Source organism: Aotus nancymaae, unplaced genomic scaffold, assembly GCF_030222135.1.
Source record: "Aotus nancymaae isolate 86718 unplaced genomic scaffold, 86718_ANA_hifiasm-v0.15.2.pri h1tg000014l, whole genome shotgun sequence".
Taxonomy (NCBI): domain Eukaryota; kingdom Metazoa; phylum Chordata; class Mammalia; order Primates; family Aotidae; genus Aotus; species Aotus nancymaae.
Genome location: NW_026988425.1, coordinates 83,548,657 through 83,837,014, shown reverse-complemented (window position 1 = coordinate 83,837,014; position 288,358 = coordinate 83,548,657). Strand labels below are relative to the sequence as shown.

At 36.9% G+C, this 288,358-nt stretch overlaps 1 protein-coding gene, 1 long non-coding RNA gene, 1 other non-coding gene and 2 pseudogenes across 4 annotated transcripts; 2 read left to right on the top strand and 3 right to left on the bottom strand.

Annotated features, from left to right (window-relative positions):
- Positions 1-158,469: 158,469 nt before the first annotated feature.
- On the bottom strand, positions 158,470-258,312 carry LOC135274882 (uncharacterized). The gene is made up of 6 exons (XR_010342611.1): positions 258,232-258,312; positions 257,766-258,111; positions 215,844-215,950; positions 211,071-211,188; positions 161,983-162,032; positions 158,470-161,514 (listed from the first exon to the last, which is right to left on the bottom strand). It is a non-coding gene; the product is annotated as an uncharacterized LOC135274882 (long non-coding RNA).
- On the bottom strand, positions 160,782-160,971 carry LOC135275076 (U2 spliceosomal RNA). Its single transcript, XR_010342788.1, has one exon. It is a non-coding gene; the product is annotated as a U2 spliceosomal RNA (small nuclear RNA).
- Positions 222,058-222,603, top strand: LOC105734695 (enolase-phosphatase E1-like; annotated as a pseudogene).
- Positions 255,398-270,186, top strand: ARRDC3 (arrestin domain containing 3). 2 transcript variants are annotated; one of them, XM_012477611.3, is made up of 8 exons: positions 255,400-255,908; positions 259,822-259,903; positions 261,788-261,935; positions 262,931-263,033; positions 263,362-263,618; positions 264,433-264,595; positions 264,871-265,025; positions 267,456-270,186. In XM_012477611.3, exons 1-8 carry the CDS (start codon positions 255,629-255,631, stop codon positions 267,510-267,512), a joined length of 1,245 nt encoding a protein of 414 aa, XP_012333034.1. In that variant the 5' UTR covers positions 255,400-255,628; the 3' UTR covers positions 267,513-270,186. The 2 variants fall into 2 exon arrangements, with proteins under 2 accessions (XP_021521064.1, XP_012333034.1); XM_021665389.2 differs by lacking the exon at positions 261,788-261,935 and having other exon boundaries at positions 255,398-255,908.
- A 15,122-nt stretch (positions 270,187-285,308) lies between these two features.
- Positions 285,309-285,767, bottom strand: LOC105734642 (small ribosomal subunit protein uS13-like; annotated as a pseudogene).
- Positions 285,768-288,358: the final 2,591 nt, after the last annotated feature.

Here is a 288,358-nt window from a genome sequence, read left to right as displayed (position 1 = left end):
ATGATGGGAGAGTGTCTTAACCTGTTTTATGCTGCATAACAGAATACCACAGAATGGGTAATTTGTAATGAAGAGAAATGTGTTGGCTCAGTTTCAGAGGCTGGGAAGTCTAAGGTCAAGGTGCCAACAGGTTTGGTGTCTGATGATGCCATTCTCTTCTTCCAAGACAGAATGAATCCTCTGGAGGGGAGCAAGGTTGGATCCTCACATGGCAGAGGGTGAAAGGGACAAACTGGAGAGCCCACTCCCTAACGTTCTTTTTATAATGGCATGAGGGCTTTGCCCTCAGGACCTAAGCATCTTCCACTGGGCCCCATCTACCAATACTGTCACAATGGCAACTAAATTTCAGCATGCATTTTGGATGGGGACAAACATTCAAACCATAGCAGGGAGTAACATCGGAAGAAAAACAGTCTTTTGTTGATTTTGTTCACTGATACAATCCTAGGCCTAGAACATAAGACTTCTCAAAAACTACTTGCTTGGTATTTCAATTGAAACACTTTTCAACTGAAAAGAGAGAATTTATTTGATTTACAGACCATTAGGGAGGTTGACAAAATCAGTGATGGCATAATTCTTTAGACAAGATCCAATTTTTATTCTTTTGAGATAAGCAATGAGATAGGAACTTAGGAACTCAGAGGTAACAAAGTAGTCAACAGATTCTTCACTATCGTTATATATTCTCCTTCTAGGAAAGAATGTTTTGATCTCTTCTATAGTTTCCATTAAGACAAAAATGGCTGGTGACTGTGATATCTAAGAGGCAAAATGAAAGATCATGTCCTTCTTTCTTCTTTAGTGGTGATACTAAAAAACAAGCTGGTGCAATATTGGGAATAATAATCTGCAGGACCGTATAAACACTTCACATCCTATGTATTGCGGTATATTTGAAATGTTCTTCTGAGAAAGGTTCACACAGTCCTAAGCATAATTTAGTTCAGCAAAATGGACATGATTCACGTTGTTAATCCCAATTTTTGGCTCACAAGGACAAAAAAATTACTAATTATATTGTGAGTATATAACATATGCAAAAATTATAGGCGAATTAAGACTACAAAAGAGAACTTGTTTTACCAGTAAACTGTATTACTATTCGTTATCATTATTAGTTGTATGATTGCTAAATAAATCACACATACACACAGACAAGGAAGTGTTCTATTTTATCTTTTAATACTACCAAATTTGAAGGACTCTATTAAAATAATTGATTTTGAAGAGTGTATTTCTTAACACACTGATGTTCAATAGAAGTTTACTCCTTTTCTCCCTTTTATTCAGCCCATTCTCCAACTACATTAAACTTGTGTCTTGTCTATATACACTTTGCTTACATAAATGGCTATGCCTACCATGCCCTTTCCTCTGTTCCAGCATGCCCAAATCCTACCTACTCTTCAAGAATGAATTCAAATGACACCTTTTCCATAGTTGCTAGTTTCTACATCTTTGGGGATTTACCCTATCTCCAGTGTTATGGTCTAAGATTGATGACAAACATATATCTTATTTTTTTAATGACTCTCCTCTCCCTAAGATCTAATTCAGTGCCCTACAACCAAGCATGAAAATGCTTAGTGAACAAATAAATATTATCTGAACATAACATTGCCATCAAGCAAAATGAGAGAGAAGCTAATTAATAGTCACAAGTCCAGCAGTTCCCATAGAGTAGCAACAGACTCAAGCCCTGTCTTCCTGCATCCTAGGACCTTTGAATCCACATTATGTTAATCCCATTTATGAAGGGAAAATGAGATTTGCCATTTTTAATTTGAAATATATATCCAGTACTTAAAGCAGACAAATGGGTCAGGTCTACACTATAAATTAAAGTGGAAAATTATTCCAACTGTCTATGTATCAAGCAACAAAAGAGGTATTTTTACCTTGAATAATCCTGCAATTATCTTATTAATTATCCATATTCTTTTGCACTCTCTATAACAAAAAACAAATCCAAAACAATAAATTCTATATCTAAGATTATCTTTAATAACATGCATTAAATATGCTTCTGTTTTAAAAAAATAACTATGATAATCCATTTGCTGAATATACTGAATCTAAAGAGGTAGAGTCACTTGTTCACTGGAAACATTTAAAAAAGTAAAGAGAAATATTCAAAATGGATTACAAAAAAGCCAGTGTCAGACATGTAACTTGTTAATGCTTATTTTCTGTCATGTTCATATTATGTTTCTGAACATAAGATGGCCTTGGCTCCGTTAAGAGCACAGTTGTTAGACTGGAAAAATGTCTCTGCAGCCTTGAAAGTTCACTGAGTCTCCTTCGGTAAAGAAATAGAATTTCTTTATTAAAAACAAATAATATTTTATTGTGGTTTATTAAATCATTTTTATTAGAAATAGAAATCTACAATAGCAAGAGTATCTTAGCCAGTTTGGACTGCTATAACAAAATACCATAGGCTGGATGGCTTAAACAACAGAAATTTATTTTCTCATAGTTCTGTAGGTTAGAAGTTCATAGTCAGAGTGCCAGCATGGTGGGGTTCTGGTGAGGTATCTCTTCCTAGCTTATAGATGGCAACCATCTTGCTCAGTGCTCACATCCTCATCTTTGTTCACATCTGAAGAAAGAGATGTCTCTTCTGGTAAGAATACTAATTCCATCATGAGGGCCCTACACTCATGACCTCATCCAAACCTAATTACCTCCCAAAGGGCTCATCTCCCAATACCATCACATAGGGATTAAGGTTCAACCTATAAACTTTGAGGGAACACAAGTCAATCCATAGCAAAAGGTGTATAATTATTGCATAATTGATTTAGAATTTAACCAGTGACTGAAACCTGATTAGAAATTAAGACATGGGGATTTAAAAAGAAATGCAGAAGCTATTCTGTAGAATATTTCCTTTTCTTAGTTCTTTCATTTACTTCTGCTTCTCTCTGAACACTAACATGAAAAAAGTCATCAAGAAAAATAAGGAGAAGAATTATAAACATTGAAACTATGGAGTAAAAAAGTTACAAGGATGGATCTAGATTCTTAGATTCAAACAAATCTGCAAGAGTTTTTAACTCTTCAAGGGTATGCTAGTAAATACTTAACAACTGGATCTTTTTTTTTAAATCCTGATTTGTAGTATTGCTAACTTCCCTAGATAAATATTCTCTCCATGGCCAATTACTAGCTACCAATGTCATGTCACTGAATGCAAAGTTAGGAAAAGATGCACACAATTGACTTCCACAATTCAGTGAGACTTGGCTTCACCATATCACTGAGCAAAGAGACTTAAAATTTTCAAGTCCAGTACAATGTATAATGGCATCTATTAGTATAAATACTGAATTTAAAAATTTTTCAAGCACTGCAAATGAAGACAGTTTTATTAAGACAGTATTTTTTCCTGCTGTATAAATATCAATAATCATATTTCTTTTAATCTTGTCTCAAATGTTATATCCTTTATTGGTTGGTCCTTCATAGAAATGATTCATTGCATAGTAATAAAGTCCATTACTGAAAAATTATAACTAGATAGTTATTGTGATGAGATCACTTGTATATTTCAGTCCTAGACAAGTAAATTTATAGCTATAAAGGATGGTGGAGACCACCCTTACTCAAACTTTGTTCAAATATGTAGGAGCTTAAAAATATGAAAACAGACCTTTTGCAAGTTAAAATAATGTCAGAATATACCAGGGCATCCATTAATGCAGTCTTGGGCTTAACAAAACTAAATTTAGTTAATCTATATTAGAGTGATCTGCACTACAGTGTATCTTTGTAATTCATCACATTGAATGTACCTGAAAGTAGTTACAAGAGCATGTATAATATCTAAATATAATAACTCCCTTTTAAAAAGTAATAATGTAAAACCTATCTGAATAAGCCCTACATCAACAAATACAATAAACTCCTACAAATACAGTAAACTCCTGGAATATTTGTAAAGAATTAAACTTTACTCAACATCTTTTCTCTTCTTTTTTATTAACAAAACCTGCATATGTTGGTCAACTTGGTTGCCACTCCCAACAAATTATGACGTTCCTCATACACCTTGACTATTATCTCTACATTTCTCAGCAACAGGGCAAAATAAACTCATATCTTGCTCAAATCTGTTTAAGCTAATTTCGTCTGGTATCTGTTGCATGCAGCCAAAATTAATCTGTAATTGATATACATACACCTTGATGCCTAGAAGTGTTATGCTGCAAGTAAAAAAATCTAAAACGTTGAAATAAAATGTAGATACAAGGACTCAGATATGGCACATGATCCTTGATGTACGGTAGCAAAAAACCTTTTGTCAAGCTACCAGCTCCTGTACCTTAAAATCAGTCTATATATGAACCAATTATGCAGAGAAAGGAAATGGTGGAGAAATTTTAGAATGTTAACACATGCAAGCATATTCTTGCAGTTTTTCACAAAGTCCTGTAAGAGAGAAGTGAAGGAGCTAATCAGTCTGCAAGTAGAGATGTTAAGATATACCATTTTCCTGAGAAAACTGCTATCTTAGTCTAGTCAGGCTGCTATCACAAAAGACCATAAGCTGAGTAGCTTTTATTAAAACAGAAAATTATTTTTCACAATTCTGGAGGCTGGGAATCCCAAGATCAGAGCATCAGTAGACTTGGTGTCTGGTGATGGCCTGTTTCCTGTTTTATAGATGGCTCCTTCTCACATGTGAAAGGGTGAGTGGCCTTTCCTGGCCTCCTTTATAAAGACGCCAATGCCATTCATGAGGGCTCTACCTATACAACTTAATCACCTTCCAAAAGCCCCACCTCCTAATATCATCCCTTTAGGGATTAGAATGTCAACATATAAATTTGACGGGGATACAAACATTCAGACCATAGCAAACGCCCTCCTAGAAAATCTAAATGGACTGAAGTTTTTCTTACTTTGGAGATGTACAAGATCACAAAAGAAGTTGTTTCCATATTCCAAATAGAATGATTTTAAAATATCAGGCTTAGACTTCTAGTCAGTGATTTCTTAGACCTATCAGAGAACAGTTACAGGAAAAACTGCCACTCCAAAATCTAGAGAGACAAGAGATTCCAGAAGTTAAACAAGATCTGGAGCAGAAGTCACTGGAGTATAAACTGGTAGGAACAGTTAAATGGCAATTTAGAAGTACTGAGAAATTTTGAGTCTAAATTAACATGCAAGACAGGAAAACTCTCAGAGTTTCCTGGGTTTTCATTCCAGGAATCTCACTGGATTCTCATGGTAAAAATTTAAAACAAAATTCACATGGCTCTGGCAGGAGGAAGGAATGAGTAATTATTCTGAAATATAGACAAGGCATTCTGCATTACCAATACCTACTTTCCCAGGGAAAAGATTACCTGAGCCTTATCACAGCTGAAAGGAAGGACATTTCTCTCATTCCAGCCCTGCTAGCCTTCCTATTTTACCTAAGAGGATAGTAGAAAGCTATGCCTCATGATTAAATAAATAAATAAAAACCCTTAGCAAACTAGGAACAGAGTGAGACTTTCCCATCTTGATAAAAAACCTCTGGAAAAGCCTGTAGCTAATATCATACTTAATGGTGTAAAACTAGATGCTTTCCCACTAAGGTCAGAAACAAAGTAAAAATAGGTCACCATCCCTATTCAATATCATCTCAAAGTCCTAGCTAATGTAATAAGACAAGAAAAGGATATAAAAGATATACAGATTGAGAAGGAAGAAATAAACCTGTCTTTGTTCACAGATGAAATGATTTGCTATGTAGAAAATTCCAAAAAAATCAACAGAAAGACTCTTGGAACTAATAAGTGATTATAGTAAGACTGCATGATACAAGTTAAGCACACAAATGTCAAAAGCTTTATTTTATATCAGTAATAAACAACTGGAATAGAAAATATAAAACACAAAACCATTACATTTGCACTAAAAATAGAGAAATATTTAGGTATAAATCTAACAAAATATGCACAATAAGTATATGAGGAAAACTATAAAACACTGATGAAATAAAGAAGATCTAAATAAATGGGTAGTCCACATTCATGGATAGGAAGACTTCATATTCTTAAGATATCAATTTTTATTTTTTTCCAAATTTTATTTTAGGTTCAGGAGGTATATATGTATATTTGTTACATGAGTAACATTGCATGTTATGGAGGTTTGATGTACAGATTATTTCATCAGTCAGATACTAAGCATAGTATCCAATAGGTAGTTTTTTTATTTTCTCCCTCCTCCCATCCTTCACCCTCAAGTAGTATCTGGTGTCTGTTGTTTCCTTGTGTTCATGTGTACTTGAAGTTTAGCTCACATTCATAAGTGAAAACATGCAGTATTTGGTTTTCTGTTCATTAACTTGCTAGGATAATTCAGCCCTATCCATGTTGCTGCAAAGGACATAATCTCATTCTTTTTTATAGCTGCATAGTATTTCATGGTGTATATGTACTACATTTTCTTTATCCAGTCCACCACTAATAGGCATATAGGTTGATTCCATGTCTTTGATCCTGTAAATAGTGCTGCAGTGAACATACATGTGCATGTGCCTTTGTGGTAGAATAACTTATATTCCTTTGGGTATATACCCAGGAATGGTAGTTCTGTTTTAGGTCCTTTGAGAAATCTCTTAACTGCTTTCCATAGTCACTGAACTAATTTACGTTCCCACCACTAGCATATAAGTATTCCCTTTTCTCTGCAACTTTGCCAGCATCTATTAATTTTTGACTTTTTAATAATAGCCAAGATATCAATTTTTTACAAGTTGATATATAGGCTCAATAATTCAAATCAAAATCCAAGCATGTTATTTTATGAATATTGACAAACTGATTCTAAAGTTTATATGTAAAGGCAATAGACCTAAATTAGTAAACGTAATACTAAAGAAGAACAAAGATAAAGGACTCACACACCTTATTTCAAGACTTACTAAAGCCACAATAATTAGGATACAGTGGCATGACTGAAAAAATAGACACAAAGATTAAGAGAACAGAATAGAGTCCAGAAATAGATAAACACAAGTGTAGTCAACTGATATTTCACAAAGAAGCAGAGATAATTCTATGGAGAAAGGATAGTCTTTTCAACAAATGTTGCTTAAAAAAAAATAGATGTACATATGCTAAAATAAATAAATAATCCTAGACACAAATCTTATACCTAACACAAAAATAAATTTTAGAAAAGATTCACACAGATAAATTTTAAATGAAAATTATAAACTTCCAGAAGATAACATAGGAGACGATCTATGTGATCATGGGTTTGGTAGTGAGTTTTTAAGATATGACACCAAAAACACAATTTATAAAAGAAAATTTGATAAATTTAGCTTTCTTAAAATTAAATATTTGTGCTTTGAAAAAAGATACTGTTAAGAAAGTGAAAAGACAAGCAACAAACTAGGAGAGAATATTTTTGAAACATATCTGATAAAGGACATGTGTTCAAAATACAAAATAATATCTTAAAAAGCAAAAATGAAACACCCCTACTTAAAAATAGGGAAAAGATCTGAACAGACACACATCTCACCATAGAAGATAAACAGATAATAAACTCCTCAGCATAATTTGCCATCAGAAAATTACAAATTAATATAATGAGATACCACTACACAGGTTTAGGATGCCTAAAATCCAAAAATCTGACAATATCAGTGGCTGATGAGGAGCAGCAAGACCTCTCATTCATTGCTGGTAAAATGCATAATAGTAAACCCACTTTGGAAAGCAGTTTGACAATTTCTTACAAAGTTAAAAGGAGTCTTACCATACAATCTAGAAATCTAAATATTTACCCAAATAATTTGAAAATTTATGTTCACAAAAACCAGCACACAAATATATATAGCAACTCTATTCATAACTGCCAAAAACTGGAAGCAACTAAGACGTCCTTCAGCAGCCAAAAGGATAAACAGTGGTACATAAATAAATAGAATATTAATCAGTAAAAAATGAGCTTTTCAAATGTTTAGCTTTTATTTTAAGCTCAAGGGTACATGTGTAGGATGTGCAGGTTTGTTACACTGGTAAACATGTTTAATGGGGGTTGGTTACACAGATTATTTTATCACCCAGGTATTAAGCCTAGTAACTATTAGCTATATTTCCTGATTTTCTCCTTCTCCTGGCCTCTGCCCTCTCATAGGCTCCAGTGTGTGTTATTCCCCTCTATGTGTCCATGTGTTCTCATCATTTAGCTCCCACTTACAAATGAAAACAAGCAGTATTTGGTTTTCTTTTCCTGCATTAGTTTGTTAAGGACAATGGCCTCCAGCTCCATCCACATCCCTGCCAAGCGTCTAATCTCATCCTTTTTTTGTGGCTGCATAGTATTTTGTTGGTGTATATTTACCACATTTTCTTTATCCAGTTTGTCATTGATGATGGGCAACAAATGTTTTTAAGTCACTGAAAGATATAGGTGAATCTAAAACACATATTACTAGTGAAAGAAGCAAGTCTTAAAAAAAATTCTGATATTAATTACATGGCATTCAGAAATAGCAAGACTATAAAGACAGTAAAAAGATCAGTGATTTCCAAAGGTTTGAGGAGAAGGGGGTTAAGAGGTGAAGCAGAGGAGATATTTTAGTAAAATTATTCTGTATGTCATTATAGGGGTGGATACATGACACTGTCCACTTGTAAAAACCATAAAATGTACAACACAAACCTAACGTATGGAGTTTTGAACCCTAACATATGAGTTTTTAAAAATGTTAAGAATTCAGGGGACTCCAGAATGGAATGCAGAACGTACAAAATAATCTAACTGTACTACAAATTTATGAAACTACCTCACTGAAGAATTTGGGGGAAAGGATCTTGATCTAAGTGACTTTGGAAATGAGTAGCATCTATAAGACTAAAGATAAACAGAAATAATACATAAACAATGCACTATCGTTTGTAAGGTTTTTCTTAAGGAGATACATGTTTATAATTCAGATATCCCAATACATGTATATTGGAAATGAAAAATTAAGTAAATGTACAGCAGATGAGGGGATCTAGGCTTCTCATTGTAATAGTGGGAGGTTACAGATAAGACAAGGCTATGACTCAGGTTGTAATGGACTAAAATTACAGACAGCAGTATGAACTTATATTTAAATACAGATACAGAGGGTTACATATAGAAATGTTCATAGATAGTGTATATATGATTAGTATACACACATGTGTTTCCTTGCTTTATCAAAAAAGAGGATCTGGAAGCAAGAACAGATCAGTAGCAATGAGCATACCTAGTGCCAAGGTCTTAGTTTCTAGTATAATTTTCCACTAAAAAGAACCAGGGCTCCTCGGAAACATAGCTATTTCCACAACTAGGCAAGAAATAGATGAGTATGGAGCATCTTGTAGTGCCAGAAAGTAAAAAAGCGTTCAAAAAGAAAATCACACGATAATGCAGGTATCTCAAAGGTACACAGGAGTCAACTGAAAGAGCTTCCAATGCCAAAGCTGGAGCAATTCAAGTGCCGTAATAAAGTAGTATTGGATTATAACAAAAAATATAAAATAAATATACTGATATAAATAAATGATTAAATGAATAAAAGAGATTAGACAAATCTCTCATGCAGAATAATTCCAAATAATTAATGTAGGTACTTTACTCTTATAAGGGTGAAGCGTAACTCCCTACTCCTTAAATGTGAACTGTGCATAATAATTTTTTTCCAAAGAATGCAGTTAAAAAAAAGACAGAACAGTGAGTGTAGGGTAGAGTAACTTTACAGTGGAGAAATCAGACAAACACCACCTCAGCCAGGTGACTAAGGTGAACTTCAACAGTGATAACTCATATTAATATTGTTAAAAGATAAATGTAGGCACATTAAAATGTTAATGAGTTTATTTGAACATTCAGCAATTTACAAATCAGGCAGCACCAGAATATAGGCAGTTCTGCACTCCACTTGGAGGAGAGAAGAGCACGAGAGAGAAAAATTTTACAAGGTATAATCAAGACAAAGAAATGTGATTGGTTAAAGTGGGATGTCCCTACTTAGAAGACAGCTGGTAGTTTCCGATTGGTAAAATTTAAGTTTGGTTTTACTGTTTACATTGGGCTTACAAGGTGGTGGAGCTGTATCAGCCTAATGACCTCCCAATTAAAACTTGTTTACCAATAGTATATACTCCTGATGTGATGTGATGTAATGAAAGTGGGACTTTACCTTTGTGATCTGCCTCCCAAAAACGCATAACATCAGCTTAATTATGAGAAAAACATCAGAATTCTCAGGTGAGGGACATACTACAAAATACCTGACCAGTATTCCTCAAAACCCTTATGGTCATCAAAAGCCAGGAAAGTCTAAGAGAGTGTCACAGCAATAAGGAGCCCAAGAAGACATGATGACTAAATATATTGTGACACCTTGAATTACAGCTGAAACAGAAAGAGAAATTCTGAATAAAATATAGACTTTAGTTAATAATACCATAAAGATATTGATTCATTAACTTTAACAAATGTACCATGCTAATGTAAGAATTTAATAATAGAGAGAACTGGGCACGTGATATATGGGTATTCTGTGCCATCTTCACAATTTTTCTGCAAATATAAAACTATTATAAAATTTAAAAATTGTTATTTAAAAAAAGGCAGGCCTAGCAGTAAAACTATGCCCTAAGTATTGTCAAATACATTCTTTTAAAAGTGCTCTGTTGAACAATGGGAGTAAGCTCAGCTCAGCAAAGATTATGTGAGGGTCTTGCCACAACATCCTACTGTCCCAATTGGTTTCAAGGTTGTGGCTCCTAAATAGAGGGAGAAAAGAAGGTCAGAGCATAGAAGCCAACTCCAGAGAGTTGAAATTATCTGAGCAAGATCTTTAGCTTTGTTTCCTAACAGGTAGAAACACACTGATTTCTTATTAAAGTTTGTAGGTAACTGAACTACTAAACAAGTTGGCAAAGAACTTCCTGTAACTGTGCACTCTGTAAAGGAATCCACAGGCCTCCAGATCTGCACCAGTAGGAAGTAGGATAAAAGACGCACAACCACCCAGGGGACACACTCTCCAAAACTCAGATGTGGCCATCATAAGCATCAAGCTCCTCACACAAAGCAGGACCTGCTAGAACAAGAGGCCTTCCTGTTCTTTTCCAACCACTTTTTAAGGAATGTGTTTGACTTGACAATGCATAGGGCATAGTTTTATCTACTGCTAAGCCTGGGCTTTTTTTAAAAAAAAAAAACAATTTTTAAATTTTATAATAATTTTATCTTGACAATCTCTTTTATATATATTTACCATTTTAATTTTTGTTATGAACCAATGACTGCTGAGTGTTTTCCCTGTCTCCTTTTCAAATGGGACTTTTTTTTTTTTTTTGAGACGGAGTCTTGCTCTGTCACCAGGCTGGAGTGCAGTGGTGCAATCTTGGCTCACTGTAACCTCCGCCTCCTGGGTTCAAGTGATTCTTCTGCCTCAGCCTCCCGAGTAGCTGGGACCACAGGCGCGTGCCACCATGCCCGGCTAATTTTTTTGTATTTTTAGTAAAGACAGGGTTTCACCGTGTTGACCAGGATGGTCTTGATCTCTTGACCTCGTGATCTGCCCGCCTCGGCCTCTTTATGAACTGACTTAAGCCAATGTGGTCATTCACAATTATTAGATTCTTTTTGTTAAGTTTCTTTAGCCTCCATTGGATATAGATACATAAGAACTAAATGTTCATCTTCCGCAATTGTGCAAGACTGAGATTAAATTTTACCAAACATGTATTTAAGTATGTACATTTTTTACAACCTCTTCTGTAAAGGCAATGAAGTTTTTGTTCTCATTCCTTTTAGGTGTTCTGGACAAACCATGCATGAAAGGATCAATGGAAATAAATGAATAAATATTCTAGCAGCAGGATTCAGGTATACTGCTAGTTGGATTAAGTCAATGAGCTCCACCATGTATGTCTATACATAGAACTATACAGAATCCAGGGTTTATAATGTCATTCTGAAGAGAAGTGGAAACAAATTGAAAGGAATACACTACTGAGGCCGCTAGATTCTTAGACCCTGTTCATGCAAGGCCAGAGGTGAATGTATAACATTTCTAGAGAGTGCACTATCTTAAACATCACTTATTTCACGAATGAATAATCATTTCTAAAGTCAATTATCTTAATTAATACATCCTTTGTTGGTGGCGAGATAAAGATAATTGAAGGGCTTATCATAGCTGCAGGAGTGGGAGTGAGTTCTAGCAGATACAATACCAAATAGAGTGCTTCAAATGTTAATTACCATAAAATATACATTAAAATTGACATACACATATATAGCACCATGATTTAAATAAAGTATTTTCAATCAAATTGTATATCTGATTTTTCTTTACCACTGTGTATTGGGCATGGACATGTAGGGAACACATCAGTTTTGATTTTAGGTAGCTCAGTCATGGGAAGAAAACATTGAAGAAACGTATTAATCACCTAAAAATCCTAGGCTTAAAATTGGATGTGATAAGAGGAAATTTAGGGACAGTATTCTTTGGAGAAAAGAGGAGTTCTCTAGTCTCCCAGAGTTATTCATTTCTTTAATAGGAGAATAAAACTATAGTTAGGGATTCTGTCTTATATCCCAATATTCTGCAGCTAATAAGTGGAATACTACTTTTAGCCAACGATATTACTTTTCTTAAATGACTTGAGCAGTTACTTCAAAAGTCTTCTGGCATCAGTAAAAGAATAATAGAGCCTAAAGAACAACACACACAGACAGTCTGGTTAAAAATAATTATTAAAATTGGGCTAACAGACATTTTTAACACTAATGTCAATATAATAGCTACATAATGCCAAATACATGACAAACTGCATATATTAACTAACAAAGGATATTTTATATGTAATTAGAAAAAAAGTCTGCGATTTGCTACCTTACTTCATCTGGGTCTCTACTCAAAAGACATCACCTCACTAGACCTTCCTTGGCCACCTTATCTAAAATGTACCACCTCCAATATTCTCTCTGCCCCTTTTCTACCTTATTATTTTCTTAGCACTCATTCTATGTATTATACCTTATTTTTTACTTATAAATCTTGTTTATTGTCATATAACTTCCTTGAGAGCAGGACTTTTTGTCTATTTGGTTCACTGTTATACTCACAGGGCTGTATCAGTGTCTGACATAGTAGTAGCTATTTAGATATTGAATGAATTACTCTTTATTAAAATTTAACAATGTTTTTCTCTTGTGGGTGAAATGATAGAACATCATTGTGATGCTATTTTAGTATAATAAATAGAAAAAAATACAAGAATATTTTCAAATTAGAAAAGTCAATATCTTAAAATTTTGCCTAATGGACAACTGGTGATAGACAAGAAGATAAACAAGGTCTGGGGAAAGTATGTTCAGGTATAAAAGTAATGGTATTACTAATGGTAGATCTGTTATTTTTCCCATTTTTCTCTTAAAACAGATATCATTACTCAAACCCAATTAGCTCAATGGTATACCTTTTATACTAAGAATTGATTTTTTAGATTTAAAAGAAAATCAAAATAAATTTTAATATATATTAGCTTTATACAATAATTTTTCTTCAATTACATAGGAGTACATTATTAAAAAGGTGATAATTATTCATTTAGCTACTCTCTGTAATAAGATACAGACTCAAAGTTGAGAATGCTACAGAAAGGACACTTAATAAAATAAGAAAAGAAGATGAAATAGTTTGTATTCCCACCCAAATCTCGTCTCAAACTGTTGTTCCCATAATCCCCATATGTTGTGGGAGGGACCCATTGGGAGGTAACTGAATCATGGGGGGAGTTTCCCCCATGCTATTTTTGTGATAGTAAGTTCTCACAAGATCTGATGGTTTTATAAGGGGCTTCCCCCTTCACTTGGCTCTCATTCTTCTCCTTCCTGCCACCATGTGAAGAAGGACATGTTTGCTTCCCCTTTTGCCATGATTGTAAGTTTCCTGAGGCCTCCTTAGTGCTATGGAACTGTGAGTCAATTCAACCTCTTTTCTTTATAAATTATCCAGTCTCAGGTTTGTCCTTATAGCAGCATGAGAACAGACTAATACAGATGATAAACTACAGATTGACCAAAGGCCTAAGTAAACAACGTGTTCCAACTCGAGAAATGAAAAAACATTTCTTCTGTTTCCCACTAATACTCTTATTACTATATACGGAATAAGAAAATGTCAATATAAACATAAACATAGACTCTTACGAAACAAACATTTACCTTGATCATAAAATGTGAGAGGGAGGCAATGTAATGTAACTAAGAGTGGAATTACTTTGGAATTATAATGTGAGTTTGTCACTCATTAGCTTTGTGATCTTGGGAATGTTACTTTACATCTTTGAACTAGTTTCAGTTTACTCCTCTGCAAATGGAGTGAAGAGTCTGGATATCATTATTTGGCTCTCCAGCTAATTGTAAGGACTACTGATGTAATGTCTAACAAGCGCTGGGCATGGTGTCTATATACATTATTTCATTAACAAACTGTAGCTCTATTTCATCAACCTGCATCTAAACCACAAATCCTCATACCAGTGCATATCCTTTGTTGTACTAAAGGCATAGGTTAATGAGAAAGTGCTAGAATTCTAGTCAAAAGAGTTTCATATTGGTAAATTTCATTATGTGAATGAGATATTTTATGAAAACTTTATTCAACATATCTATAATAAATCAGGAATGTTCCATTAATAGCAAGTGGCTTATCCCCAAGGGAAGAAATAAGTTTATTTTAAAGATAAGAAAATAAAAATAAAAATAATTTAGAGTGCAACAAATTATAGATTGAACAGAAAACAGAAAATAAAATGTGAATATCTGTAAAACACGTAGGGACCCTTAAAATGAGCCAAAACACAAATACTAGGATTGAGTATTAGTATATGTTCATTTCCTTGGAGGTAGACCTATATAGACCTATCCTCGTAAAAGTTATCTGACCCTTTATATGCAACCTATTTTTTTATTCTTTTTGAAAGGTATCTGATGTGTCTGATATCATAATTTCCTATGGGAAGATTTAATACTTGATATGGTTTGAATTTGTGTCCTCACTCTCATCTTATTAATATCTCATCAATATTAAAGGGAGGGCCTGTGGGAGGTGATTGGATCATGGAGGCAAACTTTCCCCTTGCTGTTCTCATGAAAGGGAGTGAGTTCTTATGAAATCTGGTGCATTAACAGTGTGTGGCACTTTCCTTCTTGCTCTCTTCCTCCTGCTCCGGCCGTATATGTGTTTGCTTCCCCTTCCATTATGATTGAAAGTTTCCTGAGGCCTCCCCATCCATGGAGCCAATTAAATCTTTTTTCCTTATAAATCACCCAGTTTCAAATATTTCTTTATAGCAGTGCTGGAATAGACTAATACAATCCCCAACTAAATAATCCATTTTTGTAGGTAGAATCCAAGGGGGCAATTATAACAACATTTTGGTCATGAAGACTGAACTCATTAAAGGGACACTTTTGTTTTATGTTGTTTTGTTTGTTCTGTTTTTAATGCTTTAACATACAGAGCTCTGTCTACACTACCCTGCAACTATTAAATCTTTATAACAGAGATACTTCTGCTTTTAAAAAAATTCAGTTTACCTACACAGCAAAATTGACTGATATCTACTTTTCTCTTGTTCCAAGTTCTTCATATTCTTTCTTGCAGATAGAAAGTGTTCCTTGTGCCAGTTACCACTTGCAAAAAGAAAACGGATTCTTAGATCAAAAGCTATTGATCACAATTCCAAAGTCAATGTCACCAAAATCCCCTGCACCAAAGAACACTGGCTAATTTGCAAGCAAGCAAACCGGACTCCAAGGCCAAGCTATGATCATCAAAAATTGTGTTTAGCATCAACAATAATTCACAAAAGATTTCTTAGTACTGATGATCAATCAGCTCATTTTGGGCAAACATTGTTAATGCCTTAAGGAACACAACTTGACTGATAATTGTAGTTTATGATAATAAATTCCATTATAGCCAAGTACATTTTTAACTTGTGGAGGTTTTTTGTTAGTACTAAGCTATTATTCCTTTAGCAAGTGTCTTTAAAAAAGGGATTTTACTATGGCTGAGACTTAAGGCTCAAGGACTCTATAAAAGTAGCTAAGAATCATGAGAGGTATTTTACAAAGGAAAGAAAGTCTCAATCCTACCTCTGCACATTTAAAACAGGGCTAAAGTTCAGGGCTCCCTTTTCCCAATTTGACTGAAGTTTCAGTACCCCTTCAAAGATGCTGAGAGGTATATACAAGGTATATATTTCTGAGAGTGGGATTTAAAGTCATGTCAGACTTATTCCTCTTTCCTTTCAACTTTTCTGCTCTCACTGAGTCACAGCCTAGTGGAAGACACAGAAAGCAGTTATAATAAAGTGCTTCATGAGCTAAGATCTGGACTATATATCTGGTATAGGGTTTCCTTCAGTGGATAAATCCCAAAGGAGACAAGAATGCCATTTGAGGGTGAGGTTAAAATTTTCTTTCAATATATGGGCTTTCCAAACACATCTCAAAGGCTATCTCTCACACAAAAGCCCAAGACTTTTTTTCTACCTAAATTTCCTTACAGCATGTTGATAAGTATCAGATATTTCTTTACATTGAATATATTGTGGTAATTTCTTTGCCAGGAACCACTTCATTTCCCTTTTCTCTTATGCTCATAACAATAATATATCCCAGAAATGGCTCCTAGAATAGATATCATAAATTAGGAAGGATATTACCTCACATTAATTCTAAATAGATAATGTTATTGCCCAATTTAATAAAATTTGGTAACTTGATTTGATAATCATGACCATTCTAAAAATCATAAAAGGAATCTTTTTACCAAACCAGAAAGTAAGTGAAATCAAATGACATTAAATATGGTAGCTTGAACAGTGGGGGGGGGGTCTCAGTTCTTTGGTATAATCAATCACCAGGTTCTTTTTCCAGGGAAGACTTTAAGCTGATGTGTTCTCAAAGCTCTTTATTTCACTCATATGTCAATCCTTGCGTTATGAAATAAAACTTGTTTCCTTAACTACAGCCACAGTTGATTGTTGCATAATAGACTAATCTGCTGCTAAAAAATTCCTTTAGGCTAATGTATTAGAGCCACTGTTTTGATTTCTGCATGATCTCTAACCTATTTATTGAACTCACCTGGGATAATGGCAAAGTGATTCCTCTGCCTTTATTTACATGAAACAAGATCATTTTTTATAACCAACCAGGCAGTATTTCTTTATATAACAATCTTTATAAACAAGGTTGAATACAAGAAAAGAAGGATCTAGAGAAAAATGGGAATCAAGATTTTTAAAATATTTATTTAACCACTCTATTTTATTACTAATTTTAGAATTAGAGTAACATGTGAAAGGAAATTATTATTGTCAATATTAATTCTTAACCAGAGCTACAGATTAAAGCTGCCATTACATGTGTGTGTGTTTTTTTTCAAATAAAAGAAGTGCAATGTGAAAAATGAAAAGCATTTCACGGTGTTGCTGGACAGATAGATGTGCTAATAATTTGGGTCAGCACACATGCCCTCATTCAGCATCTCTGGGTGCACTGTGACGTTTATGAACGCTGTTTTGAAAGGGGTAAGAGGTCTGCCCTTACACACACAAAAGTACAGTACTAAGAAACTAGATGATAATTACCCATATCCATTACCATTCCTTGTAAAAGAATAAGCTACTAGTTGTAGATAAATTACCTACATGCATAGAATGTACAAGGAGAAATGAGTGAGGACCATAAATATTACTAAGTATTTACACTACCTTAGTGTCATAAAATTATAGACCTGTATAATAAAAGCTTAGCATCTGAAATCAGAGCCGCCCACATAAAAGACACCTAACATGGTTTTTATTTTTATGCGTTTGTATAACTTGTTACTGCATATTGTGTATGAAGCTTAACTTCATATATACCAGCTCAACAGAATCTAAGTAATTTGAGAGCAGGATGAGATGCAAAGTAGGAGCTGGTAATACTCTATATTATATCTCATTCCCATGCCTTGCTAGTATTCCTGCCGGTTTTTCTGACCAATTTTTAATGTCCTTATGACCCCTTGTTTCCTATACTTTTTCTTTACCTATCCTAGATCTATATCTCAAGCACAAAGTGACATGTTTGTTTTCTAAAAAACAAAAATATTTAAGAGGATTTCAATAAATACGTGTGTAGCATAATTGAAAAATTGCATCAATAAATTAAAAAGTAACTATGAAATTCTTGTATTTTAAAAAGAATAAATTTGGAAAAAATAAAAGAGAAAAGTCATTTTCAAACTGTTGAGATGTTCCAAAAAGATTTTCTAAAGGTCAACATTGCCAACTCAGTGCATGCTGTCGTTATTTTCTTTTATCTTGCTCTGTGGTAGTTGAGGGTACATATTTTTCTTTCCTTCTTTTAAAGACATTTAAAAAGCAGTGTTCCAGTTTCACAGCCAGCATCTTCACACCATTCAAAAGACATACAGTCAATCACAACCCCAAACAGGAAGGAGAGGGTTAGTTTTCACTTAAGTAAAGTTTAGTGAAAAGCCAACAGATCAGTGTGATTATGGCTAGATCAATGATGCATAGTTCTGAAAGGTTTTACACAAGCAGCAGTCTTAGGATGTAGCTCTAAGGAGCAGGTAGGTCAGGAAAAACATAAACGCAATGCCCCGAGTATGTACCTCCCATTGGGTCCATAAAGAATCTGACCAGATTGTCTAAAGGGAAGCCATTCTTGCCACAGGGGCAGAGTTGAAGTGTTTCCATTTCCACTGACTGCATTTCAGCCTTGAGTATGTCAGCCAAGGTTTTCTGCTGGTCAAAGTCACAAAAAGTCTGGTCGATATCTTTTATGAGGAAAGACAAATGTAAAAAGATAAACTCTACTATGTCAGATAAACTATATAGGTTTTTACTAGATCCCAAGCAAAGATTGAACAATGTGTAGTCAATTTCAAAGTCTTCAGCTAATTCAAGGAAACAAAAGTCTCTGCCCAAAACGGTTCCTACCAGGCTGGAGCCTGTTATGTTCAGGCTACGGAAACCTTGAAAGCTGTCCTTTTTAGATGTAAACTGTTTAAAAAGAGGTTTCTGGTGACTTGTCAGATAAATGGGAACCATGTTAAAGCATTGCTCAGAAAAGTTCAATTTTAAATAATCTACTTAGGGCAGAATATTTGTGGAGCTTTTCCAATTGACTCTCCAAAAACCCACCACTTTTTGGAAAGGGAGCATTGTTTTTAATATAGCAACAATACCAGTTTAATGAGTAAACTGTACTGGATCTTTCCTGTAATCAGTAGAAAAATTCACTGTTCTTTTTACCTTGGTATGTTCTAAATTATCTCTGGATGGGGATATTTAATCTAGCAGAAATTTGAATGAGTATCTACTTACTTTGTTTGAACATTTAAAAAATCACCAACTCCCCACCCATGTTAGCAATAAACAACTATTTTTGCATAGTTGTTTTGAACTTCTTATTTGGTCTTTTCCTTAAAAATCTATAGAACTGAGCCAAGTGATTTTTTCCTCCTTTTCTTTCTTTTCCTCTTCTTCTTCCTCTCTTCCCCTTCCTTCTTTCAATTCTGAATTTGGAGTTGCAATATTTCTGTTTTTAATAAATTATAATTATTTATAATTTCATTATATTTTGATCACCAACCTCATTTTGAAATAATTTCCATTTGGAAGCTACATAAAGACATAAAAAAAGATTATAAAAGGGTCAGCAGTACATGCTGCATGAATTCAAATCACAGCTATATCACTAACTTACTATGTGACCTTGACACAGTCACTTCTCTACCCAGTTTGATTGCATCTAAAATATCATGAAAGTAACATGTTTGCTAGTATGAACTGCAGAATAAGTAATAGTACATTTGTTTGGTACAAAAAGAAACAAATCTCATTAAATTTTTTTTAGTTAAATGTAACCTTAGGCTATCAGTATTTGTAAGTTGATTACCTTTCTTTTATTTGGCATGCACAAAACAAGTTGGTACGGTATTACGTGAGTTAAATAAATTTTAAATTGGTACTCCCAAGTGCCAAAGTAAACTTCAAGGTTCTTGTGCATATATAGCATCCATATGCTCAAGCTATCAGTAAATAAAAATGACTTCTGTTCTTGTACATATATAGCATGGCCATGCTCAAGATAATAGTAAAACAAAAATGACTTCTATACAGGTGTCCTTAGTAATAAAGAAAAAGAAATATGTGATACAAAACCAAAGTTGTCTTTTACAAGAATGTTTTTCATATTTTTCCAAGCTTCAGCAGCTTTTATAGAAAGATTTCAGGGGCTACACACCCTGTAGAATGCATCAAAAGGATTGACCATTAAGTTTAACAGCATGATTCATTTTATCAACTTCCCTCAGCCTTCTAATATTCCTTTTCAAAAACTGTGCAAATTGTGTGAGACTGCGTGGATGTTACTGTATTAAATTACACCATTATATCCTTAGAGGGAAGATTTTCTGTTATTCAAGTAAGGAATCATCATTGCTCAACCATGATAAATTCACAACTAGCTGATCTAGAATTCTTAGATTAACCACAAGCCAGTTAAAACCTTTAGCAATGAAAATAATTACGAAGAATTTTACTGAGGCAATATCCTGGTCCCAAAATAATATGAAATTTTGGAGAGGAATAGAAAGATCTTGTAGCTATTTATATGGTTTCTTGCAATAAAATAATTGCAGTTATATAAAGTTAAACACACAGAAGCCATTGAAATTTAAAATAAAAATTATTTTCTAATTTGTGGCTAAGATTTTAGAATTTAGCTCTTGTTCCATGGATTGAATTAATTTAAGTTATCCTTCTGGATAAAGTAGCTCTATAAATAAGCTGTCAAACTATTGTCAATAGTTTAGACAGATGCAATGGATCAGAAGATAATCAGCTTAAAACTTCTTGTAAAATATTTCATTTTTTATTATTGTCTCTATGCTCATATATACTGCTACCCTTTCTTCCAAAGCTTCTCCCTTTTTCAAAATTGAGAAATTTATTTAGTTGTAATGTTTTTCTTTCCCAAGTAACACAAATCCTAAGATTGTCCTTTACTATGATTTCTTACAATAATGTCGAGTAAAAATTCAACATCAGCAAAAAGAGGATTAAATCAAAGAATTTTAGAAAAATCAGATATTCTACTACTGCAGACAAATCAATTTCCAAAATAATGATTCATAAACAAGAGATAAAAAAACAAACTGCTTCTTCCAACAGATATTGAAGTCAGGAAACAATTCATGCTTAGAACTGAAATATTAGTCACAACACTGTGACCTCTCACCTTAAGTGATAAAATATATAGGTCAGAATTGACAATACATACTCGTGGCTGATCATGGGTGCTAGTTATTGATCAAAGGAGAAAAAATAAGTACTTTCTAGGAAAAACATTGCTCTGAATTACAAACATCCATTCTCTTGAGACTCAGCAACTCTCTGGGTTTCTCCCTGTGGAACTAGAAGCAAGAAGTGAGTTCAGCCAGTATTTAATATCAAGTGAATGTGGTGTTTAATCAATAGTCTTCTGCTTTGTTCCTCAATGTGGAAAGCAGTGTCTATTCATTCAGCAAAGGTTAATGCCAAGGGTCAAGTGATTTCACACTCTCAGTAGGATCCACAACATTTCAGTAGTTCAGATGCCTTAGACAATGATGACTCAGTTGGACTGATTTATTGCCACTCTAAGGCCCTGCTTAATACTAAAGTGCTCTCTTATGATAATACCTCAGAAAATAGCACTGATAAAAGAGGAGGCAATAATTACCTACATTTTGAGGTAATGTCTTCATTTCTAACATCCTATAACGATGTAAGGTCCATTTAAAACGATCTGCTTCTTGTATTAGCAAGCCATTTAAACAAGATCTTATCAGCATCTCCTCCTTTATGAAATACACTATGGAAGAAATTTAGTAGCCCTATAAAACAGATGTAAATTATAATATATGATTTAACATATATTTTAGATAATACTTTTTAAATATGTCCTTATTGCAATATTTTAAATATCAGACAAGTAAAAGAAAATAATATTTGCAGATGGGAGGGGAAATATGACTATCATCATCTCTACAAGGAAGACACAGTTTACATTTTGATTTCTGTCTTTTTGACCAATTCTAGTACAAGAGAGTCAGGCTGAGAAGACATGCCTATATATTATTTTTAAATGTGGTTCACTTAAAGCAGCATTAGTTGAGGTCATGGTTTTAAACCAGAACATATTTGACTTTGTCAGGGGTCCAATCTTTAACATGTTCGCATCCATGATTATTATTCAGCAATGTCTCATTCCAGATGTGTTTTATATAATGAAAGAAGTTCAAATGTCACCAGGAAAACAGTGTGAGAAGAATTAATTGGAAAGCTTATCATAGGAAAGTCATTTAGAATCCAGCTTTCACTAATGTATCTGTGGATGATGAATATACCAATCAATTAGTAAAATAAAATAAATTCTGTAAATTTATCTAAAGACATCCTATCATTACAACTAGAAGGATATTTAAAACAGTTTATTACATTCCATTCTAGATGATTAATATGTAAAACACTGTAATATAAATTTTCTGCCTTTCACTCCCTTTTTTCACAGTAGGTACAGTATTCAGAGATCTTAATTCAAACTATTTAAAACTGACTAGAATTTTTACTTCAAACTATTTTAAACAAAATATTTTAAACAATTATTTTAAAGTATATGTAAAATATTATAGATCAGTTAAGAAGAAACTTTATAAAACTCAAAAAACTTAATTTTAATTTTCAATGATAAGAGTTTGCCTTAATAAATAGAATGGGTAAAAATCAGTAATTTTGATGTGAACATGAATTTCATTGCTCAATGATCACCTATATGATGTCCGAAGACCTAAATTTACCTTTTAACTATTCTTATCTTCAAAAGATAATGACTTTTCTGCAATTCTTTTCCAATGAGAATGATTTTATAGGCTACATACTTATTGACCTATAATTTAAAAGAAGGAAAGATAATAACAAAGCTTTTGAAAAAAAGAACAACAAACCAAATACATTGGCTTATTCTTAACAAATGGTATCCATAACCTAACTAAAGACAAAATTCTATGAGTTGAGAAGACTGAAAGTTTCAAGAATCTTCTGAAAGTATTTTTCACAATAACTTGCTCATATGCTGTCTTTCAGTCTATAGATATTTACCGGGAAGTGCAGTTTAATTAATTCAGATGTGGATAAAACAAGTAGCCTAAAATGAAAGTATGTGCATGTCTAATTCTGCACTTCAAAAACTATTAAATAAATTACAACTAATGTGATCATTTTGAATAACCAAAATAATTTTTGCATACTTTGAGTTTTGCAACTGTGTTTAACACACATATAATGGCCAGAACAAATGTGTAACATTGTTATTTTGTCTATAAGGCATAAAATATAGGAAATATTCCAATTTCACTATGACTGAGAAATAATATTTTTGAGTTTATTTCTTACTTCAGCGGTAATTATTTCTGCAAATCCTGCCAAGTATAAAAGGACAATGTATGTGGTCATTTTTTCTACTCTTCTCCTATGTGTTCATATATACAAAAATAAAAAGAAGATATATATAAATTTCTGTTAATGTAGCTGTTATCGTAGAAATTTAAACACTATTCAGAACTTTAAAAAAATTAATGTCTTCTTTTAGCCTTGCATGCTCATCAGCTGTAATTCAAAATCTTTTAATGCTGATTTCAGTGCCTTTTATGGAAATTATCTTGAGTACTGTACTTCTTTCAATAGAAATATCATGTAGGTCAGGACGGCAAGCTTAATGGACTGATTTTTTTGATAACTGTTGTGGAACATGTCTTAACTCCCTTCAATGTATCTATTTCATAATATCTAAATAGAAAAAAAGGGAAAAGAACAATCTTTTGCTTCAATTTTTTTGTGAAACATTTATTCAAGGACCCAAACTATCAGTGTAATTATGTTACCAGATATTCTGATGTAATGAATTTTCTGTGACAAGGATCACTAAATAGTCACAAGATGATAACAAAGTTTAAGACTTTTTATTCAATACAAAGACAACACATGTTCATTTAAAAATTTTTTTAAAAGTCAGATAAGCAAAAAAGAAAAGTAAAAGACCTCTCATCTTACTATTTATCCATGTATCCAGTCTTTTATATATGTGTGTAGTCAGACATACATATACATACTACATGTATGTGTATGTAGATATATACTCGTATCTAATGTATTCACAATGAGGTCAGAGTGGTACATATTACTTTATAATGTAGTTTTAACCTAACAATATGCTAGGGATATCTTTGCATATCCTTATATATTACTCTGTATTACACTAATGATTATATAAAATTTTATTTTATTTATCCATTAAGGTAATTTAGCCATTTTTCCTCCTAAGCTTTAGAACAATTTTTTCTTCATTACTTTTATAAATTAGCCTTTGGTAAACATATTTCAACAAAATTTATTTAGAAAATATATCCTAGAGAAAAAACAAACAGGCTCAAATAATACAAAAAGTCTTAAGATTGGATAGGGTAGAAAAACTCTAAAACATAGAAATTTCTTTGTTAACTTCATGAAGTAAGTAAAGAAAGAGTAGAAATATTTTTTGATTATTTTAACCACATAATTCCCCAAATACTGTAGTACACTTAATAAATAGACTTTATATTTTCTTCTTCTTTTTTAGTAGTCAATAACTAATATATTCTCACCCATTTTTCTGTTCAAAAAGTTATTTTTAATGGGCAATACTGATACAAACTTCCTCAATAACATAACAGAAATTTATTAGAGTTTCATCAGCATTTAGGGGTTAAATGTGGTATAACAATATATACTATTCTAGAATGTTCTAAACTCTTAATTTTATAGCCATTTATAAGGTACAGTTTAACTCTATTACTGATATAATGCATTATTTAGTTGTACAATATAGAGTAATAAAATAAATAAGTTCCAAAACACAAATCTTATTTAGATATACTGAAAGTCAGCTTGAATGGAGAATTAGACAAAAAATTCATTATTTTCAACCAACATAAACCAAATCCCAATTAAGCATGTTGTTTTTTGTATACAACCTTTCCAAAGGGTTGTGTAGTATGTAATTAAAGAAAGAATTTAAGTATTTATATATATCGTTTCCTTACTTATCAACATCCCTTAATTCCAAATTTATTTTAAATATTTTATTTATTTTATTTTGTCTGATTAAACTTGTCCTTTATTCCAAAGACATTTATTTAAAAATATAAGAAGTCAAATATTTTCACATTGACCTACCAATAGTTGGTGAATATTTATTATTCATCATCTACATTCTTACAGATAAGTTAGTTTAAGAATAATTATATTGAAGTGATATTTAAAACTCAGAGCAAAAATCATAGTTTTGTTTCATAGTCCTCTATTCATGAAAATTTTAATGTAGAATTGTTGTTAATATCAATATAGTATGTCAAAGAATTTAAAAGTTAAATTTGACAGAATTCACTGTGAAATAAATCTTATTCATATCCCAACATAATGTTGGTTCATGAATTTTATTTGCCTTGTTTTAAATCAATAATTATCCAAGTTATCTAGAAATATCTTAAAAGACTACTAAATTAACCTAATGAAAAGAAAAATAAGATTTATTATGTTTATCTGTAACCTGGTATTACAGATTAGATATTCCATTTACACAGTTGAGTAAATCACAATGTCTTGAGGGTTTAGGAAGAAGACTAGGATTTCTTTAAAAAAATAATTCCTACTTTTATTTTCAATTCAGGGGGTACATGTGCAGCTTTGTTACATGGGTCAAATTAATGCAGGAACAGAAAACCAAAAACTGTATGTTCTCACATACAAGTAAGAGTTAAACATTGGGTACACATAGGTAAAGATGGCATAGGCTTTTACAGGTAGGATTTTTTGGTTTGTTAAAAATAAAATATTGTCATAGCATAGTTTGTCAGGGGCTCTCAGGCCTTTATCCCATATGCTATGTTTCTTATATATAATCTAAAAATCATAACACAGTGGAATATTCCACCAAAATTTTTTTAATGCAGCTAAAATGTGTTTACATAGACATTTTAAATGATCTTCTTTATCTTAGCTAACTTTACAGGTATTTCATTCAAAGTAAAATGTACATCTTTTTGATGACTATATATTTGTGTGGAAAGAAAACCCAAGACACTAGAGTAAAAAAATACTAAAATCAAGCAGAAAACTTGGAGGATATATAGACAACAGAAAATATATGTTTAAAAGATTTTCTGCTTCACCTAAATTTTGGAAATGTGAAAAATGATTTCTATAATGCAATATAACTATAAAATTTTCAGGAAAAAGATTCATAAGAAAGATGCAAAGACCTATTTGAAGAGCACTATTTTAGTGTATATTATATATTTATGTATTTATTTGTTATTAATTGACAAGTAGTAATTTTATATATTTATGGGCTATAAGTTTTAATACATGCAGACATGTGAAATAATTAAATCATGCTAATTAATACATCTATCACCTCACCTACACATTAGGTTTTTTTGGTTAAAAACATTTAAAATGTATTCTTTTAACCATTTTGAAATATGCAATACAGTATTATCAAATATGGTCACCATTGTGATCACTACAACTTAGTTTTCCTAACTAAAACCTTGTACTCTTGACCAACATCTCCCATTTCCCCACTGAAAACATATAATTTATAATGATTGCATAAATTAGGATAAGCAAGTGTGATGGTTAATATTGAGTGTCAACTTGACTGAAGGATGCAAAGTATTATTCCTGGGTGTGTCTGTGAGGATGTTGCCAAGGAGATTAACATTTGAGTCAGTGGACTGAGAGAGACAGACTCACCCTCAGTCTGGGTAGGTACCATCTAATCAGCTGCCAGTGCAGCTAGAATAAAGCAGGCAGGAGAAGACGGAAGAGCACATTTGCTGAGTCTCCCAACCTTTATCTTTCTCCCATGCTGGATGCATCCTTGGACTCCAGGTTCTTCAGCTTTTGGACTCTTGGACTTATACCAGTGATTTGCCAGGGGCTCTCAGGCTTTCAGCCACAGACTGAAGGCTGCACTGTTGGCTTCCCTACTTTTGAGGTATTGGAACTCACCACCAGCTTCCTTGCTCCTCAGCTTGCAGGAGGCCTCTTGTGGGACTTCATCTTGTGTTCGTGTGAGTCAATACTCCTTACTAAACTTCCCTTTATATATACATCTATCCCAAAAGTTTCAGCCCTCTAGAGAACCCCAACTAATAAAGCAAGATTATATGTGGGTATATAGAAATAAACAATACCCACATATTAGTTGCTTAATATAACAAAAGTTTATTTCTAGCTCACACTACCTGGTCAACAGTAGATAAGAATTCCTATCATTGTAGAGACTCAAGAAACAGCCTGATGAAAATTATCTGAACACAGGTTTCCAGGATCAGCATGTCAGAGAGAATCACACCCTTCTTTTTACAACTCCTTTGCCAAAGCTGTACTCTACATGCCTAATTTTAAGGGCACATAAAATAACTGGAAATATTGAGTGACTTGCACTAATTTTATCACAAAAAATAAACAAGCTTAATAGATGACAAAAAAATGCATTTTATTAGATAAATAATGCCAATAAAAGGCAATGCATAACAAAAATAGGAGAATCATAAAAATCTCTCAATATATTTGTATTATTGAGAGATTGGCATATAATAGGCCCTTCTTAAATGTTGAAAAATTGATGAATGTGAAAGAATGAGTTTGTTAGTGAGTAAATAATTACAAATTTTTCTCACTGAGAAAAAGACAAAGACATCATGAAAGTAATTCTATCATTGTATGAAAAACTGGCAGGGCAGGAAACTTAATGGAAGATACAACGTTATGTATTTACTCACACAATAAATTACATGTTGGCATTATATGGAGTAAGCATGGGAGAACAAAAGTACTTGCCTAACTCTCTGTCCTTTTAAGATTATTGTGCATTCAATTAAACAAGTTTTCCCTTAGTGTCACCTAAGTGTGTTATACCATTCTTTATTCTGCAGGGAATATTTTTTAAGCATAATGCTATATTTAGACATGGCCAGCACTAAGGATCTTTCAGTCAGGATAGTAGAAAAGCTTGAAAACATCTGATTATAATATGAAGTAGAATGAAATAAGTGCAATTACACAGATTGAATTGTCCCCAAAACAAACATTTTTTGTCACAGGCATTCTATTTCAGAAATTGTTCACAATAAAAGATTTCAAGTTGTATCAGTCAAAATGAACTGCTGTAACAAAACACCTTAAACTAGATTTTTTATAAATCATGAGAAATTTGTTGCTTATAATTCTGGAGGCTAGGAAGTCCAAGATCAAGATGCCAGGAGTTTCATTAAGGAATAAAGGCTTATTCTCTACTTCAAAGATGACACATCCTTACTGTGTTCTTATGTGGCAGAAAGGGGTAAAAGTAGCTTCCTTCAACCTCTTTTCAAAGTGCCCAAAGCTCATACCTCTTAATATTATCATACTAAGGTTCCAACATGCAACTTTGGAGAGAACACCAACATTCAGACCATAGCACATATTTTAGTGAAAACACTGCAGGCCAGGTGTGGTGGCTCATTTCTGTAATCCTAGTAATTTGACCAAGGTGGGATGATTGCTTGAGTCCAGGAGTTCAAGGCCAGCCTGGGCAACATAGGGAGACCCTGTCTCTACAGAAAGTTTAAAAATTAGCCAGACAAGATAGCGCACTCTGATCCTGTAATCATGCCACTGCACTCCAATCTAGGCAAGAGTGAGATCCTGTCTCAAAAGAAAAGAAAATATTGCAGCTGTAATTTTTTTTGATTATGGAAGAAAAAGTAATCCCAAGTGGTATCCTTTAACAAAAATACAGCCTTACGATTCCCTATGTAAACCCGAAGAAAATTTTCATTGTTTATAAGAAAAAAATCAGAGATGTTGACATAGCTTTATGATTATGTTTGTTGGTCCTTCTAACAGCCTTCAGGTACATTTATGTGTGTGTGTGTGTGTGTGTGTGTGTGTGTGTACACGTAATTAACTCTTGGACATATGACAATGAGACAATTTCACTAATTTAAATGTGACTGACACAGGCAAATACAGTAATTTCTCCATGTGGCAAATGGACCTTATCAGTTGTTCAAACAGTTATCCTATTCTGAAGCAATTTCACATTCAGGGTTCCAGTTTTCCTATCTGCATTAACTAAAAAAGAAAATGCATTTAATGTTCTCATTTGTGCATGTAAACAGTAATGAGACTTATTCTAAAGAACACATGTGTTAATCACCTCATAACTATAACAACCACTTCACAAAACAGTGTGAATCATCCTTAAGCATTTTAAGAAAAAAACATTAGGGTAAGGGCTGCTCCCAACATCTAGCTCTTTGAATGTTTCTTACACTGCTGTAGGACTATGTGCCCTTCCAAATATCCTGGCAGGGCAGCTGAAATCTCATTCTGTATATTTCATAAGCCTCCTTCCAACCCTAACATTCCATGGTACTATGCCATATACTGCAAAGATAAAGCTATTCTCTGCCTTAGGCAATTGCAAGCAAGGAATATATAAAAAAGAAAGAATGCTGAAAATACTATACAATATTTAATATTAGGAGAAGGAGACTAGCTGAACTTTGAGATACATATATGAAGACTTATTTCTGAGGCCATGCTAAAAATTATCAGCCTAAATCCATATACAGGTTTGAACCAGGTTCAAAATTCAGTAATGAAGCTCTTATTGATTCTGTGAAACATGACCTAAAATCTCAGCAAACACTGAACAAACTATGAGGAGCTCTTAAACTCTGAACGTATGTACCTAGACATCTCAATTTAACAACCAGACATACATTAAACAGCATTAATAGCCAGGCACTTAATGGATCAATTCCCACTGTTTGTGTAATGTGGAAATAAAAAAGGCTTATTAAATGACAAGCTTTCCCTGGTTTGTGCTAATTAATTATACACTGCATCTGACTGCTAATTTAGTGGGCAAATGCAGCCCCGAACCATGGTTTCAGCTTGAACTTTGCCTCACCATCACCCAGTTCAGCACAGAGTGCCGCTGCAGCCCGCCTCTGAACGACACCAGTATTAAATTAGAGCACAAGGCCATCAATTTAATAAGTGCTGTAGCAGGTAATTTGAATAAGGACATATTAGTATTCTACCAGTGCACAACTAAAAGCAGCTGACCTTTCAGACCAAAGAAGATCCTTGAACACATCCAGCTGAATCTGAGAACGCAGTAATAATCTGACAGCGTTAAGAGTGCCAAGAGAGACGTTTACGATCCTGGAGCCATTACTATACATCAGGCTCTCTATAGTATTATACGAACAGTTTATATACCTCTGCCTCTCATTTCGCTCTTGCTCCTTGCCATGAAAGAAAATAGGAATAAAGCTTTTTGAAAATTATGTTTTCAATGACAGGTTTTGAAACTTTTTTTGTTACTCTGATTTATGGTACAAAGAACACAAAACTAATCAATGCACATGTAAATTAGATGTTAAAATCCACATAAGAATCACCAACTTCCTAAAATGATAAGGCAAATTTAACGTTAAAAAAAATCTTGCATGTATCAGAGCAAAACTCCTGTGAAATGATTAAGAAACAGCACATTATTGTGGATAAGAGCTTGGATGGAGGACTGAGAACAAAACTGGGTTTGAATTCAGGCTCTACCATGTGCTTGCTGTGGAATCTGCAGGAACCAAATTCACTAAGTTCAGGTCAACAGATGTTTATCAGTTCTATCATGTACAGTGTGGTAAGCCCTAAAGTGATAAAGATGAAAAACATTTGATCACCGTTTTCAAGGTGATCAAAATCTTGCAATGGTGACAGAAACACACACTATTAATCACAATACAGAATGAAAAGTGCTTTCAAGCACAGAGAATAGTGATCAATTCTGCCTGGTGATTTCCAGGAAAGGTTCTCAGACATGGCAATTGCTGTACTGGGTGTTGTGAACAGTTCACCAGCAGAGAAGATGGAATGCTATCTGATTAGAAGCATTAATCAAATGGAAAACCTATTGTATGGAAAGAGGAAGATATACTGGGTAAGTTAATAAATACATCAGATGTATTTCATTTAAGGGTCTGCAAAGTTATAATCACGTAATTCTGCATACTTGAAAATGTTTTCTATTTTCATAAAAGTAGAATTTATTTGTGGATATAAGAACAAGATGTCTTGATCAGTAAAATTAGGACCCTAAACTAGGAGAAAAGTCTAGAGTGTTTGTTTTCCCAGTCTTAGAAGAATGAGGTGGGCTAAAAGTCCACCTCGGTTTTACTAAATGGAAGGACATGTGCAACTAAGTCTGGACTGTGCAATCACCATGCTTGCACACCCTCCAGGCTCTCTCTTGAACTCACTTATGTTTCTAATTTGTAAATTTTGACACATTACTTACAATTACTTATAAAATATTTGCTCCACATTCCATGGCCAGCACTGATATTTACACAGTATGCACTGGTGCTGCCTTACTGGTCATTTACATCTACAACCTTTCCAATTAGTTGTTGCTCATGCCTTGCAGGTTATTGAATATTTTAAGTATCTCCTACACTAGCCATAATCCCAACAGGAAACAGAGGACATACTCAGATGAAGGAGTTGGGGAGAGGAATAATTTAGAAATAGGAGTAAAACTATTTAGAAAGAGTAGGTAGGAGTAAAAGAAAGAGGCAAGGTATAGTGTAGTGCTTGGGGCCAGTAACTGTGTGTCTGCAACCACCCTTCAGACTGAAGAGGCAAAAAGAGAAGCCATAGGAGACGGACAGAGGCAATGCTTTGGCAACCTGCCAGGACAAAACCTTGTGAATAAATACTCTGATCTCATTGTATTGTTACCTGTTGATCCTTTGCCTGTATCCTTCATTGGCCATGCCCAATGAGAAGCTAAAGAAGAGGAACCCACTGATGCAGAACTAGAGGTGATTTGTGCCTACACTGCACAGACCATGGAGACAAAAAATGGAGAGTAGCTCTGAAAGGACAGAGGAAAAATACCGAGCACATTACTTCTGCTTATACTGACTGAGTTATGCCAGCCTGTTGCACTTCACAATGGTGAACTTCTTCCCAAGTCCAAATCAGTTCCTTAGGTGTCTAGGGTCCCATACAGTTAATGTTCTAGAAATTCCATTTCTAATCTGTCTTCTCCTGGAAAGAGCCCATTGTCAACAGCTTTCTGAAAATCTGAGGTGCCTATTAAAACACACTATCCCTCTAGGCTACTCTCTGTAAATAACAGGTAAAACAAAAAGTGTGGTTTTTTTTTAATCAATATCTGTTGATAAATTTATCTGTGCTCTTTTCAGTTAACTTTTGAAAATTGCCTTCTTTGTGATGCAAAATTAAACCAAAAGAAATATCAGTAATCAGAGTCTTTTTCAAGCCTACAAAATCCTATGGCAGATTTCTACTGCAACCAATAAAAGTAAAAGGAGTAGCAATGAAAGTTTGGACTAGGGAAGTAGACTGGGGAGATGATTTGGAGAAAATAACATATTTACCAGATAGGATACCATGACAGATGAATTTAGAAGATGTGATAGGGTGATGAATAACTGGTTTGAGTGACTGACTTGCTGCATGAAAACTCACTTAACCAAATCAAGATTAAGGGGAGATATGTAGCCTTCATACATTTTATGAGCCTTTCAGGAGAAATTCTGGCTCTTACTAAGCTTATTCTTTTACTTATTCAGGAAAAAAGAAATCAGAAAACAATTAAGTTTTCAGTGATTTTTTTTTAGTAGTATATTTTAGCAGAATTGTAAGAGCTAAGCAAATGATATTTGGGTATCTCTCAAGGAAAGTGCATCTTTTGAGTGATGTAAGAACAAAAGACTTCATGATATTTTCCATATGAGGTATCAGAGTACAAACATAAGGAATCTTAACTGCTATTATCATCCTTAGTTATAAGTTACAAGGTGAGGAAGAAAAGAAAACTCAACTGAGTATTAATTTTCAATAAGATCCACAGAAATTAAGGACAAAACAAAAACATTTTTGAAGTAGCAGAGATAACAAATATATTCCATTTTATACTTATTTATTTTTAAGCCTATCTTGTAACACTTAATATATCATCAAGGTACTTAATTATAGGCAGTAGAAAGCAACTGGCTACTTAGAGCAGAGTATAAAATTATTGAAATGATATCAGAGTATGGGACTGTATTAGTCCATTTTCACACTGCTATAAAAAAACAGCCCAAAACTGGGTAATTTATAAAGGAAAGAGGTTTACTTGACTCACAGTTCAGCATGGCTGGGGTGGCCTCAGGAAACTTACAATCATGGCAGAAGGTGAAGGGGAGGAAAGACACCATCTTCACAAGGCAGCAGGGAGGCGAATGAATGCAGGAGGAACTACCAAATGCTTATAAAATCATCAGATCTCGTGAGAACTCACTATCACAAGAATGGCATGGAGTAAACCTGCCCTATGATTCAATTACCTCCACCTGGTCTCTCCCTTGACACGTGGGGATAATTCAAGATGATAGTTTGGGTGAGGACACAGTCAAACCATATCAAGGGTATAGAATAGAGAGACCTGCAAGAGCCTCCAGATTGTAACAACAGCAACCACTCCTGAAGGAACAGGGACAGGTGAGTCAGAGTGTTGCAGCTTGTTATGAGAAGCAGCCCCCGGGGCAGAAGGCACCAGAATCATTCCATCATTCCTGCTCTTCCTTGTTCTCCTTGCCAGCATTGGTCTCTGTTAGCAGAGATCTCCAACACCGGCTAGAAAAAACAAAAAGTAGAGACTTGAAAGAAAATGCCATTTATATCCTAACAACAAAAAACAAGTGAGATTACCTACAAGATCATAGATCTTCAATGGCCATAAGTGTGCTGGAGATGAAAAGAAGCCAAATGAGTTACAGTCTAGAAAGCAATGACTCTTTAGTGGCTTGCGTCTTTGGTGGAGAAGTGGGAATAGGAGAAAGTCATTTTAGACATAGGTAAGAAGAAAGTAGCTAAAATTTTAACTAAGTTTTAAACAATCTGGGGATGGAATGAGACTTTAGAATCCCCAGCAGGACTTAACAAAAGGTGAGTCTGCACATCTGTTACCTCTTCCACAGGCCTTTGTCAAGTGTTTGGTAGGAATATGAAGGAAGAGCAGAAGAGGTGAGAGAGACCCACCTCATTCTGAAGCACAGGTGTGCTGGGCCTGTGGCAGGTTGAGGGCAGGGCAGGGAAAAGAACTAGTGAAATGCTCTAAGCCCTCTGGGCCCTACATTCATTAAGATTGGAATTGAAGCAGAGATATTATAGATAGTAGTGACAGTAAAAGGATAATAATGAGATATCATGAACAATTCTATGCAAATAAATGTGATAACTTACATAAAATGAATAAATTCTTTGAAAGAAAACTTACATAACATGACACAAGAAATAGAAAATCTGAATAGCATTATATCTATTTTAAAAAATTAATTCATCATTCAAAAGTGTTCTGTAAGACTTCCATTTCAGAGCATTGCAGAATAACAAGGATTATTCCCCATGCCATCCCCAAAAGAGTAGGTGGAATAATTCTCACAGATTCCACAAAGCTGTGAATTGTTCATGTTCCAACCAGTCAAAGTGGAAAGACTTCATAAACCATGGTGCATTGAGTAGATGCTCAGAATCCTCCTAAAAATAGAAATAAATCAGCCCTAGACTGAAAGGTACTCTGGATCCTCACTAAATATACATAAAAGAAAGCCTCAAAAAAATTAAACTGATCCCAAAAAACATGACTGCTTTCCAGAAATTTAAAAAAAAAAAACTATTTAAAGGAATGTAACAAAATTCCACACCCTACAACATAAAATTCACATCTGACATTCAGTCAAAAATTATCAGTTACAAAGAAATGGAAAATATAACCCAGAACCAGGAGAAACAGATCAGTTGAAACAGATTACAAAATGCCAGAGATAATAGAATTGGCAAACAAAGACCTTAAAGTAGCTATTGTAAATACCCTAAACCTGTTACAAAGTGTAGAGAAAAACCTGAGCATGATGAGGGGGAACACAAAACATACTATCCAAAAACAAAACAAAACTAACAAAAAACAAATGGAACTCCTAGAGATTAAAGCGACAATGTCTGAAATTTTAAAAACATATACAAGTTGGGGTTAATAACAGATTATACACTTCAGAATTTAAAAAAATTAGTGAACTTGAAAACATAGCAGTGGAAACTATCACATATATAGCACACTATAAAAGCAAACGAAATAAGGCCTAAGAAGGGCTTGATACTTCTATATTTGCATCCTTGTGGATGAACTGCAACCTAATTTAATAGTAGACAAGATTTAAAACCTAACTTAGGAGTATGCACCCTATAATAACAGCTGAGTCTTGGCCAATTTCAGCAGCCCTGCTTCGACCAGCATTACACTGCTGAATGTTTGAACTATGTTCCAATGAGGCAAAGGCCAAGCTGTAACCAATCCAGTTGTTTCTGTACCTCACTTCCAATTTCTGTAGGTCATTTCCCTTTTTTTTTTTTTTTTTTTTTGTCTATAAATCTTCTTCCACCACGTGGCTGCATGGGAGTCTCTCTGAATCTGCTGTGATTCTGCGGGCTACCTGATTTGTGAATCATTCATTGGTTAATTAAACTCCTTTAAATTTAATTCAGCTGGGGTTTTTCTTTTAACTGATGGTGTCAGAAGTGGGACCTGAATTAGAGCTTCTAATGACCCACAGGAGCACTGAGTGAACAACTGAGGCACCTGCAGGAACCACTTGTGTCCTTTGATCTCTCAGAGTAACTGAGGATTGTGGATAAGTTCTCTCTCAGATTTCAGAGCTCCACAGATTTGTGTTGTGAGCTCTCTGGTTTTCTTTGAGCAAATTTCTGATCCAAACTGGGTTTGAAAGTCATGACAGAACCTGGACTGGATCCAGAATCAGATCTGATCTGGTACTTAACTGGCTTGGATCCAGTTAGAAGCCTCTTAGATCTGATTGGGTCAGAAAAAAACTGTTAGTAAATGGTAATATTGCAGGGGTTGTAAAATTTGGCTTTTAAAAATTCACAGGGATTTTTTGTGTTCTGCCCCTATGTTTCATTTTTCTTGCATGCTTAAGTAAGAAAAATCATTGGCTAAGTTCAAAGGAACCTGAGAGCAAAGCCAATATTTTAGGTAAAAATGGGATCCTTAATTTCTGGAAAACTGAGTTCCTTTGGCTTTGCATTAGGCCTGGGAAGTAGCAAAGTCTTACAGAAATAGCGAAATCTTACTAAAGATAACTTATAGTGGAACATTCTGAATGAACAATGCACTGAAGTCCATTTAGACTCATCTAGAGATGCTTATTAATATGCAGAAACTTCTAAAAAGATTTCAATATTTTTACTTAAAGACTTTATGAAAGGCAAATAAAAACCTTAAGTAACTAATTTATTAAAAAATTAAATATTCTAACCTTTTAGCTTAGTTACTATCCCAATCAAAGGAAATAGACTGCAGCACCAATTGGCTGAATTTGGTTAAGTAATGGGATACATTTTACCTGAGTAAAGGATAGGAATGAGTTAGAGGCCCTTTCCTCAGTAAAGTCCCTTTTGGATAGAAATGAATTAAAGATGACAGGGCCCAACCGGGGGCAAGTTTAAGCTTGCCAGTTTGATATTGGCTGCTAAGCAGAGTGGCTAACGTCTATGTTTTGTCACACACATTTTGCTCTGGCCAGAATGGAAAATGTTAATGTAGTTACCACATTCAAACCCTTGTTTAGCATCTTGTAAAACAAGAGAATTTTGCCTGTGGTTCCATGATTTTCCTTAGTAATGTGGCTTGGCCCCTGGAGCTATGGTATGGTGAGCAGGGTCACTAGGGCAGCTCAGAGAAAGGAAACCCAGAAACCTGACATGCCAGCAAAAGGGTAAGAATTTCTTACCAGATTTCTGGCCTCTGTCTCTCTGTACAAACCAGTTGAATGAATGGTAAAAATTCTGTTTATCTCCTCTGTAAAGTTTTAACTAATAGGAAAAAGGATTTGTGAGACTAGTCTTAAGCTATAGTGACTCTGATGGGCTTTGTGTTCTTGTTTTGTCATAAAGAGGAGTACCTTAAGAAATAATGCAGTCCTAGGACCCCTCTAAACTCACTGTTCAAGATGGCCCAGCACACTGGTCAGTAATTAACTTTGCTGCAGGTCTCCAAAACAATAGCAACAACAAAAACTACATTAAGTTTCCCTCTCATCTTGTTTCATGTCCTTGGGAGCTTGACCTTGTAACTATGTGGCAATACTTTCTCTTGGTCTCTATCATCACAATGGCAGCCCTGGTTCAGGGTTAAATTCCTGGCTTAGGGAATGAGTCCTTCCTGGTTTGACATCTGTGTGAGCTTTACTATTTGTTGATTCTCTTCCCCTCCATGAACCATCTCACATTTTCCTTTCTCTGAGCACAGAAACATTAGCTGTTTGGCCTGGCTTAAGTCAGGTGATAAAAGATATAAAAGAACTTTTTTTTTCTTTAAATAGTGCTATGGTTAAAAATCAGCTTAATTAAAAGTGGGTGTTCAAGTTCTAAAAGACTGGGACTCCTTGGGAAGAAAGCGAGGTGTCACAAACCTTCTTTTAGGATATTCATGAAAGGATGGAAGGGACCCTGAAAAGCACTCTTGAATACAGATTTCTAATAACTTTAAAATCATATTATGGGAAAGAATTCCACATGAATTCCCCAACTCCCCAAAAATTAGACTGGATGAGAATTCCTAAAACTTTAATGAAAAGACTACTGGTTAATAAAACTCCTAACCCAAGCAGAACAAAAATTAATTGAATACCAAGGAAATACTTTGCCAGATTTTTATGCTAAATCAGCCAATACTGAAATTGTTTAGATATACAATTTGAATGAACTCTATGGTCTATATCAAATTACCTATGATAACCCATCAGTTATCAGTGCTATGCACCTAATTGGAGAAACAACTGGCATTTAAGAGGATATAAGTCTAATGTTAATTAAGCATGGACTCATGAAGAACCAGACAGCCACCTGTCCTTCCTAAGTCTTTAAAGCTTTTGTTATTGAAAGTTCTACATTCCATGACTCATCATGGAAAAGATAAAATGATCCAAATTAAATATATTGGTGTGGTGACTTATATATTGCTAAAATAGTTTATAACCAATATTTGGTTTGTCAAATCCATATCCCTGGGAAGACAATCAAAGCTTCAGCTACATTTGGCTACCTGGTTGGCCATTTAAACTTTTATAAAGGGATATAATACAATTTTCATTTTCAATGCTTGTTATCTGGTTGTATAAAAGCTCTCCCATGCAAGAGGGCTGATGTTATAACAGTAGATTATTATGCCACAGTATATTTTTACCAAGTAAAGAAAGCTTTTTACAATTCATGGAGGACAATCAACCCCTTCATAATCTAGAACGTGAAGATTGGATCTTCTGAGAACATCAGAGAAAAACTGCCCTTGCCATTCACACTGCAACAAAACTTTGGAAACTTGAACTTTGGATTCATTATCTCACAACTGAAAAGGGTCCCTCCACGCTCTTGGAACTGTACATCCATTGAAACCCTTAAGGTAAAGTTAACCAGGAAAGCTTCTCCCCAGAAGAAGATGGCATCCTTGATATGAACAGCTTCTCCCAAGATCAAGGACCAAGACTTCTCTACTATCATGAGACTTTTATCTTTGAATATTTTTCCTTATTTATGCCTCTCTGAAAAATAGAATATTTATGCCTCTATGAAAAATGAAAATGTTGTGTGCACTTATGGGATATGTTTTATTTGTGAAGGATTTTGCAGCAAGCCTTATACATGGATAACCTTACACCTTGAAAAAATGAAGATAAACTAGATAAAAATGAAGGCCCAATGTAAGGGAGAAACTGCATATATTGCCTCATAATCAGTCAGAAGCAGAACATTGGTTCACTCCTTTAAACCCACATCATGGGTTAAAGAGAACATTGCCAGGAGGCCTTCATTCTGCTAGAAGGGCATCATTTGTTAGGTCCTTTTTCTATGGTTTGACGTAAAAGAGGAAATAATTATAAATGTATCCTTCAGGAAAAGCTCTATAGCAGATTCTACGCTAAAGACTATAGTTACACAATATACATTAAATTCCTTTGTAAAAGTTATGCTAAATAGTAGAATTGCCTAAACAGAGAATCATCGGTGCAGCTGCTGGCACTTGTGGCCTAGGGAGAAATACATCAAATAAAGATTATAGAGATTTAGTTATAGGGATTTAATGAAAAGACTGCTTAGTTAAGTGAATAGACCTTTTATCTAGCTCATTCTTTAATCTATTTAATTTTAGGTGGTTTCATTCATGGGGACCCTGGGTAAGGAACATACTCCAAACTCTTGGTATTATCCTCCAAATAGTCATAATAGTAGTCTCCCTTGTGTGCTGTACTCTCTCAAAAGTTTTTTTTTTTTTTTTTTTTTTTTTTTTTTTTTTTTGAGACGGAGTTTCGCTCTTGATACCCAGGCTGGAGCGCAATGGCGCGATCTCGGCTCACCGCAATCTCCGCCTCCTGGGTTCAGGCAATTCTCCTGCCTCAGCCTCCTGAGTAGCTGGGATTACAGGCACGCGCCACCGTGCCCAGCTAATTTTTTGTATTAGTAGAGACGGGGTTTCACCATGTTGACCAGGATGGTCTCGATCTCTTGACCTCGTGATCCACCCGCCTCGGCCTCCCAAAGTGCTGGGATTACAGGCTTGAGCCACCGCGCCCGGCCCTCAAAAGTTTTAAGAGGTTGCATGTGGTCATCTCTAGAATGTCAAATGGTCTCTCTTCAATGGAGTGACAAAAGCTGAAAAACACGCGACAATGAGGACACCATAACCTATGAATGACGTTCTGAGACTGGAAACCTAAAATGATGGTAACTGAGATTGGCACTAAGGCCCCAAGTTTTGGTCACACTCTCACCTAAGTGAGAACCTGACCAAAAGGGGGAATTTTTTAAAAACAGAATTAGTGGGATGCTATTGTTTTGGACTGAGCTCACTCATTAGGTGCCAACAGACCAAACCAAACAAAAATGAAGTCATTCATGCTAAATGTGACATAATCAAACCAAGACTTTAAGGAAACACATAGGTCCTAGAACAGACCAGGATTTGTTTTTCTCCTGTAAACAGGACTTTCCAGCACAAGGAACCCTCTACTCAGTGCTTGTTCCTATCTTTGCAAAACTCACTGTTCTACTGTTTCCCAGTGGGTTTCAAAACCAAATAAGTACATTTATGATGGTGATAGTGACATCAATGACTAAAGTTTTGGTCAATCTCTCAAAATTGAAAAAATGACCAAAAGCAAATTATATACGGCCTGAGAAGGACTTCATACTTCTATATTTGAGTCCTTGTGGACAAACTGCAACTTAATTTAATAGGTAGAAAAAACTGAAAACCTAACTTAGAAGTATGTCCTTGTAACAATAGCTGAGTCCTGGCCAATCCCAGCAGCTGCACTTCAACTACTCATAGACTGCCAAGTGTTTAAACTGTGTTCAAATAAGGTAAACACTGAGCTGTAACCAATCCAGTTATTTCTGTACCGAACTTCTGATTTCTGTAAATCATTCTCCTTTCTTGTCTGTAAATATTCTTCCACCACATGGCTGGGCTGGAGTTTCTCTGAATCTGCTGACTCTGGGGACTGCCCAATTCATGAATTGTTCATTGCTCAAACTCCTTTAAATGTAATTCAGTTGAAGTTTTTATTTTAACAAGACAAAGGAAAAAGAGCAAAGAAATAAACAAAGATCAGTAACTTATGCAACAATATCAAATGGCCAGATATATTTGTAATTGAAGTCTCACAAAGAAAAGGGAGAAAAGAGAAAAATATATTTAAAGAAACAATAACTACACCTTTTCCAAATTTAAGGAAAATTATTAGATAACAGGTCCAAGAACATCAATCAACCCTTAAATAATAAACATAAAGAAATATATAACTAGGCAAGTCATAATTAAACTGGTAAAAACCACTGATAAAGAGATGATCTTAAAAGCACCCAGAAGGGGGAAATATCATGTGCAGAGCAACAAAAATAATCAAGATACACTTCTCAATATTAACTATTCAAGCCATAAGAAAATAATGTAAGAGGCTGGGTGTGGTGGCTCATACCTGCAATTCCAGTGCTTTGGAAAGCCGAGGTTCGAGGATCACTGGAAGCCAGGAATTCAAGAATGACCTGGGCAACATAGAGAGACCCAATCTCTATAAAAAACAAACAAACAAAAAATAGCTGGGTGTGGTAGTGTGCACCTGCAGTCCTAGTTACTCTGGAGGCTGAGGTGGGAGGATTACTTGAGAACAGGAGTTCAAGATTGCAGTGAGCTATGATCACACTATTCCACTCCAGCCTGAATGACATGGTGAGACCCTGCTTATTATTATTATCTAGATTATTATTATTATCTAAAAATAATAATAATAAAATAAAAATTTTAAAAAGAAAAGATACTGAAAGAAAACTGTTAAACTAGAATTCTATACATAACACTGCTTTCAAAAATGGAGGTAAAATAAAGTTTTTTTTAACCAACAAAAGTTAAAACAATTCATTGCCATTAGACGTGCTCTACAAGAAGTCTTAAAGGAAGTTCTTCAGACACAAGAAAAATGACAAGATGAAAATTTTGAAACACTAAAAATGAAGAGCATTATAATGGTAAAAATATGGGCAAATATAAAAGCTATTTTTCTTGTTTATTTAATCTTGTTTATGTCTTGTGTTTAAAAAGTAATTTATTCCTTATAGAAGAAAAGAATAACAACACATGGTAAGGTTTGTAAATTATGTTAAAATAAAATATATGACCAAGATTACACAAAGAATAGAAGAAATGAAAGCATACATCTATAAAGTTCTTATACTATATATGAAAAGGCATAATATTGTTTGAAAATATACTGTCATACATCAAATATTTATATTATAAACTGTAGAGAAGCCATTAAAATAAAGCAAAACAGAGGTGAATAGCTTATACTTTAATACTAGATAAAAAAATAACAAATAATCCAAAAGAAATTAGAAAACAATGGAATAAAGAAAAAATAAATAATAAACAAATGGTCTTTAGATCCTTCACAAAAAATAACTCAAAATGGATCATAAACTTAAATATGAATCATAAAACTACTGGGGGACAAGTGAAAATCAAGATGACCTTGGCTTTAGTGATAATTTTTTAGATACAACACTGAAGACATGATTTATGAAAGGAATAATAAGCTAGAATTCATTAAAAGTAAAAACTTCTGCTCTTCAAAAGACACTATCAAGAGAATGAGTTGACAATCCACAGACCAGGAGAAAATATTTTTAAAAGACATTTGTGACAAGCACTTTATGCAAAATATTCAAAGAACTCTTAAAATGAAACAATAAGAAAATTAGTAACCTGGCCAGGCACAGTGGCTCACGCTTGTAACCTCAGCACTTTGGGAAGCCAAGGCAGTCAGCTCATCTAATAAAGTCAGGAGTTCGAGACCAGCCTGGCCAACATGTTGAAACCCTGTCTCTACTACAAATACAAAAATTAGCAGGGCATGGGGCTGCACACCTGTAGTCCCACCTACTTGGGAGGCTGAGGCAGGAAAATCTCTTGAACCCACGAGGCAGACGTTGCAATGAACCAAGGCCACGTCCCTGCACTCCAGCCTGGAAACAAAAAAAACACAAAGAGAATTAGTGACCTGACTAAAAAATGGACAAAAGACCTGAACAGAAGACACCTCACCAAAGAAGATATACAGATGACCAACATACACATAAAAAGATATGTCTTATCATATGTTATCAGAGAAATTTAAGTTATAAGAATAATAACCAGGTGCAATGCCTCGCTCCTGTAATCCCAGCACTTTGGGAGGTTGAGGTTGGAAGATCTCTTAAGCTCAGGAGTTCAAGACCATTCTAGGCAACATAGCAAAACTCTGTCTCTACAAAAAAATTAGCTGGGCACAGTGGCATGTGTTTATAGTCCTAGCTACTCAGGAGGCTGAGGTGGGAGGATTATCTGAGCTTGGGGATGTTGAGGCTGCAGTGAGCTATGATCACACCACTGCATTCCAGCCTGGGCTACAGAATGAGACCCTATCTCAAAAAGAAAAAAAAAAGGACATGAGGTGTGGAAACTAAATGCATATAGAACTAATAATACAGCTTCAAAATATATGAAGCAAAAATTTATAGAATTGAAAAGAGAAATAGAAAACTCTCAGTTATAGTTGGAAATTTCAACACTCCTCTCTCAGTAATCAATAAAGCAAATAGACAGAACAATCAAAAAGGATATAGCCTACTTGACCTAATTTACACTTACTCAAACATTCTACCTCAAGCAGAAGAAAACATTATTTCCTAGTGCACATGTAGCCCCCAACAAGATTGACTACATTTCTGGCTGTAGAACAATTCTCAGACATTTAAAAAGATTGAACCATACAAAGTATGTATGTTCTCTGAGTGTGTATGTTGAATGATAAACACCCAAAGATGCCCATGCTCTAATCCCTGGAGCCTGTGACTGCATTATGTTACATGAGAAACAGGAATTGACGTGGCAGAAAAAATAAAGGTTCCTAATCATTTTACCTTAAAATACAGAGATCATCCTGGATTTTCTGGGTTGACCCAATGTAATCCACAAAGTCCTTACAAGTGGAAGGACTTAAAAGGTCTCTAGGGACCAAGGGTAGGTAGTTACAAGGTATATAAAATAGTCAAAAAATGATCAAATTAAAAACATAAGATGTGTGCAATTTAATGTATATAACATATATCTCAGTTTTAGATACTCACAGAACATTTGCAAGGGCTAAACTCTACAATTAAAATAAATGTTCACCACTGCTACTTTCACTGATCACAAGATGTCACAGTTAAGCCATACAGCTATCAGTGGGCTGTGGATGCTGCCACTGGAACCACCATGTAACCTTTATCTATAAACTATATACGATAACACAGAAGTAATCGTCATCTCATGAGTGGCTTCTACAAGGTCCATCCTTCCTCCTTTCACCAGATTTTTGCTAAGGACCCTGGTGAGGAAATTTGATCAGTAGCACCTAGGTCATGGGTCTGTAGAAGGGATGCTCAGGATGTGAATATCTGACATTTTCAAGAAGCAAGCTCTACTTCTTACCAGGCATTTTTCATACGTAAGTCAGTTTCAGATACTGAGAGATCAAGAAGTCTAACAAATATCCCCATACTTACTTGTAACTTTGTCATAGTGAAAACACCGACCACTTAAAATTTTAAATTGAATTTCAAAATAAGAACTTTTTTAGAAACACAATGGTACATGCAAACACTGTTACTGAGAATTTTTGTAACAGACTTGCCCATTACCCTGCCTCCTGCCTATAGGGCACTTTGAGCTATTCAGGAGCTGAGGATATGGTTAAACTATTTTTTATTTACTTTAATTTTACCCCACTCAAATCTACATCAGGCTACCAAACCCTCAGTTCAGAGGTAGCAAATTCCTCAGTCTGTCTTATTTTTCATCCTCAATGTTTACAGATTTTGTCTTGTTACTAGCTTCTTGAATATACTGTCCTGCCCAGTCTCTTTAACCAATCCTCACCTGAGTTGGTTTAAAATTTTACCATGCCCTCTCCCTGGTGCACAGCAGTGGATCATGCTCTCTACTAGGGACTGTTTTGACCTCACATCCCTTATCCAATAGCTGGGCTAAAGTCTTTAAAGGAAACTAAGGACACTCTACCTTGTACATGATTCTGGTAACTCTATCCCTTTTATATCCCTTTTATATTTCTAGGCTAACTTTTCTAGGAACTGGAGTTTTGTTTTGAATTTGGTACTATCTGCAAAAACTCTTCTGCTTTTGACTACAACCATGAAACACCCATAGCTGCCAACACTATCTTAAAGACACCATGTAGCTTTTTGTAAAGGCAGCTGGGCCTTTCAAATATGAAGCCACTTCCACTTTTTGGTTCCTTTTATGCCACTTCTACTAAGGAAGCTTTAGTCCAACCCAGTTAGGTTCATAATTATGATGATTATCTGAACTAATCCTGCAATGGCTAACTTTTTATTCTTTGATCATGTTATGGTTCAAATGTGCCTCCCAAAAAGCATGTGTTCGAAACTTAATCCCCAAGGTACAGGTGTTAGAAGGTGGTACATAATGTGAGATGTTTAGGTAATGAAGGCTCCAATCTCATGAAGGGAATAATGTTGATTATAGAAGGGCTCGAGGCTCTGAGTTCAACCTCTTGTTCACTCTTGTTCTCTCTTGCCCTTCCACCTTCTGCCACAGGATGATGCAGCAAGAAGGGTCTTGCCAGATGGGAACTTGCTGACCTTGGATTTCCCAGGCTCCAGAACTGTAAGAAATAAATCTTTAATAAATTACCCAGTCTCTGGTATTCCTTATAGAAGCACAAGGTGGAATAAGATAGACCTCCTAATGATTTTCATTGTTTCATCACAGCAATGACTTTCTGACAGTGTTGTACTGGGACCACATCCCCCAAAGGATGTTTGAAAATGTGTGGAGGTATTTGTTAATAACACATTGATGAAAGGTGTTACTATCACTTAGAGAGCAGAACCAGAGATCCTAACAGTCCTGTAGTGCTCAACAAAGCGTTAAACATAAAGAATTGTCCTACCAAAGATGCCAAGAATCACAATTTTTAATCAGAAAAATCCAAGTCAAGTCTAGCTTCCATCAGATTGACTCAGGAAGGACGCTAAATCTCTCTCTGAGTCTTAGCTGTTTTTTTAAAACTCTGCTTAAGAATAAAATAATAGTAATTTTTCTCAGATTTTGGAGGGAAAATTGAACAATTATATGTGCACTGCTTAGCAAAATGTCCACAATATAGTAAACAGAAAGCATTGGTACATTAATTGTAATACTAGGAATATCAGTAGAAGAAAGAGTATTAAGTTCAAAGAGTAGAGTATCAAAAGAATGCATCTAAAATTCATTTTGGAAAGACAGAGGGATTCTGGATGACAAGCATAATATGCATGCTATTCCCATTTGAGAAAAATACAATGTAGAGTTTTTCTTAATCCAGAGTAAACAATAATACCTGAATATTTTCCTTTAGGCTTCAAAAAATATTCGTTTTTATATTACTTGTTGTATTTATAAAAGAGGGTTGCTTTTGTCTTTCACAAAACATCCAAAATTCATTAGAGCATCTCTGGAAAAAAAAAAAAAAAAAGCTGTAGCTTCTATTGTACTCACCACCTTGTCTATCCAGATTAAGAAAGCAATCAAAATGGTTCAATATTAGATGAACATCAAATCACTGTCATATGTACATAGAGAGCTAAGAAAATGCTATACATACTGTTTTTTTTAAGTTGACACTGAATAAGGAATAGCAATAATGAGAGAGGCTGTGCATGCGGAAAATAGGAAATCTCTATTGTTTCCTGTCAATCTCTCTGTGAACCTAAAACTGTTCTAAATAATACAATATTTTTAAATAAATCTGTTATGGAAAAAAAATAAAGCTCAATAAAGTTGCTATGTTTAGAAATTGAATGAATGCTCCCCTGATGGCACGGGAAAGAACTGGAAAAACAAGTGTCTTTTACAAATATAGACACCAACCTAATGGAGCATGCTGTTTCATGTTGTCTGTTCTTAAAAGAAAGAAGCATGTTACTTGATCTTTCTGTAAAACTTGCATACACTCTATTAAAAAAAAACTTGAACCGGGCATGACTTACTCATTATGAATGGCACACTGAGCCTGATTTAGAGTAATAAGCATACCGTCATTGGCATAACTCATCACCAGAAATACATAAAATTTACTTTCCTGCAATTATTAAAATATATTCTCTAATTTCCAAGCAAACATGGTTTCAAGCATCAAGAATCTTCCCAAATTTCACCATCAAATATTTCATAATTAAAATATTAAATACATTTACTAAAAGAGGTCAAGTAATACTATAATCCATTCTAATTTTTTTTTTTTTTTTTTGAGACAGAGTCTCTCTTTATTACCCAGGCTAGAGTGCAGTGGCATGGCCTCAGTTCACTGCAACCTCTACCTCCTGGGTTCATGCAATTCTCCTGCCTCAGCCTCCCCAGTAGCTTGGATTACAGGCATGTACCACCTCACCCAGCTAATTTTTATATTTTTAGTAGAGATGGGGTTTCACCATGTTGACCAGACTGATCTCGAATTCTTGACCTCAAGTGATCCTCCCACCTCAGCCTCCCAAAGTGCTAGGATTACAGGCATGAGCCACCTGACCCAACCCATTCTAATCTTTTAAAATTTTATTTATTTATTTTATTTTATTTTAGATAGGATCTCGCTCTGTTGCCCAGGCTGGAGTTCAGTGGCACCATCTCTGCTCACTGCAACCTCTGCCTCCCAGGCTCAAGCCATTCTCCTGCCTCAGAGTCCCAAGTAGCTGGGACTACAGGCACCCACTCCCATGTCTGCATGAACTCCTGGGCTCAAGCAATCAGATGCCTTGTCCTCCCAAAACACTGAGATTATAGGCATGAGACACTTGCACCCAGCCCCCTTTCTTTTTTTAGAAGACAGTGTGAAACAGGTTCACCAGTATCAGTCCCAGGGGAGAACTCTGCACACCTTGCCAATACCATGCACTAATATCAGTCCAATTGCTTGAGACTGGTGAGATAGAACTCACACAATGAATTAAGCAAAACAACTTTATTACTCACAGGTAGGCAGCAAGGGACAATAAAAGCCTAAGATTCATGGCAAGCTAGTCCCTTAAGGCTCAGGAAAGCTGTCCAGGACTGATGGAGTCTCATCAGCACATGCCACATGTCACACTACAGCTGAAGTGCCTCCTAAAGGCACCTCGTTCTGGATTTTATACTGGGGATCAACTTAACACACTGAGCAAAGTGTTGCAGGACATTCTATTCTAGGAAGGACAAGAACAGAGCCCTACCTGTTCTGGCCAGTTCCTCTTTATCTCCAGCGTCTTGTCCTACAGGCATATAATTTCAGAAAGTACCACTATTAACATAAGCACCCAGGTTAAAATGTATTACTGCATAATGCTGTACTTGTCAATTCTAAACAGATACAGAGGCAGCAGGGACAGAGGGCACAGTATAAGGTAAAAAATATATATGTATCAAACTTAAACATGTAAAATATCAATCTGCATTTATAGAATAAAAATAGATTAATATTTTTCATGTCAAACATGATGTCTACTTAAAATGAAATAAACTTAGCATCCAGAATATTTAAACATTATTATGATATGAAACACATTTAAATTATCTGGGTTTTTTTCCTATTTTCAGTACAATTTTCATTATAAAAAAACAAGGTTTTCATGATACACATTGATATTCATAAATCAGCAATTTTTTAGGATCGTCTCTCTTTACTATGTACTTCCCCGCCGAGACAAATCTTTCAGCGCCATTGGCTTGTTCTTAATAAGTTTGTAAAATAATGTTAATATACAAAATAAGTTGATTTTTCATTATATAGTATAAAACTACATATACAAAATATGCACCACTTTGTATATTTTTACCACACGCTTTATAGAAACATGCAGCTTTGAAATTTCTTTTACCAGAATTTAATTCCCTTTTAGATATTCTTATTCTGGCAATTTGACACTAATCCTGGACCTCAGAAAGTACAACACAGGCCTGACAAGATTTAATGTGATCTAAAGGAATCAAAGCTAAGTATGTCCCAAACTCCAAAAACCAGTAGTAAAAATAGAAAGGTAATAATATATCCTGAACTAGAATTGTAAGATATCTGATGGACCCCATGGAAAAACACAAGCAATAGAATTTTTTCCTACAGAACGTCTGAAGAGCAGGCTCAAAAAAAAATTTTTTTTTTGTTTCTTCTCTACTTTTTATATTCAATCCATTAAATTAAATTACTATTTCTTAATAATTATTATATATTGCTCTGCACACATTGCTCTGGTTGCCACAGACATTTCAACAAAAAAACTGATTATAACAACATATACAACAATATGAAAAAAAACTGATGCTCAGAAATTATGCCAATCTAGTAGATACACCTGAGAAATGAGCACACTGAATTACTACAAAATGAACCACACTGCTTTGCATTTATTTTAGCACTGCTAAAAGATATATAGACTAATGTGAAAAATTATTGCTAGTTTCAAGATTATCTTTGTTATGTGTATGAAAATATAACAACGCATTATAGTCTAATTTAACACATAGAATTTGGAAGGAAAGAGGAAAAAAATCAAAGGGCAAGGAAGGAAAGGGGAGAAAAGAAGGCAAAGAAGAGAAGAAAGCTGGAAGAAACAGCATTCTGCAGACATACATTCTTAGAGGATAAGAATCCTATAATTGAGAGATACTATTGTCCATATTTTATATGTAAGAAAACTAGTTAGGACATATTATCTTTCCCCAAATAAACTGGCATTTAAATCTAGGTTTTTGCTGATTTCAAAGTCCATGCTCTTTTCTCATCCCCTGGATACCTCCTCCAACCATCTACTTTTTGACCTAGGAATAATGTCAATGCATGCTGAAAACCAAGGCCTATCCAGTGGGGAAGGTTGAGCTCCTTCTGATAAATTCTGCATTAGGCAGTCAGTTGACTATTGGATGAGTGTCTAACCATTCCACAAAGATTTTTTTCTTCTCTGACCACAGCAAGTGACAGAGAGATTTCTCACCTTGTAGTTAGTATCCATTAGCAAGCAACACTCTGGAGGTCTAGTCCTCAAAAAACCACAATGCAACAAATGTGTTGAAGATAATGCACAGCCAAGCTTAGAATGTTTCACCTCCTGCCATTTTCTCCCTCTAGGTTTGTCACTCATTGTTATCTATTATTTATATTGCATCATAAAGTGTAACTTTATTGATGAGGTAAAGCCTGTGCCAGAAAGGTCACAGACTTAGTTCACTTCCTGTGCCTTCAGCAATTCTTCTTCATTAGCTTTTTAAAAAATTAATCAGTAAGTTTTTTGAGTGCCTAATTCAGGGAAAAACCCATCAACTTTTAAAGAAATTGTCGAACCATTTATATATATATATACATATATATATATATATATACACACACATATATATACATATATATATATACACACACACATATATATATATATATATATATATATATATATAAGAAATACATCAACCACCTAATTAATATTTGGCTAGAGTAATCAACTTTAACTTCTAAAGAACTTTGTCCATTTTAGAGGTAGTCTCCACATTGAAAGATGAGCCAGAGTGTCACCAAGTCATCACAGACCTCAGTAGCAGAAGCAAAAGTCAATTATCTGTTTAACATCTTGAGTTAAGTTCAGGTGAAACAACACACATTACTACTAAATAATACCATTCCCTAATCCTAATATTGAGACCATAACTCGGGGTGGAACTGTCTCTCTAGAAGGCATCCTAAAATGTAGAGGGAATGTGCTATACATAACTAGTTACCGTGGCATCAGTGAGGGGTGGGAGTGAAGAACAATGAAAATTATTTGGCAATGTGCAGGACAGTCCTTTACAAGGAAGAATTGCCCACCGAATGTCAATAGCACCCAGTGAAAAATACCACATTGGCCCATTTAAATAAAAAATAGAACATCATTAGCCCAATCTACATTATAGTTGGCTTTCATGATGCTATAAAATAAATTTAAATGGAGGATGTGCATTTCAGGATGGCATACTTGCCACTCTATTTTCTTCTGTATTTTTTAAAATATATTTTATTGCTCTTTAGGTTCTGGGGTACATGTGCAGAATATGCAGGATTGTTGCATAGGTACATATACGGCAATGTGGTTTGCTGCCTCCATCCCCATCACCTATATCTGGCATTTCTCCCCATGTTATCCCTCCCCAACCTGCCAACCACCCGCTGTCCCTCCCCTAGTCCCCGCAACAGATCCAGGTGTGTGATGCTCTCCTCCCTGTGTCCACATGTTCTCATTGTTCAACACCTGCCTATGAGTGAGAATATGCACTGTTTGATTTTCTGTTCTTGTATCAGTTTGCTGAGAATGATGGTTTCCAGGTTCATCCATGTCCTTGCAAAGGACACGAACTCATCGTTTTTTATGGCCGCATAGAATTCCATGGTGTATATGTGACAAATTTTCCCTGTTCAGTCTATCAGCGATGGGCATTTGGGTTGGTTCCAGGTCTTCGCTATTGTAAACAGTGCCACAATGAACATTCGTGTGCATGTGTATTTATAATAGAATGATTTATAATCCTTTGGAAATATACCCAGTAATGGGATTGCTGGGTCAAATGGAATTTCTATTTCTAGGTCCTTGAGGAATTGCCACACTGTCTTCCACAATGGCTGAACTAATTTACACTCCTACCAACAGTGTAAAAGTGTTCCTATTTCTCCACATCCTCTCCAGCATCTGTTGTCTCCTGATTTTTTAATGATCACCATTCTAACTGGCATAAGAAGGTATCTCAATGTGGTTTTGATTTGCGTTTTTCTAATGACAAGTGATGATGAGCATTTTTTCATATGTTTGTTGGCCTCATATATGTCTCCTTTTGAAAAGTGTCTGTTCATGTCCTTTGCCCAGTTTTGAATGGGTTTGCTTTTTTCTTGTAAATCTGTTTTAGTTATTTCTAGAGTCTGGATATTAGCCCTTTGTCAGATGGGTAAATTACAAAAACTTTTCCCATTCAGTTGGTTGCCAGTTCACTCTAATTATTATTTCTTCTGCTATGCAGAAGCTGTGGAGTTTAATTAGATCCCATTTGTCTATTTTGGCTTTTGTTGCCAATGCTTTTGTTGGTTTAGTCATAAAGTCCTTGCCTAGGTTTTCTTCTAGGGTTTTTATGGTGTTAGGTCTTATGTTTAAATCTTTAATCCATCTGGAGTTAATTTTAGTGTAAGGTGTCAGGAAGGGGTCCAGTTTCTGCTTTATGCACATGGCTAGTCAGTTTTTCCAACACCATGTATTAAACAGGGAATCCTTTCCCCATTGTTTGTTTTTGTCTGGTTTGTCAAAGATCAGATGCTTGCAGATGTGTGGCATTGCCTGTGAGGCTTCTGTTCTGTTCCATTGGTCTATATCTCTGTTTTTGGTACCAGTAGAATGCTGTTTTGATTACTGTAGCCTTGTAGTATAGTTTGAAGTCTGGTAGCGTGATACTTCCAACTTTGTTCTTTTTGCTTAGAATTGACTTGGCTATGTGGGCTCTATTTTGGTTCCATATGAAGTTTAAGGTGGTTTTTTCCAGTTCTGTGAAGAGGGTCATAGGTAGCTTGATGGGCATAGCATTGTAACTTTAAATTACTTTGGGCAGTATGGCCATTTTCACAATACTGATTCTTCCTAACCATGAGCATGGAATGTTTTTCCATCTGTTTGTGTCCTCTCTTATTTCCTTGAGCAGTGCTTTGTAGTTCTGTTTGAAGAGGTCCTTTACATCCTTTGTTAGTTGTATTCCTAGGTCTTTTATTCTGTTTGTAGCAATTGTGAATGACAGTTCATTCTTGATTTGGCTCTCTTTAAGTCTGTTATTGGTGTATAGCAATGCTTGTGATTTCTGCACATTGATTTTGTATCCTGAAACTTTGCTGAAGTTGCTTATCAGTTTCAGGAGATTTTGGGCTGAGACAATGGGGTCTTCTAAATACAAAATCATGTTGTCTGCAAATACAGACAAATTGACTTCCTCCTTTTCTAATTGAATACCCTTTATTTATTTTTCTTGCCTGATTGCTCTGTCTAGAACTTCCAATACTATATTGAATAGGAGTGGTGAGAGAGGGCATCCTTGTCTGGTGCCACATTTCAAAGGAAATGCTTCCAAATTTTGCCCATTCAGTATGATATTGGCTGTGGGTTTGTCATAAATAGCTTTTATTATTTTGAGACATAATCCATAGATACCTACTTTATTGAGAATTTTTAGCACAAAGTGCTGTTGAATTTTGTCAAAGGCCTTCTCTGCATCTATTGAGATAATCATGTGGTTTTTGTTTGTGGTTCTGTTTATGTGGTAAATTACATTTATAGACATGCATATGTTGAACCATCCTTGCAACCCCAGGATGAAGCCCACTTGACCATGATGGATAAGATTTTGATGTGCTGTTGCAATCAGTTTGCCAGTATTTTATTGAAGATTTTTGCATCTATGTTCATCATGGATATTGGCCTGAAGTTTTCTTTTCTTGTTGAGTCTCTGCCGGATTTTGGTATCAGGATGATGTTGGTCTCATAAAATAATTTGCGAAGGATTCTCTCTTTTTGGATTGTTTGGAATAGTTTCAGAGGAGTGGTACCAGCTCCTCTTTGTATATCTGGTAGAATTCGGCTGTGAACCCACCTGGACCCGGGCTTTTTTTGGATGGTAGGCTATTAATTGCTGCCTCAACTTCAGCCCTTGTTTTTGGTTTATTCAGGGTTTCAAAGTATTCCTTGTTTAGACTTGGGAGGGTGCAAATGTCCAAGAATTTATCCATTTCTTCTGGGTTTACTGGTTTATGTGCATAGAGTTGTTTGTAGTACTCTCTGATGGTAGTTCGTATCTCTGTGGAATCGGTGGTGATATCCCCTTTATCGTTTTTTTTTTTTTTCTTTTTTTTTTTTTTTTTTTTTGCATCTATTTGATTCTTCTCTCTTTTCTTTTTTATTAATCTGGCTAGTGGTCTATTTTGTTGATCTTTTCAAAAAACCAGCTCCTGGATTTATTAATTTTTTGAAGGGTTTTTTGTGTCTCTATCTCCTTCAGTTCTTCTCTGATCTTAGTTATTTCTTGTCTTCTGCTAGCTCTTGAGTTTTTTTTTTTTTGATCTTGCTTCTGTAGCTCTTTCAATTTTGATGATAAGGTGTAGATTTTAGATCTTTCCTTGCTTCTCATGTGGGCATCTATTGCTATAAATTTTCCTCTAGATACTGCTTTAAATGTGTCCCGGAGTCCGGTATATTGTGTCTTGATTCTTGTTGGTTTTGAAGAACATCTTTATTTCTGCCTTCATTTCATTGTTTATCCAGTCAACATTCAAGAGCCAGTTGTTCAGTTACCATGAAGTTGTGTGGTTCTGATTTAGTGTCTTAATCCTGAGTTCTAATTTGATTGCACTGTGGTCTGGGAGATTGTTTGTTATTATTTCCATTCTTTTGCATTTGCTGAGGAGTGATTTACTTCCAATTATGTGGTCAACTTAAGAGTGGGTGTGATGTGGTGCTGAGAAGATCATATATTCTGTAGATTTGGGGTGCAGAGTTCTATAAATGTCTATTAGGTTTGCTTGGTCCAGATCTGAGTTCAAGTCCTGGATATCCTTGTTAATTTTCCATCTCGTTGATCTGTCTAATATTGACAGTGGACTGTTAAAGTCTCCCACTATTATTGTGTGGGAGTCTAAGTCTCTTTGTAGGTCATTAAGAACTTGCTTTATGTATCTGGGTGCTCCTGTATTGGGTGCATATATATTTAGGATCATTAGATCTTCTTGTTGCATTGATCCTTTTACTATTATGTAATGCACTTCTTTGTCTCCTTTGATCTCTGTTGGTTTAAAGGCTATTTTATCAGAGACTAGGATTGCAGCACCTGCTTTTTTTCTCTCTCTCTCTCCATTTGCTTGGTAAATCTTCCTCCATCCCTTTATTTTGAGACTGTGTATCCTTGTATGTGAGATGGGTTTCCTGGATACAGCACATCAATAGGTTTTGACTTTTTATCCAATTTGCCAGTCTGTGTCTTTTGAATGGGGCATTTAGCCCATTTACATTTAAGGTTAATATTGTTATGTGTGAATTTGATCCTGCCATTTTGATGCTAGCTGGTTGTTTTGCACATTAGTCAATGCAGTTTCTTCATTGTATCGATGCTCTTTACCATTTGGTACATATTTGGAGTGGCTGGTATTAGTTGTTCCTTTCTATGTTTAGTGCTTCCTTCGGGAGCTATATCTTATAAGGCAGGCCTGGTGGTGATGAAATCTCTGAGCAATTGCTTGTTCATAACGGATTTTCTTTCTCCTTCACTTATGAAGCTTAGTTTGGCTGGATATGAAATTCTAGGTTGAAATTTCTTTTCTTTAAGGATGTTGAATATTGGCCCCCACTCTCTTCTGGCTCGTAGAGTTTCTGCCAAGGGATCCGCTGTGAGTCTGATGGGCTTCCCTTTGTGGGTAACCCAACCTTTCTCTCTGGCTACCCTTAGCATTTTTCCCTTGATTTCAAACCTGGTGAATTTGAGGATTATGTGCCTTGGGGTTGCTCTTCTTGAGGAATATCTTTGTGGTATCCTGTGTATTTCCTAGACTTGAATATTGGCCTGACTTGCTAGGTTGGGGAAGTTTTCCTGGATAATATCCTGATGAGTGTTTTCCAGCTTGGATTCATTCTCTCCATCACATTCAGGTACACCTATCAAACGTAGATTAGGTCTTTTCACATAATCCAATATTTCTTGGAGGCTTTGTTCATTCTTTTTACTCTTTTTTCTCTAATCTTGCCTTCTCATTTTATTTCATTGAGTTGATCTTCAGTCTCTGATATACTTCATTTTGCTTGGTCAATTAGGCTACTGAAACTTGTGTATGCTTCTTGAAGTTCCCATGTTGTGTTTTTCAGCTCAATCAATTCATTTATATTCTTCTATAAGCTGTTTATTCTGGTTAACCTTTTGTCAAATCTTTTTTCAAGTTCCTTAGTTTCTTTGCATTGGGTTAGGACATGATCTTTTAGCTCAGAGAAGTTTGTTATTACCCACCTTCTGAAGCCTGTTTATGTCAATTCATCAGACTCATTCTCCATCCAGCCTTGTTCCCTTGCTGGTGAGGAGTTGTGATCCCTTGGAGGAGGAGTGGCATTCTGGTTTTGGGTGTTTTCATCCTTTTTTGCACTGGTTTCTTCCCATCTTTGTGGATTTATCTACCTGTAGTCTTTGTAATTGGCGACTTTCGGATGGGGTCTCTGAGTGGACTGCCTTTTTGTTGATGATGAAGTTATTTCTTTCTGTTTTTTAGTGTTCCTTCTAACAATCAGGCCCCTCTGCTGTAGGGCTGATGGAGGTCCACTCCAGACCCTGCTTGCCTAGGGATCACCTGTAGTGGCTGCAGAACAGTAAGGGTTGCAGCTAGTTTCTTCTTCTGTTATCTTTGTCCCAGAAGGATACCCGCCAGGTGTCAGCCTGAGCTCTCCTTTATAAGGTGGCTCTTTGGATATATAGGAGTCAGGGAGCTGCTTGAGGAGACAGTCCATCCCTTATAGGAGCTCGAGTGCTGAGCTCTGAGCTCCATTGTTCTGTTCAGAGCTACTGGGCAGGTACATTTAAGTCTGCTACAGTGGAACTCATAAACACCTTTTTTTCCCAGTGCTTTGTTCTGGGAAGGTGGGGCTTTATTAATAAGTTCCTGACATGCTGCTGCCTTTTTTCAGAGATGCCCTGCCCAGCAAGGAGGCATTGCTGAGCTGCCATGGTCTCTGCCCAGCTGCTCTGTGGTTCCCAGAAGCTGAACTTCCTTGTGGTTTTCTTTGTAGAAGTATAGTTAGAACTGCCTTGGTAATGGTGGTCTGCCTCAGTAATGGCAGGTTGTCTCTGTAATGGCAGACTGCCTTGGTAATGGCGGTTTGCCCTGGTAATGGCAGACTGCCTTGGTAATGGCAAACTGCCTCAGTAATGGTGGACTGCCTCATTAGTGGGGACTGCCTTGGTAATGGTGGATGCCCTTCCCCCCACAGAGCTATACCATCCCATGTCCCACTGTACTTGCTGTGAAACTATCAATCTAGAGCATTTCATATTGCTGTTCTTTGTGGGGGTGGGACCCACTGAGCCAGATCACCTGGCTCCCTGTTTCAGCCCCCTTTCTTTCAGTTGAATGGGCAACTCTGTCTCCCAGGTGTTCCAGGTACCAGTTGAAACAGCGCCCAGATTTGTGTGAGTTTTTGTGTGGAGACCCACTGCGCCAGCTTAAATAGCCATGCTAGAGACTCATGGTGCTTTTCCACCCAGGAATCTCCTGGTCTGTAGACCATAAAAATTCATTTGGAAATGTGGTGATCACTCACTGTCTCATTCTCGCTGGGAACTGCACTCCAGAGCTGTTCCTATTTGGCCGTCTTGGATTGTCCTCACCACTCTATTTTCTTAAACCTATCTTTGTGGCTCAATTAAGTTACTTGTCAGTCCCCAAAGGTATTTAAAGTTGGCAACCCCTAAATCTTGATTATTATACCAATAGGTAAATGGATAACTCCACCCAGATTGGGCAAATGATATATTCTTTAAAACTCTCTTAATTCTGTACATATATATCAATTGTAGGTCCTGAAATCTTGAGCAGTTCATTTTTCCAAGTTAGAACTCTGGAAGAAGAACATAAAGTGAACAAAATTATTGAATTATATGCATATTTAAGAAAGTTTTAAAAATTAAGTTTTTCCAAAGTCTCCAAAAAGGCTTCTACAACTATTCTATAGCCCCTGAAAGATCCCTTATAAAGAGAGCTAAAATGTATTAATTTTCTTCTTTGTCATGTCAGATTTAATATCTACAAATAAAAAAGTATTTAGTTGTTATGTGAACTTCAAATATGAGAATTGTTTTGTTAGTGTCATGTTTTATTGCAAGTTCTCAATTATGTGCTGCAATTTATTGACCTGGATTATAAAATAATTTCTCAAATCTGTGATAATTGCTAAATTCTTTGGTTTCAACTCTTTTTGAATTTTAAATTTCAATCATAACACAGGTTCATCGAGACAAATGAAATGATAAAATACAAACATGTTTAAAGACAAAGCTAAACAATACCCTTTTCCTGTGACCTTTCCTTGCAATGGTAATCTCTGACTTTTAACAGAATTCAGATCCACTCTGCTCATTTTTTAACTTAGAAAGGCATTAAACACTATATACTATTTGGTGTCTGGATGATAATAAGATATATCCAAATTGCCAGTAAATTAATTTTTAATACATACTAAAGTTGTCCTGTGACACCTGCATCATAATTATCTGGGAATGTTTCACTTTTAAAAAGGTAGGGACTCAGGTCCCAGCCTAGACCTAGAGAATCTAAAACCCTGAAAGAAGAAAGGAGATTAAGCCCAAATCTCTACCTTGTATAAGCTCCCCTACTAACAATTTTGCCTACCAAAGTTTTAGATTCTACACTAAAAACTTAATGCTACTATTCGCTTTCTTAATTCTATGATAATTTTTACCAAAGACTTTTTTTAGAGATGCTGTGCTTTTTATGGCATCATATCAATTATAGAGATACTTCAGACCCAAAACTGATAAGTTGTGTTTTTTAATAGTTTTAATAACCTGTAAAATCCATTAACAACTTTTTTCCAAATTCAGTATCTTAGCACATGCTTAAGAGAATCTCTTAAGCATTCTCTCTTAAGAGAATCATTCTGTAGTCTTAAAAATTATAATATCATAAAAAATTAGATTTAGTCATTCCACAACACATATATACTTCAAAACTTCATGTATATGATAAATACCATCAATTTTATGTATCAATTTAAAAATCTTACAGGTTTTTTTCTTAGTAAAATTAGGATGAAAAAACAGTAGAGAAATATGCAATGAACCTAACAGTGATGAAACTTATTTGGGGCTCATTGCTATAGGATATATTGTCTTTCTCCTAAAAAAAAGAGTGGCAAGAGAAATTGTATTTCAAATATCCCTTGATAATTCAAAAGATGTAAGAACTTACTGAAATGTCATTTGCTTGTGGCTAATTTTAGAAGTGTTAAATCACAATTAGATTTAACACATATAATCAGGCTGAAGGAGTCTCTAGTAGCCTCCAGTAAAGACTCTCTCGCAGCAAGATCTTGTACAAATATCTCTCTGATGACACCATTGTCATATTAAGTATGAGTGAATTTCAGAAGCCCATTGATGCTTCTTCAAATAAACTAGTACTTGCTGAATGGTATGAGCTTTTCAAAGATGTCCTTAATCTGTTTCTTTTTCAAGACATGTCAATATGTTTCTGAGGAAGACTCTTCAATATGACCAAATCTATATATGATTCTTTTTATTCCTAGATAACTATTTACTTATTTGTCTATTTATCAATTTTACTTTTGTTTCAATAGCTTTAGAGCTACAAATGACTTTTGGTTGCACAGATTACTTGTATAGCAGTGAAGTATGAGCTTTTAGTATACCTATCACCCATCACCACCTAAATAGTGTACCTTGTACCCAATAGCTAATTTTTCATCCTGCATCTGCTTCCCTCTCTCTCTCCCTGTCTGAGTTTTCAATGTCCATTACACTGTATTTCCCTGTGTCCCCACAGCTTAGCTCCAACTTATAAGTGAGAACAACAGTATGTGGATTTTTGTTCCTAAGTTGTTTCACTTCAGATAATGGCCTCCAGTTCTATTCCAGTTGCTGTGAAAGACATTTATGACTGAGTAGTATTTCATAGGATTTATATACCACATTTTATTTATTCCCTCATCAATTGATGGGAACTTAGGTGGATTCTATATATTTGCAATTATGAATTGTGCTGTGATAAACATATGAGTGCAGGTATATTTTTGATATAATTACTTCTTTTTCTTTGGGTAAATACCCAGTAGTATGATTGCTAGAAGGCCTCAAAAGCAATTGCAACAAAAACAAAAATAAATGAGACTTAATTAAACTGAAAAAAGCCTCTGTACAACAAAAGAAATAATCAACAGAATACATAGACAACCTATAGAATGGGAGAAAATATTCACAAACTCTATATATAATAAAGGACTAATATTCAGTCTAAAAGGAATTCAAACAAATCAGCAAAAAAAACCATGAATAACCCCATTAAAAAGTGGACAAATGACATGAAGAGTTATTTTTCAACATCACCAATCATCAGGAAAATGAATATTAAAGTAACAATGAGATACCACCTTACCTCAGTGAAATGGCCATTTTTTTAACTTTTATTTTAACTTTAGAGGTACATGTGCAGATTTTTTATATAGGTGAACTTGTGTCTGAGGGTTGTGCAAATTATCTCATCACCCAGGTATTAAACCTAGTACCCATTAGACATTTTTTATGATCCTCTCTCTTCTCTCAACCTCTACCATATGATAGGCCCCAGTGTGTGTTATTCTGCTCTGTCTGTCCATGTGTTCTCATCATTTAACTCCTACTTGTAAGTGAAAATATGCAGTATTTGGTTTTCTGTTTCTGTGTTAGTTTGCTAAGGATAATGGCCTCCAGATCCATCCAAGTTCCTGCAAAGAACATGATCTCACTCTTTTTTATGTCTACATAGTATTCCATAGTGTATTGTATCACATTTTCTTTATTCAGTTTATCACTGATGGGCATTTAGGTCAATTCCACATTTTTGCTATTGTGAATAGTGCTGAAACAACATACATGTGCAAGTGTCTTCATAACAGGATTTATATTCCTTGAGGGATATGCCCAGTAAGAGATTGCTGGGTGGCCAAATGGTACTTCTTTTAGGTCTCTGAGGAATTGCCACACTGTCTTCCATAACGGTTGAACTAATTTACACTCCCACCAACAGTGGATAAGCATTCCTTTCTCTCTGCAACTTCACCAGCATCTATTATTTTTTGATCTTTTAATAATAGACATTCTGATTGGCCATAGATAGTATCTCATTGTTGCTTTTATTTGCATTTTTCTAATGATCAGTGAAACTAAGCTTTTTTAAAAATGCTGGTTTAGGTCAGTCACGGTGGCTCACACCTGTAATCCCAGCACTTTGGGAGGCCGAGGCGACCAGATCACAAGGTCAGAAGTTCAAGACCAGAACCAACATGGTGAAACCCCATCTCTACTAAAAAATACAAAAATTAGCTGTTCATGGTGGCTCATGCCTGTTATCCCAGCTGCTTGGGAGGCTGAAGTAGGAGAATTGCTTGAACTGGGACACGGGAAGCGGAGGCTGCAGAGAGCTGAATTCACACCACTGCACTCCAGCCTGGGCTACAGAGCAAGACTCCATCTCAAAAAAAAAAAAAAAAAAAGATTATTTGGCTGCATGTATGTCTTCTTTGGAAAAGTGTTCATATCCTTTGCCCATTTTTAATGGAGACGGAAAAACAGCCATTATTAAAATGTCAAAAAACAATAGATGGCACAGATGTGGTGAAAAGGAAACACTCACATACTATTGGTGGAAATGTAAATTAGTACAACCTCTATAGAAAACAGTATGATTTTTTAAGATTATAAATGTCAGTGCTAGTATTAGCAAAATGGATCCTAGTTTATACTCTAAGGGCAATGATTCTTTTTTTTTTTTTTTTTTGGAGATGGAGTCTCATGTTGTCATCCAGGCTAGAGTGCAGTGGCATGATTTCAGCTCACTGCAACCTCCACCTCCCAGGTTCAAGTGATTCTCCTGCCTCAGTCTCCTGAGTACCTGGAATTACAGGCATGTGCCACCACACCCAGCTAATTTTTGTATTTTTGGTAGAGACAGGGTTTCACCATGTTGGCCAGGCTGGTCTCAAACTCCTGGCCTCAAGTGATCTGCCAGCCTCAACCTCCTAAAGTGTTGGGATTACAGCCATGAGCAACCATGCCCAGTCAGGCCAATGATTCTTGATTGGATGAGTTCATGAGTTTTACTTTTAAATACTGAAATGGGGTTGCTAAAGTTCAAAGAAATTTAAAAAATATTTTAGAGATGCCAGATTATTCAGACAGTAAATTCTTTTTTTTTTTTTTTGCACAGGAAGCCACTTAAAATAGCTTAAGATAATAAGCTTTAAAAAAAGAGAAAGAAAAAAAAGATAATAAGCTTAAGTAAGCAAATACAGTGCTTACATTTGTGAATCTCAAAAAAATATTGTGCAGTCTTAGCATCACTGGGCAGAAACAATTTTCAAGGGATTCCCTAACTCATTTCCTTGCTTTCATGTAGCAGGATGATTTTCCTAGTTTTCAAGGTCTTCAGAAAGAAAAAAACCCACATAATAATTTTTAAAGAGATTTCTTTTCCTCTAATCTTTATTTCTAAAGACATACCATTCATGAACCTGGGAGGCAGAGGTATCAGTGAGCTGAGATCATGCCACTGCACTCCAGTCTAGGCTATATCCAGTCTAGGCTATAGAGCAAGACTCTCTTTTAAAAAAAATAATTTTTCTCAAAATAAAGACATATCATTTATTACTCCATTTTTAAGCTTTAAATTCTATAACTTTGAGTGACTGTTATATAGACAAAATTCTTCTCTCCCATCATGTCTTCATCTTAGACCACAGAGAAGATAATGGCATTCTCTTGGAGGAGGAAGCTTCTCTCCAGCCCTTGCTCTAGTTATCAATGGAAAAGTAACTATGAGGGCTAGACTCCCTGTGAGGCACGTCCCACAAATTGGGGTTGAGGTTACTTTGTCTCAAAAGCAGGGTAACAAGTCCCATCATTTTCTCCTTGTTTTACTTAGCAATTTTACTCAGTCTTCATGACAAGCAGGACACAAAGGAAATGCCTCTTCAGGATCAGACAATTCTTTGTCCCTGTTCTTGCAGTGTCTTTATCTGTGACTAAAAGGATAAGACACTTTAATCTTTTGCAGAAGGGCTCATTATCTTCAAGAGGGGGGAAGCCTTAAAAATGTAGACCTCAAGTCTTAGTCTTCTTAATTATAAATATGGAGATAACAATCCCTCACGTGATCAACTGTAGAAAATAAATGAAACAATATAAAGTGTGGCACAAACAATAAAGCACTATACTAATGCTTGTTCCTTAGGAATAATTTCTATCATCTATAAAATAAAGGAGTTAGACTAAATTATCTTTAAGAAGACATTACTTTCTAACATTATCTCTAGTCCAGACCTATCTATTGACTCCCAGGCCCTTAATCCAACTGCCTAATTACAGTTTTACCTAATTAACACACATTAAGTAACTATATAAATAAACAAGCCACTTGGCTACTTCGCAGGTCCAGTTCAACATGTCCAAAAATAAACTCACATCTTTCTTCCTGTTTTTCAGTCAGTGTTCCCTACCTTCGTAAAATGTCATTTCATCTACCCGAAGAGCCAAGCCAGAAACCAGAAAATTATTCTTGACTCTCTCACACTCAAATCAATTAATCACAAATTGCTGTTAATTCTTCCTCCTAAACATTCTTTCAAATTGGTCCTCAGGTCTTCACATACACAGCCATCACCCTAGTTCAAGTCACCATTGTGTCTCACCCGGACTATTGCCATCACTTCTGAAAGAGACTCCACAGCTCATTATTTCCCCCTCTCTCTAAACTTCACCTCAGAGACAGAGTGAGGTGAAGTTTAGAATACAAATCTGACCATGCCGTTCATTTTCTTAAAACACACACAGTATCCTGTTGTTGTTAAGATAAAAATTCAAGTCCTTAACATACCTAAAAAAGCCCCAGCCCGATCCAATACCTATTTCTTTCGGCAGCCTCTCCTTATACCTTGCCAATGCATGATTTCCATTCTCCAATCATTCTGCCTTTCTAATCCTTTGAGAGTCCTATGTCCATCTCCCTTACTTATGTGCCTTGATACCTCATACTTGTTCTTTAGTTCTTCACTTCAGTGTTACTCTCTCATAGGAGACTTCCCTAATTGCCTCTCAGTACATTTTCAAGTGAAATTTCTTATTACATGTTCACTAACTATGATGTAGTTTAATGATAATCTCACTTATTAATAATAATTAACATTAATATATTATTATGAAGTTTAATGATAAACTCAGACTTTGTAGAGAGAAAATATGTTGACCTCAAAATAGCTGTATCTCAGCCATCCTGTGCTTGTCTGACACACTGATTGATAGACAGAAAGAATTAAAGGATGGAGGGGACGATGGAGGGATAGAGGAAGGGAAATCTCATACGCCACATTGAATATAAATTAAACATATATAATCCAAACATAGTACCATCATGTTTCTCATGGTGTTTGCATTTTTTTTTAGAAATAAGTGTATACAATACAGATAAAGATCTATGACTTCTGTTTCTAGCAAATTTTAAAGTTCTCTTACATGTAAAGTCAAGAATTTCCTGATTTTTATTGTTGCCTACTAATAATAGATCTTTACTAACAATAATTGTGTCAGTAAAATAAAGCCCTTCAAGAATAAATTTTAAAGCCATGATGATATTTTTAAGGCCATGTACATTTTTGATGGATTAGGAGTAGCATACTAAAAATTAAGAAGGTCTTGTTAAGAAATTGTTTGTATTAGTTAGGGTAATACCAGCTGCAGTAACAAACCCAAAAATATACAATGCTTCAAACACAATAGAAGTTTATTTCTTGTTTGTCTAAAGTCCAACTTTTCTTCTAAGCACGAAAGGACCCTCATCTAAGTAGCAATTCAGGGAGCAGGGGTCTTTTTTTTCTGTGATTCCATATTTCCAACATGTGCCTTCCAAGGCCACTGGGCCCAGCTGTGCCAAGTTGGCAGAAGAAGAAAAAGGCTTAAAGGTTGCCTCAGAATTCTATAAGCCAAATGTACATATGGAAACTGTTACTTCTGCTCACATTGCAATGGATAGATCTCCAGTATATGGCTGCAACTGAGTGCAGGGGAGACTGAGAAGTACAGGTTAACTTTATAATTAAGAAGAGGAATTATAATTTGGTGAACAGCTAGCCAGTCTCCCACACCACTACTTCTCCAGTAAGATTTCTCATTGGTTGACTCTCAATACACTCACCTCAACTTATTTTTCCTCAAAGTTTATTCTTAAAAGTTGACAGTTCTGACCAATAGCAGAATATTTAAAGTATAATAACATAATTATTATGTACAGCATACAATTTCAACATTATAATACTTGTATAATAATTTTCTCTTGAATAATAATTTCATGCAAATGAACTCAGATCCTTCCCATTGTTAACTTTCTACTTATAATTCTCCCTTTCTAAAAAATAGGAAAAGGAAATAATCTTCATAGGTATATTTATAAAGAAGTATAAAAACAAAGTTAGTAAGAGAATGACTTTAGCTTAGAAACTATTCATTTTATAACAATTGTATAAAGAAACTTGAACGACACAACTTAATTTATGCACATGCTAAATATGAATACTAAAATTAGCATTTAGTGAATGTCAGCTACACTTATCTGTGTAGTAATATTCATTTGCATGAATTGAGAATTCTCCATTATTGATACAAGAAAAAAGTGAAACGAAAAAAGGAAGCGAGAGAGACTAATAAGTCTGTCAGAGTAACTATAATGGAGGAAACATAGATATTCAAGAAAGGCTTGATGTATCCATCTCACTCTTAAGCCAAACCTGATTGCACCATAACATTGAAACTTGCTTCAAGGAAACTGCCAAACAAATGTTTTTGACACTTGGCCTACCCAAATTCCAAAAACCTTTTAAGAACCTGAAGTATCTGGTGGCACTCTGGAATGTGATGTCTTATGACAGTACATGAAAGCAATAATGAAATGTCTGCCTGTCTAAAACTTAGGTCATGATTTGAAAAACAATTAAAATATTAAATATTTAAATCAATTCAAAGCTTTAAATCTACACAGTCATACACGCAGGGTAGAAGGGTTTATCCAAGTGCAACAGCGAATCAAGGTAACATCTGTGATACGACTGCAAAGTTTAGATACATTAAAACACCAATTAAGAGAGACATAAAATGACAACGGAGTCAACTTTGAACATAAACAATTACTCAGTAGCTACGAAAGACTGAGAAAACAGACTGCTTATAGATGGTCAAATGTGGAGCACAGATTAACACCAGAGTTTGGTGTTTGAGCAAGTACAACATGGAGAGAAGGTGTCCTGAATCATTGAGTTATGCATTCTGTTCTCTTGTTTACCACTCAATTACTTGTGATAATTCTATCCCCATCAAATTGTCTTCTGATTATAATTCAGTTTTCCATGTAGCTCTGCCTAAAATGAGATGTGTTAGTCATGCTAACATGAATAGGTCAGTCCATTTAACAGTCATATTTCTCATTGTTCACAGAAGATTTGGTTCTAGGTGCTTGATTAACATAATTCTGCCCCTGAGAAATGGATCTACTCTCTGTTTCCAAGAAGAGCAAGTTTCTGATCCTAAAAATCAAGTCAAAAGACCCTATACTGTGATTATTGCAAAATAATACATTCCATTTTGAAATCCCCTGGACAGCCTGCCAGGCACATAATCAATGTCTTTTCACTCCAGTTACAATAGTGTGTGGTACTTTCCAGCCAACAAACAAGTACATGAAAATTAGCAGCACTCCCAAACACAACAAAATAAAAATATATAATTGCTGATGTATACCTCTACTTCGACAAGGTGGCTCCAAATAAAACTTCCGATAAGAGGTGTTTTTTATGTTCTCCTTAACTCCTTTTTTCAAATGTTTTATTTCCACAGGTTTTGGGGGAACAGAAGGTATTTGGTTACATAAGTTCTTCAGTGGTGATTTGTGAGATTTTGGTGCACCCATTACCTGAGCAGTATACACTGAACCCAAGTTGCAGTTTTTACCCTTAACCCCCTTCCCACCCTTTCCCCTGAGTCCGCAAAGTCCAGTATATCATTCTTATGCCTTTGCAACCTCATAACTTAGCTCCCACTTAGGAGTGAGAACATAAAACTTTTGGTTTTTCATTCCTGAGTTACTTCACTTAGAATAATAATAATCTCCAGTTCCAACCAGGTTGCTGTGAATGCCATTAATTTGTTCCTTTTTATGGCTGAATAGTATTCTATCATATATATCTACCAAAATTTCTTTAACCACTCATTGACTGATGAGCATTTGGCTGGTTCCATATTTTTGTAATTGCAAATTGTGCTGCTATAAACATGTGTGTGCATGTATCCTTTTCGTATATTGACTTCTTTTCCTCTAGGTAGATAACCAGTAGTGGGATTGCCGGATCCAATGGTAGTTCTACTTTTAGTTCTTTAAGGAATTTTCACACTGTTTTTCATAGAAATTGTATTAGTTTACATTCCCACCAGCAGTGCAGAAGTTTCCTTTTCACCCCATCCACACCAACATTTATTATTTTTTTATTTTTTGATTATGGCCATTCTTGCAGGAGTAAGGTGGTATCACATGGTGGTTTTGATTTGCATTTTCCTGGTAATGAGTGATGTTAATCATTTTTTTGAGTGTTGTCATTTATATATCTTCATTTGAGAATTGTTTATTCTTGTCATTGGCAGACTTTTAGATGTGATTATTTGTGTTTTTTTTTCTTGATACTTTGTTTGAGCTCCTTGTAGATTCTAGATATTATCCTATGTCAGATGTATAGATTGTGAAGATTTTCTCCAACTCTGTGGGTTGCCTGTTTACTCTACTCACTGTTCCTTTTTAACATGCAGAAGCTCTTTACTTTAATTAAGCTCCGCTTATTCATCTTTGTTTTTTGTGGCATTTGCTTTTGAGCTCTTGGTTATGAAGTCTTTGTCTAAGCCAATGTCCAGAAGGATTTTTTTCAATGTTATCTTCTAGAATTTTTGTAGTTTTAGGTCTTAAATTTAAGTCTTTCATCGATTTTGAGTTGATTTTTACATAAAGTGAGAGATGAGGATCCAGTTTCATTCTCCTACATGTGGCTTGCCAATTATCCCAGCACCATTTGTTGAATAGGGTGTCCTTTCCCCACTTTATGTTTTTGTTTGCTTTGTAGAAGATCAGTTGGCTGTAAGCATTTGGGTTTTATTTCAGGGTTCTCCATTCTGGTCCATTGGTCTATGTGCCTATTTTTATACCAGTGGCATGTTGTTTTGATGACTATGACCTTATAGTATAGTTTGAAATCAGGTAATATGATGCCTCCAGATTTGTTCTTTTTTCTTAGCCTCCTTGGCTATACAGGCTCTTTTGGGGGTCCATATGAATTGTAAGATTTTTTTTTTCTAGTTCTGTGAAGAATGATGGTGGTATTTTGATGGAATGGGAATTGCACTGAATTTGTAGATTGCTTTTGGCAGCATGGTCATTTTCACAATATTGATTCTACCCATCCATGAGCATGGGATGTGTTTCTATTTGTTTGTGTTATCTATGATTTCTTTCAGCAGTGTTTTGTAGTTTTTTTTGTAGAGGTCTTTCACCTCCTTGGTTAGGTATATTCCTAAGTATTTTATCTTTTCTGCAGCTATTGTAAAAGGGGTTGAGTACTCGATTCTCCAGTTAGTCACTGTTGGTGTATAGAAGAGCTACCAATTTTTGTACATTAATCATGTATCCAGAAACTTTGCTGAGTTCCTTTATCAGTTCTAGGAGCTTTCTGGAGGAGTCTTTAAGGTTTTTGAGGTAAACTATCATATTGTCAGCAAACAATGACAATTTGACTTCCTCTTTACTGGTTTGGATGTCCTTTATTTCTCTTATCTGATTACTCTGGCTAGGACTTCCAGTACTATGTTGAAAAGGAATGGTGATAGTGGGCATCCTTGTCTTGTTCCAGTTCTCAGAGAGAATGCTTTCAACTTTTCCCCATTCAGCATTATGCTGGCTGTGGGTTCGTCATAGATGGCTTTTATTACATTGAGTTATGTCCCTTGTATGCTGATTTTGCTGAGGGTTTTAATCATAAAGGGTTGCTGGATTTTGTCAAATGCTTTTTCTGCATCTATTGAGATGATTATGTCAATTTTTTAAATTCTGTTTATGTAGTGTATCACATTTCTTGACTTGCATATGTTAAAGCATCCCTGTATCCCTGGTATGAAACCCACTTAATCATGGTGGATTATCTTTTTGATATGCTAATGGATATGTTTAGCTAGTATTTTGTTAAGGATATTTGCATCTATGTTCATCAGAGATACTGGTCTGTAGTTTTCCTTTTTTGTTATGGCTTTTCCTGGTTTTGGTATTAGGGTGATACTGGCTTCATAAAATGATTGTGAGAATTCCTTCCTTCTCTATCTTGTAGAAAAATGTTAGTAGGATTGGTACAATTTCTTTTTGAATGTCTCATAGAATTCAGCTGTGAATCCATCTCATTCTGGGGGCTTATTGTTGGTAAGTATTTCAGTCTTGCTGGTTCTTACTGATATGTTCAGGGTTTCTAATTCTTCCTGATTTAAGCTAGGAGGGTTGTATATTTTCAGAAATTTATCCATCTCCTCTAGGTTTTCTGGTTTATGTGTGAAAAGGTGTTCAGAGTAGCCTGCAAATAATCTTTTGTATTTCTGCTGTGTAGGTTGTAATAGCCCCCATTTCATTTCTAATTGAACTCATTTGAATCTTCTCTTTTCTTTCATAGGTTAATCCTGCTAATGGTTTACCAATTTTACTTTTCAAAGAATCGGCTTTTTAAAATTTACCTTTTGTAGTTTTTGTTTCAATTTCATTTAGTTCTGCTCTAATCTTGGTTATTTCTTTTCTTCTGCTGGATTTGGGTTTGGTTTGTACTTGTTTCTCTAGTTCATTGAAGTATGACCTTAGATTGTCTATTTGTGCTCTTTCAGACTTCTTGATGTAGGCATTTATGACTATAAACTTTCCTTTTAGCATCACCTTTGCTATATCTTAGAGGTTTTGATAGATTGTCTCCCTATTATCATATAATTCAAATAATTTTTAAATTTCATCTTGATTTAATTTTTAACCCAATGATTATTCAGTAGCAGGTTATTTAATTTCCATGTATTTGTATGGTTTTGAAGGTTTCTTTTGGAGTTGATTTCCAGTTTTATTCTACTGTTGTCTGAGAGAATATCTGATATGATTTCAATTTTCTTAAATGTATTGAGACTTGTTCTATGGTCTGTCATATGGTCTATCTTACAGACAGTTCCATGCATTGATTAATAGAATGTATATTCTGTGGTTGTTTGGTACAATGTTCTTTAAATATCTGTTAAGTCCATTTGTTCTAGGGTATAGTTTAAATCCACTGTTTTTTTGTTGACTTTCTGCCTTCATCACCTGTCTAGTGCTGTCAGCGGAGTATGCTGTCACTATATTGTGTTGCTGTCTATCTCATTTCTTAGATCTAGTAGTAATTGTTTTATAAATTTGGGAGTTCCAGTATTAGGTACATATATATTTAGGATTGTGATATTTTCCTGTTGGACAAGGCCTTCTATCATTATGCAATGTCTCTTTCATCTTTTTTAACTGCTGCTACTTTAAAGTTTATTTTGTCTGATATAAGAATAACTACTTCTGCTCGTTTTTAGTGTTCATTTGCATGGAACATCTTTTTCCACCCCTTTACTTTCAGTTCACATGAGTTCTATGTGTTAGATGAGTCTCTTGAAGGCAGCAGACACTTGACTGGTATATTCTTATCCATTCTTCAATTATGTATGTTTAATGTGGAGCATTTAGGTCATTTACATTCAACGTTAGTATTGAGATGTGAGGTACTATTCAATTAATTGTGCTATTTGTTGCCTGAATACCTTGTTTTTAAAAATGTATTGTATTTTTGTTTTATAGGTTGATATGGTTGGCTGTGTCCCCACCCAATTCTCACCTTGAATTGTAATAATCTCAACACGGCAAGGGCAGGGCCAGGTGGAGATAATTGAATCATGGGGTGGTTCCCCCATACTGTTCTCATGGTAGTGAATAAGTCTCACAAGTTCCGATGGTTTTATAAAGAGCAGCCCCCACACACACAAGCTTTCTCTTGCCTGCTGCCATGTAAGATGTGACTTTGCTCCTACTTGACTTCTACCATGATTGTGAGGCCTCCCCAGCCATGTGGAACTGTGAGCCAATTAAACCTCTTTCCTTTATAAATTACCCAGTCTTGGGTATGTCTTTATTAACAGCATGATAACAGACTAATACAGTAAATTGGTATCAAGACTGGGGTGCAGATCTAAAGATACCCATTAATATGGAAGCAACTTTGGAATTGGAAAACAGGTGGAGATTGGAACAGTTTGGAGGGCTCAAAAGAAGATAGGAAAATATGGGAAAGTGTGGAACTTTCTAGAGACGTAGAAGGCTCTGAAGAAGACAGAAATATTTGGGAAAGTTTGGAGCTTCTTAGAGACTTGTTGAATGGCTTTGATCGAAATGCTGATAGTGATGTGGACAATAAGGTCCAGGCTGAGGTGGTCTCGGAGATGAGAAACTTGTTGTAAACTGCAGTAAAGGTCAGTTTTTCTATGCAAAGAGACTGGCATTTTGCACCTGCCCTAGAGATTTGTGGAACTTTGAACTTGAGAGAGGTGATTTAGGGTATCTGGTAGAAGAACTTTCTAAGCAGCCAGCAAAGTGTTCAAGAGGAAGCAGAGTATAAAAGTTTGGGAAATTTGCAGCCTGGCAATGTGATAGAAAAGAAAAATCCATTTTCTGGGGAGAAATTCAATCTGGCTGCATAAATATAAGTAATGAGTCACTGAATGTTAATTCAACAATGGGGAAAATATCTATAGGCCATGTTACAAACCTTCACAGAAGCCCCTCCTATAACAGGCATGGAGGCTTAGTGGGGAAGAATGGTTTTGTGGGTCAGGCACAGGGCTTCCCTGCTCTATGCAACCTTCAGACATGGTAACCTATGTCCCAGGTGCTTTAGCTCCACCTGTGGCTAAAAGGAGCCAACATAAAGATCGGGTCATTGCTTCAAAGGGTGCAAGCCCCACATCTTGGCAGCTTCCACATGTGTTGGTCCTGTGGTGGACAGAAGTCAAAAATTAAGGTTTGGGAACCTCAGCCTAGATTCAGAGGAGGTATGGCAATGCCTGGATATCCAGGCAGAACTTTGCTCCATGTGCAGGGCTCTCATAAAGAACCTCTGCTAGTGCAGAAGGGAAATGTGGGGTCAGAGACCCCACACAGAGTTCCCAATGGGGCACTGCCTCATGGAGCTACGAGAAGAGGGCCACCATCTTCCAGACTCCAGAATGGTAGATCCACCAACAGCTTGCACTGTGTACCTGGAGAAGCTGCAGACTCTCAACACCACCCCATGAAAGCAACCAGGAGAGAGGCCATATCCTAAAAAGCCACAGAGGCAAAGCTGCCCAAGGCCATGGGAGCCGACCTCTTGCATCACTGTGACCTGGATATGAGACATGGAGTCAAAGGAGATCATTTTGGAGCTTTAAATTTTGACTGCCCCATTGGACTGTGGACTTGCATGGGGCCTGCAGCTCCTTTGTTTTAGCCAATTTCTCCCAGTTAGAATGGGTTTATTTACCCAATGCCCATACCCTCATTTTATCTAGGAAATAACTGACTTGCTTTTGATTTTACAGACTCATAGGCAGAAGGGACTTGCCTTGTCTCAGGGAGACTTTGGACTGTGAACTTTGGAGTTAATGCTGAAATGAGTTAAGACTTTGGGTGACTGTTAGGAAGGCATGATTGATTTTTGAACTATGAGGATATGATATTTGGATCAGGGGTGGAATGATATGGTCTGGCTGTGTCCCCACTCAAATCTTACCTTGAATTGTAATAATCCCCACATGGGAAGGGTGGGGCCAAGTGAAGATAATTGAATCATGGGGGTGGTTTCCCCCATACAGTTCTCATGGTGTCTCATGAGCTCTGATGGTTTTATAAAGGGAAGTTCCCATGCACACACTCTCTCTTGTATGCAGCTCTGATGTTGTTCTTCTTTTCCTTCCACCATGATTGTGAGGCCTCCCCAGTCACGTGGAACTGTGAGTTAATTAAATCTCTTTCCTTTATAAATTACCCAGTCTTGAGTATGTCTGTATTAGCAGCATGAGAATAGATGAACACATAGGTCCTGTGAGATTCATGCTTTAAAGTGGTTCTGTTTTGACATGTTTCCAGAATTTGTTCCAAGATTTAGAGCTCCTTTTAGCAGTTCTGGTAGTGTTGGCTTGGTAATGGTGAATTCTCTCAGCATTTCTTTGTCTGAAAAAGACTGTATCTTTCCTTCATTTATGAAGCTTAGTTTCAGTGGATACAAAATTCTTGGCTAATTGTTTTGTTTAAAGAGGGTGAAGATAGAGCCCCAATCCTTCTAGCTTGCAAGGTATCTGCTTTTAATCTGATAAATTTTTCTTTGTAGGTTACCTGGTGCTTTTGCCTCACATTTCTCAAAGTGTGTCTTTTATTTCTTGAAGTTGTGTTTTTTTTTAATTTATGATATCTTTTCACTGAAGATTTCTCTTCTCATATCTTGTATCTTTTTTTATGTCCTTAAGTTGAACTTCACCTTTCTCTGGTGGCTTCATGATTAGCTTAATAATCGACCTTCTGAATTCTTTTCTGACAATTCAGAGATTTCTTCTTGTTTCGTATCCATTGGTGGTGAGCTAGTGTGATTTTGGTGGGCTACTAAAGAACCTTGTTTTGTCATATTATCAGAATTGTTTCTCTGGTTCCTCCTCATTTGGGTAGGCTATGTCAGAGGGAAAATCTGGCACTGAAGGCTGCTGTTCAGATACTTTTGTCCCACGGGGTGCTCCCTTGATGTAGTATTCTCCCCCTTTTTCTAGGGATGGAGCTTCCTGAGAACCAAACTGTAGTGATTATCTCTCTTCTCAACTAGCCACCCAGTGGGGCTACAGGCTGGCACTGGGGGATGTCTGTATAGAGTCCTTGATGTAAACCATCTTCAGGTCTCTCAGCTGTGGATACCAGTACCTGCTCTGGTAGAGGTGGCAGGGGAGTGAAATAAACTCTTCGAGGGTTCTTAGTTGTATTATTGTTGTTTATTGCACCATTTTTGTGCTGGCTGGCCTCCTGTCAGGGGGTGGTGCTTTCAAGAAAGTATCAGCTGTGGTAATATAGGAAGGATTAGACAGTGAAAGGGACCCTAGAATCCCAAGAGAATATAATCTTTGTCTTCAGCTACCAGAGTGGGTAGGGAAGGGCCATCAGGTGGTGGCAAGGTTAGGTGTGTCTGAGCTCAGACTGTCCTTGAGTGGGGCTTGCTGCTGCTTCTGTTGGGGATGAGGGTGTGGTTCCAGGTCAATGGAGTCATGTTCCCAGGAAGATTTTGGCTGTCTCTTCTGTGTCACGCAGGTTATTAGGAAAGTGGGGGAAAGCTAGCAGTTACAGGCCTCATCTATCTCCCACACAACCCAAAAGGCCAGTCTCACTCCCACCACGGCCCACCCCCAAACAGCACCAAGTTTGTTTCCAGGCAGTGGCGGAGCAGGGGTGAGAACTTGCCACAAGCTACCAGCCACCTGGCTGAGAAACTGAGCAGGGCTTTCACACCTCCCTCTGCCTGTCAAGTCTGCACACCAAATTCACGCCCTCTCCCAAGTTCTGGCCAGAAACTTTGCATTCAGTTGGGATTGTCTGTTACAAAGTTCAGCTGGAGGGTTCCTTCTCCATGTGGTCTTTTCCTAGTTTTCTGGCAATCCTTTCCAAGGACGCCTGTGAGATAAGGCAGAAGTGGCTTTCCTGGAGACCTAAAGAGCCCACAGACCTTTTTCCACTGCTTTCTCTGCCCAGGTATTTCACTTGACTTTCTAAACTGACTCAGCTCCAGGTAAGGTCAGAATCTTCTCATGGGATCTGGACCTTCAGGTTCCCCAGTGAGGGTGTGTGTTCTGAGGCAGATGATCCCCTCCCCTTTGCCACTTTCACAGTTTGGGCACTCACAGTATCCAGGGTCCTGCAGGAGCAATCCACTTCCTTCAAAGGGTCTGTGGATTCTTTCAGCTTTCTTAACATATTCCTGCAGTAGTTCTTGAAGCAAAAGTTCACAATGTGAGTCTCCACACATTGCTCTGTTCATCAGAGGGGGGAGCTGCAATTTAGTGCTGCCTCCTAGCCACCACCTTTCCCCTCCCCTTAACTTCCTTTGACTAGCCCTTTATTCTGGTCCCGCTTACTCTGCCTATTTTTTGGTGGTGCCCTGAAATATGTCCTTCTTTAAATATGTAATGACATAAAATGTTTTAATTTCTTTTTGGAGAGAGGACATGTCATAGGCATATCAAGTCATGTTAGCATCAAGTGGTTCCATTATTTTCCTGTGTTTTTCTAACTGACTGGCAACAACTCCCAGGAAACTGGCCAAGAATACTGGATCAAGCATGGCTGAGGAGGGAACTAGAAACTTACAGAAAATATGGGCATTCTGTCTCTGCTCTCAGAGAAGTAGATGTTACAGAATATAGGATAAAAATTGATATTGACTCACTATTACTTTCATACTAATGAAAACACTGATTAAACTATGACACATTATTAATTATAAGATGAACCTTCATTTCAGAGTTAAAATTATACAAAAGATGTGCAACTCAGAATTAATAAACTACAGTACTGGCTTTTATTCCTTCTTACTGAGTTCCACATTCACTAAAATTGACATAACACCTAAGGCACCATTTCTTAAATACATGTGGTACAGGAAGAGGATTTCAACAGGCCAGAATGAGTCTTAGCCAGCTAGCTCAATGTCCCACCTAGTACTTCTCATCTAGCTGCTTTGAATTAATTAAATGCCCACTCATCCACTGATATTTTTGTCTAGAATTCTTTAATGTATAAAGAAGCAACCTTTTTGCTAAAACTTCACTTAATTCAGCCCATCTACATGAGGAACGTTTTGGGACTGTTGATGGATATATTCAATCACCTGTTGTGATGATGGTCCATACGAATGGGTATACATATACATCAAACCTCATCTAATTGTACGCTTAAAATATATGCAATTTATTTTATGTCAATTATGTTGTTAAAGCTGTTTATAAAAAGAAATAATATTCAAGACTGGAAGGACAAAGCAGACCATATATTCCAATCAACTTCTTTAAGGGATGATAGTCAAGTGTAGAGGACAATCATATCAACAAATATTTACACTGCCATGGGAAGTTTGAAAGAGCACTGGGGAGTCAGCCACTAGCTGGAAGATAATTATCTACATGTGGAATTTGAAGAAGTCAACCTAGAAGAAATGATGTCTCTAATGTGACTTGAAGTTAGATGACAATACAGGTAAATCACCAAGCAGAAATAAAAAAGAATGAGCCTCTAAAAATTAGTTTTTGTTGGTTGGCTAGCTCATTGCATGTTAAAAAGAAATTTTTAATCACACCTACTCCACTATACCTTCTGCTTATAAGAGGTGGTCAGTGACACATGTCCTTTTCACATGTGTATGTGTATATATGTGTGTGTGTTTATATATATATATAATATACATATAAATACATATCATAGTATATATATGGTATATTTACAGATATATATATATATATATATTCCCCTAGGTGGTATATATACCCTTATCTTTTTCCAGATTTTATTAAATATTTTTTGCTTTACAAATAAAGTGTGCATGATGATGAACTGTATAAAAGCATGAAAGCTAGATGACAACATAACAGAAAATTATTATTATCTAGTGAATTTTGCAATGGAAAATTGAGCAGGTACATTTGGGCATGCTTCAAGGAGATACCTGATGTTAGTTTTAAAGGTTACCTTACTATGTGCTTAAAAGAGAATCTTGAGAAATTTTTTTTGAACTAGGTCCTGCATCTCTTAAAAAGTACTATGTTATAATAACACAATTTATTAAATACTTGAAAGCGTATAATATTTATATGTAAACCTAGCAACTTGCTAGCAATACTACAGTATGGATTTAGTCACCAATGCTGTATTTAACATGTAAACGTATGATTTCCCTGTAGCTATTCCCTTAGTGTTCTCAAAGTACTTCTGAGCTCCAACTTCTGTTTACCTCGTTACTGCTGACAGGTCTGAGCATAAATACTGCCTTAGATTCCAAGTGCTGCAGTCACAAAGTATCACAGACTGGGTGCTTTAAAATAATAGAAGTGCATTCTCTCACAGTTATGAAGCCCAAAAGTCTAAAATTAAGGTGTCAGAGGGTTATGTTTCCTCTGAAGTCTCTAGGGAAGAATTTTTCCATGTCCTTTCCAGCTTCTGGTGGTTGTCAGTGATCCCTGATATTCCTTGGTTTGTAAATGCATCCCTCTAGTCTCTCCTTCAAGCATCACATGGACTTCTCCCATGTGTATGTCTCTGCTCAATCACATGACCTTCGTATAAGGATATCAGTCAGGATTTAGGGTCTACCCTAATTTAGTATGACCTCATCTTAACTATTTACATCTGCCAAGATCCACTTTCAAGAAAGATCATTCTGAAGTTCCAGGTGGACATTAATTTTGGAGGAACACCATTCAATTCAGTAAAGTCTACCTCTGCTCCCCGTCCCCCACCAATTTACATGCATCCCACATATAAAATACATTCACCACTTCTCAAAAGTCTTCAGACATTCTAGCATTAACCCTAATTATCTAAATACAAGCATAAAAAGTTCCAAATTGGGTCATCTAAATAATTTAAATCAGGTATGGGTGATGAGGTATGGCTCATCCTGGGCAAAATTCCTCTTCCTCTTCCTCTATGAACCAGTGAAACTAGAAAACAAATGATCCACTTCCAAAATACAATGGTGGGACATGCAGAGGATAGATTTTCCATCTGAAAATAGAGAAATTGGAAGGAACATAGGGGTCACAGATCTCAAGCAAGCCCAAAATCCAGCATTCCATTAGGTTTCAAGGCCCAAGAGTGACACTATGGTTCGATATCCTCTCCTCTGGGCCCTACAGGGCAGTCCCCACCCTCTTGATCATTTATTTGGAAGTCATTTTCTCAATCACACTTTAAAATTACCAGTTTGCCAGGCACGGTGGCTCACACCTATAATCCAAGCACTTTGAGAGGCTGAGGTGGGTGAATTGCTTGAGCTCAGAAGTTCAAGACCAGCCTGAGCAACATAGTGAAACTCCATCTCTACCAAAAATACAAAAATTAGCCAGGCATGGTGGCATGCAGCTGTGGTCTCAGCTTCTCAGGAGGCGGAAGTAGGAGGATCACTTGAGCCTGGGAGATGGAGGTTGCAGTGAGCCAAGACTGTGTGCCACTGAACTCTAGCCTGTGTGACAGAGTGAGACTCTGTCTCAAAAACAATAAGCAAATAAAAACAAAAATACCAATTAAACAAATAATAATGTAATAATCTTTTAAAAGTACTTCATTTGTGTAGTTTTAAATATGATTCACCTGATAGAATCTACATCAATGTAATATAGTTGTATATACCTTCATAAATACGTTATGATTCAAAAAAAGACAGAAAATTATAGAAACACTTGGAAAGTTTAATCTTCTATACTAATAAATTTCTATTATTTTTCAGCACTGTGAGGAAACTTGTAAAAGCCCAAATCTTCCTAATTTAAGCATCTAGTATCTCTTTTCCAAAAAATAAAAAAAATCTAATTAATTTCAAAAACACAACAGAAACTTGCTGTAACCTTCTAATATCCTGAGACTATAGGTCTAATTCTGTCACATAAATCTAAAATAAAATAACAAATTGTTAAAGGTAAATTTAATGAATTTCAGTATTAATATAAAATAGCACTTAAAATTGTGATGTCCAATGAAATTGAAAATAACTTACTCATAGTTCTGCTTAAAGGAACTTGGGTCATAAACTAATAAATATTGGTACACTTTATATATTCCTTATAAAGCATAGCTTAATAATAAACAGTATATACAGTTGAGTTTATGAAGACACTAAATATATTATATATGTTATTCATAGTCAAATATTTTATATTAATTTTCTTAGAATTTATTTCTTAGTCTATCTTTACATCTACAAATGAGGCGCTGTAACCAAAACATAATAGTTTCATGTTGCTTTTTCCTCCAATGTGTTACATAACTTCTAAAGTGTCATTTAAGCTTAGCTGAGTACTTTAATTCTTTTCCTATCTATGGAAGTTGACTAGCTAATGCCTAAAATTTCTTAACGATATGCTACATTGTCACATAAAGCAATTAATAACTAGTTTGTGTCAAATTGGTATTATTGCTTGACCAGAATACTAGTTGATTAAATGTCATACTGTACTGTGATGGTTGATTTGTATGTCAACTTGACTGTGCCAACAGGTACTCAGATGTTGGTTCAAACATTATTCTAGGTGTTTTTCTGAGGTTGTTTTGTTTGAGTGCAGCACTGATAGACTGAGTAAAGAAATCCAAAAGTGGGTAGCACTCAACCAATTAGTTGAAGACCTGAATAGAAAAAAAAGGCATACCCTTCCCTGATTAAGGGAGAATTCTTCCTAGCCTGACAGACTTCTTGGTATAAATCTATGAGGTACAAGTGCAATTTTGTTACACATTAGTGATCAAGGGTTTTAGAGTACCCATCACTCAACAAAAATGCACACTGTACCAAGTAATTTCTCACCATCCACCCCTCTCCCACTCAGTCACCCTTCCAAGTCTCCACTGTTCATCATTTCACTCTCTACATCTAGTGTGCACATTGTTTAGCACTCCTTTATCAGTAAGAACATGCAATAGTTGACTTCCTGTGTTTGACTTGATTCACTTAAAATGATGATCTCCAATTCTATCCATGTTGCTGAAAAAGACATGATTTTATTATTTTTATGGCTGAGTTGTATTCTATTCTGTACGCATACCACATTTTCTTTATCAGGTCATCCACTGATGAACACAAAGGTGGACTCCATATCTTTGCTATTGGCTATAGTGCTGGTAAACATACAAGTGCAGGTATTTTTTTGACATATTGATTTCTTTACCTTGGGATAGATACCCAGTAGTGGGATTGCTAGATTAAATGGTAGTTCTAGTTTTAATTCTTTAAGAAATATCTATCCATTTTCCATAGAGACAGTACTAATTTACATTCCCACCTAAATAAGAGTTCTTTTTTCTCTTTATCCTCACTGATATTTGTTTGTTTTGTTCTGTTTCTGTCTTTTTTAATAATAGCCATTCTTACTGGGGTAAGATGAGATCTATTACAATTTTAATTTGCATTTTTCTGATGATTACTGATGTTGAACAATTTTTTGATATACCTTATGGACACTTCTATGTCTTTTTTTGAAAAATGTCTGTTTATGTCAGATATGGTTTAGATGTTTGTCCCCTCTAAACCTCATGTTGAAATGTGATTCCCAGTGTTGGAAGTGGGGCCTAGTAGAAAGTAATTGAATCATGGGAGTAGATCCCTCATGAATGATTTAGCACTATACAAACCACTCATGGTTTAACCTTCTTCAATTAGCACCATGCCCTTAGTGATAAGTGAGTTCTTGCTCTGAATCCACTCAAGATCTGATTGTTTAAAAGCATGTGGAACCTCCCCACCACCTTACTTCTGCTCTCATCATATGAGACACCTGCTCCTCCTTTGCCTTCTGCATGATTGTAAGTTTCCTGAGGTCTTTAACAGAAGCCAAGCAGATATTGATGCCATGTTTGTGCAGCCTGAAGAAGCATAAGCTAATTAAACCTCCTTTATTTATAAATTACCTAACAAGGTGCTCGTATCCACAGCTGGGAGACCTGAAGACAGATCACATCACAGGACTCTCTGTAGACTTCCCCAGCACCAGCCCAGAGCCTGGTAAACCCACTGTGTGGCTGGACCCAGAAGGGCAATAATAATCCTTATAGTCTGGCTCTCAGGAAGCCCCATCCATAGGAGAAGGGGGAGAGTGCCACATCAAGTGATTACCCCATGGAATAAAAGTATCTGAATAGCAGTCCTTGAGTTCCAGATGTTTGCATTGAAACAGTCTCCCTAAATAAGAAGGAACTAGAAAAGTAATTCTGGTAATGAGACAAAACAAGATTCTGTAATACCCCCAAAAGATAACACTAGCTCTCCAGCAATGAATCCAAACCAAGAAGATATCTCTGAATTGCCAGATAAAGAAATCAGAAGGTTGATTACTAAGCTACTCAAATGCTTTTCCTGTGTTTATTTAGATGCTCATATAATTTATGTCCTTAATTCTGTTTATGTGATGTATCACATATATTGATTTGCATATGTTGAACCACACTTGCATCCTTGGTACTCATTTGATCATAGTGTATCATCTTTTTGATTGTGCTATTTGATTTGGTTGCTAGTATTTGCTGGTGATTTTTGCATTTGTGTTCATAAGGAATATTGGTCTATAGTTTTCTTTTTGTTGTGCTTTTTTCTGGTTTTGGTATTAGGGTACTACTGGCTTCATAGAATGAGTTAGAGAGAATTTTTTCTCCTCAACATTTCAGAACAGTTTCAGGAGGACTTTTGCAAATTGTGAGAGAAAGGAATCCACTTTCAATTTTCCCAGCAGCATTTATTGACAAGCATGTCCTTACCTCAGGGTATGTTCTCATGGGCTTTGTCAAAGATCAGTTCACTTAAATATATGGTTTTATTATAGGCACTCTATTCTGTTCCAATAACCTATGTGTCAATTTTCATACCAGTACCATGCTATTTTGATTACTACAACTTTATCATATAATATAAACTCAGAAAATGTAATGGCTCCAGCTGTGTTCTTTTTGTTTAGGATTGCCTTGGCTGTTCAGGTTCCTTTTTGCTTCCATACAAATTTAAAAATTGTTTTTGCTAATTCTGTGGGAAAAAATGACATTTCTTGAAGTATTTTGATAGTAATTGCATTGAATCTGTAGATTGCTTTGGGCAGTAATATCATTTTAATACTATTAATACTCAGGTCAGTGAGCATGGGATGTTTTTCCATTTGTTTGTGTCATCTATGATATTTTTCTTTATGTTTTATAGTTTTCTTTATAGAAACCATTCACCTCCTTGGTTAAATATATTTCAGAAATTTTAAATTTTTTGTAGCTATTGTACATGAGATTGCCTTCTTGATTTGGTTTTCATCTTGATCATTATCAGTATATAGAAATTAAACTGATTTATGTATCTTGATTTTGTAGCCTATAACTTTATTAAATTCATTTATCAAATAAGAGTTTTTAATGGAGTCTTTAAGTTTTTCTAGATATAAGATTATATAATCAGCAAACAGGATTAATTTGACTTCTTGTTTTCCAATTTGGATGCCTTTTATTTCTCTTTACAGAATTCATTAAGAAAAATCATTAAACAAGCAACAACAACAACAATAAACCCTGAAGAGAATGTGATTTTTGATTCACTGTATTATATTTTTTAGGTGTCAAGTTTTCAATAGAAAACTCTAAGACATGCAAAGAAGCAAGAAAAGATAGTACATATACCATGCAGGATGGCGAGGGAGAAGAGACCAATTGAAACTATCCCTGAGAAACCCAAAATGCTGGACTAACTGGACAAATATATTAAATCAGCTATTTTAAATATGTTCAAAAACCTAAAAGAAACTATGGCCAAGGAATGAATGAAAGTATAAGAACAATATCTCCTCAAAGAGAGAATATCAATAAAGAAATAAAAATTATTTTTTTAAAAAAAGAATTAAATAAAAATTCTGAAGATAAAAAGCATAATCACTGAAATTAAATAATCATTAGAGAGACTCAGCACTACCTCTGAACAAGCAGAAGAATGAATCTGTGAATTTGAAGACAGGTCAATTAGTATTATTCAATCCAAGGGCCGGATTTTTTTTTTTTTTTTTTTTTTGAGATGGAGTCTCACTCTGTGGCCCAGTCTGGAGTGCAGTGGCATAATCTCAGCTCGCTGCAACCTCCGCCTCCCAGGTTGAAGTAAATTCTCCTGCCTCAGCCTCCTGAGTAGCTAGGACTACAGATGCATGCCACCATGCACAGTTAATTTTTGTATTTGTAGTAGAGACAGGGTTTCAGCGTGAAGGAAAATGAACAGAGCCTCAAAGATCTGTGGGACATGATCAAGCATACTAATACACACTTAATGGGAATCTGGGAAAAAGAAAGAACAGGCAGAAAATTATTCAAAAAATTGTCAAAAATTCCCAAATTTGATGAGAAACACAAGTCTTAACATTTATCCGAGAACCTCCACAAAATCCAAGTAGGATAAATTCAAAGAGATTCACATTTTAGACACATATTAAAGTCAAAGATAAAAAAAATAATCTTGAAAGCAGCAACAGAGAAGTGAGTCTTCACATACAGGGATCTTCAAAAAGTTAATAGTCAGTTTCTCATCAGAAACCATGGGGGCAAAAAAAGCAGTAGGATGATAAGCTTGAAATGCAGAAAGAAAGACTATTAACCAAGAATTCTACATCCACTAAAACTAATTGAAAAATTAAGGAGAAATTAAGATGTTCACAGATAGACAGTATCTGAGAGAGTTTGTTTCTAGCAGATCTGACCTATAAGAAATACAAAAGGGAGTTCTTCAGGCTGAAATGAAAGGACACCATTGAACCAGTAAGAAACATAAAAGGGAGTTCAGGATAAAATGAAAGGACACTCTAACAAATCTGCATAAATAAATAAAAAGCACTGGTAAAGGTAACAATATAAGTAAATACTAAACTATAATTGTATTTTAGTCTGTATTTTTCTCTCATATGATTTAAAATATTACAGCATAAAGCAATGATTATTAATCTGTATCCAGGGGCATACAATGTACTAAGAGTAAATTTGTTCAACAATAACAGCAGAAATGGGAGAGAAAGTAGCCATATAGAAACAAATTTTTAATATATTTTGATTAAATTGGTATTAATATGAACTAGATTATAGCAAATTAAGATGTTAATTGTAATTCCCAGTTATTGCCAAAAAGATAAAAAGAATAGTAAGACAAATGAGAATTAAGTACAGTAAAAAAACGTTTGATACAAAAAAAGCAGAAATGGAGAAATAGAGGAGCAAAGATATAAGACATTCTTAAAAAGTAGCAAAATGTTAAATGTAAATCCTACTTTATTAGTAACTATATTAAAAATAAATGGATTTAATTCTCCAACTAAAAGAAAGAAACCGGCAGAATAAATTATTTTTATTAAAAAAACATGATCCACCTAGATGTTTTCTACAAGAGACACACTTTAGATTCATATACACAAATATATTGAAAGTAAGGAGAAGGAAGATAATATACCATGCAAACTAATTGAAGAAGGTTAAAGAACTACAGTGGCTATATGAACATCATATAAAATGGATTTTTAATGCAAAATTGTTACCTGAGACAAAAAAAGATAAGTTATAATAATAAATGCATCAATAAATCAAGAAGATATAGCAATTATATATGTATATATATGTGTGTGTGTGTATATATATATATATATATATATATATGCTATTGTTTGAATGTTTGTTCTATCCAAACCTCACATTGAAATCTGATCCCCAGTGTTGAAGGTGGTGCCAAGTGTTTTGATTGTGGGGGCAGAACCCTCATGAATATATAAATGTCCTCCCTCAGAAGTGAGTAGGTTCTCACTCTACCATTCCTCCCAGATCTGGTTGTTTAAAAAGCCTGGCATCTTCCACCTCTCTTCTGCTTCCTCTCTCACCACGTGATCCCTGCACACACCAACTCGTCTTTGTCTTTGTCTTTGTCTTCTCCCATTTGTGGAAGCAGCCTGAGGTTTTCACCAGATGCCCAGTCTTCTAGCCAGCAGAATCATGAACCAAATAAACTTTTTTTCTTTGTAAATTACCCAGTCTCAGGTCTTCCATTATAGCAACATAAAATGGACTAAGACAATGCACTTAACAACAGAGCCCCAAACACATGAAGCAAAAAATGACAGAGTTGAAGCAAGAAATAGACAATTAAACAATAGCAGTTGAAGACTTCCTTACGCTACTTTCGACAATGGATATAACAACTAGACATAAGATCAATAAAAAAAAAAATACCTGAACAAAACTTATACTAACTAGACTTAACAGAAGTTATAGAACATTCCACACAAAAATAGCAGAATCAAGTGCCCATGAAACATTCTCCAGAATACACAATATAGCAGACCATAGACAAGCTTCAATAAATTTAAAATGATTAAAGTTATACAAAGTATGTTCTCTGACAGCATAAAATGAGACAACAATAGCTGAAAGAAATTTAGGAAATCCACAGATTTGAGGAAATTAATAATACACTTTTAAATAACCAATGAGTCAAAGAGGAGATCACCAGAGAATTAGAAATGAAATGTTGAAATGAAAATGAAAACACCACATAACACAGTGTACAGTATGTAGATAAAGCAGTGAATATAGGGAAATGTATAGCTCCAAACACCTATATTAATAAAAAACATACTGAAAACACCACACAACATACTGTACAGTATGTAGATAAAGCAGTGAATATAGGGAAATGTATAGCTCCAAACACCTATATTAATAAAAAACATCTCTAATTAATAGCCAAATCTTCTACTGTAAGAAACTATAAAAAGAAAGGCAAACTAACCCCAATGAAAGAAAAAGTAATAAAGATTAAAGAGGAAATAGATAGTAGATAAACAATAAGAAAGCCAAGATTTGGTTTTGGAAAAGAGTTTTTAAATTTACAACCTTCTAGAATAATTGACGAAGAAAAAAGAAGAGTTTCAAATTACTAATATCAGGAACAAAAAAGGGATCATCATTACTGACCTTAAAGAAATAAAAAGATTTATTTGAGAATAATTTGAATAATTGCCTACCAACAAATTAGATAACCTAGATAAGATGGATAAATATCTAAAATGATATAAACTACCAAAACTTACTCAATAAGCAATGGAAGCCTGGGCAACCTAGTGAGATCCTGTCTCTACCAAAAAAAAAGGGGGGAGGGTAAAAAAATATCAAGTATGGTGACATGTGCCAGTAGTACTAGCTATTCAGAGGCAGGAGGCTGAGTTGAGAAGATTGTTTGAGCCTGGTCGAGACTGCAATGAGCTATGATTGTGCCACTGCATTCTAGCCTGGTGACAGAGTGAGAGAGTGATACTGTCCTAAAAAAAAAAAAAAAAAAAAAAAAAGGGAAGGAGGAGGAGGAGCAGGAGGAGGAGGGAAAAAAGAAATACGATTAGTAATCAGAAAACTTTCCACAAAGAAAATCCTAGGACCAGATGTCATTAGTGGTATTTCTTCCAAATGTTTAAAAATTAATTAACCAATAGCCAATCCTTTACAAATTCTTTCCCCTCCCCCAGAAAACACAGAAAAGGCATTAACACATTCCAATTCACTCTACAAAGCCAAAATTACACTGATATGAAAAGTACACAAAGTTATTTTTTAAAAACTACTCAATATACGTCATGAATATAGGCACAAAAATCTTCAACAAAATGCAAGCAAACCAAATCCAGCAGGTTATGAAAATAATTATACACTATGACCAAGTAGTGTTTATTCAAGAAAAGCAAAGATGTGTTCAACATATGAAAATCAATCAATATAATACACCATGGTGGTAAGTAAAGGGCAAGAAAAGATCATCTCTAAAAAGGCACTTGACAAAATCCAACACCTTCTCATGATACAATCACTCAGCAACCTGGGAGCAGAAGAGAAATTCCTTAACTATAAGTGATCAAGGACAGGGTCTTCCTCCTTATTTTCACTCAGCACCTAGAACTGTGCCTAGCATATAAAAGCTTTTAAAGAAGTATTTGCTGAATGAATAACTTAAAACCTGTCTTAACACAATCTTGAAAATTATTCTTATCACCTACCCATTATTATATTAAGAATTCCTTAGATGGACTTTCTTATGCCTCTGAAAAGGCATAAAACTAATTAGTTTTAGTCCTCACATCTTTTAACTCCAGCTCTTCCTTCTTTTAAATGAAGTATTTGGGGGTTTTGCCTCTCTAACAAAAACATTCCTAATCAAATGATTAAGTGGAAAAAAACTTTCAATAAAAAAACCCCCACATTTCCAGCTTTGTAATTTCCCTTAAGTATGTTTATTGAAAAAGCATCAAACATACACACAAAGCTTGATAACACAGAATATTTCCTCGGAGAAAATATTATTTTCAATAGGGTTTTTAAACGTGTGTAAAAGATTAATAAGGCAAACTACTTCACCAGCCACATGACATTATTCCTAAAGTGCATCTCCAGAAAAAGAGAGATGATCTTTTCTAAGCATGAGCATTTTATACTGGTATTTTAAACATGACATCTCTCTCTGTAAAATGATTTTCCAGTTTATTAGGGAATTGGATGCAAACACATACATTAAGTGAATCAGCGTAAAAGGCACCACTGTATATATAGATTTCCAATCAGAACAAGCAGTCTCTTATCTCTCAGCAGGAAATGTGTGAGATGAATTTCTCACTTATCCAATTAATTTATACTTTAGTCGCCAGTGCTAGAAGGTAGCTTGGCCTACTTAGTGGTCTAAGGCTAGAATGAGTAATAATAATTCACATTTATGAAGGGCTTCAGAATATTAATTATTTAATCCACACTATATCACTGCATGATAATTCAGAATTATTGTATGTGCTTTTTAGGCTAGAGAAACTGATCTAAATCAATTAAAATCCGTGCTAAAAGCAGAGTTCTTGGCCTTCAAGTTGGTGCTCAGTCCATTTTTGCATTGCCACTTCAGCCCTTTGGACTCTACGATGGGTTAATTAACCTCTCTTGCTTTGAATTTATCCATAAAGTGGTGATAATAAGACTAACCTTACAGTAGTATATTGTGCAAATTAATTGATTTTTGGAAAGCACTTTCAGATCTAAGGAAGAAAAGAATTAATTGTAAATATGTCAATTGATTTAAATGATAAATGATCATTTTTCATACCATTTATCAACAGGAATAGTACAGAGATATTGAATAATATATAAAATGATGAAAAATTCTTTCCATCACTCAAAGAAAGAGCACTTGAAACTCCCACCTCCAGTCAGCCAACCATGACTCATTCATCGGAAAAGAAGCTATGATTTATTCCTTTCTACAACTACCCAGCCTAACATACATTTTCCAGTACAATGAGAACACTGGCTTTTCTAACAATATAGTCTCTCATTATGGGTTGTATTTTAAACAATATTCCAACTTCTGTGCAGTTTGAAATATAAGTTATGGTAAAATTTATTTTATTTGTATTTTGCAGTGCCTTGAATAGAGCTGTAGAACTTCTTTCTGGAAATTATATCTTATTAAGTATCATTATTAATGTATTTACTTAAACATTGTGTGGCTTCTATGAAAATGCTATCAACATTGTAGATCTTAAGAAGAATTATTTTATTTTTGTGTATACTTTTCGAAGTGAGTTTTTCTACCTAATAGTTCTATAAAGCATGCTGAACTTGATTCTGAAAAAAATACAACTAAGTTATTTCATCTTAAAACTGAAAATAAATAATTTAAGGACTTTTATTTGAGACATGAACCCAAAGTTGAAGCTCCAAAGCCATATAAACCTAGAATTATATGGTGATAAAACGTTGGTGCTTAGTGCAAGAAATGAAATACTGAACCTTAAAATGTGTCTAAAGGATGGTTTGTAGCCATCTTCAATCAAAACTCAATACCCATTGATTTTTTTCCCAAAATGGGAGGCCCCGTTCTCCTCTGAGTGGAGCTCTTCCCCCAATACTTAGTCTCCACATTTCCACCACTCAGAAGTATACACTTAACACAGAACGATCTTTTAAAAGACACAAACTCTAATCAAATCAAGAGACACATTTAGGTCCTGGTTTGGAAAGGAAATAGCCATAATTATAATGTACAAATAGTGCTACTCCTATCTGTTAACCCAGTCCAGAATGTCAGTGAATCCTTTGTAAAGACAAATCCAGAAATTCAGAGTCAACCGGGGTATCCCAGATGTTAATACCTATCAGGATCTCATTTAATCTGCCCATATTCAATCCAATAGCCTCCTGAGTATAAAGATGTGTGTATATGAAGTGCATACATCATATGTGTCTGTATGTGTCTGTGTGTGTGTATATACATGAGATAAAGTTCCAAAGTATATATAAGTATATATATATATAAAATATATATAAAATCCCATTTCAACCTACTTAGCAGACACAGAACATCATAAATGAAAAAAAAAAAACAGAAATGCCCTGAATGATAACCTTATTTCACCTTTCTTCATGTAGTTATGAATTTATTCCCACCTTTATTTTATGTATTAAGACAACATTGCTTTTCCATATAAGCTGTCACAAAGGATTAAACATCATTTATATGTGCCTTTGGTATCATTTTTAAGTAAAGAAATTTTCCTTTTCAGAGTCAAGATTATCCAAACAAATAAAAATAATGGGACAATTCAAATTAAGATCATTCAAAATTTCGACTTTGTGACAATTTGCATAAAATTAGTAAATAAAATATTTGTATATGATTACTCAAAGTATGTATTTGGTTTAACAAAAGCTCAAGGTTAACATCCACTAGGAGGGTTATTATCAAAAAATAGGAAATATCAAGTGTTGGCAAAGATATTGAGAAATTGGAACCCTCACACACTGCTGGTAAAAATGTGAAATGGAGTGCCTACCGTGAAAAACAGCTTGTCAGTGACTCCAAAAGTTAAAATTAGAATTACCTTATGATCCAGAAATTCCACATGTATGTATATACCCATAAGCAGGAACTAAAACAGATGCGTGTAAATCAATGTTCATATCAGAATTACTCCCAATATCTATAAGGTACTGCATTAGTCTGTTCTCATGCCACTAATAAAGACATACCCAAGACTGGGTAATTTATAAAGGAAAGAAATTTAATTGACTCACAGTTCCACAAGGCTGGGGATGCCTCAGGAAACTTACAATCATGACAAAAGGGGAAGCAAACACGTTCTTCTTCACGTGGTGGCAGCAAGAAGAATGAGAGCCTAGTGAAGGGAAAGGCCCCCTTATAAAACCATTGGACCTTGTGAGAACTTATTCACTATCCCAAAAACAGCATGGGGGAAACTGCCCCCATGATTCAATTACTTCCTTCCAGGTCCCTCTCACAGCACATGGCAATCATGGGAACTACCATTCAAGATGAGACCTGGGTGGGGACACAGCCAAATCGTATCAGGTACCAATGCCTATCGCAATGTCAATCCCAATAACCATCAACGGAAGAATGAATAAACAATATGTGGTATTTGCCTATAATGGAATATTAGTCAACTATAAACAGGAATGAAATTCTAATACATGGATAAACCCTGAAAACATTTTGCGAAGTACAATAGTTACACCAAATGAAATAAGCCAGACACAAAGGGACAAATATTGTATGATTCCACCTACAGGAGGTCTCAGTTTATTCCTGCTGCTATAACAAAATACTGTAGACTGGATTATTTATAGATAATATAAATTTATTTCTCACATTTATGGAGATTGAAAAGTCCAAGATGAAGGGGCTAGGATATCTGGTGTCTGGTGAGGGCTTGGTCTCTGCTTCAAAGAAGGCAACTTCTTACTGCACCCTCACATGGAGAAAGGGCAAAAAGAGACGAAATTCTTCCCTCAAGCCCTTTTATAAGGGCACTAATCCCCTTTATGAAAGAAGAGCATTTTTGATCCAATCAAAGGTTCCAAATCTTAATACTATTGCATTGGGGATTAAATTTCAATATGAATTTTGGAGGGACACAAACAGACAAACCATAGCAATAAGATACTGAGAAGAGGCAAATCCATAGAGACAGGGGCTGAGACAGAGAGGAAAATGGGAGTTACTGTTTAATGGGTATGAGGTTTGTGTCTGAGAAAATGAAAGTGTCCTGGAAATGAACAGTGATGATGGTTGCACAACATTATGAAATTAATGCCACTGCATTGTATACTTAAAACAGTTAAAATGATAAATATTATGTAATCTCATGTATGTTTTATCATAAGAAAGAGCTCAAGACTAATAGGAATTATTTTAGTACATTTGTTCAGAATCATTTGGTACCACTTGACCCATCATATTTTCATAGGGTCTTTAATTTATTCCAGTACTGGGGTGTGTATGTGTGTGTGTACAGACACATATGCTAGCGTATGTACCTGCCTATAAGTTACAGTTTCTAAAAGTGGAAAAAGGTGTACCCAGTGTTCTAACTTATTAGATGAGGAAATAAACAAAATTTACCTTTGCAATTTTGCTGAAGTTTACAGCAAAATATCCTTCTTGAGGTTTATTAAACACTAATCGTTTTCTTGAAAGATTAGCAACAATTATCATTAAGCTTTAAGCATTTAACTGTGACTACTGCAATAAATCTTATTAAAATAACTGAAACATACTTTTTCGCATGTGGCAACCTGTCTCTGAATCACAACCATCTGTAAGTGGTGATTGCCTGGTGCACACAGATGGGAGTAAAACAACTATAAAGCTATACCATTCTTTAATCATCAGTTGGTACCAAACAAACTGAAATGTGAGTCAGATTATTTGCATTTGAAAGATTATATGATCACTGTAATTAGCAAATGCTCATCAGATTTCTGATATAAAATGTGTTGTAGCTACCTGATTGAAAATAATGCTTGAACTGCAGCCCCTCTTTCTAATCTCTGACAGCATATAAAAAAATCATATGTTAACAATAGAGTAGCAGGTTTCAAGTTTTTATAGCACACAATTCCTTTACAGATTTAAAATGACAGAAAAAGGGAACAGAATAATTTACTCTTTCTGGCTTGCAACACAGAATCATGAAGACTCTCAGTCCATAACTTCAGGGCTACACTAAACTCCTGTCAGCCTACATCAGTTACAAAGGTGAGTATCTGCCCTGCCTGCATTTCCTTCAAGCAAGGAAAAAACAGATCCAAGTTACTCACAAAGCCCAAATCATTAAATATAAAGAAAGCCAAAAATCAAGGAGATTAATATCTTTCCACGTGTCACCACATGTTGGCTATTAAGATACCTCTGTTGTGTTAGACAATAGACACTAGAAAAAGATTTTAGCACTGCATCATGACAAAGAGCACTGAGTTTGGAGAGGGACAAGCTTTACTATCAATTGTGTGTGCTAATTCCAGGACAGGTTAGCTGGGCCAAATTACTTAATCTTTTTTTTTTTTTTTTTTTGAGATGGAGTCTTGCTCTGTCACTCAGGCTGGAGTGCAGTAGTGTGATCTCGCCTCACTGCCACCTCTATCTCCCGGATTCAAGCAGTTCTCCTGCCTTGGCCTCCCAAGTAGCTGGTACTACAGGCACCTGCCATCACACCCGGCTAATTTTTGTATTTTAGTAGAGATGAGGTTTCACCATATTGGCCACGCTGGTCTTGAACTTCTGACCTCAAGTGACCCACCAGCATCCCAAAGTGCTGGGATTACAGGCATGAGCCACCACGCCCAGCCTACTTAACCTTTTAAAGCCTCAGATTCCTCATCTGTAAAACAGAGAGAATAAGATTCACACACAAATACATGCAGACACACACACACACAAACACACACACACACCCTGGATTCCTGTAAGGTAATCGAAGAAGGTACTTAGCACAATTGCACATAAGAAGCATTCAATCCATTTGTGTTAAACGAGTAAGTACTATGCCAAGAGGTAATAGTTGCCTTAACATCTGAGTGAGTAATTTTGTCTGTAGGCCTTTTTCAATCTTGCTTAATTTCATATAATTTATTACTTTGACAAGGGTTCATTTAGTAATTAAAGACATCTATTGAGATAGAGTCAGACTGCCTAGGCTTAAATCCTGCTTCTGCTTTCTATTAGCTGTGTGACTTTGGCAAGATACTTAACTTTTCTGTGCTTATTTTTACTCATGTATAAAGTGTGGATAATAGTAATCCACTCATAATATTGCTGGGAGTATTAAATGAGTCAATATATCTAAGTTGTTTAGAACAATGCCAGACATCTCTAACTGTTTAATTAATATCAATTAGCTGCTATTCATATATGAGCTGATTACACAGTATATAACAGAGGATAGGCATAGTCTTTGACCTCATGGAGCTTACAGACTGCTGGGGACACAGACATTAAAAAGCAAGTATAAAAAACACATAATTGCAAATTGAAATAAAAGAGAATGAAAGAGAAACCTGAACACATTCAGGGCTGACCTAATTTAAGCTTATTATTTCATGCCGGGTTCTTCATCCATAAAATCTCAAAATGTTACCTATATGACAGTTATCTATATGATAGTTGTAGGAAATATACACGCATCATAATGTAAAGCCCCCTAGTGAAAGAAAAACCTCCAAACATGTGCGTTTCTTTCTTCCCTTCCCTCCATGGTGTCTGACTGTTTTGATAAGAATGTGCCTTTTTTACTGTTTGTCTGAAAATTATTATTATTATTATTATTATTATTATTTGCTGGGAAAAGTTTCTTAACCTCAAATGACCCCATTCTCTGAGACGCCAGATGCTGAAGAATATTAAAATTATATTTAAAGCAATGTTACATTCAAATTAAGATGTATTTTCTGCTAGATTACATTTTTAAAAGACAGTCATCACATATTATATGCACTTAGATATGAAATGACTGCATTTACATTTGAACCAAAATAAAAGATGAAAGTGGTTAATGAAGTTCTAATTCATTGCCTTGAATGTTTTTAGCCTACTACATCCAAATTATTTTTTTAAATAACTATCACTAGAAAGGCTAATGCAGAGCAGATGACACCCCAAATATTTGCAATAGGTCACATGAACACCACTGCAACATCTCAACAATTGACTATAATAGATTTAAGGGGGAATGATAGGCTGTCTTGACATTTAAATAGATAATATTTTCTATTAAATCTTTTTTTAAAAAACCTTGATTAACACCAGAAATATTTCTCACTTTACCAAAAGAAACCCTCATTAAGGAAATTTTCACTGAGTTACATACAATATGCTCATCTGTGCACCATGAACTTGTTTTTACTCTATATTCAAAGCTGTATGCTTATTTCTCTGTTCTAGTTCAGTTCTAAAAGCCAAAAATATGAAACAGATGTGGTGACTTTCTGTGTACTGTGAAGCACAATTATGCTTCTTTGAATTGCTTAGGCTAAACAGTTGCCCTCCCTAGAGCATATCGAAACTGTTTGAGATTCTTTACAGCCAAGAATCCAGCTTGCTACCTGTCAGGAACTAGAATTGGCAGGCCACAGCTGGTTGATTGCAATGGATCCTCTGTACTGTCCTCCTCACTGAAGCCTAGGAAACATAAAAAAAATATAAACGGGGACAACTTCAGCTACACGCATATATTGTTTTATCCTTAAGTACTTGAGCCTTTTAATAGTGCATTTCAAGTTCCCCCTTGTGCACCAATTTAACTGCACTCAGCAAAGCAGTTCAATGTGTCCTGCTTCTGAATTCACAAACAACATGAGCTAAGAGCATACAATGAAAATCTTCCAAGTCACTTGTTTCAGCCATGACTCTTTCAAACTGATGTCTACCAGATTAGCCTATGTTTCAGAAGCGCATAATGTTGATTTTTCTTTTGCTGAGAATAGTTTTAAAACATGTGGAAATTGCTATAATTGAAGAGAAAGCTTTAAACAAATGGCAATTTTGTTCTCAAAAAGGAAACTTTCTTCAGCCTGTAGGAGGTGAGGAAAGGAAGTTTCCTTTTCTTCTAAATTGAGTGAATGCTGAAAATAATGGCATTCATAGACTCCTTCATTGATTTGTCAATTTACAACTTCAAAAGGATTTTGAACAAAAGTTAAAGGTAGATACATTCATATAGGAACATTTCCAGAGTGCCATGCTTATGAGGGTTATAAATTTAATACAAGTAAGCAGACCAGCAGTCCCATAAGACACGTTTTTCATCAAAGGAAACAATGTACCACCATTGATTCATTCAGCATGAGTTTATTTAATGCAGACCTAGGCATTATGCTATAATGGACACTGAGGATACTGAAATAAAAATACTAAGTATGTGCATCAAAATGTTCATATGGAGAGGGGAAAAAGACATTTAAAAGACATGTAACACACAAATATAATATTCTTACCACTAATGAGAACTCATTTCCCTTTGTAGTCAGGCCTCTGGGTCTTGGGTTAATAGAAATGAAGATAGGGAAGGCAGAGACACTTGGCCTACATAATCTTAGGAGATTTTACTATCATTTATATCTAAGAGTCAGGCCACGTTTTCAGATCAATTCCCAAACTGCAATGACTTCTCTAGTCTCCTCCCACCAATTTCATCATTCTCTCAACATACTGCTCATGCAAAGCTAAGAGGGTGAGAGGAAATATAATCAGGAGGGCTCTTTCCTTTTTCTTTTTATCCCATGAGGTGGCTTATCCTATCTAGTCATTTCTAGTTTTATTGACATATTGTGATCCTTTTTAACCATTTAGCAACATTGAAGAGATAATCTGATGTTTTTCCCCCTCAACATCACTGCTGGATATTATGCAGGCTGTATTGTCCCTGTATCCCAGACCCCACCCTCGATTCTGGATGCTTTTTAGTGTACTGGGCCCTTAAAGAGAGGTCTCTTGTTCATGTGAATTGACTAAGAAGAGGTTGTGCATGCTCAGAGCATAGGAGACACCAATACACAATGTGGTGACTGCATTCTGTGGCCAGTCATGACCTACATCAAGGAAAAGGACAGCTGCTGTAATTTAGGTTTTAGATTGTTGTATCCCAAGCAGAGAATGGAATGATTTCAGTACCGACTCTTCACTAACTCAGCTCTTACCTACAACAGGGACAGTTACTTTGCAGTAGAATACAGAAAGACTGATTCCAGCCTCCCTCCAGTCACATCACCTCAAATTTTTCTGTCTTATACCTATACCAAGTGCTTGAACTTAGATACAAATAATTAATGCATCTGTCCTGTGGTTGCAGATTATGAGTTAAAGTAGAATATTCACTGAGAGAAAGTCCTTGTAGTACAAGTGAGTGAATCGTGAAGGAGTCCATGGATCTCAATCAATAAAATTGTAAACTATGCTTATTTAAACTGAGTTGTGCAAAGAGTTCTGAATTTGGAAGCATATTCATTGTACAATGTATTCTACTGCCTTAAGATTCAGCAAAATAAGAATGGAGAAAGTTTGCCTCTTTTCTTAGTCTACCATATTAATATTACATTTGAACAAATAGGTATACTGTACTATAATTACTATGATAATAATATATTAAAAATATGCCAGGAACAAAGAGGAAAAGAGCTCCTAAGGCTACTTAGGGCAGTTGATAAAGGCTCCAGCTAAGATTATGCTACACTTAATCTGAGACAAGTTTACCAGGGACAAAAGCAGGCAGAGAGAACACTGCAGACTGAGACAACAACCTGTGCAAAAGCCCGGCAGCCTGAAACTACCTGCGAGCCTGGGATATGTTACTGGGTTCTGAATCAAGGAATACAAGACGTAAGGCATATCAGCATGTATAGTGTTTGAACTTATCATTCAGACACCACAGTGTCATTCGTGGTTTTAAACAGTGGTGTAATGTGATCAGATAGGAAGCAGATGATAGGAAGAATCATTTTCATACACAAGTGCCACTACAAATAATTCTCTATGTGTATAAATATATAATCCTGTATATGCATAATTTGCATCACAAGCTGTTAGGTGCATTTCTCTCAGAGAAGTTTGGAAACAGTAACTTACCAATTGAATAGACAAGGTAGAGAGACTATGGAAATATGCTGAACAGCTTCTACAGAAATCTCCAATTACAATGAACTTTAATTATTCAAGAACAAAAAACGTTATTTGAATTGCAGGATTCTGAACTTTCAATGTCACTGCTACATAAGCTGAAAAAGGTAGTGTTTTTAAAATAGAAAAGGAAAAAACATCTTTCAAATTGTAAAAATGATAATTATTTAACATAATGTTTCCCACCCCCATAATAGTTTCTCCTAAAATGTGCAATTGCATAGAATAATTTATATACAAATATGTAGATGTATACAAACTGAAATGCCAAACATTGAAAAGAAACTCAAATGAGTGGGCATTTACATATGGAATAGAGCTTATAAGAAACTGTATTTTTGTGATAATGAGATGTTTTCCAAGCTCTCCTTCATTCTGGAAATTTACTCAGAGACAAGTCCATATTTCCATAAGACAACAGAGAAATGCAAAAAGCAGACTTACAAATCTGAAAAGACAAGAGCTCACTTAAGAAACAGCCCTTGTGCAACTTCAAGTTCAATGATGGGTCAAAGAGTGGGATGAAAATTCTCAAGGCACAGAAAGCAGAAAAATGCTTCAGTAAACATTTGGCTGATTTAGGTTATATATTACATCAAGCCCCATGAAACTTTAAATGAATTTAGACAACTTTCCTGTTTTGGAACATTCTAAGAAAATCATTAACTATCTACCACAATTACAGAAAATAAAGAGAAAAAAAAATTCTTTCTCCACAATATTTAGGAAATAAATGCTTATGATCTACAGAGCCTGAGTAACAAACAACAAGGCAATGATTGTATTTTCCAATTTTTCTGGGGACTACCATATTTTTAAAAATCAAGATGTAACCAACTGCCAAGTTAGAAAGATGGTGTCTTCTCTTTTTTTTTGTCACCAGGCTGGAGTGCAGTGGTGCAATCTGTCACCAGGCTGGAGTGCAGTGGTGCAATCTTGGCTCACTGCAACCTCTGCCTCCTGGGTTCAAATGATTCTCTTGCCTCAGCCTCCCGCGTAGCTGAGACTACAGGTACGTGCCACCATGCCCAGCTAATTTTTTTTCTTTTAGTAGAGATGGTATTTCTCCATATTGGCCAGGATGGTCTTGATCTCTTGACCTCATGATCAACCCGCCTTGGCCTCCTAAAGTGCTGGAATTACAGGGGTGAGCCACCACACCTGAGTCTCCCTCTACCGCCCAGGCTGGAGTGCAATGGCATGATCTCGGCTCACTGCAACCTCTACCTCCCAGACTCAAGCAATTCTCCTGCCTCAGCCTCCCAAGTAGCCAGGATTACAGGTGCTCACCACCATGCCTGGCTAATTTTTGTATTTTTAGTAGAGATGGGGTTTTAACATGTTGGCCAGGCTGGTCTCGAACTCCTGACCTCAAGTGATCTGCCTACCTCAGCTTCCCAAAGTGCTGGAATTACAGGAGTGAGCCACCGCACACAGCAAAAGATGGTGCCTTCTCAGGAGGACTTCACATTATTTAAGGAAAACAAGAAAAAATTATTTAAAGCTTTACACTATTTCCAACAAGAAAAGTAAGTATATCAATTACAAAAGTATTTAACTTATAATCTAAAAGCTATATGCAAATTCCTGACTTAATTAGCCAAGCTTCTTTCAGTTACAGGGGACAAAAACCTAACTCAAACCAGCATAAAACGAAGAAGAATGTATCACCTCATACGACTAAATTGTGTGTTGAATCGAGTTGTTCTAATAAATTTATCAGAACACTGTTTCTCCACATCTTAACTCTGTTTTCTTCTGTGTCAGCTTTATTGTCAAATATGCCTTCCTGATGCAGAGAGTGGGAATGGCCATAAATAACTCAGTAACTCAAGTGGAAAGGAAATGTCTCTTTCTCAGTAATTTTTTCTAAACTCTCAAAACTGACTTAGATTTGGAAAGCTTAAATAATATGCCCACCTCTGAATTATGTGATCCCTCCAAGGGATCACCTGCCCACCCCTAGAGCCATGGTGAGTTTAGTGCTTTTGGGCATATTGACCAAGAATAAAGGATGGGTAGTTCCCCCAAAGAAGTAATGAGCAGAAAAATAAATGTTTGTACTCCACAGACAAAATATCATCATGTACTTCTGAGTTATTTTGTGTATTCACTTTTAACTACATAACGTTTCATAGTTTAAATATATGGCCTTATCTGTAGGGGCAGTTACTCTATTTATGTTCCGTCCAATGCCCTAAAGCCAAGAGAACTATGGCAACTCTTACATTACTGGCAGAAACTATCAAGTATGTTTCTTGGCTCCAGACAATTCCATGTATTTCCACCTTTCTTTATATATGAATCCTATCAGGCTAAAATATCCTTTCAAGACAGTCTGTTGTAGAGGGGTGAAGAGCAGAATTACATACAGATGACTACAGATAGGTTACTACAGGTATTTCAAAAATCTTTATAATAGCAGAGAAGTAAGAGGCCTGGGATAAAGCCCTATAAGCAAAAAAATAGATAATATAAATCTAAAAATCCTAGGAAGTCAATAGAGTCTGGAAAGTAAAACTAGAAAGACAGGGCCCAGGAGCTGGGAATTCAGAGGTTTAATAAGGACCAGTATAGGAAGCAGAAAACTGTGGGTCTTAAGAAGAGGATATTCTTTGCAGTCTTTTAAAATTGCTGTTGAATGGTGAATATTGAAAGACAAGATCTCACCAACTACAAGTATGTTTCCATTCAGAAGTTTGAATAGAGTCCCCATGTGTCTTTTGATCCTATTTGAAGAAAAAGAACTAGGGCTTTGCAAGCTTCAAATAGCCGAGACAAGGTGGCCTAAACAAGTCAATTCTAATCATCATGCCTCAAATTTTTAAAAAATTCCCCTTTTAACACATTTCTATTTCTGGCACATAGAAAGATATAGCTGGAGGCCACATTCATTGGTACTGCCCTAAATCACAGGTAATGTGTAGCATGGCCAGGGTTACTGGCAGACCCCCAATTGGCTCAACCACAGGTCTTCTCAGTAATCACCCTTCTAGGAGGTCATGTGACTTGGGAGTGGGTCACAGTTAAACTCTAGCACTAAATATTGTTGCTATTTATATCAGAAATTGAGTGTGGTGGAAGTAAGCAAAGAAACAGAATTGAAAACTAAGAATTCTATTTAAACCTCTGTCTTCAATAAAGGACTGGGATAGCTGTGCAAGTACTGCTAATGATGGTAAGTCAATGACAATACTATTTGATATGGTTTGGCTGTGTCCCACCCAAATCTCATCTTGAATTATAGCTCCCATAATTCCCATGCATTGTGGGAGGACCCAGTGGAAGATAATTGAATCACAGGGGTAGTTTCCCCCATGCTGTTCTGATGGCAATGAATAAGTCTCATGAGATCTGATGGCTTTATAAGGGGTTTCCCTTTTCACTTGATTTTCATTCTCTCTTACCTGCCACCATGTAAAATGTGCCTTTTTATCTTCCACCATGATTGCAAGGCCTCCCCAGCCACGTGGAACTATTTGAGTCCATTAAACCTCTTTTTCTTTATAAATTACCTAGTCTCAGGTATGTCTTTATCAGCAATGTGAGAACAGACTAATACACCAATTTAAGGTCAGTTATTAATTTTGTAAACTTTTGCTAAGCATCTATAATGTTCCAGGTACTGTGCTAAGTGCTAACATAATGCGCATACACACAAATGGGCAAATATATCATCAGTGTTATGAATAAAAGCATGAAAATGTGATAATAACTACAAAGGAACGTAGGAGAATCCTTGACAACATTTGAACCAAGTATAAAGACAAGTAGGTATTTGTCCACTTGAAAGAAATAACAGAAGAGCATTGCTGGCAGAAGAAAAAGCACTCATAAAAGCACACAGAACATAATATATTTGGTAAATAAACAGAGTTCAGTGTTATTGGAGCACAAGTGGGAGGAGACCGGCAAGCTGTAGAAGCTGATAAATGCCAGATTGCAAGGAGCAGTGTATATCAAATTAAGGCTGTTTGAAATGTGCACTTGTACTGAGCCAGGAGGTTTTTACTTAACAAAAGTGAAGTAAGATTATATTTTTGAGTAATATAACAGTTTCAACAGTGTGGAGAAAGACCAGGGTGGATAGAGAGTAGGAAGGAGGCAATCGACCATATAAGAAATAATGAAATAGTGGAACAGAGAGAAACTCAATTAGAAAGATAGAATCGGTGTGATTTGGTAACCAATTGAGAATAATGGTAGAAAGAGCAGAAATAATTGATAGTTTATCCAAAACTTCTAACTTTGAAAAGAAAGAAAAAAAAGGGAAATGCTTAACCAGGCTTAAGGTCATAGAAGGTAAAGCGCTGTGTCTAAGACACCAAATCCATGAGCCCCTTCTGCCTTGCCATACCAGTGGACTGCATTTCCCAAATTCCTCCAGTTAGCTGAGTCCTAAAGCAAGCACAATTTTGAACTACCGCTCAGATTTTAAGACAGTTGAATAGGCATTTTGTTTTAGAAATTTGAAGCTCAGGAGAAATATCAGATTTACAGATGGGATTGAGGACTAACATATTATTAGAACTGAAAATGAGTGGAAAATTCCTGCTAGACCACCACACGAGACCCCATTGCAAGGCACCAACTATTTATTTGATAATATTATTCCCGTAAGATTTACATATAAGATTAAGGAACCTTGAAAATACAACAGGATACATGATACTGAAAAAACAACAGGCCAGGTGTGGTGGCTCATGCCTATAATCCTAGAACTTTGGGAGGTGAAGGTGGGAAGACTGCTTGAGCCCAGGAGTTCAAGACCAGCTGGGCAATGTGAAGAGACCCCATCGCTACAAAAATAATAATAATAATATAAAAATTAGCCAGACGTGGTCATGTGTGCCTGTACTCCAACTACTCGGGAAGCTGAGGTGGAAGGATAGATTGAGCCTAGGAGGTCAAGGCTGCAGTGAGCTATGACAGCGAGACGCTGTCTCAAAAAATAAAATAAAAGAATAATAACAGCAAAAAATATCAAACACTGTCATTTCTCTGTCATCTATGATTAGATGCAGGCAATGTGAAAGGTAAGATAGGAAGTAGCTAATGTTGCTTTATTCCAGCCTATGATCACATAGCACATATGTACAGCTTATTTTCTTCATTATAATGACCTATTAAATAAAAGCTCAGATACTATCATATTTATTTCTTTATAGTCTACAACTGTGCAAAAAGAGTTTGAGGCATCCTAAACACTATATTCTGCAACTTACGAAAATTTTACCCAACTGTTGAAGAACTATATTTGTACCTACATAAAAACATGTAAGTAAACAGTGCATACAAATAGTACTTTTATATTTTAAATGTTTAGAATATGCATTAATCTACTTTCTTACTTCTCTGAGACTTGTGAACAGAATAAGAGAAAATGAAAAATATATATGCTGAAGTGGAATTTCTGGGAAAAATGTGACATTCTACTAACATTTAGAAATGTTTCCTTTAATTCCTAGCAGGATATTTTAGTCAAACTTTAAAGGTTAAATAAGTTTGTGCCCAAACAGCTTTATTTTGCATTATTACTTTATGAACTAAAGGTGCCCCTACCTAAAACAGTCGTCCTAACAGCAGAATAATACTAACCCTATACCAGAAATTATTCCATGGACATCGTAAAAATATAGGGAGAAAAGAAATTACTGATACTTTAGCCATCTCTTGCTTCATTCTTTATTTGACTATTTCTCATTTAAATACTGACCAAGTTTGCCTTCATTTAGTATCAGAAAGCCTGCAGGGAAAAAATTATAAAGGTGTCTGAATTATTTATTTTAAAACTTTAAAGGCATGTGAAGCATCTCCTATATTTTATAGACTTTGAATGGATCAGTGTCAACTACTACAAATGTAGATTCAATGATCCTATAAGCCCAAATGGCCATTCTGTACCCAAATGAAAAATGTCACGTGAGTTCTTTGGCCTTGGAGAATCTAACCCAGAACTGGCTTATTTATGGAGATTACATGCTTTAGTCACTAATAAATCTTACAACCATAATCTATGAAGAAACTGACTTTATTTATATTAACTTATGGAAGTCAGTGACAGCTGTGAGGTGAGCTGCTTAGAAAGTAGTCTGTAAATCCAACTCTATTAGGTAAGCCTTTTAAGAACATTTTTCTCTTAGCAACAGAAGGAATGGTACTTCAGTTTAGATTTTATTTCCTTATGGAACATATTCTAGTGGTAAAAATCACTTTGAATATTTTGTGACTCTGAAATGCAATAATTAAAACATAATCTGTTCCTTAGGAACTCTAAATTTTTCTAAATTTGAGATACACAACTGGGATGTCTCAAACTAAATTTAGATTACCTAAAGAGTAAATCCAAATCTTTTTGGAAAATTGATGCATGCACCCACTATAGCTGTATGACATGAGAGCATAACCTAAATATAATACCTAGCTGCAGATTCAACAAACCATTTATATCATAAAATGTAAGGCACATCTAAATCATACATTTAAAAAAAGTCTTAATTTCTTTGAAAGTACAATTTGATTCATCTTTTTCAACTTTGGAGTTTTCTAATTCAAGATGGCAGACTGTGCAAAAATTCGCTGTCCCTTTTTCCTAAAATCACATTAAAATAATAGACATATAAACAGGAGGGACTAGATATTAAATAGCACTGAGAAAGGAGAGCCATCAGAAGACCAGAAAATTTTAGAAATTTTGTAGGAAAAATTGGATGACATAGCACATGCTAAAAAGCCACAGGAAAAGACTTCAGGAGAGCCTGAAGCCATTTTAATGACAGAGTACCAGGGAGGTGCCAAATTTGGAGTGAAAAAGAATAGGGAACAGCACAATACTGCAGGACTGTAATTAGGGAGATAAATTTAAAGGACTTTGCATGGACCAGTCAATCAGTGAGCTCTTCCCTCAAGCCTTCCTCCTTCTTCTCAGATGGAGTACCAGGCATTTACCACTGGATAAGACCACAGGAATCCTTTTTATTTTTTTAATTCCTATGGTTTCAGTAATTTTTAAATCCAAAAGTATAAAAATACCAATTTATTCAAGCCAAAGTTGTAGACCTAGGTTGTCAACAGTTAAACTTGGGGGGAACATAATACTTGATTCCACAATTTAAGCATTCATACTGAAGTTATTGATCACTTAGTTGAACTCCTTTTCCTCACAATGTTGAATGTTTCCATCTCTTTACACATGCTCATTCATATTAATTTTATGAGACACTTTTCCTTTCTCAGAAATAAAGTGTTCTTTATGAATCAAATAGTCAGCTGTATCTGACCAATTTTCCTATAATTATGATCTATTGACTTGGCCTATTGATGTGATTAAAAATAACTATTTCTTATCAGTATTTCATTATAAATAGTAGGGGTTATAAAAATTAGGAGTTTTGTCTTTCAGACACAAAGAATAAATTCTGCCTATGTCATTATTTCTAAGATACACCATTTTATTTTTCATGGAAACATGCTTGAAATCCAGGTACATCTTACTATAAATGGTATCATGTAGTTTCACTCAGTCAGGAGCTGGGGGGACATAGTATCTGCCACTGCTTGCTCATGAACTGACTCGGTTGTTATCCAAGAGGTATGACTAGACACAGCAAGCTCTCAACATTTCAGGCAGCAAACTATTCAAGAATAGTTCCAGGAAGGATTATGAGACTTTATGGTTGACTGAAAATTTCCTATTGATACCTGCTGTCAAGAACACAAAAGCAAAGTGTCATTATCAAAACCTGCTGAAGAGATGTCAGTGGCTTGGAAGCAAATCTCTGAGATAATTACTGCAGCACACTTCTAGAAAGGTTGCATCACCAATGTCCTTAATAGTAAAAAGGGCCAAATTGTATACAAAATCATTGATACTGATGACTTTGAGTCAGGTGGTTCAGAAGACTTAGAATTAGAATGGGAAGAAATTTTAATTATATCTTAATTTATTTTGCTTACATTTGCTTTTTTATGTATACACAAAAAAAATAGTATCTTATGTCTAACCAAATCTAATATTCTAAGCTATAAGAAAAATTTGTGCTAGGGCATAACTGGCAGTGAATTTTTTTCTTGGTGGTATGAAAAATAATGGTATATCTTATACTCAAATCAATCCTAGATTTCATGAGGTACAGTTGCTATTTTTTTCAAATAAATTTACCTAATTGACCATTTTTGGAATGAAACGTTGGACCCTCTTTTAATTAATGTTTATTGGACACCTGTAGCTACTGAACTGGGTTCCTTATCTACCTACTTAGTTATTCTAATCTCTCCTAAATTCTTCATTATATTCCTGCTATCGTTAAGTTTTTTTTCTCCAGAATTGTATGGCTCACTCACTAGTTGCTATTCCCTCTTTCCTGATTACAGATCAAAACAAGTACCTATGATGTTGTATAAACAATCATATGCTTAACAAAAGAAACAAAACATTCATAATTTCCAAACTATTAAAATGATATTAAAATTAAGCATAATCTTATTAGGTTTACCCTTCTGTTATATTACAACTGATTTTACATTAATTTGCCCAACCTTTCATTCCAAAATATGAGTGAACAACATAAAAATCTGCTATTTCAGGAAAACCAATAGCATAAAGAGAAGGATAAAGATGAACAGGGATAAAACCTCAGGAGAAGAGCAGTAACTCTAGAAAAGAAGATACACAACAAAAATTGTAAATTGATATTATCAAAAGATTTGAGGTGGCTATTGCATCATAAAGGAAGAATAAGCTACTGTGAGGGAAAGAAGCAATCCAAGAACAAATTTTTAAAAAAATCCTTGTAAATTAAAAAATAAACTTAATTTGCATTTTGAAAAGAAAAAAATTAATCAAAAAAGAAATTGAATAAAAGAGTTAAGTAATTGACAAAATTGACAAATGAAGGAGTTAAGTAATAGATAACACTGAAAAATGATCGGGAAGAGAAACTCAAAGAAAATTTTTGAATATAGAACAAAAAAGCAAAAATTAAAAATATGAACAAAAAGTTGAGATATAGAGAAGAAAAGCATAAATTACTGTATCTATCCTGTAAGAACACAAAACAAAAAAGCAAAAACTTGTAAGAAAAAGGAACTCAAAAGAGAGAACACCAACCAAACAAAATAAGATAAAAATAATCTCAAGAAAATATATGAGCTGAGGAAAGAAAAGAATCTTCAGTCTGATAAACTGTGACAGGCTGAATTTCTAAATGTTTAAACAAACGAATTACAAAACTTCAAGAAAAACATTTATAGTCTTTCAGAGAAAAAGAGAAAAAAATTACCTAAAATAAAAACAATATTGGAGCTTCACTGTATTACTTTTTGATTCTGAATACTTTAAGATTCTGCAGGGAGACTAAATGAAATAATTATTTTAAGATTTTGAGGGGGAAAATGTTTTGAACCTAAAATTCTTTTTTTATATTTTCAGTTCAGGGGTACATGTGCAGGTTTGCTATGTAGGTAAGCTTGCGTCATGGGGGTTAGCTGTACAGGTAATTTCATCACCCAGGTATTAGGCCTAGTACCCATTAGTTGTTTTTCTGATCCTTGCCCTCCTCCCATCCTCCACACTCCAATAGGCCCCAGTGTGTGTTGTTCCCTTCTATGTGTCCATGTGTTCTCATCATTTAGCTCCCACTTATAAGTGAGAACATGCAGTATTTGGTTTTTCATTCCTGCGTTAGTTTGCTAAGGATAATGGCCTCCAGCTCCATCCATGTTCCTGCAAAGGGCAGAATCTCTGAACCTGAAGTTCTTTACATCACTAATTAATTAACTATAAAAATAAACGGAAGGAATTTTCAGACATGCAAAGAGTCAAAAAGTTAACTTCAGATGAACCTCTTTAAAGAAACTACTTAAAAGATTGTGGCAAACACCACAAGATACTGATTCACTATCCATTCTCTCCTCTTCTTTATTAATGGGAACATTATTGTATTGAAGATGTCAATATTGTAACTAAAACGATTCACACTCATGTATATTTGGAGGGACAATGACATGTAAACAGAAGCCATTAGGTGAGGCTTAAAAGGCAGCTCTTTAAAAGAAGCTAAATAAATTGTAAAGAACGTTTTTGTCCTTCTCCTTTTCTTTCTTCCCTCTACCTAGAATGTAGAGTTTGCAGATTCAGCAGACATCTTGGAGAGGAGACCTTGGTAGCAAAAGCCATGCCCTAAGAATGATGAAGTATAAAGATAGAACTTATTTATGTTCTGGAGTGTAATCGAGCTACCATATCAGCACTAAATTGTCTACATCCAATATTCTTTTTGTAACTATAAAACACATAGATAGAAGGAATGCATGCAATGTATATGTACAGTTTAGTGACTATGAATGAAATAAAAATTCATGAACATACCACCCACTTTTAAGAATTCAAATATTACCAACATCTACACATACCACCTACCTCTATGATATGCCTCTGATTGCATCCTTCTTACTTCTCAGAATGGTTCACTATCCTCAGTTTATGTCAAGTGTTTTCTGGCTTTATATCTATAGTTTTATCACATATCTATGTATCCCTAAAATATATTTTTGTAGATTTGCCCATTTTTTTATAGCAAATGTTCTCCTATGACTTGCTTTTTTTTTTTTGCTTGAGACAGAGTTTCGCTCTTGTTGCCCAGGCTCGAGTGCAATGGCATGATCTCGGCTCACGGCAACCTCTGCCTCCCGAGTTCAAGTGATTCTCCTGCCTCAGCCTCCCAAGTAGCTGGGATTACAGGCATGCACCACCACGCCTGGATAATTTTGCATTTTTAGTAGAGAGGGGGTTTCTTTATGTTGGTCAGTCTGGTTTCAAACTTCCAGTCTCTGGAGATCCACACACCTCAGCCTCCCAAAGTGCTGGGATTACAGGTGTGAGCCACTGTGCCAGGCCGACTTGCTTTCTTTGATCAACATATTTTTGAGACTCATTCATACTGACACATACAGGCTGCAGATAATTCATTTTTCACTGCATTAGAGTAGTCCATTGTATGAATAGACTCCATTTATGTATGCATTCTACTCTATAATAGAGGGTGGGCTATGTCTTGTTTTGTTGTTGTGGTCATTGTTGTTACTACTGTGGTTGTTTAGCTATTACAGGTGACAGTGTTCTGAATATTCCTGTACGTTTCTCCTCATGCTCATGTGTAAGCTCTCATCCGTGCCTCCATGGTATATACCTACAAGTAGAATTGCTGAGTCATAGGATATGTGCATACTCACTTTTACTAATTAGTAATGCTCTTTTCTAAAGTGGTTTACCAATTTATATGCATTTCTGCACTGAATGAGATTTCTTAGAACTACACATCCTCTTCAAAACAATATTTTTCAACTTTAATTTTTTGCTTATATAGGGTTGTAAAGTGGTATCTCATTCTGATTTTACTTTGAATTTCCTTGATTTCAATGAGATTGTAATATATCTCATAGTTTTGCCATTTAATTATCTTTTTGTCCCTGTGAAATACCTATGTGTCTTGTCAATGTTTCTATTTAATTATCTTTTTTCTTTTTGATTCTCATATATTCTGAAAACTAACTTTGTCCATTACTGGTGTTTCAAATACCTTCTATTTATGGCTTATCTTCTGGCTCTCTATCAAGTGTTTTGATGAGGAAATAGTTTCATTTAATATAGTTGATGGGCTATAGCAATTATTTCACTTATAGGTTGTTCTTTTATGTCTTGATTTCAAAAACTATTTTCTATGCTGACTTTGCTTCTCTTTCTTTCCTTTTTTCTTTCTTTTCTTTCTTTCTTTCTTTTGAGACAGAGTCTCGCTATATCGCCCAGGCTGGAGTACAGTAGCACAATCTCAGCTCACTGCAACCTCCATCTCCTGGGTTCAAGAGATTCTCCTGCCTCAGCCTCCCAAGTAGCTGGGATTGGAGGCCATGCCATTACACCCAGCTAATTTTTGTATTTTTAGCAGAGATGGGATTTTACCATGTTGGCCAGGCTGTTCTCAAACTCGTGACCTCAAGTGATTCATCTGCCTCAACCTCCCAAAGTGCTAGGATTACAGGCATGAGCCACTGCCCCGGCCTTATTCCTTTCTATCTAAAAACTTGTTTTTATCTGTGGGGTGATACAGGAATAAAAGGTTTTCTATTTTTTTCTGTATTGACAACCGATTGTAGGGGCACGATTTATTAAAGAGTCTATCTTTTCCAACTAATAGGCAATGCCTATCCTGTTATTAATCAAATTTCCATGTATGTATGCATCTTTCTGTCATTCCTATTCTGTTCCTGTTGATCTGCTTATCACTCTACCTTTACTACATTTTAATCACTATGAATTTATAATAAGTTTTGGAATGTGGCAAAACAAGGCTTCATTCTACTACCTCACTGTGGCTCTTCTTCTGGCATGCTTTGGCTGATTTTATCCTCTTGCTGTTTTGTAAACATATTACAATAGATTCTTCTAAGTTCCTAAAAAAGAATTGGGAATTTTATTGGAAGTGATTGAATCTGAAAATTATTTTGAAGAGAATTGACAATTTCACAACTGTTTTCTATGTATAACCATGAGATCACTCTGTATGTATTTAGTTATTCTTGTATCTGTCAATAAAATTTATAATTTTCTTTCCAAAGAGCTTATACTTCTTTTGCAATATTTTTCTATATACTTTATATTTTTACTGCTGTTCTAAGTGATCTTCTTAAAATTATATTTTCCAAATGATTATTGCACAAAATTAATACATCTACCAACTTAATTTAAATAATACATAGCATCTTACAGCAAAATTCTAGTTATCCTGTTCCAAAGGTAAGAAGGTCAGTGCATACTAAAGGGACTTGCTGAACTGAATAATATTCAGATAAAGAAACTTTACAGCCAGGCATGGTGGCTCATGCCTGTAATCCTAGCACTTTGGGAGGCCGAGACGGGCAGATCACGTGAGTTCAAGAGTTTGAGACCAGCCTGGCCAAAATGGTGAAACCTTGTCCCTACTAAAAATATAGAAAGAAAATTAGCTTGGCATGGTGGCGCGTGCCTTTAGTCTCAGCTATTCAGGGAGGTTGAGGCAGGAGAATCGCTTGAACCCAAGAGGCAGAGGTTGCAGTGAGCCAAGATCATGCCATCTCACTCCAGTATGAGTGACAGAGGGAGACTCCATCTCAAAAAAAAAAAAGAAAAACCTTTAACTGGATGAAGCAACTTTTAAATTATTTTTTTCACATTTAATTTAATTTAAAAAAAGTGCTATTTAGAAGACAAACTTAACAAAATATACCTCAGAATTGTTTTAAAACACTATCCCTGCCCATTCATCTTATCACATTTCCCAAAATGGGAGCCTTGTGGTAGTCACAGAGAAAGACAATTTTATCCCTTAACTGGTTTCCATAGCATATGGTACAGCACATTTATGAGCTCTCGCCCTTCAGTCAAGTTTTGAGGCCTTTGGAGGTGGGGCTAGTTTATCTGATCAAGAGCTTTTACTGTTCATCTTTATCCTCTGTCAATTCAGAACTGGCTCATTCTTCCCTTAACTGTAATTAGAGAGACAGCCTGGATCTAAAATGGTCTGTCAGAGTTGTCCCATGCTGGGCTCATATGTCTGGCCTTTTGTACACCTGTCTCCAAAAGTCATTACGTGTGCATTGTCTGTAAGGGCATGACTTAAACAAGGCATCTCTCTGAAGCTACAGCATCTCCAAAGTGGATGATCTGAAAGGTGTATGCCAAAAACACTCCTAGCATTGAGACCACAGTCCTTCTTGAAGGAATACCTGAGTAGTGTACTTTTATGAACATCACACCACACCTGCCATGTGCATGCCCTTGGCTTGAGTTGTCACCAAGGAACAGGTGTCTGTATAGGGTATGGATGGAGCTTGAACATAGGGACAAATTGCCCACATATATGCATTTCAGGCATGTGGCCATTGGTAGTAAAAGAAAAGAGATAGGCCTTGGGCCAGGGACAGGGTAAGAACTGGCTTTTCCCATACAGCCATGTTTGTTCACAGAACTTCAACAAGTTTGAGAATCCTAAATTTACACTTTATCTTCCAGGCGTAATTGTCAAGGCATAAGTACCAAATGCATTTTAACTTAATAACTTTCAAATATTTAGAAATGCTGTATACGGTCCTTCATTTAAACTCTTGCTTCTGACCCTGCAAATGTTAGGAGTGTGCTTGCCTTCTAGGGTATGCTTTTGCTGTTCTCCTAGCATGCCCTTTGTGCCTCCTCCTCCTCGACGAACTTTAGAAATAGCTGAAGAAAGCATCTTATGCCTTAAGAAACTTACAAAGGAAGGATTCACATAGAATAGTTCCAGCATGACAGTGGTATTTGTCTACATTTCTAAAGTCTGTATTTACCCTCTGTAGGGTGCATCCTATACTAAAATGTCCAACCACCATCCATAAACAGACACACTGCATCTAGACCAATTCATTTTACATTTTTAAATGTAAAACACATGACGCCAATCCCCTGCCCAAAACCCTCCAATGGCTTCCCATTATACAGAATAAATCAAAAGTCCTTCTTCCCATGGTCTCTAAACCCTACTTGATGTATTCTCTGGCCACATTTCTGGTCTCTTATTTGAAGTCCTATTACTCTCCCCTATATTCTCTGCATTCTAGGATGCTTGCCTTTTTGCAATGCTCCAAAATCACTGCTTCTGCCACAGAACCTCTGCACCTGTCATTCCTTCTGCCTGGAGTGCTTTTCCTTCTTATGCCTCACTTCCCAGTTTCATTCTAGTTTCTGCTGAAATTTGTCTTTCTCTTAAAGGCCTTCCCTGACATCTTATCTAAAATATATCATTTTATGCATTATATTTCTATAGAACTTATGACTACCTCACCTTATATCATGTATTTGTTCTTGTTGATTGCCAATATGCCCTACTAAAATGTAAGCTCTATGAGAACAAGTACTTTGTTTAGCTCATGTATGCATTCCCAAAACCTAGAATATGCCTTCATATAGTAAGTACTCAATAAGTATTTCTTGAGTGTACATTTTACCTCTCCTTCTTAATCACAGACATGGCCAGAGAAACACTGGAATAGCAAGTTGTGGATAACCCTTTCTTGTCTGGCATAAATTATCATGAGAATATCCCCAGCTTTGGGAATCAGAACCACAGAAGCATTCAGATAACCCCAACCTATGACTGAAGACTCAAATATCTTGATATCACAAGTTCCTATTTTTGGAGAATAAAGAATCTATCTCTGTTGGTTTTCAAAAAATTCAGTTTGTATAAGACTAAAATAACTAGCTTCTGGACTCTTGGGGTTGAGAGGATAAAGAAACACTTTAAAAAGTACTTCTTAGAGTGGCATTGATAATGGTCCTAGGACCAGGGTCAGAAAATTGTACTTGATATTTGGTAGCATTCTATATTATCTGAAAATTGTAGTTGATATTTGGTAGCGTTCTATATTATCTGAATTATTTTATCTATGTGCATAAATCATTTTTAAATTTTAAAAGAAGAGATGGTTTACAATAAGATAAAATATTTTAAATATATTCTGGAACATAATACATATTAAACTTATTAAAATCTACTCCTTTCCCCTCTATTCCCCTTTCAAGTAAGATAGCATTTTCATATCTTTAATAAAAGGGCTCTAACTCTTTTAAAACACCAAGATTCATTTTCGTTCACTAAGTTTCCCACGGAAGTCAGAGACTTAGTTATATATTCTTCTTTCTTTTCATTGCAAGATCAAATACTATATATTTATTTAGTTATTCTACTTTTAGACTCTGTCTTTGCAGATTATCTAATCAGAAAATGCAAATATAATCTTCAGGGTTAATTAGAAAGAAAAAATTTAAACCAGTAATGTATTCTAAGCACTTTGCATTTGATACCATGGAACAAAAGACTACAATATTTACCATTAATGAAAGACCTCTACAAATTTACACTAGGTAATTGAACCCAAAATAAAACAGTGAGTTAATGATTATAAAAATAATTATTTCTTCATGTGTGAGATTTATCTTAATATGTCTAATAAATTTAATTCTTAAAAACACATTATCCTATTTTTACAAAAAATTATATGCATGAATGTATATGTATATATATGCATACATATATATATGTGGGTTTGTGTGTGTATATGCATGTATTTGTATGTAAATGAAGAGAAAAGGGATAAAAGAGATATTTGTAAAATTGCTATGTTACCTCTTAAGAGGGAAATAGAGGTGTTAGGAAGAAATAATAAAAGGAGATTTCCACAATTTACTGACCATAGTTCTCTGTGGTTCAAATTTTTAACAATGAGATATATTTATGCTTTGTGTAACATATATATGTGTGTGTATTTATACATAATACATATAAAATCAATGACTATGTTTTAGAGTAGTTAAAACTAAATTTGTCCACAAAAATTAAAATAAAAAGAAATCATTTTAGGGCATTGAGAGCTTAGTATTTAAGCAAATATCATGGAAAACAATCCAAAACATTTTTTTAAATGAAGCATTTTTAAATGAATTAATAAATTTTTAGTTCTTCTGCCTTTATGCCGAGATTTCTACATTCATATAGCTATACATAAAGTGTGACATACCTTTATCCCATTAAAGCAGTAAAAATAGTAAAACAAATCTAATTTCTATAATCTTATGATATTGCAATTCTTAGTCTGTACTAAGGAAATGTTGGAGGGAGATTTAAATAAGATACAACTTTATGCATTTCTGACATTTGTAATATATTAACTTTTCAGGGAAAAAAATGTATCTTTCCTAATTATCTTATTCTATCTATGGTAGAGAACTTTAAGGGAAATAATAAAAGTACCTGATTTGTTTCTACCTTCCAAATCCATGAACTGTTTCCTGAAACCTTGCTGATGGGCTCTCACGTGGAACATTTCCCATCAGTAGCTAGAAATTACCTTTCAGAACCTCCAACGTGCTTCAGAATCTTAGGATGAATAATTAATGCAACTGCACTCACAGACCTTTGCAATGATCATATATTTTATAAGTAAATAACTGATGTCCAATACTAAATGAATAACAATGGATTAGAGATTTCTGGGAAGCAGGCTTGGTGTTTTGTGTGAAGTCTGAAACTGACACCGATAGGCTAATATTCACAAACTTCCACTTTTATTAGTTGGTTTTTAGATCCATTTACTGAGTATGTCAACTTAATTCTCATATTGGCAAATGAATGTTGTTTGTGGCTCAAGAAAGAGAATGGACTTAGCTGTATCATGTAACCACAGGAAGCCACAAATAATGTTAACTGATCAGCTGGTCATAAATTTATTCTTTTTAACTGTTGAATTATGCATTCAATTCTCTGCACCTGAAAGCAGTTTTCTTCTCCTTTCCTATATTTGTGTCAGTCTTTTCTACTTTGTGGATCATTTTCACATTCACAGCAGAAATTACATGAATCACAAGCTTACACATATATATATACACATATATGTATATAAATAAATTGTACAGCCTCACATGCCTGCATGACTGTGAAACATATTTTCATTTAATTTAATATTTTTTAAAAGCCAGACTTCGTAGATTCTAATGTAAAGGTCTTGTGTTGCATGAAAGTACATAGCTAAATAAGTACTAATAGAATTGACCACTTTCTCTGGTAACTACCAAGGCAACAATACTTTCTGCATTACTCTGTGTTCAAAAGGTTAGTTTTAGTGACCATCTCTAGATTATTTTCAAATGAAACTATTTCAAGTACTCATGCGTATTAATTTTTTCCCTTAGGAAATCCAAATTACGTCTCGTTTTCTGTTTGCTTTGAGAGTCTCAAGTGAAGAGAAGGAACTCTGACTTTGTTATAATATTCTGTAATATTTTTACAGAAAATATATGTGAAGTGTGATGGCCTAAGGCAAAGGAAGACTATTAGTGAATGTGAACAGTCTAGCAGAAGGGCTAAAGAAACTGGAAGCAGTGGGGTCAGAGGGGTTTGAGCTCAGCTCAGCACAGCTGCTGAGAGCCGGGAGATCTAACCTGACTTTCCTGCATCTCAGTTTTTTCGTGTGTAAATGGGAATAAGGATGTTTCTCTCTTGAAGCTGTTATTCAAATTAAATTAGAGTATTTAAAGTGCATGACGCATAGTAAAGAATCAATAAACATTAGTTCCCTTCACATCCTCTTGCCTTCCCTTGTCCAGTTACAATTATCAAATCCGAAACTTCAGGATATTGAAAAAAAAACAGACAAAGGAAACTGCATCAAATTGAAAAGCTTCTGCGTGGCAAAAGATGTGACCAACAGAGTGAATAGACAACATGCAGAATGTGACAAAATATTTGCCAACCGTACATCTGATAAGGAGCTAATATACAAAAGACATAACGAACTCAAACAACTCAATAGCAAAGAAACAAACAGCCTGATTTTTAGAATGGGGAAAAAAAACCTGAGCAGCCATTTCTCAAAAGATATCCAAACAGTCAACAAGTATATGGAAACATTCAACACATAACTAATCATCAAGGAAATGTAAGTAAAAACTACAATGAGCTATCACCTTACACCTATTAGGATGGTTATCATAAAAAAGACATAAGATAAGTGTTGGTAAGTATGTAAAGAAAAGGGAATATTTGTACACTATGGGAATGTAAATTAGTGTATCCATTATGGAAAACAGTATGGAGTTTCCTCAAAAAATTAAAAATATAATTAGCATATGATCAAACAGTTCCATTTCTGGGTATTTATCCAAAAGAATTGAAATCAGGATCTGGAATAGATATTTGCACCCCTGTGCTCATTGCAGCATTATTCACAATAATCAAGATACAGAATCAACTTAACAGATGAATGGATAACAAAATTGTGGTGTATGTACACAGCAGACTCCTATTCAGCCTTAAAAAAAGGAAAACCCTGTCATTTGCAACAACATGGATGAACCTGGAAGCCATTATGCTAAGTGAAAGAAGACAGACACAGAAAGAAAAATATCATATGATCTTTCTTATATGTGGAATCTAAAAAATTAAACTCATAGAAACAGATAGTAGAATGATGATTGCTAGAGGATGGGGGCTGTAGCAGGGAGACGTTAGTCAAAGGACACAAAATTTCAGTTAGAAAGGAGGAATAAGTTCAAGAGATCTACTGTAAAATGTGGTGATAAATTAATAACAATGAATTCTATTGTGTGAGATCTGAATATTAAGGCAACCATGTAGTGGTCTCCCTGATTCTCCTTCTGTCTGTACTTTCCCTTCATGGCATTTACCACAACTGTAATTAATTACTCTAATAACTATCTGTTTAACACATGGTGCTTCCACTAAGCTGTGCCTTCATAAGGACCATGACCATTTCTGTCTTCCATCATTGCATCCCCAGAACCTGGCACAGGAACTATTGCACAGGAAGTGCTTAAAGAATGCTCATTGAATGGATGAAGATGCAAGCCTTTGTGTCTAAACTCTCTAAGATCAACTGCCTTTTACTTGAATCATGGATAGTCAGTACTGGTACATTTCACCCATGAAACACACAGTGAAACATAGTAATAAAACTTAAAAAAAAAAAAAAAACCCATGAATTTTTATCAATACATAATCAAAATAAAGTTCAACATTTCCATGTGTTCCAGATAGAATGCTTCAAATGGTTTATAGCATCAAATAGCATTGTTGGTCACTTTCAAAAAGTATACTGATTCTACTGCAATTATTCTATAGCTACTCATGTGTGTAGGTTTTGCTTAAAAGATCAATTGGTAACGATCTTTCTATGGAGGAACATAAACGTCATTCTTTGATTTGTTGCTGGAGCTGTTATTTGCAGAGCCTAAGGCTGCTTAAGTCTTTACTTAAAACTCAAGGTTTACCTGAAACCTTTAGGAAAGGAAAGGGAAAATTTTTATCAATACATAATCAAAATAAACCAATTTTAATCTATTAAAAATAAATTGATTCAAAAACTATGATTGGGATTCTCTCAAAAAACCAAATAAAATGCTGATTATCACAGCAAATGTGCATTTTATTTTTAGTGCATTTTAAGTAAAAATTCTAAAATTCTAAAGGAAATCTGTCCATTTTGCAAAGCTGGAAAAAGAATAAACTGCTTGAAAAACTTTGATACATGTAAAGAAATGACATGGAGAGGTGTTTATTAGAACAGCAATGGTGAAAACTGCTAAGTAGAGGGAAATCACAGTAGACTTACCAGAATCAGAAAATTAATTTAATATTAATGTTCACTTACAGGTTTAATTTTAAACATTCTTTTAAAGCTCTTATTTAGTAGGTCTTTAAAACATGTCAGACACTCTGCTAAGCATCTTAGATAACTTCTTAAAATTTAACCCCCAATTTTAAAAATGATCCTACAATGTAAGAGTAATGATGTTTACTCTATAGATAAGGAAATGAGGCCCCGTTAACAAGTAAAATCACTAGGATCTTAAATTTTTTTCTTTTCAAATTCTAACTATTAATTGTTATGCTATATTGGCTGTATAACTTTATTAAACAATTCCAAACTGAGAAACATTTCATCAAGAAAGCAATTTCGAAAGCAAAAGTTCAAAAATTTCTGCTTATGAGTCAAGTAAATCTGTAATTTAAAATCTGAACACAGAAAATCTAAGTAGTGTCAGCCAATATCCTTGTCACACCTGCCTTCTACAGTCCCTCTGGAGTAATTCAACAACCACTGCAAGCATACTGGCAAAGACTAGGGGATGTCTCTGAGGTCCCTATTTCCATCCACATCTCCAAGGAGACCATGATAGAAATTCCCTTCTCCTAAAAGGCAGATGACAGCCAAGGGAAAAATTACAAAGAAACAGAACAGCTTCTCCTCCAAGGCAGAGATCTCAAATTTGTTGGCTTTTATATGGAGAACAGTTAGCAAAAGTCAACAGAATCCATTGATCCACTGAACAGTGAGAAAATTCCTCCTGGGCCCTTGCTATGTGGAATCCCTGGGCTAGCAGTACAGTCCCACTGGCCCCAGTTGTCCTAGAAGACAGCTAGCTGCTTGACAAAACAAATTGTTCCCAGTCTCTGTGATAAGAAAACTAACTTTGGATCCTAAAAATCTCAGAGTAGAGAATCTTCTTCGCAACAAGTGAGACAAGAGTGAGAGTTAGCCAAGTCTCATGACTAGCCTGAGAGAATGGAAAGTGGTCCTACAAATTGATAAATGAAAAACAGCCAATATAAAAGTGAGCAATTTTAGAAAGTACATATTCCAACTATAAACAAACAAATGAAATGGTTTATAATCTCACTAATAGTCAGGGAAATTAAAATTTAAAAAACATGTGATGCCACATGTCAAAATGGCAAAGTTAAAAATATTAATGCATGCTGCCAAGAATGTAGAAAAACTAGTCTTTCTATGCAATGGAGGGCATATAAAAAGCTAAAAAGTTCTTAGAAAGTAATCCAGTAATGTCTATTAAAAGTGAAATTTCAAATATTCTTAAAAGCGGAAATTCCAATATTAGTCATATCAGTGTCCAATATTGTATGTGTCCAATAGGTTTTCTAAACCTATTGGACACTAATACAAGCATCAGAACATAGGAATATAGGTACAAGGATGCTTTTGTGTGTGTTAAAAGAGAACTGAAATCACCTTAAATATCATCTACAGGAATATGATTAAATATGCTATAGCGTGTCCATTCCATGCAATATAAACCAGCCACTAAAAAGAATGCTTTATTAATCTGGAAGTCTATGAAAAAAGAAAAGTGATGACAACATGTACAGTAATATTTTCTTACTTAAGTATGTGTATACATGTTTGATACATTGGTCTATACCAATGAATATCACACATTGTACTATTAATGTAGTTGATTTCAGGGGAGATAGAAATAGACAGATATGTGGAAATCATTATCTTTTCCTTTATATATCTCTAGATTTTTTAACCGGCTCCAATGGGATATTATTTTGGAATTTTTTTAATTCAAAGAAAAAAGTATTAGATGAAATAACTTTCAATATAACAACATTCTGACCTTACATAAATTTAAGTAATATTTAATTTCCAATGTGTCACATCCAAAATAACTAGATTAAAATATATTAAATGGACAGCTATAATATATTTCTATGATGAAAATGATATCAATCATGTCAATATATGTATAATTTCTAGCCACACATTTTTTGAATAAATGCTAAGGTTTATGCTATATTCTTTCAGAGTCATTTTTATCATATCCACTTTTTAAAAAAAGTTAAATAGTTAAATGGAAATAAAACAAAATAAATCAATTCTGAATCTAGAATTTATGTTTGTACTCTCTAAAATCTCTTGCTTTAACTTAATTTTGGTGACCTTTAAAAGAAATAGCATTAAATATTAAAATGAAGTATTACTTTCACTTCCTTCTGTCCCAGAAGGTTTATTTTCTCCTGAACACTCTAAGAAAAAGTAGAGGATTTCAATTGTTAGAATTGTTGGATCATTGTTAAGCTCTTGGAGATAATACTGTTTCTAGTTCCTTTTAAGAAGGCTGAAATAGGAGAGCAGTCTTGGAGTATCAGGCCAGACACCAATTTGAATATCCTAATTAGAGAGAAGCAGTAAGCCCTGGATGAAATACTTCCTCTGTGCTTTGAAGTGTTCAGATTCCCTGGGTTAAGAAAACTTGACATATGTGCAAACAAGTGTATGGGAATCATATCCAGGCACCCGTAGTAAGTCTAGAAAAAAAAGAAAGAAATATTCAACATATCAGGCTCTTCATTCATTCTACCCTTCAACCATCTTCGATTTACTTGAAGCCATTTTAAATGAAACCTACCTACCTCATTTCCAGGAAATTAGTTTCAAAAAAAAAATTGATAGATTCTCTACAGAACAAATCATTTAATGTTTCATTTGTTTCCACTCTTGATTGTTTCTAATTATATATTAACTAAATGTTTGGTTCTTAAATTTTTTTTTTATGATGATAACTTCCCCCATTCGGTTGCCTCAGGACCTGTTTGGCCTGCTCTAACATTCTGATTCAAAACCTGCACTCTTAAGTTAAAATACGCTCTACCTTATGTTCTATTTTAATTACCAGAATTTCCACATACTCCATGAGCTAGAAACTTTCAAATCATCAATGTCTTTCTTTCTTTTTGTAGAGACGGCAAAACCCCGTCTCTACCAAAAATACAAAAAATTAGCCAAGCATGGTGGCATGTGCCTGTGGTCCCAGCTACTTGGGAGGTTGAGGTGGGAGAATCACTTAAGCCTGGGACATGAAGGTTGCAGTGAGCTGAGATCGTCCCACATTAAAACCCATTTATGCCTAGTGTTCCATTATTGAAACACTAAGCATGTGGGAGTTATTTATATCCTACAGTTTAAGGTCATCAACAAGCTCTGATTTCAAAATTCAAAAAATTGCAGCCTCAGGCATAAATGGGTTCATGGATTACCATGTCCTGGGTATCATTTGAACTGGTCTTTTTTATTTCTGTGTCCACTAATATTCACTTGGTTTAGGTCATTATCACCTCTCATCTAAGTTAATGATGACTTTACTATTCTCTAATTTGAGTAGCTATTGAGTACCCTATTTGAGTAGCTTTTCAATATTGTTTATTTTCAATTCTCTCAACTAAGTTTTCCATCTAAAATACAAATCTAATTTCATCTAGATGATATTTCAACTCCTTTAAGACTCAACGGTCGGCCAGGTGTGGTGGCTCACACCTGTAATCCCAGCAGTTTGGGAGGCCGAGGCAGGCGGATCACCTGAGGCGAGGAGTTTGAGACCAGCCTGGCCAACATGGTGAAACCCTGTCTCTACCAAAAATACAAAAATTAGCCAGGTATGGTGGTAGATTCCTCTAATCCCAGCTACTCAGGAGGCTGAGGTGGGAGAATCACTTGAACCCAGGAGGTAAAGGTTGCAGTGAGCCGAGATTGCACCATTGCACTCCAGCCTGGGCAACAAGAGCAAAACTCCATCTCAAAAAAAAAAAAGAAACAAAAAAAAAACTCTCAGTGGTTATGTATATTCATTCATTATTCATCAGTATTTTTAAGCATCAATTATTTACCAACTACCTAAATACATAAAGGTATGACACCATCTCTTTGCTAATTCACATGGCTCCCGGAGTTCATTCATTAGCATTTCAAGAACACAAAGCAAAAATACTTTTATTTCCCAAGGCTGAAACTTAAAAACATTAAATTCAGTTTTCTGCTTTTCTATTTTAAACCAAATTTTTCTACGCTCTTTCTCATCTCTGCACAATCATTTTAATACAAGGTCTTCAGGTTAATGCCTAATGAGCATATAATCTGTTTTAACTTAACAAACAATTATTACTAGAGATTAAAGTATGTGTGTCTGTGTATGAGAGTTTTTATATATTAGTATATAGACATACATATCCACATTGTAATGTATGCAACAGAGATCATATTTACATGTATGTTTGACATAAAATACTCCATTTGGCCAGGCGCAGTAGCTCATTCCTGTAACTCCAGTACTTTGGGAGGCCAAAGTATGTGAATCACCTGAGCTTAGGAGTTCAAGACCAACCTAGGCAACATGGCAAAACCCCATCTCTACCAAAAATACAAAAAATTAGCCAAGCATGGTGGCATGCGCCTGTGGTCCCAGCTACTTGGGAGGTTGAGGTGGGAGGATTGCTTGAGCCTGGGAGGTGAAGGTTGCAGTGAGCTGAGACCATCCCACTGCACTCCAGTGTAAGTGACAAAGTGAAATTCTGTCTCAAAACAAAATAAAATAAAATATTCCATTTGAATATGAGACAGGGACAGAGTTTATGTTGTTTCTGAAATTAATGATCCTGACTGGTGTTCTCAACTGGGCAGAAGGGCATAAAGATTTTTGTAAAAGTGGGACTAAAGAATAACTATAAGAAGAGTCAAATAATCATCAAAGAAAATTTTCAAATGTCTTTAAATGACACACTCTAAAGCACAGAAGAAAAAAATTTGATCCAGAAAAAAAACCTGTAAATAAAATGACCTTCTTCCTTTGGTTCTACCAGAAAAAGTTGCATTGACTTGCTGGATTGAGTTGTTTTATTGGATATGTAAGCACCATAGAACATCTAGAACTATAATGTTTGTTGCCTTAGTTTAATAGGTAGAGTACGGTTTCTTAAGTAAGATGCCTTTCTCCACATCCGAGCCCCATTATTGTCCAGCAATAAGACTTTGGCCAGTGAAATAGATCTCTTTAAGCCTGTGGTCTCTCATCGGCAAAACAGGAATATTGATAGTACCTACTGCATAGAATCATATTGGAATGTGTGGTAAGCAGAATAACAACCCCTCTTCCGAAGATATCCACATCTTAATCTCTGGAACATGTGACTCTGTTACCCTATATGGCAAAGGGACTTTGCAGATGTGATTAAGTTAAGAACCTTGAGATGGAAAGGGTATTGTGAATGAGAAAGTAAATGCAAAAATGCATAGTACCATATCTCTGATACATTGAAGTACTCAATAACTGTTCACATGATAACGACAGATGATGATAATGCATGTCTTTTTTGTTCTGATAATTTCCAGAAATTTTGATTGTTGAAATTAAATTGTACAAAAATTCCAATATTTGATCATTTTTACCTATAAATATGATCCTTTCATACAGCTCAACCTAATATTTCTAAGCCTACTACTGGCTTATAAGAATAAAAAGCATCACAGGAAGATGTCTATGCCTTCAGAATTCATCTTAGCATTCCCTCTTCAATTCTAACACCTCATGAAATTGTTGTAAGGATTAAATGAAATAGCATAGGTAAAGTACTAACAGGAGTATTTATAGTAGGCCTGAATACAAGTTAGCCACTATTATCCTCTTCAACCTGAGTTCCAGGGAGCAGGAACTTCCTGTTTAATTCACTGCTGAAACTTTTGCTCCCTCAACAGCACCTGGCACATTTTCAAATAAATTACTCAGAAAAAGAATTTGAACCAAAAAAAGTCTTAACAGTTTCTTGTAGTTCCTATCCAATATGTCTTTTTCTTAGAATTGTCATGCATTAAAAACAAAATTTTTTGTTGGATTAAAAACTATCACTTGGGTCTTCTTTTGTCAAATATTCTGTTTCCCTTTTGTGCATGATTTTTCTCCATCTGTAGCTTACTCCTTATTGGTATTTTTTTGTAGCACCTAACTTTGGGGACTTAAGAGAAAGTTGTTTTCAGACTGCCTGATACAAGCAACAATATCTTTTAGCAAAGGAATCTTCTTTCTGCCTCCCTTCTGGGTGAATGAAATACAGTAATCCACATCTGCTTTGTTCATAGCAAGCAGTGTGAGACTGAAATAAAAGTAAAAATCCAAAGTTACCAAAAATATGGCAAGTGTTACCACCTACCAAATATACGTGTGCTTCCCCACATTTTCCTGCCTCCTTTTCATTAAGTAAAGCCATGTGACCAATTAGTATGGTCTAAGAGAAAAAAATGGTATGCGCTCCTTCCTGCCCAAAACATTTAAAAGCCTGTGTGTGAGCCTCCAACTCCCTGCCCTTGTCAAAGAGGCCACATGCTTCAGACAGTGCATTCATAAGAAGCAGAGCCTCCTATAACCTATATTCCTTCATGGCTATGAAAAGCAAAGCCCCACACACCCACGTTAGACTTGTAGCACAAAGGAGAAATAAACACTGTTTGTGTGTTAAGCCACTGAGATATCGGAATTGTTTGTTACTGAAGTTCAATTTCTTTTACCTTGACCAATACAAAGAAAAAAAATGTATGTATCTAATAATTTAGTGATCCTGACCTGATCATAGACATAACATAATTACTAATCTTTACCCTTCTAAAAACAATTATTTTCAAAATAACATTTAAAAATTAGTTTGGAGAGAAGATCAGGGACATAATAAAATAGCAGGAAGCAAAGGAACTAAAGCATTGAATATGATAAATGGAAGAACAGCCATCAGAAATACAGTTAGACAAAAATTGAGATTTATGCTACTAGTTCATAACACATATAGAAAGAAAAGCAATATTCTAGGTTTCATAATGCCAGGGAACAGACACCCTTGTTCAACATTAATGGATATTGTATGTTATTATATGCTATTATTGCTTGTATTAGAATTCTAGACAGATGTTCACCAGCTGACAACATAACTCTTCAAGAATTTCAAATAGAGAGAGACCATCTGAGATATAAGACTGTGAAATAACATTCTACATCCGTGGGTCTCAAACTTTAGTGTGAATAAAAATCACCTAGGGATTTGGTGGGAAATGCAGATTCCTCAGCCCTGCATCTGGTCATTGTGGTATACTGTGCTTAGGGAAATGCCCACAAACTGGCTATTTTAGCAAGCTTCCTGGTGATTCTGATGCAAATCATTCATGTACCCATATTTAAAGGTATCCTTTACTAGGAACAAGTTAGTAAATGGCTCTAACATAAATGTAAAACATCCTCCCATACACACTCCAATGATTGCTTTTCCCTACACATTCGTTATATCAGGGTTAATTTCAATATTATATCGGAGGTTTTTCTCCCTCTTACTTAAGTGTATGTGTGTGATAGAAAGGTGTTCTTACACTTATGCTGATATCTAAATAACTCAGTAGTTTGTGTGTATTTGACTGAAAATAATCAAAAGTATTTTTTGTATAAGTATATATTCCTATAAGAATGTGTTATTTTCATTTTCACCATCAGTGATGTCGTATTTGAAACACAGATTTCTTATTACCTTTTTAATTAGAACAATCTACAAGGATCATTATAAGAATTAAATGAGATATTACATATAAAGTAATTAGAAGAGTGCTTAGAATATAGTGAGCCTCAATAATATTAGGCATTATTAACCACTAGAACATAAGTTTCATGAAGACAGAAACTTGCTGTTTTATTCACTACTATAACTTTTGCTCCAACACGCAGAAAATACTTCATAAATATTTGCCGAATAATGGATGAATGGATGGAGAGATGAGCAGAAAACTGTTTTATGACTGTCATCTTCTAAGGTTTATGCCATTCAACAGCCCAAGGGTTCACCCTCATACCTGGTCACATTAAGTTTCACTTTCTATCTTCCCTTCCTTGCTCTCATCCCCACATCCTCAACACCCTTAGCTCAGACATTTAGTCCTGCTCATCCATAATTCTAAAAGGTCAATGTTTCAGAGTGGACTCCATTCAGAGTTCCCTGAACTGAACTCTATTGCTTGACCCGTCCCCAAGATGTTCTTCAGTGGTACAGGATCTGTGCACACCAGGCTGAGAACTAGTGGGTCTATCCCTATGCCAGGAATCCAGGAGATTATATAATCATTGTATTCCAGCCACTGAGTGGAATTCAACAGTCTCCAGTGGAAAACATACAATTTGTTAACTTGTATTTGGGCAGCACATAAGATGCTCCTTAGACCATGAGAGAACAGCAACCTGGCCGAGTCAGAGGCTGCCACATCCCAATCTGACATCAGAGTGTGTCAACAAATATCTCTGTGCTGATGAGGGAGTAATAATGTTGCAAGGAAAAGAAAATATTAGCCTAAATCTCTTTCAAACTCCTAAGGATGCCAGGCAGCTGGATTTTTTTAAAAATGGTAAAAAATAAAAATAAAAATAATGTAAAGGCTTCAAAAATCATATCAACTTCATACCATCAAATATTACACCACAGCGTTCTGACAAAGAAACTTTGACTTGCAATACAAGTTACAACACATCTGCTAGTAATTATTACAATGATTTTATTCCCTAATTTTGAATAATGGTTGTGTTCCTACCTCTTAAACCACACAGACATACATTGTACATGACATTAATGTTACATTTGTTTCTCATTATACACGTTTCTCATTAACAACTAATTAGTCTTGATTTTTCCCCTTAAATTATGTACTATTAAAAGAAATAGACCTTAAAAAATGTCAACAGCAGTCAAAGTCAATATTAAAAAAACAAACGTTCTGGCCTATAGTTAACCTTACAAGCAAGAGGAAAAATTGACCAATCAAATTTCATGTTTAAATTAACCAAAAATAGAGTGTGAAAAAAAGTATGCATACAGTTTTGTGGAGGAATAAAAAGAGATTAGGTGTGCTGCAATTGGAATGAAACTGGATTATATTAGATTTCTGCCACCAATATATTTTATCCCTGCTTCCTCTCCTCATAGAGACCTGAATGACGTTATGTTTCTTGAACAAAAAGACAAAAACATGTTTCAATAAATCACACTGCATTAAAAAGAAAAAGAAATGCTTAAAATGTTGTTTTTAAAATCTGAAAAATCAACTGCCAAACTAAAACATCCTAATGATGTCAAACAATATGCTAGTACGATAAAACTGGAGGAAAATGTTCCATTTTCTTTTCTTTGTTATAAACTCAAAAATGTTTGACACCTGTTAGAAATAAAGGTTATAAAATGTATGCAGTCTTTAACATCTATATTTGGTTGCACTGAATTTTAAAATATAAAAGAAACCTAATGATGCCATGTCTAATTCACTAATAATTTTAAATACGTTTTAAAATTCCCCCTCATTATTTGACTAGAAGCAGAATATGTCTAATTGCTTACACGGCCTGCAGCAATACTGCATCATGGGAAGAGATGCCTACAGTTGTAAGGCTTCCTGCAGTGTGAGAAGGTAGAAGTTCGGCATGTCCCCAGCTTTACCCTGCCCATCAAGGGTTCAAAGTAAAACAGTCCTGACATTGACCTCCCAAAGACCCAACAGCTAAAATAGCCTTAACAAGGTATTAACACTGCAACATGCTTCATAAACTGTTACCAGCTGGAACATGGGCCAGGGAGGTGAGGCATGGGAGACAGACTGATGAAAAGAAGAAAAGAAGCCATTTCACAGCTGAAAGAGACAGGGCGACAATAGAAAATTAAAGAATACAAAGTTAGTCGAATTGTTCTGTATAATTGTTTCACTGGGGACAAAGTCTAATACAGAACAGAGATCAAGTAATACATTGCTACTCAACATTGGAACTATTTTATATCTTTCCTTTCATTGCATTCATTGCGTTTCAATCTGGATTTGGAAAAATGTAAAGCAGGATTCTTACTGTCTTTTGTTGGCTCAAAAAAAATGACACGTCTTGCTTTAAGAATATTCCCCAAATGTTTTAGGAGAGGGAGGAAGAGGAGAAGAAAAACCACCATTCGAACCCCAAAGAAAATAAAGTAGCCCTAATTCTAACAATGACCTAAATCTGTGTTTCTCAAGCTGTAATATGCATAAAAATGACCTGAAGATCTTGTTAAAATGCACTTCTGATTCAGAGGGTCTGAGATGGAGCCTCAGATTCTATATTTCTAAAAAGGCCTCTAGTGATGCTGACACTGCTGGTCCACAAACCACACTTTGAGTAGAAATGACCTAGATTCCACCGCAAATCAGCAGAAGCTCCTAGCATATGGAGCCTTTCAAAGAGAAATTGTTAATTGGTCTGTTTTACTCTTACGTGTTTAAGGTAGATCTGATACTTGGCTTAACTTTGTAATTTCTCAATTTCTCTTTTGCGTACTCTAGGTCATATTTTCTTCTTGTTTCTTAGCCACATTCCATGGGAACCATGGAATATTTCATAATTGGCATTTGATTATTGTTTCCCCTCTGTCCTATATATCATATATATTATTTGATTATTGATGAAACATTAGAAACTTATCTTTTCCTAACAAACTGGAAGAAGACAATTTCAGTCTGACTGATCAGATCACTCCCCTAAGGTTTCCAGAAAATAATTGGATGAAATCAGGTAGTTACAGTGAAAAATTGAGGAACTGTGAGAAATGAGATGAGACAAAGGCTATGTCCATATGAATCCAAACATCCAGTCTTTTCACCAGGAATAAACACCAACCCAAATAAGTATTTTATAGTAAGTAGTAAAAACTAGTAACTGGTCAACTAAACTAGTTTCTCAACCAGTTACTTGGTGCCATGTGGTCACAAAAATTATGAGAGAGGTTGGGGGAAATAAACTATTAATATTTTCATGTTATTTATTGTTGTCAAAGATAAAGAGCTTTATTGTCATCAAAGATAAAGAGCTAACGGAGGCTATTCTGGAAAAAAGTTGGTAAGAAAAGTATAGGACTTGATTAGAAACTAAATTTAGAAAAGTTGAAGAAGCAAGCAAAAGCAAAAAGTAAGGCATGCAAGCAACAGGTAAAACGGGAAGGCTCCTTGCAATGGAAAAGCTTTATCAGGGAGCCAGGGCTGTGAACAGCAGAGAAGATCTTGGGAAAGAAAGGAGGCAAAGAAGTCACAGATCAGGACAGGGACACAACATGGCAAAACCATTGGAATGAAGGATATAGTTGTAAAGTAATATTAACATTCTAAAATATCAAAAAGTGAAACCAGAATTCCAAAATTCAGAATATTTTATCCACAGTAAAATCTAAGTAATAATGCAAGGACTGTAAAAGGAAGGAAAAAAAAATTATTTTTTCCTTTTGAGAAATCTTCATCACATAATTTAGGCAACAAAATTCTATGGATTTTAACAAAGCAAGATATATTTGAATAAAATGGCATTCATAAAGATAGCTGAGCTTCCTTCTATTAAACTCAGTGAGACCACAGACTCAAAAGAATATCTCACCAACACCTTATCGCCATGAAGATATACTGTTCTCATAAAAATGTAGACAGTAGTAGTCACAGGACACTGTCTTATGTCTGCTTTCTTTTTATTAAAACTACAATTTAAAATATTATCACAAATGGACAACTAAAGTCTAGATCTAAAGCTGTGGCTACTTCTGGGTGAACTAATACGTTCCCAAGCCAGAACTAAAAATATTAACTCTAAATAGATTTACTGGAAGTTACTTTATTTTTCTACAAGTGATACAATGTTCTGCAAAAATAAACACAGTAGAATAAAAGATATATTTAGGATAAAAGCATTAAACTCTCCCCAACCACCACCATCATCATGTATCTCTTCTTACTTCTTAATCCACTTTTTCACTGAAAAAAAAAAAAAAAATCTGAAGAGAGCTGGGCGGGGGGCGGCGGGGGGAAAGGTGGGCAGCAACAGTAATTTAACTTTAGTCTTACAGTGACATCTAGTGGTGATAAATGGTTATACTAGCGAATGTGTTCCTATTAAGTATAAAAATAGAAATTGCTCCATTAAAAATGATAAGTTATTTCAATGAGGATCTTCCATCTCCACATAAGTACGGGAAGACCTTTCCTGATTGCTTCTACCACTCTGTGTGTTCCTTAGGCGATCTGCTTTTAATATCCATTTGCTGGCTTGTCTGTCTTGTCTGCATAAGGTGAAAAGGTACAAGATCAAGGCTTATATTTGCTGTACTCAGGTTCTTTATCCATTCCTTATGCTATAAGTCAATAACATAGATGATTCAAGATAATCGTTCATGCTGGGTATGGTGGCTTATGCCTGTAATCCCAACACTTTAGGAGGCTGAGGTGGGCGATCACCTGAGGGCAGGAGTTCAAGATCAGCCTGGCCAACATGGCAAAACCCCATCTCTACTAAAAAATACAAAAATCAGCTGGGCATGGTGTCACGTGCCTGTAATCCCAGCTACTCAGGAAGCTGAGGCAGGAGAATTGCTTGAACCTAGGAGGCAGAGGTTGCAGTAGGCCGAACTAGCCTGTGCGACAGAGCCAGACTGTCTCAAAAAACTAAAAAATATTTTTTAAAAAACTAATTGTTCAGCACACGAGCAAGTATTTTAACACACACAAAGCCAGCTTAACAGCAACCTCATTTTGCTTTCTCCCTCCTCCAGAGCAACTGAACAAACCTGAAGACAGATCCCTCAGCCTCTTCCCGCCCAGTCTTTCTATCTTTGGCTTCACAATGTTACAGATGCTAAGATCATGAAATTTGAATTTAAATAGACCTGGATTTTATTCATGTCTCCCAAATGTGATTTATGTGACCAGGAAACATTGTTTAATCTCTATAAATTTTAGCTATCTTACTGATGAAATGGAGCTAATTCCTACCTTATAGACTTTGGGGGGTATTAAATTGAATGATACATGAAAATCACCACAGAGCTTGGTCTGGGGAGACTGTTTAATGTGTTTGGTAGTTTGCTCTGGTAATTTTCTTCCACTGAATTCACAAGCAGACAAATATCCTACCAGTTCCCAAATATTCAACGTATATTCCAAATTGTTAACTTTACTCACGCTTGCTCCCTTTGGTTGGAAAACCCTTTCTTCTGGGCCCAACTCAAGTATATCCTCTCCCATGAAGAAAGGCTGCCTTAATAATAATGTCTCTTCTATTTCTTCTTTCCTCAGTTCCTAGAGCAGCTACTTGGTTCTTGACATGGCCTGCCTTGTTTCACTAATACCCCTTCCAACTAGAAGTTCAGGTGTACGGCATTTCTGTAGGCAAGAGTATAAAGGGCGGCTTCTCAGTCCATGCTCAATCCACAGATCGATTTTCTTTGATGAAACTATGGTTTTCAAATATTTGACAGTAAATGAATAGATGTTTTCCAGTCATTAGTGGAAACTCTTCTCACTGACCCCTCATTTCCACATAAAGATGCCTTCAGGTAGCATCCCCAACCTCTTGCCTCATTTTCTTTACATGAATTTGGAGTGATTGATTTGATTAGTGGGTGGTGTTCACTTATTAAAAACTATAAAGAATGAATATTAAGGGTTTTTCTTTCCTGTCTGCCTTGAACCAGTACCACCCAGAGATCTAGGTAAATGGAACTCATGTAATCACCTGAGGCACTATCCCAAGTGATAGCCAGCGGCAGGGGAGAGAGGGCAGGTGTGGAGGAGGAGGGACAACAGACTATTACTAAACCACCTTTTCCAAAAGCTTTCTCAGGAAAAAAGTTTTCATCTGCCTAACCCTTGTGTCTATCTCTCAACTTAACTCAGGCAGAAGAAGTGTGTCTAATTAGCCTTTCTAAACCCTAACAAGTCACATCAGCACCACCATCTTCCATCTTATAGTTTCTGCTTGCCTAAAGATTCTTGAACCAAATATCAAGTTTTGAACAAAGACAGGATCTGACCCTACCTTACATGACCCTGACTTACTCACCTCAGCCTCATCTCAGCTCTTGTTTCAATAAAAACTATTTACCAAAACAGGCAGTCAATCCATAAGGCATAGGAGACCAACCAGACTTTTAAAAATATTACATTAAAGTTTATCTTGATTTCTGAATTGTCCAAGGTCCCCTTATATTTTGCATTTGTAGTGAACACCTCACTCTCCTTCCCTAGTCCCAGCTCCTCTGAATTATAACCTTCTTCTCAGGGACCTTTCCAGCAAGAGGTTAAGTAACAGAATCGAGGAAAATGGAGCCAGAACTTTCAACTTGTCATACTCCGATGACAAGAGAGATTTTTTTTTTTTTTTCTCCAAGCATTTGGGCATAGGGTACAAGGAAAACCAGAGTTCTTCCTTAGAATGGGACTGGCAGAAAGGAGTTCTCACTCCTCAGGGATTACTATATCTGGAGCTAGATCTCTGGGGCTACCAGGCATCTTCAACATCGTTTGAAAAGGGCTTGTGGGTAGAACAAAGCCAATCAAAGACTAGCATGATAAAAGCTAGATAGAAAGAGTCCAGAGGTATTGAGACCCTTTCAGTATCCCAGTTTCCCAGTAATTCCTTCAAGCACGTGAACTAGTGGAGCTGCAAGAGCCTCCATGTTTCCTTTCTGCTCAAGGTAATTTGAATTAGGTTTCTGTCATGTGTCCAGAAGAATGTTGATCAATTTCAGGATCCCATCACTAAAAGTTCTTTGATGTCTATTATTATCACACAAAAAAAAAAAAAAAAAAAAAAAAAAACACCACGTTTTCCTGAATTTTGTTGGCTGGTCTAACCCAAAGACCTTCATGTTCAGGATGGTAAATATTCCTACACAGAGAGCTAAGTATTGTCTCATGACAAATGGAGGAATGTTTAATAACATGACACATTTCCTGTGACCCAAGATGCCTGTGGAATTCAGCCATGCACTGCACAACAACACTTCAGTCAATGACGGAAAAGATATGACAGTGGTCCCGTAAGATTATAATATTGTATTTTTACTGTACCTTTTCTATGTTTAGATACACAAATATTTATCATTGTGTTACAATTGCCTACAACATTCAGTACAGTAACATGCTGTTCATATTTGTAGCCTAAGAGTAATAGGCTATACCATATAGCCTAGATATGCAGTAGGCTATACCATCTAGGTTTGTGTAAGTACATTGTATAAAGTTCATGTGATGAAATCATCTAATGACACATTTCTCAAAACAGTCCTATCACTAAGCAGTGCATGACTGTATTAGAAATCTATCACAACTTTTCATTTAAAAACAACACCAAAAATGTTAGGAACTAATTGAAGTTTGTAATTCATGTCCTAAAACTTACTTTCTAAATTCCTCTATGTATTTTCAATACTCTCTCTTAGACATACTGTGCTTCCAAGTGATTCTTGATATGTTGGGTTTAGCAGAGCTTGCAGAATGAAAAAGTGACTGCAAGACATCTAGAATTCCTTTCCCAAATATCCAGGAACCTTACTAAAGCTAATAGCAGAGAAGTTCTACTTTGAGTGAACCCTATTCCAGAAAATTTATCTCAATAAAATGTCAGACACCTCACCCTACTTTTTCCAGGGAAACTGGGACTTGGGACAGAGAGACTGTTCTTCCAGTGACTCCTGGACATTTCTAGGTTCTCTGAGTAGCTGATTCGTCGAGCCTACACAGATGACAGGACACTCACAGATTCTGTGAGCAGAAATGTATAGAAGGTGAATCCTGATTTTTTTAACTTATCATAAATAAGATTGCTTTTAATAATTCCATAAATCATCTTAAGTAGCTAGCAATCTATAAACTATTATTTTTAAATGCTTAAATTTTGTCTAAAAAGAGGGTGTGGTTTTGTATTGTCAAGCACAGATCACAGCAGGACAGGGTCCAGAGACTTTACCCCATGCTCAGCTCTAAGCTAAGCCCTAGAGGGACTTCATAAGATACAGGTTACCCTTTAGAAGCTTAGAGCAAATAAATGTTTAAGGCAGAGGCTGAAAGCATGGGGCACAGTATATAGAAACTGTGAGGTAGGAGGGCTGCTGTGTGTGGATTGTACCCTGCTGGGGTGGTGCTGAAATCTATCCTTTAACTTCTGACCAAACCGGGAGTCCTGGAACCACTTTCTAATTGCTCCACCCAGTGGGGGCTCCCTTTTGCAACTCCTCCAGGAAGAAGCAGAATGAATTAGGGGACTCCCTAGAGAATAACAGACCCTGGATTTGAAGTTTCTGCTCTCAACAGTACAACCAAAGCAAGTGGGTAGAACCATGGGGCTTTAGTCCAAATAAGCACTACTCAGGATTCCAGTTTCAAATGAAGTAGCAAAGAATAGCAAATAACTTTGATAACAAAATGAGTTGATTTCTGATAATCAAGTGAAACTGAGAATTAAGTCATTTGCAATTGGTGCAAAAATACCTTTCCACCACATCCTAATTCCTAGAACCTGTGACTATGCTAAATTACATGGCAAAGGAGAATTAAAGTTGGAGATGGAATTAAGTTTGTTAATCAACTGACCTTAAAATAGGGAGATCATTCTGGGTTATCCAGGTGAATCCAGTGTAATTACAAGTGTCCTTACAAGTGGAAGAGGTAAATAAAAGAAGAGGGTGGAGTGAGAAGGACTCAACCCACTCGTACTGGCTTTGAAATAAGAGGAAGGAGGTCAGGGCGACCCCTAGTGGAAGATAGGACTCAGGCGATCTTTGAAAGGGGAAGAAGACAAAGGACATCTTCTAGAATCTGAAAAAAAAAAAAAAGGAAATGGATTATCCCATAAAGCCTTCAGAAAGGAATGCAGATCTACAAACATTTTTATTTTAGACCAGATTTCTAAACTACAGAACTATAAAGTAATAACTTCGTACTGGTTTAAGCAACTGTGTGATTATTTGTTACAGCAGCAATATAAAACTAATGCATTCTTGTTAACAAGTCTGCACCACTAATATAATGCTAAATATAATTAAAATCACAAAAAATTACAAATGATTTACTTACGATCTTACAAGGTGATATAGGAGGAATAATTTCAGGCATGGGGAAAGCCATTGAATAGGAAATCCCTTTGAAATTCTCCAAGAATAGAGATTGACTAGCCTACCTAACGTGAGACGCCACCCCTGCTGAGACAGCTCACAAACACAAACTGGCTTGTTGAGTCTCTAAGACTAAGTAAATCTGTAATATTAGGACTGGCTAAAATCTCAGAAAGAGAGTTTTCTGTTTTCTGAAAACAAATCATAACATTTAAGATTAGTGAAGTTCAAAATTTTTTTTTTTTAGCCATGAAACCACTTTTTCAAGTGAATTGTTCTTCATAGGATTAGGCAAAAAGAGCAGATTAAACTAGGCTGACACTGCACCTGACTGGTGTTGGAGTCAGGCTTCCTTTCATGGCCTCCCTGACTTCCACCCTCACCAGCAGTCCTGTGAGAACTTCACTGTATATAAATTGTACCTCAAAAAATCAAATACTAAATTCTCATGTTCACGATGTTGAAGTGCTTTAGGGTGAAGGGTACTGACTGGCATCTGCAAGTTGTTTTGAAATATATCAAAAGATATAGGGTGGGATGATGGATGGATAGAAAGAATAGATATGTAATAACCCAAACACAACAAATCAGGCTTCAAAGCAATCTCAACTTCAAAAAGCAACAATTAATGGATATCAAGCATACACAATTAAGTAGCCAATTAAAAGACCAATTTTTAGTTAAAATTTCATTATTCACCCATCTTAATTGCTCTTGCCCTGTAGTTTGATGGACCTGTAGCATATCTATGATGTTAGCCCACACCTTGGGTGGATACCAACACCCACTCAAGGAGCTTTATTTCTATTTATTTATTTATTTATTTATTTATTTAACAGGGTCTTGGTCTATTGCCCAGGCTGGAGCACAGTGGTGTGATCATAGCCTTGAACTCCTGGGCTCAAGCAATCCTCCCACTCCAGCCTATCAAGTAGCTAGGACTACAGGTGTGCAACACCATGCCTAGCTAATTTTTAAAAAAATTTTTTTGTAAAGACAAGATCTCACTGTTACCCAGGCTGGTCTTGAACTCCTGACCTCAAGCCATCCTCCTGCCTCGCCATTATAGGCATGATCCACTGCACCATCAAGGAGCTTTATATAGTGTTTTATTTGCTCTAAAGACTACCTTAGAGTTTATCTTCCAAGGCTTATGAGCAACCGTAGGTGAAACAGAGTGAAAACTTACTTAGCTAATGCAGAATGAAAATTTGTCAAGCTAGAAAGAACCATTTTTTAATTTTTAACATCTATATAATTAAGATATTCAAAGTCCCCTGAGTTCTTAGAACTACTTTTTAAACAAAAGTGTGGCTCATAAAACAATTACTAAGATATTAAGATGATCTTATTTCTCTTCTTAGCAGTGTGTAAACTTCCCTTACAAATGCTAGCAATCCTGAGCTGTTGGGAGCACAATTTTGAAATTCTCTTTAGCACACAAATCTTGACATTTTGACATCTGAAATGATTTTTTGCATTCAGCACATGATATAAAGTTTACCTATTTATGAGATCATCATAAAACCTTTATTAATTTTTCTTTCATTTCACATGAATAAGGACACCAAACTTTTCTTGACTATCCCTTCTTTAAGACTTTTTTTTCCCATAATTTACAGGGGAAAAAAAAAAAGCTGTGTCATACAGAATGCAAACCACCACATCTGACATAGAGTAATTTTGCGAATGGTCAGAATTCACTCTGGCATGTGCCCCTAACCTTTCATACTACTTCCACTCTTCCAAGGGAGAACAGTATGGAAGTCGCTAGCTTTTCTCTCTTTCCTAAGCCTCATCCCTTAGTAATGGCTAATAAATCATCACACTTCTCAGAAGTCCTTTTTTAGGAAATTCAGACTAGTATAACTTTTTTAGCAAAAGGAATCCAGGTCCCCAATACAGTTCATAATTCAGAACTAGCCAAAACTAAAGATTTGTCCTTATACCTCCTAAGACAATATCTAGATAAAGATTAGAACTAGCATTCTCTATTTGCTGTATGCTATCTTGGAGAATGATTTATTCTGGCTTTGAAGGACTTCTCTCAAAAGAAAATAAAACTGAAAGTTAAAACAAAATTGAGTTGCAGAAATGTGATTTTGATAGCTCTTACCGTTTGTTCTTTCGCAGAGGTAAAAATTGAAGAAATATCCCTGAATTCAACTAATTGTTCTCTTCTACAAAACAGTCTGCTGAACAGACATACATTACTTCCCAAAGACTTTTTTTAAGTTTTGATTTATTCAAAAAAATTCTTTAGGCTTTGATATTCAAGGAAATGAGACTGATGCTGAAAGCTTCATGTAAATTATTAGAGGGTCAGAGAACTTATCTCCATACTAACCTTCCCTATACTTGAATCAGAAAATGTTCCATAACATAACACTTTTTTCATTTTTAATCAATGAATCTAAGTGAATGTGGAGATCTAACTGTAAATTAATTGGATATTGCCATTGCCCCATTGCTCAAGCAATTTGTGAACCCCAAATGCCAGCCTTGTGCAACGAATTTTCCAGGACCAATTTTGAAGGACATAAAACCTCTTTAATCAGTTTATATCCTAATGAGATTAAGAACTCCTTTATTTGAGTATGTATTTGAGTATATGCATGTATCATATGCAGAAGAGAAAGTGTTAACAAAATAGATTGGGGTGGAGGGATAAATAAGAGTCATTTCAGCCCAGTATGGTGGTTCACGCCTATAATCTCAGAACTTTGGGAGGCTGAGGCAGGTGAATTGCTCAAGCCCAGGAGTTTGAGACCAGCCCTGGCAACATATTGAGACCTCATCTCTACAGAAAAAAAATTTTTTTAAACCTAGCTAGGCATTGTGGCACACACCTGTAGGCCCAGCTGCTCAGGAGGCTGAGGTGGGAGAATCACTTGAACCTAGGAGGTCGAAGCTGTGGTCATGCCACTGCACTCCAGCCTGGGCCACAGAATGTGATCCTGTCTCAAAAAAAGAACAAAAAAGAGTCATTTCATTTTTTACCATATACCTGCTTTTAACTATTTAGAATTAACCAGCCCTGCAAACAAATCTAAACTATCTAATGCCGTAAGATTTTACTATGACTCACTATTAAAAAAGCATTAATTGAGCTCTTACTTTATACTGGGTAGAAAAAACAGATACTAAAAACATGTTTGTAGCCTTAAGAAGCTTATGATCACATGCTCAGCTAATAGAGCAAAGAAAGGGTTTGACTCTGTTGCTTTTCCTCCATAGCACTGAAATTCCCCATAATAAAAATAAGTAGGAAATGTTTTGGCAAGATGTCTCTAAGCGCTCTTATAGAGTTGAAATTCTGTGATCTTATGAATTCATTATATTTTTTTAGATGTGTTAGACTTTTTGAAGTTGGAGGAAGCATAAGAAGCCCAGTTTAAAGTAGTTAAAGTTAGTTTGCTGTAAGGATACCCAGGGAATTGAGGAATAACAAAAAGTAACCTCAACAGCTTTGATTGCAACCTAGCCCACTTTTAGTGTGAAGTTTCTATTTTCTGATGGTTCAGCTACTTTCTAATTCAGTTTTTATAATATCTACTTATCTTGCTGTTTCTTAATGACTCTGCCTTTCTACCTGCAACTTTTGGCTTTTGCATTTGGTAGCTTTGGCAACCTTATGGAGTCTACTAACTGCTTTCTTTCTGTGATTCTCTGTGCTTTGGAGTTCGTATACCATTTGTATGTCTCACATTTGAACCTATTTAATAAGAAGATGTAGCCAGATCCAGTCTCCTGTGTCCTATATAGAACATTCCCATGTCCCAGGGTTCTCATGCCATCACCTGCCACCCCAAGATTAGTGGACAGCACATAGCTGCCTTTCTTTACCTCACATGCTGAACCCTGGTCTGACTGGCTATGCTACCAAGCAAAGGCTGCATGCACCCATGGATAAGGAACTATTCCAAAAGTTTCACACTTAAAATCAGAAGTTACAAGGAGTCAAATTTTAAAACTCATATATTACCCTTTCAAATTATGAGTTCAGTGTTATTAACGTAATAAAAAGACAGACTTGGTTTCCGATGAAAAATCTAAATGTAAAAAAAATTAGCCACGAAGATCCAAAACATTTATCAGAGGAGCTTATGTTTCTGATAAATATTTAAGTGTGTAAGGCAGAACCACTGAGAACAATAAATACTTTATAGCTGGCAATTTGTCAAACCCATAAGTGGCTCTGCCTTAGAATTTTACATCATCACTGAATTTACAGTCATTTGATAAGTGGAACAGGACAAGAATTACTTCTTTCTAAATCTAAACCCAGTAATAAATCTAACATCAGGATTCTTCTTATTGTCTGTTATCATCTGATGACAATGCCTTTTACCTTCATTGTCTTGGCGGAAATATGATATGTAAAATTATAATGTCATATTACTCACAGTGATTTAACACTATCCAGCCCATACCATTTTAATCAATCAAAATTGTCGTTTTTTAGTGTAATGATTTTGTGGTGAATTCCCCATGTTTAATATGATATATGGTCCTATCCACCGGTTGATTTACTATTCTCTTCCAAAGTCTAACAGTTCGGGAGGCTGTTCTTGCTTTTGGACATCTTTGGAATTAGCAAACAAGAACAATTTGTGGTAATAAAACGCTAATTTCTATGGCAAAAATGAATGTTGAAAAATATTTTAAGTGTTAGTAGCTGAAGCTAATTTAAGCAGAAATAAAAGATGATTTTGTGAATTTAAACCACAGACGTCCTAGCGCTTTTTCCTCCGTGTCCACATATTCTTCAATGCTATCAAGAAAAAATTAGGAACACACAAAGTATTCTCCTTCATTAAATTCAGACACACATTGTAGGAATTTCCTCTTTAAAAAAGTAATTTGCAAGGCAGCTTAAAGTGATTATCAAATTTTATAAATCTTTTCTACTAGAAATAAGCTAATAAAAATCAACCTCAGAACTCATTCCTGAACTATATTATACATTTAGTATTGACTACAGTGTAGTAACAACCAACTACCAAATTTCAGCGGGCAATGCCATAATTTCTCACTTACGCTATGTACCCTAAAGAGATCCACAGTCACTTAGGGATATGGCGGCTGAGGGATCTAAGATACAGACTCCACATAGGCCACCAGGGAGTCACTTTGGGAACCCAGTTTGTGAAGCCTCTGCTCTCTTATGGCTGAACATCTGGAATCTGTAGCCTTCTGAGACATCATAGAGAGCTGGGTAGTAATAATTTCCACATCACAGAAGGAGGAGAGAGAAGGCAGGGTCCCATGCCAGTGATTACATGATGAAATTACACACCTGAGCACGTCTCTTGTTTTCAGAGCCCATTGGCTAGAACTAGTTTTCAGACTCCTCTCCAACTGGAAGTTGGGAAGGAAACGTAATCCCTCCATTTGCCTGGAAGGAATAAACAGGATATGGATGGATGCTAAACATCTTAAACTTGCAGGTTTTCAAAGAATAAAAAATTTACAAGTTTATTCCAGGCAACTCTTTGTAGAATCTTGAAAACCATATATATTAGCTCTGGAAGCTGTCATCTTACACAGTGAGAGAGAAAATTACCTATATGACACTAGAAGAGATGAACAACTGATCCCATTATTTAAGTGACTGTGTATATTTAATTAAGAGGAAGGTCAATATTCTGCCCATGGTTTAATAAAAGCACTGAAACCTCTTACCAATTGGCAGAGTAATAAAATAATTTAAAATAAAAATTTTTGTTTTGACACAGTCATCCCAGTTCTGGCTTGTTGAACCATAAAGACAGATTTTCAGAGCAAAAATATTAATAAGAAATTTAAGATTCTAATATTTCTTATTTAACCTTAACAGAATAGGTTGAGGTTCTTTCAAACTTATTAAAACCCACTGTTACTGGTGCCCCTGGTCAAACCCATTGAGAAGCTGTCATTGTAGTTTCCAGAGTACAGAATCAATTGCTCCTCCCTTCAGCTGGTTCCCCCAGGCCCACCTGATGCTGGTGGAGAGAGGAATATGAGAGTTTGACCACTTATTTAATGAATATTTGCTGAATACCTACAATATTCCTACTACTATGGATGGCACTCTGCCATTCTTCTGAAAATGTGACAATAACTGAAATAAATAACAACAAATTTTTTTTTCTTGAACTTCATATACTAGTGAGAGGACAAACAAGAGAAGGGGAGCTAGGGAGTAAACAACCACAAAATCCCAGCAGCCAAACACCAAAATTTCTCACTCATGCTATGTACCCCAAACAGGTCTACAGTCAACAAACAAACATAATTATGTAGATAATTCATGTAACTATGAATGTTATGAAGAAAATAAAATCAAATAATAGAAAAGTGACAGGCATGGAATTTAGAGCTACTTTGGAGTAGATGGCTAGAAATGGGCTTGAAGGATGTGGCATTTGAGTTGAGAGCAGGAGGATAGGAGAGAGCTTGGGCAAATAATTTGGGGTTGAAGGAACCCAAAGTTTCAAAAGTAGCTGGGATTACAGGCACGTGCCACCACACCCAGTTAATGTTTGTGTTTTTAGTAGAGATGGTGTTTCAACATGTTGTCCAGGCCGGTCTCAAACCCTTGATCTCAAGTGATCCGCCCACCTTGGCCTCCCAAAGTGCTGGGATTACAGGCATGAGCCACTGTACCCTACCTATTCTATGAATATGACTGGAACATTTTATAAGAAGTAACTAGTAAAATATAATATTGCTTTCATGGTTAAATGGTTTGAAATAAAATGCTGACTAGAGGAAGGCATGGGAAAATCTAATCTGCAGATTTACAAACTACCCTCTGTTTAAGCTTTACACAAACTGTTTCTTCAGAGACCCCCTCTGTCTTAATTAGAAGTCATAAGTAACATTAGTAATGTAAGAAACTGCTATTTTTCCACTCTGTATATTCAACTTCATACTTTTTTAAATTCATTCTGAAAGGTCAAAATGCAAACATTTTCATTTGGAAAATTCTATAATCAAGAACTAATGTTAATCTTTTGGGAGATAGTACAAACAAGAAGAAGAGTGTATGAATTTCACTTTCTATTCTTTCTGGTAATTGCTCTGTAGCTATAACCATTGTCTTATTTCAAGATACATAAGAAGACAGGTCAATTAGTTAGTGGAATAGTTTCAATCGAGATGTTTTTATATCCCCAAATATCAAATTACCTTTTTATTTTCTATGATAGTATTTTAGGGTTGGGATGAACTTGAGTCCTGGATCCCATACATTTAAACTTCTCTTTATTTTATTATATACCTTTCCAATAAACAGGCCACTTAACCCAAGTTGAAGCAAAATGCAGGTAAGCCAGACAGTTGCCCAAGGTGACAGGCCATCATGGACACCAAAAATCTCTTAAATAAATTGAAAATGCAGTACTAGTCAACTGAGGTTTTACATATGACTTTTCACACGGTTGTCAAATTATAAGTGAATCCTGCTCCTATTTAGTCCCTGGCATATAAACATATAAACATATAAATATGTTTTGAGAAATATATCTATGTTATTATGTATATGTCATTATATATATGTTATATATAAACATCATATATATGTTTATATATGTGTTTATAATATATTATATTATATATAAACATATAACATATATATGTTATTATATATAAACAAATAAACATATAAATATGTTTTGAGAAATATATATATGTCATTCATAATCTCTACTGCTTTTGATGGAGAATAGATTCTTTCAAATGGCTGGTCTTCTGCTGGCTCTGTTTATTTTTCTTTTTTTTTTCTTTTTTTTTTTTATTGTACTTTAGGTTCTGGGGTACATGTGCAGATCATGCAGGATTGTTGCATAGGTACGTGGTTTGCTGCCTCCATCCCCCTGTCACCTACATCTGGCAATTTTCTCCATGTTATCCCTCCCCAACCTCCCCACCCCCACATTGTCCCTCCCTTGACCCCTCCAAAGACCCCAGTGTGTGATGCTCCCCTCCCTGTGTCCATGTGTTCTCATTATTCAACACCCACCTATGAGTGAGAACATGCAGTGTTTGATTTTCTGTTCTTGTGTCAGTTTGCTGAGAATGATGGTTTCCAGATTCATCCATGTCCCTACAAAGGACACAAACTCATCATTTTTTATGGCTGCATAGTATTCCATGGTGTACATGTGCCACACTTACCTTGTCCAGTCTATCATTGGGTTGGTTCCAGGTCTTTGCTATTGTAAACAGTGCTGCAATGAACATACGTGTGCATGTGTCTTTATAATAGAATGATTTGTAATCCTTTGGGTATATACCCAGTAATGGGATTGCTGGGTCAAATGGAATTTCTATTTCTAGGTCCTTGAGGAATCGCCACACTGTCTTCCACAAAGGTTGAACTAATTTACACTCCCACCAACAGTGTAAAAGTGTTCCTATTTCTCCACATCCTCTCCAGCATCTGTTGTCTCCAGATTTTTTAATGATCACCATACTAACTGGCATGAGATGGTATCTCACTGTGGTTTTGATTTGCATTTCTCTAATGACCAGAGAGGATGAGCATTTTTTCATATGCTTGTTGGCCTCATGTATGTCTTCTTTTGTAAACTATCTGTTCATATCCTTCGCCCATTTTTGAATGGGCTTGTTTGTTTTTTTCTTGTAAATCTGTTTTAGTTCATTGTAAATTCTGGATATCAGCCCTTTGTCAGATGGGTAGGCTGCAAAAATTTTTTCCCATTCTGTTGGCTGCCGATTCACTCTATTGACTGTTTCTTTCGCCGTGCAGAAGCTGTGGAGTTTGATTAGGTCCCATTTGTCTATTTTGGCTTTTGTTGTCAATGCTTTTGGTGTTTTGGCCATAAAGTCCTTGCCTATGCCTATGTCCTGAATGGTTTTGCCTAGGTTTCCTTCTAGGGTTTTTATGGTGTTAGGTCTTATGTTTAAGTCTTTAATCCATCAGGAGTCAATTTTAGTGTAAGGTGTCAGGAAGGGGTTGAGTTTCTGCTTTCTGCATATGGCTAGCCAGTTTTCCTAACACCACTTATTGAACAGGGAATCCTTTCCCTATTGCTTGTTTTTATCAGGTTTGTCAAAGATCGGATGGTTGTAGATATGTTGTGTTGCCTCTGATGCCTCTGTTCTGTTCCATTGGTCTATATCTCTGTTTTGGTACCAGTACCATGCTGTTTTGATTACTGTAGACTTGTAGTATAGTTTGATGGCCGGTAGTGTGATGCCTCCTGCTTTGTTCTTTTTGCTTAGAATTGACTTGGCTATGTGGGCTCTATTTTGGTTCCATATGAAGTTTAAGGTGGTTTTTTCCAGTTCTGTGAAGAAGGTCATTGGTAGCTTGATGGGGATAGCGTTGAATCTGTAAATTACTTTGGGCAGTATGGCCATTTTCACGATATTGATTCTTCCTAACCATGAACATGGAATGTTTCTCCATCTGTTTGTGTCCTCTCTTATTTCGTTGAGCAGTGGTTTGTAGTTCTCCTTGAAGAGGTCCTTTATGTTCCTTGTTAATTGTATTCCTAGGTATTTCATTCTCTTTGTAGCAATTGTGAATGGCAGTTCATTCTTGATTTGGCTCTCTTTAAGTCTGTTATTGGTGTATAGGAATGCTTGTGATTTTTGCACATTGATTTTGTATCCTGAGACTTTGCTGAAGTTGCTTATTAGTTTCAGGAGATTTTGGGCTGAGATGATGGGGTCTTCTAGATATACAATCATGTCGTCTGCAAATAGAGACAATTTGACTTCCTCCTTTCCTAATTGAATACTCTTTATTTCTTATTCTTGCCTGATTGAGTGCTCTGGCTAGAACTTCCAGTACTATATTGAATAGGAGTGGTGAGAGAGGGCATCCTTGTCTAGTGCCAGATTTCAAAGGGAATGCTTCCAGTTTTTGCCCATTCAGTATGATATTGGCTGTTGGTTTGTCATAAATAGCTTGTATTATTTTGAGATACGTTCCGTCGATACCTAGTTTATTGAGAGTTTTTAGCATAAAGGGCTGTTGAATTTTGTCAAAGGCCTTCTCTGCATCAGTTGAGATAATCATGTGGTTTTTGTCTTTGGTTCTGTTTATGTGGTGAATTACATTTATAGACTTGTGTATATTGAACCAGCCTTGCATCCCCAGGATGAATCCTACTTGATCATGGTGGATAAGCTTTTTGATGTGCTGTTGTAATCGGCTTGCCGTATTTTATTGAAGATTTTTGCATCTATGTTCATCATGGATATTGGCCTGTAGTTTTCTTTTCTTGTTGAGTCTCTGCCGGGTTTTGGTATTAGGATGATGTTGGTCTCATAAAATGATTTGGGAAGGATTCACTCTTTTTGGATTATTTGGAATAGTTTCAGAAGGAAGGGTACCAGTTCTTCTTTGTATGTCTGGTAGAATTCGGCTGTGAACCCATCTGGACCTGGACTTTTTTTGGGTGGTAGGCTCTTAATTGCTGCCTCGACTTCAGACCTTGTTATTGGTCTATTCAGGGTTTCGACTTCTTCCTGGTTTAGGCTTGGGAGGAGGAAATTGTCCAGGAATTTATCCATTTCTTTCCGGTTTTCTAGTTTATATGCATAGAGTTGTTTGTAATAATCTCTGATGATGGTTTGAATTTCTGTGGAATCTGTGGTGATATCCCCTTTATCATTTTTTATTGCATCTATTTGGTTATTCTCTCTTTTCTTTTTTATTAATCTGGCTAGTGGTCTGTCTATTTTGTTGATCTTTTCAAAAAACCAGCTCCTGGATTTATTGATTTTTTGTAGGGTTTTTCGTGTCTCTATCACCTTCAGTTCTGCTTTGATCTTAGTTATTTCTTGTCTTCTGCTAGGTTTTGAGTTTTTTTGATCTTGCTCCTCTAGCTCTTTCAATTTTGACGATAGGGTGCCAATTTTAGATCTCTCCTTTCTTCTCATGTGGGCACTTATTGCTATATATTTTCCTCTAGAGACTGCTTTAAATGTGTCCCAGAGATTCTGGTATGTGGTGTCTTCGTTCTCGTTGGTTTCTAAGAATGTCTTTATTTCTGCCTTCATTTCATTGTTTATCCAGTCAACATTCAGGAGAAAGTTGTTCATTTTCCACGTAGCTGTGTGGTTCTGGGTTGGTTTCTGAATTCTGAGTTCTAACTTGATTGCACTGTGGTCTGAGAGACTGTTTGTTATGGTTTCTGTTCTTTTGCATTTGCTGAGGAGTGATTTACTTCCAATCATGTGGTCAATTTTAGAGTAGGTGTGATGTGGTGCTGAGAAGAATGTATATTGTGGATTTGGGGTGGAGAGTTCTGTAAATGTCTATTAGGTTTGCTTGTTCCAAGTCTGAGTTCAAGTCCTGGATATCCTTGTTAATTTTCTGTCTCGTTGATCTGTCTAATATTGACAATAGTGTGTTGAAGTCTCCCACTATTATTGTGTGGGAGTCTAAGTCTCTTTGTAAGTCTATTAAGAACTTGCCTTATGTATCTGGGTGCTCCTGTATTAGGTGCATATATATTTAGGATCATTAACTCTTCTTGTTGCATTGATCCTTTTACCATTATGTAATGTCCTTCTTTGTCTCTTTTGATCTTTGTTGCTTTAAAGTCTATTTTATCAGAGATGAGAATTGCAACTCCTGCTTTTTTTTGCTCTCCATTTGCTTGGTAAATCTTACTCCATCCCTTTATTTTGAGCCTTTGTGTATCCTTGCATGTGAGATGGGTTTCCTGGATACAGCACACTGATGGGTTTTGGCTTTTTATCCAATTTGCCAGTCTGTGTCTTTAGATTGGGGCATTTAGTCCATTTACATTTAGGGTTAATACTGTTGTGTGTGAATTTGATCCTGTCATTTTGATGCTAGCTGGCTGTTTTTCCCATTGGTTGATGCAGATTCTTCATTGTGTTGATGCTCTTTACCATTTCGTGTGTTTTTGGAGTGGCTGGTTCTGGTTGTTCTTTTCTATGTGTATCCTTCAGGAGCTCTTGTAAAGCCGGTCTGGTGGTGATGAAATCTCTGAGTACTTGCTTGTTCACAAAGGATTTTATTTTTCCTTCACTTATGAAGCTTAGTTTGGCTGGATATGAAATTCTGGGTTGAAAGTTCTTTTCTTTAAGGATGTTGAATATCGGCCCCCATTCTCTTCTGCCTTGTAGGGTTTCTGCTGAGAGATCTGCTGTGAGTCTGATGGGCTTTCCTTTGTGGGTAACCTGACCTTTCTCTCTGACTGCCCTTAGTATTTTCTCCTTCATTTCAACCCTGGTGAATCTGACGATTATGTGCCTTGGGGTTGCTCTTCTAGAGGAATATCTTTGTGGTGTTCTCTGTATTTTCTGGACTTGAGTATTGGCCTGCCTTGCTAGGTTGGGGACGTTTTCCTGGATAATATCCTGAAGAGTATTTTCCAGCTTGGATGCATTATCTTCATCACATTTGGGTACACCTATCAAACGTATATTAGGTCTTTTCACATAGTCCCATATTTCTTATCGACTTTGTTCATTCCTTTTTACCCTGTTTTCTCTAATCTTGCCTTCTCGTTTTATTTCATTGAGTTGATCTTTGACCTCTGATATCCTTTCTTCTGCTTGGTCAATTCGGCTGTTGAAACTTGTGCATGCTTCGCGAAGTTCTCGTGTTGTGTTTTTCAGCTCCATCAATTCACTCATATTCCTCTCTAAGTTGTCCATTCTCGTTAGCATTTCGTCAAGTCTTTTTTCAAGGTTCTTAGTTTCTTTGCATTGGGTTAGAACATGTTCTTTTAGCTCACAGAAGTTTCTTATTATCCACTTTCTGAAAGCTTATTCTGTCATTTCATCACACTCATTCTCCATCCAGTCTTGTTCCCTTGCTGGTGAGGAGTTGTGATCCCTTGTAGGAGGAGAGGTGTTCTGGTTTCGGGTGTTTTCATCCTTTTTGCGCTGGTTTCTTCCCATCTTTGTGGATTTATCCACCTGTCAACTTTGTAGTTGCTGTCTTTCTGATTTTGGTAATTTTAAGTCTGCAGCAGCAGAACTCATAAACCTCCTTTTCTTCCCCCCAGGTGTTCTGTCCCAGGGAGTTAGGGCTTTATGATTTTCCACTGTGCTGCTGCCGTTTTCCCTGCCCACAAGGTGGCAGGCTAGTCACACTCAGCCTGCAGAGGCTCCGCTGAGCTGCTGTGGGCTCCGCCCAGCTTCCATGTGTACGTCCCTGCAGTCCTGTTTATATGGGTGTAGTTAGAACTGCTTCCGCTATGTTGGCCCGCCCCTGTAGTGATGGAGTCTCTGTAGTGGTGGGTTGCCTTGACTATGGCAGATTGCCCTGGGAAGTGCAGGGTGCCTCCGTAATGGAGGACGCCCCTTCTCCACAGAGCTGGACTGTCCCGGGTTCAGTTGTGTTTGCCGTGGTGCTTTTTTTTTGCCCGGGAATCTCCTGGCTTGGCTCCCTGTTTCAGCTCCCCTTGCTGGCTAAGAGGGGACACTGTCTCGTCTGCTCTGCCCTGGGAGCTGCTGCGTCAGCTGAAGCCGCTTTTGCCCAGGAATCTCCTGTCCTGGCTCCTCGTTTCAGCTCCCCTTGCTGGCTTAGAGGGGACTCAGTCTCGCTCACTCTGCACAGGGAGCCACTGTGCCAGGGCGCAGGCCAGGCGGCCACGCTGGTCAAACCAGCAGCACTGGTGACCCATGGGGCTGCTCCGCCTGTGAATCTCCTGGTCTGTGGGCAGTAAAAATCTGTCTGGAAATGCGGCGTCCACTCATCCTCTGTGCTTTCTCTTGGAGCTGCACTCCCGAGTTCCTCCTAACCGGCCATCATGGATCTCCTCCCAAGAAGCATCTTTTATACCAATGTTTAATTCACACATGAGTAAGCACTAATGACAAGTGTACTACCATATCATCTTCTAGCAGTTAGGTATATCAGTGACATACATCATAAAATTAAATGGATGACTAATATTCAAAGGTACTGCAGTAAGAAATTATTGTTGTAATTACCAATGTTGAAAGTAAAGAATTTTAATCAAATCACTTTCTTGAGTTCCCATATTTTCATTTAAAAATTACTTTGAGAAATCACAGTTTGCTGTTTTCAATGTCAAATGCAGGTCTAATTATACTCAACATTTAAAAAATCAGTATAAATATATTATCCCTTGTTTTTCTCTCTTCACCTCACTCCTTGCCAGCTATGTTTCTTACTGAAGTTTGGCAACAGAAGAGTGTTTACTTTACTTGGATAAAATAATTGTTATTCCTAGTGGCCAGAAATACCCTCGTGACTAGACACAGTAGATATGTGAAGAGACTTCCAATTCCCTCTCCTTCTTATGTTTGTGGCTTTTAACCAATTCTGAAAGATGCCATCAGTTTTTTATGATAGTATCTCATAGTACAAGCTCATACAAATTCTGCTTTCCTTCAGTCCCCTATTTATTTGATAATATAAATTTCCTTTTGGCTTCCTGTTGAAATTGGATTTTCAGAACAAATTGTTTTCTTTCAATGGTACTTTATAATTTTCTGACTGCATTTATATCCTCTGGTATTTGCTAAAGGTGATTATTCAATTATTACATGAATGTTAAGTCAACATGCACTTAATTAACCAAGATGATAAAGAACCCTTACTCATGCATTGCTACCTCCAAATAGTATAATGATAAAATAGAAAGAGCACTGGATTAGAAATCAGAAGAACTGAGCTTTTTATTAGCTGTAGAATCTTATACACATTACTTAAATTAAGCCTCAGTTTCTTTTTTCTTTTTTTTTTTTTTGGAGACAGAGTCTTACTCTTGTCACCCAGGCTGGAGTGCAATGGCATGATCTCAGCTCACTGCAACCTCCACTTGCCTCCTAGGCTCAAGCGATTCTCCTGCCTCAGCCTCCTGAGTAGCTGGGATTACAGGTGCATACCACCACACCCAGCTAATTTTTGGATTTTTAGTAGAGATGGGGTTCACCATGTTGGCTAGGCTGGTCACGAACTCTTTTTTTTTTTTTTTTTTGAGACGGAGTTTCACTCTCGTTACCCAGGCTGGAGTGCAATGGCGTGATCTTGGCTCATCGCAACCTCCGCCTCTTGGGTTCAGGCAATTCTCCTGCCTCAGCCTCCTGGGTAGCTGAGATTACAGGCACATGTCACCATGCCCAGCTAATTTTTTGTATTAGTAGAGACGGGGTTTCACCATGTTGACCAGGATTGTCTCGATCTCTTGACCTTGTGATCCACCCGCCTCGGCCTCCCATAGTGCTGGGATTACAGGCTTGAGCCACCGCGCCCGGCCACGAACTCTTGACCTCAGGTGATCTGCCCACTTTGGCCTCCCAAAGTGCTGGGATTACAGGTGTGAGTCACTGCACTTGGCCCAGTATCAGTTTCTTTATTTACAAAATGGTGATGAGTATTTATAACAAAGTGATTTGAGGATTTAAAGAAATAATATATTTAAATGCACCTTTAAAACTGCTCAAAGATTTTAATAATGTCACCTTGATGGTAGATGGTATAATTACTATGAAATAAAAAAAACACATAGACATAGTAAATATCTCTTTTAAAGTGTGTTATATTGTGATTAATTCTTTGCTTATATGGCTAAGTCTTTGCAAATATAATTGGTTTTTTAAAAGTCATATTATTTCTGAGGTTTTCTCTTCTCACTTAACTTTTATGAAAATATATCTCCCTTTGATATATCTCAAACAAATGTATATTATACTTACAAACTCTCTCATAATCTTCCTTACACACATTTTTGGAATAAGGGGAAGGGTGGAAAGAGCTGATGGCCCTAGTATTATAAGGAGAGAAAAATCAATAGTTTTTACAAGCTCTTTGCTTTATGATATGAGAAGCTTCCTGCCTGCAGAGGCATGGTCTGACCTATATACAGATGAAATTCCAGTAATGTTGAATTTTTGCAATGTTTTCTGGTGGTTGCAAAAACTCATAGTATCTAGTCCACCAAAAAATATGACTAGGGAAAGCTTTTTACAACATAAGGAAGATATCCAGTGAAAAGCAACAGCCTGTAGGAACTGATACACACTCTATGACTTGTTACATCAGCCAAGTGAGCTCCACAATATATATTAACTGGTATTTTATTAGTTGGAACTTGCCATCAACGTAGACCATAAGCAGTCCAGGACTATGGGATTTCAAGGCCTCCTTTTGTAAAGTGGAAATCCCATGAAGATCCTGGTTTGGAACCATCTGGTCAGCCTAACACCAAGGACTTTTCCTGACTTATTTCAAAATGGACATATAGAAAGTCCTTCAAAAAAGTTATCCAACTTTGGGCTGCAAAGTGAGGGTGAATGAAGCCACCACAGTTACCTCTAAGATGTTAAGACGAACCACTAAATCACTTTATAGAACAAACATACACTATGTGCCTGGTGCACTGTAGATCCTACAGTTGAGTCAATGAACACAACAAAACCTGTTAGCTAATAGAGTGCCAGTTCTAGTAGAAAGAACAGGTAGCAAGCAAGTAAAAACATAATCCAAATTACATTATCAGGTAATGAGAAATAAGCAAGTTGGGTAAAGTAACAGGGAAGAGCAAGAGAGGTGACTCCCTTGAGGTAACATTTGCATAGCCAAGAAATGAAATAAAAAGATAAGGAAAAATCTAGGGGAAGAGGGCTCAGGGCAAAAGGAATAAGTGGAAAAACTCTTAGGCCAGATAAGCTTGGCATGTTCTTGAACACAGCAAAGTCAGGGTATCTACAGCAACATGAACAAAGAAGAGGGTTGAGGAAGACGAGTTCAAAAAGGGAGGACCTCATGGGCCACCGTAAGAGCTCTGGCTTTTACCGTGAATGGAGGAGGAGCCATTGGGTTGTGTTGGGGTAGGAGTAGCATGGTTGAGTCTGACTGTCACTCAGGAAAGAGACAAAAGCAGCAGCTCAACTTTTTAATCTCACAGGCGCTTTACACCTAAAACTTACTGAGGACTCCAAAGAGCTTTTAACTGGGCTATATGTATAAATATTTACTGTATCTCAGTCTATTTACTAAGAATCTTTTTAAATATCTGTTAATTCATTTTAAAGTAATAATGACCCATTACAAAATAAGATGAATAACATATTTTTTTAAATAAGTATTTTTTCAAGCCAAAAAAACTTGATAGAAGAGTAGCATTGCTTTACATTTTTACAAATTTCATTAAGGTCTGGCCTCACTGAAGACAGAGTTTCAAATCTTTTGCATTAAATTCATTGCTATATGATACTCTGGTTAAAGTGTATTAAGAAAATCCAACCTTATACAACCATGTAATCAAAAAAGGAACTAGTCTTTCAATAAACTTTCCAGATAATTATGTATAGTCTTTTTTAATATTATACAAAAACTTAACAAGTACTAATTTCTTAAAGGTTATTTTCAAACCATGTTAATAAACTTGCCTACTCTGTTTCAGAAAGATCCATTGGTCTATTCTGTACGGTTGGTTGGTTGGTTGGTTGGTTTGTTTGTTTGTTTGTTTGTTTGTTTTGAGATGGGTTCTCACTGTGTTGCCCAGACTGGTCTCAAACTCCTGGGCTCAAGCAATCTTCCCACCTCAGCCTCCCAAGTAGCTGGTACTACCCAGCTATTCTGCACTTTGAATGGATATTTTATCCATATGTGATCTCTTAACATCATGCATTGGTCATTTGAAACAATTCTTGGTTCATTGAGTTAAGCAGATTCTCTAAATATTTCATTACATAATATCAAAAATCATATTCATTAGTAGCACTCCTAATTTCAATTAAAAAGTTCTTAGATATTGAAATCTCTCAAGCACATACAAGTTTTACAAAATTCAAATTTTCACTTAAAAACTTTATCATCAGCAACAGATACTGTTCATTGCTTTCCATGAACTGTTCGGCTCATTTTATTCATTTTTAAGAAAATGTCTGCCAAATGTCTAAATATGAATAACTATTGTTTTCTGTCAGTTGTTTGTTCAAGTATATAGATGTTTCATGAAAAAAAGTAAATTAATTTTTGTCTAAAGCAACTGCACAATGTCTTCCCTCCAGACAGCCACCATGTCAGTATGCAACAGAAATGCTTTCTGCATACTTCCAACATCACCATATAGAATGTTTTAAATTGTTGTTTTCTCAAGAGAGAACAAATCATAGTTTTGCTACTTAATCAAGGACATCCTTAAGTGAAATTGCATTTTTTTTTTGGTAGATTGTTAATGAAGTACATTTTGACTGTTAGTAGACTTTAGTGCCACTGGCTTGATTTGTGATTATGCACTAGCAATTTACTCACCATTGCTTTTGCACCAACAACACAAATATCAGTAAGAGTGAAAAATAGCAGTAAATCCTCATATTAGATTTACCTCATGGACACCATGGAAGGGTCTTGAGGGCCCCCAGGGATCTATGGAACACATTATGAGAGCCTGAGCTATAGGGAGCTCAGGTGGACTATAGGGAGACAAGTTGGAAGTCCATTGCCATAATCCGGAAAAAGAATCTGGGTGGACATAGCCTGGGAGATAGCAGTGAAGTGAGTAAGAAATGGTCAGATTCTGGGACCAACGGGAATTTCAGCTACATTTGATATAGCCTGTGAGAGAAAACAAGGGGTCAAGAATGATTAACAGATTTAAGGCCTAAGCAAATTAAAGGATGATTTTGCTATTTACTGAGATAAGAGAAATAATTGAAGAAAAAAAATGAAGATTTGTTTTTTGGACATGTTAAATTTGAAAGATCTATAATATATCCAAGCTGAAATTTTAAAAAATAGACAGTTGGATATGAAAGTCTGGAGTTCAACAAAAAAGAGTCTGAACAGAAAACATGAAGATATTAGTTGCATAAGCTGACCACACAAAACATTCTAACCTAAAGATAACTACATAAGCTGGCCATAGAAAATCTTCTCTAGGCCTTTATGAAGATTGGTTCTGCAGCCTCAGTAGGCCCCATAGTCATCAAGCAGACTTCAAAAACTTTTATCATGTATAATGTGGAAAAGTAATCTATTGAGATGATTCACTCATTCTTGCTTCTTTAAGACACAAAAAAAATGAGCAATGTTGCCCTCTTCCTCCAACAAGATAGCAAACTAACCTGAAAATCTTGGAGGCCTGGAGGCTCTCTTATCAAAGTTAACAGGCCTTGAGTTGGAAAAGTCTCTGCTTACAGAAGCGAGAGAGTCTGGAGAGAGGTGTGGAGTTGATGGGTGGGAAGTGGCCCTAACTGGAAGAAAGAGGATAGCTTCCCTGAGACTAAATGAGGGAGATGGTTTTGGAGGGAGCTTTGGGAGATGAGTTAGCAGGCTCTTCACTTGCCAGAATGCTCTTTTCCCAAATAGTCACATAGCTAATTCCACTCTTCACCTAAGGTTCTGCTCATGCTCCTGGAGGCCTTTCCTGACTTCTGTTTAAAATAGCCACCTCCAACACCCCATCATTATCTTGTAATCCCTTTGGTTTCTGGGGGGTTTTTTATTTGTTTTTTTTTTTTTTTTGAGACAGAGTCTTGCTCTGTCACCCAGGCTGGAGTTGCAGTTACGTGATCACTGCTCACTGCAACCTCTGTCTCCCAGGTTCAAGTGATTCTCCTGCCTCAGCCTCCTGAGTAACTGGGACTACAGGTGTACACCACCACGCCCAGCTAATTTTTGTATTTTTGGTAGAGACGGGGTTTTGCTATGTTGGCCAGGCTGGTCTCAAACTCTTGACCTCAAGTTATCCACCCACCTTGGCCTCCCAAAGTGCTGGGATTACAAGCATGAGCCACCGTGCCCAGGCTGGTTTTTATTATTTTCTAATGGCAATATCAACCTGAATTTTATCACAGATATATTGTACCTGTTTACTTACATATTTATTTATATAGAGACTTACTGTTATTCTCCCTCACTAGAATTTATGTCTTCCAAGGGAGGAATTTTGTTTTTTGTTTTTTGTTTTTTTCAGTCTTTCTGTACCTAGTGCACAGTAATGAATCAATAAATATTTGTTAAATGATTAGTTTTCCATTTCCTTTTGAAAGATATGAAAGATGTAAACAATTGACAGACTCTCCCAAAAATTTAACTTTTGAGATTTAAAATTTTTTATTAAATATTATAAACATATTAAACAATTTATAAAGCATGCATTAGGTAAAAAGAATAAAGAGAACAACCATATATCACTAGTTAGCTTAAAAATGGATCACACCCGTAATCCCGGCACTTTGGGAGGCCAAGGCGGGCGGATCACCAGGTCAAGAGTTCGAGACCAGCCTGACAAATATGGTGAAACCCTGTCTCTACTAAAAATACAAAAATTAGCTGGGCATGGTGGCGCGTGCCTGTAGTCCCAACTACTCAGGAGCCTGAGGCAGGAGAATCGCTTGAACCCAGGAGGCAGAGGTTGAAGTGAGCTGAGATTGTGCCACTGGACCTCAGCCTGGGCCACAGAATGAGACTTCATCTCAAAAAAAAAAAAAAAAAAAAAAAAAAGAAGTGGAACACTGCAAGAACTTTGAAGCCTTTTGTGAGCCCCTTCCTTCATCCCACAGGGCAACATCACCACAAATTTTTGTATTTATTATCTACTTGCTATTCTTTATAATTGTATATGTTTGTATCCCTTTTAAATATTACTTACTTTTGCCTGATTCTAACTTTATATAAATCAACCATATCCTCTGTATTTTTCAACTTGTGTCTTTGACTCAATATCATTTGTGAGATGAGTTCATGTTACCTTCAATGCTACTGCTTCATAGTATTCCATTGGATGAAAAGCACAATACGGTTATCCAATGTCTTGTTGCAGAATGTTGTTTGTATACATTTCCTAATACACATGCTCAAGAGTTGCTCTAATCTATATGCCACTGAGAGGAACTTGGGAGTCACAGGGCATATGTATATTGAAGTTCACAGGATGCCAAATGCCAAAATGTCTTCCAAAGTGCATGTATCCAGAGCTGCTACACACCAGGATGGCTTGACCTGTTTGTAAAATATTGATATAATTCCACACACGATAAACAGCTGCTGCCTGTCCCTGGAGGATCCCCTTGCAATTGCTATGTCCACAGGGTAACCTAAACTATCCCAGTTTTCCTGGGACTGAGAGGGTTTCTAGAACAGGACATTTCAATTTCAAGTCAGAAAAGTTAAAACAGGACAAGTTGGTCATCCTACCTAGCCAGCCTCTTAGCCAACAGAGACTTTCCCACAGTTCAGTAACTAAAGCATTAATGCCTGACACAATGGTTAAGTGTTGTGAGCATTGCCTGTGGTTGCACCTGTTTCTATCCCCACTGACAGCTTATGTGTTTCATTACTCCCACTCTTTATCATCACTTATTATACTCCTAATTTTTATTTTTTGCCATGTGGTGAATATAAACTATTATTACCATATTAATATTCTTTTTTTTATGTGACTATATTGAAATTTTTGAATAGTCTGGAATCACTTTCCCTACCTGGTCATATCACCCTCTTTTGAGTGTGGTGAAGAATTTTCATGAAGCCTCATGAGTAGCCAATTATCCTATGAAATTGTGATCAACCACATTTTGACTATATTGTCAAGATACTGATTGGTTACATTTTGAAGAAAACATACAATACGAAAATACAAGAAAAAGTTGGTTCTGTCCCCTCCCACTCTCCCCTTTACCCAGCCACTCCCAAATACTCATGATTTGGTCAGAACTGGGCTCAGAGCCAGAGCCCAAAGTGACTGAGAGTGGGGGGATGGTAGGCAATGGGTTTGTGGCTGTCACAAAATGCTGTGATAATGCTGTGGTTTTCCAGCATGGAACTGGGGAAGGGAAAGGGCTGCAGCCTGATGACAACCAGACGAAGAAAGAGCTGCCTCTTCCTTCCCTAGCCCCAAGGCCTACCCCACCACCCAAACCCAAGACCACTTCAAACAAGGCAAGGATGAGGATGCTCTTGCTGGGTCCGCTATTCTGCAAGAGGGAAAGAAGGTAGCTGCTTGGACCCCAATGTCCCCACATACAAGGGTGGAGAGATAGGAGCATGTGGCTACTACCAGCAAAAGAAAAGTGGTAAAGCAGTAGAAAGAGGAGGAAGTGGGAAGAGCAGAAGATCATATATATATTTTAAAACTGACTTAAGACTTAAAATGGAATTAGTGTTTGTATAGAAATGTACAGGTGGAATAACTCACTATGGCCTATGATCAAAATTATATGGAGAAATCATGGTGGACTCCTACATCTACCCCCGCTACCCAAGAGGTGGCCTGAGTCTCCTACATCTACCCCCCCCCCCACCCAAGAGGTGGCCTGAGTCGTTAAGTACAATTGGTTGAGTGGATTCCAGTCAGGTCATTCAGGTGGAGGAGATGGGGGCAGCGGGCAGAAAAGGATGGCTCCATTGCTGCAACACTGGCTGGTGCTGATCGGGTGGTTTTCTTGGAGGTCCACACCTCAGTTTCTGCCTGGAGCGCCAGATGCATTCTAGGGCTTGTTCTTAGGAAGCTTCTCAGCTATTGCCATAAAAATTTCATTCACGTTCATTGCAGCCTTTGCTGATGTCTCCATGAACAGCAAACTGTGGTTGTCTGCATAGTCTTGTGCTTCCTGGAATTCCAGGGCTCTCCTGCTGGCCAGGTCTGCCTTGTTACCTATGAGTGCAATAACCATGTTGGGGTTGGCCTGCCTTGGTAGCTCCTTCACCCAGTTCTTGGCTAGGGCAAATGTATCTGTGTTGGTGATGACATAGACCATGATGGCAGCCTGGGCCCCCCTAGAGTACATGGAGGCCAGGCTGTGATACCATTCCTGTCCAACCAAACTAAGATGAATAATGAATATATCTATTTTATTTGATTAAGAAATATAGCAGTATGCTACTCTTGCACCTTCACATTGTGAGCCATATTATATTCCCTATGCTAAACTCATCTAACCTCCAAACCAAACATGGTGTAATCTGCTCTAAATGTGTCATCCATGCAAATTCTCATATTATCCAAATTATGGGTTTTAGTACAGTCTTGAAAGATAAAGCAAATCCAGAAGCAGTTAAAGACTGAAAAGTGAAGTGCCATAGCTGGCCCTCTCCTCTTGTGAAGATGTTTTAATGACATATTGGAAAAAGGGTTGGACTCAGTGAAGGTAACTGAGAAAGGCTTCATGAAATTGCCACATCAGATATATGATCTCTTACAACAAAGCTTTTACCCAATTTCTGTGGCTGACAGGAATAAGTCATAATTTTAGCCTTGATTAACATTTCTTTGGCTTTTACATTCTATAAAATTGTTCATTCATGATCCTTCTGCGGTGCCTTGTTTATAAGAAGAAGAATTTCTGTAGCAGTGTTTACAGTGCCTTTTTCATAAATATTCTGGTCAATAAGTAGTGAAGGTGGAGGCAGTAAAGGGGCTGGAGAATAAGAGGAACCTGTTGATTAGATTTGTTATTTTTTAATCATAGAATCTCTCCATTCAATATGATTTAGAAAATGTGAATAATGATATTTAAGCTATTGGTAGAAACATACCAAGTTTTGTAGCTATCTTTTTTTTAGATTTGTTGAGCAACTAAATATAGTAACTATAAATATGGTAAGTATGCTGGGTCTAGATAGCTTAGTAATTAAGAGGACAGTAGCTAAGAGCAGTTTCTGAAACTAGAAACTTTGAAATGCAGGCCTGTCACAGGCTTATGTTATACATGAACCTTTACAGTCAGAGGTTCTAGAGACATATATGTCAAGACGTTTCCAAGAGTCTCTCAGAGTTGACTACCATAACTGGGCTTCCACAACACCACTCAGAATAAGCTTCCTCTTGGGTAACATAACTGAAGAGATTTGGGGAAGAACCACCTAATTCCAAAATATCTTCTCACTCATTGTTGTAATGTGGGAAATTCTATCATTAGACCTTATATACAACTTGAAAGTATTTGACAAGAAAATCCTATGTATTTATTTTTCAAAGGCAACTATTTTCAGAATAAGTGACTCAAAAATAACGTAATGAATGAGAAGGGACTATGGGGTGAAAGCTGCATCATCTAACATAGGAGTAAGTTCTTATAAGTGTTCCTTTATACCCCTATGAAAATTACTGAAGAATTATTAATGAATCAAAGGTAAGACTTGCCTTCTTAGTAACACATCCTGCTTATTCCTACTAATGAATCACTGACCCACCATCCCTTCTTCCACTTGCCATAGCCAAGTGATTGTCTGCCCTTTACTGCTGCATCTTAAGACTCCCAATGGAGCCCAGCCAACATCTGACCATTCATTCCCCAAGCCATGAAGATGGATTATTTGGCCTGTGTGTTCTGTACAGGAAGTCTTAGGCTGCTTTATTTACTAAATACAACAAATTTTTGTTGTTCAGTATTTTGCTGTTTTTTAAAATGTAGATAATATATCAACAGTAAATGAAATCTGAAGAACTAATTAAGAATTAGAAAACACTTCTGTGATTAAAACCTGAATTACTATTAATGCTGAAAATCTTGGAAATTTTAATGATTAATGTGTAGATCATATATTATTTTGTCATTTTTTATGTAGCAGGAAGATTTTAATTTGAAGAGTCAAATCTAAAGTCACATACAGTGGCAGGAAAAAATAAGGAAGAGTAGCAAATCTCTGTGAACATAGAATCATAGAAACCTATGTTTGGCAAGGAAATTCCTTTTCTCTTTAGATGTGCTTCATACAAATCAGTTCTCAATAACACTGTGTGGAAGAAATATTTGTGTTATACAAGACAGGAGGATTGTGAAGCTATTGTTATCTATAGTTATACACACAGAGAGATGTGTACACAGACACGCAGAAAAATAAATATCCCCCTATGAAGGGAAGAAATCAATCAAGCAATTTGTATTTTAAAAAACTGAACAAATCAACAAAATAACATACACGGAATGAACACTGAGGAAAATAAAGGATTTGGCAAGAATCTAATTAGCCATATCAACCGAGAGAGGTTTGAGTTAGTTTTAGTAAACACAGAGTGGTCTCTGAGTAGAAAGTAAATAACTGCACTGAGGTACTGTTCTAATCACATTTGTTCTAACATTGGCCTTATAATAATTAAAAATTGATGTTTGCAACATAATACAGCTGTGCAATCATATTTAAACCTAATCATTTCATAGACAGAGGAAAGTTGTACAAAAAGGTCAAAAACACTTTAATTTCATGACAGTAAATTTACTCTTTATTCCCAAAGTGAAAATGTCTAATTTCTAAAAGAGCAAACCAATAATTACTTATTATAAAGCTATTTTAGTCAATACTTAATTTTGCTATATTGATTAGTGTTTAGACATTTAAAATGTACCCTACAGCAAGAATATGTGTTTACAATACGATTCTCCCTACTGATGTTTGCAAGTATTACAGGTATCGATTTAAGACATGTCTCAAAAATGCCAAACTTAATAGTAATCATATTTTTAAAAATGACTCTTAAAATTGGAATTTAACTTAAAAAATTTGAATACCAGTGTTCTTAAAGATCTCTTTGTATCATGATCATGAATTCTTCCATTAAATACTTTCACCATGAGTGCTCAATTAAACTACATTATAAACTTTACTCCATCCCAAAAGTAACAGATAGAAAAAAATAAATGATCAATTCTACTGTTCACAACCAGAACAAAATGTTTTCTCTCTATTTTATGTACTTCTGATTGTAAAACAAAGACTGGGATATTAGTTCCCCCTTAACTTGTATTCTGTGTAACTTAGAGCTCCTTGCAATAAAACAAAATGATGATTCATCAGGATGTTACTGGGAGTACCAAGGCAATTTACAAACATTAAGTCTGAGAACATCACTGTGAGGCAGGTATTAATATAACATTTCTCTCTTGAGGAGTTCAATGCACTTTACATAACGTTACTTTATTAACTCTTCCTTGAGCTGGGCAAAAAGGCTAAGAATATGTCTAACCACATTCTTATTACCTCACATCATACTGATACTTCATATCATATTACCTCACTCACATGCATTCATAAAAAGAAGAGACAGTTCTATACAACCACATCTTTTAAATTCACTTTCACTTCTAATCTGAAATTATGACTAAAGATAAGGACAACTAAGTCAATATTATCTGGCTTTTACTAATACTAATTTTTAACAGGTATCAATTTTATAAATATGAATTCAGAATTAAACATTTAAAAGATAATTAATCCCAATAATTCTTAAGCAATAATTGTTTTTGAAGGTGGAAAAAATTGATAGTAACAATTTTCCTTCTATTATAGTATACTGAAGACTACAAAACCACATTATAATTCCATGGAGAAGCTTCACAACATCCTTAAATTGTACATTTCTTAACAAGAGTGCAACTATGCACACATGAAGACAACAAGAAGACATATATAAAGTGAAAGATATAGAAATGCTAATGATATCTAATGGTGCTTACCAAGTGTCAGCCACTATTCTAAGGAATTTACATGTATTCACTAATTTAATCCTCATAACTCTATGAGATGGGCAATATTTTCATCATTTTATAGACAAGAAAATTGAGGCTCTGAAAGTTGAGTTAGTCCTAGGTTACAGAGCTACAAAGTGGCAGAGCTGAGATGCAAACACAGAAAATGTAATTCCAGAGTCCATCCTCTGAACAGAGATTCCTGATCATGGAATTCTGAGTCCACAATTATAATTTTTTCCGCTCTAGGTGTAACATTTCCCACCTCACAGTCTACCTCACAGTCATCATAGAACAACTGCCCAAGTTTATGTATCATACTTTCAAAATATGATACTTGTATTTAGAAATCATCACAAGGAGGCAGTATAATATAGTTTGGGGTACAGACCTCAGGATCAGACAGATCTAACAGGCTATCCCTAGGCAAGTTATTTCTATCCAAGCTATACAATATAGATGGTAGTACCTACCTCCTGATGCTGTAGTGAGAATTAAACAAGTTAATACAACGCATTTAACATACGCCTTACTATGCCTTCTACACAGTAAGCATTCAACAATTGTTGCTATTATAAGTTAGTATAAACTTAAGCCATTCTCAGAACCTGAAACTCAGAATTACCATTGAATTTAGCATATCTTAATGCTGGCGTCAATAGAACTGAACTGATTTTTTTCATCAAATATATGTTCTAGGCACTGGGAATTATTTAATCCCCAGAACAAACCTATAATTTGTGGTTTTATGCCCTCTTACAGGAAAATAAGCCTTGAAATCGTAAGCAACATCCATAACCATGCCAGTAAGAATTAGATGATTAAACTGATAAGAACAGATACTACACTTGATCTTAGCCAAAAGGCCTAGAAATAGAAATTCCATTTGACCCAGCAATCCCATTACTGGGTATATATCCAAAGGATTATAAATCGTTCTACTATAAGGACATATGCACACGAATGTTCATTGCAGCACAGTTTACAATAGCAAAGATCTGGAAGCAACCCAAATGCCCATCAATGATAGACTGGACAGGGAAAATGTGGCACATATACACCATGGAATATTATGCAGCCATCAAAAACGATGAGTTCGCATCCTTTGTAGGGACATGGATGAACCTGGAAACCATCATTCTCAGCAAACTGACACAAGAACACGAAATCAAACACCACATGTTCTCACTCATAGGCAGGTGTTGATCAATGAGAACACATGGACACAGGGAGGGGAGTACTATATACTGGGGTCTGTTGGGGGGAAATGGGGAGGGACAGTGGGGGTTGGGGAGTTGGGGAGAGATAGCATGGGGAGAAACGCCACATATAGGTGAAGGGGAGGAAGGCAGCAAATCACACTGCCACGTATGCACCTATGCAACAATCTTGCATGTTCTTCACATGTACCCCAAAACCTAAAATGCAATAAAAAAAAGAATTAGATGATTAATCAATTAACTACATGGATCCCACAAAGCAAGTTAAAATGTAACCAATAAGCAGGGAAATTATTTGAAAAAGTCTTCTCTCTCATAAAATTATAAAACTAAAAATTTCTAGACTAAAGTTCACCTTGTTTAGCCTTTGCTATAATTACAGCAAAGCTGTGCCCAGAGAAAGTGGTTAGAACAGAGATGAAACAAAGAAAAAATACTATCCGAAAATATACACACTCCCCCCATTTCTGGTATACACCAGGCACTTCTATTTATTCCATCATCAGAAATATAGTAAGGGTCAAGGTCAGGGTGGGGAGTCTTCAGAGGTGGACAGTGTTACAGATGAAACAGGCAAAAAGTCTGCACTTGGGGGCTGGGTCTTCAGCCAGAGTGGGATACAAGATTCTAGATCTGTAAAGCACATTTGCCTCAAATCAGCCTCACCTGCACCCAAACATCCTGTGAAGGCCAGCTTCTAGTCTATCCACAGAAATCTGCAGAAAAAGAGAAAGTGCATTACATTAGTCTCTTGCTGACCTCTTCCCTGACCCTTGACCTACCAGCATTCCCTAAATTGGAAATGTCTTAGTTATGCAAAACAAAAATAGCTTCTGCTAAATTAGGACACTATTTCCTCATTCCCTCTATTTAATGTAAAAGAAATATTTTTATCATTTGCATAATGGCCTGCTGCATATAGAAAGATAATTAGTTATGATTTTGACTTTTAAAACATGATTCCGAATTGATCATGATACATAATAATCATGTGAAAACATAATTCCAAATAAGATTTAAGTGAAATAATGGAATTTCCACTTTCATCAGCCAGCATATAAGCCAATATGGAGGAGGTGGCAGATACAATATAATCATATATAAAGAGGGACACAAGCTCAATGATAAGGGTTCTGCTTACAGAAAGTAGTGGGGAACAATCTTCAGCCCATATGTCACAAGAAATAGAGTTTTAAAAATATTCACATTATTCCAATAACATATAAGATCTTATGTTCCATTATCAACTAGCAGGTAGCACCCAACCTAGTCATTTCTTCTATACTTAGAATCAGTGACCTCTCTCAATAACTCATTTCAACTTTTAGTAATTATATAAAGGTAAGCTTTTCTTTTATCCAACTTCAGTCACTTATATAATATGATTGAAAAACCTGGAATGATACTCCACACAAACAGGATACTTCATAAACTCTTATGGATGGGATGTTGATTTCAGTCTATTTCCCTTTTCTCTGACCTCAGTGGAGACAGGAGAAATGCTTAGACAGAAACTTGGCAAAATGGTTAGAGATAAGAGGAAGTTGATTAGGGACAAGTGCAGAGTGGAACTGAGGAAGAAAACAACGTGGAATGACTCACTGTGCCCCAGAACAGTGTGATCTGTTTTCAAAGACACAGCCAGCCACCAACAAAATGTGAGTTGTAAAGCAGAACATTCTCAAGCATGCCCTCAGAAGATCTACTGATGCCTCTCCACTTACTTCCATACAGATAAATCAGTCAATCCATCTCCCTCTAACCCTGACCTCTGTGCGGAGTTCCAGCCTACCACACAATTGTAAAATTGAACTGGGTGGCTAGGATATTCTTTCCCGTGACTCACTCTGTCCTTCCTCCACAGCTTTACTGCTGGTATAGAGATATCTTTGGTAAGCCCTAGTGAAGAGAACCACAGTGACCCATTGACACTTTAATGTGAAAAATAATCAGTACTGACAAGGAAACATGTTGTCTTATCTTGTAGATTCACCAGTATCTTAAACCCAAAAATGTAGAGAAAAGACCTCATACTGCCCGTCCAGAAAAAAAAAAAAAAAAAAAAAAAAAAACAAAGAACCCTGGGGGACATGGTCAGAAGCTCACTGGGAAAATTAAGATAGGCAATGGGTAAACAGCAGGACACTTTCTTAAAGAATGGACTTGCCTCTTGTCTCCTACAATAAAAGGCCTAAGAAAGGGGTTAAATTTGGATGCCCTGCCAGCACCTCAAACTTAAGATTTCTAAAATTAAACTTCTCTAAAAACAAGTTTCTGCTGACTTCCTTGTTTGTTAAGGGTACACTTGTTCTCTCCAGCTCCAAACATGAGTCATCTTGCTTTATCCCTCTCCCACCCCCACCATATCTAATTAAACACCAAGTTGTATCTATTTTTTTCTTTAGCACTTCTTTGAAACTCTCTGTTGCTCTCTTTTCCCATGCTTTATCTCTAATTTGGTTTTGACCCCATATTAGGCCCATTACTCTTCCAAACAATGCGTCTGGCAGGTAGTTTCCATTTTGAGTTTGAGCTCTGCCTTAATCAGGTCCACTCCTTATCAAAAAGAGTCTGTGATACCCATTTGTCTGCTGCAAAAAGATGTTGCAATCTATTTCCAAATGCACCCCAAACTGCCTGTCAGTCTTACCTTCTCCTATTTTCCTGGGCATCAGCCAAGCTAGCTATCATTCTACTCCTCACCACACTCTATTGCCTTAACTCCTACCACTTCCTTTTTCTGAAATACAATCTCTGCACCCTCAGAAATTCTAAGCATGCTGCCCACACAAACACCAATGCTACAAATTCACCTGTGAATGCTTGTTCAGATATGCTGATTCAAAGTCATGTCTAAGACCAAAAAATATGTATTTTAAGTGCTTTTTAAACTAACTTCATGAGTTTCCATGGAAAAAGGTGTTATCAACTCAAATCATAGTTCAAAATGTTGAGATAGAGCTCACACAAAACTATCTTCTTTAAAATAAAACTTAATAAAACTGCATAATTCAACCTGGCAAAGCAATTAATGTTCAATAATGATAATAATAATAGATTGATGTTAAATAATAAATTCATGCTTAATACTAAATTTATGTTCAATAATACTAATAAACAGATGTCATTTGGAGTTTAATTTTATATTTTAGGTTAGGCACAGTGGCTCACACCTATAATCCTAGCACTTTGGGGTCCAATGCAAGAGGATTACTTGGAGTCAGGAGACTAGCCTGGGCAACATGGTGAGAACTCCATCTCTACAAAAGTAATCTTTTTTTAATTAAAAACAAAATTTTATGTTTTAGAGGCCTTTTAGATTAAATAAATCAAGCAAGGTAATAGTTTAGTTGATAGTTTCTGTTTAAAATTATTTGTATTCCTAGCAAAAATAATTCTACAATATTTACTATAATGCACTATCCAAAAATGCACAAAAATAACAGTCTATTTTCTTACATAAATTATTTTGGTTTGCTAACCCACTTTTCTTGCTTTTCCTAAAAGTTCAAATAACTTATACCTTACTATTGTACAACAGCAAGTAGTAGAAGGTTAAAAAAAAAAAAAGACTTTTTTTTAACTTATTAGAATAGAGCCTTTTCTTTGCCTATTTGCACTCTGGTCTCATCATGCTTTTTTGCAATTACTTTGTATCTGTGTAAAGGTCACCTTTCCTTGGAAGCCCTACCACTGACTCAGTCTGCTTTAGCCTCTTTACTAGTTCTTAGGAAAGCCACTGTCCATACAAGGAGCTCTGAATACAGATTAAGTAAACACAGATAAAATTGTAATTTTACCTCATTCTAATCTCAAGTCTACACTTGACCTATTAGGTGGCACACATCATAAAAGTCAAAAAGTGAAAAAGACACAGTCTTATAGAGAATCAAGGGGAGAGCCACATACCAAGTTCAGTTGGAAGAAAAGCAAAGTCATTTGCAGGAGAATGTATGAAAGTCATTTAAAAGCCCCTCAGTGGGCAGGGGTGGAGGAAATATTAGCAGTGGTAATAAAATGAATCTCCATAATCAACTCTCTCTACTTTGAAAAAAATTTGAGGAAAATTTTCCATGATCCTAATGATGCACTCAGAACACATTTGTCATGGTCTATCATAGACTATTTACTTGTATTTCTCACCCACCTAAATCTTGTAGTCAATATAAAATGCTGAATTCATCCAGGTACGGTGGCTCATGCCTGTAATCCCAGAACTTTGGGAGGCCGAGGCGAGCAAATCACCTGAGGTCAGGAGTTCAAGACCAGCCTGGCCAACATGGTGAAACCCCATCTCTACTGAAACCACAAAAATTAGCCAGGTGGTGTGAGCCTGTAATCCCAACTACTCAGAAGGCTGAAGCAGGAGAATCGCTTGAACCCAGGAGGCAGAGGTTGCAGTAAGCTGAGATCGCGCCATTGCACTCCAGCCTGGATGACAAGAGCAAGACTCCATCTCAAAAAAAAAAAAAAAGTTGGATTCATAGGATGGCCTATAAGTATTAGAAGAATTCAGAAAGATCAATGCAGGTGAACTAGTCAAGTGTGGCTTCAGGAAGAAATCACCATCAGTTTTCTTCTTATCCAGACCCATCTTTTCTAAACAACTGGTTTTCACAGAGAGCCAGAATCTAATCATGATCTCTCTGTTTTCTTATAAAGTCAACTTTGGTATTTATCTAAACACTTTATAGCTCCTTCTGCTAATTTATATGTTCTTTGTATTACACAGGTGAAGTCAAATCTTTTTCAATTAATATAATAATATCGAAGTGGTTCTGGCTTACAAAGTTATTTCTGTATTCCACTTGATATTCATAGATCCAAAATTTTAATAACTTCGTTATCATAAACTAAACAATGGGCTATCTAGTACACAGGAATCCTTTTCTGGAAGCCATCTACATGGTCCCATTCCTTACAGAGAAAGACCATGATAATGTGCGGGTACACTGCAATGAAGGGAGAGGAGGAAGAGACGGAGGAAGAAAGGAAGAGGAAATGAAAGAGAGAAAGGGAGAAAGGGAAGAAGGAGGGAAGAAAGGAAAGAAGAGAGGGAGGGAGAACTGAATTCAACTGAGATGTTTATGTCATCTCATAGCATCTTTACCTCTCTTCACACTTTTCTACATCAAACAATATCTAAACAAAACTACCATGAGTTTCCAAATGGCCTTTAAAATAATATTCTAATAGGTACAGAGGCAAGAAATCCATAAATTCTGAAGAGAACTAATTTTCTCTTCAGAGAAGAGGCAATTATACATGGACAACATAAATCGTAGACATTTTAACAATTTATATATTATTACAAAATTTCATTCCAACTAAGAGGAAAAACTACTATCACAGCCTTAAAGAATTAACTCACTGGGCATGGTACCTCATACCTGTAATCCCAGCACTTTGGGAGTTCAAGGTGGGTGGATCACCTGAGGTCAGGAGTTTGAGACTAGCCTGACCAACATGGTGAAACCCTACCTCTACTAAAAATACAAAATTATCCAGACATAGTGGCACATGCCTGTAATTCCAGCTAGTTGGGAGGCTGAGGCAGGAGAATCACTTTAACCAGGGAGGCTGAGGTTGTAGTGAGCTGACATCATGCCGTTGCACTCCAGCCTGGGCAACGAGCAAAACTCCGTCTCAAAAAAAAAATTAACTCTAGTTCAATAAACAGAGCCAAAATAAATAGTCATGAATATATAAAATATTAATATATAAAGATCTAGTAAAATAATTGTTTTTTTACTTTAAAAGTTGTTTAACTTTTATTTTAGGTTTGGAGGTACATGTGAAGGTTTATTACATAGGTAAATATATCATGGGGGTTTGTTGTACAGATTATTTCATCACCCAGGTATTAAGCCCAATAGTTATCTTTTCTGCTCCTCTCCCTCCTCCCCCCCTCCCCATTCAAGTAGACCCAAGGGTCTGTTGTTTTCTTCTTTGAGTTCATAAGTTCTTATTATGTAGCTCCCACTTACAGGTGAGAACATGTGGTGTTTGGTTTTCTGTTCCTGTGTTAAATTGTTCAGGATGATAGCCTCCAGCTCCATCTATGTTCCTGCAAAAGATATGCTCTCATTCTTTTTTATGGCTGCATAATATTCCATGGTGTATATGTACCACATTTTTTTATCCTATCTGTCATTGATGGGCATGTAGGTTGATTTCATGTCTTCATTATTGCGAATGGTGCTGCACTGAACATTCATATGCATGTGTCTTTATGGTAAAATGCTTTATATTCCTCTGGGCATATACCCAGTAAAGGAATTGCTGGGTTGAATGTAGTTCTGCTTTTAGCTCTTTGAGGAATCACCATACTGTTCTCCACAATGGTTGCACTAATTTACAGTCCCAATAATTATAAGCATTCCCTTTTCTCCACAGCCTCACCAGCATCTGTTATTTTTGACTTTTTAATAGTAGTCATTCTGACTGATGTGAAATGGGATCTCACTGTGTTTTTGACTTACATTTCTCTAATGATCCATAATATTGAGCTCTTTTTCATACGCTTTTTGGCCACATGTATGTTGTCTTTTGAGATGTGTCTGTTCATGTACCCTGACCACTTTTCTAATGGAGTTGTTTTTCTCTTGGAAATTTAAGTTCCTTACAGATTTTGGATATTAGGCCTTTGTCAGATGCATAGTTTGCAACCTACAGAATACCTCCCATTCTGTAGGTTGTCTGTTTACTCTGTTAGTTTCTTTTGCTGTGCAGAAGCTCTTAAGTTTAATTAGATCCTACTTGTCAATTTTTGCTTTTGTTGCCATTGCTTTCGATGTCTTTGTCACAAAATCTTTGCTCATTGCTATATCCAGGATAGTACTGCCTAGGTTGTCTTCCAGGTTTTTATAGTTTTGGGTTTTACATTTATGTCTTTCATCCATCTTGAGTTGATTTTTGTTTATGGTGTAAGGAAAGGGTCCAGCTTCGATCTTCTGCATGTGGCTAACCAGTTATCCCAGTACCATTTATTGAATAGGGAGTCTTTTCCTCATTTCTTATTTTGTCAACGTTGTCAAAGATCAGATGGTTTTAAATGTGAGGACTTATTTCTGGGATCTCTCTTCTGTTCCATTGGTCTATGCACCTGTTTTTGTACCAGTAACACGCTGTTTTGGTTACTGTAACCTTGTAATTTTAAAGTCGGATAATGTGATGCCTCTAGCTTTGTCTTTTTGCTTAGGATTGCCTTGGCTATTCATACCCTTTTTTGTTTCCATATGAATTTTAAAATAGTTTTTTCTAGTTCTGTGAAGAATGTTGTCAGTAGTCTGATAGGAATAGCACTGGATCTGTACATTGCTTTAGGCAATATGGCCATTTTAATTATATTGATTCTTCCCATCCGTGAGCATGGGATTTTTTTTTATTTGTTTGCGTCTTCTCTAATTTCTTTGAGCAGTGTTTGGTAATTCTCATTATAGAGATCTTTCACTTCCCTGGTTAGCTGTATTCCTAAGTATTTTGTGTGTGAGTGTGACAACTGTGAATGAGGTTGCCTTTATGATTTGGCTTTCGGTTTGGCTGTTGGTATATAGGAATGCTTGTGATTTTTGTACATTGATTTTGTATTCTAAAACTTTTTTGAAGTTGTTTATCAGCTGAAGGAGCTTTTGGGCCTAGGCTATGTGGTTTTCTAGATAGGGAATTATGTCATCTGCAAACAGAGATCGTTTGACTTCCTCTCTTCCTATTCAGATGCTCTTTATTTCTTTCTCTTGCCTGATTGCTCTGGTTAAAATTTCCAATTCTATGTTGAATAGAAGTAGATGGCATCCTTGTCTTGGGCCAGTTTTTAAGGGGAATTCTTCCAGGTTTTGCCCATTTAATATAATATTGGCTGTGGGTTTGTCATAGATGACTTTTATTATTATGAGTTATATTTTTTCAATACCTAGTTTATTGAGAGTTTTTAACATTAAGTGGTGTTGAAATTTATCAGAAGCCTTTTCTGCATCTATTGACATAATCATGTGGTTTTTGTCTTTAGTTCTGTTTATGTGATGAATCATATTTATTAATTTGCATATGTTGAGCCAACCTTGCATCCTAGGGATGAAGCTTACTTGATCATGGTGGATTAATTTTTTTGATGTACTGCTGGATTTGGTTTGCAGTATTTTGTTGAGGGTTTTTGCATTGATGTTCATCAAGGATATTGGCCTGAAGTTTTCTTTATTTGTTGTGTCTCTGCCAGGTTTTGGTATCAAAATGATGCTGGCCTCATAGAATGAGCTGGGGAGAAAGGATGTTTGGAATCGTTTCTGCAGGAATGGTACCAGCTTGTCTTTGTACATCTGGTAGAATTCAGCTATAAATCCATCAGGCCCTGCACTTTTTTTGGTTGGTAGACTATTTATTACTGATTCAATTTTGGAGCTCATTATTGGCCTGTTCAGGGAATCAATTTCTTCCTGGCTCAGTCTTAGGAGGGTGTATGTGTCCAGAAATTTATTCATCTCTTCTAGGTTTTCTAAATTGTGTGCATAGAGGTGTTCATAGTAGTTTATGATGGTTGTTTTTACTTCTATTGGGCTAGTAGTAACATTCCCTTCATCATTTTTAATCATGTGTATTTGGATATTCTCTCTTCTTTATTAGTCTAGCTAGTGGCCTATATATTTTCTTACTTTAAAAAAAAACAAAACAATTCTTGGTTTCATTAATCTTTTGAATGGTTTTTTGTGTCTTGATTTCCTGCTGTTCAGATCTGATATTTGTTATTTCTCATCTACTAGCGTTGGGGTTGATTTCTTCTTGTTTGCTTCTTTTCTTTCTTTTTCTTTTTCTTTTTTTTTTCAGACAGGGTTTTACTCTGTCACCCAGGATGGAGTGCATGATCTCTGCTCACTGCAACCTCCGCTTCTTGGGTTCAAGCAATTCTCCTGCCTCAGCCTCTCAAGTAGCTGGGACTACAGGCACGCATTAACATACCTGGCTAATTTTTGTATTTTTGGTAGAGACAGATTTTCACCATGTTGGCCAGGCTGGTCTTCAACTCCTGACCTCAAATGATCCTCCCACCTTGGCCTCCCAAAGGGCTAGGATTACAGGTCTGAGCTATTGCATCCGGCCTTGTTCTTGTTTCTGTAATTCTTTCTGTTGTGAAGTTAGGTTGTTAATATGAGATCTTTCTTTTTGATGTGGGTATTTAGTGCTACAAATTTAATACTGCCTTAGCTGGGTCCCAGAGAATCTGGTATATTATATCTTTGTTCTCATTATTTTCAAAGAACTTCTTGATTTCTGCCTTAATTTCATTATTTACCCAAAAGTCATTCAGGAGCATGTTGTTTAATTTCCATGTAATATCATGATTTTGACAGATTTTCATTGGCTAGACTTCTATTTTTATTGTGCTGTTGTCCAAGAGTGTATTTGGTATGATTTCAGTTATTTATTTTTTAATATATTTTATTGCACTTTACTGGGGTACATGTGCAGAACATGCAGGATTGTTGCATAGGTATATACATAGCAATGTGGTATGCTGCCTCCATCCCTGTCACCTATATCTGGCATTTTTAACCATGTTATCCCTCCCTAATTCCCTACCCCCTGCTGTCCCTCTACTAATCCCCCCCAACAAACCCCAGTGTGTGATGCTCCCCTCCCTGTGTCCATGTGTTCTCATTGTTCAACACCCGCCTATGAGTGAGAAAGTGCAGTGTTTGATTTTCTGTTCTTGTGTTAGTTTGCTGAAAATGATGGTTTCCAGATTCATCCATGTCCCTACAAAGGACACAAACTCATCATTTTCTATGGCTGCATAGTATTCCATGGGGTATATGTGCCACGTTTTCCTTGTCTAGTCTATGATCAATGGGCATTTGGGTTGCTTCCAGGTCTTTGCTATTGTAAACAGTGCCGCAATGAACATACATGTGCATGTGTCTTTATAATAGAATGATTTATAATCCTTTGGATATATAGCCGGTAATGAGATTGCTGGGTCAAATGGAATTTATATTTCTAAATCCTTGAGGAATCGCCACAGTGTCTTCCACAAGGGTTGAACTAATTTACATCCCACCAACAGTGTAAAAGTGTTCCTATTTCTCCACATCCTCTCCAGCATCTGTGGTCTCCAGATTTTTTAATGATCACCATTCTAACTGGCATGAGATGGTATCTCAATGTGGTTTTGATTTGCATTTCGCTAATGACCAGTGATGATGAGCATTTTTTCATATGTTCGTTGGCCTCATATATGTCTTCCTTTGAAAAGTATCTGTTCATACCCTTCACCCACTTTTGAATGGGTTTGTTTTTTTTCTTGTAAATCTGTTTTAGTTCTTTGTAGATTCTGGATATTAGCCCTTTGTCAGATGAGTACTTTGCAAAATTTTTTCCCATTTTGTTGGTTACCAGTTCACTCTAATGATCGTTTCTTTTGCTGTGCAGAAGCCCTGGAGTTTAAGTAGATCCCATTTGTCTATTTTGGCTTTTGTTGCCAATGCTTTTGTTGTTTTATTCATGAAGTCCTTGCCTATGCCTATTGTCCTGAATGGTTTTGCCTAGGTTTTCTTCTAGGGTTTTTAAGGTGTTAGGTCTTATGTTTAAATCTTTAATTCATCTGGAGTTCATTTTAATATAAGGTGTCAGGAAGGGGTCCAGTTTCTGCTTTCTGCACACTGCTAGCCAGTTTTCCCAACATCATTTATTAAACAGGGAATCCTTTCCCTATTGCTTGTTTTTGTCAGGTTTGTCACAGATCAGATGGTTGCAGATGTGTGGCGTTGCCTTTGAGGCCTCTGTTCTGTTCCATTGGTCTATATCTCTGTTTTGGTACCAGTACCATGCTGTGTAGTATAGTTTGAAGTCAGGTAGCATGATGCTTCCAGCTTTGTTCTTTTTACTTAGAATTGACTTGGCTATGTAGGCTCTCTTTTGGTTCCATATGAAGTTTAAGACGGTTTTTTCCAGTTCTGTGAAGAGGGTCATAGGTAGCTTGATGGGGACAGCATTGAATCTATAAATTACTTTGGGAAGTATGGCCATTTTCACAATATTGATTCTTCCTAACCATGAGAATGGAATGTTTTTCCATCTGTTTGTGTTCTCTCTTATTTCCTTGAGCAGTGGTTTGTGGTTCTCCTTAAAGAGGTCCTTTACATCCTTTGTTAGTTGTATTCCCAAGTATTTTATTCTCTTAGTAGCAATTGTGAATAACAATTCATTCTTGATTTGGCTCTTCTGAAGTCTGTTATTGGTGTATAGGAATGCTTGCGATTTTTGCACATTGATTTTGTATCCTGAGACTTTGCTGAAGCTGTTTATCAGTTTCAGGAGATTTGGGGCTGAGACAATGGGGTCTTCAATATACAATCATGTCATCTGCAAATAGATACAATTTGACTTCCTCCTTTCCTAATTGAATACCCTTTATTTCTTTTTCTTGCCTGATTGCTCTGGCTAGAACTTCCAATACTATATTGAATAGGAGTGGTGAGAGAGGGCATCCTTGTCTAGTGCCAGATTTCAAAGGAAATACTTCCAAATTTTGCCCATTCAGTATGATATTGGCTGTAGGTTTGTCATAAATAGCTTTTATTATTTTCAGATATGTTCCATCAATACCTAGATTATTGAGAGTTTTTAACATAAAGGGATGTTGAATGTTGTCAAAGGCCTTCTCTGCATCTATTGAGATAATCAATGTGGTTTTTGTCTGTGGTTCTGTTTATGTGGTGAATTACATTTATAGACTTGCATATGTTGAACCAGCCTTGCATCCCCAGGATGAAGTCTACTTGATCGTGATGGATAACCTTTTTGATGTCCTGTTGCAATCGGTTTGCCAGTATTTTATTGAAGATTTTTGCCTCTATGTTCATCGTGGATATTAGCCTGAAGTTTTCTTTTCTTGTTGAGTCTCTGCCGGGTTTTGGTATCAGGATGATGTTGGTATCAGGATCATAAAATGATTTGGGAAGGATTCTCTCGTTTTGGATTGTTTAGAATAGGTTCAGAAGGAGTGTACCAGCTCCTCTTTGTATGTCTGGTAGAATTTGGCTGTGAACCAATCTGGACCTGGGCTTTTTTTGGTTGGTAGGCTATTAATTGATGCCTCAACTTCAGCCCTTGTTATTGGTCTATTCAGGGTTTCAACTTCTTCCTGGTTTAGGCTTGGAAGGGTGCAAGTGTCCAGGAATTCATCCATTTCTTCCAGGTTTACTGGTTTATGTGCATAGAGTTGTTTGTAGTAATCTCTGATGGTAGTTTGTATTTCTGTGGAATCTGTAGTGATATCTCCTTTATTGTTTTTTATTGCATCTATTTGATTCTTCTCTCTTTTCTGTTTTATTAATCTGGTTAGTGATCTATTTTGTTGACCTTTTCAAAAAACCAGTTCCTGGATTTATTAATTTTTTGAAGGGATTTTTGTGTCTCTATCTCCTTCAGTTCTGCTCTGATCTTATATTTCTTGTCTTCCACTACCTTTTGAGTGTTTTTTATCTAGCTCCTCTAGCTCTTTCAACTTTGATAATAGGGTGTTGATTTTAGATCTTTCCTCACTTCTCATGTGGGCATTCATTGCTATAAATTTTCCCCTAGACATGCTTTAAATGTGTCCCTGAGATTCTGGTATGTTGCGTCTTCGTTCTCGTTGGGTTTTGAAGAACATCTTTATTTCTGCCTTCAATTCATTGTTTATCTAGTCAACATTCAAGAGCCAGTTGTTCAGTTTCCATGAAGTTGTGCGGTTCTGAATTAGTTTCTTAATCCTGAGTTCTAATTTGATTGCACTGTGGTCTGAGAGACTGTTTGTTATGATTTCCGTTCTTTTGCATTTGCTAAGGAGTGTTTTACTTCCAATTATGTTTTACTTCCAATTTTAGAGTAGTGTGATGTGGTGCTGAGAAGAATGTATATTCTGTGGATTTGGGGTGGAGAGTTCTGTAAGTGCCTATTAGGTTTTCTTGGTCCAGATCTGAGTTCAAGTCCTGGATATCCTTGTTAATTTTCTGTTTCCTTGATCTAATATGGATAGTGGAGTGTTAAAGTCTCTCACTATTATTCTGTGGGAGTCTAAGTCTCTTTGTAGGTTGTTAAGAACTTGCTTTATGTATCTTGGTGCTCCTGTATTGGGTGTGTATATATTTAAGATTGTTAGCTCTTCTTGTTGCATTGATCCTTTTACCATTATGTAATGCCCTTCTTTGTCTCTTTTGATCTTTGTTGGTTTAACGTCTATTTTATCAGAGACTAGGATTGCAACTTCTGCTTTTTTTTTGCTCTTCATTTGCTTGGTAAATCGTCCTCCATCCCTTTATTTTGAGCCTATGTGTATCCTTGCATGTGAGATGGGTTTTTCCTGGATACAGTGCAACAATGGGTTTTGACTTTATCAAATTTGCCAATCTGTGTCTTTTGATTGGGGCATTTAGCCCATTTACATTTAAGGTTAATATTGTTATGTGTGAATTTGATCCTGCCATTTTGATGCTAGCTGGTTGTTTTGCCCATTAGTTGATGCAGTTTCCTCATTGTGTCGATGCTCTTTATCATTTGGTACATTTTTGGAGTGGTTGGTACTGGTTGTTCCTTTCTATGTTTAGGGCTTCTTTCAGGAGCTCTTGTAAGGTAGGCCTGGTGGTGATGAAATCTCTAAGCAATTACTTGCTCATAAAGACTGTTCTTTCTCCTTCGCTTATGAAGCTTAGTTTGGCTGGATATGAAATTCTAGGTTGAAAGTTCTTTTCTTTAAGGATGTTGAATATTGGCCCCCACTCTCTACTGGCTTGCCGGGTTTCTGCCGAGAGAGCTGCTGTGAGTCTGATGGGCTTCTCTTTGTGGGTAACCCAACCTTTCTCTCTGGATGCCCTTGGCAATTTTGCCTTCATTTCAACCCTAGTGAATCTGACGATTATGTGCCTTGGGGTTGCTCTTCTTGAGGAATATCTTTGTAGTGTTCTCTGTATTTCCTAGACTTGAATATTGGCCTGCCTTGCTAGTTTGGGGAAGTTCTCCTGGATAATATCCTGAAGAGTGTCTTCCAGCTTGGATTCATTCTCTCCATCACATTCACTTACACCTATCAAATGTAGATTAGGTCTTTTCACATAATCCCATATTTCTTGGATGCTTTGTTCATTTCTTTTTACTCGTTTTTCTCTAATCTTACCTTCTCATTTTATTTCATTGAGTTGATCTGCAATCTTTTATATCCTTTCTTCTGCTTGTTCAATTCAGCTATTGAAACTTGTGTATGCTTCACGAAGTTCTCGTGGTGTGTTTTCAGCTCCATCAATTCATTTATATTATTCTCTAAGCTGTTTATTCTCGTTAGCATTTCGTCAAATCTTTTTTCAACTTTCTCAGTTTCTTTGCATTGGTTTAGAACATGTTCTTTTAGATCGGAGAAGTTTATTACCCACTTTCTGAAGACTGCTTCTGTCAATTCATCAGACTCATTCGCTATCCAGCCTTGTTCCCTTGCTCGTGAGGAGTTGTGATCTCTTGGAGGAGGAAAGGTGTTCTGGTTTTTGGTGTTTTCATCCTTTTTGTGCTGGTTTCTTCCCATCTTTGTGGATTTATCTACCTGTGGTCCTTGTAGTTGGTGACTTTTGGATGGGGTCTCTGAGTGGATATCCTTTTTGTTGATGATGAAGTTATTTCTTTCTGTTTTTTAGTTTTCCTTCTAACAGTCAGATCCCTCTGCTGTAGGACTGCTGGAGGTCCACTCCAGACCCTGCTTGTCTGGGTATCACCTACGGTGGCTGCAGAACAGTAAGGGTTGCTGCCAGTTTCTTCTTCTGTTATTTATGTCCCAGAAGGATACCCACCAGATATCAGCCTGAGCTCTCCTTTTCGAGGTGTGTCTTTGGATATACAGGGGTCGGGAAGCTGCTTGAGAAGACAGTCTGTCCCTTATAGGAGCTCAAGTGCTGAGCTGTGAGCTCCAATGTTCCATTCAGAGCTGCCAGGCAGGTACGTTTATGTCTGCTGCAGCAGAACTCATAACTGCCTTTTTTTCCAGGTGTTTTGTCCTGGGAAGGTGGGGCTTTATTTATAAGTTCCTTACGTGCTGCTGCCTTTTTTCAGAGATACCCTGACCAGCAAGGAGGTAGCCTAGTCACAGTCTGCCAGCAGAGGCATTGCTGAGCTGCTGTGGGCTCTGCCCAGCTGCTATGTGAACTTCCTTACTGTTTTGTTTATAGAGGTAAAGTTAGAACTGCCTTGGTAATGGCAGTCTGCCTCAGTAATGGCGGACTGTCTCTGTAACAGCGGACTGCCTCAGTAATGGCAGACTGCCTCGGTAGTGGTGGACTGCCTCGGTAATGGCAGACACCCTTCCCCCCACAGAGCTGGACCGTCCCAGGTCCAGCTGTGCTTGCTGTGAAACTCTCAATCTAGAGTATTTCAGATTGCTGGTCTCTGTGGGCGTGGGACCTGCCAAACCAGATCACCTGGCTCCCTGTTTCAGCCCCCTTTTATTCAGTTGAATGGGTGACTCTGTCTCCCAGGCATTCCAGGTGCCAGCTGAAACACCCACCCAGATTTGTGTGAGTTTTTGTGTGGAGACCCACTGCACTGGCTAAAACAGCTATGCTGGAGACTCATAGCACTTTTCCGCCCAGGAATCTCCTGGTCTGTGGGCAGTAAAAACTCATTTGGAAATGTGATGATCACTCACCCTCTACGTTCTCGCTGGGAACTGCACTCCAGAGCTGTTCCTATTTGGCCATCTTGGATCAACATCCAATTTCAGTTATTTTACATTTGTTGATAATTGTTTTATGTCCAAATATTGGTCAGTTTTAGAGTATGTGCTATGTAGTGATGAGAAGAATGTAAATTTTGTTGTTTGTGGGTGAATATTTCTGTAAAGGCCTATGAGATCCATTTGGTCCAATGCTGACTTTAGGTCTCAAATATCTTTGTTAATTTTCTGCCTCAATGATCTGTCTAATATTGTCAGTTGAGTGTTAAAGTCTTCCATTATTATTGTGTGGAAGTCTATGTCTCTTTGTAGATCTCAAAGAACTTGCTTTATAAATTTGGGTGTTCCTGTGTTGGTTGCACATATATTTAGGATAGTTAGGTCTCTTGAATTGAACCTTTTACCATTATGTAATGCCCTTCTTTGTCTTTTTTGACCTTTATACATTTGAAATCAGTTTTGTCTGAAATTAGTACTGTAACTCCTAATTTTTTCTGTTTTCCATTTTCTTGGAGATTTTTCTCCATCACTTTATTTTACGCCTATGAGTGCCATTACAGGTAGTCACATAATTTTTAATAGCAAAGTAACTACAAACTAAATGTATAAAGTAAACAATTGATTAAACATATTAACTTAATAAATCAGAATAGTATATTATCACTAAAAGTGATGCTGTAGAAATATATTCACTAAAATAAAATTCAAATTTTAGCAGATTGCAAAATACTATAAAGTCATGCACTGCTTAACTATGGGGATATATTCTGAGAAATGTGTGGTTAAGTGATTTTGTTATGCAAACATCACAGTGCGTACTTATACAAACCTAGATAGTAAAGCCTACTATACATCTAGCTATAGCCTATTGCTCCTAGGTTACAAACCTGTACGGCATATTACTATACTGAATAATAGAGGCAACTGTAATACAATGGTAAGTACTTGTGTATTTAAACATAGAAAAGGTGCAGTAAAAATATGGTAGTATAATCTTATAGGACCACTCTTGTATATGCAAAACATCATTAGCGTGGCACATGACTGTACATAGTATACTTGTAACATTTTATAAGACACATATAATCATGGAAAATAAACATTAGAAAGACAGCCACCAAAATGCTAATCATATTTATCTCTGACTTCGGGATTATAGCTGATATTTTATTTTTAATACTTTATCTATTTTATACATTATCTATAATAAACATATAATATTTTGATAACCAGAACAAAAGGAAGAAAATGCCTGGATTCTAATGATAGCTGGGTCACATTGAGCAAGTTGCTTAAGCTCATTCAGCCAAAGATAATTCATCTAAAAATCTGAGGCAATAATTGTACCAACCTATAGGGTTGGGTAATAATTTAAATAATATAATACATATAAAATTCTTAGCACTGGTACATGAATAAATGGAAGTTTGAAAAGACAAAAGCTATACAAGAATTTCAAGTTTCCCCTCCTCTTTTAATCATTTTAACCATCAACAATTTAGTTAGTTTAACCTCAAGTTCAAACTCTCCTAAATCAAATCATTGTTTCACTAACTTGTGGGGGTTTGTTGAGCCAAAGAACATAACGACGGATGTGGCCCAAGTTGATATTTTCGACTAGCTACATAACACATTGGTAGTTTCAGTAAATGACCATCATGTTCAACAGAGGAAAGAAAAGAATTATCTTCCTAATTCATACTCTTTGGGAATTCTAAGAAGGAAACACATAATTACTAGAATTTGGCTTGCATATTGAATCTGGGGCATGAAGAAAAGTCATGGGACTTTTAATGACAGAAAACAGTCCAGACTTCAGATTTTTATGTCATCAAATAAAAATAAGTCCTTAAAGTAAGATACTCTAATGAAGAAATGCTTTCTTCTGGGTATACTTCAGTCATTTTAACTGGAAATATAAATTGTTATTATGTATAATTATTCTATTTTTATTTTTTCTTGAATACATATATCTATAATCAGTATTAATCAGGTAATAATCTGATTGAAGAGTATCACAAGTTCAGAGATTCACTCATTCCTTCCTTCACTCATTCACCCAAGAAATATTTATTGATCACCCAGTATGTGGCATTCGCTATATAGATACGGAGGATACAAGGAAGGTCTCTTCTTGTGAAGACACATAATGGGGGAAAATATCAAATAAGAACACAAATAATTATATAATTAAAACATAACTGAAGTTGCAAAGGAGAGGTAGCATGATTCTGAGGAGTGGAGTAGAGGAAGTGGAATTAGAAGCAGCAAGCTTTGGCCAGGTGCGGTGGCTCACACCTGCAATCCCAGCACTTTGGAAGGATGAGGCAGGTGGATATCTGACATCAGGGGTTCGAGACCAGCCTGGCCAACATGGTGAAACCCTGTCTCTACTAAAAATACAAAAATTAGCCGAGTGTGATGGCGCACACTTGTAATCCCAGCTACTCGGGAGGCTGAGGCAGGAGAATCACTTGAACCCAGGAAGCAGAGGTTGCGGTGAGCTGAGATAGCACCACTGCATTCCAGCCTGGGTGACAGAGCAAGACTCTGTCTCAAAATAAATAAGTTAGTTAAAATAAATTTTCAAAAAGAAGCTTTTATAATGCTGAGAGTTCTCTCTCGTGGGATAGCGGTCTCTCTCTTCCTCTCTCTCTTTTGCTCTGTCTCTCTCCTCTCCTCCCTCCCCCCACTACCTGTGTGTGTATGTGTATATGTGTGTGAGAGACAGAGAGTATGTGTGAGTGTATGTACATGTTTTCTCTTGTAAATGCCTATCATGGCATATCCACACCCATGCTTTAATCCAATGAGATGAAACTGTTAGGAGTATATGCTAGTTTGCTAAGGCTGCCATAAAAAATTTCCAAAGACTGGGTGGCTTAAACAATGGAATTTTATTTCCTCACAGTTCTATAGGCTGGAAATCCAAGATCAAGATGTCAGCTGGGTTGATCTCCTCTGAGGCCTCTCCTTGGCTTGCAGATGGCGACCCCTGCTGCCACTTTACATGGCACATGGTCATCCTTCTGCGAACATGCTCCCCTAGTGTCTCTCCCTTTTCTTAAAAGGGCAACGATCATATTGGATTAGGGTACCACCTTAATGGTCTCATTTTAACTTAAACAACTCTTTTTAAAATGTTATCTTAAAACATGGTTACATTCTGAGGTACTGATGATTGGGATTTTGACATATAAATTTGTAAGGGATACAATTCAGCCCATGACAGGATATTAAAGGTTTATGATGTTGGGGGGGATAGTTGCCACACATAGTTGTGCCAGTTATGCATTGCACAGGCTATAGGATGTGTCACTCACATAGCAGTTATCATAAATTTTTATATATTTTAATAAACATTTTCCTGCAGAAAGTGTCTAGAGATTCAAGAATGAAGTAGAGAAGGTTTAGCTCTATGAAGTAGAGAAGGTTTGTCTCTTTCTAATTTTCACAAAGGACCCTTTGGGCTAACAGTGTTGATTTATGGTAGGAAACACTTCCCTAATCTGTTTTTTTCCTTCTATATGAAGAGGTCTCCCCTACAGTAACACTACAGGCCCCTCTTTGCCCCTCCCCACTCTCAACCAATCTCCCTTGAAGAGTGATTTATCTTCGATGACTAATTTGGAAGCAGCTCCATAAAGGTCTTCTGTCCACATTGACACACTGACACAACAAAGGCCATGTGGGGTAAGATTAAACATGGAGCTTCTGGAATCAAATGACTTGGGCTTAACTCCAGTTCTGCCACGACGTGATCATAGGTCTTATTTAACACCTGTGTGCCTAAGATTCCTCACCTATAAAATAGAGATGATAAATATAGCCTTCTTTTAGGGTCATTGTAAGAATTCTATCCATAAAGTGAGGTTAATAAATACTCAAGTAAAAATTACTCTTATGACTTCAGCACTGATTTCAGGATTGCCTTTCTGACTCCCTTCCCTAAAGGGAGGGAAGAGCAGACAAGCTACACTGATAATTATGTGAATGCAGTTCCAAGAGGGCTATGATACTACTGCATATATACCAAACACTTGGCAGAGTTCTGGCTGTGGAGAAGGTATTCTTGACTTGCTGAATGAATGAGTTTACTAAAAGAATCAAGGTGAGACTGAAGAATTCCAGTCTATACTTGAGGAGGGGTTTTTATCTCATGAGTTTGTACATCCTCTGAATTGCCTAGTATGACATCTTGTTTCTAGTAGGTACCAAATATGTACTGAGTTGCTATTAGGTTAAATAAACATAAAATATTACAATGTAATTTTACCCTTGTTCCTTCCTCGATGATTTTTCCTTGAAAGATAAAGGGCTTTTGATAAGGTTTGCATTATTTTAAATGTCCCTGTAGCATTCTGGAGAAGGCTAATGGCGATGGCTGTATAACAATGTGAGTGTACTTAATGCCACTAAACTGTACACTTAAAAATAGTCAAAATAGCTAATTTGTATTATGTATATTTTACCACAATTTTGTAAATGTCTTTCAAGGATCTATAATGAGAAGAAAGGAAATTTGTGCTGCTCAAACACAAGATACTTTTGAAAATCAAGTTAAGATACCCAAGTGCCTAGCACATGGCAGAAGCTCGACAAAAGTTAGTTCCCTTTGCAATAGTTCTGAATCACAACCGCCCCGATGGTGACAAGTCACAAAGAATGACCCCTGTAGTTTCTATTGCCAGATAAAAAGTGTTTTTCTGGGAGGTGGGGGAAATCAGCATTTGTAATGCTCCATGTCTTGACACTGTGGATGGTGGCAATAACCCCCAGAAGAAACTTAAAGCTTGGTTTCTATTACAATCAATTCTGATACCATGAATTACAAAGTGTCAAAGGAAATTCTTGAGATATTAAAAGAAGACATGCCATCTACTTTCCATTTTGGATAGGCATCTGTAACATTTATTTCAAAATAACATAGTTTTTTTTTTTTCAATTACAGCTCTAGTGAATTTATGTGCCTCATTATAAAGTAATTCTGGAGGAGTTAAGGGATTAGAAAGTAAAGCCATTTACTCTTTCTTCAGAGGAAAACCATAACATACAAAGAAAGAATAAAGGATACAAATAATCTTGTATTTAATAACACTCAATATTTTAGTTTAAAAGACATGTTCCTATCCACCTATTCACCAGTCTCCTTGAATTTGACTATTTTTTCCAAAAATCAGCCTATTCTTGATTATCTTCGTTTAAATAAATCATGACATAATCCTGAGAACTTGGCAAGAACATCAATGATTTTACATCTGGCATTACATCCCAGCTGCATATTGAGGGAATGAAAAGCTTTTCTATTTCTTTACCTTGTTTCATTAGTATGTGGTGATGCATGCATTACCACATGTGTGCAGGCTCAGCTCTCCATATGGAGAGGCACCAGCAATGTCACAAAACCCATGCATCACTTACTGTAAAGCAAAACTTTAAAAAAAAATATGAATTATATTTTTACTAAAATATTTTAATCTAAAAATGGATATATTGGAGTTTTTTTGTGAATAGAGGTATATGTTTAGTGTATATAGGTGGAACCTGTTGCAAAAGTCTAATGGAGAAATAACTTCAGCTGTCACAGTTGAACATATGTATGGTATGGCACCCATCTTCAAGTCATCATACAGCAAAAAACAGTAATTTTCTTGCCAAATCTATGTCCAACACATTTTCTACTCAGTTCTTGACAACTATACTACTTACTGGGTAAAATATCTGTGCTGTAAGTCTTGTGGTTATCTAAAGAACTCTTTAAGTGTCCTCAGTCTCACCACAGTTATTTGCCTTATATTTGAATTTTATAAGTTTACCAAATGTCTCTTTATAGTAGTTGTCTATGCTGTGTAACAAATTACCCCAAAATTTAGTGGCTTAAAACAACAATAAAAATGTATTATCCTATGGTTTCTGGGAATCAGGAAATCGGGAGTGGCTTAGCTGGGCAGTTATGGCTCAGGATTTCTCATGAGATCTTGCCAGGACCATAGTCATCTTAAGATTTTACTGTGGCTGCAAGATCAGCTTCTGAGATGACTCACTTACGTCATTAGTTTGCTGTTTATGGCTGTTTTTGCAAGAAGTCTCAGTACTTTTCATCTGGAACTCTCTAGACAGCTCCTTGAATATCCAGATGACATGGCAGCTGAATTATCACAGAATGGCTGATCCAAGAGAGCATAGTAAAAGAGGCACTGCACCGCTTTTCATGATCTAGTGTTAGAAGACCCATGCATGCCATCACTTGCATGGCCATGCAGACCAAACCTGGTACAGTGTGGAAGGGGACTACACAAGGAAAGTTGGAGATGAGGATCATTAGAGCCATCTTGAAGACTGGCTACCATACTTTTAAATAAATTTTATTTTCAAATATATAGGCTTCCATTGTATATATTCTTTTATTTGGTTGAAATCTGATTTTGCATATGTTCACTTTTCTGTCTTGGCTGGGAATTAAAATAGTAGCATAAAAGTAAAAATAGAGGCTATCAACTGTAATAATTTAATCAATCTAAAAATTATAAACATATCCATACTCAGTAAAAGAAAAATGTATCTTATCTAACAGCAACAGCTATTTGTAATCCACTGGAAGCACTTACCTAATAATGAAAACTAAAATCATTTTAAGTAGTTGGTTAAAATTACAGATCAGGAAACTAATTATTTAGAGAGATTTTATTGTTTCATCTCATTCAGTACTCTGAGGTAATATAAATCATTAATCTAGAACTATTTGTTAATAAACAAATAAAAACTTTATGGTGTGTCTGATATTCTGAAAGCTTTTTTTTTTTCTTTAGATGGAGTTTTGCTCTTGTTGCCCAGGCTAAGTGCAATGGTGTGTTCTTTGCTCACTGCAACCTCCGCCTCCCAGGTTCAAGTGATTCTCCTGACTCAGCCTCCCAAGTAGCTGGGATCACAGGCATGCACTACCACTCCCGGCTAATTTTGTACTTTTAGTAGAGACAGGGTTTCTCCATGTTGGTCAGGCTGGTCTTGAACTCCTGACCTCAGGTGATCCACCCGCCTCGGCATCCCAAAGTGCTGGGATTATAAGCATGAACCACCTCGCCCGGCCTTGAAATCTTTTTATTAATGACACATGAAGGGAAAAGAATGATCTTTATGGGGTTTCAAAGCAATGAAAAGGATATATTCATTCAGAATTTATCACTAAACTATTTGTGGAATCTCTAACTTGGTACCTGATCCTACTTATTCAACAAATATGTCTGAGCACCTGTTACTTTGAGATATGCTAGGGAAATAAAGAAAACTAAGCCAAGGAATTTGCCTTCAAGAAACTTATACCTGGTTGGGTTGATAAGGCAGGTTAACACATACATAAATACTAACCATTGTGCAATAAGTTTTATAAGAGAAGGGAAAAGTGTAATATGAATTAGTGGAGAAAGAAAGCAGTTTTAACTGACAAACCCAGCAAAGCATTATAGAATATTGGCATTTGAGCTGACTCTTTAAAGATGAATAGATTTTAACAGTGGGAGATGATAGAGTGGTTATTACAATAAAAGAAGCAGCAAAATCAAACTGTAAATTCTGTAAGGCACAAGATTACCAACCCATATCAAGCCCTCCTCAGTGCAGGTACATCCTCCCACCACCTCCATATTTTTGGGTAAGAAGCCAGGTAGATTCTGTCTCTCTAAAGATTACATCTTTCTCCTTGTCCGTCCTCCAGCCAATCCAACATTGTCTTTACCTTCTACTGGCTTTCTGGTTTGCATTTTCTGAGGCTGGTTTTCTGTCATTATATCAGTTCTATAAAGAGCCTGATTCCAGTAAGTTCCCTCTTTTTGTTGTTCCTGCTTCAATGAACCAGTGAAGGTCTCTATATAGAATCTAAAATTTACTTTTTATTTATTTATTTTTAACTAATACATAATAATTGTACATATTCATGGGGTACGTAGTGATGTTGTGATACATATAATGCACAGTCATCAGATAGTGGTAATTAGCATATCCATTATCTCACATATTTATCATTTCTTTGTTTTGGGAACATTCAATATTCTCTCCTCTAGCTATTTGAAAATACACGTTATTGTTAACTATAGTCATCCTACTGTGCTATACTTTAAACTATTTTGATACAGCTATTGTATCAGATTGTATTTTCTAACATGGCCACAAAAAGTGTATTTTCTAACATGGCCCATTCAACATTTTCTTTTTATAATATGACCCTTCATCCATCCAGACAAGGCATCTACATTCCCTTTTCTTGAATGTAATCAAGGAATCACTGTCAGCTTGGACTGAAAAGGACAGATAAATACTAAATATTAAATAACAACATGAATTTAAACCTCTACCCTTCTACAGGCAGAAAGCAGACTAAGGAGCCCACAGGTGGGCCTGTGACTAAGCCAAAAGTGGCAGTATATGACTTCAGAGGGTAGCTTCCTCCTAGGACCTTTGCAATGTGACTTCAGAGGCTGGCTTCCTCCTAGGACCATTGGGATACTCATTCTTGGAACCCAATAATCATGCCATGAGAAAGCTGAAAAGCTACACAGAGACAGGAAGGCCATGAGTAGCAGGTGTTACCACCAATAGCTGGAGCTAAGGTCCCAGCCCCAGTCACCATCTGACTGCCACCACAAGACCAGTCTCAAATGAGAACTGCCTAGCTGGGCCTAATCAATGCCAGAACCATAGGAGGTAATCATGAGCTGACTGTTGTTCTAAGTCATAATGCCTTGAAGTGATTTGTTTCATAACAGTAGATAATTAGGAAAGATTCTAGCACCTGGAAGTGGGGTGCTGCCATGACAAAATCCTGAGACATGTAGTATTATCTTCAGGACCAGGTAGTGAGCATAAAATGGGAGAATATCGAAGACGCTGTTAGTACAAACTTAGATAGCCTCCAGCAAAGTGTTAGTGGAAGCCCAGAGGGCTGAAGAAGGCTGTCAATCAGGGCTCAAGGAAAGTACAAGAAATGCAACTGGCAACACTGTCACCCCTAGTAATGTGAAAAATGGGAAATATACGTATGAATGTGAAGATCTAGTTAAAAAGATTTGAGGCAGAATATTGAAATTGCCACCTAGCTTCTCACTGCCTATGATAAAAGGCCGAAGGAAAAAGATAGACTAAAGAATATACTGTTAAATATAGAAGATCCAAGACTTGTTGGATTTGAAAATAAACTGTTTCTTTTTCTCAGCCTCCTACAACAGCAAAGGATACCAAAATCAAAAGTAGCTTCTGGGCATGGATGAAATCCAGTGCACTGTCAGGAAAACATGGTCTACAAATGAAATGTAGGGTAAGTCTGTAAAACTCTTTAGGATTTTAAAAAGATTTAAAGTGGTGCCTCACAGAACCTTTCAGTCAGACCAAAAGACTTTTAAGGATCTTAAGAGTGTGCTTTGCTGATCTTCTCAGTTAAATGATTGGGCTTTACAAATCTCAAGGATGTTGTGTCCTGTGGTCTTATATGAGCCTGAGAGAAAAAGAGGTTTATCTGAAATAATAGGAGGGTGTGACTCAGGATTATAAAGTGATATATTTAAACACACAATGCTTTCAAAAGAAGTATTCTGGAGGAATCACTGTCAGCTTGGACTGAAAAGGACAGATAAACACTAAATATTAAATAACAACATGAATTTAAACCTCTACCCTTCTACAGGCAGAAAGTAGACTAAGGAGCCCAGAGGGCAGAGCCAAGAGCCATGAAAAACACCTCCCAGGCAGGTGGACTGAGCCGTCATCATGGATATAGAAACATGCTATCAATCAGTGGCTGCTCTGTGCCCTTGTCCTACCCTTTGTGAACTATTCTACCATTATGTGTTAGTGATGTAGAGGGGAGACAGCCTATTTCTTTAATTCACATGTCCGCAAACTGAGAGCAACAGTCCTCAAGGAGATATATCCAAGGAACCACATTGAAGGAGCCTCACCTGCACCTGGGCCTGATTTCAATTCCTAGACCTCAAGCAAATGCCATAATGAAATTAGATTTGGTAGAAGAGGAAAAGGCAAGCATATTTTGCATAGAGGAGGAATGTAAATTATTATGGCCAAAGGGGGGACTGTGACAGATACTGCTTTCTGACATGACCACAAGATCATCCATTCCAGATATGTTCTTGGGATGTGATCTTGACACTTCTCCCACTGACAGGCCATATGTCTCCTCCTTGAGCCTGGGCAGGCCTATGATTATAGCAGAAATGAAGTGATCTGACTTCAGAGGATAGTTTATAAAAGGGAATACAATTTCTACCTGGGTCTCATGGGACACTCCTTGAAACCAGTCACATGTCATGAAGAAGAGGAAAGACCTTATTGAGATTACAGAAAGTGTTCCTGCCAGTAGTCTCAGATGAGGTCTTAACCAAAAGCCAGCATCAACCTCCAGACATAGGGGGAAGTGAGCCTGGAGATGATTGAGCCCCAGCCACCATCTGGCCACCACCAAATGGAGATCCCAAGTAAGAACCACCTAGTGGAGCCCAGTTTGTCCCCAAAATCATGATTAGAAAAAAATAAAATTATTCTTCTTGTTTTAAGCCACTAAGTTTGGAGGTAATTTGTTACACAGCAATAGATACTGGAACAGTTTTCTACTAAAACAATTAATGGCTTTTAATCCTTAAAAGTCCTTAAAATCCTTAATCCAAGAAAATTAAGTTAATATTGGAAACTAGGGTTTTTTTCCTACAGCAGCTTTTATAAAGTGATGCCTTTCTTTCAGATAAAAGTTTCACTAAAGTGCTATCTTCTTCTTTTTAAACTGGGGGTATTTGCTTCATAGCTTTTTTTTTTAATATAAAAATTTGTAAAATCTGTTGTAGTAGATATTTGTAGCTTTTTGTCTACCCATCCCATCCGCCAGTTCAGGCTGGTCAATAGGAAGTTCTCATGATTCAAGAAATACCATGTGACCCACGATGCTGAGACAGTCTATCTGTAGAATGAACTGCTACTTGTCAGGTATAAGTTAAGTGGCTGTGATGAAGAGGCTCCAAAATATTGTTAGGGAAATAAAGCAGAAGTTTAGTACACACTAGTAACCATCCAAAAGTGAGCATTTCTGGGCTGGTAAAGTGGCTCTGCTATACAAAGTTATCCAGGGACACAGAGATGATTACTTATTAATCCCATGATAACCCATTAACTCATTAATCCATTAATCCACAAGGACAGTGCTCTCATAACCCAGTAACTTCTTAAAGACCCTACCTCTTAATACTGCCACATTGAGGGTTAAATTTCAACATGAGTTTTGGAGGGGACAAATATTAAAACCGTAACAAAAATATTGGCACCAGAAGGCAAAATTAAGGCATTTAAATGAAAGAGAATAAACACAGAGAGCAGGTAACTTAGCCTAGTCAGCTAAAGTCATAGAGGTCAAACTACAGTTACCAGGTAAATAAGCAGTCAGTGTTAAGGAGTTACAGCTGATTCAGATGCTAAGCAGAACCAGGATAAGTTAGAATGACATGATCATCACACTATGGGGACAAACAGATCTGCAAATCCAACTCTTCCAGAACAATGACTAGATGGCCAATATTAATGTTTTCCCCAGCGACTCTCTTTTTTCTGTTTCCAAGGTAAGTTGACCAACTTTTTTGGATTGATATGTCCTTTTCTGGATATTCTTGCAATCCAAATGTGCCAGGTAAGGTCGCCATGAACAGTAATACAGATTGTATAAATTGTACAATGTACAATGGCCACTTATAAGGCAACAATATCTCCATTCACATGAATTCCATATATTTGTATATTTATTATGGTATTTATGTAGAAAGGGGCATCTTTTGTAGCAAATTATACAAAACTATATGGACTAGTAGCTGGCAGTACCCTTTCTTCTTGCCCCTTAGGAGTGGGTGGAAATTGAATTCCTCATTATCTTATGGGAAAAAGCCTGAGAAACAACCTAGTTGCCTTCTACTTAAAAGTTATCTGCTGGTCTAGATCCCACTCCAACTAGTAGTGTGTGACAGAGCACCTGTGTCCATTCTGCCTAGTTCCCTTCTTAGGTTCAGCCATGCTTGTCTCTTCTAGACTCATATGAACTCTGGGAGAGGTGTGATGGCTTGAGTAGTTCTTTTACTTAGAAAAACTATGTCCAAATTGCATCCAAAATGTACGAAGTAAACATACTCTAACTAAAGAGTGCACTTATACCATAAAGGAAGAAAAGGGGAAGAAGTGCAACAGATAGTCTTCAACATGCACTCCCCTGGAATTTATTTTAAAGCACTGAGACTCCTTTGATCCTGAAACTTTGAAGAAAAAGTTCCTCATATTCTATTGCACCAGGGCATGGCCTTCCTACCCTCCTGGGGACAGGCAAACTCGACCTGCAGCAAGCCTTGATTTTAATATTATCCAACAGTTAGAACTTTTCTGCAAACGGGAGGGCAAATGGACTGAGGTCCCCTGTGTACAGGCTTTCTTTGCTCTGCAAGACAACCCAGACCTTTACAAGTTCTGTACAATCAACTAATTCTTTTAGCAGTCATGGCAGGCAAGCCCACAGGGAACAGTTCCCCAGAGCTAAAGCAGGCTCCAAAGCAGCAATCTGAAACTGCTACTGAACGTCCTAACCCTTCCAATTGTACCATCAGCTCCATCATCTCCAGTGTATCTTACTCTCTCCTCTTCACTGTTACCCCTCCAGGTAATGCCTGATGGGAACGGTGCCATAAGAGTTCCAGTTCCCTTCTCATTGCAGGACCTTAAGCAAATAAAGGGAGACTTAGGTCAATTTTCTGATGACCCTGATCGGTATATAGAAATTTTCCAAAATTTAACTCAGGTTGTTTGATCTCACATGGAGGGATATTATGTTGCTGCTAGGTCAAACCCTCACTGCAACTGAAAAGCAGGCAGTTCTGCAGGCAGCAGAAAAATACGGAGATGAGCAATATGCCTCCTATAGCAGACCAAAGGAAAAAAAGAGGATAAAAGGAAGGTGAGGAAACTTCATTCCCACAAGGAAGGGAAGCAGTTCCAGTAGATAACCCTAATTGGGATCCCAATAACTCAGGAGACGAATGGAAAAGGAAACACTTTTTAAGGTGTATATTAGAAAGCCTACAGAAGACCAGGGCTAAACCTCTCAATTACTCTAAACTGTCCATGATAGACCAAAGACAAGACAAGAATCCCACAGCTTTTATGGAAAGGCTGAGGGGGCACTAATAAAGCATATCTCTCTATCCCCCGATTCATTGGAGAGATGGTTTATCCTAAAGGACAAGTTTACTACACAGGCAGCTCCCAATATTGCTACAGAAGCAAGTGATAGGACCAGATAACATCCTAGAAAACCCCCCGAGATAGCCACGTCAGTCTTTTACAACAGAGATCAGGAGGCCAGAGAAAAAAAGAGGAAGTACAAGAGAAAAACAGAGGCTCTAGTAACAGCTTTACAAGCTTGTAAAGTCCAGAATCCCCGAAGTGCACTCACTAGCTGTTATCAATGTGGTCAGTCAGGGCATTTTAAGAAGGAATGCCCAGGAAGCAAGACAATGCCACCTTCACCCTGTCCAGCCTGTGGTGGAGACCACTGAAGATGAAGCTGTCCCCAGAGGTGGAGGTCACTGTGTTCAGAACCAGTCTCACAGACGGTCCAACAGGACTGATGGGTCCCAGGGCTCAAACCCCTTGCTCCAATGACTCAGACTACTATTACAGCCTTGGGTGATTCTGGAAACTGAAGGAAGGAAGAAGGAAAGAAAGTAGATCTCCTTCTGGATACTGAAGCCAGTCTCTCTCTCCTCCACTCTAATCCAGGCCTCCCCTCTTCCCATAGCGCGACCATAAGGAGCCTCTCAGGAAAAACTCTAACTCAATATTTTTCTCAATCCCTTAGTTGCAGGTGGGGAGACTTACTATTTACACATGCCTTTCTAATCGTGCCTAAAAGTTCCACCCCTTTACTGGGTAGAGATATTCTAGCTCACATGGGGGCTAGCATCTTTATAGCCCCAGGACAAACTCTTTGTCTCCCCTGATGAAAGTTAACATTAACTCAGAAGTGTGGACAACTCAAGGAAAAATAGGTCAAGCTGTAACTGCTAGGCCAGTCCAAATTTGTCTTAAGGATCCCACTTCTTTCCATAACTAGAGGCAGTTACGGAAAGAAGCCCCTAAGGCCAGAGGCTAGGAAAGGGCTAGCAGCCATTATTGATAACCTAAAGATGCAGGGCCTCCTCACACCTTGTAATAGCCCCTGCAACACCTCAATATTAGGAGTGCAGAAATCCAGTGGGGAATGGAGACTAGTTCAAGACTTTCGACTCTTTAATGAAGCTGTAGTTCCAATCCATCCAGTAGTACCTAATCCCTATACCCTGTTAACTCAAATACCTGAGGGAACTAAATGGTTTACAGTCCTAGATTTAAAGCATGCCTTTTTCTGCATACTGTTACATCCTGACTTTCAATACCTGTTCCGGGAATCCAGGAACGAAGGAATCTTCGAAGATTCCTCTGGCCAGACTGCCCAGTTAACATAGACAGTGTTGCCTTAGGGATTCAAGATAGTTCTCATCTGTTTGGACAGACACTCTCACAAGTTCTCTCATCCTCAAGTTAGGGTCTGGCAGTACATGGATGATATTCTGCTTTATGCCCCAACTGAGGAAGCTTCTCAGGAAGGCACCAAAGCTCTTCTTAACTTCTTAGCTAGCAGAGGATGTAAGGTTTCAAAACCCAAGGCTCAGCTCTTCAAAACCTTGGTAAGGTACCTTGGTAAGGTACCTAGGCTTAGTGCTGTCAGAGGGGACCAGAGCATTGGGGGAAGAAAGGATTAATTCTATCTCCTCCTTCCCCCTCCCCAAAACTCTCAAGTAACTAAGAGGATTTTGGGGTATTACAGGATTCTGTAGGCTATGTATTCCTGGTATGGTGAAATAGCCCATCTGTTGTTTAACCTCATAAAAGAAACTCAGGGAACTAAAAACTCATCTTTTAACCTAGAAACCTGAAGCTCAAATGGCCTTTAATCAGCTAAAGCAAACCTTGTTCAAGGCACCAGCTCTCAGCCTTTCTGTAGGGAAGGCCTTCATTCTGTATGAATCAGAAAGGAAGGGAATATCCCTGAGAGTTTTAACACAGGCCCAAGGACCAGCTCAACAGCCAGTGGGTTACCTAAGTAAGGAACTTGATTTGGTGGCTAAAGGATGGCCGGTATGCCTCTGAGCCACTGCCTCAGTGGCTCTGCTGACCCCATAAGCCTCCAAATTTAACCTAGGAAATGATTTAATTGTTTACACCCCATAACATGGCAGGACTACTGTAGGAAGCCTTTGGCTAACAGATAACTGACTCCTTAAATATCAGGCCCTACTATTAGAGGGTTCCAACATTCAATTAAAGACTTGTTCTAGACTAAATCCAGTCACCTTCCTCCCTAAGGAAATTAGGGAACCTGAACATAACTGTGAACAGTCATAGTACAGACCTATACAGCCAAGGAGGATCTTGGGGAAACTCCCCTAGAGAATCCAGACTGGACTCTCTTCACAGATGGGAGCTCTTTTGTAGAACAAGGGATCCACAAGGCAAGATATGCAAATGACATCATTGAAAGTGTGCCCTCCAGGCACAAGCACTCAATTAGCTGAGCTAATAGCTCTTACAAGAGCAATTGAATTAAGCAAAGAAATGGTAACTAATATTTACACTGACTCCAAGTATGCTTTCCTAGTTCTCCATGATCATGCGGCCATTTGGAAGGAAAGGCATTTTCTTACCACCAATAGATCCCCTATAAAATATCACCAGGAAATTAACAGGTTACTATCCTTAGTTTTTTTTTTTCCATGGGAAATCGCAGTAATGCATTGTAGGGGACATCAAAAGGGAACAGATGAGGTAGCCAAAGAAAACAGATTAGCTGATCAGGCAGTCAAGCCAGCGTCAAGAGAGCCTCAAGACGTCAACTCACTTCAAATCCCTCTAGTCTGGGAAGGCTTTGTAGGAGAAATTAAACCTCAATATTCCCCTACAGAAGTAGAATGGGCCACTTCTCAAGGAGATACATTTCAGCGCTCAAGAAGGCTACAGTCAGAGGATGGCAAGCTCCACTTGCCAGCCTCTAGCCAATGGAAAATCTTTAAAGTCCTTCACCAAGCTTTTCACTTGGGAAAGGATAAGATCTATCAATGTGCCCAGAGATTATTTTCAGGAGAGAACTTGCTAAAAACAATTAAGCAAGTTGTTAATGCTTGTGAAGTCTGTCTTAAAAACAATCCCCTGAACAAGCGACTCCTTTCTCCTCAAACCCAAAGAATAGGAGGTTATCCAGGGGAAGATTGGCAAATAGACTTCTCCCATATGCCAAAGACAAAGGGGCATTCAATACCTGCTAGTAGGTAGACACCTTCACTAACTGGGTAGAGGCGTTCCCAGGCCATACAGAAAAGGTCTCTGAGGTAATAAAAGTGTTAGTTAATGAAATAACTCCCTGCTTTGGTCTACCTAGGTATCTTCAAAATGACAATGGACCCTCATTTAAGGCAGCTGTCACACAAGGGGTCTCAAAAGCACTAGGCATAGAATACCATCTACATTGTGCTTGGAGACTCCAATCCTCAGGAAAGGTGGAGAAAATTAATGATGTTATCAAGAGACACTTCAGAAAATTATCCCAAGAAATTCACTTTCCTTGGGTCACTCTTCTTCCTATGGCCGTACTACAAACAAGAAATATCCCTTCAAAACTAGGTTAAAAGCCAAGAGTAAATCCATTGAAACTTCCAGTTACCATATGAAAGGGAGTCTAGAACTACAAACCAGAGATCTCTGCTGGGAGAATTTGCAAATCTTGGAATTTTCTTAAATGTATCTATCTTGTATATCTTCTCCTTTTTCTAAAACAATTAGTTGAAACCCCATAAAGAGAAAAGGCCCTGGGTGCTTTGGGCACAGTAAAGAAAAAGAAAGTTACTCTTGATAACAACCAGGCCTAATGAGGAGAATAAAGAGGATTTTTAATTGCAGTGGTTAAGTGGCCAGGCCCTACAGCAAAAAAAAAAAAAAGAACTTTGAGCACTGGAAGCTATGGAGGACCTTTCTCAATAAGCAGGAGACCAATTCACTGCCTCCCCGGGGACACAGAGATAATTGATTATTGTCCACAGCACAGGCACTCAGAGTTACCTTAAAAGAGTGGTTCTTGTGAGCCCCAAATATCTGAGACAGGTCTCAGTCAATTTAGGAAGTTTATTTTGCCAAGGGTAAGGATGCACCCATGACACAGCCTCAGGAGGTCCTGACAACATGTGCCCAAGGTGATCAGGGCACAGCTTGGTTTTATACAATTTAGGAAGACATGAGACACCAATCAATACATGTAAGATGTATATTGGTTCAGTCTGGAAAGGTGGGACAACTCGAAGTGGGGAAGCGGCTTCCATGTCATAGGTAGATAAGAGACAAACAGTTGCATTCTTTTGAGTTTCTGATTAGGCTTTCTAAAGAAGAAATTCCACAATGAATTTCCTTATGTACAAATTGTGAGGGAGGTATGTACCTTTTTTATCTTTTGTAGGAATAGAATGAAAGGCTGGTTTGCCCTAAGCAGTTCCCAGCTTGACTTTTTTCTTTGGCTTAGTGATTTTGGGGTCCCAAGATTTATTTTCCTTTCACATTCTTATAATATAATGTGGTTTCTAGGCTGGGTGTAGTGGCTTATGCCTGTAATCCCAGGAAGAGGCCTAGGCGAGCAAGTAGCTTAAGCCCAGGAGTTCAAGACCAGCATGGGCAACATAGTGAAACTCCATCTCTACAAAAAATCCAAAAAAAGAGTTAGCCAGGCCTGATGATGTCTGCCTGTATGCGATTGTAGTCCCACTTATTCAGGAGGCTTAGATAGGAGAATCACCTGAGCCTGGGAGGTCGAGGCTGCAGTAAGCTGTTATCCACTGCACTCCAGCCTGGGCAAAAGAGGTAGACTCTGTCTTAAAAAAAAAAAAAAAAAAAAAAAAAGTGGTTTCCAGGCCAATAGCATCATCACCACCTGACAACTCATTTGATATGCAAATTAGCCAGCCCCATTCCTGACCTACTGAATCCAAAACTCTGTGGATGAGGCCTAGCAATCGGTATTTTAACAAGCTTGTAGGTGATTATGATTCACAGGAAACTGCAAACCATTGCACTAGGGAATAGGATTTGGATCATTGAAGCATTTCACTGCAGGAGGTACTACTCCCCTGAAAAAAGGTAAAAACAAAAGCAAGTTGATTAGAAGGTAACTGTGCTAGAAAAGCTAGAGAAAATGATTCATTTATTCAATATATTTGCCAGCAGAAAATGTCACAAGAAAGGCAAGGCAAATATTGAATGATCATGAGCCATCACTCTCAATACTCTCTATCTTCTATCTATACTGCTATACAATCCACATTTGTTTGCCAACAGTTGTACTTGTTAACTAAAAGCAAGAATACTCACTTTGACATAAAAGTAGGACTCAAAATTAGTGCAACTTACCATATCAGATAGCAATAAAGTTGGCTGAAAACAACATAAGACTAAGATAAATATATATTATTCATTCCAGTCAGACACTTTAGAGAAAAATAAAATAAAACCCAGACTACGACTATCAATGAAATATAAGGCACTGATGTTATAAAATGAAAGGTTCATTATTCAAATATACTCATGAACTTATTCAAAATTGGAGAAGTCCTTAATACACTGGTAAATGTTTATACATTCTAATTAGTGGAATAAATGAAGAAAAAATTGTATACAATATCATGACCAAACCTATCCAAACCCCTGATGTTTTGTTTCCCAGATTTCAATACATTAACTTTTAGATTTATGTTTCTTATAACAAATAATCAGTCTTTATCATCATTCCACATAGAATCTACAAGTCTTTTCTTTTCCTCAAAGATTGAGTACATCAAAACAGGAAGAAACGTTTGAAAACAAACCTTTTATTGGAGAAGAAGAATCTCAAGACTTCTCACCATTAGTAGAAGAAAATGCCATGGGGTGGCATGAAGCAAGGTGGCTAAGCCTCAAATAAAAGCAGACTCCTTGCTATGGAGCATTACACAAGTGTCAACAGTGATTAAGTGATAGCAAAGGTTCTCAGTGCCAGACGCCGGAAACATGAGTTGAGTAAGCTTACACAGTTAAAGGAAAAGCAGTCCTGGAATTCTACCCACCATAGCTATGGTAGGTGACAACAGATGTTTCTAATCTTCAAGTGGTTAGATTTTCTTCATTAAAACAATAAAAACCCAGAGATGATACTGATGCATGGACACTAGAGCAGCAAATAATTTCCATTTAGTTCAGATAGTCTCATTTCAACTTTGCTATATTCAGAGACACCTAATAATATCACTATATGCTTTGAAAAGAACCTATATATCACTGCATTTAAACAAGCATATGGTGAAATATTTTTCAGTGTTATCTTTTAAATGAAGTGAAGAAGAATGGATGTAATATACAATACTTCTAATATATGAGGAGCTTGAAGACCTTTGAGATATAACATCGGAACAGGTGGATTAATAATTTTCTTGACATATTTTTGCATGCTTGATTAATTAATCAGTGTCTTGAGACTATGTCATTTTATATCAAGATTTGAGTGTATATGGGTTAATTTAGTAATGGATATCATTTTAATTGGATTTGAAATTGGGGTATATGTCTCCAAGGATCTTTAACTGGTCAGGGTAGTCAAAAGTATTAATTAATGTGCTTCAGAATATTAACTTATTTTCTCAAAGCCTTATGGTTCTGTTGAATTCATAGAGTTGTGAAAGTTTTCCTCTCAGTACTAACTTAATGCCCATACAGCTGTTATAAAAGATTAGTCAAATGTGAAATTATGAAAAAAAGCTAAGAATATTTTATCACAGTTACTGATTTTTAAATTAATTTACTGAAAATACACATGTAGTATCTAGGAAAAATTCAATTTTGTGTTTCTTGGATGTCTAAAGCTACTTTCTATCAAATAGCAGTGCATTGGCTAGTATTAAGTCGCTGGAACAAAAATTTTAATCTGTTTTAGAAATATGTGTGTCAAAATACTCATCAAGTAGTTTGGAGGTCAGAAAATATTAGAATTAGTTGCAGTCGTTCCATTAATTATTTGTGTAACCTTAGTCAAGTTAACCTGTACTATTGTATTTGGTGACCTTATTTGTAAAATGATGCTACACTTTTAAATTGCCATGGTTCATTGATGCCTTGATCTATAAAGCCTACAGAGAGGAAAGATGGTTATCTATTTACTAATTTTGTTGTGTTTATTGAGATACTTACCAATCACTTAAGTACACAAAATACAAGGCATTGCACTTCTTGCAGCTTACAGATAAAAAGTGTCAAGAAATTCTTAAACAACTGCACACCTAACAATGAGCCAATCCCATAGTGCTCTGGTGCATATCATGTGGATTCCATTATATTTCCGGAAACCTCTTGAGGTATGGCACGTGGTCTAGGAATACCTTCCGGGAATCATCTATACAAAAGATCCGGCACTTACTACCTTCCCATTATGAGTGCTGGCCCATGAGAAAACAAAACCAAGGATTATGCACATTGTCCTCTATTTTATTTTCTTGCCTTGTGTAGGTGAGTAGAGCCAGAGAGAAGCAAAGCCTCATGAGTACTTGATGTGTCCTTTCAAGGCCCTGAGTTGGTCACCTGCTTAACTCTCTAGCTTCATCTACGTTAGCCAGTAGTGGGGCTCCTCCTCACCATCCATGCTCCAATTAGAGTGGGCATCTTGCCTCCTGTTTCAGGGTCTTGGCACCCATGGATTCCTCCAGAAGACTCCAATTCTATGTGTCATAGGTCTATAAACACTCTTGACTTGGCTCATTCATTCACATCACTGTCAAAGTATCACTTTCTCAGAAAAGCTTTTAATAACCCCTAGTCTAGGTCATGTTCCTTTCTAATGAACACTAAATATCATGATCCTTTCCTTCTTCACGTACCTACATTTGTAATTATATTCATTGATAAGATTATTTGAATAATATCTGTCTCCCCAACTCAATTATACCATCCATGAGTGTGGACTTTGAGTCTTTTTGCTTACTAATCCTTTTTGCTTACTGATTCTCTCATTCAACACTATCATTTAATCCTATCATTCACAATTACAAGCAAAAAAAAAAAAAACAATTCTGGCTGATTTATAAGCTGGTATAGATAGTGGTTAAAATCCTATATCTGGCAACAAGCTGCCTGGATTTGAATCTTGACTACCACTTATTAGCTCGTGACCTTGGATGGGTTCCTTAATCCTTCCTGTGCCATAGCATTCTCATATATAAGATGGGGATAATTAGAGGATCCACCTATTAGAATTCTAGTGAAGGTAAAGAAAGTTTATTCATGTAAAGCACTTAATAAGAACAGAATAGAGCAAATGTTAAAACATTCAATAAATCTTAGCTATTATTAAGCAGAAAACAAATGTATTAATATTTATTTAAAATGTTAATTTTACAATAGCATGTTATTAAGAAACTATTGGGTAATATTCTATGATTCTGGAAAATGTAAAACTATAGGGATAGAAAACATCAAAGATTGAGGTGGATGAGAGTTGACTACAAAGTTTCAGCACGAGAGAATTTGAGACATGATGGAACTGCCCTATATAATGATAGTGGTGGGTACCTAACTTTATATATTGTTAAAGTTCATAGACCTGCATATCCCATGCCAGGCACCGTGGCTTATGCCTGTAATCCCAGCATTTTGGGAGGCCGAGATGGGCAGATCACGAGGTCAGGATTTCAAGACCAGCCTGACCAACATGATGAAACGCCTTCTCTATGAAAAATATATGAATTAGCTGGGCATGGTGGCACATGCCTGTGATTCCAGCTACTCTGGAGGCTGAGACAGGAGAATCGCTTGAACTCAGGAGGTGGAGTTTGTGGTGAGCCAAGATCATGCCACTGCACTCCAGCCTGGGCGACAGAGTGAGACTCCATCTCAAAAAAAAAAAAAAAAGAACTGCGTATCTCATAGAGTAAATTTATTTTATGTAAATTTTTTTAATGAAAGGCTACTAAAAAGCTCACATAACCACTGTGATATTTGGAGTATTAGGCCTACAAATTGAGCAGAAATAAAGAAGGCCAGACTGTTGGACACTGGGTAGCAGAGATTCCACCACCACCACAACCATCCAGGGCATGGGATGTGAGAAGCTGCCCCTGGGGCTCATTACCCCATTTCCCAATTTCCCCTGGAGACCAGATATTGATGCTTTCATGGCAACCACCTACCACCAGAGAGCTTTTCCACCCCTACTTCTTAGGCCACTAGCTACCAAGTCGAAGTCTAAGGTGAGTGCAAAAGATTAGCTGAGCCTAGATCATGTACACCTATCTTAGCTGCAAGGGAGGCTAGAAAGATGAGTGTCTGTTTTGGCTTTATAATGACAAGCAAATGCTACCCCCAACAACATTAATACGGTAGAGAATTATCTCCATCATAGGAATGGATTCAGATACTGGGAATCAAAATATAAAACTAAAAATGAATATAAAATATACATGTCAATGGTAGTTTTCAATAAATACTTGAATCAGATTACATCAGACAGCTGAAATCAGAACTTTCAGAAAAGCAGTTCTCATGAACTTTAAGATTAGTTAACTATTTCTATCTCATTTAAATATAAACTGCATTTAACAAAAAACAATATGTTATTGTGGAAAGAAAACTGAATCAAGCATCCATAGATGTTGAAGTCATAGACAAATCCTTTGTCCATCTAAAGGCTTTACTCCTATATCTATAAAACAAGACCTATTGTTGTGAGTTGTTGTGAGTGTGAAATGAAGGAAAGATAATGAAAGTCTTTAAAACTCTAAAATCCCACATAAATGTAAGTTATAAAATAATAAGACACTTTTAAATGACTTAGATCTCTATGTATTGAAACGGTAAAATCTCCAAGATACGTTTGCTAGAGAAGAAATTTCTATCCTCTGCCTTATATTTCTATATCAGCCCCTGGGAGAGGACTTAATACCACCTATGCTTCCCAGCCATCTGTTCACGTTCTAGCTACTCTTCTGTCTGCTATGAGAAGAATAATTGCTAATGTCAACCTCATTCTTGAATGAAATGTTACTAGTGACAGAGGTACTTTTTTTTTCTTTTCTTTCTTTTTTGTTTTTTGAGACAGAATCTCACTGTATTACCGAGGCTGGAGTGGAGTGGTGCGATCTCAGCTTACTGCAACCTCCACCCCCCAGGTTCAACCAATTTTCTTGCCCTCAGCCTCCTGAGTAGCTGGGATTACAGGCAAGTGCCACCATGCCCGGCTAATTTTTTTTTTTTTTTTTTTTAGGAGAGATAGGGTTTCGCCATGTTAGCCAGGCTGGTTTCGAACTCCTGGCCTCAAGGAATTCACCTGTCTCAGCCTCCCAAAGTGCTGGGATTACAGGTGTGAGCCACCATGCCTCACCAGTGTTACTATTTCTTAAAGGCAAGAATAGGTTTCATCTACTCTCTGTTGCTGCCTGTTCCTACATTGTCAGTTCACAGAGCAGAGTCTGGTCTCTGAGGCAGGATGCCATGCTCACCCATAGGCTGGGTAAGTACCTGGACTTAGGAAGCAGGGAGCTGGAAGCCCTCTTAGACTTCTAGGCCTCTTCTTCATGGACCATCACCACTCCATAGGGACATCTTCCTTTTAAAGATATGGGACACTTGCTTAGCCATTCTATTTTAGAAATTATTACTTGTACTTTGCCCTCCATTGGCCTGTTGTTTCTTATTCAAGAGTCCTGGAGAAAAGGCAGGTCAGCAGTAGAATTTAGTATTAAAATTCCAACCAACAAAACAGCAAATATTTTTAATGGAAGAAAGAAAAGTCTTAGAACAATGTTCTAAGAACTACATTACAGTATTACATTATAGTTTTATTTCTGTCAAAATAAATATGTTCCCAAATTCTGAGTATATGCTTCAGTGATTTTGAAAATAATTTTTTTTGAAAAGACACAAACCACACTCTTGAATTATGCCTCTAATAAGATCATATAGGTGAGCCCTCATCCAGTATGACTGTTGTTCTCATAAGGAGAGATTAAGACACAGACATACAGAGAAAAGACATGTGAAGACACCAGAGGACTATGGCCATCTACAAGGTAAGGAGAGAGGCCTTAGAAGAAACCAGCCCTACTGACACTTTGATCTTGGACTTTTAGCCTCCAGAATTGTGAAGAAAATAAATTCTAATTGTTTAAGCCACCAGTCTGTGGTACCTGTTATGGCAACAATAGAAAACTATTATAATAAAGTAGATAAATTATTTTATCCTACTTCCAGATTATTCTGAGGTTTAAGAACTGGTAGTGTGCTCCAATGGACTTGTCATGGATATCTGTTATTTGTCTAGCTCTACACGCTCTTCACAGTACCCTGCTCTTCCCATGAGCTTCTATTCCGTGAAGTCAGGATGGGTCGGCCAAACAAAATGTGAACATATTGGCACTGAAGAAGACTCCCAGCCAAAGCTTGCAATCAGCCTCTCTCTTAGAATCTGAAACCTGAGTAGAGTCACATAGGATAGAAGGAACTTGGAGCTGAAGCATTTGAAGGCTAGTGCCCTATAGAGATTCTCCATGAGTGATCACCATACAGATCCATTGAGATCCTGTTTGTTAACCTTCCCAAGGCCTTGAATTTTCAACTCACCCTCTGCTTTTAAACCTGTGGAGCATACTTCTGATTCATTCCCTTTCTTGGCCTAAACTCACTAGAGACAGTGTCGGTTCTGCAGCCAAAAACACCTTAGCAATACACATATTATTTTCTACAGCCAGGTTCCTTCCATGATAGTCTCTTAATAAATGAGTAATAGTATACTCTTGGGCTCCATAAGAAAAAAATGTTTAAAAATGCCTTGCAAAATAAAATTATCCATCATACCTATCCAATGTAGGTAGGTGACAACACTGTTTCTCAGATGAGGAAGGTCAAAGAACAGATGCTAATGTATGAACAAACTTTTGCAACACATCCACTAGAACCTACAAGGAAAATTAAGGGCAAGAGAAAACAAGACATGGAAAATTCAAATTGCAAGTCGGAGTTTGTACCTGCATGAACTATGGCACGCAGCTAACGTGGAGGTGGAAAGTGATTGAGTGCAGGGGTTTTGCGATGTTACCTTTGCCCTATTGAACTATTACAACCCAAAACCAGATGGTTGCTACAGAGAGGATCTACTTCATCACCAATGTGACTTAACATCATAACTTGGTAAAAGAATTTTAAAATCATTTTTAATAGTAATCTTTCTCTATCCCTGAGCAAGTAATACACAAAGAAGTTCTGTCTGTGCCAAAACAGTGATTTCCTACAATGAAAATTACTTATTCTGCATTTATTATTTATATCACTGTCACATTGTTAGCATCAAGTTTATAATAAATGTATTCTCTCATCCACCAATAATTTACAATTTTAAAAATCATCTAAAGCCAGGTATAGAATTTGATCTCTAAGTTAACCCTTTTTCTGCTTGAATTTTAAAACATCAATACAGTTTTCATTTACTTTTCCATTCTCCTTCAATCTGAACAATTAAATCTTATTACCTTTTTTCCTAATATCTAGAACATTTTTACCTGTGGTTTCTGATTTTTTTTTCCCATTGAAGAATTGCTACAATAGTTTTCCAAAGCTTTATCAGCCACAATCCAAACTGATTTGATCATTCATAAAACTGGCATAATTCACACTGCCAGCTTGCTACCTTAATTAGCAAGTATTAGGAATGACCTTTTACACTCCAAGAAAATAAATCACCTCCCAAAGCTATTTAACTAGTGGGGTCAGCAGGGAAACCTTATTATAATGTCCTATACCTAAGGAAGTGTGCAGGTACCTCCACTACCAGCCACAGAGCTAACACTTATTTTACCCGACTACATATCTACAAATCAAAATCTCCCTTTTCATTCCCCTTTCCCCTTTCTTCATCTCTGTTTATGAATATTTACACTTCAGTGTTCTGGATCAATCAGTTTCAGTTCAACAAATTAGTCCCCAAATAGAAGTGCACAGGAAGATAAAATAGTTATGACTCAGGAGATACTAAAAAACCTCTATGGTGCTTTTTTTAATTTATGTAACAGTTAACACTGCCCCCCAAATTCCCACCACTAATAATCACAAGAGAAGGTTAAGGCCTCATCTCTCTAGAACAACTCTTAAAATATGGCAGCTCTAGTAAATTAGAACACAAATAGCCATTCACATGTTAGGGGCTCATGTGCTAGGAATGAAAAACTCAGTAACAAATAGCATAAACCTAGACATTTACCTGTGATGTGATCAGTTATCAGCAGAATCAAAGATTTAAAGGCAGAAATGAAGAAATGAGATGGCATAAGAAGTTATAATATGGGAGCAGATTTTTTAAAGTCTGTGCAGTAAGGTGAACTGCTTCAGTGAGAATGGTGGGGGAAGGTTCACATTTGCATGGAATGTAAAGTTACAAAGAAAAAAATTGGGGATAAAAGTGACTGTTGATTTTAATGTGGAAAAAAGAAATAATGAATTACTAATTTTTAAAACCTGACATATATAACACACCTTTTAAATATGTTTTTCCATCTTTTTATTTGCATATTCTTTGATCACCTTTTCAAATGGCAGTAATTTGGTCATATTATCTAGAGCGAGAATAGAAAAGTGACCCAATCTTTCTTTTAGCCTGGTTGACAGACTTTTTATTACTGGTAGATTTAAAAAATTTTTTTGTTTCAACACCTAATTTGTAATGTCAAGTAAATTTTTAGGGTTGTTTGCCAATTTGAGAAAACCTCTCATTAAGTTTCTTTTTTATGTAACTAGTTTTGGGTTCTATACAATTCCAACCTTATTGCTCTGTATCGCCTACATGTTTTCAGAGCCAAGGACAGGTTTACACCGAAATATGTTCTCTGGTCTTGCACCTTCAAATCAAGCTGCCTGGCAAGTGGGTCCACTCTAGAAAGCCATTCCTACACACCCTTTAGTTTTGAAACCACATTTTATATGTAGAACATACATCAGTAACTATTTTCTTTTTATAACATTTCTCTGAACCAAGTCACAAAATACAGAAGCATTTAGAGTAACACACAAACCTGCACCTACTTTTAATTGTATTCTATATTAATTATATTCACTATCACAAGAACAGCATGGGAGAAACTGCCCCCATAATTCAGTTACCTCCACCTGGTCTCTCCCTTGACACACGGGGATTTGGAAATTATGCAGATTACAATTCAAGATGAGATTTTGGGTGTGGGACACAGCCAAACCATGAATCAGAATATCCTACAGTTAAAGCTACATGTAGTAAGGTAGGCAGTTGCACACATGTTCACTTGCAAGATATAGGGGAAGTTGTGCCCTTCATGTTATTTTATTCTTATAAAATTTTATGTTCTATCATAAACTACACAGTTTACTAAAGAACTGATAATAGTCCCCAAAGTACATAATATCGAAGCTAGATTTTAAAACCACAAAATAAAAACAATATTTCCATAGAAAATTGAAAGCATTCATTTATACATTCTTATGATGGCTATGTCATTTCTGATTTGTATCCTTTGATTTTATAAAATTAAAAAGCTCTAAATTTTTATAAAATTTTGTAAAATTAAAAAGACATTTTTTCACTCTAAATTTTATAGTTTACTGAAATACAGAGACCTAGAAATACTTCTTTATCATGCATTTGGTTCTTTACAAAATTCCTTTTGGAAAAAATGCTTAGGAGTCAAGACAAGATAAATGTTTTGAAACTCTCTTTGATTATGGACAATAGTAAAATATTACTTACAGTCAGCAATTCTTAATCTTGGATGCATATTAGAATCACCTGGGGAGCTTTTAAAAGTCCTACTGTTGGGCCGGGTGTGGTGGCTCACATCTGTAATCCCAGCACTTTGGGAGGCCCAAGGCGGGTGGATCACAAGGTCAAGAGATCGAGACCATCCTGGTCAACATGGTGAAACCCCGTCTCTACTAAAAATACAAAAAATTAGCTGGGCAAGGTGGCGCGTGCCTGTAATCCCAGCTCAGGAGGCTGAGGCAGGAGAATTGCCTGAACCCAGAAGACGGAGGTTGCGGTGAGCCGAGATCGCGCCACTGCACTCCAGCCTGGGTAACAAGAGCGAAACTCCGTCTCAAAAAAAAAAAAAAATTCCTACTGTCCAGATCACACCTCAAACAAATTAATAAAAATTTCTGTTTAAGGCCCAGGCACCAGTGTTTTTAAAGGTCCCAAGTAATTCCAAAGTGTGTTCAAAGCTAAGAATAGTTGTTTTACAGTGTGTTTATAATCAGCTGGCAGACATAAATACATTTTAGAAAGGGCAAAAGAAAGCATTTTAATTTGCTATGATTTAATTCCAAGGGAAAAGCTGTACAAAGTACCCAAGTTGGGAAAAGGAGTCATTCCAGAAATAATGAACCATCTGATATGACTATAATAATGAAGCTCACAGGCAGGCTAGGCCCAAATGCTATGAGGAGTGTTCCAAAGTGGGATCCATCATATGATGGTACATGTGGGGCTGGTGAGGAAGAAATCCCTCTTCAATTCTCTTTCTCTTCTAGTCACAAGGAGATGACAGTGCCAGTGTCCCTGCAGAACCTCTTCATGACATACTGATACTGCTTTTGAATGAGAGAGCCAGCCTTAAGCTAAGAGTATTAAATGAGAATTTAATAATGCTTCATTATATATTTAGCAGGTATTTTACAATTATGGCAAGTGCTGCTTTTCCATTTATGGAAAGGAGATACATTTTTCTTCTAAAATAAAGTTATTTAAAGTTTTTTTTAGCTGAGTTTTTTTAAGTATTAGAAGTAAAAGTAGAATACATATAGAATTTTTAAGGTCACAAAATGAGAAATAATTGCTTTAAAACTGAGATCCAAGCTGACTGAAAGCTATGGCCATAAAATCATGTTTACTAACCTTTAAACTCGGCCCTAGTATCACTCATTTATGAATGGCCTTACATAAAGATGCAATGGATCCACGTAATCAATATTGAAAAACTCATTTATATAAATTTCTAACAAACTGCAATTATGACCCGTTGGTCAGTTGGGAAAACAAAGTAGTGGGTCTTAACATACATTTTTAAAATAGAATATATTAGAAAATATCAGAGTGTATCATTATCACACTAGCAAGCATAAGGGTTATTTTGTGATACTTTTGTTTCATTTAGCACATATAGATACTGTAAAATATGTTTCTTACTGTGAGTCTCAGTTGAATATTGAAAACACTGCTCTTTGTATATTAACTAAACTGTTACTGCTTCGTGTAGATTAACTGAACTGTTCAGGCAATCCTATAAGGGCTTTATTATTATTATTATTATTTTATTGTTATTATTATCTGTAGACAAGAGTGAACTGAGGCTTAAAAGAAAAAAGCCATTCATTTGCTCCAGGTCACAGAGAGAAAAAAGAACAGCCAAATAGGGACTTAGGCAGGGTGATTCATAGTTCATGCTCTTAAAACTGTTCTCTAATTCCATGAGTATCTTTCCTTCCCTCCCATAACTGCTAATTCATAGGTCCATGGCAGGTGGCCTGCCCTCAACCATTTAGAATGAATCTCCAAAATAATTTGTTCTGTTTTGTTTGCTGACATGACACAAATTAATCTAGTTCTTTGTAAGAGGCTCAAGGATTTATTAGCAATGTAACCATACCAAGAAATCATCTAAAAGTATGTCTGTAGTAGATTAAAGATGGTTATACATTCTTTGCTGTTCTGTCTGAGAGGTAGAGTTGATGTTCCCTCCACTTGAATCTGAGAATACTATGACTGATTTATTCAATATTGCATAAGTGATGCTACATGGCATCCGAGAGTAGATCACAAAAGACCATGCAGCTTCCTTAATAACTGGAACACTTGCTGTTCAAGCCCTGAACTTCCATGTAGGAACTTCAGCTACCCTGGGGCTTCCACGCAGGGCAGGCAAGGTACACACACTTAGGTAGACTGTGTCAGCTATGTACTGCCTCCCAGCCAACCTAGCTGAGGCCTCAGACATGTTTTGAAGTAAATGTGGATCTCAGAGACCAGACCATTTATAAAATAGCATTGAGAGACTTCTGCAATGTTATATAAAACAGAATAATCATCCAGCTGAGCCTTGTCCAAGATTTCGATCCTGAAAATGCAAGCTTAATATAAGGGTCATTGTTTCAAGCCATTGAGGTTTGGGGTAGTTTATCATGCAGCAATAGCCAACTGGACCAGAACTTGGCACTTGGAAGTGGGGGTGCTTTCACAACAAAACCTAAAACATACGGCATTGACTTTAGGACCAGCTAGTGTCAAAAACGTATAGGCCCTTAAAGTGACCATTAGCAAAAGATGGAAAGCCCTTAAGAAGAGTGTTAGTAAACTCTGGACAGGCCTCAAAGAGTTTGGTCAAGACTGGAATTGAGGAAATTGTTATTGGAGGTTGGAAAAAGGTGACATGTTATGCAGAAGCAGCAACACTGTCATCTGTGAAAACATGGAAAATAGAAAATATTCCTAATGAACAGGTAGATTTGGCCAAGATTTGTCAGGCAAAATGTTAAAAGTGCTAACTAGTTTCTTTTAGCCATGTATGACAAGATATAAATATAGAAAGATGAGCTGAGAAAGGAATTTGAGGCAGTCTATTTATTTGTTTAAACAATAAAACATTAATGTGGCCAAAACAAATCAAATATTTTATTCCTCAGGATTTTTTTCAATGAAATCTCTTCAATATCTGTTCTACTCTTTGTACTGGTCAAGGGACATCATGTATTAGGTTCACTAAGCAAATGGATAAAATATATGATGTAACTTAAGTAATAATATTGAAGTTATATTCAAGATACAGATACCTATGCAATCTTCAACAAAGGATAAATGGCAGAGGTGCAGTCTAATGCTATTTAACTAATTTTAACTAAGCGATATAAAAAGAGAAAATATGAACATTTCCACAGATTCTGAAATACTTCTTCTTAAACATTCTGAACCTACTGTTAATTATTATATGAAAAAATTATCTTGGCTGCCCTTAGATAGGATTGCCTTGCTCTATTATTGATGCAAAATAAAATTTGAACAGAAGTTTTCTGAGGAGGTAGCAGAAAAGTTTTTAGTATAAAACAAGAAAATATAAATTTTACAAAAGATGAAAGAAAGACTTTGCAATATGAAAGATTAATTCAATACTTCAAGAATCACTCTCCTGGAATAGGCATTTATGTTCAAAATATGAGAAAAATATCAAACTGCATCTTTCAGGATAAATTTGGCTGATAAATGTCATATAAAATAAAACTATCAATTAATAAAATCTGTCTTTCCTGTAGTAGTAAGAAAAAAAATGACACAAATGTTTGGTTATAAATTTTTCATCACACCTGAGTAACTTATACATCAAAGTGACACCATAAATAATATATATGAGAATAATTCACATTTGTCTTAGTTTGGATTTCCCCCAGCAGCACACTCTGCAACCAAGATTCTCATGCAAGTTGTTGATTTGGGAGATCTCAGGAGAAACTGGCAGAGCGGGAAGTCAGTGAAGAGTGTTTTATCAAAGCAGTTACCACTGTGGGGGACTCAGACTTGGTGTAGAACATGCCCAAGGGGCAAGAAAGCTGGGGTGTTTATTCATTGGATTTCATGTTTTGAGGGCTGCTCCCTGAAAGTGTTGATTCGTGGACCCTTCCCACCTGCTGGGAACACTGGCAGGGTGCTCAGACCCGAAGAAAGCCCTAAGGCAGTAGCAAAACCATTGCACTACAGGGGTAGGACTTGAGGACATATGGACAGTCTCTTTTTTTTTTTTTTTTTCAGTGAGTGTTCTTCCCTTCCCTGTACCCAAGTGCATCGATTGTCATCCACCTATGAGTGAAAACATGCGGTATTTGGTTTTCTGTTCTTTTTTTTTTTATTTTTATTTTTATTTTTTTATTGCATTTTAGGTTTTGTGGTACATGTGAAAAACATGCAAAGTTGTTGCATATGTGCATTCATGGCAGTGTGATTTGCTGCCTCCCTCCCCCTCGCCCATATCTGGCATTTCTCCCCATGCTATCCCTCCCCAACTCCCCCCCCGCTGTCCCCCCCACTCCCCCGCAACAGACCCCCGTGTATAGTGCTCCCCTCCCTGTGTCCATGTGTTCTCCTTGTTCAACACCCTCCTATGAGTGAAAACATGTGGTGTTTGGTTTTGTGTTCTTGTGTCAGTTTGCTGAGAATGATGGTTTCCAGGTTCATCCATGTCCCTACAAAGGACGCGAACTCCTCATTTTTAATGGCTGCATAATATTCCATGGTGTATATGTGCCACATTTTTCCTGTCCAGTCTATCATCGATGGGCATTTGGGTTGGTTCCAGGTCTTTGCTATTGTAAACTGTGCTGCAATGAACATTCGTGTGCATGTGTCCTTATAGTAGAACGATTTATAATCCTTTGGATATATGCCCAGTAATGGGAAAATGGAATTTCTATTTCTAGGTCCTTGAGGAATCGCCACACTGTTTTCCACAGTGGTTGAACTAATTTACACTCCCACCAACAGTGTAAAAGTGTTCCTATTTCTCCACATCCTCTCCAGCATCTATTTTCTCCAGATGAGACATTTTAGAGCAGGGGTAAGCAAACATTTTCTATCAAGGACAGGAGAGTAAATATGTTAGGCTTTGCAGGCCATTACATACTCTGTCACAGCTATGCAACTGTGGAGTTACCACACAAAAGCAGCCATAGATGATACATAAATGAGCACAGCTGTGTCTCAACTACACTTGATTTACAGACACAAATTTGAATTTCATAGAATTTTCATGTGTTAAGAAATGTTATTCTTCTTGTGATTTTTTTTAACCATTTAAAAATGCAAACACTATTCTTAGTTTGCAGTCATGCAAAAACAGACTGTATTTGGCCTTTGGGCCATAGTTTGCCAATCCCTGTTTTAGACTATGAAGATATTTACCAAATACTTATAAAATCTCAAGGGAGATGACATTCAATTTGTAAGAATACTACATGAGAACATTTAATAACCAACCGAACATAAAAATAGCCCTAGTGTTTCAAAAAATATTTATTTTCATGTTGGTTCACTGCTATATGCTGGAGTTACTGATGAATTATTAAATGAAGTGAACATGTATATGAAAATCCAAGTGGTACAAATCATCTTAGACTTATTTAAAAGCTGATAGAGTCTATCTCATTGACCTGTTATTTTATGTTCTTTTAAGGTAAAGTAATCTTATATCTGATAACTATTAAAACAAAAATGAGGCTGGGCATGGTGGCTCATGCCTGTAATGCCAGTACTTTGGGAGGCTGAGGCAGGCAGATCACTTGAGGTCAGGAGTTTTTGTAAAACTACAAAAAATTAGTTGGGCATGGTGGCGGGTACCTATAATTCCAGCTACTCAGGAGGCTGAGGCACAAGAATCGCTTAAACCTGGGAGGCAGAGGTTGCAGTGTGCCTAGATCACACCATTGCACACTAGCCTGGGCAATAGAGTGAGGTTCAGTCTCAAAAAAACAAGAATGACTATATGACAAAGATTTTTGAGTACACTGTGTTAATTTGCATACTTAAATTAACTGTGAAGTTTAAGTAATGCAATCTTAAAAAGCAACTGCAGCCTACACTGGGCACATTGCGTATAGGGTAGCCCTGCTCTGCAAGAAGCAGTAAAAAAAAAAAAAAAAAAAAAACAAACTACAGAATGTCATTTTATAAAGGGATATCAGTGAACTGGTTGGAAGCTGGGGCTTCTTTGCCTTGGACTGTTTCATTTTTTTCCTTATTTTATTTATTTATTTATTTTTGAGATGGTAGTCTTGCGCTGTGTTGCCCAGGCTGGTCTCTAACTCTTGGCTTCAAGCAATCATCCTGTCTCAGCCTCCCAGACTACTGGGAGCCATTGCACCCAGATTACTTTTCTTTAAATTGCAAACTTACTTGGGTCAGGCGGGGTAGCTCCTACCAGTAATCCCAACACTTTGAGAAGCCAAGGCGGGAAGATTACTTGAAGGCAGGTATTCGAGATCAGACTGGGTAACATAATGAGTCCCCATCTCTACAAAAAACAAAAACAAAAAACAAATAAATTAGCCAGGTATGAAGGCATGCACCTGTAGTCCTAGCTACTCGGGAGCCTGAGGCAGGGGTATCACTTGTGCTCAGGAGTTTGAGGCTGCAGTGAGCTATGATCATGCCACTGCACTCCAGCCTGGAAAACAGAATGGGACCCTGTCTCTAAAAACGAAACAAAAAAGAAATAGATTGTAATTGGAATTTACTTGGAATTGGTTTCTAGGATGAAAGGGAGAAATGCTGTAGATGACAGAAGAACATAAAGTCTCCTCCTCAAAGCATTCCTTTATGCTAACACTATAGCAGGTAAAGTCAGAGTACCAAAGAACCTAAGCTCAATACCGTAGGAGACCAACCTAACCTCTCTGATCATCGTTCATTTATAAAACAGTCATTGAACACCAAGTACGCAAAAAGCTCCTTACTAGATACTGGAGATAGACATAAAAACTTTCCTATTTGTAAAATGGATATAATTATATGCCTTAGAGTAAGCATTCTGAATACACAGATAGGCTTCAAGACATTCTGCTGAAAAATATTTGTTGATTAAACCAATATTTTGCAAATACCTTCTATGTACCAAGCCACAGGTTTACAGCAGAAAACAAACAAACACTAGATAAATTTGATGAACTCATAGGACCTACAGTATATAAAGGATACAGACATTTAACAAGTAAACAAAGAAGTAAAACAATCATAAACGTTTCTAAGTACTAAGAAGAAAATTAGTAGAGTGCTATAATAAAGAGAGACTTAGAAAATTTTGTTCTTTTGAGTATAGTTTGTCAGGAACAAATTTTTCTAAGGAGGTTTCATTTCAGCTGAGATCTGAGAGGAAAGCTAGCGGAAACATTCAAAAAGATGATAGCAAGGGCAAAATCCTCTTGTGAGAAAGAGCTTGATCTGCTTTGAAAACTGCCAGCATGACCAAAAGATACAAGGCAGAATGGAAATGGGGTCAGAGACGAAAGCGGGTGCAGGTCCTGTAAAGGGTTGAGAACATGAAGATATGATTAGAGAGTTAAAATAAGGGTTGAGGCTGACTCCCAATTTTCTGATTATAATAGGACTGATAGTTATGTGTAATTTGCAGAGAAAATGGAGACTGAGGAAAAAGTTTGGGGCTAAAATCTAAAATTGACTGATATATATTAGCTTGAGGTATGTATAAAAGCCCAAGTAGGAATGTCAAAAAAGCATGTAGGTATATGAATCTGGAGTTCAGAGGAGAGATTTTGACTAAAGAAATACTTTGGGAGAGTACTTAGCCTATAGGAATACTTGAGGGAAATATTTAGCATATAGTATTGCAGGGTCTGAGATTATCAGAGAAGGATGCTACATTGTTCAATGAATATTTGCTGAATGAATAAATAAACAACTCTTTTAAATTGTAAGTCATAAGTCAGAGAGATAAAAATTTAAATCTTGACTGTGCCACTTGTGAGCTGTATGACCTTCAGTAAACCACTTAACCATAGTGAGATCAATTTTCTCAACTGTGGAAAGAGAAACAATAATAACCAGCTCAGTGAGTTGGTTTGGGGATTAATGAGATTACAGTTATAAAGTGCTTGATAGTGAGTGATGCACAATAACCTCCAGTATATGTTAACTTTCCTCCACTTTACTTCCACAATACCCAATGCTGTAGGTGAAACTACTGAACCTTTACCAAGTAGCTCCTTCCCCTCTTGCCTTTTTCCCTCCTTTTCTTTCCTTCCTCCCCTGTTGCTGTCTCGTGGGCTCTCTCGCTCTCTCTTTCTCTCTCTCCCTCTGTGTGTGTGTGTGTGTGTGTGTGTGTGTGTGTGTGTGTGTGTGTTTCTGTCAAAATCCATTGAGTGTCTACTACCTATATGTTTAATGCTTCTTTTGGACACTGAGGATACAGCAATGAACAAAAGTGTAGTAGGACAGAACACAAGCAATCTTGTGCTTTACATTACAATAAAAATACAATTAAACCAAAGACCCGCTTAACTAATAACAATGATAAAACTCAGTCACTAAAAGAGGAAAAAAAATTACTTAAAAGCGGCCATAAAAGAATGAAATTTTGTCCTTTGCAGCAACATGGATGAAGCTGGAGGCCATTATCCCAAGTGAATCATCTCAGAAAACAGAAAACCAAATGTCACACATTCTGACTTATAAGTGAGAGCTAAACAATGGGTACATATGGACATAAAGATAGAAATAATAGACACTGGGGACTCCAAAAGGAAGGAGGATAGGAGGGGAGCAAGGGTTGAAAAGTTACCCGTAAGGTAAATGTTCACTATTTGGATAATGGGTACACTAGAAGCCCAGTCCCCACCACTACACAATATACCCATATAACAAACATATACATTTACCCCTAAATCTAAAATAAAAAATTTATTTTTTAAAATTGTTAGTACAAAGAAGAGAAGCAAAGAAGTTTCCCCTAGTTTCTAGAGAAGTAACTAAAAAATTCCACCAATATGAACTCTTCCCTCCCTCAGCATTTTGTTTACCCCAGGCTGTGCCCCATCAAGTTACTTCCTGGATTGTGAAAGGAAGCTCTAAGGAAAGAACAAGGAAGTATACAACTTAAGGCACAATAACAATCACAGGAGCACTTTAATCAGGAGACACAGGAAACTTTTATCTTGAAAAGCTGAAAAAAACTTTAAAAATCTGTTAATCCAGTTTTTCTGTCATAGTTTAACATGAGCTACTGTAATCTTTCTGTTAAGATCAACCACTTTCTCACAAAACTTGAGCATTTATATCCTTAACCTCTTAGACATTTTCCAACAGTAAAGCTGGGACAACACTTCCCATTGGAAAGATGGTTGTGGAACTTCATTGAGACCATCCACTGAAAGCATCTAGCACAGTTCTGGTAGTGACAATTAACAATGTCACTACCAGCTCCTTCGCCTCTCCCTCTTGCATTTTTAAAAGAAATTCTGATATTCACACATGCATGTACACGTACACACACACATACACACACACACCTAGCTCGATCTTTGATAGATCGTGAAAAACTAAATGTAGATTTTATTGAACAAGCCTAATTTATTTTGGGGAAAGAATCTTCTCGTATTAAGAAAAAGAAGGCAGATTTATGTGTAAAATGCTTTCATAAATAAATCAAGTACAAGTATAAAAGAACCCACTCAAGACTAAAATTCTTTCATATAACGATAGGTAGTGTAACAGAAACCTGTCTTTGACTTTTGTTCACAAGTTCTTGAAATCAACATTTTAAATAAATTTATTAATAAGTGCAGAGTAATTCATTTCTTGAAGTCTTAAAAGAGAATCTGAAAAGTTGACATTTGGCCAGCAGATGGCGCCAAACCCCCAACTATTTTTGTGTCAGTCAAAGCACTAAAGTGAATTTAGAGCTAAAGGTTTTCTTTATTGACTTTTATTATTATATGTACAGCCATCTTGAAGGATCATATGAAATAATTTCCTACAGATCATGACTTCGTTATCTGACCCTACCAGATTTTTACTTTGCTGTTCTCATTCTAATCTATCCAGTTGAAAAAGTACCTTTCACCACCAGACCCTCACCATATAAGTTTAGTGAAGAAATTTATTCATTAAATGTTAAACCATGAACAACAAAAAAGTGTTAAATAAGATTTCTCCCAGTTCTCAAATTTTAGTTATTTTAAATCCAAAACAACCCTGTAAAAACTGATTCAAACCAGCTTTCTAGAATCATTAAGGTTTGGGATAGAAAGTAGAATTGTTTCAGATGTATTAATGAGACATGGAAATTTCATTCTTTCTTTCTTTCTTTTTTTTTCTTCTTTTAAGAGACAAGTTCTCGCTATGTTGCCCAGGCTGGAGTGCAGTGGCTATTCACAGGCGCAATCCCACTACTGAACAGCACAGGAGTTTTGACCTGCTCCGTTTCCGACCTGGGCTGGTTCACCCCTCCTTAGGCAACCTGGTGGTCCCTGCTCCCAGGAGGTCACCATATTGATTCTGAACTTAGTGTGGACACCCGATCAGCATAGCGCACTACAGCCCAGAACTCCTGGACTCAAGAGATCCTCCAGCCTCAGCCTCCCAAATAGCTGGGACTACAGGCACATGCCGCCGCGCCCAGCGGAAATTTCATTCTTAAGTACTGTGCATAGCAGTTTCTTTCCAAAGACGTTTACCCTCCATATGTGTCTTCTTTTCAACTTGCCAATTTCAGTACTGTGTATTTTTTTAAATCTGTTTTACATGTTTCTGAATGACACTATAAGATTTAGAGTTTTCATTGATCTCATTGAAATGATTTAGTTTTCAACATTCTATTTTTTATTTTTAAATGTAGGATATAGAATATACCAAAATTATAGATACATGACATTTTAAATTAATAAGTTAGAAATCAAAACATTAGAAATTTTCATTAAGAAATGAAACATATCAATATCGATAGGTTATGCAGTTATAATCTATAACTTCCAAGACCTCAGAAAATTAAAAAACAAAGGTTTATTTCCCGCTCACACTCCAACTTCACTGCAGGTCATTTGGGGCTCCTCGACATCAAACTCACTCTAGGGACCAAGCTAAGGAGTCAGTCACCAACGAAATATTCCTAGTTTCTATAGCACAGAAGAAAAAAGCCAGTAAATGTATACTTGCCCAAAAAGCTTCCATCTGGAGGTGACACATCACCTTCATTGACATCTCTTTGGACAAAACTAGTCACATGGATACACCAAACACCAGCGGACCCAGAAAGTAGAAAGCTGGAAATAGATGACAAAGAGTTGCCATAATTCATAAATATTAAATCATTATACCCACATATAACAATGTTTTGGGGCTATGATACAAAACATTTTATAAGGGTTTCTATGTCCTTACCAAATCTTCTTTGTATTTTCAATCTGTGTAGGGTAAAAGATTAAAGAAAATGTAAAATCTCCTTTTTACAGGTTATTTAAACTGATTGGAGAGAAAAGACATATTTGAAAACAAAAATTCTTATGACAACCAATGCCAGACAATATTCTCATAAGTGCTAAAGCAGGTAAGTGAGGAGGCACAAGGTGTAAGTTAAAGAAGACTAACTGAAAGCAAGGAGATTTTATCTGGGTGTCACCAGAATTGCAATATTTATATTGAAGTAGCTGGAGGACACTGGAAAAAACAGAAAAGACTATGAGAAAAGACAGAGAGGCAGGAATAAATGAGGCTGTTAAGGAAGAATTTTGCAAAATGTTTACTAAGCTTCCCAGACCAGCAAACATTTTCAGAGAGAGGGGGAGAAGTGTGTGTGTGTGTGTGTGTGTGTGTGTGTGTGTGCGCGCTGCAGAGAAGTAGGATGGGTGGGATAATGGAAAAAAAATAATCCTCAAAGTTGCCACCTGACTTTTCTCAAGGAAGATTTTTTTAATTCTTCCATCAACTCAATTTTATGAAGAAAGACTATTTTATCACAAAAAGCTAAAATAATATTGAAATTTTAATTTTGGATAATTTTAGCTTTATACAACCCTAACTTTATCATATTACTGTAGACCAGTAAAAACTTTGGCACCAGCCAGCTTCTGTGACTAACTGACCTGAAATGGAAAGTCCAAATTGAGATTAATAATTTCATCCAGTTGGTAACAAATAACTACTGTACATCTTTTAAGTAGAGAGCTGACTAGAATTGGGGGGTGGAGCTGGAAGAAGGAACCTAGAAGAAGTGAGAACTTCTTGAATGACCCTGATGTAACCCTGAAAGTTACTGGAACCTAGATTAGGATGCAGACAGAGAAAAAAGAGAGGGGCATTTTAGAAAGAAAACCAAAAGGAATCCTTATAAATAAGCCTACTTTCAACCCTTATAAATAAGCCTATTTTCCCACTGGAGGAAAGGTTGTTTTGTTTTGTTTTCAATGGTTTGTATAACAAACAGATTTCTTAAATGTCTAACATATCAAAATGTTTCCTAGATCTTGAAAAAATGCTATATAAACAAAGCTATAATCCAACAATGAGAAAGAAAAGTATTTCAACATCCTCCATGGATTGGAGGCTATCACTTAAACTTTCATCAGGTAGACTTGAACCATGGGGAATGCAGTAAACTGATCTTGTTTATGTAACTGTAATCTCACTTTTGTTTTTACTTTTATTGTGACACAGCTATATGAAAACAAATACTTAGGAATAGCCACGTACTAAAGTATGAGATGATTAGTTATTTGTACCTGTGCAACTCTGAAGAAGGAAAGCATTATTTTGCTTAGGCTACAAGTATTTATCAAGAATTACTGAAACTGGCTGGGCGTGGTGATGGGCACCTATACTCCCAGCTACTAGGGAGGCTGAGGCACAAGAATCACTTGAACCCGGGAAGCAGAGGTTGCAGTGAGCCAAGATCATGCCACGCACTCCAGCCTGGGTGACAGAGTGAGATTGCATCTCAAAACAATTAAAAAATTTTAAAAAAAGAAGAAATTTTGAAACTAAGAGCATATTTTATCTGCAAGTAGTTTTAACCTAACTAAATCACAGCACTTTTCATCGAAGTAAAATAATACTTGATTTTTCTGGGGAAAAAAAGCTTTTTCACATTAATTAACTTTCAAAGCATATTTCTTTATACAGGGCATTCTTCTTCACTGCAAATAAATCAACAGATGGCATCACTTTTTTAAGATGAATAAAAATCCAGCATCCAATCAAATTCATTATAATGTTATGCATCATTTTGGAAAATGCCTACTGCCATATGTTTTTAAACAATAACAATAGTAAATTTACCCTCTGTTTTAAATGTAAGATATTTCAAGCTCACCAAAACATTCACAGAATAATAGTAGAAATATCTAGGTCAGGCACAGTAGCTCACGCCTATAATCCCAGAGCTCAGGAGTTTGAACCAGCCTGGCTAGCATGGTGAAACCCCATCTCTACTAAAAATACAAAAATGGGCGTGGTGGCAGGCTCCTGTAATCCCAGCTACTCGGGAGGCTGAAGCAGGAGAATCACTTGAACCCAGGAGGTGGAAGTTGCAGTGAGCTGAGATCGCCCCATTGCACTCTAGCCTGAGTGACAAGAATGAAACTACTTCTCAAAAACAAAAAAAAAAAACAAAGAGAAAGAAAGAAAGAGTTATCTAAGTACTTCCTATAAGCTTTAAACATAAAACAGAAAATAAAATAGCCTGGGCACATACACACTAATCAGATCTTTTTTCCCATCCCAGAGATAAACACTATCTCAATTTGATGAATGTCATTATTATCACACATGTTGTTGTAACTTTGCTACATATGTAAGCATCCATAACCAATATACAATATTGTCTGGCACATTTTAAAACTTTACATATATCCTTTCCCATGTTCATTGTTTCACTCAAGATAATGTTGAGATTTAGCCACAGGTTGATACATATAACTATGGTTCATTCATATTTTCTACCACATAAAATTTACTTAATCATTTCCCTATTGTTTAACAATTAGATATTTTTCCATAGTTTTATTATGAACAACACTGCCATCACCATCTTGTCTCAATCTCCTCATATGCACATGCAAGACTTTCTCTAAATTCCACATCATTGCCCACTAAAGCCTCTCACCAGAAGTATCTTTCTTCTCCTCCACACCAACACGACCTTTTATGAAATTTTCTGATTTCATGTAGTCTGTGTGTGAAATGATGTCGCATAAAGATCTTAATTTCCTTTTTCCTGATTACAAGGGAGGTTAAGCACATTTGCCTCTTCATCTCTTTATCTGTTTCTCTATTAGTTGATGATTAGATTGTTTTTGGAGACGGTGTCACTCTGTTGGGCAGGCTGGAGTGTAGTGGCACAATCATAGTTCATTGCAGCCTCAATTTCCTGGATTAAAGCAGTCCTCCCACTTCAGCCTTCGGAGTAGCAGGGATCACAGGCTCAAGCCACTGCCCAGCTATAGAGGTGAAGTCTCACTGTGTTGCCAAGGCTGGTCTCCAACTCCTAGGCTCAAGTGATCCTCCAGTCACCTTCTCAAAGTGCTGAGATTACAGGCATGAGCCACCATGTCGGACCTTTTATTTCTAATTTTGTAAGTATCTCTATATGTTTGCAATATCATTTCTTTGAAAGCCAATAATAAGCACTATAAATATCTCTATCTATGGCACATATATTTACTTCTTAATGCTTGTCTTTAATGCACATGAAGTAATATTATAGAAATATTCATGTACATACTCACTATGCAGCTTGCTTTCTTTTGCTTTATGGTGTTTTTTATATCTTGTGCCTTGTTTTTTTTTTAATTACTATTCTAAGGGCATAGTTTTCTTCTAGAAATTTTAAAGCTGTTCTTTCACACTAAAGTCTTTTATACACCTAAAGTACATTTTTTGAGTATGATGTTAGGTAAGAATCTAATTTTATTTGTTTCCATGTGAGTGAAGAATTGCCCTGGCATCATTTATTGAATAATGCATTGTTTTTTCCTTGATTTTTATAGCATCTCTGTCATATATCACATTTCTAATATGTGAGCATCTGTTTCCAAGCTCTCTATTCTTTTCCAGCCAGCAGAAAACTTAAAAGGAGCAAAGCTTTATCTCACTCTTATCACTCATTATCTGAATTTTTCTTTAAGTTATATATAAATTATGAGAAACTTTACATCTTCAAAAAGAATGAGAAATTAGCTTGATAAAATAGGTCTATGCTTTATTTTCACCAACTTATCAGTGTAAATTTTAATACAAAACTCTGATTCCCTAAGAAATGTTTCACTTTCTTATGATCATTTGAGGTTAAAACAATCAATTTGAGATTTTTTTTTTTCCCCTTTTCCTTTTCCACCTGTGATGTCAGTCAATGAAATGAACTGTTCCACAATGGCAAAATCTGCTGAGGAAGAGTAGGGGACAAGAACATACACCACAATTTGGGTTCATTGTTCACTTTATTTCTTCTCTCTTCTGGTTCTTCTGTTGTTTGTTAGACTTTTCTCCTATGTGTCTTCCTCAAATGTGATCCCCTATTTAAGAGGATGAGTGATGATGGAGTATGGGATCTCCACAGCCAGATCAGTTTTGTTGAGTCCTGGCTCTGTCACGTCCTAGCTGTGAAACATTGGACATATTACATAACATCTCTGTGCCTCAGTCTCCTCGCTTGTCAAGTGTAGATAAAAACGAACCTACCTCACAGGGTTATTGTGAGAAAGAAATGAATTGGTATGATTAATATATCTAAGGCACTGAAGAAGTAACGTCCACTGTCTTCTGGCTGCCTGAGTGGTACTAGAGAACTGATAACCAAGTCCAAAATTTTTTCCTATCTAGGATTTGTTCTTTCCATCTGAAGTCTTATAACATTTTCTATTAACAATTGGCAGTAGGGATTTTATCATTATATACTAAGTAGGTTTTTCTTCAAGTCTCCAGCCTGGAACTTGGTGAACTATTACCATCTGCAAGCACTTTTTTTTTTTTTTTTTTTAGGCAGGGTCTCTCTCTGTCACCCAGGCTGAAATGCAATGGCCAAATCTCAGCTCACTGCAACCTTTGCCTCTAGAGCTCAAGCAATTCTCCTGTCTCAACCTCCTCAACAGCTGGGACTACAGGTGTGCACCACCATGCCTGGCTAATTTTTGTATGTTTTGTAGAGACAGGGTCTCACCATGTTGCCTAGGCTGATCTTGAACTCCTGGGCTCAAGCCACATGCCTGCCTTGGCCTCTCAATGTGCTGGGATTACAGGCATGAGCCACCACTCCCAGTCTTTATCTTACGGAACCTGTCTTGCCTATTTGTTTTATTATTATCTGACTTCTTTTTTTCTTCTTCTGGAACTACCATTACTCACATGTTAGGCCTCCTGGACATATTTCCTAAGTATCTTCCCCAGATTTCCATCCTTTTATATTTTTATTCTGTACTTCAAGAAATGTCTTGGTCCTCATTTCTAGACAACTATTTCAGATTTCAACAGTGAGCAGAGCATCTGTTGCTCTACTAAATTATTTATTTGGATTTTTGTTTTTTTAGCTCCAGAGGCCTCTTCCGTTCAACACTTTTATTTCCTTGAGTGCTCTTATTATTTTTAAATTCAAGATTTCCTTTTTCTTCTCCCAGGAGCTCTATTTCTGTGATTGTTCTGCTGGGTCAGCCCCTCTGGTTCCTGACCCCATTTAAATAGGATGTTATTTTTCCTTTTGGCTCAGCGGGTTCACTTCTGTTTGCTAGAGAACCCTGTATGGCAGTGGTCCTGCAGGATGCAAGGCAAAGATCCTGTCAAGGTGACGAGTGGAGGAGCAGGCAGAAAGTCATTGCCCTCCTGCAGCAACTGAAGGAAGCCACCCTGTTATCTGGCCCCTCAAAGATCTCCCAGCCTCAACAGTAGGGACGACTCAGCGAACCCATTCAACTCCTTCTTGACTTTTTGGAGGCCAAGGAGACTGAATATACTTGTGCTGAGCCTGTACTGACTTTCTCCCTGAGGGGGCCAAGGTCTCTCCTGGATCCGTGGCTTTCTGGTTCTCCTATGCCCTCCCAGCCCCAGGGCCTCACAGCTTACCTGCACTCTTTCTGAATTGGGTTTAAGAAAAGCACATAGGCTGCCCACGTGGTCTCGGGCTCCTTCCCAGTACTGCTCACGAGTTCAGGGCTCCTGGGCAGCTGCCTTTTCCAGTGCCAGTTCCAGGTGTGCGGAGGTGTCCTCTCCCCACGCGTAGCAGGCTACACTTGGTCGCTGGCTCCGAGATCGCGCTGGGCCGTCGGAAGCCCAGGACGGTACCGGGGGCCCAGGGCCGCAGCGGCAACGGCAGCCGCAGCCAGCGCCACGGCCCTCTGCCCTCCCCAACAGCAGGCCGAGTCCGGTAGTAGCATCCGGAAGGGAAATGGTCGTGCTTACGGTGCCCGCCGAAGTCACCGTGATCCTGTTAGACATCGAAGGACATTTTACTTCCTTACATTGAAGAAAATGTTAGAGTATCTGCAGACATATTGGGAAGAAGAGGAGTGCCAACAGGATGTCAGTCTTTTGAGGAAACAGGTTCTTTGCAGATGTAGTTCCAGCAGTCAGGAAATGGAGAGAGGCCGGAATGAAGGTGTACATCTATTCTTCAGGGAGTGTGGAGGCACAGAAACTGTTATTTGGGCATTCTTCAGAGGGAGATACTTTTGAGCTTGTTGATGGTCACTTTGATACCAAGATTGGACACAAAGTGGAGTGAAAGTTATCGAAAGTTTCCAGACAGCATTGGGTGCTCAACCAACAACATTTGTTTCTGACAGATGTTACTCGAGAGGCCAGTGCTGCCGAGGAAGCAGATGTGCACGTAGCTGTGGTGGTGAGACCGGGCAACGCAGGACTGACAGATGATAAGACTTACTACAGCCTCATCACATCCTTCAGTGAACTATACCTGCCTTCCTCAACCTAGAGGAGGTTTGCCAAGGCAGACCACAGTTCCCCACACAGTTGACCCTGTAGTGGCTAGGTTTATTCTAATGGTAAAAGTAACTTACTTAAAAAACATATATACACATATGTATGCAAGTATATATATATGTGTGTATGCTCAAATTAACTTCCACAGGTACGTAAGTGAAAGAAGTCTCACTTCAGTGAACACAAAACTTATTTAAAGATGCTTTATGTGTAGAAATTGTTTGAAATCATATTCTAACCCTTACTGAGGGCAAAGTGTAGTTAATAGAAGAAACTACTAAATACCTATCTAATGTGCTATGTTTATCAAGTTGTGTACTAAAATGAAAAGTTAGTTTTCAGAAATTATCCAGAAGCCTTGTTATTTTAAAAAGGAAATATTTCAAAGACTTATTTCTAATAATAATTCATTGCCCCTGTTTGTGTTTAAAAGATTATAATAGCTGTATTTCATATTTTCCTCCTTATATCTAGCAAAGATGAAAGTATTTCTTTCTGCTTCAAAAGAGTAAAATTGGGAAAGAAAACTTACTTGAGTCTTGATCAAACAAGTGTCTTTTACTTAAGAAGAAACTTGGGTAATCACTGTGGCACCCACAGCAAGCAGTTGCCTTACTAATGAAAAAGGTGCACTGATGTTAACAGCTAAGACAGAGATGTGGTTCATAATGCTCAACAGAACAGTTCTAATCCCTCCAGGTGTAATCATTATAGATTTTATAGTTGCCTTTCTAACTATTTAGCAAAGTTTGAGAATATGTTAATTGCTATTTACTATTAAAAAAAGTTTTACTGAAATCATTCTGTAAGATTAAGATGAGCCCTAATATGTAAGATTTTCCTCTGGAATGGATGTGAAAAATAGAAATTTTATAACGGCAGTATTTATCCTGGTTTAATTCTAATAGGATGTCATGTTAATTTCATGTTGTGATTATAAAAGCATTTTCTTCTTAAAAAAAAAGAAAGAAAGAAAAGAAAAGCACATAGACTGGAACTGGGAGTGGAAGTGAACCAAAAAATGTTCCAGTCACCATCTTCACAGTATCCCCGTATGTAATTTATAAAAAATAAAAGGAAAAATGCTTAAAAAAAAAAAAAAAAACCCATTCACAGAAATGTAGAAGATAGGATTTTTATGGGGGGGGGGCAGTTTTGTTATTTCTATCATTTCCAAATATTCCAAAACAAATATATCTAATTTTAACAAATAAAAAATGTTTTGAGGCTAGGCGTGGTGGCTCATGCCTATAATCCCGGCACTTTGGAAGGCCAAGACAGGTGGATGGCTTTGAGCCCAGGAGTTAGAGACCAACCTGGGCAACATGGCAAAACCCCATCTCCACTAAAAATACAAAAAAATAGCTGGGCATGGTGGCCAGTGCCTGTAGTCTCAGCTACTCAGAAGGCTGAGGTGGGAGGATCACCTGAGCCCAGGGAGGTCAAGGCTACAGTGAGCCAAAACCATACCACTGCACTCCAGCCTGGGTGACAGAGCCAGACCAAGTCTCAAAAAACAAAGAAAGAAAAGAAAGTTTTGTGCTACTATTCATGTTAAAGCCACCGGAAGCTTTTGGTGGCTGGCTACCTTTAGACCATTTTAAAAGTCTAAGCTTATTATTGGCAAAAACATGTCACATGCTTCAAATAATAAATGTTACTACTATGATACATTTTGGTGAATTAGAATAAATTTATAATCCAAGTTATTGAATTAAACATTAGGATTAAAATGAGATCCAACAACTATTTCACCATAATATGATACCTTAAGTTGTTATATGTGATAATTGACTACAGATAACTTTATGCAGATTTCAGTGTTCAGTCATACATATTGGAATTGTTAAAAGATTGTGCTGTTAGCAATAGCTCACTTCTATAAATGGCCAATAAAAATTTTCTATTTCAATAGGTGAAGCACTATAGAAAAAATGCCTGAGGGATAATAATTTCTATATATTCTTTGAATTTCTTGTCAATTAAAAAAACATGTACATGACTTTAAAATTCAACCAATGCAAAAAGGAACACAATGAGAAATAGGCTTATCTCCTACCCAGACTTCCCAGTCTCCTTCTCAGGTTGTAACAGTTTCTTGTGTACCACTCTATAAATGCATTTAAATATCTTTCTAAAAAATGCAAACATACAGTACACACTATTCTGCACCTTGGTTTTTTTATAAGCAACAATATTTCTTGGATATCATTTCATATTTTTGAATGGCTGTGTGTAGTGATCCATTTCTGTATAATCAGTAAACATGTTTCCCATGTCCCTGACTATCCACAGAGGTCATTTTTTTTTAAATAATGAAAGCTAACACTTACATAGCACTTAACTATGTACCAGGGACCTTTATAAGGTAAAGATTATTATTATCTTCATTTTACTGATAAGGAACTGGGGTTCAAGGTTTTACAAATAGGAGAGCCAGGATTCAGAAAAGATTTGATATAATATTCTATTTAAGTTTTCATATTTTTATACTTTAGAGGTATTTAGTCATTATTATTCTCCTGTATTGAAAAAGATATTACAAAATGACTATTTGTCTTTTACCAACTGCTGCTATTTCTGACATGATTTAGTTTCCCTAAGCAGAATTCCTTTCCACTTTCATATATCCTCCTTTGCCTGGTTTGTAACAGGCCAGCGCCCTCATTATGCCCTGCAAAAGGCCCAACTCCTGAAGACCCTAGCAGTGCTTCTATTTCCCAGGCCATTTCCTTTTCTACAGCTTCAGAGACTCCAGCTCTTTCCTGCTGACATGATGTGTATATAACAAGTCCTCAAGTAACATTGTTTTGTCCATGTCATGTTGTCATAATGTTGGTAAGGAAAAAAAAATCTATTCCCAGAAGGGCCACTGTCCGTGTGGAGTTTGCATGTTCTCCCCATGTCTGCATGAGTTTTCTCCAGGTAGTCTGGTTTCCTTCCACATTCCAAAGATGTGCATGTTAGGTGAACTGGCATGTCTACATGGTCCCAGCTTGGGATGGTGGCCTGGCCAGGGCTAGTTTCTGCCACGAGCCCTGAGCTACCTGGATAGGCTCAGGCCACCTGTGACCCTGAACTAGAACAAGTGGGCTGAAAAAGGAATGAATGAATGAATGAATGAATGCAAATGATTGTAAAATAAACATTCTTAGAGTCTACTGTAATCATACAAATACATGACAATAAACGATGCCATCTAAAAGTGCTCAGTGAGCCTGTCATATTGGTTGTTTTTGAACTGCCTGATAGTAGGAGGTGCTCCTGACAATTTTCACTTTGAAAACATGTATTCCTTGATTTAACCCCCCACAACTACATCAACATTACTCATTGATTCACCAAAAATTGGTTAAATAATTATCTTGCTTGTTTTTATTGATCTTTCTCAAATATATATATATAGCTCACATTTATTTCAATGTTTAATATTAGAAGTGTCTTGGGTCTTTATTTAGAAGTTTGGTGAGATTTTTGTGACAAAAATAAGCGTTGTAGGAACTTAACTCTTGTTTATATTAATTAGCCTATAGTAAAATGGGTTTTTTTGGCGGTTTTTTGAGACAGAGTTTCTCTCTGTCTAGAGTGCAGTGGCACAATCTCAACTAACTGCAACATCCACCTCCGAGGTTCAAGCAATTCTCCTGCCTCAGCCTCTCGAGTAGCTGGGATTACAGGTGTGCACCTCCATGCCGAGCTAATTTTTTGTATTTTTAGTACAGACAGGGTTTCACCATGTTGGCCAGGCTGGTCTCAAACTCCTGACCTCAAGTGATCTGCCCACCTTAGCTTCCCAAAGTACTGAGAATACGGGCGTGAGGCCATGGACCTCAGCCTAAATTTGTTTTATTATATGTTATTTTGCTTAAAGTTGAAGTTTCCAGGAAGCCATCCACATCAAGTGAGGACTTACTGTACCTAGAAGCTCTTCTCTTAGGCTAGTGGGTGTTAGACTAACTGTAAGTCAAAGTAAATTTGAATAGCCGGTATCTCTCAGTCAGGGGCTTGTTTTCATTGTATTCTGCAGCTTCCTTGAGTGAAGAACAGCTGAGCTAGTTTCAGTGTCAAAAGAGCCTTGGTGGTGACTGCAGGATTAGAGTAAGATGAAAGTCATCACTCTTTCCTGCCCTGGTCCCAAGGCAGATATCACTAATCAATCTCTTCACTCTATACTGCTGAGACCTGATTAGGTTTCACTGTATTCTCAATATAGTGTTCTAGGAAACTCTCAGGTGACCCTCTAAATCTACATAGTCTAAGATTATGCTATACCAGCTTTAGGTCAAATCACAGATGAAGCAAATTGCATTCTTACATATTGGCATTTCCTTTTCATTATACATAAAATGATTCAAATATTTTGTTTTTATTACTTCTCCTATTTTTCAAACTTTATTTTTCAGGGGTGTAATATTATTTATTTAATATCAAAACGTGGACAATTTGTCTTTTCAATTATAGAGTGCTTTTAAATGTATTAATAATAACAGAGAACAGGGATCTCTGAAGAACTAAAAATTAAGACAAAATAACCACTACTACAGTTTAGTCACTGAGTTCTCATATTTAATCTGAATACATCTATTTAAGTGAGTTATCTATAATCAGGGCTTTCTTGAGTTAATTGACTGAATTCATCTGTGATGTCTCAGAAATGCACAGTTACAACAGTATCAGGTGGTAGCTACACTTGCTGTGAAATAATGTTGTGCAATATATCTTACAAGGATATAATAACTTTTGTTTACTGTAAGTATATGACTAACCATCTAATATACCCTGGATTCTGGACACTAGAAGATAATGTGTCAGCCTAAAAAGGTAAATAAAAATTAGTTTATATTTTATTGTGATTGAAATGGAAACAAGTCTACATTACAGGAACATATTTATTTAAGTTTTAACAAGAGGCCCATGGTCTAGGGAATGCTGGCTGAGGCCCTAGTTTGCCTTAACAGTGGCACTTCCTCTAGAATGCACTTTGCCAAAATAAAAAGTTGAAGACTGACCATGGGCAACAGTAGAAAGAGCTGGGCTTTGGAATCAATCAATCACTGCTCAGTCTTTACAGGAGTATATTTATTTAAGTTTTAACAAGAGGCTCATGGTCTAGGAAATGCTGGCTCATGAGGCCCTAGTTTGCTTTACAGTGGAACTTCCTTTGGAAGGCACTTTGCCAAAATAAAAAGTTGAAGATTGACCATGGGCAACAGTAGAAAGAGCTGGGCTTTGGAATCAGTCACTGCTCAGTGTCTTACTAGGTATAGGATGCTGGGCAAGTTATTATTATTCTAGAGCCTCCTTTCCTTCATCTGTGAGATAAAACTAATATTCCCTAACTTGAAATGATGATGTCATAAGATTAAAAGTCAGTATCTTTTTTTTTAAGACAGAACTTTATTGGTTTCTTATGAAGTGTTATTTCTGCTGTTTTCGTTAGAATTGAAGCTGAGAAGACAATGTTGCACAGGCCTGGGTATGAGAAGTGACCTCCAGTGTTAATTACCAAAAAGTCTACAAAGCTAGATTGAGTGATTGGCCTCCTATCCAGTTAGGATCTCTGACTCAGTATTTCAGACCTCCAAATTGGCTTGTTCTTTCCAGGTAAATATGATTGCCCAAATGCTGATCCTTCGGATGCATGCACTAAACATTTATTTCCATTCTGTCACCCAGGTGTCTACAATGCTTCTCTGCTACTCTACCATCTGCAACTACTCACACTGTCTGTGCTTTATTCTCTTTGTAGCTTTTCCATTATCTGAAATTACATTCATTATTTAACTGCATCATTAAAAGTATACATTTATTTTACCACTTGATCCTCAGTGCCTAGAAAAGTGGCTGGAACATACAGTGAATTCAATAAGTATTTGTTAAATGAATAAATGGCTTAAATAATGTACTCTGTGCAGCTGAACATAAAACTCAGCTTTCATTCAAGAACTATTAAGTAATTCACTCACAAAAATATTTTTGGGCAATGTTGATTTTACTAAAGATTTTGTATGGGAAATGGAGAAAGGATTTATACTGGCACTCTTCATTAAAAACTACTCAACCTCACAGATAACAAAAATAATGCAAATTAAAAGTACACCAAAAAGCCTGAGGTATTGGAGGCTATGAAGAGTGAAGAGAACTTCTGCTAGAGATTAGAGTGTTGGGGAGGAAGTTCCCAGGCACAAAATCTAAGTGCCTGACATGAAATATCCAAGTAAGAAAGGTATTTATGTGGGGGGCAACAGTGTGAGACTTGTTACCTACAGGGATGTTGATCAAGTATGTAGGTATATTAAGGATAACACGAGCCAGGACTTCCACTGTGAGAGAAGAGTGTTACAAATATGAAAGGGAGAAAATGAAAATGGATCTGGTGATGTTGGATAGGAGTTGGAATAGGTATCAATAATAGTTGTTTATATACAGAAATAAGTAATTACCAATGTAAATATGTGTCTGTTTACTAAGAGGGCCTTGGAAAAGACACACCCCACGAGCCAGCAGCACATATAGCACTCAAGCTTTTATATTTTTTTGGAGATGGGGTCTCACTCTGTTGCCCAGGCTGAGAGCAGGGCACAATCTCGGCTCATTACAACTTCCATCTCCCAGGTTCAAGGGATTCTCCCACCTCAGCCTCCTAAGTAGCTGGTGTTACAGGCACCTGCCATCATGCCCAGCTAATTTTTTTATTTTTGTAGAGACAGGGTTTCACCCTACTGGTCAGGCTGCTTTGGAACTCCTGACTTCAGTGTGCAATCTGAATTGAGTTCAAGGAAATGTCAGGTAAACCCAAATTAAGGGACATTTTACAAATATCTGGTCTATCACCTTTAAAAGTACCTAGGTCATAGAAATGAAGGAAAGCAGAAGGAACTGTTTCAGATTAAAGGAGATTGAAGAGGTAGGGCAGCAGCTAAGCACAACATATGATTCTGGACTGGATGCTTTTGCTATAAAGGACATAATAGGGACAATGGGCAAAGTGTGAATGGAGTCTGAACTCCATTTGAAGTCAGTAACATATCACCTAATGTCCTGATATTGATGGTTTCACAGTTGACCCTCCATATCTACAGGTTCCATCTGTGGAATTAACCCACTGTGGATTGAAAATATTTGAAGGAAGAATATAAAAATAATGCAATAAAAAACAATATAACAACTATTTACATAGCATTTGTATTGTATTATATATCATAAGTAATCTGGAGATGATTTAAAGCAAGCTTATCCAACCCACAGCCTATGGGTCACATGTAGCCCAGGACGACCTTGAATGTAGCCCAACACAAATTCATAAACTTTCTTAAAACATTATGAGTTGTTTTTTGGGTATTTTTGCAATTATATTTTAGCTCATCGGCTATCGTTAGTGTTAGTGTATTTTCTGTGTGGCCCAAGACAATTCTTCTTCTTCCAATGTGGCCCAAGGAAGGCAAAAGATTGCACACCTCTGATTTAAAGTATACAGGAGGCTGTGTATGGGTTTTATGCAAACACAACACCATTTTATATAAGGGAATTGAGCATCTGAGGGGGGATCCTGGAACCAATCCCCCATAGATATCAAGGGAAGACTGTAGTTTGATATGTAGGAGAATGTACTCGTTTGTTACATATGTAAACCTAAGGTATTCTGGGGTACAAGGATATCATGTTGGCAACTTAAACAGTTCCATGGGGGCAATGTTCTTTATACTTGCAACTTTTGGATACATTTGAGGTAGCCTCAACATTTTTAAAAATTTAATTTAAAAAACTAAAAAGGTATCATTTGTCACCTAACAGATTTGTGGAAATGTAAAAGTTTGACAATACACTGTATTGGCAAGGCTGTGAGCAAATAGACCCTTTTTTTTTTTTCTTTTGAGATATGGTCAAATATTAAAAAAAAAAAATACCAGGCTGGAGTACAGTGGCACTCCAGTGATCATAGCTCACTGAAGCCTCAAACTCCTGGGGGTTTAAGGGTTCCTCCCACCTCAGCCTTCCAAAGAACTAGAATTCCAGGTGCGTACCCCAATGCCTGGCTAATTTTTAAAAATTCTTTTAAAATTTGCTGTTTTGCCCAATCTGGTCTCAAACTCCTGGCCTGAAGCAATCCTCCTGCCAAAATGCTGGGATCATAGGCATGTTCCAGCACGCAGCCCAACACTCATTTATTTATCTTAAGGATATAAATCAGCAGAACTCCTTAGAAGGGAAATGTCTATCAATATTACAATGGCATATGTCCTTGATCAACAATATGACTACTGGGAATTTACCCTATGGGAATGCATGCACTAATGGAAAATAAGATCTGTATAATGTTACCCATTTTAACATTGTTGTAAATACAAATAATCAGAAAAAAGTTCATAAATAGGTTAAATTAAGTATGATACATTGATAAAACGGAATACAGTGGGGTGATGAAAAAGAATTAGAAAGCTCTATTCAGTCATAGGAAAAATGTCCAAAATATAGAGCATAGTAAAAAACTCTAGGGTACAGAACAATATATACAATATGCTAAATTCAGTGTCAAAAAAGCAGAGGAGAAAATAAAAATCAATAGGCATGTTTGCTTATATTTCTTTAAATTCTAGAAAAGCACATAAGCAAACAATAATGGGTTACTTGGTAGATGGACAGGTGAGAGCAGTGAGGCCCCAGAATGGTAAGGAGACTTTCTGGCCCACTTTCTACACATCTGTTGAAACATGGGTCTCTAACATCTATTCACAGCATTAATTTTGAAAATCTCTCATGAGAGACATTTTTGTTTCCCAAATACTTTCCTTTAACCAAGCAGCTACCTCCCTTTCGTCCCCACACAAATGATCCAGAAAGCTGGCTGTCATTTCTTTTCTCAGTATTCCCCATAATTTCACATTCCATTCTCCTCATAAATATCCAGCAACGCAGCCCTGTCCTAAATTCTACTTCCAAACCTATTTATCAATCTTTAGGGACACAAACAAAACATAGGCCCCTAATTGGAAAGCAACTTGTCCTTATTGGTTGTGGAGAGGTTGGTGGGTAAGGGAGAACTACCCACAAGCAGTTTTATTAAAGTTTTTTTTCTAAATACAATACATACAACCTTTGCCAAAGAGAAACTCTGGTCATTGAGATTTGTTCCACCTCAGTGAGGTACTCATTTACTCATGAGTGGTGCCCCTCTGTCCCACACACAGTTGTATCCACCCCAGGACCTTCTCCTGCTTTTCATTTTGGTGGGTCCTGATTTGCATGTACCACCATCCCTCTTATTTAATGTTGAGTTGAGCTGTATGTATCTCTAAATAGGCCAAAGGCTCTGTCCAAATTTGGAGAAACATTTAGGAACTAGTCAAAACTGAGGATTTTTGGCTCAAACTCAAGATGAGAAGGATAAACAAACCCTGCCCAAATGGAATCTAGTTTGATATATTTTCCTGTCTTTCTAATTAAAGCCAAATGTTTGACTATTTCCCAAATTACCTCTGATGAAATCTACTGTATCATTTCATCTTATAAAAGCAAACAAGTTTGTATTTACACTGTTAATAAATGTATTTCAATGCATGCTAGTTTTTCATTTTATTTGCCATGAGGTGTCATGAATCTCCACTATGGGCTGACTAATACATCTGCTCCATGGGCTACACATGTACCAAAGAACTGTGGGAACCAGAGGTGGTCAGAACACAATCTCACACAATATTACACCTTTATTTTTCTCACTGTCAAGAATACAGAAGAGGCCAAGACGGTGGCTCATACCTGTAATCCTGGCATTTTGGGAAGCCAAGGAGGATCACTTGAGCCCAGGAGTTCGAGACCAGCCTGGGCAACACAGTGAGACTTCATCTCTATTTTTTAATAATTTAATTTAATTTTAAAAGAATACAAAAGAGCCAGGGGAAAAGATCTCAGTATATTAGGGATCAGTTGACATTAACAGTGGAAAGTGAAGTCTTCTGACTTGATATTTCAAAACAATACTAATACTACTGATCCTAAACATTTTAGCAATGCATTTCAGAACCTACTATAGGCTTTGCCCCATTTGATTTCCAAAATTTGAGGTGGATATAATTATCCCCATTCTATCAGTCAAGAAATGAAGACTCAAATGATAACTGAATTTCTCCAAATCACACAATGAAGAAGCAGCAAGTCTGCAAGGTGAATTAGGCTTATCTTCAATGATCTGAGTAAATCTCTAGGATTATAAAGTTTAATGATTCTATTAGTAATGGGTATTTCCAAGTTCAAATGAGTTTAAAATTTTATAAGGCTATCTAATGCCTCGAGAACATTGTCTGTGGAGGCTGGGAATTCTAGAAAATAGGAGCTAAAAAGGTTAATTTATTCTGACAGAAGGATGATTAACACTAGGTAAGATTACCTATCTCTAATTAACCTAGTCCATTATTGAGTTCTTAAGAAGAATATGGATAGCAAAAATGTCACTCAGAAAAAATTCAGTTGAGAAACTTTGAAGACAGTACTGCTCTGGGAATGATAATCGTTATATTTGTTAGCCATTGGGAATGCTTAAAATCATTTTCATATTTAAGCCAGAACCTAAAATACTTCTTAACTCAAACCTCTTTAAGGGAACTATGAGGCTTAAGATTAACAAATACATTTTAGCATCAACTTAAATAAAAAGTGCCTTTCAAAAGTTTTAAAAGGAATTTTTTTTTTTAATTAATCCCAAATATGCTTATATACAAAGGACTTCTAATAAAAATCGTTAAACATTTGCAACCAGGCATGGTGGCTCACACCTGTAATCCCATCACTTTGGGAGGCCGAGGCAAGTGGATCACAAGGTCAGAGTTCGAGACCAGTCTAGCCAACATAGTGAAACCCCTGTCTCTACTAAAAATTCAAACATTAGCTGGGCCTGCTGGCAGGTACCTATAATCCCCGCTACTCAGGAGGCTGAGGCAGGAGAATCCGTCTGAACCTCGGAAGTAGAGGTTGCAGTGAGCCAAGATCCCACCATTGCACTCCAGCTTGACATATTTTCCTGCCTTTCTCTATCATCTGTGAGATACTGTCTCACAAAAAAAAAAAAAAAAAAAAAAAATCGTTAAACATTTTACTGTTATGTTCTTGACCAATGATTTCATGATAGGCTTAGCCTCTCTCCTTCACTCTGACACCCACGTTATACCTATTATGTTCTGACAGGATGTAAAACAAAACAACTATAATATTATTCATTAATAGTAATTTTGGGGACCTTGAAAAGTTAATGCTAAAGTTTCCTAACTTAAAAATCTTAAGCATTGAAAGGATCCATATCCTGTGGGTTAGAGTTTGTTTTTGCTTTTCATTGTAGATGACAGTATCAAATAAAATATTATGCCAGGCACAGTGGCTCACATCTGTAATCCCAGCACTTTGGGAGGCCAAAGCAGGTGGATCACCTCAGGTCAGGAGTTCAAGACCAGCCTGGCCAACATGGTGAATCCCATCTCTACCAAAAATACAAAAATTAGTCTGGCACGGTGGCACACGCCTGTAATCCTAGCTACTGGAGAGGCTGAGGCACGAGAATCGCTTAAACCTGGGAGGCAGAGGTTGCAGTGAGTCAAGATTGCACCACTGGACTCCAGCCTTGGCAACAGAGCAAGACTCTGTCTCAAAAAAATTAATTAATTCATTAACTAAAATAAATAATAAACCATTAAAAGGGGTTTTTTTCTTTTGTCTTGGAATTGTTATTATAACTGAAAAAAATGATGACAAAAAGTCTTAAAGATTCCATGCTTTCAAAGGCCTCTCCAACCACTGGGCCTAAACCTCTCTGAGGGCTTACTCAGACACAAAGGAACCACCTCTGCTACTCCCAATCAACATTTCAGCCCTGAGTGAGTGAGCAGGAAAATATTTTCTCTCAACCCACTAGAAGGCAAGTGAAGAGGGAGTTTCAAAGGAATACAGAGTGGGAGTGCTTAATGACTGACAGTTACTACCTAGCAGAATACTTAGAGAGTCAGGAACCTAGAGATTCACCCAAGCCTGTCTTCAAAGTTTGCTAAGCCTAGTGAAAGAATCTGTGGGAGAAACTGACATGTGTCTTTTGGAATTTGGAAGCATACCTCAACACCAAGAATTGCTCCTGATTCTTTCCTGAAGATTTTGAAGAAGGAAGACTTGTGGGCAAATCCTAGAAAAGTGGAATTTTTTTTAAAAGACCATTATTGTGGGGCACTTTAAAAGATGGTGGAAAAAACCTCCATCGCATTCTAGTTTTCCTTATTGTTACGGGCTAAATGTTTGTGTCCCCCCATTCACATATAATTGATATGCTGAAATCTTAATCCCCAATATGATGGTACTAGGAGGTAGAGCTTTGGGGAGGTAATTAGGTCATGAGAGTGGAGCTCTCATGAATGGGATTAGTACCCTCATTAGAAGAGACATGAGCTTGCCCTCTCTGCTGTCCAACATCTGAAGACACAGCAAAAAGATGACCATCTACAAATCATGAAGAGTACTCCCACCAGACACAGGATCTGCAGGCACCCTGCAGAATTCCAGCCTTCACAACCATAAGAAATAAACCTTTGTTGTTTAAGCCACTCAGTCTACAGTTTTCTGTACTAGCAGCCCAAACTAAGAAAACACTCATTTACCATCGGGTGCAGAGGAGGACTTTCATGTTTGACTCAATTTGAAGTAATATAAAGAAGGGAGGAGAAAAGCTCAAGCCCTGGGGCTAATTAACAGCTGCTTCTTAATGGAGTTGAGATGGACACCAAAGGCAAAACTAAAGGGAGACATGGACCCCTCTCTCTACTGGCATCCTCAATGATGCAGTGAATCAAGATGAAACTAAAACAACCCTAAAAATTGCACCAAGTTATGAGAAGACCACCAGCAGCAATAAAATCATACAAACTCTTGAGGGGAAGGGCACTGCTTCATCTCTACTAAGCAGCCCACCAACTCTAATATTCCTCCTTTCTGACAAAGGAGTAAGATACTAGTAAAAGGAGTTGAGGAGATTATATTTGAATCATATTTAAGGTCCATTTTTACAATGGAGTGAAATTATTTTAGCTTTGTTTTGTGTTTTTAATAATCAAAAGTGATGAGAAACTTGTGGAATGTGACTAAGAAATTGTCTTGGGAAACTCTCTACAAAGCGCTATTGGGAATTGTGATTGGAGGAAAAATAAACATTATTATATTACTATCTACTAAGTAGAATCTACTCAACAATACTGGTTACACTAAAATGTTGACTTCCTAAAGCAGGCTGGGAGGGGTGTGTTTTTGAGGAAAAGTTATATGCAGACTTCATAATAGTAGACAGTGGAAAAAAACAACAAAACCAAAGTGAAATATAGGGCTTATGGAAGGATATTTCAAAATAAGTTTAAAATTATATTCACATTTGATTGCATTATGTAAGTTGAAGATACAAACTTATCTATATCTTTCCCAAAAGGAGACAGTTTAGTATTATAAACCTTGGCTGTATATATCATCTTAGTTTTCAAAGCACTATTTCAAACTTTTACTTAGGAGCAAGAGAACAAACTTTCATTTCATATCCACTGTGCACATGACAGAATCTGGACCATAAAAAATGTTCAAACAGTGATTTTCAAATTAATCTATCACTTTATACCTACTTCTCCCCTTTGCTGTCATATATAGCAATATTTTGGTCATTAATCCATATTAATTGAAGATCAGAGAAGATGGATAGTTTTAATTATTTTTACAATGTACATGTATAATTTTGTAATTGAGAAAAATTAAACTTTAAAAAGGATTAGCATTTTGTTTATTTTACTTTAAGTTCTGGGTTACATGTGCAGATCTTGCAAGACTGTTAACACATGTATACACATGCCATGGTGGTTTGCTGCCTCCATCCCCCCATCATCGACATTAGGTATTTCTCCTAATGTTATTCCTCCCCAATCTCCCCATCCCCTGCTATCCCTCCCCCCACCCCCCCCACCCCCCAACAGACCCCAGTGTGTGATGTCCTCCTCCCTGAGTCCATGTGTCCTCATTGTTCAACACCAACTTATGAGTGAGAACATGTGGTGTTTGGTTTTCTGTTCTTGTGTAAGTTTGCTGAGAATGATGGCTTCCAGAGTCATCCATGTCCCTGCAAAGGACATGAACTCATCCTTTTTTATGGTTATATGTGCCACATTTTCTGTATCTAGTCTATCTTTGATGGGTATTTGGGTTGGTTCCAAGTCTTTGCTATTGTAAACAGTGCCACAACAAACACACATGTGCATGCATCTTTATAAAAGATCGATTAATAATCCTTTGGGTATATACCCAGTAATGGGATTGCTAGGTCAAATGGTATTTCTATTTCTAGATCCTTGAGGAATTGCAACACTGTCTTCCACAATGGTTGAACTAATTTACACTCCTACCAACAGTGTAAAGCATTCCTATTTTTCCACAGCCTCTCCAGCATCTGTTGTTTCCAGATTTTTTAATGATCACCATTCTAACTGGCATGAGATGGTATCTCAATGTGGTTTTGATTTGCAATTTTATAGTGTCCAGTGATGATGAGCATTTTTTCATATGTTTGTTGGCCACATAAATGTCTTCTTTTGAAAAGTGTCTGTTCATATCTTTCATCCACTTTTCAATGGGGTTGTTTCTTTCTTGTATATTTGTTTTAGTTCTTTGTAGATTCTGGATATTAGCCCTTTGTCAGATGGGTAGCTTGCAAAAGCTTTTTCCCATTCTGTTGGTTACTGGTTCACTCTAATGATTGTTTCTTTTGCTGTGCAGAAGCTCTGGAGTTTAATTAGATCCTATTTGCCTATTTTGGCTTTTGTTGCCATCGCTTTTGTTGTTTTAGTAGTGAAGTCCTTGCCTATGCCTATGTCCTGAATGGTTTTGCCTATGTTTTCTTCTAGGGTTTTTACAGTGTTAGGTCTTATGTTTAAATCTTTAATCCATCTGGGGTTAATTTTTGTTTAAGGTGTAAGGAAGGAGTCCAGTTTCAGCTTTCTGCACATGGCCAGCCAGTTTTCCCAACACCATTTATTAAACAGGGAATCCTTTCCCCATTGCTTGTTTTTGTCTGGTTTGTCAAAGATCAGATGGTTGTAGATGTGGCGTTGCTTCTGAGGCCTCTGTTCTGTTCCATTGGTCTACATCTCTGTTTTGGTACCAGTATCACGCTGTTTTGGTACCAGTATCACGCTGTTTTGATTACTGTAGGCTTGTAGTATAGTTTGAAGTCAGGTAGCGTGATGGCTCCAGCTTTGTTCTTTTTGCTTAGGATTGTCTTGGCTATGTGGCCTCTCTTTTGGTTCCATATAAAGTTTAAGGCGTTTTTTCCAGTTCTGTGAAGATCAATGGTAGTTTGATGTGGATAGCATTGAATTTATAAATAACTTTGGGCAGTATGGCCATTTTCATGGTACTGATTCTTCCGAACCATGAGCATGGAATGTTTTCCATCTGTTTGTGTCCTCTCTTATTTCCTTGAGCAGTGGTTTGTAATTATCCTTGAAGAAGTCCTTTATGTTCTTTGTTAGTTCTCCCATTCACAATTGCTACAAAGAGAATAAAATACCTAGGAATACAACAACGGATTAGCATTTTATTCAATGTCTCCCTCTTCATACCAACTCATGCTTTAATTTGCATATAAGCTCAGTACTCACCCACAAAATCCACAAATGCTGAGCATCTGTTGGTTTTGCCAGTGTTGCTTCCATTCTCCCTCTTCTGTAAACAGCACCTCTGTTTTCCTTTGAAGAACTTCCCAAACTCCATTTTATATAGTCTTTTTATTTCTTTTCTCTCTTTTTTTTTTTTAGATGGAGTCTCACTCAGTCACCCAGGCTGGAGTGCAGTGGCACAATTTTGGCTCACTGCAACCTCTGCCTCCCAGGTTCAAGCAATTCTCATGCCTCAGCCACCCAAGTGGCTGGGATTACAGGTGTGTACCACCACAACCAGCTAATTTTTGTATTTTTTTTAGTAGAGATAGGGTTTCACCATGTTGGTCAGGCTGGCCTTGAACTCCTGACCTTAAGGAATCTACTGGTCTCGACCCCTCAAAGTGCTGAGATTACGGGTGTCAGCCACCATGCCCAGCCAATTTCACATGGTCTTGATAGAACAGTCAATCTCCTGGCCAAGGAATGGGCACAAAATCCAAGCAAGACCATTAAACCTTAACCTTTCTTCTCACTATTTGAACCCTAAGCAGTAACAAGAATGAACAAATAATAGAACTAATTTTTCCCAGTAGTGATACCGAAGGTATCCATTACTTTCTAAAACCTTGGACACCAAAGCTATAATAGTTTCTATATTTCTGAAGCATGATTTTGTTAAGCCTAAGTTTTAAATCTGTGAGCTACCCAAAATATTTATAACAAATTCCACTTCCCAACCTCCACTTCACCCTTAAGTTTGAGTTGGCTTCTGATTGTTTAAGACCAAACTACACAAAAACCTTCGGGATAGGACATGACACATCTACTGTCCTTCTTCCAGATTCCATCTCTCTTTACTTTCCTAATAGTTTGCAGAACTACTCAACATTTCAACATCCATTTCCTTCATTTCAAGCTCTCTTTAGTCAATATCCTCAACTCATTTGTCCTAGGTCTTTCTACTTAACTGTTTGCCTAATAAAAAACTGCCTTCTTTACTCCCAGTCCTGGGGGCTGATAGAGAAAACCTGACAGTCATTAGGGTTGGTATCTCAATTCATTTTCAGTTTCTATTCTCAGGTTTTCCATAATGATTAGAAGCAAAGCCTTTCTGGTTTTCTGCTCATTTCACTTCTCATTCTCCATAGCAATTTCAGAATTCTCTCCACTCTCCTTAAATCTCCAACTAGATCACGTCTTTTCAGCAATGTCTGCACAAAGAAAGTAAAAGTCATGGAATGGAAATTCACTCTTCTGGCCAGAAGACTCTCAAACCAAATTGTATTCAAGCCAGTCTTCTCTCCCACTCTGAATTTAAGTGGGAATGCAGTCTTCTTTTGCACTTAAGACTAATCCTCAGAATTGTGCACCTATCCCTATCTTCCTTCTGAGAGAAGTAGCTTTATCAATTCTGTCTCTTCTATATCTTTAACCTCAATCTCTAGATTGGCTCCAAGGCGATTACAGGTAAATATGATGAATGCCATCCTTTTTCATCAAAAATTCCTGGAGGAAGGCCGGGCGCGGTGGCTCATGCCTATAATCCCAGCACTTTGGGAGGCCAAGACGGGTGGATCACGAGGTCAAGAGATCGAGACCATCCTGGTCAACATGGTGAAACCCTGTCTCTACTAAAAATACAAAAATTAGCTGGGCATGGTGGGGCATGCCTGTAGTCCCAGCTACTCAGGAGGCTGAGGCAGGAGAATTGCTTGAACCCAGGAGACGGAGGTTGCGGTGAGCCAAGATCGCGCCATTGCACTCCAGCCTGGGTAACAAGAGCGAAACTCCATCTCAAAAAAAAAAAAAAAAAAAAATCCTGGAGGAGTCTCCTTTTAGCTACTGCTTTATTATTCTTTTCTCATTCCCTACTAAATTAAAGTAGTATCTGCCCAGCATGTAAAGAATAGTGATAGAGACAAGAAGCAGCCAAGGCTTCCTCAGTAAAACCCCACCTTACAGCCTAAAACAGCCTGAAGCTGAAAAACTGGACTGCTGGTCCCAGAGACTCTCTGACTATCCTGTGCACTGGGAGAATGGAGTGGAGCCTTGGGACAAGGAGACTGGCCTCTCCCATTCCTGGGTGGTAACCTGGGATTCAATCAGAGACAGGAGAGCCTGTCAACAGGCTCTCCACCTCACTTTGCTGAGTTGTACTTGCTTTTTCCTTTTGCCCAATAAATTCCATTCTTCACCCTTCTGTGTGCCTGTGAGTCTAATCTTTCCTGGTCATATGACAAGAACCAATTTTTTTCCTACAACAATGGGGCATAGGAAAGTGGGGAGAGGGAGCAGTGTGTAAGCAGAGCCCATCTGATTCAGGGTTCAAAAGGCACCACACAAAGGCCAGTCCAGCATGGAGAGGTCAAGCTTGGGTAGGGTAAGGATATAACCACTAGAGGGGCAGTCTGAAACACGGTGGCAGAGCCTAGGTAGGGAAACAGGGCATCCACATTCAAGGGAGGATGACAGTGGAAACAGGAGATTGATCACAGGCAGGGAAAGACTGATCAAGTAAGTTAATCTGACAAGGTCAATGGGAGCCTGGTTTCTCAGTGTCAAAAAGAAGGTTACCTATATAGAAAAGGAGAAAATTAGAACAAACCCTGAAGTGTTAGAATTTATAGTAGCAGTGTAAACTCATGGTTTTATAGAGATAGAGACAGAGAGAGAAATATAGATGCAACTTGCAACTACAATTCATATGTACATATATATACACATATATATACACACATATATATACACATATATATACACACATATATATATATGATAGCTCTCTCCACTGCGACAGCCTCTAAGTACCACACTCTAAAAGCAAGGAGTACACCTAGTGGTGCTACAAAGACTCAGGGCTAACTTGGAGAAATGACTGATTCCAGAGCTAGGCAGGTGAATTACAAGATGAGCTTGTTAAGTACAACAAGTATGGGGGAAGTACAAGATGAGCTTGTATCATGTGCCAGAAAAATAGAAAGTAGTCAAAATATGATGAAGATATGTCAAAAGACATCTTGAAGGGATTTCTACTAGCTAAACTGGGGACAAGCTGAAGATCACGATAAATAATAATAAAGGCTCATATTAATCAATGGTCATATAAATAAACAAACAGAAAGTTTGACAAGAAATAGGATACTTGCAAAGTTTCAAAAAACTTCCATACAAAATACCTACAAATTCCCTAAGGTCAGGGTGGGGACTAAGTAGCTGAGAATTCGAACAGACATATCCTTATTCAAATGATCATTAGTAAAGGGACAAACCAAAACTGTACATTATCTGACAGTAATCATTGAGGAGAAAACAGCATCACTTTTTAAGTGTTCCTGTCAAAATCAAATCATTCGGCCTTTTTCAACTGAACCCTAGTACATAATGACTATTTGCTCAACTCTCTCAACAGTGGTGTATAATTAATACCATTCTAAATGTATTTTTAAAACTTATTTTTTTTCATCCAATACATGCGGTGGTGGTTAATTTTATCTGTCCACTTAACTGGGCCACAGGATGCCCAGATATCTAGCTAAAGGTTATCTGGTTGTATCTGTGAGGATGTTTCTGAAAGAGATTAGCATTTGGATTGGCAGACTGAGTAAAACAGATGGGCCTCCCCAGTGTGGGTGGGCATTATGTAATCCACTGAGGGCCTGAAGAGAACAAAGAGATGGAGGATGTTTCAATCTGCTTTCTGATTGTTTGCTCTGGTATGTGGCTCTATTCCTCCCCTTAGCACTCCTGGGTCTTAAGACTTGTTCTGAATTCAGACTTGTATTAGGTTGGTGTAAACTAATTGCAATTTTTGCTATTACTTTTAACTAAATTAGCTTTACTAGTTTTGCACCAACCTAATACTAAATTACACCACAAGCTTCCTGGTAAGTTAAGCAGACAGCAGATCATGGGACTTCTTAGCCTCCTTAATGTCAAGAACCATTTATTTGTTATTTTTTAATAAATAAATAAATTCTGTTTTTTCTGGAGAACTCTGACTAATACAGATGTCTTAGGGTGTTAGGCTTAATTCTCACCCAGAACTATGGTTGAAAAAGAAAACAAGTTGAACTGTACGCAGAGGTACAATCTATAAAATACCTAGTCTTCAAAAGGGTCAAGACCATTAAAGACAGGAAAGGTTGTATTGCTGCTCCCACCAGAAGGAGACTAAAAAGGCCTGAAAACTATATGTAACAGGTGATTCTAAACTGGATCCTTTTGCTCTAAAGGGGAGTATTGAGACAACTGACAAAACTTGATTGGGATTTGAGTATTAGATGGTAGTAAGGTCTAATGTTAATGATTTGATTTCCATGGTTGTACTATGGCTATGAAGGCAAATGTCTTTATTTGCAGGAAATATACAGTGTTTACTGGAAGTGAAGCATCATATTGGCAGTTTACTTTCAAATGGTCCAGGAAAAAAAGGTCCAGTCTTCTGTACTGTACCTGCAAATTTTCTGTACATTTTGTATTGTTTCAAAATTTTGAAAATAAAAAATGGACAAATATAAAACTGAAATTCATCATCATCCTCCTTCCCCATGTTCCACATCTCAGTGAGGGACTCCACCATATAGCAACTTGCCTAAGCCAGAAATCCAGTGTGATCCTGATTCCTCTTCCCTCTAACCCCCAATTAACACCCTTCCTCTTACCCATATTCAATTACACACCAAGATCTGATGATTCTACCTAATTATTTCGTTATTTAAAAAATAATTTTAGGCCACTACAGTGGCTCACGCCAGTAATCCCAGCACTTTGGGAGGCCGAGGAAGTCAGATCACAAGGTCAGGAGTTCAAGACCAGCCTGGCCCACATGGTGAAATCCCTGTCTCTACTAAAAATACAAAATTAGCCGGGAGCGGTGGAGCACGCCTATAATCCCAGCTACTCAGGAAGCTGAGGCAGAGGAATCACCTGAACCCAGAAGGCGGAGGTTGCAGTGAGACAAGAGAGCACCACTGCACTACAGCCTGGGCAAAAGAGCAAGACTCTTGTCTTGGAAAAATTAAAATTAAAAAATTAAAAATAATTTTAAAAATTAAAAACATATTTAAGTTTGTTTTAAAATCATATATATTTTAGTGATCGGTGTTTAGAATACCTGACTACTGAATTTACCAAACTTATGAATAAAGAAGTACCTCTACACAGAAATGTTTTTAGAGATTTTAATTTCTAAGAGAGACATCAGGTATATATATCAATATATGTAACAAATAAAATATTCAGTAATTAAGACCTTTGAAATAACCTTTCTATTATCTAGATGCAAATCTGTTCAGAATACTTTAAATGTCAGCTATATACTATGCTAAAAATACAGATAAACATTATTACGAGTTTCAGTTAGCTTCCTCTCAGGTATTTTGCTCTTTGCCATGGTACGCAATTGCATTTTTCCTTTGGTCCAATTAAAAGCAGGCTGAAAGACTCCTTGTTCCTCAGTTTCAAATAACTTATCAAGTGTAATATAAGCAGAAAAATGCTAAAAGATAATATATGTATTTTTAATGTTGCTTTTTAACCATAAAACTTAACTTTAGCCAAAGCCAGTAATCCTTATTTAACTGGAATTGGATACTTACTTCACGACAGCAACCCTGTGACAATCAGCATACATTTATAAAAATGGTAGTTTGAACTTAAGTCCTATTTTTAATTCATCAGTCTCGTGGTTTTCATGTGGTTATCCAGAAAAACTACTCATCAGTGTCTACAATCATACAATGAAAAATTTCTTAAAGAAAACATTCCACTATCAATCTATAGCATATCAATAAATATTTATTGAGTGTATATAATGTGACAGGCACTACGCTACGTGCTGGAGATATAAAAATGTTTCACATTTGGACACTAGATAAGACAAGGAAAGTGCCCTTGAGAGGATTGAAATATTGTGGAAGAGATATTATGTACAAACTACGGATAAAATTGTTAAGGAATAGAATTTTAAAAGAGGCTGTGAACACAAAAGAGAAACATACAATCCAAACTAAGGGATGGGAGGATTGTTGCAGAAGCCTTCTCAGAAGAGGTCATATCTTATTGATAAATAGTGTTATAGTACTTGCTTGCAGCATAGCTTAATGATTAAAAACAAAGGTTCAAATCCTACCACCACCATTTACTAGCTGTTTGAGCTTGGGCACGTTACTTAATCACCTTAAGCCTGTTTTCTTGTCTATAAAATGGATATAACAGTATTTACCACATAGAATTCTTAAAAGGATCAAACAGGATAATGAGTGAAAAACACACTGCCTGCCATAAAATATGCCATTATTTCAGTTGTTAATAAATATGGTGTGATCTCTTTCTCTCTAGTGCATGGACGCACCTCAGTCAGCAAATAACCTCATGAATTTTGGACTTCTTAGCCAATGTATCCATGTCTTATACACGTATGAAGGAAAAAAACTGCTTCATTCCACCACCACTAGCCACTCCTCTCATTCCTCTCATCATCTGTTATCAGTCAAGATTCCCAATCTGCTGAAAAATTTTACTGACTTCCTGTCATTACCAGACATGCCTGCCCCATGTTCACTCTTTAATGTGAGCCTAACCACCAGGGTTGTCTCTGGACTATCTAATACAACTGTCATCTTATCCCTCTCTGTTCCCACAGTCGCCAGGAGACAAATCGCTTGCCCTTCACTCTCATACTGCTCCCCTGATAAGACTTCCTTAATGATGTTTTGGTGACTTTTATGCAGTTCACTAAACCACCTTTGCAGTTATTTGCCACCACTGTCTCCTAGCTACTGGCCAACGTTTTATTTCATTTGGGGTGACCAGCAAATTTCAAATAACTCAAATTATGTGCAAATGAACATACAACAACAAAAATATTTACAAAATAAAATCAAGAATAACTGCAGAGAAAGACCAAAAAAAAAAAAAAATAAGCCAAGTATTTAGAACACAAAATCACTAGGGCTTCTGAAAATGAGAAAGGTTAGTACTATAAATAGAATTAACAGTATCGCCTTCTGTTCTTTTCCACATTATCCTCTTAAGCATCAAGAATCTGTGTTATAATCAGCCGAGCACAGTGGCTCACACCTGTAATCCCAATACTTTGGGAGGCCTAAGTGGGTGGATCACTTGAGGTCAGGAGTTCAAGACCAGCTTGGCCAACATGGTGAAACCTATCTCTACTAAAAATACAAAAAATTAGCCAGGCGTAGTGGCAGGCGCCTGCAATCCCAGTTTTCAGGAGGCTGAGGCAGGAGAATCGCTTGAACCCAGGTGACAGAGGTTGCAATGAGCGGAGATCACGTCACTGCACTCCAGCCTAGGGGACAGAGACAGAATGAGATGAGATCTTGGCTCAAAACAAAAGAATCTCTTGGAGTATGTTTGAATTCGAGTTGCTAGAAAAAAAGAATCTATGTTACAATCAGTCTTTCCCTGCAATAATCTCCCACTAGCCACTTGTCCATGAAGGTACTCAGTCTTACAGGTTCTTCTCTTTTTCTTCATTCATTGGCAGAAAGACCCAAAAGAGGAACAAGGCTCAGCCCAGTATTCTTATAGATTCACTTTTCTGAAGGTTTCTTCCAAGTTTTACCAAAACATACCTAAATAACAGCAAAATAATAATAAATATAAAAATAAAGCTAAAAGACTTCTTTCTAATTAAATGGTCCCCTGGTACAAATAAAGTATTCCTTATTTCTAACTTAAAAGATGATTTGGACATTAGAACTATTAGATAAAATGATATCTACTCTAGCTTTCAAATTTCCTTTTTAACCCATACCTTACCAAAAAAAGTATTAGTTTTTTATTATTTTAATGAGCCCTTCTCCTTTGTAACTTCCAAAAATATTTTGGCTTTACTAAAACATTACTCCCACTTTCTAAAGACCAGGACTGAATAAATCATTTTCATCTGTAAATTATTCATGATTTAATTCTGTTCTTCACTTTGGATACTTTGTTATGTGCCTCTTTACAATAGCATGCATAGCCCTATGCGCATATATTCCTTCATAGATGTTTCAAAGTCCAAACTAATAAAACACTAAATTCCTTTCTGTTGCATTCTCTCTAGCCAAATAATTTGAAATGCATACATGACTACAAAATATTATGTCAATTTTGAACAAGAAATTTCAGATGCCTCATGTTTCCACTAAAATGTATTCATTTAAGTACTTTATACCCGAAACAAAAAGACATTTGTGTTACAAAAACAATAAATATAAAACCAATTGCTGGGCCAGGCACAGTGGCTCACACCTGTAATCCCAGTTCTTTGGGAGGCCGAGGTGGGTGAATCACCTGCATTCAGGAGTTCAAGACCAGCCTGGCCAACATAGCAAAACCCTATTTCTCCTAAAAATAGACAAATTAGTCATGTAAGGCAGTGGAGTGCCTGTAATCCCAGCTACTTGGGAGGCTAAGGCAGGAGAATTGCTTGGACCCAGGAGGCAGAGGTTGCAGTGAGCCAATATTACACCACTGCACTCCAGCCTGGGTGACACAGGGAGACTCCTGTGTCACAAAAAAAAAAAAAAGCTGATTATCCAGAGAATTTGCTAGGTCATAGATTAAACATGTGATTTTAAGGTTTAGCCATCACCTAACCTGTTACCTGACCCCGAAACAAAATACTTATTAGAATTCTGAGGGTAGTGAGTTCTCAGTAAACGAACTAAAATTGCCCCTCCTCCTTATAGCTTTCCCTTGGCAAACACTTCCTTTATCACACCTTTTTTTTTTTTTTTTTTTTTTTTTTTTTGATATGGAGTCTCACTCTATCAACCAGGCTGGAATGTGGTGGCACGATCTCGGCTCACTGAAACCTTCTCCACTCCCTGGGTTCAAGCAATTCTCCTTGCCTCAGCCTTCCAAGTAACTGGGATTACAGGTGCTTGTCACCACACCCAGCTAATTTTGCATTTTCAGTAGAGATGAGATTTCACCATGTTGCCCAGGCTGGTCTCAAACTTCTGACCTCAAATGATCTGCCCCCACAGCTTCCCAAAGTGCTGGGATTACAGGCATGGGCCACCTCGTCCGGCCTCTTTTTTTTAAAACTTTAAAGTTTAGGGGTACAAGTGCAGGTTCGTTATATAAGTAAACTTACGTCATAGGGGCTTGTTGTACAGACTATTTCATCACTCAACTATTAAGCCTAGTATCCATTAATTGTTTTCTTGATCCTCTCCCTCCTTCCACCCACTACCCTTTGAAAGGTCCAGTGTGTGTTTTCTCCTCTATGTGTCCACGCGTTCTCATTATTTGGCTCCCACTTACAAGTGAGAACATGCAGTATTTTGTTTTCTGTTTCTGTGTTAGTTTGCTAAGGATAATGGCCTCCAGCATCATCCACGTCCCTGTAAAGGACATGATCTCATTCTTTTAATGACTGCATAGTATTCCATGGTATTATCTGTACCACGTTTTCTTTATCCAGTCTATCATTGATGGGCATTTGGGTTGATTCCATGTCTTGTTATTGTGAATAGTGCTGCAATAGCTACTTCTTCAAGTAAAAATCCCAAACACTAGGAAAAACAGTAACATAAAAACTGAGCTGATTAAGAATGGGTGAGAAGCAAAAATTCTCCCTTACAATTTTTAAATTATTATAAGATAAAGATATTAACAGTAAGTAAAACTAACTTTAGGTAGCAGAATGTTGGGAAATAATTCCATTAAACAGTACTGAGAAGTTAGTGGTAGCAAATAACAAGTTTTGGCGTTTTAAAAAATCATTTATAATAGTGATCTCCTTCATCAACAGAGAAAATGTGGATGCCTAGAAGGGCAATATCTCCAGGTAAGGTATTGAATATGAAATCCCAGCTAGCCATATATAAGTTTGACATTTAAAAACCGGGAACTGGTTCCTTTCTGTTGTACTTTGCCACTAAAACTCAATATCCAACAAGAAAATACTGTATTGTAAAAGACAAAAAAGGCCAGGTGTGGTGGTTCACACCTGTAATCTCAGCACTTTGAGAGGCCGAGGTGGGCAGATCACCTGAGGTCAGGAGTTTGATACCAGCCTGACCAACATGGTGAACCCTGTCTCTACTAAAAATACAACCGGGTGTGGTGGCCTGTAGTCCCAGCTAGCTACTCGGGAGACTGCAGCAGGAGATCACCTGAAGCCAAGAGGCGGAGGTGGAGCTTGCAGCAAACCAAGATTATGCCACTGCACTCCAGCCTGGGCAACAACGAGACTCCATCTCAAAAAAAAAAAAAAAAAAAAAAAAGACAAAAAAATAACAGATGTTGGAGAAAAGGGAATGCTTATACACTGTTGGTGGGGATGTAAATTAGTTCAGCCACTGTGGAAAGCAGTTTAGAGATTTCTCAATGAACTAAAAATTGAACTACCATTCGACCTGGCAATCCCATTACTACGTATATACCCAAAGGAAAATAAATTGTGTTACGAAAAGGCCCATGAACTTGTATACTCATTGCAGCACTGTTCACAATAGCAAAGATATGGAATCAACCTAGATGCCTACCAATGGTGGATTAGATAAAGAAAATGTGGTACATATATACCACGGAATACTATACAGCCATAAAAAGATGAAATCATGCTCTTTGCAGCAACATGGATGTATTTGGAATCCATTATATGAAGTGAATTAATGCAGAAGCATAAAGCCAAATACTGCATGTTCTCATTTACAAGTGGGAGACAAAGACCGGATATACATGGACATAAAGACAGGAATAACAGACACTAGGGACTACTGGCACAGGAGTAGGAAGGGCAACAAAACCACCTATTGGGTATTGTGCTCACTACCTGGGTGACCAGATCAATTATACCCCAAACCACAGCATCACACAGTGTATGCATGTAACAATCCTGCACATGTGCCCCTGAAATCTAAAATTAAAGTTAAAATTTAATTAAATAAGAAAATAAAAACATAAAAATAGAATGGGTTCTCAGGTTGCTTAAAGGCAGGGGTTGATATAACGACTTTAATGGGTCTCTTCAGTCCTTTCATCCTTGGGAAAATAAAATTATTTTTCAAAGTAGATATGCTATATAAGCTATACATGCTATATAAAATTATCAAAATTTCGGCCAGGTATGGTGGCCCACACCTGTAATCCCAGCACTTTTGGAGGCTAAGGCAGGTGGATCACTAGAGGCCAGGAATTCAAGACTAGCCTGGCCAACATGGCAAAACCCTGTCTCCACTAAAAATACAAAACTTAGTGGAGTGTGGTGACACAGGCCTATAATCCCAGCTTGAATCCAGGGGACAGAGGTTACAGTGGGCCAAGATTGAGCCACTGCACTCCAGCTGGGCACTGTCTCAAAATAAAATAATCAAATGTTTGAAAAAGAAACATTAAAAAAAAAAATTTTTTTTGAGACAGGGTCTCACTCTGTCACCCAGGCTGGAGTGCAATGGCACGAGCTCAGCTAACTGCAGACTCAACCTTCCAGGCTCAAGTGATCCTCCTACCTCAGCCTCCCGAATAGTTGGGACTACAGGCACACACCACCACAACTGGTTAATTTTTGTATTTTTTATAGAGACAGAGTCTTGCTATGTTGCCCAGACTGACCTCAAACCTCAAACTCTGCACTCAAGCAATCCTCCCACCTATGCCTCTCAAGTTCTGGTGAGCCACCACACTCAGCCAGAAAATATTTTATTATAACAAATAAAATTTTACCCTCATTATATAAAGTTGTGCATAGTCAAAATTTATAAAGTAGTTCAGAAAAGAAATTTAACATTCCTAATTCTTTCTGTAGACCAGATGCCATTTGAGCTTAGATGAATAAACTTTACCCACTCATTTTCTATATGATAACATGCATTGTCATAGCTTCACTGGCAATGCTTTTCTTTAGTTGCACATCTAGATGGAAATATACCAAAATGTTAACAGTGCTGTCTCTGAATGGACAGACAGTAGAATTATGGGTGATTTTATTTTAATCAAAAAATAAAAAATAACAGATTAAATGGTATTCATATAACATAAATTATACTACTTATTAAGGAGACCAGAATCCAAATTTGATAGTGAATTTCATCACAAAATCCATAACATATTTAAAAATGTACTAAGTATGAAGAACATAACATAATATGCATTATGCTTCTAATAACTCTCAAATCTAGAAAACAAATATTACTTATTTTGCTAATAATATAGCAAACTTCTCTCCAGTCTGCATGCCAATTTTGCTGCACTATGAGGATATTAAAGAATTAAGTCAGAGTTACAAAATCTTGAAATACAGAATTAAGACTAAAGGGAAAAAAAATCTCCCTTAGTTCCAGAGCACTCGAGCCTATCAGCTGCTAGTTAAAATAAAGATTAAGCATAGATTTCGTATTTTTCTTTATGAAACAGATTCTCACTATGACTACTGGTATGGGTATTTTTTGTTTGTTTTTTTACAACCAAACAAAAAACTCCAAACTTGGCAGTAATCTTGACATACCTCCTCAATATCATATACCTTGATAGCAGTAATCACTTTTCACTTTGACAGAGTTCTTAAGATTGAGTTTAAACTTTTATATATTAAGGTAAAAGAGCCATTTGACTCAAAAGCCAAAAAGCAAATATAAAAAGAAATTCCTACTTAAGCTCTGAAGAAGCTATGAAAGGGGGATGGGAAGCTAGTTATTCAGTCTAGTGGGAATTTTACTCAGTTGAGTCAATTGCATCTAGCAGAGGGATTAGAAAAAAGCAAAGGAGATAACATAGTAGTGGGATGTTATTCTGGGCACCAAAAGTGCATGTAACTGCACACTGGCAACAGTGAGACAAGCTAACAAAGGGGACAGAAGATGTACTTGACAGGAGTATAGAGAGTTAGCAGATGAGTAGGAGGAGATGGCATATGAGACGTAGGCTGGGGAGCAGTAGGAAAGAGCCTTGGTGGTAAAGAAGAATAGTTTAAATATAATACAAAATACAATAAGGGCCCAGTGAAGCAAGGTGAGAAGCCCAAGATAATGGCTACAGTACAGCATTTCAAGCTGTCTAAAGGGAATCTGGAAAGGGGGAAGTTATGAAAGTGACAAGAGAAAACATTCAAAGTCTGGTCCAAGAGTTTTGTTTTTGTTTTTATTTTAAGAAATGAAAAGATAAAGAGAGGTCAGGCGCTGTGGCTCACGTCACTTTGGGAGGCCGGGATGGGAGGATCTCTTCAGGCCAGGAGTTCAAAACCAGCCTGGCCAATATGGTAAAACCTGTCTCTACTAAAAATACAAAAATTAGGCCAAGTGCAGTGGCTCACGCCTGTAATCCCAACACTTTGGGAGGCCAAGGCGGGTGAATCATGAGGTCAGGAGTTCGAGACCAGCCTGGCCAACATAGTGAAACTGTGTCTCCACAGTGAAAACACAAAAAATCAGCTGGGCGTAGTGGCAGACGCCTATAGTCCCAGCTACCAGCTACCAGCTACTCAGGAGGCTAAGGCAGGAGAATTGCTTGAACCCGGGAGGTGGAGGATGCAGTGAGCCGAGATCTTGCCACTGCACTCTAGCCTGGGTGACAGAGTGGGACTCCGTCTCCAAAAAAAAATTAGCTGGGTGTGGCGGCACACACTTGTAATCCCAGCGACTCGGGAGGCTGAAGCACGACAATCGCTTTGGGAGGCAGAGGTTGCAGTGAGCTGAGATTGCACCACTGTACTCCAGCCTAGGGAACAGAGCGAGGCTCCCTCAAAAAAAAAATAAAAAATTGAAAAGATAAACAAGAGGCCAGGTGCAGTGGCTCAAGCCTGTAATCCCAGCAGTTGAAAGGCCAAGGAGGGTGAACTGCTTTAGCTCAGGGGGTGGAGACCAGCCTGAGCAACACGGCTAAATCCTGTCTCTACAAAAAATACAAAAAAAAAAAAAAATTAACTGGGCATGGTGGTGTGCATCTGTGGCTCCAGCTACTCGAAGGCTGAGGTGGGAGGATTGCTGGAGCCTGGGAGGCCAAGGTTGCAGTGAGCCAAGACTGCATCACTGCCTTCCAGCTTAGGCAACAGAGTGAGACCCCCATCTCAAAAAAAAAAAAAGCCAGGTGCCGTGGCTCACTCATGTAATCCCAGCACTTTGGGAGGCCAAGGTAGGGTGGATCAGAAGGTCAGGAGATGGAGACCATCCTGGCTAACACAGTGAACCCTGTCTCTACTAAAAATACAAAAAATGAGCCGGGCATGGTGGCACACATTCGTAGTCCCAGCTTCTCGGGAGGCTGAGGCTGGAGATTCGCTTGAACCTGGGAGGCAGAGGTTGCAGTGAGCCGAGATCACACCATTGTACTCCAGCCTGGGCAACAGAGCAAGGCTCTGTCTCAAAAAAAAAAAAAAAAAAAAGAGAGAGAGATTTAGAGGTGTCAGGAGTTGTTTCTGGTGTTTTCGTTGTTTGAAAAAAATAGGTGGAGGAAAACATCAAATAAACTCAAGTTTATACACGTGAGAACTAGGCATGTGCCCAAATCTAAAGAGAAGAAAGGTGATAACCAGGGTAAGTGAAAGATAACCAGGATAAAATGAAAATGGCAGGCCAGGCGCGATGGCTCATGCCTGTAATCCCAGCACTTTGGGAGGCTGAGACAGGCAGATCACTTGAGGTCAGAAGTTTGAGACCAGCCTGGCCAACATGGTGAAACCCCGTCTCTACTAAAAATACAAAAAATAGCCAGGGTGGTGATACGTGCCTATAATCCCAGCTGCTCCGGAGGCTGAGGCAGAAGAATTGCTTAAAGCCAGGAGGCAGAGGCTGTAGTGAGCCAAGATTGTGCCACTGCACTCCAGCCTGAGGGACAGAGAGTGACTCCATCTCAAAAATAAAAATAAAATGAAAATGGCAGCTAGTAAGAATTTCTTGGCAATTCTTCAGTTACCTAAGTACTTAGGAAGACACAGTAAAAAAGAAAATAAAGAAAAATAGCAAAATAAATAATAATGGCAACTATTCAAAAGATCCTGAAAGCTTCAAACACAAAGAATAATGTACCATGCAGTGACAGGAATGAAACATATAATATTTTAAAACAATTTTCCAAACTACAAATAAATTTCTTGGGGTTCTTTTTTATTAAATGCAATTCTGGTGTATTTAAACAGCTAATTCTTCTTTTTTTCTCAAATAAATTATATTCTAAGTAGATGAATTTTACTAAAAAAATCTGAAATCAGCTGTTGTTCACTAACTCTTAATTTTTAACATAAATGTGGACACAAATGTGTAATGAATTTATGTATTCATTGTGTATTACACTTTTAAATCCATTCCTTGCTCAGTGGTTTCTGAATGCTTAATAAATATTATTGACCTTATGCTGAGGAAAAGCTGTCATCTAAGAAATTTACCACTTCTACCACCAGGTGGAGAAAAAACACAAGTAGTATCTGTTATCAAAACTAGTACAAGGTCCCAAGTATTTTACCTAGATTTCCACCAGGTGTCAACCAAGAGGGGAGAAAAGACAAGATTGTTTTTACCACTTAAATATACAAATTCATAATTTTAAGCATAGCGATCTAAACTCTGAAATGGCCTGCTCGATAATTGTCTAAATAGTTTGCATATTTATACTCTATATATTGCTGTTGAGTCCAAGCTATTGCCTTGTCAAGTAAAATCCAATTCCCCAAAATTTACTTTATTCTGAAATAAATAAAACAGCAAGACCAGTAAGTTTAGCTTATTGTGACTCATAGGCTCAACCTATCCAAATACACTACGCAAAAGAATCTAAAATGTTTAGATAAGGAGAGCCAAAAATCTTCCAAGGTATTTTTGGTCATATATATAAAGATATATAGACACAGCACCAAATTCATACTTTCTCTCTTTACATTTCTCTTGTAAGGCAGTTCTGTTGATTGCCAATAATCTAGAGGAGTTTATGCTGTTATGCTCTGAATCCCAGGGTGATGTTACGAAAGCATTGCTATTTTTTACCATTCACAATAAAAAGAGAAATGTACCTATATTTAAGATGTATCATGAGAATTACTACGTTAAATGGTCCAAGGCTCTCCACTGAAAAAGCTTCACACAGTCAATCCCTATGTATATACCAAATCATGCTTTTTAAAAAACTATTTTACGCGCTTCACTAATTTCTAACAAAGATTTTCTGATTCTGTTGCAAACAGTGTGTCAGCTAAACCACTATGTCATATGACTTTTATAAGGTGGTACTTTTTTAGGCCGATCTCTATTCTTATTCCTCAGGACGCAGGAGTTGTAATCATGACTTACTCTGCAAATCTAGTCGGAGGTGGTATCTTAAAAAGGACTTTTTCTTCCTTCGAGGAAGTGGTCAAGCTTCCCCCCAGCCCTCACCCGTGTCATCCTGGAAACAACTTGGTTGTTTTTCGGTGCTAATTAAACGATGGAGGAGAAAGAAGTTCAGCCTACTGATTACATTATATTTGCTTCTCTACCTCACTCTTCAAAGGATTCTTTAAGGTTCCTTTGACCTCGACTGAGTTCATTTCCACCCTGCCTCCCAAGTACTGTTTAAAAAAAAAAAAAATTCAAGCCAAGAATACTATGAACAATACTTCTTGTCCGGTTTTAATACGTTTTCTTTTAAAATTCGTTAGATTGTGCTTAACAATCGGCCGCTTGCCCAACCGGTTTCTCCCTTCCCCCATCTCTCTTCACACATCACTTCTTCCTCCTCCCATCCAGGCAGTTGGCAAAACCCTGCAGTGCCGGTAACGCACGCTTCGGGCTGGTCACTGCAGTTTATCCTTACTTGGCTTTGCAAACAACTCCCCACCCAGCCCTTGTCCCCTGGCGCCCCGTTCTGCCGTTATCTTTCTAGCAGAGTGTGCTCGTTAAGGGGCTCCAGATAGCACGTAGAGGGTTTACGGTAGCCTGCCTACCAATAGGAGCCCACAATGAAGAGAAGTCAGGTTCAGCCTGCCGGCAGCTCCACTATCTCCTTCCCCTAGCTACTGTACCCGGCAGCGAGCGAGCAAGGGAGCGAGCAAGGGAGCGAGCAAGGGAGCGAGCAAGGGAGCGAGCGCGGCGCGGCGCGGGAGGGGGCGCGCAGGGAGGGCGGACAGCAGCCGCGGCCTGCGCCTGCGCACTGGGGTTGTTTTTCACAAAGCTGCTCTTAAAGTGAGCTGGCAGCCTTTAGCCGCCCGTCTTTGTAAGGAGACCGCTGAGACGAGCAGGAGCGCGGAGCAGCAGCGTCTGCTGCCCTGACTTTTTAAGAAATCTCAATGAACTATTTGTAGAGAATCACTGATCCGGCCTGCAAGCATTTTGCACGGCAAAAATATCGATCAGTGTTAAGTGAAGATCACATTTTATATGTGATCTTGACTTTTTTGTCTTACATTATATTTTTATAGATTTTGTTATAAACATGGTGCTGGGAAAGGTGAAGAGTTTGACAATAAGCTTTGACTGTCTTAATGACAGCAATGTCCCTGTGTATTCTAGTGGGGATACCGTCTCAGGAAGGGTAAATTTAGAAGTTACTGGGGAAATCAGAGTAAAATCTCTTAAAATTCATGCAAGAGGACATGCGAAAGTACGCTGGACTGAATCTAGAAACGCCGGCTCCAATACTGCCTATACACAGAATTACACTGAAGAAGTAGAATATTTCAACCATAAAGACATCTTAATTGGGCATGAAAGAGGTAAGTTTTTCTATTATTGAGAAGTCATTGGACTCATTTTCTTTGGAAACGTACCTTTTCAGTTTTCTGAATTAACGCGATTTTACTCCGAGCATAGCTAAGCAGTTTGATAAACGTTAGCAAAGTTGGAAGGTTTGGATTCTCCTTGACGTTCATCGTGTGTTAAGCCGTAATGCATGCAGGCATCTGCAAAGTGACTGCAAACTGCACTTATTCAACTACCTCTATACCCGGCTCGGTTTGTGCCACACGCACTTGTAGTCCATTTGCACCTTATAAATTCTGCTTGAATCCAATTCAATCGTTTTACTAATGTATTTTCAAATGAATTGCTAAAAGCTGCAGTTTTAGATTTTTGCAACCTAAGACTTAAAAACTGAACTTCGATCAAGAAATGTAATAACATTTTTAAGAGGCTTAATTGAGTGTGTTTCATTTTTAATATTGGAATGCAAAGACTTTAAAGAATTGATCACCGTTCTTTCATAAAAGGTTTCTGTGGCTTATTTTGACATATGGTATCAACACCCCACGTGTTTTTTTATTCTTTCCCGTTCTTATAAAAATTTACACCCAGCATTCCTTATTTTAAAGGGTACTCTCTGTCATTATTATAGGTATCGAGTCAGTTTTAGAAGCCATTTAGGATCGGTAATTCTCTTTTCCGAGCATCATGTCTAACTTTGGAACATGCATTCAATGAAACCCATGCCAGTCAAATGGAATTGAAAAGTATAGGGCATGCTGGATTTGATTTTTGGTTAGAAGAGGGAGATACAGAGTTGTCAAAGGGAGAAGAGGTCCTGAGATTTTCAATCTATTGTTTAAATGGTTACATTGTGGAAATATAGGAGACTCTAGGCTTGTTTTTCTAAGTTTCCACCCTTTGTTAGAAGCGGTTCAATCCTGTTTCGGACCAGTTCTGGGGGGTGGTGAGGAGGGGCGCTTGTTCTGCTCTCAGCAGATTGGTTACACGCGTCAGGTGGTGGCGATGACTTAATTCCTAGCCCAAGAAGAATATAATGTTAAAACTGGTTATGTAATTTTTGTGCCTCTCCTTTTTAATGCAGTATTTAGTTCAGATGTTGGCGATTTTTCAGAAAAAAACAGAGGCATATTTCACCTTTTTATATTAAAAACGTACCTCCTGGAGGAGTGCTGATGACTGAACTACGGCAAGTGAGAAATGAAGGATGCTTTGAGTGACACTATTAATGCATTATTTTTGAAACTATTAAGGTGAACTATTAAGTTCTTTAGTAGGGTAGGGTTTTCGTAGACATAGGTACTTTGTATCCTGAAATAATCTCTCCAAGCGTTAACACTGATAGGAGATGCAAATGCCTAATGACAGTCTTGGTATTTGTTGAAAACCAGATACGTGACTTAGTTTGTACGTTTCTGAATATGCAGCTTTTTATGAAATGGGTGAAAAGAAACAGGTTTTCCTTCAAGGAGTTGAGACTTGCAATGGGGGGAAAGTAGAACGAGTTGTGGGGACAAATATAATTTCATTAGTCGCACTACTATTTCATGGCAAAGAAAACTAAGTGCCCTGCCACCCCCTACAAAATGCCCCCCAAACCCGGCTACGCGTAGACTAGATCAGTCTGGAATAGTTTCAATGACTTGAAACTGGGAGCTCTCAAACTAGCCTGGTAACTGAGACCCCGCCCCGGGCGCCCGGGATAGGCGAAGCCAGGTTTGTTAGCCTGTTGCTAAGGCGATGGCAAGCGCTGATTGGATTGGGCGCGGGCTGGTGGGGAGAGTGGGCTCGCGCCGCCGCTGGGGCGAGGCTAGGAAACCGGCGTGCGCCGGTAAAGGTCCCTCCAGAGCGACCCCCACTCCCGTACTCACGTTTGTTCTCGGGCTTCTGGAGGCGCCCGGCTCTTGTCACAAAACGTTCTGTCGCGCCTCTTTTGGGCCTGCTAAGGGCCATCGAAAGGAAACGACTTCAGGATTTAACTGAGTAGAGGGCAGACGCTCCTGCCGGCCTTACAGGTGCCAGATGGCTCTGGACGCAACTTTAGCAGAAAATCCTTTTTAGATGGGAGTTGGGACGCGAAGGGTTGGCAGGACCCCCTTAGCTATCTTCCGGGTGGGGGATGTTGGAGGACTCCTGTGAACGCTTGTTTTCCCCTTAGCTGAAACAAAGCGTGTTGCCCGACCTCTCCGGTCGCCAGACTGGCTACCTTGATTCGACCTGAGGGAAGAGAGCAAAGGTTGGCCTGGGGGAGAAAGAAAGTGATTCCAATATCGAAATCTGGGTGGGGGCCTCGACGAGTATCCCCTGCCCCCTCCCTCATTGTTTCCCGTAGCCTACCGGCCCCCGCCTCCCCTCCGCCGCCCCAGTTTCCCTCGCTGCAACTGTAAAGGTGTCAGAGTGGCCCGAGCCAGATCGAACCGGTCGCCGGCTGGGGCGTGTAAAGCGGAAGCGCAGCTACTCTGTCGCCCCGCCTCCCGATCCAGCAGGTTAGGCTGCGCGGGCACGGGCGCGAGCGCCGCGCGACGTATGCCGTATGTATAGCGGGGCGCGCGGGCGGCGGCGGCGCGCGGGCGGGCCGGCTGGGATCTGCTCGCGCCGGTTTAGGCCGGTCCTCTCCTGCTCCGGTCTAGTTCTTGATTGACAGCAGGGCACTTGTTTACCACGGCGCGGCCGCCGCCGCTCGCCTCAATGAGACTGCTGAGCTGGCACAAAAAAGGGAGCGAGGAGGGAAGAAAGGGAGAGGAAGGCAAACTTTGGGCGCCTTCAACAGGAACGAATTTAAATGGCTCCCAGTTCACCAGTTAGTTTTTGGTTCTGAAATCCATTCAGGGGATTTGCACAGGGGGTGAGGAAAATTGTATGGAGATATAAGCGAATCACCATGATTTTTAAATAAAAGTATCGACGTATACATGCCTTTTTCCTCCTTTTCTCTTTTAATATCAGGGAAGCATCACGTTTTTTGTGTGTATTCAGTACTTTTCTGAAGGAAAGTTAAATAATGTGCCAGTTTTTCCCTACTCTGGGAGCTAATCGCAAAGGTTTCTACACCGAGAATACTAAAAGATATTTGTGTAATTATCTAGTCAGAACGCTAAATAAGCATTTTAATTATCTAGAACCCCCTCCCATATTTTCGATTGTATTTCTTTATTTTCATGCTACTTCAAAAAATAATTTGACCTCATCCCTTTTTTATAGCAACTGGAAACTCTTAGTAATTAGACTTCATTTCTTCAAGGATGAGGGACAATATTGTTTCCTTATAAGCAGGTACCTCCTAAATGCTGTTGTTTTAATTATCTAAGGTATAGTTTATGCAAGTTTTAGCTGTTGCTAGGACCAACTGAGTGTTGTGATCATTTTAGGACAATAAATATTTATTTTTAGCTATAAAACACATTAAAATCAATGTGTATGCTTTTTTTTTCTTCATCTATTTGACAGTTTTCCAGTGGTTTTGGAGTATCTATTCTATTCATATTTTTGGTATTCTCCCTAAACTGACATATTTTTAAAGGTTTGCATGAACAGTTTTTATTTTATACATTGTAGTCTTGAGATGATAAATTGAAGCAAACAACTGGAGACAAAGATAACATTATCTTACTATGATGTGAGACCTGAGCCTTTTGTTGAGTATATATACTATTTTATAAACAGATGCTTTATAGCTTGGGTCATTTTACATTTAAAAAAAAAAATGTGAGTATTCATTATCCCCATTTTGCAGATAACGTAGCTGAAGACTGAATTTTTATTTTGTGCAGAGGAAATGAAGTTAGAATTAGAACTCAGATCTCTCAGACTCCAAAGCTTGTTTTGTGGTCTTAATTATTATATAAACATCTTTAAAGTTATGCCACTCTGCAAAGTATGTAAATGTTTAATAACAAATTCTTTGTTTAATTTTTATGTTTATTTTAGATGATGATAATTCCGAAGAAGGCTTCCACACTATTCATTCAGGAAGGCATGAATATGCATTCAGCTTCGAGCTTCCACAGACGTAAGTATTATAAATAATAGACATTTTTATAGATACCCATGATCAGAGCATTACTTTATTCTAAATTTAAATATTTTTAGTTTAAAAAAAAAAAAAACCCTTTCATTACTGAAACTTGCAGAGGAAAACAATATATTAAACATAAGAAGCTATTTTTTAATCTAGTGTGGCAAAATTACAGAAAGCAAGCTCAATATACAGTTTTTTATCCCAGAGTTTACAAGGTTTTTAAAATAGGAGTAGTGTTGCCTTTAACATGAGTGAATTGGAAGGTGCTAGTCAAATAATAATTACTTTATACTTAGTTTATTATCGATTATCATTATGAGAAAAGATACACCCTATCAAGTCTTAGTAGCTTCAATTTATAGAAAATTCTGTGTTCTACCTTTTCTGCTACTATGAACCAATAGCAGTAACTTTTGAAAATAAAAATAATTAGAAATGTTGTTTTTCTGATATGAACTTAATAGCTTCTGTACAAAGAGCTATTGGGAAGGACACACAAGAGATATTATGATCCAGGCTTAGAAGGAAACATACATCAAGGATACATTAATATAAAACTTGGAATCTAGAATCTAGTAAGAGAGGAAGAAGGAAAGTGGTGTATTCTTAAATAAATTACATTGTTGGGAGAGTTTATACAAACTTAAAAAAAAAATGCCTTTTACCAATATTAAAACCTGCAAAATGGCCCTTGTGCTGATTATTCTGGAGGATACACAGATTACATAAGATTTTGTCAGGTTTCAAATGTACATAATTCTACATTTGTTTTGTTAATTCTAATGCATGAGATGTTATATATTGAAAGGAGTCATAAGTGATATTTTTCAGAAAATTCCTATGTTATTTGAGAATTTTATTTTGAATATAATGCCCTCATCTAATTTCTGAGAAAAATATTAAAGTCTATAGATAGAATAAGGCTAATATGGGGCCTGAGTATTTTTATGATCATTTAATGTTAAAGTTCTATAGTAAACCAAAGTCATTTAACATAAATTTTGGAAAACTATTAGCATAAACTTTAAGATTTTATTTCTCTGCTATACAAGCTAATGTGGGAATCTAAAATGCAAAAAAAACTTATGAAAACACCAGTGTTTCTTATACTAATCTAAGCTGGCACTCTTCCTTGTAAATAACTGAACGTTGAGTATTTTACTAATGAAATTATAAAAAAGAGACTGAACTTGCTAAAGTAAAACCTTCCACAAGTAAAATCTGACAGAGTTAAAAAAAAAATGTTTTATTCTCTTGACAAAGATCAAGAGGACTATTTCTTTTTCTTTTGAAGCCTATAAAGTTAGAGAACAGCCAAACAAGAATTAAAACATAACGCAAAGTAGTTTTTCAGTGAACTTATGAAATGTGAAATTTTTGAAACTATAATGACTATTTCAGGCCTTTTTTACACGTTAATTAGTTGCTATAAAAAGATGGTAATTCCTGGCTAATGAGAAGTGGAGTACTATAGGGAATTTGGTCTGAATGTTTAACCAGTGTCTAGAATTTATCACTAGAAATAGTTAAACCACTCTCAACTTTGTTTTTTAATTCTTGGTCTTTTCAAAATATGTCCATTAAACTTTCATAATTTTGCCACCATAATTAAAAGTAGCCTCCTGTTAGTTTAAATGGATTGTATTCTTCTGGCTTTTTTAAACAAAATTTTAAAGATATTTATTATCTATTGTTACTTGGAAATCGAAAGTTTTTTCCCCAATGACTTATCCCTTTGGAAATTTTTTAAATTATATGTTTGATACCTCATTGGTACATAAACAATACAATATATTAACACTTCTATTCTGACCTACTGTGTAATTGTTAGAAAGAGGTATAAAATTAATATATTGACCTTTATATTCTGCACAGACCACTTGCTACCTCATTCGAAGGCCGACATGGCAGTGTGCGCTATTGGGTGAAAGCCGAATTGCACAGGCCTTGGCTACTACCAGTAAAATTAAAGAAGGAATTTACAGTCTTTGAGCATATAGATATCAACACTCCTTCATTACTGGTAAGAACTGACTGAATTCATTCTTTGTTTTTGGCATATAAATTCTAAAGAATAATCACCTAAACTATGCAGTTGTCATAATTTAAAAACACTGGTTTTATTTTAAAATTTCATAAATATACATTTTATTAAATACAGTCAAGAACACCCAAATGAATGAAAAATATGCTCATATTTTTTATATTAACTTTAAGTAAATATAAAACCAAGACCAGATTTGATATGAAGTATCTCTTACTCAGAATATGACAGCCATGACAAAAAACAGATCTGGTCCTTGGATGATCTGAGTGGAAGAACAGTAGTACCTTTCATTGTAAAACAATATCACCTAACAATATCATAATCTAAAATTTCTACTATACTTTGTTATTCCAATAGAGGGATAGTTGTCAAAAAATGGGGAATCATTAGTTTCATGAATAAAACTTAATTCCTTTTTTAAAGGAATCTATTTTTAATTGCATTTGTATGAGAGTAATTCAAATTTGACTTAAAACTTTACTTGGTTTAAACAAATGATAACATCTTTAAAGCAAATAAGAAATGGACCTTTTCCTGTTTTTACATAGTTTTTTTATATTCTCAGAGAAAGATGTTAACATTTGGGATTATAATCAAATTGCTTTCTGTGCTGCCTTTTTAAGGCAGTTTAAATGAAATGTGGAAAGGGTTTTTTTTTGTTTGGCTGATTTTTAATTACTGTATTTGTAAATTGTGTGTGCTAAAAATCTATGTTTATGGGATAGGCTATAAACCCTTTATCTTTTTTTCTAATTGAATGGAAATTTATATAAAAACAAAAGCAGTGGTATAATTCAAAACCATCGGTTAGTGGAGAGAAAAAAAAAAAAAAGTATATCTGGATACCAAAAAAAGCAACACCAGTTTTAATTTTAAATTCTCCACAAATTTAGAGTTATATTTTAAAATATTCTGGTATTGATTGTACCAATCTATACACTGACCTTTTTCTCTAAATTTTTTTCTTACAGTCACCCCAAGCAGGCACAAAAGAAAAGACACTCTGTTGCTGGTTCTGTACCTCAGGCCCAATATCCTTAAGTGCCAAAATTGAAAGGAAGGGCTATACCCCAGGTATGTATGAGGTAGATTCCCACAAAAAAACTTTCTTCACTTAGCTTTTATGTATAACTTTATAATATTACTACTAAATATAAACATAGTATTCTTTTGTAAAATAACAGATTGTGCTTATCCATTTTTTTTTCCACAAAGTGGCATATAGTTGCCTTTTTCAATTAGCTATTGATTAGTTCATTTCTATGACTCTTAAGTTATTTGCATTTCTTAGGACAGCTTTTCATGCATGTTAGTTGCACATTCTTACTTTAGCTTTAAGAATCTTGATTTCTTTTGTTGTTTTTTTCTAACAGGAGATATGTATATATTTTTCCCTCTGTAGGTGAATCAATTCAGATATTTGCTGAGATTGAGAACTGCTCTTCCCGAATGGTGGTGCCAAAGGCAGCCATTTACCAAACACAGGCTTTCTATGCCAAAGGGAAAATGAAGGAAGTAAAACAGCTTGTGGCTAACTTGCGTGGGGAATCCTTATCATCTGGAAAGACAGAGACGTGGAATGGCAAGTTGCTGAAAATTCCACCAGTTTCTCCCTCTATCCTCGACTGTAGTATAATCCGTGTGGAATATTCACTAATGGTATGTACACATTTAAGAGGTTTTTTCCTTTCTTTTTTTCTTTTTTTGAAACAAGGTCTCCCTCTCCGTCTGTCACCCAGGCTGGATTGCAGTGGCACAGTTTCAGCTCACTGCACAGTCTGAGCCTCTGCTTTCTGGGCTCAAGTAATCCTCCCACCTCAGCCTCCCAAGTAGCTGAGACTACAGGTGTGCACCACCACGCCTTGCTAATTTTTGTATTTTTTGTGGACATGGAGTTTTACCATGTCACCCAGGTTGGTCTTGAATTCCTAGGCTCAAGTGATCCATGCACCGTGGGCTCCCAAAGTGTTGGAATTACAGACATGAGCCACAGTGCCTGGCCCAAGACATCTTTGGTGTTTTTTTTATTTTATTTTATTTTGTTTTTAAGTCTTAAAGTTATGAAGGCATAATTTTGTCTTATATCCAGGATTTGATTTTTTTAATTCTATATATAGTGACATACAAAAATACATTAACTCTATATACTGTGACTTAATATGTAAATGTACTATACAGAATTATACACACCTCTGCCTCCTGGGTTCAAGCAATTCTCCTGTCTCAGCCTCCTGAGTAGCTGGGATTACAGGTGCACACCATCATACTCAGCTAATTTTTTATATTTTTAGTAGAGACAGAGTTTCACCACATTGGCCAGGCTGGTCTCAAACTCCTGACCTCGTGATCTGCCCGCCTCGGCCCTCAGAGTGCTGGGATTACAGGTGTGAGCCACCATGCCCTGCCAGTTATTAGTTTTTAAAAAGGAAATCATACTTGGCATTCTAAACTTAATATTCTTTGCAATGTTTAGGTATATGTGGATATTCCTGGAGCTATGGATTTATTTCTTAATTTGCCACTTGTCATCGGTACCATTCCTCTACATCCATTTGGTAGCAGAACCTCAAGTGTAAGCAGTCAGTGTAGCATGAATATGAACTGGCTTGGTTTATCCCTTCCTGAAAGACCTGAAGGTAATTTGATAATACATATCTAAGCTTAATCTCTTACTATTATTATCAAGAACATTATTTTGCTTCTGATATTCTATGACCCTAGATGAATGTAATCTTTCCCTAAAGAAAGTAGATGTGCCCCATAATATTGTTTTGATTATGTCTTTATAGTTTTAATCACCAAACAAATAATAATTATTTTACCTTGACATTCCTTTTTAATACCTACTATTTGTGTATTTTGACATGCATAAGAACATGCTGTTCGAATTGCGTGTATCTTTTTCCTTCAGCACCACCCAGCTATGCAGAAGTGGTAACAGAGGAACAAAGGCGGAACAATCTTGCACCAGTGAATGCTTGTGATGACTTTGAGAGGGCACTTCAAGGACCACTGTTTGCATATATCCAGGAGTTTCGGTTCTTGCCTCCACCTCTTTATTCAGAGGTGAGTACCCACTCCTTAAGTATGAAATGAACTGGCTCTCTTGGGAAACAGCATTGCAGGATTTTTTTAAAATACAATTAGGTCTTGATTATCATGGTAATAACAAAACAAATAATTTAAAACAGATTAAAAGTTAAGATTAGGGTTGTCAATATTTACTAAGTTTGTATCTGGAGACATATTTTTTGAAGGAAGAATTTTATATATCCAAGCACTGATAGGAAGAACTGGCATTTTGCAAGCACTGATTAAATAGCTAGAATTTATCTTATTCATGATTCTTTTCCAATTCTTGCATATTTTGACTTTCTTAGTCATAAAAAATAATTTATTTGTAATAATGTCTTAAAACAACATGCCCACACTGTTAGACTATTTTCATTCATCTTAGATTGATGACAGCTCAGCACTTGAATGTAAATAGAACATGACCCTTAGAAGAAGCCCACGGGCTACTGAGGAAAACAAGCTAAGAAGCAAAATATTGCATAATGATGTGATAAAATACACAGCTAATTTGAGGTGCAGCTTACTGAGTCTTGGGACTCAGGTGGGGCTTCTTGGAAAGGTGACTATTAAGTTGAATTTTGAAGACTGCGTAGTCCTCAAAAGGCAGGAAGAGCAGTCTATGTAAAGACAAGTAGTGACTAGGTGGGGTATCCAGCAATTTCAGGATATTTCAGAGTGACTTGAGCCACTGGTACATATTTTTAAGGGATTTTGAAGTTGGCTTTGATACCAAAATAATTCTGTAAATTACTAGAATCACCTTTTTCTTTTGGTTACTGTAATTTACATAGCTATTTTACAATAAAATATTACTCCCAAATTAAATATTAGAGGAATGTTCATCAAATTGCTCTTTTTTTTCTTAACACCATAACTGGAAGGGTCAGTTTTCTTTCGGATGTGATAATATGAGATCTTCATTCATTATAGAATATTCAGAATTCTTGACGAGATATAATTTTTTCTTATCTATTTTCCAATACATCAAATTTTCTATTAGATGCTAAAAGTGTTCTGCCACTTGCTACAGATGTTATTACATTTTTACTTGGACATTTCTGTCTTGCTTATTAATCTATCATTTCTGGCTTGATTTGAGCCTTCCTGGCTGTCCAGGGGGGCATTTTAAAAAGAATAGCTGTCTAAGTATAGTTCACTTTTAAGCAATTTGTGGGAAAATTCTGCCTCCTTTTAAAAATTTTTAGCACTAAAGATAATGTACAACTTATAAACCCCTAAAATATGTTCAGGGTGCGATTTTAACTAAAAGTTACTTGGTTTTTTTCCTTCAAAAATGTGTTTTACCTAAAGCTTCTGAGGCAATTTGGGTTGTTCCACATTTAAATGCAAGTGGATAGCTCTCGTCCAAAAGCTCTTTCAATAAAAAATATATTAAACCCAACAATTTGCTTTTCTGTGACCATTCTCTTTACACCTGAGAAGCAACTTTTCATTAAGAACATGTGCATATGAAAGTCACTCCTAGCCAGGTGTGGTGGCTCATGCCTATAATCCTAGCACTTTGGGAGGCTGAAGTGGGTGGATCTCCTGACGTCAGAGTTCAAGACCAGCCTGGCCAACCTGGTGAAACCCCATCTCTACTAAAAATACAAAAAATTAGCTGGGCGTGGTGGCGGGTGCCTGTAATCCCAGCTACTTGGAAGCTTGAGGTAGGAGAATCACTTGAACCTGGGAGGTAGAGGTTGCAGTGAGCCAAGGTCGCACCATTGCACTCCAGTTTGGGCAACAAGAGTGAGACTCCGTCTCAAAAAAAAGTCACTCCAAAGATAAAGAAGGAGTCGGGGGAACCTCTTGAGTGTTTTGGGTTCAGCAGTTTTATTTCCTGATACACACATTGCATTTTTGGCCCTCTCTGGGGTTTTATGACCATGAGTTATTACTTCACATAAGCACATTATTTATGTGAGTAAACAAATTGTTTGCACATTGTATAAACAAAGAGCATTGTTTACACAGTTTCATTTTTCCAAAGTCAGAGGAAGTGATAAATTAACTTTTTTGTAGAAGGATGAAAGGGGTACTTTACAAAAGGAGATGATTGCTGTGAGGTACTCTACATTGTATATTTAGGTCTTTAGTACTACTAAAGTACTGAATAAAAGTCTTCATTGACCGATAAAATTTTACTGTTAACTTTAGTGAAATAGGGGACTACCAGACATACCTTTGTAAATCTTATTAATCTAGTAATCAAATATCAGGCACTTTATAGATAATACCAGTACCCTTTCCTTTCCACACAGCATTTCAGATATAAAAGGAGAATAATTGGATATAATATGCTAACAAGCTGTGTACACCCTCTCTGATTACATTTCTTGACTAGTATTCAGAATTGGCTACATTCTTCCTACACCTCATCAAATAACTTTGTAAATTTGTTTACTCATTTCTTTCTAGATTGATCCAAATCCTGATCAGTCAGCAGATGATAGACCATCCTGCCCCTCTCGTTGAAGAAACACTTGGTTGAATCAAGTTGATGTGGGTTCCGAACTGTATCTCTTCCGGCTGAGGACAGAGAAGTATCTTGGAGACACGTTTCAGAGGAAGTGGAATTGCTTTTGCCCAGAAAAATGGCAAACACATGAAACAACCAGCGATCATGCTTTAGAATCCTACAGCAACATTCTGGGACTGCTCCAATATGCTTGAAGATCTAAGCTTTTCTCTTTTAAAACTGGCACATACTCAGAGCAGTCTTCTTAGCCTATGGTCGTACGTGTCAAGACACCACGTTGTAAAGAGGGATGATTTCCTTCTTTTGATTTGAAAATTTGCACATGCTCAATGCTTACATTGTGCGGTTCGATGTCACTACACCTTTTTTTTTTTTTTCGTATTTTTGCCAGACTCTTGATACTCTTAAAACTTGTTTGTGGTCAGCACAACAAGAAACAAAAGAAAGCTTTGAAAAAACTTTAACATGAAAAAACGCACTGACATTTTTTTTTTAATTTAATATAGCCTGGACTTTACCTGCGTATGCACATGCTCAGAGTTGTCCTACTAGGCTGACCATGTATCACCTCTTCAGCTTGGATCCAATTGTGGATTTATTTACAAACATCAAATGCCTTCAAGCCAATCCTTTTTGCTGTATGTTTTGCAGCCTACTGTAGTAGATAACGCAACAGATAATGTGGGGAGAAAAGAGATAAGAGGAGGAAACTCATAAGAGACTGTCAAGATTGTATACCTTCTTGGTTTCTTTTAAGAATTTGTTGCCTTTCTACTATTACAGCAAAGCAGCATTTTGTTACTGACTGCCTAAATCACTTAATCTCAGGTGAACGCATCACTTGCCAAACTGTTGGAATGCTATTTGTGTTTTGTTGCACTGTTTTTTTTGTTTGTTTGTTTGTTTATTTGGTTGGCTTTTTGGAGAGGGAAATTTGGAAACGGGACATACACAAAAGTTATACCCACCCACATTCCCTTTTTATCATTACCTACAAGAAGAAAGTAGCAGATCTAAGAATGGAGTGAAGAAAGGCAGTATGGCAGGCACCAGCAAAGAGTTGAGGGCTGTTGCTCTTAAAAGTTATTACTTTTTATTATTATGTTAAAAGTATGGAAGTTTTCCAGTCGCTGGGGAAAGGAGGGAAAAGTGCATTTATTTTTATACAGAGTTACTTAATTACCTCCAAAACACATATGTTGGAAATCGTTTTTGCTGGTGCAAAGTATATTAATGAGCAGGAATACATGTGTTGATGTTACGGTGAGAGAGCTCAATTTATACCTTTGCTATCTTGCTCAAGCTTGATATAGCATGAAAATTCAACTTTATTCCAAAAGTATATAATTTCAAATTTTAAAATACTGGAAAGTTTGCTGTATCTTTGTATTTTTGTGTTTTTCTAATGAAAATACTGTTTTTCATTACCTAAAGAACAATTTGCTAAACATGAGAAATCACTCGCTTTGGTTATATATGGAGGAAGAACAATCACATCAGTAAATTATAGTTTATATTAAAGGTAATTTTCTTTTGGCTCTTAACAAATATACCAGCATTCATGATAGCATTTCAGCATTTTCCAAGATACCATGTGTACTGATTTTTGTTGTTGTTGTTGTTGTATTTTAGAAGGAATTCAGCTCTGATGTTTTTAGTGAAAACCAGCATCTCTGATGTTGTGACATATGTGTGAAATGGGTGTTACATCTATCCTGCCATTTAGCCCCACAGTTAATAAAGTGGTTGAAAATAATAGTAGCTCTGGCTTGGTGCTTGACCTGGTTAAATACTGTCTTAAAGCTTCATACAAAACAAATAGGCTTTTCCATAAGTGGCCTTTAAGAAAACATGGAAGACAATTCATGTTTGAAAAATGCTGACAGGGTGAAGAAAGCCCAGTGTAAAAATGAATCACGTTTTAAGTGATGCGGTTAAAGGCTTTGGGCTCCCGTAGCAAACTAATACTAGATAATAAGGAAATGGGGGTGAAATATTTTTTTATTGTTAAATCATTTTGTGAATGTCCCCCTCAAAAAAAGCTAATGGAATATTTGGCGTAAAGGGCATTTGGTGGTTTTATTTTTGTTTGGGGGGGATTGTCAGAAAATCCCTTTTCTTTTCTCTCTTATGTCTAACTGACTAGGGAACAATTGTTGATATGCATAGCATTGGAATACTTGTCATTATATACTCTTACAAATAACACATGAAGCAAGAATGACCAATATTCTGATAATTGGCACTGGATCACAAAATGTAATAAAACTTTAAATTTATAAAACTTTATCAAATAAAGTTTTATTTTCCCCACTAAAGTATTTCTTTACTCTTATTTAGAGGCATTACTTTTTAAAATATTGGTCAATTCCTGACATAAGATGTGAGGTTCACAGTTGTATTCCAGTATTCAAGATAGATTCCTGATTTTTCGATTAGGAAAAGTAAAATCCAAAATGTTAGCAAAACAAAGTGCAATATTAAATGTTTGCTTTATAGATTATATTCTATGGCTGTTTGTAATTTCTCTTTTTTTCTTTTTTTATTTGGTGCTGAATATGTCCTTGTAGGCTCTGTTTTAAGGAAACAATATGTGGGAAATGATTTAATTTTTCCTATTGCTCTTCCTTGTGGAAAATAAAGTGTTTTGTTTTTTTCTGTTTTGTATAATTGTTTGGAGATTTATTTGAATCTTGGTCATATTAGTAACTCACAATACATGCAAACACTATTAAACTATTATATAATTAAACTCTATTTTAAGCCATTCTGGGTAAGAATTGTTTCTAGGTGTGTGTTAAAGAAAAATTACTGACAAACTCGTAGGCTAAAGCAGTCCTGCCTCAACCTCCCAAATAGCCAGGACTACAGGTGCACACTACCACACCAACCTAATTTTCTAATTTTTTTGTAATTGTGGTTTCTTGTTACCCAAGCTGATCTCAAACTCCTGGCCTCAAGCAATCCTCCCAACTTGTCTTCTTGAAGCACTGGGATTATAGGTGTGAAACACCATGTCCAGACTCTAAATTTCAATCTTAAATATGAACCAAACTTAACCAGGTAAAATAACTGACTTTCAGGTACCAATTCCTTCTCACTGTGTTCTGTCCAAATTACAAGTATTTCAAGAGGACATAAACATAAGTTACATTTTTTTTTTTAAGATAGTGTCTCACTTTGTCACCCAGATTGCAGTGCAGTGGCAGGATCTCAGTTCACTTCAGCCTTGATTTCCCACGTTCAAGTGATCCTTCTGCCTCAGACCCCCAAGTAGCTGAGACTAGAGGCGTGTCCCACCACGCCCAGCTAATTTGTGTGTTTTTTGTAGAGATGAGATTTCGCCATGTTGCCCAGGCTTGTCTCAAACTCTTAGACCCAAGTGATCCACCCCACTTGGCCTCCAAAGTCTAGGATTACAAGCTCAAACCACCATGCCCAGCCTAAAAATTACATTAATTTCTAATTTTAGAAGAATATTCCTAAATTTCTCTAAATTTTAAAAACAGTGAATATTCTTTGTCCTAAAAGAATCTCTGAATATTATAGTGTCTGATAACCTTAGGAGTACTTTTGGAATCACATTTTGAAATTTTCTTTCAGTGTTTATATATTCATGCATGAGTTACCAAGTTGTATGTGTGCCTTATTATATGATTCTCCAATATTTCTTCCCAAATATATATTCACATACAAGTTACATTACAAAGAGGCATCTAGACATACATTTTGGGTTTTTTTGTTTTGTTTTTTGAGACAGAGACTTGCTCTTTTGTCCAGGCTGGAGTACAGTGATAGGATCTCAACTCACTACAGCCTTGACCTCCCAAGCTCAAGAGATCCTCCCACTTAAGCCTCCCCAGTAGCTGGTACTATGGGCATGTGCCACTATGCCTGTTAATTTTTTTAAAAATGTTTGTAGAGCTGGTGTCTTGCTATGTTGCCCAGACTGGTCTCAAACTCTGGTCTCCAGCAATCCTCCCGCTGGCCTCCCAAAGTGTTGAGATTATAGGTGTAAGCCATGGAGCCTGGCATAGGTATACAAATTTATACATTTTGTATACATTTATAGTTAATTTTAGTACTGTCATCCTTTTCATTCAGTCAGAAGCCAGCAATAACATAATGTCTTAATATAAGGAATAACAAGCCAGATGCTTAATCCCAGCACCTCGGGAGGCCGAGGCAGGCAAATCACCTGAGGTCAGGAGTTCACGATCACCCTGGCCAACATGAGAAAACCCTGTTTCCACTAAAAATACAAAAATTAGCCAGGCATGGTGGCATGATCTGTAATCCCAGCTACTCAGAAGACTGAGGCACGAGGAATCACTTGAACCCAGGAGGGGGAGGTTGTAGTGAGCCTAAATCACACCACTTCACTCCAGCCTGGGTGACAGAGTGAGACTCCATCTCAAAAATAAATAAGTAGTAACAATGACACTGTGGAAGAGAGGAACGATAGGATGAGAAGGGTAGACCTAGGTTCTGGGTTCAGTAACTTTAGATGGAGTATTGAACAAAATGCAAGTTGATTTCTTCATCTACAAAGTGAAAAAGTAGCTACCCAAGGTCATTTTCACCAATGGAGGTGTGAGTTTATACATTTTTTTTTTTTCAAGACTGGGTCTCCATCCTTCTGCCCCAGCCTCCAGATTAGCTAGCACCACAGGCATATGCAACCATGCCCAGCTAATGTTTTGTAGAGACAAGTCTTGCTTTGTTGCCCAAGTTCATCTCAAATGATCCTCCCCAGTCAGCCTCCTAAAGCATTGTTACACATCTTTTAAGTAAGAAGATAATGCTCTGAATCGATTAGTCAGTCACCACATTGCTTCTAGGATTGTTTTGGAATGCTTTTAGATATTGAGTTCAGCACACATCCCTTAGGTTACATAAGAGCATGAGTTATCTTCTGCTTTTGCATTAACTCAGTTACACTTATCAAAGTCCTCTTGCCATTAGTTATAATTTGTTGAATGCCTGAACTTGGTATATTTATCAGGACTTTTGGATGTAGGAGAGGGAAAAATCCAGACTAGCTTAAGAAGAAAATTGAATATATTAACTTGTAATTCCAGGAATAAAATATATTAAACACATCTGAATCCAGCAAGCCAAATAATACCCTGGGGACATACTCTTTTAGTGCTTCATCTTACCCTCTTTAATATTTGCCTTATTCTATCATATTAGCCTTACTTTTTCTTGTTAGACGGACCAGGAAAGATGACCCCTTTCATAGTTCAAAGATGACATACCAACTAGAGTCCCAAAATAATTTTTTTTTTTTTTGAGGCAAGATCTGGCTCTTTCAACCAGGCTGGAGAGAAATGGTGTGATCTCCACTCATAGCAACCTCCACCATCTCCCAGGCCCAAACCATCCTCCCACCTCAGCCTCCTGAGTAGCTGGGACTATAGCCATGCACCACCACACCAGCTAATTTTTGTATTTTTGGTAGAGATGGGGTTTCACCACATTGCCCAAGCTGGTCCTGAACCCCTGGCCTCAAGCAATTCTCCCTCCTCGGCCTCCCAAAGTGCTAAGATTACAAGCATGAGCCACCGCACCTAGTGCCAAAATCACTTGTTAAGAGAGATTGTGATTGGCCAATACCTGGCTCATATTTTATACCATATAAAACAAGTTTCTCAATAGAAAGAGTTCTGTTTCCAGAAAGGACAAAGTGATTACTATATTTTTACTATTTCAAGTGATGTCCAAACCAGCCGCAATGGCATCCCACAGAAGCTCATTACAAAAATCAACTATCAAGATCTACTTTAGAACATTGACCCACATGATTCCCAGGTGACATTTTTTTGAGATAGAAGTTGGTAACTACTGAGACAGTAGGCAATTACACCTTCAGAGTGTTTTTTTAGATGGAGTCTCACTCTGTTGCCCAGACGAGTGCAGTGGCACAATCTCAGCGCACTGCAACCTCTGCCTCCCGGATTCAAGCGATTCTCCTGCCTCAGACTCCTGAGTAGCTGGGATTAGATGTGCACACCACCATGCCCGGCTAACTTTTGTATTTTTAGTAGAGATGGGTTTCGCCATGTTGGCCAGGCTGGTCTCGAACTCCTGACCTCAGGGGGTCTGCCCAACTCAGCCTCCCAAAGTGTTGGGATTACGGGCGTGAGCCACTGCACCCAGCCTTATCTTTGGAATTTTTATGTCAACAATCAACATTTCTCAAAAATTCCATGACAGATAATGACATAATTTTACCTTTTCATTTTTTAATATCAAAATCAATACAGAGGGAGACAAATGTTTCCAACTAGAGAAAAACTTCATTAATATAGTTTATTTTGACTTTTGAGAAATATAATCTGAAATCTTTTAACAAAAAAACTGAGAAAAATAATGAGGAAATGTAGTAAATGAGTGAGCATGGAAGGATCACTTCAAATCCAAAACAACTAGTGGTTTGAAAATCCAAAGGTATGTCTACCTGGGAATGGAACCAGTATCACTGTATTTGACTTTTGGACAGCATAAAGTTAAACATCTAAGAAACAAAAAATTTTGAAACACCTTTACATATACCAACTTAAATAAGTGATATCAAGATGTATATCTTTGCTATGTATGTCTTGACATAGCAAAAAACAAAATAGTTGCTCTGGAATAGTTTCTAACTACATGTCAAAAATATATATCCAAATGTTATTCAATAAAACAAATGTTTACAACGTTTATATTATGAATCTCTAATATCGCATAGCTAATTCTAACTGGAAATGGATTTTTGCTACTTCTGAATTCAAGACCTAGATAAGTTCTCACATCAATTTCCTGTCTAAATAATGATTATTACTTCTCACATTGGTAGGTCTCTGGGGAAGTTAATAAGATAGCAAGTTAGAACATTAATTTAGAAGTCTGTTTACTAGCTACATAAAATAGTCTTAACAGTAAACAGAAGGAAATGAGAGATTAAAATAAACTCTCTTAATTTTTAACCTTATAAAATGATGTGAATTTCACCAACTCATGGGTGCAATGGCTCACATCTGTAACCTCAACACTTTAAGAGGCCGAGGCAAGAGGGTCACTTGAGCCCAGGAGTTCAAGACCAGCCTGGGCAATACGAAGGAACTCCGTCTCTACCAAAAATACAAAAATTAGCTGGGCACTGTGCCATGTACTTGTGGTCCCAGGTACTTGGGATTCTGAGATGGGAGAATCACCTGAACCCTGGGAGGTGGAGGCTGCACTAAGCCATGATCATGCCACTGCACTCCAGCCTGGGCAACAGAGTGAAACTGTCTCAGAAAACCAACAAAGTTCACCAACTCATAGGTCTAACAGTGATGATAAAACTAATGATAGTCAAAGTATTATGAGGTAATTATTTTAAATAATATTAATATTTGCCAAAAGAAACGCTGTTTGATTCTTAAAGAATATAGGAATTTATACTTATTAGGTAATTTTTGTCAAATTAATTTACAACTTAATAAGAGAAAGGCAAATTGCTAGAATAAGCAGTCAGGATCTGGTTTATTTGCTTTTTTTTACTTTTTTTTTTTTTAGGGAAATCTACATTTCCACCTTCTAGTGCAAGGCACACTTTTGTAATCCAGACAGCTTGACAGGTCTGAATCCCAAAGAGTAGTATTAAGATGGTTAGAATGAAAGGAAAATAACAAGAAACTAAGATAACAGCACATGCATCATGCAAACGAATAGTATGCTGGTAACCTATAAAAGCATACACAGGGTCCGGGCACAGTGGCTCATGCCTGTTATCCCAGCACTTTGGGAGGCTGAGGCAGGCGGATCACAAGGTCAGGAGATCGGCCATCCTGGTCAACATGGTGAAACCGCATCTCTACTAAAAATATAAAAACTAGCCAGGCATGGTGGGGCACGCCTGTAGTCCCAGCTACTCCGGCTGCTGAGGTAGGAGAATTGCTTGAACCTGGGAGGTGGAGGTTGCAGTTAGCCAAGATCGCGCCATTGCACTCCAGCCCGGAGACAGTGAGATTCCGTCTCAAAATAAAAAAAAAAGCGTATACAGAACTGATGGCAATAAAATCACACATGCTTTCTTCTCCAGTTTGTCAATTCCAAAATACAAATGCAGAAGAGAAAATATATTCCCTTTTTCACTATTCTTCCTCCCATTTGGAAAGCCAATTCTAGAAAACCTTTGTGAGGAAAAGTCATAGGAATCCATGTTATGTAAGGAAAGCCATGGACAAATGCTCCAGGCTGGTAAGCTTTATGAGTCTTAAACAAACTGATCAGCAGACTGATCAGGAAAATCCTGATAAATTCTCTCATTGACTTGCCCCCTATGTTAGTTTCCTGTGGTTGCTATAACAAATCACCACAAAGCTTAGAAAAACAGAAATTTATTCTCCCACAGCTCTAAAGACTAGAAGTGGCAAAAACGAGGTATTGGCAGGACCATAATTCCTCTGAATACTGTAGGGAAAAAATATTTGCTTGCCTCTCCTAGCTTCTGGTGGTGGCTGATGATATAGTTTGTTTGTTCCCTGCAAATCTCATGCTGAAATATGATCAGTGTTAGAAGTGGAGCCTGAATGGAGGTGTTTGAGTCATGGAGTCAGATCTTTCAAGAATGGCTTGGTGCCTTCCCCAAGGTAATTAGTGAGTTTTCATTCTATTGGTCCATGGGATATCTGGTTGATAAAGAGAGTCTGGTACCTCCCTCTCCCATCACTTCCTTGCTCCTTCTCTCACCATACTCACCATTCACCTTCCACTATAATTGAAAGTTTTCTGAGGCCCTCCTCAGAAATAGATAGTGGTTCCATGCCTCTTGTACAGCCTGCAGAACCATGAGCCAAATAAACTTATTTAAAAAAAAATATTATTATACTTTAAGTTCTGGGATACATGTGCAGAATGGGCAGGTTTGTTACATAAGTATACATGTGCCATGGTGGTTTGCTGCATCCATCAACCCGTCATCTACATTAGGTATTTCTCCTAATGCTATCCCTCTTCCAGCCCCCTACCCCCTGACAGGCCCTAGTGTGTGATGTTTCCCTCCTTGTGACCATGTACTCATTGTTCAACTCCCACTTATGAGTGAGAACATGTGGTGTTTGGTTTTCTGTTCCTGTGTTAGTTTGCTAAGAATGATGAATAAACCTCATTTCTTTGTAAATTACCCGGCCTCGGGTATTCCTTTTTTTTTTTTTTCTTTTTTCTTTCTTTTTTAAAATACAGAGTCTGGCTCTGTCACCCAGGCTGGAGTGCACTGGCACAATCATAGCTCACTGCAGACTCAATCTCCTAGGCTCAACTGACCCTCCTGCCTCAGCCTTCCAACTACGGGTATATGCCACCATACCCAGCTAATTATTTATTTATTTATTTATTTTGTAGAAACAGGATCTAAAAAATCTGTAGAGGTTTTTGTGTAGATTTTGTGCTGTGCAGGCTGACTTCGAACTCTGGGCCTCAAGCAATCCTCTCACCTCCACCTCCCAAAGTGCTGGGATTACAGGCATGAGCTTCCATTCCCAGCTAATATTCCTTTATAGCAACACAAAGTGAGCTAACAGCTGGCAATCCTTGGCATCTGTTAGCTTATAGATGCATCACTCAAAGTCTGTCTCCACTGTTTTATGGCCATCTTCTCCCTGTGTATCTCCATCTCTCCATATGGTATTCTGTTGCCTGTGTCTCTTTCTTTATAAGAATATCAGTCATATTGAATTAAAGGCCCATCCTACTCTAGTATGACTTCATATCAACTAATCACATCTACAATGACTCTATTTTCAAATAAGACCACATTCTCATATGTTAGGTGTTAGGGCTTCACTATTTCTTTTTGGAGGATAAAATTCAACCCATAACATTCTCCTTCCCTCCCTAAAATAAAACATGCTTAACAGTGTAGTACCCATAAGGAAAAGCTTCCTGTTTGGAGTAAATATAGTTAGCTATTCCTAACTTTATAGAGCAGATTCAATCCTGAGCTGTCAAATCAATATAGACTAAAGGAAACTACTTTTTTTCTAGATACTGATATTGTGGTGGGTGAGTATTCCAAATGGGAGATAACTAACCTGAGTTCTGTGTCGCTAATCATTAGACAAATGCAAAACAAAACCACAATGATATTGAATGTGGCTTTTGTTGTGGGGGAAAAAACACAGTATCATCTCAGGTCAGGCAGAAAGGCTATTTTTAGAAAGTCAAAAACTAACAGATGCTGGTGAGGTTGCAGAGCCAAGGAAACACTGTTGGTAAGAGTGTGAATTAGTTCAGCCACTATGGAAAGCAGATTGGAAATTTCTCAAAAAACTAAAAATAGAATTGACATTCAGCCCAGCAATCCCATTACTGCATATATATCTGAAGGAAAAGATATCATTCTTTCAAAAAGACACCCGCACTCACATGTTTATTACAGCACTATTCACAATAGCAAAGACATGGTATCAACGTAAGTGCCCATCAATGGCAAATTGGATAAAGAAAATCTGGTACATATACACCATGGAATACTGTGCAGCCATAAAAAAGACTTAAATCATGTCCTTTGTAGCTACATGAATGCAGTTGGAGGCCTTTATCCTAAGTGAGTTAACACAGAAAGAGAAAAGCAAACACTGTGTGTTCTCACTTATAAGTAGGAGTTAAACACTGGGTGCAAAGGGACATAAAGATAGCAATACCAGACACTGGGGACTCCAAAAATAGGGGTATGGGAAGAGTTAAAAAAACACCTATTGGGTGTTTTCTTTTGGGTAATGAGATCAATAGAAGCCCAAACCTCAGCAAGATGCAATGTACCCCTGTAACAAACCTGCACGTGTACCCCCTGGGTCTAAAATAAATGAAAGAAAGAAAGAAAGAAAGAAAGAAAGAAAGAAAGAAAGAAAGAAAGAAAGAAAGAAAGAAAGAGAAAGAGAAAGAAGGGAGAGAGGGAGGGAAGGAAGGAAGGAAGGAAGAAAGGAAGGAATCAAAATTCTGGTCCACATCCACTAAGTGGCCCAATGAACTTCAACAGTGATTTAAGTTCTCTGGGGGCCCCATTTCCTGTTTCCTAATCTATAAAACAAAGATCTTTGAGACCCTTCCAGCAATATCTTTCTTTTTCCCCGTCTCACTCTTGTTGCCCAGGCTGGAATGAGTGCAATGGCGCAATCTCGGCTCACCGCAACCTCTGCCTCCCAGGTTCAAGAGATTCTCCTTCCTTAGCCTCCCAAGTAGCTGGGATTACAGGCATGAGCCAACACACCCAGTTAATTTTTTTTTGAATTTTTAGTAGAGATGGGTTTCTCCAGGTTGGTCAGGCTGGTCTCAAACTCCCGACCTCAAGTGATCCACCCCCCTCAGCCTTCCAAAGTGCTGGGATTACAGGCATGAGCCACCATGCCCAGCCCTAGCAATATCCTTCTACTTGAAGTGCCTGATATGATGGAGTTAAAATACCATAGCCTTGTATGTAGAATTTAAGATTAAATATTATTGTAACATTTATGATTTTCCTATATTTTAACCAATATTGCAACTTAAAATTTACACAACTTAACCCCAGTCACCTAATGGATAAGGCACTGGTTTAAAAATAATAATTAATTGATTAGGCTGAGCACGGTGGCTCACACCTGTAATCCCAGCACTTTGGGAGGCTGAGGCAGGTGGATTGCCTGAGCTCAGGAGTTCGAGACCAGCCTGGACAACCCGGTGAAACCCCATCTCTACAAAAAAAAAAAAAAATTAAATTAAATTAATTAATTAATTTAACTTAATTAAAAAATAAAAAATAAACGAATAGAATAAAAAAATTAAAAATTTTAAGGCAAAAAATTTAAACAACTTTTAAAATAAGGCAAGTAATAAAAAGTAAAAAAAAAAAACACTTAAAAATTAAAACAAGAACTTATACAATTTAATTTTACTCTAGGAAATAATTTGCACTACTATGTAGGCCACTACCTTATTTCAAAACAGTTGAAGCTTACCACATTCTTTCAAGGCTAGCCACGATATTATCCAGTGACCACAGCATTTTGGGAAGTGTACTAAATTAAGAATTAATAATCCTTAGCTGGGTGTGGTGGTTCACGCCTTAATCCCAGCACTCTGGAAGTCTGAGATGGGAGGAACACTTGAGTTCAGGAGTCTGAGACCAGTCTGGGCGACATAGCAAGATCACAACTCTATTTATTTTTAAAAAATAATTTGTTTAATAAAAAAATCATTTTTTAAACATTCAAACTCCCAGTCTTCCTATACCAGCCAATCACAATGCAATGCACCCATCAGTAATCTCCCTGGATGTTAGTTTCTTCATCTCTCTCAAGAAAAGTAAAGGTTTTCCATGACTTCTGAAATTTCTTCTAGCCAAATATTCTACCTCTTTTCAATGGAAATGAAATTCAGGAGAGATCTTTATTTTATAATGCCACATACTATGTAATTTGTGGTTAGTTTGGTTATACAGGTATAATTCCGCTTACCTGAAGCCTAATGCCAGCAGGAAGATGTGTATTTTTGCCTAGTGTTAAGCAGTTTAATGTATACTCTTTAAGCCAAGATATAAATTTAAAAATTTCCAGGACCTGGCGAGGTGGCTCACGCTTGTAATCTCAGCACTTTGGGAGTCCGTGGTGAGCAGATCACTAGGTCAGGAGTTCCAGACCAGCCAGGCCAACACAGTGAAACCCCATCTCCACTAAAAACACAAAAATTAGCTGGGCATGGTGGCGGGTGCCTGTAATCCCAGCTACTCTGGAGGCTGAGGCAGGAAGATTGCTTTAACCCAGGAGGCAGAGGTTGCAGTGAGGTGAGATTGTGCCACTGCACTCCAGCCTGGGTGACAGGGCAAGACTCCATTTCAGAAAAAAAAAAAAAAATTTCCAGAAAATTATTAGTAAATAATTACGTATTTAGGAAATATATTTGAGTTTTCTTTTTTCTGGTGGTTTTTGTTTTTTGTTTTGAGACAGAGTCTTGGGCAGGAGGGAAAGCAAAAAAAAAAAAAAAAAATTCTTTTAAAATTAAAAAAATAAAAAAGAGACAGGGTCTTACTCTGTCACCCAGGCTAGAGTGCAGTATCATGATCTCAGCTCACTGTAACCTCAGCCTCCTGGGTTCAAGCAATTCTCCTGCTTCAGCCTCCAAAGTAGCTAGGACTACAGGCATGTGCCACTACACCTGGCTAATTTTCTGATTTTTTTTTTTAATTTTTTTTTTTTTTTTTGAGACAGAGTCTCACTCTGCTGCTCAGGCTGGAGTGTAGGTAGTGCGATCTTGGCGCGCTGTAACCTCTGCCTCCCAGATTCAAGCCATTCTCCTGCCTCAGCCTCCCGAGTAGTTGGGATTACAGGTTCCTGCCACTACATCCAGCTAATTTTTGTATTTTTAGTAGAGATGGGTTTTTACCATCAGGTTGGTCTCAAACTCCTGACCTCAGGTGATCACTCTCCTTGGCCTCCTGAAGTGCTGGGATTACAGGCATGAGCACCGCACTCAGCTAATTTTCTGTATTTTTAGTAGAGACAGGATTTCATCATATTGGCCAGGCTGGTCTCGAACTCCTGGTCCAAGTGATCTACCTGCCTCTGCCTCCCAAAATGCTGGGATTACAGGCGTGAGCCACCACACCCAACAGGAAATGGCGTTCGATTATACATTATAACTTATGTATATGTGTGTGTGTATATATATATATACACACAAAACTTAGGAAACTAATTTGTGGAAACAGCATTTAAGTCTTAGTTGGTGTAAGAGTTGGCTATACGCAGGAGCCACTGCAAAGCCACTTGCCTGCTTATTTATGGTAAGGGTACTGCTGATTTTGGCTTACATAAATGAAGGGAGGGAAACAGGAAGACAGTAAGGTAAGCTGAAACATTCCTTCTAAAGGAGGTTGAATATTTCTCTGTTCACCTTAATGTTTACTTCCACAGTAATCTCCAATTTAGTCTTAACATTAGAGTCTTTCAAGAGCAAAAAGGAACCCTGGGATATTTCTATTTGGGACAATGCTACTCAAGTACAGAATGGAAAAGCTTGGCGAAAAACTTGGAGAACACTTTTTTGGTAGCAAAAAATCTCTGCCACCAGTCCTTCTTATTACACAGCGAGATTTCTTTCCAAAATGCCCTTGGATCAGCTCTAATGAAGTGCAACATAATAGAGTTTTGTTACCTTAGAGTATTATCTCTACCATTTTATGCCTTTTTGACATTTAGCTTTCTTGATTCAATAATGGAGAAAAAAAAGTTCCAATTTAAGGAAAATCTATTAATGCATTTAGTTCTCTCAGGTACTATTCTTTTTTTTTCTTTTTTTTTTTTTTTTGAGACAGAGTTTCGCTCTTGTTATCCAGACTGGAATTCAATGGCGCGATCTCGGCTCACCGCAACCTCCACCTCCTGGGTTCAGGCAATTCTCCTGCCTCAGCCTCCTGAGTAGCTGGGATTACAGGCACGCACCACCGTGCCCAGCTAATTTTTTGTATTTTTAGTAGAGACGGGGTTTCACCATGTTGACCAGGATGATCTCGATTTCTTGACCTCGTGATCCACCCGCCTCAGCCTCCCAAAGTGCTGGGATTACAGACTTGAGCCACCGCGCCTGGCCCTAAGGTACTATTCTTTAGTACTCTGAAGCACTGGCTTACGAAATAACATCATAAGAATCAAAAAGCTCTGACTAGGTAGTACTTTGGAGTGTACATTCTGAAATTATGGAAAAGATTGTATGTCTGTCTTTCTTAATCTCCTTTCTAAACCCATGTAAAGTGATTTGGGAAGTGGAAAATGGCACACATATTTTCTTGGCCTGTCATATAAGTATTATACTATCAAGCTCTTACAATATGCCAGATATTGTGCAAGGTCTCTTTATCTTGTTAATCCTTATAACAGCTTTCAAAGATCATTTTGTCTATTTTTTTTAGTTGGGGAAACAATGTTCACAAAAAGATTGAGCAACTGTCTCATCACACACCTGTCAAATTAAAACCGATCCACATCCAAGATCGTCTGAATTTAAAGCCTTTGCATTTTACTATCACACTACATGTATCAATTAACGTTTTACCTGGCCCAAGGCTTTGTCTTCAGAAACACCCCATTAGCATAAAATTCATGCATCCCACAACAAGACGCCACAAGAACTAGACATCAGAGTGGTAAATATTGCCAGTTAGAGAGAAGAGATTAGAAGATCTAGAATTTCAGGTTCAATTGTGAGCTGCACTGAGCTCCTAAGCGAGGTCCAGATGGGAGTAGTAAATTTAAAGGCAGACCACTATGCACTGTTTGCACAGAGGTAAGTCTGGACTGTCAGCAGCAGCTGCTGGTAGAGAGAAAAGTCAATGGGAGTGGACCTGCCAACGGGTGGGAGAGGCCAAGGTAAACATAGGAGAGAGGACCTGATTCCAAAGGGAAAACTAGGTTGCAGCACAGGACTCTCCCAGGAACCTTGCCCACTGGAAATGCCTCAGTGAATGTACCTGGACTGTCTGACAGTCAGATGACCCTCTGAAAACTGAATTTATTAATCCCTTTATGTGATGGGAGAACCTCTTCAGCTTTTCATTTCTTCAGTGTTATGAATAATAAATAATGCTTAACACAATTAAATGGAAGTGGAAAAACTGGTTTGACTCCAGAACATCACTGAAAAAAAAAAAAAAAAAGACAAAACAACCCAGCAGTTCATAGCCTGGGCAACATGGCTAAATCCCATCTCTAAATTTAAAATACACATACAGACACACGAGCATACCCACATATATAACATATATATATATATATCTTTGAATCCCTAATGCACATTAGGCTTTTTGGATTTTAAACTTTTAACATTTTTTAATTATCAAGTCAATTAATAAACGTTGATTTTACTTAGCACTAAATGCTATGTATAAACTGAGAAAATTAGAACTGGATCCATTCCATTTTCAATGGTTTCATGCTATTATGCCATTAACTATTGCTGTATCCTTCTTAGTGATGATGGTGGCTTCTAAGGTCTTTTCTTACATACATCACTTCATATTTTGTCAAAAAGATCATTCCCTCTGCTTAAGTGATCAATCCCGTGATGATTTAAATATCTATTATCTTCAGTCCTACTTTCACTCATCTCTTTGCCCTTATTATTGATAACATTATAGATATTTTACTTGGTAAATTCTCCAGTTTCTCTAAACATATATTTCTAAAATGAGCTCCCTATCATTCCTCATATATTTAACTATAACACTACACCTTCCCTCCTGGAATTTCTGATTTCTGTTAAAGGAACCACTCTCCTCACCCGCCTCAATTAGAGAGTCTATCTGTTTTCTGTAACATCAAGATGGTACTGGGCCCTTTTCCCTCCATGGCAGTTGCTACCCTCTTGGTGTAGGTTTCTGTCCTGTCACATACCCTTTACTCCCTTCCAATCATTCTAAAAACCCAGATTAAGAGTTAACTCCTCCACGAAGTTTTTTTGACCAGTCAGCCACTGGTGACTCATGCCTATAATCTCAGCACTTTGGGAGGTAGAGGCAGGAGGATCACCTGAGCCTGGTTCAAAACTAGCCTGGGGTCCTGGTGCAGTGGCTCATGCCTGTAATCCCAGTACTTTGTGGGGCCAAGGCCAGCGGATCACTTGAGGTCAGGAGTTTGAGACCAGACTGGCCAACATGGTGAAACCCCATCTCTACTAAAAATGCAAAAATCAGCTGAGTGTTGGTGGCACCCACCTGTAATCCCAGCTACTCAGGAGGCTGAGGCAGGAGAATCACTTGAACCTGGCAGGCAGAGGGTTGCAGTGAGCCAAGATCACGCCACTGCACTCCAGTCTGGGTGATGGAGCAAGACACTGTGTTAAAAAAACAAAACAAACAAACAAAAACAGCCTGGGTAACATAGCAAGACCCCATCTCAATAAATAAATAAAACTTTCTTGGCACCTTCCAACCCTCATTGGTCCCTGTCACTCTGGAGTGCCCGCAGAATTCACTCTACCTCGCAGCATTTGTTCTTACTTACGATCTACTGGTCTTGCATCCCCAACAAGACCATAGCTTCTGAAAACAGGAACCAGATTCGTTATTTCTTTTGTATTTCATCCCACCCCACCACTTTCAACTCTCACAATGCATGGATCAAGCTGAGCTGAGTACAGGACAGATGCTCAAAAAACACTTTGGTAATGACTGACACTTGAGATATTGATATGGACTGAAATGTGTCTCTCGCAAATTTATATATTGAAATCCTAAGGCCCATTGTGACTGTATCTGGAGAGAGAATCTTTAGGAGATAATTACAGTTTTGAGTTCATTTGGGTAAGGCCCTAATCTGATAGGACTATGTCTTTATTAAAAAGAGGAAGAGAGGATGGGCACAGTGACTCACGCCTGTAATACCAGCACTTTAGGAGGCTGAGGTGGGTGGATCACCTGAGGTCAGGAATTCGAGACCAGCTTGAACAACATGGTGAAACCCCATCTCTACTAAAAATACAAATATATTAGCCAGGTGTGGTGGTGCATGCCTGTAATCCCTGCTACTCAGGAGGCTGGGGCAGGAGAATTGCTTGAATCCAGGAGGCAGAGGTTGCAGTGAGCTGAGATCATGCCACTGCACTCTGGCCTGGGGACAGAGTGAGACTCAATCTCAAAAAAAAAAGGAAGAGAAAAAGGAGATCTCTGTCACGTCAGGACGCAGCAAGAAGTAGCAGTCTGCAAGGCAGGAAGAGGGCCCTTACTGGGGAACTGTGTCTTTTTTTTTTTTTAATGGTATATAAACTATTAACAGACACAGCCTAAGGACTTATTTCTTCTTGGACATACTCACGGTGCAGCCACGGTGGCCAGTGGTCTTGGTGTGCTGGCCTCGGACATGAAGGCCCCAGAAGTGGCGCAGCCCTCTATGGGCCCAAATCTTCTTCAGTCGCTCCAGGTCTTCACGGAACTTGTTGTCCAGACCATTGGCTAGGACCTGTCTATATTTTCCATCCTTTACATCCTTCTGTCTGTTCAAGAACCAGTCTGGGATCTTGTACTGACGTGGATTCCGCATAATAGTGATCACAAGTTCCACTAGATCCTCAGTGAGTTCTCCCACCATCTTGGTGAGGTCGATGTCTGCTTTCCTCAACACAACATGAACGTATCTTCGACCCACACCCTTAGTGGCAGTGATGGCAAAGGCTATTTTCCACCGCCCATCGATATTGGTGGTGAGTACTCACAAAATACGCTGGAACTTTTTAGGAATCGCTAAAGACATGGTGGCAGCACAAGTGGCATTGTGTAGGCATCCTTGATCTAGAACTTCCCAGCCTCAAGAACTGGAAGAAAATAATTTTTTTTGCTTAAGCCAACTAGTCTGTGGTGTTTTGTAATGACGTCCCAAGTCAATAAAGACAAGAAAGTAAGGACACTGGTGTTACCAGTGCTGCTTTACTTCTCCTTTTACTATTAAAATTTCATCCTTGACTGGGTGCAGTGGCTCAGGCCTGTAATCCCAGCACTTTGGGAAGCCGAGTTAGGTGGATCACTTGAGGTCAGGAGTGATCCACCTAACCAGCCTGACCAACACAGTGAACCCCCATCTCTGCTAAAAATACAAAGTTAGCCTGTATGGTGGTGCTCGCCTATAGTCCCAGCTATTAGGGAGGCTGAGGCAGGAGAATTGCTTGAACCCAGGAGGTGGAGGTTTCAGTGAGTCGAGATCGCACCATTGCACTCCAGCCTGGGTAACAAGAGCAAAACTTCACCTCAAAAGAAAAACAAAAATAATTTCATCCTTGGTAAGAAAAGAGAAGGGAAACCTTAAAAGTATTTTTTTTCTGTGTGTGAAATAGCAACTGAGAAGATTTTCAAAATTAATGAAGGTTCTTCCTGGCTGTATAAGTTTTAACATAGGTATCTCTGTTCAACTTTGTACCCCTCCTTCCTTCATGGTAATAGTGTTCCCTATTCCGCAACTTTAGCCATGAGTAGCCATTAGCCAAGTGTGCCTTGGTCAGCTTAATCTTAGCACCTTGGCCGCCATGAATAGTTCAATGATGAGTAAATAACCCAATACTCACCAGAGGGATATGAAAAGAATTTGGGGAGAATTTCTGGGAAATTTCCTTGCTTTTGCCAAAGAGTTGTCAGGACAGATGTTTTCTCTTCCTCTGAAAATCATTGTATATGGAGTTACCTCAGCTGTTCTTTACTGTGAAAAAAGCCAGGATATAAATGAAGCAGACACAGACAGGAGCAGAGTTGAAAGACTCAAAATAGAAGTCAAGCTGGAACCCTGATCTGATTATACCTGAAACCTGTCTGCCTCTTGTACTTTTTAGCTTCATAAGCTAATAAATTTCCTTCATTGCCTAAGCCACCTTGAGCCTGGCCTTTAATTACTTGCAGCCAGAAACATCCTTCTTAAAGGCTAAGACCATCACAATGAGACAATTACTATTCACAGGAGAAAACTCAGACCTTGTCACTCTTTGTGTCTGCCGCGACCCAGTTCGACCCCAAATGTCTTCTTTGTAAAGACATTTGTATGTCCTCTCAAGTACTATGTCTCTGCTAATTACTAGTCCATCTCATAGCCTGAGGTACTTTACTCCGGTGCACATTAAACTGGAACGTACATTAATTTATCCTCTCAGATCAACAAACTAAAGGCTCTGATAGACTAAATGGAACAACAGGATGAACATTTGAGGAGACACTGCAAGGGAGTATATGCAAGATCAAAACTCCACTAAAAGCAGTTGAGAAATGATTGTAAGATCACTGAAAAAAAAAGGCCTTAGAAGTAGAATGGGAGCTGGCAAAGTAATAACTGGAAGCCAATTACAAATGACAGGAGGCCTGGGGGATAGATTTTTATTATAGTGGGAATAACACACTTTAGCTAGACTGTTGCTGACTCAAAGGTCAGAAGGTGGGTTTTTATTTATTTATTTTTTGTCATGTATGTGTATGTGTGTTTTTGTCTGTTTGTTTGAGATGGAGTCTCACTCTGTCACCCAGGCTGGAGTGCAGTTGCATGATCTTGGCTCACTGCAACCTTCGCCTCCTGGGTTCAAGCAATTCTCCTGTCTCAGCCTCCCAAGTAGCTGGGACTACAGGTGCCCACCATCACATCCAGCTAATTTTTGTATTTTTAGTAGAGACGGGATTTCATCATATTGGTCTGGCTGGTCTCGAACTCCTGACCTCAGGTAATCTGCCTGCCTCAACCTCTAAAATTGCTGGGATTACAGGCATGAGCCACCAGACCTGACTGTATGTGTGTGTTTTTAAATACATTTTGTGCGTAAGCCCATTTCAGAACACGCACAGAGAAACAAGAATGGGTGGTGCAGGTTTTTGGGAAAGAGCTGATTTTAGTTGAAAAAGCAGAGGAAACCCCAGACATTGCACGGTTTAGGTTTTAACCCTGTCCAGGAGGGCCATCAGTGCTTCGGATCTACTCAGTGTGGGCCCTAAAGTCCTTCCCACCCCCATGAGCCACCTGTCAGGGTATGCTGAGAAATCAGCCAGGGGGAGCAGAGTCACTTATGGCCAAGAGGAATTGTTCTGGGAGTTGGTTAGTAACCAGAAAAGAGACAAAGAGAGAGCAAGAAGAGGAAGAAAAACCACCCATGGCGGTCGGATGCCTCCAGGTGAAGAAGGCAAGGCATAGAGATCTCTTAATCACTTTTTCTATAAGAAGGATATTTCTGGCTGCAAGTAATTGAAGGCCATACTCTCATTGTGAAGCAGAATTCACCAAGAAAAAAAAAAACTGAAGGCCATATTCAAAGTGGCTTAGGCAAGAAGGAAATTTACTAGATCACAAAGCTAAAATGTGCCAGAGTCACATGGCACCAA

What these genes read in the sequence shown, in the direction of transcription:
- ARRDC3 (XM_012477611.3), top strand. Translation starts at nt 255,629, where the DNA reads ATGGTGCTGGGAAAGGTGAAGAGTTTGACAATAAGCTTTGACTGTCTT. An exon ending in CTTAATTGGGCATGAAAGAG is followed by an intron (nt 255,909 to 259,821) that starts GTAAGTTTTTCT and finishes TGTTTATTTTAG; the next exon opens with ATGATGATAATTCCGAAGAA. An exon ending in CTCCACCTCTTTATTCAGAG is followed by an intron (nt 265,026 to 267,455) that starts GTGAGTACCCAC and finishes ATTTCTTTCTAG; the next exon opens with ATTGATCCAAATCCTGATCA.